Source organism: Dipodomys spectabilis, unplaced genomic scaffold (assembly GCF_019054845.1).
Source record: "Dipodomys spectabilis isolate Male_0828 unplaced genomic scaffold, ASM1905484v1 ptg000360l, whole genome shotgun sequence".
Taxonomy (NCBI): Eukaryota; Metazoa; Chordata; class Mammalia; order Rodentia; family Heteromyidae; genus Dipodomys; species Dipodomys spectabilis.
Window position 1 is genome coordinate 4,121,537 of NW_024871037.1, and position 268,464 is coordinate 4,390,000.

Here is a 268,464-nt window from a genome sequence, read left to right on the forward strand (position 1 = left end):
TTTTCTTGTTTTTCTAGCTGTTTTAGTTGCAACATGAGATTATTTACTTGGTCTGTCTCCATTCTCTTGATGTGGGCACTGAGGGCAATAAATTTGCCCCTCAGGACTGCTTTTGCTGTGTCCCACAAGTTTCTTTGTGAGGTGTTTTCATTTTCATTGAGTTGTAGGAAATGCTTTATTTCTTCTCTGATCTCTTCTGTTACCCAGGCCTTGTTAAGGAGTGTGCTGTTCAATTTCCATGTATTAGAGAAATTTCTGCGGTATGCTTTGTTATTGAGAGCTAGCTTGATTCCACTGTGGTCAGATAGGATACAGGGGATTATGTCGATCCCTTTGTATTTGCTTAAGTTCCTTGCATGAACTATGATATGGTCTATTTTGGAGAAAGTTCCATGAGCTGCTGAGAAGAATGTGTACTGTGTTGTTTTAGGGTGAAATACTCGGTAGATGTCAGTTAATTCCGCTTGAAGTATGGCCTCACTTAATTCGGTAGCTTCTTTGCCAATCCTCTGGTTGGTAGACCTGTCCTTTGGTGAGAGTGGCGTGTTAAAGTCTCCTAGTATTATCGTATTGAGATCTATTTTATTCTGTAAGTTTGAGAGCATTTGTTTAACATATCTGGGTGCACCGATATTTGGGGCATATAAGTTGATGATGGTTATATCCTCCTCTTGGATTGTTCCCTTTATTAATATGTAGTGTCCGTCCTTGTCTTTCTGTACTGATTTTAATGAAAAGTTTATTTTGTCAGATATCAGGATAGCTACACCTGCTTTCTTATTGGGGGCATTTGATTGGTAGATCCTTTTCCACCCCTTCACTCTGAGTTTGTATGTTTGGCTGAGAGGTGGGTCTCCTGAAGGCAACAGATGGATGGGTCTTGTTTTCTGATCCAGTCCTCAGTTCGTTTTCTTTTAATTGGCGAATTCAACCCATTTATATTAAGAGAAAGTATAGAGAGATGCATTGTTGTCCCTGCCATTCCGTTTTCCTAAGTTTTTCTTCTTTCCTTTCCTCCTGTGCTTGCTCAGTTAGACTTTGAGTAATGCCTGTTTGGGGCAGGTCCCAGTTCCTGGTTGCTTTCTTCAGGTTGTGTCCCCCCTCTTAGAATTCTTTGTAATGCTGGCTTAATGTTTATGTATTCATTTAGTTTTTCTTTGCTATTAAAAGTTTTCAGTTCTCCATCGAATGTGAATGCTAGCTTTGCCGGGTATATCAGTCTGGGTTGGCAGTTATTGGCTCTCAGGGCTCGTATGGTGCTTTCCCAGGCTTTTCTTGCATTCATTGTTTGTGTGGAGAGATCTGCAGTGATTCTAATTTTTTTCCCGTTGTAGTATAGCTCCTTCTTCATTTTTGCTGCATGCAGGATTGTTTCCTTATTATTCAGATCCATCATTTTTACTATAATGTGTCTAGAAGTGTTTCTCCTGGGATCTTGCTTGTTGGGTGTTCGATAAGCTTTTGTGATGTAGTTAAGATGGTCGTTTTTGAGGTGGGGAAAATTTTCATTGACTATCTTGTTAAATAGGTGTTGCATTCCCTTGCTCTGGAATTCCTCGCCTTCGTCCACTCCGATTATGCGAAGGTTAAATTTTTTAGCATTATCTGCTTGCTCTTGAATTTCCCTTTGGTTTAATTTGAGTGATTTTTCCATATCTGTCACTTTTTGGTCCAGTTGGTGTATTCTGTCTTCTGTATCTGACACTCTACCTTCCATTTCATTCACTCTGTTGACCGTGGCTTCTATTGTGGTTTGCATGGTGGAAATGGATCCCTTTATGGATTCAATGTTGGTTCTCAGAGTACTGATCTCACCTCTCAATGAGGTGAGATCAGTATGCATTACCTCTAATTTGGCGTTTATCTCATTTCTTACTGAGGTTTGTGCAGCTTCTATTTTTGCATCCAACTTTTGTTTGATATCCTGTATATCTTTTGATAGTTCATCCTTGTGCTCTTTCAATTTCTGATCCATTTCTCGCTTTATTTCTTGAGTCATTGCCTCCAGCAACCCTTGGATGTAGCTTTTGTCTTCCATTCCTGCTTTGCTCCCACTGGGGCTCTCCCCTGCGTGGCTGCTGGCTTTTGAGGTGAGCTTGCTGTCCTGGGTAGTGGTAAACCTTGTGATTTTTCTCTGTGATTTTCGCATGGAGGTTCAGGAGACTGCTCTTCAATCTTGTTTTGGTGTGTCTGTCTTTGCTTGGTTGCTGATTCTGTATTGGTAGAGAGAGTCTGTGCCTGATCTGGATTCTGTTGGGAGCCTATTTCCAGCTGCTATTCTGACTTACTTAGGATTCTCAGCTCTCTGCTGTAGATTGCTGGCACCTGCCTTTGGAAGGGTTGAGCAGCCTAGACTGCTTGTGTTTGCTCCTGCGGGTGCTCTTGGGAAGATCAGATGCTCTGGATGCACTCTCCCAAATACTGGAGTCTGCTATGGGCTCCTGATGTGTTTTTGTTTGTTTGTTTTGGGCTGGTTGTGGGCTTGAACTCTAGGTTTGGGTGCTGTCCCTCAGCTCTTCAGCTCAAGGCTGGCACCCTACCATTTGAGCCACAGCCCCACTTCTGACCCTTTTTGCTTTGTTCAGGCGCCGGTCCACGGGCCTGGTTCCGGCCCCAGCCTGGAACGCGCTCGTTAGGCCTGTGCTAATGTGTATACCACCTAGGTTATGCAGCCTGGAGGACACAGTTCAAATTTCTTCTACTGTTGGTAGTCTTGACCCAGGGGCGCTGTTCCTGGCTTGGGCATTTAAGCTCCCTTCCAGGGGCGCTCTTGCTCTGGCCTGGCCAGCAGAGTGTGCTCCACCGGCTGGTGGAGCTCTCGAACAGTTCCCAGTTTTAGTGGGTCCTGTGGTCCGGGTGTTGGGGTAGGGAGTCTAGGTCAGGGTCTGGGGATTCCCTCCAGCTCTGGTCTCCCTTGAGGGATTCACTGTCCCCTGTGGGGTACTCACCCTGTAGGTCGTCAGTTGTTGCAATCCGAGTTCAGTTGGGGTGGTTGCGGGCTGGGTTGGACGGCCCCCGCCGGGTCGTTGCGATCGCGATTGGGCGGGTGGTCTGCCGACAGGTCCCTTTGTCGCGCTGCTGGTGCCGGGCGGCTTTGGCGGGATGGAGCCTCTCCGCTCCCGTGGTGAGTGAGGGGTGGGGGTGGGATCCTCGTGGAGACTCCCGGCTGGTAGGTTTCTCTGTTCCTGGCGATCCGCTGTTCTGCAATCTGGTACCTGGTGATCTGCAAGCAGCCCCCTGTGTCTCTGTGGCTCCGGCAGCCCCCGCCGGGCCGGCTGGCCGGCGGCTTGGCGCACTGCCGCGCGGCCAGGAAAGGTTGGGGGAGGGGTCTTCGCTCGTCTCTGTTCTGAGTTTCTTCTTTTCCTCTCTTTCTTTTTTTGTTATTTTCCACCTCTGGTTTTTCTCTGAGTGTTCGTCTTTTTGTTGTTGTCAGTCTCTTGGGGAGATTAAACATTGGAACTCGAACTCTCTTTTTGGTTGGAGAGAGCTGTGGCGTTTCCCTACTGCCCCGTCGTCATCTTGGTCCGGAAGTCCCATAATTCTTTTTTTTTAAATTTTATTGTAAAGATGATGTACAAAGGGGTTACAGTTACATAAGTAAGGAAATGAAGTTCGACATTTCTTGCCAAACATTATTACTCCCTCCATATACATTAATTCTTTTTTTTTTTGTTAATTGTGGGGCTTGAACTCTGGGCCTAGACACTGTCCTTCAACTCTTCAGCTCTACCACTTACTTGAGCCACAGTGCCACTTCCGGTTTTCTAATGGTTCCTTAGAGATAAGAGTCTCACGGACTGTCCTGCCACGCTGGTTTTGAACCGTGATCCTCAGCTCTCAGCCTCCTGACTAGCTGGGATGACAGGCATGAGCCACTGGCACCCAGCTTACCTTCATTCTTATGTGGATTCTTTGGCTGGCTCTTGAAACCCAGTCAATATAATTCATAAGAGAAAAGCATTAAGTTGTATTAATTTCACACATCCCTGGTGATTTTCACAAGAGAATAAAATCCAAAGAGATGCCTACCACACAATGCATTTGTACTCTTTAGATAAGGAATGACGAGCTAAACGGACTAGGATAGTCAGTTGTAGGGATGTTAGTAAGAGATGTGTGGGGTGAGGACTACCAAAGAAGTTGGTGTAAGACGAGGTTACTTCAAAGAATGTGCTTCTTCAGGTCCATTGTAGTCTCCATACTGACTTCCAGTGACCAAGGCTATTTAACAACTTCTGTTGTTAAATAACGGCTGTGGGAAGCATGCGCCTTCTTGAAAGCGCCTGGGTAGCTGGTTGTGCATGGGGAAGACAGGTCAGCTGACTTCCCTGCAGTTACAGTCAGTTCTCCACGTGATGTCTGCTGGAAACAATGAGCAGACCAATAAATCCGTGCATATTTTGAGATGCCATATGTTTAACTCCTCCATGGGCTACTCTGTGCCTTACGACATCACCTCTTCCTTTAAAACGTCCAAGTATGGGGCTGAGAAGGTGGCCAAGTGGTAGAGTACTTGCCTAGCCTGCATGAAGCCCTCGATTTTTCCAGTACCACATATACAGAAAAAGCCAGAAGTTGTACTGTGCCTCACGTGGTAGAGCTCTAGCCTTGAGCTAGAGTGCCCAGGTCCTGAGTTCAAGCCCCTGGACTGGCAAAAATAAATGTCCAAGTAGAAATACGGTGATTTGAAGGCACGTGAGCGTGATCATATTTTTACCTGTCTTCATTTAAAACAGACACAAACTCAGTAGCCCCACTTCTAACTACCTGGGAGAAAAATGCAATCCTGTCTTCAAGAGGATTGGCATACAAAAATTCTGAGTAGGTTTGTTTATTCGTAAGTACTAAAAATACAAAACAAATCAAGTGTCCATCAACAGGTGAGTGCATCAGCAAACCTGTAGATTATCAGTGCGATGGATACTTGGCAGTGACAAATAACAGCTACCCCTATCCACCCCCGTACAACTAGCAGGGGAGTCTTGGAGCAATTGCTTCTAATCACAGCTCCTTCTCCCCATGATCTCTCAGCTGTATTTTAAATAGGTATGACAAGAATATTTTCACGTGTATGTTCAGTTTCTTTACGAAGATCTCAAGTCAGCACATGTATGTCTACAGGGCTAGAAGTGAGGCCTCTGGATTTCTAAGGTGATGGTAGTGGCGGGGAATTGACTCCAAAGGGACACCGGGGTGACAGGGACACTTGTCATCTGGCTTGTGCTGGTGGTTTGCTGGATTTAATTGTTATTTGTTTTCCCAAACTCACTGAACTCTGCACTTTAAGTGAGTGCATTTGATCTCCCATGAAATCGATCTCGATCACATTAATTAATGGAAAATGATTGCTGAGGTGTCCAGATTGTAAAAAAAAAAAAAAAAAAGAAGAAAGAAAGATCACCTGTCTTTATTCGACTACCGAGTGGCTGGGCGTGAGGTAGATAAAGCATGCCGACAGAAAACACCTGGACGGTCTATAGACATCACTTGGTAAAACAATGACCTTAGGTCAAAACTGGTCACAGGAAGTGTAGTTGTGGGGGGGACCCAAAAATCTAAGTGACGGACCATCCTACCAATAAAGGGCCCCATACCCACTCAAGTGGCCCAGGCCCAGGAGAACAAAAGCGATAGCTCGACTCCAAACACATCCATGGCAGAGAAGCCAGTGGGACGGCCTGGCTCTTTTCATTGTCAGAAAAGAAGAGCAGTTGCTGGGTGGGGCCTCTTCCATATTCCTAGTGCCCCCACCATTTCCAGAGCTTGGTATTTATTTATTTATTTTTGGTGGGTACTAGAATTTGAACACCGGGTCTCACATTCGCGCCGCTTACTTGCAGGGCTGGACTGCTACACTTGAGCCATGCCTCCAGCCTGGATTATTGTTAGCTCTTCTGGAGACAGAGGGTCTTTCAGATTTTTCTGCCTCAGGTTGACCTCCCGCCACAATCCAGATCGCAACCTCCCCAGTAGCTAAGGTAACAGGCGTGTGAGTCACCCGTACCTGGCATATCCAGAGCCTTCCCTGTCCTCAAGCCTCGGTTTATGAACACAAAACTGATGGCGGCTTTATTTCATATCTGTCGCACATTCCGCTGGGTGACATCTGTTTTATGATGGTGTTTCCACCCAGCTGTAATATTCATTTCCAGGAATAAAGGCTCCTTCAGTCACTCGCTAATTTTCAGCGTTCTAGAGAATAATTACCCTGAATCTAATATTGAGTGAAAATGTGCTGATTCTCTACTCAGAGGCGTATTTAATAATTTAGAGTATTCCTTCTGCACGACAAGTCCCTAAATGAAATTTAGAAGATAATATCCAATTGGAAATATTAAACTGAATGCAAATTAACTCCTGCCCACCAGCCACTTCCTCCTGGTATCTTAAGCAAGCATAATAGGAACAGGATGACAGTCAGTTCCCAGGGTAACAGGTATTCATCGGAAAAACTAGAACCCATGCATCACACAAAGCAAATTTCTTTTTTGTGTGAGGTGATACTGGAGTTTTGAACTCAGGACCCGGCCCCTACTAGCCAGGCACTCTACCACTTGAACTATCCTCCCAGCCCTTTCGTGCTATAGTTATTTTTCAGATAGGGTCTTGTGCCTTTTTGCCCAGCACCAGCCACAGACAGTGATTCTGCGGCTCCTTGCTGTCATGAAGCTGGGGTTACAAGCACATAGCACTATACCTGACCCTCAAAAGAAGTTTTGGGGCCGGGCATTGGTGGCTCACGCCTGTCATCCTAGCTACTCAGGAAGCTGAGATCTGAGGATTGCCATTCAAAGCCAGCCCAGGCAGGAAAGTCTGTGAGACTCTTGTCTCCAGTAAACCACCTGAAAACCAGAAGTGACACTGTGATTCAAGTGGTAGAGCGCTTGCCTTGAGCTGAAGAACTGAGGGACAGCGCCCAGGCCCAGAGTTCAAGCCCCACGACCAACAAAAAAAAAAGTATAGCCAGTTTCAGTTCTTCAACTTGCTTCTGCAGTTGTACATGGAACCCCGGAAATGGTGATGAATAATTCCAGTCACCCAGGACCCCCTGGTCACGAGGTCATAACCATCATCACTAGATGAATTAAGTAGAGTATGGAATGCAATATCTTACTTTCATTTTTGCATTTATGAAAAAAATATAAAAATCACTCTGGCTGATTAGTTCCACTTGTCAATTTATAGTCTTAATGATGTCCAGCTGGGCTAATTAGCACCTAGCAAAATTATCTTCCTTCTCAGGACTGTGGACAGCTAGCTCCCCGGGACTTCAGCCAAGTCTCCACATACATATGCTAGAGGTAGAACTCAAGCCAGGAGACACCAGTGTCATGTTGGGGAAGCTCAGAGAGGCCACCATCATAGCCAGGGGCAGAACCTGGAACAGAGTCCTTTAAAGGATGCTACTCTGCCAGCCGCTCAGCCCATAAACCAGCAGCCAGGATCTCCAGCTAACTAAATACATGGTCCATGTAAATATATTTAGCGCTAAGGAGTATAATAAAAGGCATGAATATGCATTAGTTTTCCACTACAGTTTTGTTTGGGATTTAGGCCAAACTTGCTAGATTAAAATACAAAAACCTGGTAGATGTAACTGGGGCATTTGCAATGGAAATAACGTGCGTAGTGACTTCAGCTGATTTAATGGAACCCTCTGTTTTGGGTTTATGGTGAAATCAGTGATTTCCCCCATAAAACGGGGATCCATTATCCACTCTGCCTCAGAGGCTCTGAAGTACTAGTTCTGTCACTTTCCCCTTCAGTTAGATGTAAAGAAATTCCAGCAGGCCACTTTTCTGTGGTATAGATTTTTTTTTTTACACAGGGAAAAGTCTGCGCAGAATTTAAATGGGTATATAATTTTTGCCTCCCATAGGGTTGCATCTGGTATTAGAATATCCCAGGTATGATTAACTCTGCAGAGTTCAGCATTTGACTCATAAATCTTTTGCAATAAGCAGAACATATTATATTAAAGAAGGGCATGCTGGGCGCCGGTGGCTCACGCCTATAATCCTAGCTACTCGGGAGGCTGAGATCTAAAGATCGAGGTTCAAAGCCAGCCCCAGAAGGAAAGGCCATGAAACTCTTTATCTCCAATAAACCACCAGAAAACCAGAAGTGGTGGTATGGCTCAAGTGGTAGAGCACTTGCTTTGAGCTGAAGAGCTCAGGGACAGCGCCCAGGCCCAGAGTTCAAGCTCCAGGACCGCAAAAAAAAAAATGGGCAGGCCCTAGAAGTGATTGTGGGCGTGCATCTTTAACTTATATTGTAGACAGCTATGAAGTGTTCTCCGAAATTTTCTTGTCTACAAGAGATTTTTCTTAAAATCACACTCAGTTGTAGCAGATTCTAGATTATCGTAACAATACTATGATTCTCGCTGGTAAATGGGAGCGAAAAGGGTGGAGCTATGGCTAGGATGCTGGTGTTGCTTATTATATCCTGGGAGTGACCGATTTCAAATGAAGATCTTTGCAGATGTAACTAAAGTAGGAACCTGCAGATGAGCTCGTGATGGGTTACCGTGGGCCTTGAACATAACGGCTAGTCCATCCTAGAGAACGCAGTTCCATCTGAAGAGCTTGTACAATAGCCTCTGCAAGTGTTGCACCCAGGATGGCCAGCAAGATCTTGGAAGGAGGCATGGGCACTCAGGAACTTTGTCTGATGGGGCTTTGTCTTTGTCTGATGGGGCTGCTCTAACGAAATACCTGAGAACATTATGATTTTGTAATCTGACAAGTATGGCCTCAAGCTTCAGTCCCCCCAAGGATCTAGGGTTGTAGGCATGAGCCGCCAGGCTCCCCTTCTTTAAAATGACCGGCCTGCTAGAAGGAAGCTGCTTTGCACTTTGACTAGCATGATGTTCGTTGCATTCTAACCTCATCTCTGGAAAATTCCATCGTATACTCATGGGGCGGGGAGGGGGGGATTGGGGGGGGCTTGGGAAACGAGTAAAAAGCAACATCTTCGTATGGTTATGAAATATTGAGAGCTTGCCCTCCTCCCTGACAGCATCTCAGGGCCTCGCTGGGGCACCTGAACTTCGCTAGGAACTGCCACTCTTGGCACAAAGTAAAGCAACTGAAAGAGTAAGCATTAAGTATTCTGGGACATCATGAATAATTTCTCCAATTTGTACTTGCTCTGCTAAAGCATTCTTAATAAAAATGGAACGGGGATAATGAAGCAGTGGGAGCTGGTTGCACAAATAGGACACTTTAAGGTTTTTATTTAAAAAAAAGCTCTACTGTATTTGAATTTCATGGGTACGCAATCATTAACAAGCAGAATGAATCTTGTGAGTGTTATTGTGATGCTCTTTTAAAAAAAATCTGCAGTCTTACTGAGATAGCGTACTTTGATACTTGAACCAACATCATTTTATGTGCTAAGTAGGTAAGTTTGCCATATCCTGAAACTGTCTGAAGGAGCCTCCTCGGGGGATAATTACCTGGCGAAAATACATTCATTTACTTCTCTGTGTCTCCCAGAGAGCTCGGGACTTTCTAAATCAATCACCCCAGGGCCTGGCTTCCACATGGGCTAGTAGGCACAGCCGTTTGTTCATCATTGAGGAATCCCAAATAAGATGCAAATGAGCTAATAAATTATTTGGCGTTACTCCTCAGTCTCTCAGGAAAATTCGTCCTTTGAGAGCTGTTCGTCTCAGCAAACGCAATCAACACATGATAGCAGGTTTATATTTAGCTTTTATCGTGATAAAGGGGAAGCTTTGCGATGCTCTACCCCTTGTGCCCAGAGAGCTCAGCACGTATCCTCGGATGGGTCACTCGACGACAGTGTCGATGAATTACGCATCTACAGCACTCTTTATTTTCGTTTATCCAGTTACATTCCTGAGCGAAGGCCCGGCTGTCTTTTGTTTCATTTTTCTCCTGTGAAGATACGAAACTATTTTTAGTCGAGTGAAAAATGAGGCGTTCTTGACAAAGGCACCATACTGATGGAAGAAACACATTTTTGGAGGGGCCCAGGGAACTGGGGTCAGAATCTTGTTTTTCTCCTCCATTGCACTTCTGACAGCCGTGCGCTCACAGATAGTATCTACATACATAGAACTAGAAGTGAGCCGGGCGCCGGTGGCTCACGCCTGTAATCCTAGCTACTCAGGAGGCTGAGATCTGAGGATCCCAGCTCGGGCAGAAATGTTCCCATGACTGTCTCCAGTAAACCAGCAAAAGAGCTGGAAGTGGAGCTATGGCTTAAGTGGTAGAGTGCCAGCCTGAGCAAACAAGGCAAGTTTGAACATGAGGCCCTGAATTCGAATCCCAGTACTGGCACACATGCATATACACAAACACATTCAGACAGAAAGGGAGAGGAGAAGGAGAAGGAGACAGGAGAGAGAGGTTTATATATACTGTATGTATATATTTGAGAATGTGTATGAGAAATTTTTACCCGCTCCATTGATCATAAGCTCTGCTAATTTTGATCATTTTCATACCTACAAATCAGTATAATTAGTGACTTGTAAGATATACCAAATACATATTTGCTTAATGAACTTGGTGAAGATTATATATGGTAAAATATTGCAAGCCCTGGGTGAGTTGAAAGCATCATAATAATTATTTCTTTATAATAGTGGATAGACTATTGAAAATGGTGATCAGTAAAAAAATAATCTAGGTTCTACTGTGATATGAAACTCCTATTTTTTTGCAAATGCCTATCAGTAATCCATAAGACTTAGGCAACAATAGGGATCAATAGATCAAAATAAAGGATCCAGAAACTTGCCCAGGTATGTGTATAAATTTCTTTTATGAAAAATGCTTTATTTAATGAAAAAGAAGATTCATATTAAGTAAATGATCTTGTTGAAAAAATAATAGATTCCTGCTGTATACTGCCCATATAAATTCTAGTAAACTAAAACCTTAAATTCATAAGGCATTAAACAAATAATAAATATAAAATTTGGAGAATAATTTACAATCCTGAAATAAATCCAAGAAGCACAAAGTCTTAAAAGTATTGCTTATATAAGAATACAGCTGGGAAGGTGGCTCAGTGGTAGAGTGCTTGCCTTGCATGTATGAGGCCCTGGGTTCGATTCCTCAGCACCACATAAGCAGAAAAACTGGAAGCGGCACAGTGGCTCAATGGTAGAGCGCTAGCCTTGAGCTGAAGAGCTGAGGGACAGCGCCCAGGCCCAGGGTTCAAGCCCCATGACCGACAAAAAAAAAAAAAAAAACTTCGGTCTAGCCCAAAATGTAATAAAAATCAAGAGATAAATAAGGAGCAACAGGTTAAGAAAATATAACTTTTACAAAGCATGCATTTTGTAATATTTAAACTATCGTGATTATCTATTCTCTTCAATAAGACAAACTGCCCAAACGAAAAATCAACAAAGAAAATGGGTGATTTCATGAAGAACTGCCACAAACGGCTCATAATAATTCAACCTTATTAATTATTCAGTAAATAAAAATTTTAAACTGTAGTATGTCCATTTTAGTGAAAAGTGGCGGAAAGGGAGATTTTTTTGGCCTGTCCTGGGGCTTGAACTCAGGGCCTGGGGGCTGGCTGTTCCTAAGCCTCTTTGAGTTCAAGGTGGCACTCTACCACTTCAGCCACAGCGCCACTTCCGGCTTTTTCTGAGTAGTTTATTGGAGATAAGAATCTCATGTATTTTTCGTCCTGAGTAGCTAGGATGACAGGTGTGAGCCACTGGTGCCTGGCTTTTGAACTTGGGTTTACTTTGATCTGTAGGACCAAGTCAGCATTTCAGCAGGAAGTACCCAATTCAACCATGGGCAGATTACCCAGGGTATTACCCAGCTTATAGAAGCTTCTAGTAAGTACAGCCAGAAAACTTGGCCTGAATTGATGTGTATAATCAGTACTTTCTTGAATGAATTTTTTTTTTTGCCTGTCCTGGAGTTTGAACTCAGGGCCTGGGCACTGTCTCTGAGCTGCTTTTGCTCAAAGCTAGCACTCTACCACTTGAGCCTCAGCATCACATCTGGCTTTTTCTGTGTATGTGGTACTGAGGACTCGAACCCAGAGCTTCATGTATGCTGGGCAAGCACTCTACCACTGAGCCACCTTCCCAGCCCTGAAATGGAAATTTTTAATGAAAACCATGCCCCATAATATCTGGGCAGACTACCCTTGTGGTTCTGTGATCATGGCCTATCTTGTTCTATTAACATTTCTTCTTCCTATCAGTGAGCAAGGAATGCCATATACCAAGCAAGCATCCTCTGGCAGTTTCCTGTCTGTCTCCAGCTGGCTAGTTAGCAGTGGGACTGCCAATGGGAGACACATGTTTTCCAGGAGGTGGAAAAAAAAAAAACAACTTTTTTTTTTTCCCCTGGAGGTAGAAAAACAAAATTATGGCTCTAGGATTTCATCAAGGAGGAAATCCTATTTGGATTACAAGATGCTTTCTCTGCCAGTGAACAAGTTGCCAAATGTACTCCAGCCTGAAAGAAACCGTAGTGAGTTCAGTTTGGGACAGAGGCCTTCGGTAGCAATTTAAATCGTCTAAGGGGGGGGGACAGGGGGGACAGGACAGAGGGTGGGGGCTGAGGATGTGGCTTAGTGGTAGAGTGCTCGCCTAGCATACATGAAGCCCTGGGTTCAATTCCTCAGTACCACATACACAGGAAAAGCCAGAAGTGGCACTGTGGCTCAAGTGGTAGAGCACTAGCCTTGAGCCAAAGAAGCTCAGAGACAGTGCCCAGGCCCTGAGTTCAAGCCCCACGACTAGCAAGCAAACAAATAAGTCAATTAATCAATCAATCATCTACCTTTGAGAACATTTTGACAAGTACTTGGCCAGGAACAGAACATGATGGTCTATTTTTTTTTTTATGATGATCTATTTTTGTTTTTGTTTTTGCCAATCCCCCTGAGCTTCATTTGCTCAAGGCTAGCACTCGACCACTTGAACCACAGGGCCACTTCTGTCTTTTTCTGTATATCCGGTACTGAGGAATCGAACCCGGGGCTTCATGCATGTTAGGCAAGCACTCTACCACTAAGCCACCTTCCCAGCCGCCTGATGATCTATTCTTTCACGACCCAAAGTAGGGCTACTTAGGCTTTTGTAGCCTGACCATCATCACGAATTCCATCAAGTCCCTTCAGGGTGATGTAAGCACACTGACTGGACTGGACTGTGTTTTTTGTTTTTGTTTTTTTGGGTCCAGTCATGAGCCTGAACTCTGGGTCTGGGCGCTGTCCCTCAGCTCTTCAGCTCAACGCCAGCACTCTACCACTTGAGCCACAGTGCCACTTCCGGCTTTTATTTTCTGCTTATGGAGTGCTGAGGAATTGAACCCAGGGCCCCATGCATGCAAGGCAAGCACTCTACCACTGAGCCACCTTCCCCATCCCTGGATTGTGTTTTTGTGTACCCTTATATTCACCCGCAGAGTCCCTGAATCCCCACTTAGGAGATGCCGAGCATCCTAGAATGGCTAAGACCCTAGCCTAGCCAATGCCACCAATTATTAAACCTTGGAGCAGCAGAGCAACCTGAAATCATGTAGTTCAGACCGTACCTTGGAGGCAACAGAGCTGTTACTATCCCTAATGTGTAGCTAAGTCATCTGAGGCCCAGGGAAACTAAACCGATTGCCGAAAGCCACAGACCTAGGTGCATTCTGCCACCAACCCCAGTACCCAGCTACAGAGTACCAGCTCCTTCAGGCTCTCTGGGCAAATAACCTCACTCCACTGGACAGAATGGATTTTCTGGCCTGGAATCATTCATCTAGTTGAGAAACGACAGTTTCTTTCTTTTCTTTTTTTTTTTTTAACCTAGCCACTTTGGCTTCTGTTCTCCAAAGCAGAAAAGAAAATTGTTCAGAGAACTCTTACAATTTTTGCCTAAGGGAAATCATCTTGACAGGATAACATCCCAGATGCTAGAGCTCAAGGGAGACATTTCCCAAAGGGGTGTGTGTGTGTGTGTGTGTGTGTGTGTGTGTGTGTGTGTGTGTGTGTGTGTGTGTGTGTGTGTGTGTGTGTGTGTGTGTGTGTGTGTGTGTGTGTGTGTGTGTGTGTGTGTGTGTGTGTGTGTGTGTGAAAGAGAGAGAGAGAGAAGATTGTCACTCAGGAACGCGGCAGAACCTACTGTCCTATATATAAAACAGGTACTGTACTTAAATTTAGCCTTCCTTACAGAAAAGGTCATGAATATGCATTCTGGCTAAGAACATCATTTCTTTTCGCAGCCTCATGTGCGATGCCGTGGGCTAAGCAAATCAACATAGTTAATTTTAGCCTGGAGTTTTCAGGGTTTATTTTAGAAAAGGTCAGGGTACTAACCTATAGCTTGTCATGTGGAAGAAGAAAGCACAGAAAGGGGTAGAATGCCAAGTCATCACAACCCCTTCCCAGGACTGAAAGGTGGTACGGCTGGCGGTGGAGGTTCGGTTCCATTTGCGATGAATGATATTATAGCCACCGTGGATTTGATCAGCATGGTGCCGTGAAAGTTACCTGTCCCCCTCTGGGATTGTGGGGGAGCTGCCTTCCTCTGAACTAGACGGTGGAGTGGGTATCTATGCACCCTACACGTGCAGATTCTGTGCCAAAGGAGATAGAGTAAAAGCTTCACGCAGACTAGGAGATGAGGCCTGGGGAGCTGGTGGGAGGGTGTGGCTTCCTCCTTCCCCCCAGTAAGGCCAGGACTGGGGAAACCGGAGCCCTTCCAAGGGCCTGAGGCTGCATCTTCTCTCTGTGGGGCCTGGGGTCTAGGGGTGGTGGACAGGGTGCCGGCTGGGGTGGCAGAAAGGGACCCCCATCTCAGGGCCACTTAGAAACCCAACCCAGGGGAAACAGGCCCTTGGACTCATCCAGAGTGGACACATTCTGTGTTAGAAATGCTCGGTGATCTCATCACAGAGTAACTGAGCACTTGCAGGAGAGTGGTTGTGGCTGAATTTGTCTTTTTGTTGTTAATGTTGGTCGTGGGGCTTGAACTCTGGGCCTGGACGCTGTCCCTCAGCTCTTCAGCTCAGGGCAAGCACTCTACTACTTGAGCCACAACGCCACATCTGGTTTTCTGTAGTTTATTGGAGGTAAGAGTCTCACGGACTTTCCTTGCCCAGGCTGGCTTTGAACCGTGATCCTCAGATCTCAGCCTCCTGAGTCGCTAGGATGACAGGCGTGAGCCACCAGCACTTGGCTGTAAGTTATATTTCTTCCAGTGAAATACTCAAAATACCCCAGAAGTTTGAAAGCAAAGGAGGAGGAGAGAGGCATAAAGAAAAAATAAAAAAGGAAAAGGACAGCGAAAATAAAGGAATGAAGTAAGTGTATGAGAAACAGACGACTCAGAGCAAGTAGGAGAGAGAGAAAATGGGCAACTGTGAAATTAGAAGTCAGGGAGGGGGAGACAAGGAAGGGGAGAAAGAGGATGTCAAATAGAAGCCCCAGAATTCTCCCGTTCCATCCTGAGGATGCTCCTACCGGATGGAGAAACTCGAAATCTCTTGGTGGATTTTTAGCTTTAATGGACTTCTCCTGCTGTGATTATCTTGTCATCTGAATGTGAAGTGAAGGAAGACTTTGGTAAAACACGACTCCTCCATGCTCAGCTGGTACTTGAGAATCAGCGAGCCGAAGAGAAACAGGCTGTGTTAAAATGACTAAATACACCAGAGCCCTCCATATGCCTCCTCCGAAGACTGCCACCGTCGCTTTGAATATATGTAATTTTGTCATTTTGGCTGACTAATTTTGATTCTGTGTAATCTCTCATATTGTTGTAGGAAAACATAGATTTAAGAAACAACAGATTTTTAAAGTCTTGTCAGAGAATTCTACATCTGTGAAGTATTCTACGTTCAAAGGATTCTGGAATTGATTAAAACACTTTTTTTTTTCCTCCTAAAAATCCCTCCCCCATCCCCCATTGGAGAGGGCAGGGATAAGAGTCTCACAGACTTTCCTGCCCAGGCAGGCTTTGAACCACAATCCTCAGATCTCAGCATTCTGAGTGGCTAGCATTATAGCCACTAGAATCTGGTTAAAAAGACTATTTTCATAAATTGATTATTCAGAAGCTTTCAGAGGTACCTTATTTATTTGTTAATTTATTTGTTTGTTTGCTTATTTATGCCAGTACCGGGGTTTGAACTCTGGGCCTGGGCATTGTCCCTCAGCTCTTCAGCTCAAGGTGAGTGCTCTACCACTTGAGCCACAGCACCACTTCTGGTTTTCTGGTGGTTCTCTGGAGATAAGAGTCTCACATACTTTCCTGCCCTGGGTTGGCTTTGAACCGTGATCCTCAGATCTCAGCCTTCTAGCTAGGATGACAGGTGTGAACCACCAGCACCCTATTACTGAATCTTCACAGCTAGAGTATTCTTATCTAGAAATCTGGAGGTCCCGAGGTTTAAATATCTTGCCCAGATATATTTTTTGGGGGGGGAGTCAGTCATGGGGCTTGAACTCTGGGGCTGGGCGCTGTCCCTCATCTCTTCAGCTCAAGGCTAGGGCTCTACCACTTGAGCCACAGTGCCGCTTCCGGTTTTGTGAGTGGTTTATTGGAGATGAGTCTCACAGACTTTCCAGCCCAAGCTGGCTTTGAACCATGATCCTCAGATCTCAGCCTCCTGAGTAGCTAGGATGACAGGCGTGAGCCTTTGCCCAGATTTTTATATACAAGGTAATAAAGGTACTCAACTCCTAATCCTCAGACCCCAGATTCCAGGCTTTTCCTCGCTAGATGGAAATCAGCATCTACAATAAATTGAAAACTAGTGCTTTGTATTATAGTTCAGAATAACTTTATGAGCAAAGTCTAAAATGCCTGCTGTTTTACTGTAGCATAAGATCATTATGTAATTTCCTCCCCTCCCCATCCAAAGGTTTTCTCTATTTCTGGCCCCTATTAGCAAATTACAGTTTATATTGCTATGCTTCATGGTGATCCATTCTTGGGCTCGCTTTTGGAAGAGTGCTGTAAGCACACTGAGTCTATTTTAGTTACTAATAACCTTGCATCAAGTAGCTTGAGTTATTGACATCCGTTTAAGTGGGTATTCTTTAAAACAAAACAAAACAGAAACAACAAAGATGTGTGTGTAGGTGTAAATAGGACCCAGAGAAAATGAACTCATTTTCAGAAGCCTTCTTAGCCTGTGAGAAGAGAACTGTGATGTTTTCCCAAGCTTGTCAAAATGTCAGGATGACATAATGTCGTATCTTTTAGATCTTTGGTCTCACTACTCACATTTTCTTTTATTAACAAAGAACAACAAACTTGTAGAAGAATATTCCTGTAATCTTCTTACTGCCTCTGCTAACACCTTTGTGTTTTTGTGTTATCTGGCCCTTCTACCGTGCATCTTGTCGGATTCTGTTCCTGTTTCAGATGAAGAGAGTTTACATTAAAAGTAGATGATCTGGAAGTGGTGCTGTGGCTCAAGTGGTAGAGCGCTCGCCTTGAGCTGAAGAGCTGAGGGACAGCGCCCAGGCCCAGAGTTCAAGCCCCATGACCAACAACAACAAAAAAGTAGATGATGATTTCTTCTTGTTTCATGGTTTTGGTGGCCTGCCTTCCAGAGATAGTCACGCACCCAAGCGTCCTTTTCCCTCACTAGTTTTGCTGAGTGTTTATATCTGGCGGCAAGCTGAGGTCCAGCTGTGTCGTGTGGAAACTTTGTCGGTATGATCAGAATGGAACACACATCTGTGGGCGAAGCACGGGGGGAGTAATGACTATGGCTCCTCATTCCTCATTCCAGAGATACCCGAAGACACGCTGACAGCTGAGGAGTATTATGCCGATGGGTTTGATTCCTGTTCTGAAGAGAGTGAAGAGCAGGAAGAAGAAATCGTGTTCCCAGGACCAGAGCTGGAGATCAACGATGAGAGCCCCTCGTCTGGTTATAGAACCAATCACCAGGTATCTCCCTCTCGGGCACCCCTGACCCCAAGCGGTGGAGCTGTCCAACGTTCTGACTGTACTCTCCACTAGAAAGCCCTATAGACACCTTACAGTTAAGTGGAGGGTGAGCGTTCCAGAGGTTTTGTAATGGGTTCCATGTGATAAGTCTCGATTTCCAAGGGGACAGGGGCAGGGGCAGGTAGGGCCTCAAGAAATTCTGAGAGGGCTGGGAAGGTGGCTTAGTGGTAGAGTGCCTGCCTAAGCGCGCATGAAGCCCTGGGTTCGATTCCTCAGTACCACATACACGGGGGGGGGGGGGGGGGGGAGCCAGAAGTGGCGCTCTGGTCCAAGTGGTAGAGACCTAGCCTTGAGCAAAAAGAAGCTCAGGTACAGTGCTCAGGACCTGAGTTCAAGCCCCAGGACTGATTAAAAAAAGAAAGAAAGTAAAAGAAATTCTAAGAATCTGATCTAGACTCCGTTGATGAAGGAAGAGCTAATATCCACAGTATTAACTGGGGGACAGAGGATGCTTTACGTTGCATCTCTGCTCACGGAAGACCCGTACGACCATTGGTTTAAGCAGTCTTTAGCGGGGAGACTGCTAAGTGGATCTCAGAGCCTTACCAATTGAATGCCAATATCACTGTATAAAGACTCACTCCGTTCTGGAGACGAGACCCCGAGAGCTTGGGCTGAGAGGATGTTTCCTCTATACATGCCTTTGTGATGGATCTCTTGACTTAGCCAGGCCAGGCCTGAGGTGGGTGAGAGGGAAGGAGAGCCCTGACCTGCGCTTGCTCTGCTGGAGACGCCAGCAAGAGGTTGGTAAGGGTGAAGACGACTTGGAAATGTCCATGCATGTACCCCGCTTTCTTTGGAGGCGATAAACCTGGTAACTCTCGTCATCCTGGACTTCCATGAGGTACAAAAGCTTTTTATTAACTGGGAACCATTCAGCTACTGAGCAGCATCTCTGGCCCTCACCCATCCCTCCCAAGCATTTGTTTTTTGGTAGTACTAGTTTTTATTTTTGGTCGGTCGTGGGGCTTGAACTCTGGGCCTGGGTGCTGTCCCTCGGCTCTTCAGCTCAAAGAGAGCGCTCTACCCCTTGAGCCACAGCGCCACTTCCAGCTTTTTTTCCACTTATGTGGTGCTGAGGAATTGAACCCAGGACCTCATGCATGCAAGGCAAGCGCTCTGTCACTGAGCCACCTTCCCAGCCCCAGTACTATGGTTTGAATCCAAGATCTCTTGCTTACTACACACGTGCTTTACCATGGAGCCATGCCTCTAGCCCTTTTTTGCACTGGTTATTTTTTCATGTAGAATCTCACTTCCTACCCAGGCATGAGTTCTACCTGGTGATAGCCTGGAACCATGATCCTCTTATTCTCAACCTCCCAAGACATGAGCCACCAATGCTTAATTTCAAGCAACCTTGTGTCGGGGGAGTGTGTGGGGGGGGGGGTGGGGGGGAATCATGGGGCTTGAACTCTGGGCCTGGGCGCTGTCCCTTAACTCTTCAGCTCAAGGTGAGCACTCTACCACTTGAGCCACAACACCACTTCCAGTTTGCTAGTGGGTTATTGGAGATAAGAGTCTCACAGACTTTCCTGCCCGGGCTGTCTTTGAACCACGATCCTCAGATCTCAGCCTCCTGAGTAGCTAGGATGACAGGCATGAACGAGCCCCCGGCACCTGGCTTTAACCAACCATTTTTAATAGACTAAGCAACCCAACATAATATTTAAATAAAACCAAGGAGAAATGTTTCCTAAGTACTACGTAAGAGGAGGAAGAGACAGGAAGAAGAGAACCAGTAAGGTTATAGGTATAGGGCAAAGCAAAGAAAGAGAGAATGAGAAAAGGAAAGAGAGAAAGAATGCAAGAATTTAAAAGCCATGAGGATAGCAATAATTAAATTATTGGCAAAAATACAAGATGAATGAGAGCTAAGGCTCAGAATACCAATATAAAAACTTTCCTTATACCATTTTCCCATTTCCCCTCAGGGGACTCAGGGAGAAAAACAACACCTCTTTCCACAAATTAAAAATGTAATTTCCATTTGGTTCTGAGCCACCGATAGAAACAATGGAACAAAATATTATTATAAGATTACAGAAACTGCATTCTGTACGTATGGTTGCAAAAACATATGGTATACAAAAGGCAAACTCAATTTCTGCTCAGAACGTCAAGGGGTAAAACCTTATTTACTACCATTATACTTTAAAATGTTTCTAAATAGAAGAAGGCCAACTTAGCCTTAGGAGTAGCATACCTTACATACTCCACCCAGGGGGGTGGCTTTGGCATACGTGCTAGAATACAGTAATGGAAATCAGATTACCTGTATACGAGTCACCTTTGTCATTTCCAGATTGTGTGACCTGGTATAAATGCCTCTGTTTTCTAATCTCTTAAACAGGAGGATATGGGCACAGAGAGGTTTTAAGATTAAATGAAGTGACCGATATGAAGCATTTAGGATAATTTCTAGCACCTAAAATTTCTTATGTATTTCATTTATTTATTGTCTGTCAGTTGTTGGGGCTTGAACTCTGGGCCTGGGCTCTGTCCCTCAGCTCTTCAGCTCATGGCGAGCGCTCTACCACTTGAGCCACAGCACCATTTCTGGTTTTCTGGTGGTTCATTGGAGATCAGAGTCCCACAGACTTTGCTGCCCATAATCCTCAGATCTCAGCCTCCTGAGTAGCTGGGACGACAGGCGTGAGCCACCAAAACCCGGCTTCCTTATTTCTTATTTTTTTTTTAAAAGCCACTTACTAATAACTTTGCTGTCATTATGAAATTATTCAGCTGTCTTGGAGCTTTTTTATGAGACTGCCAAAAACTCTTTTCATGTCAATGTGAGATTTTTTTTTTCTTTATAATTGCAGACCTGAGGTCTGATGACAGATGTAAAGATTGGGATGTTGCTGTCTGTGCTGTGTATGTCAGCTGATGAATGGCCAGAGGTGATTGGTTATCAATGATGCTTAGGGGCAAGAAGCTTGGGCCTCTCGCATCCACCGTGGCATTTTTCTCTCACACAATCCTGTCGAGCAGCCCTTGTTATTCCTGTTTCCCAGACCGATAGGTGTCAATTCGTTCTCAGTGCTGAGATCCCAGTTACTGTTCAGCTAGCCGGTTGGGTGAAACCTGCCCTCTTAACTGCTTCTTCCCTCTCCCTGGTCTTGCCCTTGAATCCCAACAAGCATGCCAGGGTCTGCTCAGGTGGCCACCCCAACCCATAGCTCGTGTATGAGTGTGAATGCTCCAGATGTGCCTGTCCACGTGGGGCAGAGCTGGTTAAGCTCAGGTGAGGCCTACGGTTCTCCCAAAGGCCCCACCACCACCATCACCAGGTTCTACGGGCTACCACCAGGGTTCTATGTTACTGCAATCACCGGGTGTCATCGGGTCCTGATCATGGGTACAAGTAGCAGCTCACGTTCCAGAACCTTCCTTTGATGCTCAGGGCTTTCTGTTCCGGGGTCAGCTCAGCTCTCTGGGGAACAGACGACAAGGCAGAATTAGACATGATAGGCAGTGCCTGTGAGTGGGGAGAGCTCCAGCCATGCTGACACCTTTGAGGGGAAGGAGGGAGGGAGAGACAGACAGGGGAGGGGAGGAAGGGGGGGGGGGAAAGGGAAGGGGAAGGGAGTGTTCTTTCCCTGGGGGGTATCCAATCGATCAGAACTGGACTTCAGTCCAGGCTCTCACCCAGTGTCTGAATCCCAAATATCCCTTCGCAAACCAAAACAAGCAAACACACAAGAAAATACATCCCCCTATTTTGTTTCTCGATGACAGAGAGATGTTCAGTTGTTTTTGTGTGTTTTGTTTTGTTTTGTTTTGTCAGTCATGGGGCCTGAACTCTGGGCCTGGGCACTGTCCCTCAGCTCTTCAGCTCAAGGCAAAGCGCTCTACCACTTGAACCACAGCACTACTTCTGGTTTTCTTCGTGGTTTATTGGAGATAAGAGTCTCACAGACTTTTCCTGCCTGGGCTGGCTTTGAACCGCTGATCCTCAGATCTCAGCCTCCTGAGTTGCTAGGAAAATAGGCATTAGCCACCAGCGCCCGGCTGATTCTGGATCTTTACTTAGGAAGTTTTGTCCCATACCAAGTTTTGCCCCCATCCCTTTCTATAATATTTTCAAAGTATCTGGTCTTATATTAAGGTCTTTGATCCATTCACTGGTGCAGGGTGATAGAAGGATCTAGCTTCAGTTTTCTACACTTGTATAGCCAATTCTGCCAAGATTTTTTTTAATGAGCCCTTATTAAAAAATAATTCTGCTTGTTAGGTACCAATGGCTCACGACTGTCATCCTAGCTACTCAGGAGGCTGAGATCTGAGGATCTTGGTTTGAAGCCAGCCTGGGCTTCTCAGTCCCTGAGAGACTCTTCTCTCCAATGAACCAGTAGTGGCGCTGTGGCTCAAGTGGTAGAGGGCTAGCCTTGTGCAAAAAAGCTCAAGGACAGCACCCAGGCCCTGAGTTCAAGCCCCAGGACCAGCACAAGAGAATAGTAGTAGTAGTAGTAGTAGTAGTAGTAATTTTGCAACCAGAATTCCATATTGGCTGCATGTAGCACAAAGAAGTTTCCATGTCTTTAAAAACTCCCCTACCAAATAGAACAAATGTCACTCTGCTGTTTTGACAGGACAGTGACGTCGAAGCTCTGGTCAGGTGTTTGGAAAAAGCCTTGGATTGCACCTCGCTAGGTGAGTACATTTTGGTCAGATTCCAAATTGCCACGATGACTTCCTTCGTCCCGGTTGGAACGCTCAAGAAGCGGGAAGCTGGGAAGAGACCTCAGAGACATTGTACTCTGCTCTCTCCAACACCCCAGTTTTACAGATGACGAAACGGAAGCCCTAAAGGTCCAGTTTCTGGCTCAAGGAATAATGGCATTATTATTATTGATGATGATGTTGTTGTTACAAGTGGCTTTCACTTATAAAGATGACGTAATTGAAGTGCAGCGGTCCCTGGTGCTTCTGCATAAGAAGGGACTTGTCTCTCTTGTGGACGAGGAATCTCCCACCCACCTTGTCCTGAGGCAGCCGATGATACTCAGCCATGCTGAACGGACCATCACTCTGACGGTCAGGCAGGTATTGAAGGAGATTTGCCCTGAAGAACAAAGCCCAGTTTCTCCTAACATTGTCAGTCTCGATAAATGGGATTGGCGTGCATCAAGGGTCAAGGATAAAACCCTGTTACTCAGCTGCCGCCGCCACTGCCACCACCTCCTCCTCCTCCTCTTCCTCCTCCTCCTCCTCTTCCTCCTCCTCCTCCTCCTCCTCCTCCTCCTCTTCCTCCTCCTCCTCCTCCTCCTCCTCCTCCTCTTCCTCCTCCTCCTCCTCCTCCTCCTCCTCCTCTTCCTCCTCCTCCTCCTCTTCTTCCCCCTCCTCCTCCCCTCCTCCTCCTCCTCCTCCTCCTCCTCCTCCTCCTCCTCTTCTTCCTCCCCCTCCTTCTCCTCCTCCTCCTCCTCTTCCTCCTCCTCTTCCTCCCCCTCCTCCTCTTCCCCTCCTCCTCTTCCTCCTCTTCCTCTTCCTCCTCTTCCTCCTTCTCCTCCTCCTCCTCCCCCTCCTCCTCCCCTCCTCCTCCTCCTCCTCCTCCTCCTCCCCTCCTCCTCCTCCTCCTCCTCCTCCTCCTCCTCTTCCTCCTCCTCCTCCTCCTCCTCCTCCTCCTCCTCCTCTTCCTCGTCCTCCTCCTCCTCCTCCTCTTCCTCCTCCTCCTCCTCCTCCTCCTCCTCCTCCTCCTCCTCCTCCCCTCCTCCTCCCCTCCTCCTCCTACTCCTCCTCCTCCTCCTTCTCCTCCCCTCCTCCTCCTCCTCCTCTTCCTCCTCCTCCTTTTCCTCCTCTTCCTCCTCCTCCTCCTCCTCTTCCTCCTCCTCCTCTTCCTCCTCCTCCTCCTCCTCCTCCTCCTCCTTCTCCTCCCCTCCTCCTCCTCCTCCTCTTCCTCCTCCTCCTCCTCCTCCTCTTCCTCCTCCTCCTCTTCCTCCTCCTCCTCCTCCTCCTCCTCCTCCTTCTCCTCCCCTCCTCCTCCTCCTCCTCTTCCTCCTCCTCCTTTTCCTCCTCTTCCTCCTCCTCCTCTTCCTCCTCCTCCTCCTCCTCTTCCTCCTCCTCCTCTTCCTCCTCCTCCTCCTCCTCCTCCTCTTCCTCCTCCTCCTCCTTCTCTTCCTCCTCCTCCTCCTCCTCTTCCTCCTCCTCCTCCTCCTCCTCCTCCTCCTCCTCCTCCTCCTCTTCCTCCTAATAGCCTAACTGTGATAACTTCTCTTGCTAGAGTATACAGTTGCACACAGAATTCTTAAAGTTCCTAAGATGGATGGAAAAGGCTGAGATTTTCCCTTTTTCTTCCCCATTTGATCATGAGTTTTTATTTCAGGAATTTAAGTCCTGTGAACAAAATCTGTCTGTTCAAAGGAATTTGGAGTTTTTGTGTCAGAAAACACGTACCATGTACACCATTTTATCTGGAGCTCTGCACCCTTTATAGTCCCTTCCTTCCTTCCTTCCTTCCTTCCTTCCTTCCTTCCTTCCTTCCTTCCTTCCTTCCTTCCTTCTTTCCCTTCTTTCTCTCTCTTCCCTTCTTTCTCTTTCTTCCTTCCCTTCATCCCTTCTTTCTTTCTCTCTTTCTCTCTTTCTTTTCTTTCTTTCTTTCTCTCTTTCCTTTCTTTCTTTCTTTTTTTTTTTTGGGGTCCGGTCGTGGGGCCTGAACTCTGGGCCTGGGCGCTGTCCCTCAGCTCTTCAGCTCAAGGCCAGCGCTCTACCACTTGAACCACAGCTTTTTTCTTTTTGCTTATGTGGTACTGAGGAATCGAACCCAGGGCCTCATGCATGCAAGGCCAGCGCTCTACCACTGAGCCATCTTCCCAGCTTTTCCTTCCTTCCTTCCTTCCTTCCTTCCTTCCTTCCTTCCTTCCTTCCTTCCTTCCTTTCTTTCTTTCTTTCTTTCTTTCTTTCTTTGTTGGTCATTCATGGGGCCTGAACTCTGGGTCTGGGCGCTGTCCCTCAGCTCTTCAACTCAAGGCTAGTGCTCTACCACTTGAGCCACAGTGCCACTTCTGGCTTTTTCTACTTATGTGGTGCTGAGGAATGAAACCCAAGGCCTCATGCATGCAAGGCAAGCACTCTACCACGGAGCCACCTTCCCAGCCCCTGCTGGGATTATAGGCGTATACTACCACACCTGGCTCCTTGTTTGTTTCTTAGGTACAAGAAGCAAGACTAAGCCAATGGCCCACACTTGTAATCCTAGCTACTCAAGAGGCTCAGATCTGAGGATCGCAGTTCAAAGCCAGCCCGGGCAGGAAAGACCTTGAGAGACTCCTATCTCCAATAAACCACCAGAAACCCAGAAGTGGTGCTGTAGTTCAAGCACTCGCCTTGAGCTTAAGAGCTGATAGCGCCCAGGCCCAGAGTTCAAGTCCCACGACCAACAAAAAAAAAAAAAAAAAAAGGTGGGAGGGAAGGGACAGAATTAGGTGGGCAAGAAAGAGGGCCCCCCAAAAGCCTTGTGGCTCCCTGCTCCCATCCCCCAGCTACAAAATAAGGCTAAGGGGAGCCTTTATCCAAAAAGAAATGTACTTTTTACTCGACTTACATAACTGAAAGCCCTCTGTACATCACCTTTATAATAACAATACTTTAAAAAAAAAAAAAAAACTTGGGATCACACACATTCTCTCTCTCTCTCTCTCACACACACACACACAGATGCAAACATACTTACAGACAACTTGTGAATACCAAAGTGTTAATGAATGGTTTTCTCTGAGTGGCTAACCCTTGTCTTAGATAACTTAGAATGACTTACGTAGCCGGGCATTGGTGGCTCACACCTGTCATCTTAGCTACACAGGAGGCTGAGATCTGAAGATCGCGGTTCAAAGCCATCCCGGGCAGGAAAGTCCATGAGACTCTTATCTCTAATAAACCACCAGAAAACCAGAAGTGGCGCTGTGGCTCAAGTGGTAGAGCACTCGCCTTGAGCTGAAGAGCTGAGGGACAGAGCCCAGGCCCTGAGTTCAATCCCAATGACCAACAATAAAAGAAAAGAAAAGAATAACTTACGTGATTCTTTTCCACTACAACAGAGGGAAGAATAGATCTACTTAAGTATTTTAGTCTAGAAACCAGCCCAACCTAACGGTGCAGATCAGCGGATTTTGTTTTTAAAGCTCAGATTCGGCACCTTGACAGACCAGAAACGACTGAGATTCCCCAGGCGCGGAGACCTCCGTCTCCACAGGGGAAAAGACGGAATGGCAGAACATCTGTCTGCCTAACCTGCACCCACCCTTCATCGCCATCTGTCGGTTCAAAGCCAGACACTTCCTCTTTTCTTCGTCTTGACAAATGCTATTCTTAGAGGCCTCTTCTGGCCTAATCAAAAGGAAATGAAGAAAAAAAAAAAGCTCCAATCCTCCAATCCCCCCCCATCCCCCCAACGATTTTTTGGTTATAATCTTTTAGACAAGTCAGTTGACTCTGTGTAGTGGGAAATAGTCACGTAGGGAAAACAGACCGCTTATCATTTCCTGATCTTCCACTGTTTACTCTGATGATAGAGGAGTTGGCTCTTCTGATAGCCCAGGCCCTTGGTGCTTCTTGCGGCTGAGGGGGTGCTCACCCTAGAGGTGATGGAGGTGGGTATGAGCTTGGGCCTTCGCCCACAAGGGGTCACGTTGGTAACAGCCACAGCTACCTTCCTCACTGAGGCATTAGGACGGCAGATGGCTCGGTTGGGGGTCACTCACCCACAATTCTAGTCCTAGCCCAGCTCCCTTTCCCTTCTAGCTTGGTGATCTTAAGGCAAGTCACACAGCCTCTCTGGGCCTCCGTTTCCCCATCTGTCAAAGGGAGGCATTCTCTGGTGACCTCCAGCTCCCAAATCACATTGTCCAGCCTCGAGGCTAGGGTCAGTAAACCAAGGCCTGCTTTGGAAAGGAAGTGCTCCTGGCACCTGGCCACTTGCCCTTACCTGGCGCCTGGGACTGTTTTCAGGCTGTCATTTTGGAGCTGAGCAATTTCCCCCAGAGCCTGAATGGCGAGCATAGTCTGAAATATTGACTCTCCTTCAATCCTTGATGATTCGGAGTGAATCTTCCATCATGACCTATTCCAAGGAGTAGGAGGAGAAACATGGCCACTGGGACTCGTTGTTTTGTTTTTTAGTTAGTTAGTTTGTTTGGTGATCATTTTGTGCCTGTCTTCCCAGCACCTGCTGCTTCTGGAAGGCCTTGAGAAAATGAGAGGCTTGAACTCTGGGCCTGGGCGCTGTCCCTCAGCTCTTCAGCTCAAGCCTAGTGCTCTACCACTTGAGCCACAGCACCTCTTCCAGTTTTCTGGTGGTTCATGGGAGATGAGAGTCTCACAGACTTTCCTGCCTGGACTGGTTTTGAGCCGTGATCCTCAGATCTCAGCCTCCTGAGTAGCTAGGATGACAGCCACCGGTGCCGGGCTATAATGTCGAGCAGCTAGCAGCTTTAAAGGGTAATTTCAGAAGGCACTTTTGGAAGAAATAAGAGAAGACGCTTTTCCCTACCCCACCCCCTCTCTCCTGCTGCTGCTGCTGCTAAAATGTCAGAATCATCAAGCTGTCACTCCTAGGGGAAGAACAGCTCTGCTGGTGAAAGATCACAGAAGTGACAATATTATCATTACAAGCTGAGCTTCGCCTTCTTGAGAAGCACAACTTGGAGTTGCTTAATGCCTGTCTACTCCAGGCTGCCTTCCTCTCATTGTCAACACATCTCCATGGGGCACCGTCAAGTGTTAGCCTTCAGTATTTCACAGGCGGGAAAGAGACTGCCGTTATGTCATAATGCTTGTGACGTGTGTCCTTGCACCCCGCTATTTGCTGCTGAGTATTTGCTTATTTCGATTGCTCGTTGCTTTGATGGGTAGGCATGCTATCTTGCCCGCACCAGTGGCTCACGCCTGTCATTCTAGCTCCTCAGGAAGCTGAGATCTGAGGATCGCAGTTCAAAGCCAACCCAGGCAGAAAAGTCTCCCTAAGACTCTTCTTATCTCCAGTGAACTACTCAAAAAGTGGCGCTGTGGCTCAAGTGGGAGAGTGCTAGCCTTGAGCTGAAGAGCTGAGGGGCAGCGCCCAGGCCCAGAGTTCAAGAACACGACCTATCAAGGGAAAAAAAAGACTTCTCTTATTCCAGACCGGGTTGTCTTGTCGTAATTGCTGTCTTTTCTTTGACACAAAACACCCACTGTTCACGTTAGAAGGTGGGAAAGAAGGGCCAGTGGGAAATACTGAAAATGGATTTATTTATTTATTTACTCTTGAGCACCAAAGCTTCGCCAACCATGTTGCTTGAAGTGACATTTTCCCTGAGCTCTGCCCTTGGGCTCCAGGCTTAGCCTCTTCCCTCACCATGCTGAGAGCCCTAGGACTGGGTGATCAGCTTAAAATAACTTGCAGCTCGCCCAGAAATTGCTTTGACCTTTATTTGCATAAACCTCTAGGATTTGTCGCTTCCCCGGGGAAGAGTTGGAAAGCAGCACTTCCCTTCTGCTCTTGTCACAAGTGGGTTTCGAGCTCCACGTGGATTGCTTGGCAAGGCGAGATGGTGTCTTCAGGAACCTCTCAGCTTCTAGGCAAGATGATTGAAGAAAAGCTACTGACCCGCCCGGCATCGGTAGTGGCTCACACCTGTCATGCTAGCTACTCAGGAGGCTGAGATCCGAGGATGGCAGTTCAAAGCCAGCCCAGGCAGGAAAGTCTGTGAGCCTCTGATCTCCAGTGAACCACCAGAAAACAGGAAGTGTCTCAAAGAATAGCAGGAGTGCTACATCTACAAAAGCTCAGGCACCTAGGAGGCTGAGATCTGAGGATCGAGGTACAAAGCCAGCCCAGGCAGGAACGTCTGTGAGCCGCTGATCTCCAGTGAACCACCAGAAAACCGGAAGTGTCTCAAAGAATAGTAGGAGTGCTACACCTACAAAAGCTCAGGGATTGCTGGGTCATAGAGGAGCTCTATGTGAAGTCTTTTGAGGAACCTCCATACTGCTTTCCAAAGTGGTTGAACAAGTTTACACTCCCACCAACAAGGCAGTAAGGTTCCCTTCTGTCCACATCCCCTCCAGCATCTGTTGTTATTAGAGTTCTTGATTTTTGCCATTCTAACTGGGGTGAGGTGGTATCTCAATGTTGTTTTGATTTGCATTTCTTTTATGGCTAGAGAGGTTGAGCATTTCTTCATGTGTCTATTGGCCATCCTTCTTTCTTCTTCAGAGAAGTTTCAGTTGTCATGTCGAAAATGAACTTTACAACGTTGGGGCGGGGGGAGAGGATTGGGTGGGGGGCGGGGGGAGGCTGGGAAGGGATGGGAAGGGTAAACAAAGGAGGAGGCTGCAATGCTTGATAAGAAATGTACTCATTAGCTTGCCCATGTCATTGTAACCCCTCTGTACAGTATATTCACAATAAAAAATAAAAATTAAAAAAAAAGAATGAAATAATAAAAAAAAAAGCTCAGGGATAGCACCTAGGCTTTTGAGTTTAAACCCCAGGATCAGCACCAAGAAAAAGAGAGAGACAGAGGGCATGTTCCAAGAGACAGACATGTTCCAAGGAGAAATGAGCAAGGATTCCACTGCACTGATCTCTTCTCTGGCGGCTACAATTCGCAGTTTTGCAGATAGGGCGACAGGCACTTGCTGGCCGTTTGTGGAAATGCACACTTAGGATGTGTGCAACAGGAATGGCCCCAGCTCCTAATGAAATAAGAGTTTTTCCATTTCCAAAAGGAAATGTACTCATTACCCAACTCACAAAGCAATAATAACCTCTCTGCACATCACCCTGACAGAAACAATTTTTGTTGTTGTTGTCGGTCATGGGGCTTGAACTCTGGGCCTGGGCGCTGTCCCTCAGCTCTTCAGCTCAAGGCGAGTACTTCACTGCTTGAGCCACTGCGCCACTTCTGGCTTTTTCTGCTTATGTGGTGCTGAGGAATCAAACCCAGGGCATCATGCATGCAAGCCAAGCACTCTACCACTGAGCCACCTTCCCAGCCCTCACAGAAACAATTTTATAAAGTTAGAATAAAGGAGAGGGCGGGGAGCTGGGAATGCGGCTTAGTGGTAGAGTGCTTGCCTAGCATGCATGAAGCCCTGGGTTCGATTCCTTAGTACCACATAAGCAGAAAAAGGCAGAAGTGGCGCTGTGGCTCAAGTGGTAGAGCGCTAACTTTGAGCCAAAGAAACAGTTCAAGGAAGGAAGGAAAGAAGGCCATCTTTCACTTGAAGGGCTATCTCTTTCCCTTCAGATCCAGCGAGTTTGTATAATGGCCTCCAGGGTCTCCCAGGAGAAAATGTTACTCTCAACAGATTTCCCAAGACCTCAACTTGTAGGAATAACTCTTACCCTTCTGAGTACCCCTTTTTGGCTTTCTACTTCATTCTGCTGGAAGTCAGGGCTCCTGTCACCTCTTTTTTGGCGGGGGGAGGGTCCGGTCATGGGGACTGAACTCTGGGCCTGGGCGCTGTCCCTCAGCTCTTCAGCTCAAGGCTAGCGCTCTACCACTAGAGCCACAGCGCCACTTCCAGCTTTTTTCTTTTTGCTTATGTGGTGCTGAGGAATCAAACCCAGGGCCTCAGGCATGCCAGACAAGCGTTCTACCACTGAGCCACCTTCCCAGCCCTCCTGTCACCTCTTGATCAGCATTACAAAACGAGCAAAGAGTCAGATATGAAATTAAGACACAGGGGAAGCTAAGCTTATGAGCAGAGATTCTCAGCCATGGAAACAAGTATCCACAGCTGCGGAAGTCTTCCCCAAGAACGCTTGCTAAAGGCAGAGATATTTCAGAGTTTCCTAACAAGCTAAGCTCATCTTTTCAGTGGGACCAGCTTGGTCTCGACGTGAACCGAACTGTACATAATCTAATCTTATCAGGCGGAGTCAGTATCCTTAATGTGTGAGTTCTAAATTGAATTTATCTCTAAGGGCGGATGAGCGTCTGTTCTGTGGTTGTCCTTGAAAGTCACCCTAAGCTGCGTCACTCAAGGCTGTGCCTTGCTTTTCAGACACAAGGACCACCACCAGTACGGAGGCAGAAGACTGGTCCCCGGGACCCAGAGAACTCAACAGAGCAATGGCCAGAGCCAGGATGCAGCACATAAGGGAGTGAGTAGCCCTGGATTGACTGTCCCAGCATGGTGTAGCGAGCAAGCCACTCACCCCACGCTGCCTTACAACATACCCCAGGCTGCCAGGCGCCGGTGGCTCACGCCTGTCAATCCTAGCTACTCAGGAAGCTGAGAGCTGAGGATCACAGTTCAATGCCAGGCCGGGCAAGAAAAGTCCCTGAGACCCTTATCTCCCAATGAAACCATCAGAAAACCAGGAAGTGGCGCTGTGGCTCAAGTGGTAGAGCGGTCGCCTTGAGCTGAAGAGCTCAGGGACAGCGCCCAGGCCCAGAGTTCAAGCCCCATGGTCGACAAAAATAAATAGATAAATAAAAGGCTAGCTGACCCAACAAAATGCCCACCGTTGCTCAAAACTGCACTCGTAACCCAACAGCCACCGTCATTCTATAAACATATGAAACATTCATTTCATATTCCTTCCATGTATCACAAAAATTACTTTTTTCTTCTTGTTTTCTTTTCTTTCCTTTTTTATTTATTTGATATTTTTTGGTCAGTGCTGGGGCTTGAACTCTGGGCCTGGGCGCTGTCCCTGAGCTCTTCAGATCAAAGCAAGCACTCTCCCACTTGAGCCACAGCGCCACTCCCAGTTTTCTGAGTGGTTCATTAGAGATAAGAGTCTCACGGACTTACCTGCCTGGGCTGGCTTTGAACTGTGATCCTCAGATCTCAGCCTCCTGAGTAGCTAGGATGAAAGGCGTAAGCCACGGGCGCCTGGCTCTTAACCCAGTTTTAACCAGACTTCTCTCTAAAATGGAGCCTTGACATTTTCTACAGCACGGGGGTGTGTGTTACACAAAGCATCAGGCTTTGCACACTGGCCAGCACAGTGGGAGGGGGTGGGGAATATACCAGGAAAGCAAGCCTCCCACCCCAGAACCCGAGCTGACACCAGTCCAGACCTCCTGCCTCTCCCGCGTGCCATACTTTTGTACGGTGAGCTCAGGGAATCACTGCTGAGCCATCCACTGTTGGGAGCTTAATAAGAAGGACCAATAAAGGGCATGGGCTTCTGGGTCTCAGGTTAGCCCTCCTGGGTCAAGGTCTTCGCATGATTGAAAGAGAAAGGAGGCCTTAGAGAGCAGGGGAAGGCAGCTCTCCCAAGCTGAGCCAATTACCGGGTTTGACCTCTGTGTGGCTTTATGGAACTGGCTGGTGACTTCTGCAGTTCTGATATTGTTGACTACAGCCGTCACCACCGCACTCTGCCCAGCTGTTGTGTGTGACCTTGGAAAGACCTTGCAAACAGTCTGCATGACAGCTCGGACACACACACACACACACGCGCCCGCACGCAAGCACCTGTAGCGACAAGAAAGCAATAGAACTTCCAGTCGCTTTTGCAAACAGCACCATCGGGCTTCCAATAAAGAAGATGAAAACCTCAGCTGAAACCGGATCCCTGAAATGGACCCTTCCACTCCACCCCGAGATTTGGGGACACGAAAATAACAGCTTCTGAAGTTCCAAAATAGTAATAAACCACAGGCAAGTGAAACAGACCTCACAGTGAAAGACTACAAGGGAAGAGGGGGAAAAAATGTGTGTGTGAGAGAGAGACTATAAAACCAAATCCAGAAGTTTGATTACAGTGTGAAGAAACAGTACCACCATACGCTGCTGAGGGGAATGCAGAATGGAACTTGGAAAAGCTCGGCCAAAATGATTATGTTCCTCCCTCCTCAGGCCAGGCCATCTTCCTTCTAGAGATCTGTATCTCAAAAGGAACGGGGCTATGAAACAAGCCAACAAAACAAGGCAGGGTGTACAAGGTTGCTCATCTTAGCTAAGGATTGCAAGTCCTCATACGTCCATCCCCTGGGGACAGGAGAAGGTAGAGGCTGTAGAAACGTAAGAAGCACATTGCCACACTTGCAGGAGAGAAGGGGTGTGTACTACGTTGCCAGATTCTTTTCTTTTCTTCTTTGTTGGTGGTGGGGCCTTGAACTCTGGGCCTGGGCGCTGTCCCTCAGCTCTTCAGCTCAAGACAAGCGCTCCACCACTTGAGCCACAGCGCCACTTCTGGTTTTCTGGTGGTTCACTGGAGATGAGAGTCTCCTGGACTTTGCTGCTCCAGCTGGCTTTGAACCACGATCCTCAGATCTCAGCCTCCTGAGAAGCTAGGTGACAAGGCGTGACCCACCAGCACCTGGCTCTTATAGAACATCTTTTCATAGGTTCAACCTATGACAAAATATTGTAAGAAAACTAGCTTCTATCCTTGATCCCTTGCTTTCATCTCTTGCTTTTATTATTTAAAACTTCATTGCCCAGGCTGGGAAGGTGGCTCATTGGTAGAGTACTTGCCTCGCGTGCTTGAGGCCCTGGGTTCCATCCCTCAGCACCACATAAGCAGAAAAAGCCAGAAGTGGCGCTGTAGCTCAAGTGGTAGAGCACTCGCCTTGAGCTGAAGAGCTGAGGGACAGCGCCCAGGCCCAGAGTTCAAGCCCTATGACCAACAACAACAAAAAATCTCAGTGAGCGGCCTGTTTTCTTTCCTCACATCAGGTAAAGAGGCCATTCTGTGGTTGTTCTAAACCATGGCCAAATTTCCTGGAAGAGTGAAGAACCATCATGCCTCTCTGATTTTTTCAATCAAAGTAGAACTTTGAAATGAAAATGAAAGCATGAATCAAGCAGGAAAACAACCTAATTGCTAATTACCATATTTGAAATGATCCCTAACTAAGAGCGAAATACAAAGCCAGTACAAAGCCCATCGGAACTTTCTGGCACGTGCCATTTATTTGTATCTATCTGCCGCCCCTAAAAGCGTTGTGCTGTGTCCACGTGGGCCCATTCTCAAATGAACACCTCCCTCCCCCATAAAAATGGGGCGAGCTGTGGTTTGTGGGCACCCTTGGGACCAAAGTGAATGCAAGCAATTTCCATGAGGCTAAGGACATGGTCAGTAACAGCATCAAGTATTAGATGGACCAAGGACATTTGAAAGGACTCTGATGGGCAGAACTCATCGCCAGATTCCTCAAAGTGAAGCACAGTAAATATGACCCAATTCCACGGTGAGTTGGTCCCCCTGGAAGTAGCCGTGGTCTAAACAGTGATACTCTCAGCCTTCTCCACCCATCAGCCACGTTGGATGGCTTCTGCGCATGCACATCCTGCTGTCTTCTAAACTGGCATCATCTTCAAGCTAGCTCTGTCCCTCACGGTCTTCTCCCATTGGATAAAATAAGGTAGAAAGGAAGGAAGGAAGGAAGGAGGGAGGAAAGACAGGATGGAGAGAAAGCACAGAACAGGAGGAAGGAAGGAAAAGAAAAAGAAGAGGTCCACGTGTCGATGGCTCACGCCTGTCATCCTAGCTATTCAGGAGGCTGAGATCTGAGGATCAAGGTTCAAAGCCAGCCCGGGCAGGAAAGTCCATGAAACTCTTATCTCCAATGAACCACTCAGAAAACCAGAAGTGGTGCTGTGGTTCAAGTGGTAGAGTACTCGCCTTGAGCTGAAGAGCTGAGGGACAGCGCCCAGGCCCAGAGTTCAAGTCCCGTGACCCACAAAAAAAATAAAAGTAGAGAAGACGTGCATGTGTTCATGTAGTGAGATCTCTGGATTATACTGTCAACTAAGAAAAAAAAAGATGCAGAGCAGTAAGCCTGCTGTGACCCTATCTTTAATGTTGTTTACAGTGTGTACATATGTATTTATATGTACATAAGGATACAGTCAACTATAGTTAATAGTTGACGATATTTACATCCACTAACATATTTTACAGCCCTTGAGAACACTGTTTTCATGGAATGACTTGGGATAGTCTTGTGATATAATATTAACTTTAAAATAGGCTATTAATGTCACAGCCTTTTTCAACCCACCTTTCTCGAACATTCTCCAGTGTTATTCAGTGCCCCCCAAACTCATTAATTTCTCTATAATGGAATATCCTTCTAGATTGTTTTCAGCTTTTCTAACCCATATATAATGTTGACATAAGCATTACTTTTTTTAACCTAATGCTACTTCCAATTTCCAGGTTCTTTCCTAAGATAAATGTCTTGTAATTACGAGGTCACAGGATGTGACCTTTATTATAATTACTGACTCACAGGACGGACCCTTGGTACTTAGGGTCACAAAGATGGACAATCCATAAAGATTGGTAATGTAATGCTGCAAGTTTTGCTGATGCTGTTGGCTTTTAAAATCACCATGGAGTCAGCCAACTGACTTTTAAAATAGGAAATGAAGCAATCGCGAACGCCTCCTGTTGGTAACTTACGCCAAGTAATGAAGAACATTATAGCCGGGCACTGGTGGCTCACGCCTGTCATCCTAGGAGCATGAGATCTGAGGATCGTGTTTCAAAGCCATCCCAGGCAGGAAAGTCCATGAAACTCTTCTCTCCAATGAACCACTCAGAAAACCGGAAGTGGCGCTGTGGCTCAAGTGGTAGAGTGCTTGCCTTGAGTTGAAGAGCTGAGGGACAGAGGCCAGGCCCAGAGTTCAAGCCCCACGACCGACACACACACACACACACAGAACATTACAGCTTTATTACTCAGCCTTGTGACCCAGGGCTGGTCCTTGCAATGTCGTGTAATGCGAAGACGTGGCCAAAGTCTTCCTGGAACAAAACTCTGGTCTGACTGAACACAGGAAGCTCCCATTCCCTTTCCTGGCCTTGTTTCCCCCTTTCTTCTCTTTCCATCTGTAAACGAGCTCTCCACAGACCCACGCAAGGTCACAGACTTCGCTTTCCCAGGGGAAAGATGATATCATCCACTCTGTTCCCCCCTTTTGCGACCCACCACATTCTGTACCCCCCCCAAAAGCCCACACCTCAGAGGAGACCCAAGGCCCTCAAACCCAGCAGCTTCACCACCCCCTCCATCCCCGGCACCCCCACCCAGCAGATGCCAAGCCCGGCTCCGGCTCCACCTGTCCTCTTCCGTCCAGAACAGGTGTCAGCTTCCACGATCGCTCTACAAATTCATTTCCGTCCTTTACCGCCTTTCATCCGAGGATGCTGGTTCTCCCTCTCCCAACCCTCCTCTCTCTGGAATGCCTGTCCAGTTCCTGGAAAGCATCTGTCCTGAGCAGAGAAAGAGGTCCAATCAAGGCTTTCCTGTGAAAGTGGCTGAGGAAAATGATGGAAATTGGATATATATAATTTTAAATTTCCAGTGAAATGCGAGGAATCTGCTTTTCCAGTAGATGTCCCTCTTCTTAATGAGAGCCCAGTATGTGTCGGGGGGTGGGGGTGTCGATGGGTGGAATTGACTGTACTCCCCAAAAGTGGGAAGGGCCGCCTCTGGCGTGGGTGGTCTAGTGAGACCTGTGGCCTTCCTCATGGACAGGCAGGTGGCGACGTGTGGAACTCAGCGACAGCTTGCCAGCCAGAAGAGAATCAGTCACAGGACAATAATAATACGCACACCAACCAAGATGATAACAGACGAGGAAGGTAGAACCCAGGAATTAACATGCAGCAAGTGCAGTGGATGAGGCAGGGAGACGCAGGCCGAGAGGTCCAGGGGATGGACGTTACTCAGTGGAGCCGGCTGAAGTGTAACAGTCACGGCTTGCTTATCATTCTCGTCATTGGCACAGCCACCGTGGAGGGGGTAACACAGAAGAAGCAACGGCAGAGGTGGCAGCAGTAGTAGCGGGGCCTCGGGACCCAGGAAAGCCAGCAAGCTGTTTGTACAAAAGCAGTTTGGGGGGGGTGATTGGAGGCCATGAGACCTGAGGCCCAGAAAGCAACAGCCAGAACAAGCCAGAGCCCCCAAATCATCCCCACACTCCGTTAATTGAAACAGCGTAGAGGAGAAACGGCCCTCCCTCCCTTCCTCCCCTTCCCCATCACAATACAACAGCCAGGTTCCCCCCTAAATAGAATTTTCTATTTTGTGAATTTCCCTCCCCCCAAATATTCAAATGTGTATCCTTGCATAAATATGACAGCCTTTCCCAAGTCCTAAGAATACATTTACACCACAGTTTTGCGACTACAGACCACCTGTCACTTTCCTGCTGCCCCCCAAAGGATTGTGTTTATGATGTCTTCCCCCCCCCCCCCCTCGCCCCGACCCATCGTTTATTTTAGAAAGTGATTCCAGATGTGCTCACGTGTGAAAATGTTTGTCTATATCTGATTACGGATTTATAACAGTTTCGGGGTAGGGATTGAGGCTTGCATCTCACAATGTGGTGTTTGCTGCTGTTCTATTCTTATTTCATTTATTTATTCATTTTTGTCGTTTGTGGGGCTTGAACTCTGGGCCTGGGTGCTGTCCCTCAGCTCTTCAGCTCAAGGCTAGCACTCTACTACTTGAGCCACAGCGCCACTTCCGGCTTTTTCTGCTTATGTGGTGCTAAGGAATCGAACCCAGGACCTCATGCATACAAGGCAAGCACTCTACCACTGAGCACCTTCCCAGCCCTTCCTTTTTTTTTTTTTTTAAAAGTTAGCGTGTCCCCTCGTTGAGAGGATTGGACTCTTCCGTGCTTAGTAAGTACAACTGAATACATTCTGCGGTTCTCCCTAGGATCCTATTTTTTATTTATTTATTTTTGTCCTAAATCCTAGTGCAGCAGTTTTATTTGTAGCACCAATGGTTTAGACACAACTCCTCTTGCCGTTTCTTGCCACACGTAACGCGTCCTAAGCTTTCCTACCTTTCCTGACAGCTCAGCCACCCAGAAGCTGGGAGCGGAAGTGTTTGAAGAGGTCTACAGTTACCTGAAGACAGCAAGGCATCTAAATGCCAATGACACCGAGGTCCAGGAGCGTCTGGAAAGCTGGGTGTCCCGCGCCAGTGACTGTTTTGAAGTGGATCAGCTCCTCTACTTGGAGGAGCAGTTACGGACTATGGTGACCAGAGAACCATCTCGAAGAGACGGTCAGGACTCGAAGGCCATCAAGGAGACAAGTCTTCTCTGTGAAAAACCGTGACACACCAACTGGCGTTGTGACCGGAAATGGAGGCATTCCTGGAGCTACCATCTTGGTGCTCGCCAGAAGTGGACGTCTTGGGCTTGGAGGCCTGGTACAGGTGGTAGAGCACCAGCCAATGAGCAAAAGTGTCAGATACCAAGTTCAAGCCCCAGTCTCAGACAAAAAAACAAACAAAAAAGAAAGAAGTGATTTTTTTGTTGTTGGTCGTGGTGGTCGTGGGGGCTGAACTCTGGGCCTGGGCACTGTCCCTCAGCTCTTCAGCTCCAGGCGAGCGCTCTACCACCTGAGCCACAGCGCCACTTCCCAATCATGGGACAGGCTTAGCCTGTCAGTCTGCTTTTATTCCTTTCCACAACTGACAAGCAGGATGTACGTAAACATCAAGACCTGGATTGTCCATCCCAAAAGCGATTCTTTTCTGTGATTTATTCCCTAAACTCATCCATGGACCTTTTTTTTGGCCAATTGTGGGGCTTGAACTCACAGACTAGGCGCTGTCCCTGTGTATTTGTGCCCAAGGCTAGTACTTTACCACTTGGAACCACAGCTCCACTTCCAGTTTGCTAGTAGTTAATTGGGTAAGAGTCTCACAGACTTTTCTACCTGGGCTGGATTTGAACTGTGAACTTCAGTTCTCAGCCTCCTGAGTAGCTAGGATGACAGGCGTGAGCTAGCAGTGCATGGCTTGAAGACTTGTATTTATGATAAATAGATGCATCGTGATACACGTTGGGACACAATAAATCACCTATTTTTCTCCTGTACAGAAGTATTTTATTAAATGTAACGCTGCTTTTTTTTTTGGGGGGGGGGTCCCGGTCGTGGGGCCTGAACTCTGGGCCTGGGCGCTGTCCCTCAGATCTTCAGCCCAAGGCTAGCGCTCTACCACTTGAACCACAGTGCCACTTCCAGCTTTTTTTTTTTTGCTTATGTGGTGCTGAGGAATCGAACCCAGGGCCTCAGGCATGCAAGACAAGTGCTCTACCACTGAGCTACCTTCCCAGCCCCTGTAACGCTGCTTCTAATGAGAATTTGTGCTTAGAGGAAAAGGCTGCATGCCTGAACAAGGAAGCGATCTCAGCCCAGGAAGAGTCCCCTAGAGGAGCCCCCTAAACAGATTAGATAAAGGGGGGACTAGAATAGGACCCAAGGTAACCCGGTGCTGGTGGCTCACGCCTGTCATCCTAGCTACTCAGGAGGCTGAGATCTGAGGATCTCGGTTCAAAGCCAGCCCAAGCAGGAAAGTCCACGAGACTCTTTATCTCCAATGAACCACCAGAAAACCGGAAGTGGCGCTGTGGCTCAAGTAGTAGAGTGCTCACCTTGAGCTGAAGAGCTCAGGCTCAGAGTTCAAGCCCCATGACCGACCAAAAAGAATAGGACCCAAGTTAGCAAGTGTCTAAATCTCACTGATGGATTTTCACACCATTAGCAAAAACAAGCCTGGTGTGCACTGCTGGGTCTAAAGAGAAAAATTTTTTCTTTCCTCTTTTCACCCACTGACCGGCATGCCTAGAGCACAATGCCTTTCATTTTAGAGGTATTCCTAAAACAAATACAAGCTGAAAAATCTCTCCATCCAGGGACAAGAAGAAAGCTGAGGAGATGGCATGCTAGGCTTATCTGTCCCGTGGTTCATTGGGGGAGGGAGTAGAAAGCAAAATCTAACAGGACTTGAAGAAGAAAAAACATCATTACAATTGGGAAAATTCTTCCTCCTTCAGCCAGGAGAGTCCCCATTTTGGGATACTTCAGAGTTGGAATTGGTCATTCATCCGATTGCAAGGCGACAGAGAAAGCCAGCAGCGGAGTTAGGGGGAGTAGGAAGTTGGTAAGGAGCCATCACTGATGGAATCAAGAGCTCTTACTCTCCCCCTTGCTACTTTGGAAACATACACATCTATATTTCACAAATGCCAGTGGCTCTCTCTGCTTTCTGTGTGTGCAAAGGAAATGCCACCAGCTATTTTGGGTGATGCTGAGATCAAGCACACAAAAGGAGAGTGATGGAGGTTAATTATTTAGTGTCCGCCGGGCTGAGGCAGGAGCAAAAAGAAAGCCCTAGGTCTGCTCGGAAGGAGTCCGGCTTTCACAGTGCGCTCAGGAGAAAGGAGTCTGAAAAATTAAGCTGTCAATCAAGGAGGGAAACACGCAGATTCTTTTAAGATGGTAAGATCCCACCGAGTGTGTCAGAAGGGAACGGGCCAGGCCAGCAAGTTAATGAAGGAACAGAAAAGAGGCAAAGGGGCCGGTGTGGTGTGTGTGTGTGTGTGTGTGTGTGTGTGTGTGTGTGTGTGTGTGTGTGAAAGAGAGTGTAGAATAACAGGTGTGAGCCACCAGCACCTGTTTCCCTGTTGTTGTTTTTGTTGGTGGTGGTGGTGGGGCTTGAACTCTGGGTCCGGGCGCTGTCCCTCAGCTCTTCAGCTCAAAGCGAGCGCTCTACCCCTTGAGCCACAGCGCCACTTCTGGTTCTCTGGTGGTTCACTGGAGATAAGAGTCTCACGGACTTTCCCGCCTTGGCTGGCTTTGATCTACCATCCTCAGATCTCAGTGTCCTGAGTAGCTAGGATGACACGTGTGAGCCACCAGCACCTGGCTTCCCTGTTGTTGTTTTATATATGTTTGTATTTCTTAATCTGTCCAGTGAATGAAGCAGACTACGGTCTGGCCCCTGAGAGAAAACGTCTGGCTTTTAAGGGGAGTGGTCAGGATCTTTGATCTGGGGTACATGTTCCAAGACAGATGCCAGCCTTGGTTCTTATCACCCAGTGTACTGGTACTACATCTGAGTCACAAATCTCTTGTGTGACAGAGATTTGATTCCTTGCTGTGGTCAGAGAGAGAGAAAAGTTAGGGAGGAGATTGCTGGCTTGGTTGAGAGTTTTTGTTTTTGTTTTCGTCAGTCGTGGGGCTTGAACTCTGGGCCTGGGCGCTGTCCCTCAGCTCTTCAGCTAAGGCTAATGCTCTACCACTTGGGCCACGGTGCCACTTCCGGTTTTCTGAGTGATTCATGGGAGATAAGAGTCTCATGGACTTTCCTGCTTAGCCTGGCTTTGAACCACGATCCTCAGATCTGAGCCTCCTCAGTAGCTAGGAAGACAGGCGTGAGCCACCAGTGCCCGGCTCAAGAGATTTTTTTTCATCTTGAGTTTCCCAATATAGGAGAAAGAGGGAAAGGAAATAATGTCACTTTGAGTCCTTGTATAAAGGACAACCAAAAAGTTACACTACTGCCAACACAAATGTACCCAAAGAGATAAAAACACTTCTAGACACTGGACTAGAAATCCACTACCAAAAAATGGCTTTGAAAAGACAAATTAGTGGCTTTCCAGGCCTGATTTGCCTTCTGCCCCAGTGTGGCAGCCATTTTACATCTTGTTAACCTGCCTCAAGAACCTCAAAGTCCTTAGCACCGACTTGAGGATTCTCAGCTCTTCCCTGGGCTCTTAATGGAGGGTCAAAGTTGGTGCATGTATGGCCATGCCACAATAAAAATCCTCCTGTAAGCCAGGCGCCAGTGGCTCCTGCCTGTCATCCTAGCTACTCAGGAGGCTGAGATCTGAGGATCACGGTTCAAAGCCAGCCTGGGCAAGGAAAGTCCATGAGACTCTCCTCTCCCATGAACCACCAGAAAACAAAATTAAAAAAAAAACTCAGGTTGCAACCTAGTCCCCATTTTGTGGTAAACAAAAGGAGATTCGATCTGAAGACTTTGGCCAAATGAATCACCCGTTGATGAATGAATAGAAGGTGTTAGAAGACTCCCATAGAGACCCCGCCGGATTACACCATACTTTGGGACCAACCATACAGGAAAGTTCTCGCCAGTAAGGTGGCCTTCCAAGCCTCCAGGACCGTGATCAGAACAAGTCCTTGTTCTTTGTAAATGACCTAGTTTGTAGTGAGTTAGGCCTTCTCAGCTAGGTAGAATATGGCAGCCGGGATGGGCTCCAACAGAGGGAGAGGAAGGGTGGGTGAGGGAGGAGGATGACTCATGAGTAACCAATCAAGAGACTCCTCGAAGAGCAAATCCACTTCTCTACCAATCTAATCAGGAGCATTGCCCTGAGAGGGCGGGGCAAGGGACCATATATATACATACATACATATACATATATATACACACATACACATATATATATGTATATATATGGGGAACCAGGATGGTTATATATTAAGGGGTCTAGATGCCTAAACAGTAGGAGTAGGCCCTGAATGTCCTCTTCTACCAAGAGGGAATCCGGTTGTGAAAAGGGTATTGTAAAATGCAAAGCTGTATTCAAATGTAAATCGTAACCTTTACTTTTAACTTCAAGGGGAGACAGAGTGCTATTTTTAATGGTTTACAATGGAAAACAGCAAACTATATAAAAGAATATCATCATAAGTCCTATTGAGGACCCCACACCTAGCCACCTTCAAAAATCTTATTTTATTTATGGCCCATCTTATTTTATTTATACTCCCCCCCAGTCTCGACTCCTTCGTTGGATTATTTTTAATGACGTTATCAATATTTCAGGATACATCTCTGAATCATAAAGAACCTTTTAAATAGCCAGTATTCCCAGTATTGTGCGAAGTACTTAAAATTGCTTTTGCCGGAAAGCACTGAACTCCTCACATGGTGCCCAGGAATGAACTCAAAGAAGAAACAAGCTCAGCACCTCAGCTACCATATTGTATCTGGGGAATGGGGTAGGGAGGGGACACAAAACTAAACCTCAAGGAACAAAAGACCTTCCTAGGGACAGACCACCCATCAGACAATAATGAGTAATTAACACCTTCCCGTATCTCTCCACAATCGAGGACCAACCAAAGCATCCTTTGCCCAGGACGGTTAAATTATACAAACCTTTCACCCCTGTCCTGATTCTGTCTGTTTAAATCCGAAGCTTTATGTCAGAATGCTGCAGATGACTGAAGATGGGCCCAAGTTCTTACCTGGCCTTTTCCTGTGTCTTCCTGCACCATCTAAGATGTCTCCTTCACCATTACACACATTTTTATTTGATGTTTAGAGGTGACCAGGTGACCAGACCTCCTGAGTATGGAACCCTGGAACTGGGGGTGGGGAGTGTCCCTAAAATTCAGGTTTCATGATCACACCTAAAACAATTACCAATCATTCCTATCCATCAGATTTTAAATTGTTCCCACCATGTGTCTTTTTCTACATTTGTCTGGCACGTTAAGACCAATGACCCAACGGCTGCAGTTGATACATCTACCGAATCTATTTGAAGAGATAGATCCCACATTGGAGGCTGTCTTTTCCACTTATTGGAGTTCACTTATTGGAGCACCAGATTTCCTGTCAACTTCCCTTCGGGCTAGTTCTTTATGATCAGACCTTCCTGATTTAAAAAAAAAAAAATGCTTTTAGTTTTACAGTTTACAGAAGAATTGTGAAGACAGAAATCCCACACATGCCTGTGTTTCCCCAGCTAACAGGTTGCATTGGCATGGTACGTGTACAACAAGGAAGTGCATTTCTCATTATTAACCAAATCCATGCTTTTCTCAGTTTCCCTCCATGATTATCCAAGGTCCCTTTTCTCTTCCAGGGTATCGCATACCATTGAGGCTTGGCTTGCTCTCTTGGTCGACTCAGTGTGCCAATTTGAGCACAATGCACCTTGAACAATGTCGCCCCTTCCACCATGTCTTTGGTCTTTATTCTGTTAGATACTGGGGCTACATTCTTGCTCCACCAGCCTCTCGGAGATATCAGCAGCCAGGCTCTCCTTGCTCAGGTGAGTTTCTTTCTCCCCTGTTCATGTATTCGGACTCATCCTGCTTTCTGAGCTGGTGCGGGGCAGGGAGGCATCACATCCAGAACATTCCCAGTCAGAGCATTCCTTCTCTACCAGCTGCATCGCCTTGTACTGCTCACGGCTTCCTATCCCGCTGAGGGTCACGTTAGCTGGGGTGGGCTCCACTCAGGCCTTCCCTCGCCCCTTAAATCCAGTCCTCTGGAGGCAAGGATAAGAGGGAGGGGGCTCCTTTTAGCCGCTGACCCCTGCTGCCCGCAGTGAGGACATTAAGATAAACCCTCTCCTTATCTGGACAGTGGGGCTGTGCTTCCTGGGGAGAGGGTTAATGGAAAGAGCTTCTTGGCATCAGCGTTGGAGAGATGGCCCGCGACACATCAGCAGTTCATTCCTGCTCCTTAGCACACATGGTTCTTCGGAGGTAAGAGGCCTTACCACCTCTTCCCCGGAGACACATTTCTGCCATTCTCAGCAAAATCTGCAAGCTAGTTTTTTTTTTTTTTTCTTTTTTTCCACTTTTTTCACAGAGTATGCCAGTCACGGGAGTGGAGTCAACACTGTTCGACATCCTGTCGTCCTGGGCCTTTTACTGCTGGGGGAAGCCGGGCGGAACACAGCCCAGGGGCAGAGAGATAGGAAGGGAGGTTTGCTAGGAATTTCAATTTATTGTAAGAAAATAGTCAAATCCTATATTCCAGACATATAGATGAACCGGAGGGGAGGCTCGGAAAGGTAAAAATGGCTGGAAAAAAAATTAATCAACATTTCCTGGGTGATGAACGTGTTCAGTTGGTATGGGAATCTACCGTGGCTACATGTGAAGGATGGTGTAAAGCCAGGGGAGCTCATCCATTGGTTGGGATTGCAAGCTGACCAAGATGGCACCTCTGTGGTCATCCTCTTGGGACTTAAGCGTTTAACCTAAGTTTAGGAAAGTGGAACAGAGTTTTCATTTGGCACGAAGTGGACCGTTTTTCTTAACCTGTCTCTTCTTCCATCCTCAGGCCTTTTAACTAAAAATAGGACCTGTCAGAAATTGTCTCTCAGCAGTTCGAGCCATGTCTCCTGAATCTCTCTGAAGGTAAGATCCACTTCCATGCCTCTTTTCCATCTGCCAGTTCCCTGAGTCGCTAGGATCACAGGGTGAGCTACCCGTTCCGGGCTTCTAAGAACTTTTGGCAGTTTGGCGCTGCTCCTGCTTGAAGAGAGACCAGTGGAGTGGCTGAGTGGTTTGACAATGATGTGTACACAGTAGAATAAGACACACAATGGTGCTGCTGTCCAGTTAACCAGTTTATGTTCTCTTGATCAGTGTGTGTGTGTGTGTGGATTTCTCAAAACTACCCGGAAGCATGGTACAGAAGATGAGACAATGTAATAGGAAATGATTGTGTCGGTGTATATCAAATCATAAGGAATGTCAAAAAGAACAGTGCCATAAGGAAAATGAATGAGAACATATTGCCCATGACCTAAAAGCCTGCTGGGAGGTACCCATCCTGACACACAACCTCCAAATACAGTGACCCTGGACATCAGGCATTTCTTACGGACCACAGAATTGGTCCATAATTATGTGTTCGTCATTGATTCTTGTAATATACTTTGTCATCTGTCAAATTTGGTCATTTTCTCTTTTCTTCTTATAGTTTTTTCCCTCTGCCAGTACTTGAAATTGTCCACATTATTTTTAAATTGCTAGGCTATGAATTTCATCTTTACATCTATTTTTTTTTTTTTTTTGGTTCATCATGGGGCTTGAACTCGGGGCCTGGGAGCTGTCCCTGAGTTTTCTGCTCAAGGCGAGTACTCTACCACTTTGAGCCACATTGCCACAGCGCCATTTCTTATTTTATGGTGGTTCATTGGAGATAAGAGTCTTACAGGAACTTTCCTGCCTGGGCTGGCTTCAAACTGCAGTCCTTAGATCTCAGCCTCCTGAGTGGCTAGGGTAAGAGGTGCAAGCCACCCGTGCCTGGCTTTTGCATAATTTTAAACTGGAGCTCTAAAGTGTGTAAAGACTTAGAACATTCTGGTTCTTTGGATGCCTTCTTCATGGAAATTTGATTCCACCAAAGTGTATGATCATAATGTTGACTTTGGATCTAAGTGTGTATGTAGAAATACTGAAACTTCCCCAGTAGAGGAAAAGATGTCCTTTGTATACATTTGCATTTGTGAAAACTTTTTAATTTGAGCTTTTAAGAAAACTGTGTGTCGGTGCCACTTGCTCACACCTATCATCCTAGCTACTCAGGAGGCTAAGATCTGAGATGTTGGTTCAAAGCCAGCCGGGCAAGAAAGTCCATGAGACTCTTATCTCCAATGAACCCATCAGAAAACTGGAAGTGGTGCTGTGGCTCAAGGGGTAGAGTGCTCGCCTTGAGCTGAAGAGCTGAGGGACAGCACCCAGGCCCAGAGCTCAATTCCCATGACCAACACATACACACACACACACACACACACAAAAGGGGGGTAGTGTAGTTGTAGAAGTGGGAGGGAAGGGATGGTAGGGGAAAAACAAAGGAGGCAACAATGCTTGATAAGAAATGTACTCATTACCTTGTTCATGTAATTGTAACCCCTCTGTACAGTATTTTCACAATAAAAAATGTATTACAAAAACAGGAGGTTCTGATACTGATACTGTGGGAAATCAGCCTTGCCTTGTATAGATGGTCAGCTCTGAATTTTACTATACGAATAAAAGAACTATGAAGATACTAAAGCCAAGTAATAAGGGAAAAAAAGAAAGAAAAGGAAAACTGCGTGACCCGTATGACCCATGATGGTTTCTGATTGACCTTAACAATATCAACACAGTGCCTCAGATAACCATAATCAGAAAACTGGTTACATGCATTTACCAACCAGCCACAGTGATATGTATTTATACCCTTTCACCTGTTTCTGAGTCAAAGCAGGCCATCTGTTCATAAATGTTATAGCCTGTGTGACTGTGGGTAGTATACAGAGTGCTTATGCTACAAGTTAACATGCTTAAAAAAGTGTTACTATTGCCTATGAACTATTCTGTTGTTTTTGTTTTTGTTTTGGCTTTGTTGGTCCTGGGGCTTGAACTCTGAGCCTGGGTGTTGTCCTTCAGCTCTTCAGCTCAAGGCAAGTGCTCTACCACTTGAGCCACAGCACCACTTCTGGTTTTCTGGTGGTTTATTGGAGATAAGAATCTCATGGACTTTCCTGCCCGAACTGGCTTTGAATGGCGATCTTTAGAGCTCAGCCTCCTGAGTAGGTAGGATTATAGGAGTGAGCCACCAGCGCCTGGCTATCCTGTTGTATTTGTGCATGCGTGCATGTATGCCAGTACTGAAGCTTGCACTCGAGTTGTTGGGCGCTTGCTTGGCTTTTTTCACTGCAGGCTGGCCTTCTACCACCTGAGCCACACCGCTACTCCTGATGTTTTGCCAGTGAGCTGAAGTTTACAGTCTCACAGATTTGTCTACGTGGGCTGCTCTCAGATGGCTAATTGGAGATGGAGTCCTGGGGGCTTTTCTACCAGCCCTGGCCTCGAATGGAGATCCTCTAGTTCACAGCCTCCCGAGTAACTGGATTAAAGATGTGAATCACCCAGCCTCCCACTAACAGAGAAACTTCTTCCACTGCACTATGTGGTAGATCTGAAGTAGGGGAGGGTGGGGGGAAAGTGTATGGAGGAGGGTAAGAAAATGCTTCCTTTTCTCAAGATTTTAAAAACAAATGATTGGGTTCCCCAGGACAATCGCTTTGAATTCTTCCTGTCTTCGCAGATCACCATGAAATGGGAGCAGCTTTCTAGGCAGGCGGCCCCAGTCTCCAGCCTTGACTCCTTGGGTGCTTGGCCTCCAGGTAAGGGCCTGCGGGTGAGAAGCTGGATAACTTCCTCCCAGGGATGCTGAGACCTGACGTGTGTGTGTGTGTGAGTTCCAACCCCACCCCCCCACCCCCCCCCCCGCCTTCTGACACAAGCACTGTGACCCACACTCACCCCTAAGCATGGCTGTATTCACTGAGGGCTGCGTCCTGATGGGTGTCACCTCCACAGGACAGGTGCGTGCTAGCCACTGAATGACTGAGGGGTTTCTAGGGACCCGAGGTTATGTCTGGGCGAGTTCCGGGCTGCGTCACAGGCTGAGGCTTTATGTGCAGGGCTTGGAGGGGGGCAGCACAGTTGACAGGGCCATTCAGGGTGGAGTGGGGGGGTCCTGAGACCCTCCCCTGTGTCTCAACCCCGGGCATTCAGATCTTACAGGTGTGCGCACACTGGAGTGGACCCCCAAACATCCTAGCACAGAGAAGTGGGGTGGGGGGGCGTCTCTTGACTCCCATTCCCCCCCCCCTTGCTCTCTACATCAGCTACTGCACGTTCCCACCCAGTCCTTCCTGGGGCCTGACCCTTGACCCCTGACCCCTGCCCACCCCAGCCACTCACCCACACCACAGCCCCCCCTCAGGGAAGGGTCAGCTTTCCTGGACTCAGGTCAGCCTCCCCTCTGTCCCGCTCTGGAACTCCCGAGGCTGTTACGCCGTGACGTCACGCGGTGACATCAGCACCTGTGTACACGCCAAGCCTCACCTTTAACCGTCCCGGCGTGAGGGCCAATCCTGAGGGAGCTTTCAGTTTCAACTTCCCTTCACCCCCACGCAGGAAACCTCCACTCTGATTGGCTGGCATTCGGCTTGCCCGCCCCCATTAGTGGAGAAGCCCCGCCCTAGCGCCCTTCCGGGATTGGCTCTGGCTCCCGGGCCCGGCCTCCCATTGGTGCGAAGTGAGTCCTGCGGCGCCGCCCGCCGCGGACTCGGCGCCCGGACCGGGGCCTGCGCGGGCTGGGACCGGCGCGGCCGCGGCCATGGCGGGGGGCCGCAAGGTGGAGCTGGCCGAGGCGCTGGCCATGGGGCCGGGCTGGCGGCACGCCTGCCACGCGCTGCTCTACGCGCCCGACCCGAGGCTGCTGTTCGGCCGCTTCCCGCTGCGCTACGCCGTGCTGGTGAGGGAGGGGGCCCCGACCCCGACCCCTGACCCCTGACCCGGGCCTGCGCCCGGCCCAGACCTGAACCCGGCCCACGCCCGACCCTCGACCCCTGACCCCGGCCCTGGCCCATTCCCTGGCCTCGACTTCCGACCCCGACCCTTGACCTCCGCCCGCGGACACCCCGGCCCTTGACCCTGACCTCAACCTCAGACCCCTGACCCCGGCCCGCGCCTCCCGCCCTCGACCCCTGACCCGGCCCACTCCCGCCCTCGACCCCTGACCCGGCCCACTCCCGCCCTCGACCCCTGACCCGGCCAGCGCCTCCCGCCCCTGACCCCCGACCCGGCCCTCTCCCGCCCCTGACCCCCGACCCGGCCCGCGCCTCCCGCCCCTGACCCCCGACCCGGCCCGCTCCCGCCCCTGACCCCCGACCCGGCCCGCTCCCGCCCCCGACCCCCGACCCGCTCCCGCCCCTGACCCCCGACCCGGCCCGCTCCCGCCCTCGACCCCTGACCCGGCCCGCTCCCGCCCTCGACCCCTGACCCGGCCCGCTCCCGCCCTCGACCCCTGACCCGGCAGCGCCTCCCGCCCCTCGACCCCTGAACCCGGCCCGCTCCCGCCCCTGACCCCCGACCCGGCCCACTCCCGCCCTCGACCCCCGACCCGGCCGCGCCTCCCGCCCCTCGACCCCTGAACCCGGCCAGCACCTCCCGCCCCTGACCCCCGACCCGGCCGCGCCTCCCGCCCCTGACCCCCGACCCGGCCCTCTCCCGCCCCTGACCCCCGACCCGGCCCTCTCCCGCCCCTGACCCCCGACCCGGCCCTCTCCCGCCCCTGACCCCCGACCCGGCCCGCTCCCGCCCCTGACCCCCGACCCGGCCCGCTCCCGCCCCGCAGATGCAGATGCGCTTCGACGGGCGGCTGGGCTTCCCGGGCGGCTTCGTGGAGGCGCGGGACGGCAGCCTGGAGGACGGGCTGAACCGCGAGCTGCGCGAGGAGCTGGGCGAGGCGGCCGCCGCCTTCCGCGTGGAGCGCGCCGACCACCGCGGGGCGCGGCTGGGGCCCCGGCCGGGGCTGCTCGCGCACTTCTACGCCAAGCGCCTGACGCCCGAGCAGCTGCGCGCCGTGGAGGCGGGCGCCGCGCGGGCGCGCGACCACGGGCTGGAGGTCAGACCCGGGGGGGCGGGGGGGGGCGACCACGGGCTGGAGGTCAGACCCGGGGGGGCGGGCGCGCGACCACGGGCCGGAGGTCAGACCCGGGGGGGCGGGCGCGCGACCACGGGCCGGAGGTCAGACCCGGGGGGGCGGGGCGCGACCACGGGCCGGAGGTCAGACCCGGGGGGGCGGGCGCGCGACCACGGGCCGGAGGTCAGACCCGGGGGGGCGGGCGCGCGACCACGGGCTGGAGGTCAGACCCGGGGGGGGGGGGGGGGACGGGCGCGCGACCACGGGCCGGAGGTCAGACCCGGGGACGGGCGCGCGACCACGGGCCGGAGGTCAGAGGGGGGGCGGGGGCTCGACCACGGGCTGGAGGTCAGACCCGGGGGGGCGGGGGCGCGACCACGGGCCGGAGGTCAGACCCGGGGGGGGGGGGGCGACCACGGGCTGGAGGTCAGACCCGGGGGGGCGGGCGCGCGACCACGGGCCGGAGGTCAGAGGGGGGGGGGCACGGGCTGGAGGTCAGAGGGGGGGGGGCACGGGCTGGAGGTCAGACCCGGGGGGGCGGGGGCGCGACCACGGGCCGGAGGTCAGAGGGGGGGCGGGGGAGGCGACCACGGGCCGGAGGTCAGAGGGGGGGCGGGGGCACGGGCTGGAGGTCAGACCCGGGGGGGGGGGGGGGGGGGCACGGGCCGGAGGTCAGGCGGGGGGGGCGGGGCCGCGGGCTGGAATTCTGGAGGGGGCGGGGCTGCGGGCTGGAGGCCTGGAGGGGGGCGGGGCCGCGGGCTGGAGGGGCGGGGCCGCGGGCTGGAAGTCTGGAGGGGGCGGGGCCGCGGGCTGGAGGTCTGACCCGCCCCCCTCCCCAGGGAGCCTCGCCCACAGCTGCCCCACACCCGAGCTGACACCCAGATGTCCAGGAGGAGTCGATGACCGCCAGTGCGGGTGACTCTTTCCATCTAGGTCCCCTGACAACTCCTCCTCGCTCTCCACCTTACCTGTCCTCCACAGAGAACCTTCCAGAACCCACCCATCCACTTGGCATGTGGTCGGGTGGGACATCTAAGGCCCTCCCGGCTTTGCGCCGCCATTAACCTTAAAAGAGCCCCGGGTACTTGAGTTAGAGAGGAGACATGTCTGGATGGTCCTCAAACTCTAGAAAGTATGAGGAGATGGGAAAGTGTGTGTGTAACTGTCTACCATAGCCGCCTGTGGTGGTAGATGGCACTAACGCAGTCATGAGTGGAAGGGGAGGAAGATAGGTGTCAAGTGATGTCCTGGAGTAGCTGGTGCCAAGTTCCTGGCTGCTCAGGCAGGTAGGACCCCCCTTTCCCCCATCCCCGGAAGAGGTGGGTTGCGCTCTAGCTGAGATTGGAGTGGATAATAAGCTTCAGATCCCCCACACACACCCCAACGCCTTGTCTCCCCTCTCCCCCAGGTGCTGGGCCTTGTGCGTGTACCCCTGTATACGCTGCAGGACGGCGTGGGCGGCCTGCCTGCCTTCCTGGAGAATTCTTTTATCGGCGCAGCGCGGGAGCAGCTACTAGAAGCCCTGGAAGACCTGGAACTCTTGGAACCTGACGCCATCTCATACCTCAAGACCCGAACTCCTCCTCAGTAGAAGAAATCTTCCGCAGACAAGGAACCTGAGATCAGGACTTTGGTACTTTGGAGGGAGGGAGGGAGAGAAAAAGGGAAAGGGGGAAGATTTTTCTCTTGGGGGCCTGTGGGATGATGGATCATCACTTTTTGAGGGAAGGGGGAATAGGTTTTGAGTTGAGGTCCAACCAGAACATGGGCTCCGTGACGTCGGGACAAAAATCTACAGCTCATCCCAGGCCTCGGAAGTTTTCTGAGTCAGCCTCGTGTACACACTACCTGGCAGCCTCAGGCATGCGCAATACAACCACACACGCACACAGCCTGACACTTCCCCTCACTGTGTCCAAAGTAACCAGGATGTGGGATTGTGATGATCCTGGTTTTCTGGAGCAATGGGAGTCTCCCCCCACCCCCCCACCAGCCCCAAGCTTGTTCGGATTGAGCCCAGGAACAGGCTCCCCCACGTGGGAGGCCCCAGTCATTTTCTTCCTCTGCAGTTAAGCTTACAGGGACCAGAGGTGGCTGCGTTCCTACCTGGAAGCCTCTTGAGTCCTAGTGCCTCTGCCCCAGGGCTTCATCTCTGAGCTGCCCTGGTTGCTGGGGAAGCAGCCCTACCGGCTCTGCCTGGCCGCCCACCCACAAGGGCCTCCCAATGTAGAAGCTTCCGAAGCTGGGCTTCCGCCCCTCCCCTTCTCTCAACTGATACGCCTTATACATCTCCTAATGCTCCCTGGCCAGAGCTTAGCCAGGCCCCTTGCTTTCCATAGGCTTCGGAGCAGGTGGTGGGCACATCGCTTCTTAAAGATCTGGACAAGAAATATTTCAGACTGTGGAGGCCACATAGCTTCGGTGCAAACCCTTAACTCTGACATGTCAAAATTTACCCGCACAATACATAAGTCTGTGCCTTGTGTCCAACAAAACAGGAATACGGCCTTTGGGCCATAGTTTACTAAACGCTACTCTTGAGAGGAAGAGGGTAATAATATTGGTGATGCCACCTTACTTGAACGTGTTCCCAGGAAATAAACGAGGAGCTGATACAGTCCCGCGTGGATATTTTGAGTGGGGTTGTATGGCAGGCCATCCTTGGGCAACGTGTTAAGCTGAAAGATGAGAAAGAAGGAAGCTTCAGGTGCAAGCCCTACTGTGGGAAGAATCCTGGAAAACACCCCAAAGTGCATGGCCTAACCCAAGAACCCTACTGGGTCTCAAGAGTTGCATTTAGAGGGTTTAAACATCCTTGCTCTAGTCCTTGACAGGTGAAATGCCAGCCTACCAGCCTGGATATCTAGGACCTGAAAATACTATCAGTGATGATAATAGTCAACATCTTGCAGGTGCTCAGTATGCTGGCACTGTCTAAGATGCTACACACACACACACACACAAAACCCTCAGAATGGCTTTATGAAGTAGAGCTAGTCTCTCCATTGTCCAAATTAAAAAAAAAAAAAAAGACCCAAGATCAGCAATATAATTAATATGTTTTGCCAGAAAGACAGCTATCTGTAAATTCAAGGAACCATACCTTTAGCTGACCCTGGAAATCTGTCCTGGGCCTTCCCTCTTCAGTAAGGCAGCACATGGTAATGCATGCCTATAATCCCAGCATTTGGGAGACTAAGCTAGAAAGACATATACTAGAGTTCAAGGTCGACAAGAGCTACATAGTAAGACCCTAATAACAGCCAAAGCAACAACAACAACAACAAAAATCAAAGACCATATCAGGGGATGTAGTTTAATAATATTGCCTAGCATGAAGAGGACTCTGAAAAAAATAAACGACCTCAGTGAGTCCTCTTTAATCTTTTATTGTCTTCTTGGAATGACAGGCTGCACATGCAGTACTGTCTGGCTAGGCGATAAAAGTTCAAACCCTCGTAATGCCAATAAATAAAACTACTGAGATTTCTTTGTCAGTCTTGGGCTTGCACTCAAGGCCTGGGCACTGTCCCCGAGCTCTATTTGCTCAAGGCTAGCGTTCTACACTTTGAGCCACATTGCCACTTCTAGTTTTCCCGGTGGTACATTGGAGACAAGAGTCTCTTGGACTTTCCTGCCAGGACTGGCCTTGAACTGCGATCCTCTAAGCTCAGCCTCCTGAGTAGCTAGGATGCCAGGTGGGAGCCACCAACACCCAGTTAATTTTCTTTTTTTCTCTTTCATACGAAGTCTTTTAGCCAATACATGTATTCTTTGGTTTAAAAAGAGACTAGTTAAAAATGCAAAAGGAATTACTTTTTCCTTCCTGAGTTTTACAGAAATAAGCATAAAAAGTAAACATAACAAAAAGGAGAGGGTTCAGGGAGCAGACTTAGATCTCATCCTAGCAAGAACACAGAGCGTCTCTGGTGCGGATAGAAGATCTGCTATCCAAACGAGTCTTCCTTAGTGGCCCATAAAATACTAATGCAGGGCTGGGAAGGTGGCTCAGTGGTAGAGTGCTTGCCTAGCATGCATGAAAGCCCTGGGTTCCATTCCTCAGTACCACATACACAGAAAAAGCCAGAAGTGGTGATGTGGCTGAGGTGGTAGAGCGCTAGCCTTGAGCCAAAGAAGCCAAAGGGACAGTGCTCAGGGCCCCGAGTTCAAGCCCCAGGACTGGCAAAAAAAATAATAACAATGCATGTTACCATCAGTGATGTGGTAGCGTGGGGGAGGGGGAGGGGAAGCCTCGTCCTTTACCTCAAAGGCTCCCACATTGACTTCTAAGAAATAGCGCCTGGGTGCCAGCAACGCCCTACTGACGCAACCCCGAGAAGCAAATGACGCCGTGGCCTGCAGCGGAATGTGGGGCGTGCTGGGTGGAGGCCTCAAGCTGGTAAGTATATGCCCCTCCCACCATCCATTTGAACTACCTTTTGGAAGGACTCCAAAGCTATGGCTGAATGAGGGAGGAAACCCCAGAGAAGCTGAGCGTCGGCGGCTCCCGCCGTCATGCCAGCTACTCAGGAGGCTCAGAGCTCAAAGCCAGCCCAGGCAGGAAACTCTGAGAGACTCTTACCTCCAATGAACCACCAGAAAACCAGAAGTGGCGCTGTGGCTCAAGTGGTAGAGCACCAGCCTTGAGCTGAAGAGCTGAGGGACAGCGCCCAGGCCCAGAGATCAAATCCCACAACTGACCAAAAAAAACAAAAGATCCATTTCAGACACTAAGTTCATTTGCTCATTTCCCAAACTAGGCTCTGTCGAGGTGCTTCTAAGTGGTGTGTGTGTGGGGGTGGAGGGGAGAGGGACGACAAAATGACACACTAAAAAAGACTGGACAGAAGGCCTCCAAGGACTTTTGTTCCCAGACTGCCGGAGGAAAAAACAAGTCTTCGTTAGTGACATATTGATGATTCTTGGTTTTTTTGGTCGGTCGTGGGGCTTGAACTCTGGACCTGGGCACTGTCCCTCAGCTCTTCAGCTCAAGGCGAGCGCTCTACCACTTGAACCACCTTCCCAACCCTATACATTTTAAATGACAGTATTTGAACTAACTACTTGGGTATATCTCAAAAATCAGAATTTGTGGAAATAAAGTGTTAGATGAAAAAAACTCCATAACTCTGAAATGCTTTAGTTTGATACCAAAACCTTTCTTTGTGTGTGTTGGGGGGGGGGGGGGGGGCTTGAACTCAGGGCCCAGGAACTGTCCCCTAGCTTTTTTTGCTCAAGGCTGGCACTTTGCCACTTGAGTCATAGCTCCAGATCTGGTTTTCAGTTAATTGGAAATAAGAGTCTCACGGACTTCCCTGCCCAGGCTGCCTCCAAACCTCAATCCTCAGGTCTCAGCTAGGATTACAGGTGTGAGTCACTGGCACCTGGCTGGCTTGATGGCTGTTACTCATGCATCCTTGTGGCTTGTTTGGCCGAGACCGAATACACTCAACTCAGTGTGTGTATAGACGGTTGGATGGATGGTATCTCGATTACACATATGTATATGGATGGTATATATGTATATTATATATGTGCTTATAGAATAATGCATGGTATCGATTATATACATGGATGATACATATGTATATTATATATCCTTATATATATGAATGGGTATCTCAGTTATATATGGATGCTATATATATTATATGTACTTATATATTTTATATATAAATTATATAATATATATTCCACCATGTATTTATATATTTATATTATTTGATATATATCACGTTATATATATATAAATATATTGCAGACATAACTTTCTTTTATGGCAAAACATGAATAAGTCCAGACTCCTGAGAACCATAGTGCTCAATCTAGGACTGTAATGCAACTATGTGGCACTAAAAGGCGATGAGGAGTGGGGGAGGGCTGGGAAGGTGGCTCAGTGGTAGAGTGCTTGCCTGACATGCATGAAGCCCTGGGATCGTTTCCTAAGTACCACATACACAGAAAAGGCTGGAGGTGGCGCTGTGGCTCAAGTGGTAGTGCTAGTCTTGAGCCAAAGAAGCTCAGGGACAGCGCCCAGGCCCTGAGTTCAAGCCCAGGCCTGGCCAAAAAAAAAAAATTATAATTAACATTTGTTGGGGGGAAAAAAAGAGCTTAAAACCAAACAAAAAGCATAAGCAAAACAAAACAAGCAGCACTAAGGGGTGTGGTGGCAGCTGGTGGAGATGGCCTTTGTGCCGTGTCTCTGGCTTTTCATTGGGCAAAGCACCGGTCTCCGCGTGCACTGATGAGGCGTTGCCTTTGCTTCCTGTGACAGAAACGGGGCAGCTGTGTGTTGTTTGGCACCAGGTTCTTGCAGGAGAAGCCGCGCAGGCCGGGCGTGGGTGGGCGGAGCGTGGGCTCCTGGCACACACAGGTCAGGAGTGTGACCAGACAGGATGCCCGCGAGAGACGGCGCCCACGCGGGAGGCAGCCAAGGTCATGCACAGAGCCAGGCCAAGAGACGGCGCCCACGAGGGAGGCAGCCAAGGTCATGCACAGAGCCGGGCCATGAGAGACAGTGCCCACGCGGGAGGCAGCCAAGGTCATGCACAGAGCCGGGCCGAGAGATGGCGCCCACGCGGGAGGCAGCCAAGGTCACGCACAGAGCCGGGCTGTGGGTCTGCAGGCCGCAGGAGACGTCTCTCCTCCAGCCCTCTCGCTCTGCTCTGTCCTCCTCCACCCCTTCTCAGCCTGGGCACACGGCAAGTTCAAGGACAGGAAGGGGGGCTGTGTGGCTCCCGGACCCCAGGTTCCAGCTGTTAGAGCAAGACGGACTTTTCTGGCATTTTCTGGCATGTTCACACCACTCAGAGGTGAGTGATAGTCAGGCGCCGGTGGCTCACTTGGGTCATCCTAGCTACTCAGGAGGCTGAGATCTGAGGATCGCGGTTCAGCGTCAGCTTGGACAGGAAGTCTGTGAGACTCTGATCTCCAATGAACCATCAGAGAACCAGAAGTGGTGCTGTGGCTCAAGGGGTAGAGTGCCAGCCTTGAGCTGAAGAGCTGAGGGACAGCGCCTGGGCCCAGAGTTCAAGCCCCACGACCGGCCAAAATAAAGAAGTGAGCAGTAGATAGCCTGGCCACTGCAGTGTAGGGAATGAAGGCTTTGATCTCCACCACGTGTGTGTGCCTTCATTTCCCTTCCCCAGACTTGTACCTTGGGTTTCAGAGAGGCGAGAATTTCCAGCTCATTTGCAGCTCGCTTGCAAAGCAGAGCTTTAGTGTGAAAATACCTCCCCCACCCGTACCTCCCCCCCTTCCCCGGCAGTAACTCTTGGCACAGAGTTTTGTTGGACAGGATCTTGTGTCACCATCCACCATAACGTGGCATTGTCCACGTTGCAAATCGCTGAGTTCCTGTGTGGGGAATCGCCTTGTCTGGGCGTGGCAAAGTGAGTAGACTTGACTTTTAAACTATTCTTTTTTGTAAAATATATTTAAAAAATGAAAAACAAAAACATGACCCTTTAAAGTTGGAACACATTGGGCTGGGCAGGTGGCTCAGTGGTAGAGTGCTTGCCTAAGCATGCATGAAGCCCTGGATTGCATTCTTCAGTAGCACATATACAGAAAAAGCCAGGAGTGGCGCTGTGGCTCAAGTGGTAGAGTGCTCACCTTGTGCAAAAAGAAGCTCAGAGACAGCGCCCAGGCCCTGAGTTCAAGCCTCAGGACCGGTAAAAAAGAAAAAAAGCAGCTGGAACATATTTGTGATGTTCGTGGTGGTCCTCTACATTTATTTCAGTGATTGCTTGGAAAGAAATCACTTATTTGAAGTGTGAATTTTTGGCCCCCACTGGAGACCATGTTTATCTAATCTTCACGTGAGTGTCTGGTGCCTTGAGTCTTTAGAAAGCAGGTTGAGCCAATCAGGCCTGTTATTGTTGGTTTTGGTCAGTCGTGGGGCTTGAGCTCTGGGCCTGGGCGCTGTCCCTCAGCTCTGCAGCTCAAGGCGCGCGCTCTACCACTCGAACTACAGCGCCACTTCTGGTTTTCTGGTGGTTTATTGGATATGTGAGTCTCACGGACTTTCCTGCCTGGGCTGGCTTTGAACCTCAGTCCTCAGATTTCAGCCTCCTGAGTGGCTGGGCTGACAGGTGTGAGCCACAGGTGCTGGCTGGTTGGAGTCTTTTTAATTTGTTGTTGCTCCGAGAAAGGGAGAGAAGAGAGAGCAGAGAGGTGAGATCTGAACTCAGGGCTCAGGCTCCTTCTCTGTGCCTGGCTGGCTCACCTGCCATCTTCTCCCTGGTGAGTCTTCTGCCCAGCCCAAGACAGGAAGGAAAGTGGGGTGTGGGTCCCTCATACTGAGAGACCTGGGGGCTGGTTTTGCAGCCATTTGCGCTGCCCCCTTGTTACAGGCTGCAGGTGGCTTAGCTGCTTTCACTGTGGGAAGTGGGGGTGGAGATCGGGGGTTGGGGGGTCTCGTCCCCACATCCCTCTTCTTGTCCCTGCTGGGGGGGGGGGTGCTTTGTGAGCTGTCCCCAACTGGCTGACAGGTGATGGTTCCCCTGACCCTGCCCGCTCCGAGCACAAGCCTGGCCCCGCCGTCCCTGGGCCCAGCTCCCCAGGGCCCCCGGGGATCTTCTAGGCCAGGAGGAGCCAGCGCAAAGCAGGGACCAGCCAAGGTCCAGAGCTGGTCACTCCCTGCGCGTCCTTAGACAAACACACATGCGCACATGCGCACCTGTGCAGCCCACACACCACACCTGCTCTAGGGAAGGTCCCTCCCCTCCCTTCCCCTCTCCATCTCCTTCCTCTTATCTCCCCTCCCCTCCCCTCCCCTTCCCTCCCCTCCTCTCCCCTCCCCTCCCCTCCTTCTCCTTCTCCTTCCTACTCAGTGTTCAAACCTCTCCACTCTGATGTTGATTGAGGAGACCCTCCCACAGGAGCAGCTAGTGTGCTCACATCCTTCAGCCCTGGTAGGGTGTGTGCGTGCGTGCGTGTGTGTGTGTGTGTGTGTGTCTATGTGTCTATGTCTATGTGTCTATTTCTACGTGTCTATGTCTATCCTGGGGCTTGACATAAACTTAACATTTTTGGGGGGGAGCACGGGGGAAAGTCAGTCGTGGGGCTTGAACTCTGGGCCTGGGCGCTGCCCCTCAGCTCTTCAGCTCAAGGCAAGTGGTGTAGCACTTGAGCCAGAGCACCACTTCGGGTTTTCTGGTGGTTAACTGGAGATGAGTCTCTCAGACTTTCCTGCCTAGGTTGGCTTTGAACTGTGATTTTCTCAGATCTCAACTTCCTAAGCAGCTAGGATGACAGGTGTGAGCCACAAGTGCCTGACAATATAAAGGCTTTTTCTTGTCAGTGGTGGGGCTTGAACTCTGGGTGTGGGTTCTTTTGCTAGCTCTCTACCGTCGATCCACAGCTACACGTCTGGTTTTCTGGTGGTTCATTGGAAAGAAGTGTCTCAGACTTTTCCTGCTTAGCCTGGCTTTGAACCGTGATCCTCAGATCTCAGCCTCCTGAGCAGCCAGGATGACAGGTGTGAGCCCCTGGCACCCGCTGTAGAATAGATTTTACACAAGAGAGCTTTTCTTTATTATTGTTTTACAGAACTTTTTTCTTCCTAGGCTGATTCATGGCTGTTTTTGGGAATAGGCCTCCCCCGTGGGGCTGGTGGCCTTGGCTGTGCTCGAGCTCTTTTTGGCAGGAGTCTGGTTGCTGTTCGTAACTTTTCAGGGCGGAGGAGGCTAGCAGATCTTCAAGGTAGGGCATCGGGCGGGGGCTTCATGGCGGGCAGGAGAAAATGGGCCAGCCAGCCACGCTGCTGGCTGCCACGTTTGCTTCCTCACAGAAACACAAACCCTATTTTAGATAGGGAAAGCTATGTCAGGAAGCCATTTATTGTTCCTTTTTGACCCATTAGTACAAGTCATCAATGAAATCTGTCCGGGTCTTGGGTCATGGAGTGTTTAATCAGTTCCTGCCCCAAGAAAACACATCCCCTGAGACCATGTCTTACCCCTTCAAAACCACACACTTCTTGTTGGGCAGCGGTGGCTCACGCCTGTAATCCTAGCTACTCAGGAGGCTGAGGTATGGAGGATTGTGGTTGGAGGCCAGCCCAGGAAGGAAAGTTGATGAGCCTGTTGTTGTTTTTTTGGAGACTGCGTCTTGCTGGGGATCCACGGCTGGGCTTGAATGTGGTCATGTGTCCCAGCCTGGCCTCAAGCTGGAGATCCTCCTGCTTTGGCCTCCAGAGGTCTTGGATTATGGATTACAGGCATGCGCCATCACGAGCAGCTACAGATGGACGGAGGCCCCTGTGATGATGTAAGGTTCAGTATCTCCCTCCCGCCCCCCACCTCTGCTGTCCCCCTATTTTCTCATCTACAGCTGGTACCAAGGATGCTGGAACCGTGTGGTTTGGGCGAGTGTGTGCTTCCACACCACGTGAATGAGCTGGGTCACGCACTATTGTAACTCACACACACAGCGTGCATTTTTTCCACACATGTGGACCATGATTTTATTTCACCCACACCTGGCTTTCTCCCAAGACACCGACACACAGACACAGGCAGTAGGAACTAAACATGGCAAGACTTAGGGATTGCAGAGTGTAAAAAATAATAACGAAGGCCACCGATGAGTTTGCTCGTCGCCAAGCCGTCCACGTTGGGGTGTGGCTGCGGTGGAGGCCCTGGGGCAGCAGAGGTGCAGGGCGGGCTCCCAGAGGCTCCCGGCAGTCACGTTCTGCTGCGTGGGGGGCGCTAGGCAAAGCTGACCGACGGGGCTCCGGGCTGCCACACGCTGTCGTCATACAAGTCTTCGGGCAGCTCCTCACCATCGGCGTCGGGGAAGTACGTGGGGAAGGGGAGATGCTTGCCCAGGTCTCTGTACGCAGGCAGATTGGAGTCCCTCACCTGGGGAGACAAAAGCCCAAGTGAGCACGCGCGAGCTGCGAGCTGCATCTCTACCGGGGATCAAAGGACAAGAGCCGTGGAGCTCAGCCCGCGCCTCCCGTGAGACGCCAATGAACGTGACTAATCCAGGGAGAAAACAACGAAAACCTCCATGTCCCACACGTACGTTAACTGAGAGGTACTTGTAACCGCACTGTTAAGATTCCGTCTTCAGCTTCCAGCTCTGTCTGGGCGTGCTTTTCAAATAAAAAGGTTGAACAACTACTACCCACCTAGCCATCATCTATCATAATGTTTGTTTTTGTTTTAGTTTATTTTCTCTTTTTTCCCCCCCCCTTCATGCTGGGGTTTGGACTCAGGGTCTAGTGATTGCTAGGCAAGACCCCAAACATTTGAGCTGTACCTCCAACCCAATTTCCTACTTTAATGAAAGTTAAAATTTTTTTGTGGGTCGTGGGGCTTGAACTCTGGGCCTGGGCGCTGTCCCTCAGCTCTTCAGCTCAAGGCGAGCGCTCTACCACTTGAGCCACAACATCACTTCTGCTTTTCTGGAGATCAGAGTCTCTCAGACTTTCCAGCCTGGGCTGGCTTTGAACTGCGATCCTCAGATCTCAGCCTCCTGAGTAGCTAGGATGACAGGCGTGAGCCACTGGCGCCTGGCTTTCGCATGGAAAAATTTTGAGCCGAGGTTTAAGAAGTGTAAAGTTTACCAGCATTTTTGTTAATCATAACTCTTCAGAGCACACAACCACAAATATCACCTTGCTGTTAAGGAAATTAGCTTATATTTAGTAAACAGCATTTTCATTAAAAACAGAATCTTGAGCAAAAACAGTAAGCCTACGAGTATTTATAGTAGCTCTGTGCCCTGAGAAAATTCAGCTTGAGTTCAGAGCCAAGGGAATTTTGGTACTGATATTGATATGATCTAAAATGTTTGAGCTTTACTTTCAGACAACATTATTGGGTTCCTCAAAGCTCGTGACTCATCCTCTAGCCTTTATTCAGAGAGCAATTAAAAAACAGCCGTGTAATTATATACACAGAGTAAAACGGGTATATTCACTTTGGCAGCGAGAAATGAATAATTTAGTTGGAATCACTCCACAGCTGTGAGGAACAGCTACACAGGGAAAAAAATCATCCATTTCAATGTCTCTCATGAAAACAGTTTGAAGAAATTACAAGTCATTTGCCCAGAACATTAAAAAAAAAAAAAAGGATGCCGAGTTTATTATTATTTTTAATCTTGGGTTGAATCTAGGAACGAAAAGATTAAATACCAGTCCTTGTTCTAATTCGATAAAAATGGTCACATTTTGATCCAAACAGGGAGTTCTCAGTTACTCTCTCATAGATCTGTCGCTCCCAAAGTCTGTTTCTGACAGTAAAAGCACTTATAGTAAATGGAGGTGTAGCGTGGTGATCTGAACGTAAATGATGATTAACCTAGCTGTGTTTGTGTTTGTCCTGGTAACAGCCCGTCTGCAATAAACTCTGGAAGACTGCACGGTGGACACTGTGTACTTGCATGGAAGCAGTCAAGTCAGGGCGGACATACCTTTACTAAGCCGTTCTTATGTCCAGGCACTGAGCCGTTGACGTAGATTATATTGTGCTTCGTGTTGACCCTCCACACCTAGAACATCAAAGGAAGGTGGCTTTTAACAGTTAACACTGGGAGCAATTAGTATCGCTCAGACTAAGCATGGCCCGTCAGTAATCCTGCCAGCTGCACAACACCGCATCTCCAGAGCTTGCGTGCTCACCACCACAGGCAAGACTTCGCAAAGCTCACTGTGGGCAGCCAGGAGAGCCAATGGGCCGAGACCATTTGTGTTGTCCTTTGAAAAAATGTAATTTTAGCCAGCCACTGGTGACTCACACCTGTCATCCTAGCTACTCAGGAGGCTGAGATCTGAGGATCGTGGTTCAAAGCCAGCCCGGGGCAGGAAAGTCTGTGAGACTCTGATCTGCAATGAACCACCAGAAAACAGGAACAACAAACATGTAATTTTATTTTTTTGCTGCAGCTAGAAGCGGGGGACTGCAGTGGGCGGGATCTGATTTCTAACGTAAGTGCGCTGAGTGGACGGCCTTCAGAAGGAGGGACAAACACTGCACATGGGAGAAGACAGTCGAGAGATGACTGAGGAGAGGGGTGAGGGGGGGGGAAAGCAGGCTTCCGCTGCAGCTAATCCTGAAGGATGCCGCGGAGAGCTGCGACGCACAGCTGGCCTCCGCCATGTCTACAGACCAGGGAGAGAAACGAGATTTACGAGGGCTGACGGAGGTGGAAAGGGCACCCTTAGGCTGCCTGAGAGGGGCTTTTCAGAACTCAGAGTGTGTGTGTGTTTAAGAGGTGGGGGGGGGGGGGGGGAGAGAGAGAGAGACAGAGAGAGACAGAGAGAGACAGAGAGAGAGAGAGAGAGAGAGAGAGAGAGAGAGAGAGAGAGAGAGAGAGAGAGTGTTTAGGGTTCGATTCCTCAGCACCACGTAAGCAGAAGGGACGAGAGCGCTCACCTTGAGCTGAAGAGCTGAGGGACAGCGCCCTCAGAGTTCAAGCCTCACAACCGGCCAAAAAAAAAAAGAAGCGTGTGTAGACTTGCCACCCGTGTGTGAGCGCCACCCAGTGGCTGGGCCTAACACATCCTGTCCCCACTGTCTCTTGGCCTTCTGCCTCACACCGAGGCTTTCCACGTTGCTTTCCCCGTCTCTTCAGCATCCTGTCTCACCTGTCCATTCTGGGACCCATGATGTAAAATGTGTACACTTCTGCGGATAAAAACGTACAAAAAAGCTGATCCTGAGGCTAAAACTCAGGGCCTAGCCATTGCTCTTGTGCTCAAGCCTCGTGCTCTACCACTTGAGCCACAGGTCCACTTCCAGCTTTTTGGTAGCTATTTGGAGAAGTTTCAGACTTCCCTGCCCAGGATGGCTTCAACCTGTGATCCTCAGATCTCAGTCTGAGTAGCTAGGATGACAGGTGTGAGCCACCGGTGCCTGGCTTCTATATAAACACACACACACACACACACAAGTATATTTATTTTTTAAAAGAGAATGGAAAGACGTGCCTGAAACCTGAGCAGCGTCTACCCCTGGTCTCTGGGTTATTTTCTTGTACCTCTGCCTTGAAACACAGATGCAAACATATGTAGGTATAGGGCTGGGAAGGTGGCCCAGTGGCAGAGCGCTTGCCTAGCATAAATGAAGCCCTGGATTTGAGTCCTCAGTACCACATACACAGAAACAGCCCCAAGTAGCGCTGTGGCTCAAGTGGTAAAACGCTTGCCTTGAATAGTGCCTAAGCCCTGAGTTCAAGCCCAAGGACAGGCAACAAACAAACATATAATAGGTATGAAGTTATTTTCAATAATTTAACATAGCACCTATGATAATACAATGCAACTGACATTTCTCAGGTTCATAGAGATCAAAAGTCAGCCTCTTTCTTTTAAATACACCGGTATCTGTAATAAACACCCTCTACCAGGCCCACGCTAGGCAGGTGCTCTGCTACTTGGCCACGCCCTCCCCCCTCTTGCTTCTCTGAAGCTAACCTTCACAGCATGGCCTCAGCCTTTGACCTGAGGCTCCCATCTCCACCTGCAGAGAGGCTGACGTCACAGTTGTGACCCCGGGATCCTTCAGGAGGAATGTTCTCCCCTCCTCTCCTGCGTCCGTGTATCTGACCGACAAGGAAACGCAGAGGGACATGTACTGTAGGGCTCTCTGGCATCCTTCTTCACAGAAGGAGAATATGCTACCTACTGGCCCTGTCGTTTGGTCACAGGCGTCTGAGAACATCCTTCCAGAACTGCTAGATTCGGAACTAGGCTACTGGGTGTGTGTGTGTGGGGGGGGGGGGGGGGGCCCAGGAGCATGTGCACACGGAATGGCGGCGGTCACCGACAGGGGGATGCCCAGACTTACTCTGAGTCCAAATGACGTCCGGTCCACGTTCCCCATTCTCCCGGGCAGTTTGGTTCCGGGCCACACTCTAGCGACATCCTGACAAGAAAACCAAAGTGAACACTACGCACACCCCCCAAGAGCCCCAGCACACCCACAACGCAGAGCGCCGCCGGCCTTCCGCCCGCAGTCGGCAGGAACGCCTTTCGGAGCTGGTGACAGACAACACTGAAGGAGCCAGCCCAACTACACCACATGGGGGGGGGGACCCAGAAAAGGGGTCAGGGGTGGGAAGTGAAACTGGCACTTAAATGACATCATGACTTTCTCATTAACCACAACCTTATTATATTTTTGTCTGTTGTGGGGCTTGAACTCTGGGCCTGGGCGCTGTCCCTCAGCTCAAGGCGAGCACTCTACCACTTGAGCCACAGCGCCACTTCCGGTTTTCTGATGTTATTGGAGGTGGTAGTCTCACAGACTTTCCTGGCTTTGAAGGGTCATCCTCAGATCTCAGCCTCCTGAGTAGCTAGGATGACAGGCGTGAGCCACTGGTGCCCAGCCACCATTTTATTTTTCACATGGAAAAGGTAAATGAGGTTTGACCAAAGAGAAGAAAAACATCAAGACACAGAATCGGGACGTCCACGGTGAAGGAAGCCTTGTGGCCACGCTCCCTGTGTCCTCTGTCCCTCGGCCCTGCCTGCCTGTGTCCCCTCCCCTCCCCTCGGCCCTGCTGAAGAGCTGGAGGATGAGGAGGGGAGGGGGCGGGGGGGCAGGATCCCCCTTCTCCCTCATACTTACCCCAGTTGAGATGGCTCCTGGTCTCCTGTGGGTTTTCGTTTGGCCGTGAGTAGCAGGTTGCCCTTTAAATCCCCATCTTTTCATAACGCCCTGAAATCCTTTTCCGATACTGAAAAACATAACCCACAAAATGGGCATAGAGACTGGTGTGGAACTGGGCGCCGGTGGCTCACGCCTGTCATCCTAGCTCCTCAGGAGGCTGAGATCTGAGGATCGTAGTTCAAAGCCAGCCAGGGCAGGAAAGTCCGTGAGACTCCTATCTCCAATGAACCACCAGAAAACCGGAAGTGGCGCTGTAGCTCAAGTGGTAGTGTTCACCTCGAGCTGAAGAGCTGAGAGACAGCGCCCGGGCCCAGAGTTCAAGCCCCATGACTGATTAAAAAAATAAAAATAAAAAACTGGGGTACAAGCACCAATAAAAGTGCGTGCCAGGTAAATTACAGCTGCTAATTGAGCTCATTTTAAGCATAAATGATTGTAAGATGAAAGCGTTAATTATCTGCCAGCTAATTACACAGCGCGTCTCGATCTTGCAGGAGAACACATCACGCGGCTGGCCCACGTGCCATGGGAACCGCTTTGGTAAATAGGCTTTTACACCAAAGATCGAGGCGGGAATGGCCCGGCAGGGACTGGCTTCGTACGGCCCGGGGGTGCCCGGTGGTGGTTGGTGGCACAGGTGGCCCGCCCACTCGTAGGTGACTTTGTGAACAGAAACACAAGGCAAACAAGGACACGAACTCCTCGGCTTCCGGAGTGCCCGGGCCATGACAGAAAAAGCCTGCTTTATAAAACCATGCACATCAGCAACACACACAGCCCCGTCTTCTTCCCTGTGCTCATGCTAGTTTTTAATTGCTGCCCACGGAGACCAATCTAATAGATGGAAACTCAAATCAGAATAGAAAACAAAACAAAAACAAAGCCGGCCACCCATGGCTCACGCCTGGCATCCTAGCTACTCAGGAGGCTGAGATCTGAGGATCGTGGTTCAAAGCCAGCCCGGGCAGAGAAGTCTGGGAGACTCTCATCTCCAACGAACTACTCAGAAAACCAGACTGATTAAAAAACAAATAAAAAAAAACTCCACCACGTGAGATATCATGGCCTTACTCAGATTTATCTGGAAATAAGGCAAGTGTTTTCTTTTTTCTTTTTGTTTGCCAGTCCTTGGGCTTGAACGCAGGGCCTGGGCGCTGTCCCTCAGCTCTTCAGCTCAAGGCGAGCGCTCTACCACTTGAGCCACAGCACCACTTTGTTTTCTGATGGTTTATTAGAGATCAGAGTCTCACGGACTTTTCTTGCCCAGGCTGGCTGTGAACCATGATCCTCAGATCTCAGCCTCCTGAGTAGCTAGGATGACAGGTGTGAGCCACCAGCACCAGCTATTTTTTTTTTTAACTTCACAAGGAAAGAGCGAGAATACAAGCACTCACGTTTTGCCGGTGACGTCCACGTACTGCCCTGGGCGGAAGTGTGCAGCGTACAGGGGCGTGCCTTTGTGGGAGAACATGGAAACAGTGGGTAAGAAGCTCGTCAGCGCACAACAGCTCTGTTAGACCAAACCTGTGGCCGGGAGGGAGGCCTACCGACACCCCACAGCCAGCGCCAGGGTGCGCTCCCGCTTCCGCAAGCGCAGACACGAGGCATGCCCGGACACAGCCAAGACCGGGACACTCTTCTCCAAGGAACCGCCAGAAAAAGCCAGAAGTCCACCAGACTCATGTCCAGTGAACCACCAGAAAACCAGAAGTGGCGCTGTGGCTCAAGTGGTAGAGCGCTAGCCTTGAGCTGAAGAGCGGAGGGACAGCACCCAGGCCCAGAGTTCAAGCCCCACAACCGACGACAACAACAACAAAAAAATCAAGATGTGTTAGTACCAAAAAGAAGGAACTGTCTACACTGCAGTGCTCACAAGCAACGCCACCAGCCTCTAGTAACTGCTACGCCTGCTGCCTGAATTCCATTCACTGCGCCCGGGGGTCATTTTGCTTTCACGTTTACAACTCAAGTTCAAAAGATCAGGGAGCATGTTTTTTTGTTTTTTGTTTTGGTCAGTCGTGGAGCTTGAACTCTGGGCCTGGGCGCTGTCCCTCAGCTCTTCAGCTCAAGGCCAGCGCTCTACCACTTGAGCCACAGCGCCACTCCCGGTTTTCTGGTGGTTCATTGGAGAGAAGATCTCACAGACTTTTCCTGCCCAGGCTGGCTTTGAACTGTGATCCTCAGATCTCAGCCTCTTGAGTAGCGAGGATGGCAGGCGTGAGCCCCGCTTGGGGAGCATTTCTGAAGCGCAAACACACAAATGTTGCCTTTTCTTTTTTTTTTCCAACTACACGGTCAAAGGTAATCATAAGCCCAGTTGCCCTTTTTGGAACTCCAGGGGCAGGCAAGAGAGTCTGGAATGTTTCCTTGGAATCTGAGCCCCCGCCTGTAACCTCTTCTGACTCACCAAGAAGAGTCTAGAAGATGAGATGAAAATGCCAACCTCCCAACAGCGAGCCCCCATCTGAGAGGTGCAAGCGTTTTCCTTTGGAGCAGCTTATTAACGTGTGAGACTGTCTCACAGCACAAACAAAAGCGCTCCTCCCTCTCCCGTGAAACACAAAGAAGCCGCCAGCCCTTCTCCCTCGGGAGAGGGAGACTTGTTGGTTCCTGGTGATTAAATTAGATGCGGGGTTGATATGTGGAAAATAAGTGTTTGGGACTTGGTGTTTTGGATTTCGCTTTTATCAGAAGGGCTGACATTAAACAAATAACAGACCTGGGTATTTCTGCCTCTCTCTGCTCTCCAACCGCAGATTACCTGGCTTAATTACAGCGTTGTCCGTGACGTGGAAGATCTTGACTTTCTCTTTGGGTGGTAATCCAAGTTGCTGGTAAAATTTCAAGACAGATGCAGGTTTCTAGAAGAAAAGGACCAAAGGTGAGGCTTTAAAATAATAAAGGTGGTGGGAGCCAGGTGCAGCCTGTCATCCTAGCTACCAGGGAGGCTGAGATCTGAGGATCGTGGTTCAAAGCCAACCCGGGCAGGAAAAGTCCATGAGACTCTTATCTCCAATAAACCACCAGTAAACTGGAAGTGACGCTGTGGCTCAAGTGGTAGAGCGCTCGCCTTGAGCTGAAGAGCTGAGGGACAGTGCCCAGGCCCAGAGTTCAAGCCCCATGACCGATGGGAAAAAATTAATAATAGTAATAAAGGTGGAGAGTTGAAACCAAGTTATTCAGAGCAGGGGAAAACACAAAAGTAAGGCATGCGTTCTTTCCTGACAGAACAAAGAGGTGAGGTTTATGCCCATCAGGAGACGTAGGGCCCAACACAGCACTTCAGCAGGAGAGCCGGGCGCCCGGGGCTCCCGCCTGTCATCCTAGCTGCTCAGGAGCCTGAGATCTGAGGACCAGGGTTCAAAGCCAGCCTGGGGCAGGGAAAAAAAAAAATCAGTGAGATGCTTCTCTCCTATGAATCACCAAAATAAACCAGAAGAGGCACTGTGACTAGCCTTGAGCAAAAAGCGGCTCAGGGACAGCGCTCAGGCCCTGAGTTTAAGGCCCAGGACCGGCACAAACTAGCACACAAAAACCAAGAAACAACAACAAACCAACCCCAGAGCACTGGTGAAGAGCTTAGTTTTCTGGGGAAGGAGAGAGCTGTGCCCGCGCCCCAGTGCCCGTTATCAACCATTCCCACCCCACCGCACCCCCTGCAGGCCTCTGCGCATGCCCCAGACACGGCACAGCCCGCCCTGCTCCCAGCTGTCCCTCTGCCCCCTTGTGTCCACAGACGCCCAGCCCTCTCTCCTCTGGAGATGTGTGCCTCCCAGGGTCTAGTTGGGATCTAGGCATCAGGGTTTTTTTCTGAAATCATCCAACAGAGGCTGGGCATTATGGTGGCGGGGGTAGGCTGCCCACGCTCCTTCTGAAAGCACCCTCGCCCTCTTGCTTACATAATGTGCCAAGCCCTCTGGGGTGTGACCCCAGGTCCTTTGCACAGGCTGCTGCCACTGTGCTCTTCCGGCCAGGGCTTGCTTCCTGACCTAGTGAGGTCCAGTCTAATGATCAACTTGGCGGTTTCCAGTTACTCTAAAAGAAGAGGACCGCTTTTGCTGTCCTCCTCCCTAGGGCTTTCTGAAGCCCCGGACTACTTTTCTTTTTGTCAGTCATGGGGCTTGAACTCTGGGTCTGGGCACTGTCCCTCAGCTCTATAACTTGAGCCACAGCGCCACTTCCGGTTTCCTAGTGGTTTTATTGAAGACTCTCACAGACGGGGCTGGGAAGGTGGCTCAGTGGTAGAGTGCTTGCCTTGCATGCATGAGGCCCTGGGTTCAATTCCTCAGCACCACATAAGCAAAAAGAAAAAAAGCCGGAAGTGGCACTGTGGCTCAAGTGGCAGAGCGCTCGCCTTGAGCTGAAGAGCTAAGGGACAGCGCCCAGGCCCAGAGTTCAGGTTCCACGACCGGACCAAAAAAAAAAAAAGACTCTCACAGACTTTCCTGCCCAGGCTGGCTTTGAACCGTGATCCTCAGATCTCAGCCTCCCGAGTAGCTAGGCTGACAGGCGTGAGCTACGGATGCCCGGCTCCCAGTCTACTTTTCTTGCCACTGCAAACATCACCACAACTGTGTCCTGGAAGCAAAACTTCAGACAAGCCTCCCGTCTGCTCCAAACTTCCACCACACACAGAAACACAACCTGCCCAAAGAGATAGGCGCTGTTCTCCATTTCCCAACATGAGGAGGCCCACCCAACCCCCACGGGAACACTCCTCACCCCACCCCCCAACGCGGGGCCTGAGCCGGGAGAAAAACCCACACGTGCCAGACAGAAGCCAGCCGACTTTAATGAAGAACTCTCTACCATCAATCTGTTCAGTGTTTTCCTGAAAGTTAAAATACACAAAGGGAGGGCCTGGGAAGGTGGCTCAGTGGTAGAGTGCTTGCCTCAAGTGCATGAGGCCCTGCGTTCGATTCCTCAGCACCACATAAGCAGAAAAGGCTGGAAGTGGTGCTGTGGCTCAAGTGGTAGAGCACTAGCCTTGAGCTGAAGAGCTGAGGGACAGCGCCCAGGCCCAGAGTTCAAGACCCATGACCCACAAAAAAAAAAAAAAAAAAAATACACAAGGGGAAGTTGGGAGACTTGTGGCTCAGGGATGGAGCATCGGGTCTCATGTTGGCAAGTTCCTGTATGTCTGCACTTCCCTCTTGTCTCTAATAGTCTGCTCACCAAGGAAGAGTTCATGACTCACACAAGACCCGGGGTCCAGATTCACAGCATAACAACATAGCACCCAAACAGCCATACTCAAGGTGGATGAACCACCAACAAGCCCCAAGTGCATGCAGCCTGTGGCTCAAGTAGTTAGCCTTGAGAGGAAAGCTTAGTGAGCGCACCTAGGCCCTAGTTCAAGTCCCAGTACTGGCACCAAAACCAATGAAACAAAACTGCTGGGCAGCAGTAGCTCACACCTGTCATCCGAGCTACGCAGGAGAACAAGATCTGAGGACTGAGGTTCAAAGCCAGCCTGGGCAGGAAAGCCCGTGAAGAGTCTTCTCTCCAACTTCCAAAAGGGCAGGAAGTGGCACTGTGGCTCCAGTAGTAGAGTGCTAGCTTTGAACAAAAGCAGCTCAGGGACAGCGCAGGCCCTGAATCCAAGCCCCAGGACTGGTACCAAAAAACATACAAACAAAAAACCCCGCAATGACAGAAAACCATCTATGGAGCCCCATAACAAAGAAAACCATCCATGGAGTCCTGTGACAAAGAAAACCATCCATGGAGTCCTGTGACAAAGAAAACCATCCATGGAGCCCTGTGACAAACTGAGTAAATGCCACCCTCACCGCCTCACAGGCGGACTAGTGCTAGAGCTTTGGCAGGTGCTGTGGCTTGCTCCAGACAGAGAAGCCGGTGCTGGAACAATCCAAGCGTCACAGACCCCTGGGCAGAACGGCTCTCTGCACGGCCTCCCCCCACTGACGGCGACAGAACCGTCTCAGAGCCACAAACCGCGCAGATCTCCAACCTACGGCTGGAGGGACAGAAGCGCGTCCTTACACGGAAGCGGGACACAGTCTTCCCTCCGACGGTCAGGGCCGCCATCTTGCCATTGTGATCTTCCTTCGAAATATATTTTAGGACATGACAGTCTTGAACCTGAAACAAACAAACCAAAAAATCCCACTGAGCCTGGGCCCAGACGCGCAGAGCTGGGCCCCCACTCAGACCCCCCGCTGCGTACCTGCAGCAACGTGACCACATGCTTCCGCCCGTCTTTGGTCCACAGGGGCATCATGCCCAGCTTCAGGGCGATCACACCGACTCGCGAAGAACCTGGGGATTCAAGCCGACGCTCCTTGAACGTGTGCCAACCCCAGGCAAGGCTTTCCTACATTAGTGTTTCCGATCTGAGTGAGAGTAGGCCTAGAAGAAGTTGCAGCTAGCCGGGCGCTGGTGGCTCACGCCTGTCATCCTAACTACTAGGAAGGCTGAGAGCTGAGGATCGCGGTTCAAAGCCAGCCCGGGCAGAAAATCCATGAGACTCTTTTTTTTTTGTTTTTGTTTTTTGGGTCCGGTCGTGGGTCTTGAACTCTGGGCCTGGGCGCTATCCCTCAGCTCTTTAGCTCAAGGCTAGCGCTCTACCACCTGAGTCACAGTGCCGGCTTTTTTCTTTTGGCTTATGTGGTGCTGAGGAATCGAACCCAGGGCCTCAGGCATGCAAGGCAAGCGCTCTACCACTGAGCCACCTTCCCAGCCCATCCATGAGACTCTTATCTCCAGCTAGCCACCAGAAAACCAGAAGTGCTGGGGCTCAAGTGGTAGAGCACTTTGCCTTGAGCTGAAGAGTGCAGGGACAGTGCCTAGGCCCAGAGTTCAAGCCCCACAACCACCACCAACGACAACAAAAAAAAGAAGTTGCAGCTCAAGTGGTGGAATGCTAGACTTGGGGATAGTGCCTAGGCCCTAAGTACCAGCCCTAAGGCTGACTCTCTCTCTCTCTCTCTCTTACACACACACACACACACACACACACACACACACACACACACACACACACACACTAAAGCAAAACCAACTGTCTTCAACCATGCCTAGTGTAATACACTGACGGCTCAATAAACACCAAATCATCAAATCAAACAAGTGGAAAAGAACTATACAACATTTTAAAAAAGTGGATAAATTAATTCATGCCAGCTTTAGCAGTTTCTGAGTGTCGGCGGCTCACACCTATAATCCTAGCTACTCAGGAGGCTGAGACTTGAGAATCTAGAATCAAAACTGGCTAGAGCACGTAACCTCTGTGAAGACTATCTTCAACCAGCAAAAAGCTGGATGGAGAGCTGTGGCTCAGGCGGTAAGACTGCCGCCCTTGAGTGAAAAAGCTCAGGGTCACAGCATCTAGGCCCTGGGTTCAAGCCCTAGTACTGACATAAAATAAATGCAACAGATAAATCAATACATATCAGTTTTAAGATAATAGTGCAATCTAGGGCCCAGACACCCATCATTATGCTTTTCCCAGATCAAGTTAGGTCCAACAATATCAGAAAACACCATCTGCTCCAATTCCAAGCCGGGACTACAGAGATGCTATGGAGGAGAAAGCTAAAATGCCGGCGACCATGGTGACGTTCAGACTTGTTGGCTAAACTGACAACATCTACCTAGCCGAGATCCCAATTTAGCCTCTCCTTTCCCGTCTCATTTTACATTGTTTTAATGTCACACGAGAAAATGTACCCAGATCAATTCTTCTCTCATCTACAAAACGTTTTCTCAAGGTGTTTTATCTTTAGTTAAACAGTGGAGGGAGGAAAAAAAAATCTTGCGGCCAGCTGGCTGACAGTGGCTTGTTCACGGTTTGAAATCTGCCCGGAGAGGAATAGTCTGTGAGAGTCTATCTTCAATTAACCGGCAATAAACAGACTGGAGAAATGGCGCAAGCGGTAAGAGTGCCAACCAAGCAAAAAAAAAGCCAAGCTAAGCCGGGGGTCAGTGGCTCACGCCTGTCATCCTAGCTACTCAGGAAGCTGAGATCAAGGTTCAAAGCCAGCCCAGGCAGGAAAGTCCGTGAGACTCTCATCTCTAATAAACCACCAGAAAACCAAAAGTGGTGCTGTGGCTCAAGTGGTAGAGCGCTCGCCTTGAGCTGAAGAGCTGAGGGACAGTGCCCAGGCCCAGAGTTCAAGACCCAGGACTGACATACACTTCAGGATACAAAAATTCACAAAGTGAATGTTTTATCTGTCACTATGCTTTTCAATGTGTCCAGCCACGCAGAAACTGGGTGAAGATAACGAATTAAACACAGAACCCCTTACCTGGCTCCCAAGGATGTATAGGCCAGGGTTCATCTTTCAGAGGGCTCAGTTTACTTGCTAACTGAGCTTCATTTTCTTCCGAGACCAACTGCTTGACGAAGGAGGCATTTTCTTCCGAAAGATGCTCGTCCCACCAAGTTGGACTCCGGCTGTGGAGAGTTCGAACCCCAAGCCAGGCGTCGGATCTGAAAAGAAAATCAAGCCAGTCATCATTCCTGCATAGGGCCCCGCGCTTGGCGTTTGTGTCCTGAAGGCCTCAGGAAGAGGTCTGGGTTGCGTATAAGCTTTTCTTCCCAGCTAACATTTCAACGACAGAGGAAAAGTGTCATCTCCTCCTCTGGGATAAACGGATTTCTCCGTCATCTTGCCTGAATGCAGGGGAGGCCACTAACGTCCTGACACACACAGAACCTCTGTAGGGCCGGGCGCCGGTGGCTCACGCCCCTCATCCTAGCTACTCAGGAAGCTGAGGCCTAAGGATCGTGTTCAAAGCCAGCCCTGGGCAGGAGCGTCCGTGAGACTCTCATCTCTCATGAACCACCAGAAACACCGCAAGTGGTGCTGTGGCTCAAGGGGTAGAGCGCCATCCTCGGGGTTCCTAGATGTGGCAAGAACGGCAGCCCCCGGGCCCTGAGTTCGAATCCGAGGGCTGGCACAGAGTAAAAGGAAATAGAAAATCAAACAACAACAACAACAAGACCCCAAACCTCCCGCAGCTCCTCGGCGGGTGATTCCTTCACTTCTGTTTCCGGGTCCCCTCGTCTTGTCAAAACTCCCTTTCCTTCCCCTGGCGGGGCCTTGTTTCCCGCGCGGCCTGCCGCGGCGCCGGCCGCGCACCCCCGCACCCCGGCCCGGCCCGGGTCCCCACCTGCTGCGGCTCGGGCCCGGGCCGCCGCGCAGGCCGCGCGGGCGCCGCCGCCGAGCGCCTGGGCCCCCGGCCCGCGCCAGCAGCCGCCAGGCCGGCATGGCGCGTGCGCGGAGGCCGCGGCGCGCGTGCGCGCGCCACACACGCCACACACACACACACACACACACACACACGCGGGGCGCGGACGCGGCCCCTCCGCGCCTCCCACGGACGGCCCCCGCGCGCCGGCCGCCTGCCCGCCGAGCGCCTCCGCGGCGGAAGTACAGCCGCCGAGCCACTTCCGGTACGCCCCTCAAAACGGGTCCGTGGCGCCTGCCGTCGACCCCCCCCCCAAGAACTAGGGTTCCGCTTCCGAAAGGGTCCTGCTGTGTGTTCGGGACCTCCACCATCTCCTTCCTTCCCTCCTTCCTTCCCTCCTTCCTTCCTTCCTTCCTTCCCTCCTTCCTTCCTTCCTTCCCTCCTTCCCTCCCTCCTTCCTTCCTTCCCTCCTCCTTCCTTCCTTCCTTCCTTCCTTCCTTCTCCCTCCCTCCCTCCCTCCTTCCCTCCTTCCTTCCTTCCTTCCTTCCTTCCTCCCTCCCTCTCCCCCTCCCTCCCTCCCTCCTTCCTTCCTTCCTCCCTCCCTCCTTCCTTCCCTCCCTCTTTCCTTCCTTCCCTCCTTCCTTCCTTCCTTCTTCCTTCCTTCCTCCACCTCTCCTTCCTCCCTCCCTTTCCTCCCCTCCCTCCTCCTCCTTCCTTCCTTCCTTCCTTCTTCCTCCCTCTCCCCTCTCCCTCCCTCCCTCCCTCCTTCCTTCCTTCCCCTCCTTCCTTCCTTCCATCCTTCCTTCTCCCTCCCCCTCCCTCCTTCCCTCCTTCCTTCCTTCCTTCCTTCCTTCCTTCCTTCCTCCCTCCCTCCCTCTCCTCCCTCCCTCACGTCCTTCCTTCCTTTCCTCCTTCCTTCCTTCCTTCCTTCCTTCCTCCCTCCCTCTCCCCCTCCCTCCTCCCCTCCTTCCTTCCTTCCTCCCTCCCTCCTTCCTTCCCTCCCTCTTTCCTTCCTTCCCTCCTTCCTTCCTTCCTTCTTCCTTCCTTCCTCCCTCTCCTTCCTCCCTCCCTTTCCTCCCTCCCTCCCTTCTCCTTCCTTCCTTCCTTCTTCCCTCCCTCTCCCCTCTCCCTCCCTCCCTCCCCTCCTTCCTTCCTTCCTTCCTTCCTTCCTTCCTTCCTTCCTTCCTTCCCTCCTTCCTTCCTTCCCTCCTTCCTTCCTTCCTTCCCTCCTTCCTTCCTCCCTCCTTCCTTCTTCCTTCCTTCCCTCCTTCCTTCCTTCCTTCCTTCCTTCTCCCTCCCTCCCTCCCTCCTTCCCATCCTTCCTTCCTTCCTTCCTTCCTTCCTTCCTTCCTCCCTCCCCCTCTCCTCCCTCCCTCACTCCTTCCTTCCTTTCCTCCTTCCTTCCTTCTTCCTTCCTTCCTCCCTCCCTCTCCCCCTCCCTCCCTCCCTCCTTCCTTCCTTCCTCCCCCTCCTTCCTTCCCTCCCTCTTTCCTTCCTTCCCTCCTTTCCTTCCTTCCTCCTTCCTTCCTCCCTCCCTCCCTCCTCCCTCTCCTTCCTTCCTTCTTCCTTCCCTCCCTCCCTCCCTCCTTCCTTCCTTCCTTCCTTCCTTCCTTCCTTCCTTCCTCCCTCCCTCCCTCCTCCCTCCTTCCCTCCCTCCCTCCTTCCTTCCTTCCTTCCCTCCCTCTCTCCCCCTCCCTCCTCCCTCCCTCCCTCCTTCCTCCCTCCCTCCCTCCCTCTCCTCCCTCCCTCACTCCTTCCTTCCTTCCCTCCTTCCTTCCTTCCTCCCTCCCTCTCCCCCTCCCTCCCTCCCTCCCTCCCTCCCTCCTTCCTTCCTTCCTTCCTCCTTCCTTCCTCCCCTCCCTCCCTCTCCCCCTCCCTCCCTCCCTCCCTCCCTCACTCCTTCCTTCCTTCCCTCCTTCCTTCCTTCCTTCCTTCCTTCCTCCCTCCCTCTCCCCCTCCCTCCCTCCCTCCTTCCTTCCTTCCTCCCTCCCTCCTTCCTTCCCTCCCTCTTTCCTTCCCTCCCTCCTTCCTTCCTTCCCTCCTTCCTTCCTTCTTTTTTCCTTCCTCCCTCTCCTTCCTCCCTCCCTCTCATTCCTCCCCTCCCTCCCTCCTTCCTTCCCTCCCTCCTTCCTTCCTTCCCTCCTTCCTTCCTTCCTTCTTCCTTCCTTCCTCCCTCTCCTTCCTCCCTCCCTTTCCTCCCTCCCTCCCTCCTTCCTTCCTTTCCTTCCTTCTTCCCTCCCTCTCCCCTCTCCCTCCCTCCCTCCCTCCTTCCTTCCTTCCTTCCTTCCTTCCTTCCTTCCTCCCTCCCTCTCATTCCTCCCTCCCTCCCTCCCTCCTTCCTTCCCTCCCTCCCTCCTTCCTTCCTTCCCTCCTTCCTTCCTTCTTCCTTCCTTCCTCCCTCTCCTTCCTCCCTCCCTCCCTCCCTCCTTCCTTCCTTCCTCCCTCCCTCTCATTCCTCCCTCCCTCCCTCCCTCCTTCCTTCCCTCCCTCCCTCCTTCCTTCCTTCCCTCCTTCCTTCCTTCTTCCTTCCTTCCTCCCTCTCCTTCCTCCCTCCCTCCCTCCCTCCTTCCTTCCTTCCTCCCTCCCTCCCTCTCCTTCCTCCCTCCCTCCTTCCTTCCCTCCCTCCCTCCCTCCCTCCTTCCCTCCTTCCCTCCTTCCTTCCTCCTTCCCTCTCCTTCCTTCCCTCCCTCCCTCCCTCTCTCCTTCCCTCCTTCCCTCCTTCCTTCCTTCCCTCCCTCCTTCCTTCCTTCCTTTCCCCTGTAGATATTTGTATTTCATCTTGCTTTTCCTAAATGTTTGGAGTTTAAACTTTAGAAGAATGAGGTAAACAAGGCAGGAGGGGACAGGATTCCTAAAGAAGTTAAAGATCATTAACCCACCCTAGGGAAACCTGTGCTACGCAGGCTTTCCTATTTTTATATTGATGAATCAATCCTCACAGCCAATGAAAGCAGGTTGTTTGATTTATACCATAAACAAGGGAACACATACTTAGAATCTAGGTGCAACATATGTGTAACTGATGGACAGTTTTGGCACCAAAACAGGTGGCATGTGTTGATATATATATATATATATAAAACATACATGTATATAATATATATTATATATGATGGGGTTCCTCGTGTTGAGTCCCAATTTATTACAACCAAAAAGACTAAGGTCTTCTACTTATTCAGGAGGCTGAGACCTGAAGGATCTCGTTCAAAGCCAGCCCATGCAGGGGGGAAGAAAAACAATAACAATAACATGAGAAACCAGCAAAGCGTGGAATCGTGGCTCAAGTGCAGAACACCAGCCTAAAGAAAGCCCAGAAGAGCTTGAGGGTTTGGAGTTCAAACCCTGGGACTGCAGAAGAAGAGAAGAGAAAAGAGTGTGCTTTTCCTAATGAACATTCCCTGTCACTTTCCCCGTCTTCCTATCTTACCTGAGATTTTTTTTTTCTTTTTCCATTGCAAGATGGTTAGGACCAAGGTTGATCATTGAGTTGACTTTTCAATTAGCCAGCCAGGCAGAGCTCAGGTATTCCTTAAGCCCTGGGTTCAAATTCCTCAGTGCCACATAAGCAGAAAAAGCCAAAAGTGGCTCTGTGGCTCAAGTGGTAGAGGGCTCGCCTTGAGCTGAAGAGCTGAGGGACAGCGCCCAGGCCCAGAGTTCAGGCCCCACGACTCACCTCCGCCACCCCCCAAAAAAGTATTGGAGTTTAAATTCAGGGCTTTGAACCTGTTAGGTAAGAAATCTACCACTGGAGTTATGCCCGTAGCCCTTTATTTCATTGGTTATCTCCAGACAAGGTCTTGTAATTATGTACGAGTAGGTCTGATCAGTGATCCTCCCTCCTACTTACGCGTCCTGCATAGACAGGGTGACAGGTGTGTGCTAACACACCCAGCTTTATTGGTTGAGATGGAATTTCATGATGGTTGTCCTCTGTCAGGCCTGAACTGTAATCTTCCAGACCCCATATCCTGAATAGGTAGGATGATAGGTTTTAGTGACTATATCCAGCTCAGCCTCTGTTTCCCTCCTCCTCATCTCCCGCCCCCCTCCCCAAACTGCACCAGTCCTGGGGTTTGAACTTAGGGCAGTACACTTGACTTGGCTTGCTCACACATGACAGATCCTCTATCATTTGAACCACATTTCCAGCCAGGTTTTTTTTTTTGGGGGGGGGGGGAAGTGGTCAATCAGGGGGCTTGAACTCTGGACCTGGGCGCTGTCCCTGAGCTTTTCAGCTCAAGGTGAGCACTCTACCACTTGAGCCACAGTGCCACTTCCAGTTTTCTGGTGGTTTATTGGAGATAAGAGTCTCATGGACTTTCCTGTCCGGGCTGGCTTTGAACTGTGATCCTCAGATCTCAGCCTCCTGAGTAGCTGGGATGACAGGTGTGAGCCACCAGTGCCCGGCTTCCAGCCAGGTTGTTGTATGAGTTTTTTTCTTTGATGGTTGGTTCTGAGATGGAGTCCTGCAGAGATCTTTCACATTGCTCAGTCTCCTGAGCAGCTAGTATTATAGATGTGAGCCCCAGTGCCTGGCTCCAGTCCCCTCTCTATTATTAGAGATCTCGATGTGTTGGCCCACGAGGTCTGAGTAAGGGCCCATTTCTGGCTACGGTGTCTACTTCAGTCTACTTTAGTCTTTCATTGGTGGCACTGGGGTTTGGGTAGAAGACCTGAGGCTTATAAAGCAAGCATTTTACCATTTGAACCATGCTACTCGTCCTTTCTTTTTTTTGCCATAGTTCATTTCTTGGATAGAGTCTGACTTTTTTTTTTTTTTTTTTGTCCATTGTGGGTCTTTGGGCGCTGCTTCTCAGCTCTTCAGCTCAAGGCAAGCGCTCTACCACTTGAGCCACAGCACCACTTCCGGCTTTTTTCTGCTTATGTGGTGCTGAGGAATCGAACCCAGGGCCTCATGCATGCAAGGCAAGCGCTCTACCACTGAGCCACCTTCCCAGCTCCAGTCATTTATTTCATTGACTTAATTCTGACCAGGGCCAGCCTCTAACTGCAATCCTCTTTTCTCTACCTCTCAGATGCATAGCTTGGGTGACAGGTACCCCTCCCTCCTCGCCATTCCTGACTTGTTCTTTGAGAAAGGGTCTTGCCAAATTCCCTTCCACAGGAGGAGGATGGGGCCGGGGGGGGGGGGGGGGTTGTGTATGGGGAGAAACTGGTGGTCTCCGAATGTGGTTCTCCTAAGCTTGACTTCCCAAGTGCCTGGGATTACAGGCGTGAGGCGCGGCATCGTGTCTGGCTTTTTCTGTAGCAGGGCAGACACGTACTTAGAAGAGGAAACTTACCTTGAAATGTACTGAGCAACTGACCTCAATCTCCCTTTCCAGCTGGGCAGGGGGTCACGCAGTGACCGAATTTTCCTCCAGCTGTGCTCTTTAGCATCACCATGGCAACTCGCCCAGCTATCCCGCTGAGCGGAGACAGGATTCCCTTAGTAACTGCAGAGCCTGGGAGATGTTGCTTAAAATAATCATATATATATATATATATATTTTTTTTTTTTCTGCCAAGGCAGAAATGCCTTTACAGCTTTATTAAGCATGAAACATCCTGGGGGGAACACAGATTTCTCTTTCATTTTCTTTCCAAAGAAATAAGGCTTGAATATCCAACCAAGGCTTAAATGTTGTCTTCACCCTAGAAAGCACACTCAAGATAGAGTAGGAGACTCCTGAGACTCCCACCCCGGTCTGGGAATGCCGCCGCTGGTCAGTATTATATAAATTACCTTCAAATAGAACAAGCGATCACTTGGTTGAAACCACTTCGTCTAAATCGCTTTTTCTCTTCCCTATAGAAGTCTCAGCAGTCTCTCTGTCGGGAAGAGAGTTCTGCCTCTCAAGAGTTCAAACCCATGGCCAGGCACCAGTGGCTCATGCCTGTCATCCTAGCTACTCAGGAGGCCAAGGTCTAAGGATCAGGGTTCGAAGCTGGCCCGGGCAAGGAAAGTCTGTGAGACGCTGTATCTCCAGTAAACCACTCAGAAAAAGCCAGAAGTGGCTCTGTGGCTCAAGTGGTAGAGCGCTAGCCTTGAACACAAAGAGGTTCAGGGACAGCCCAGGCCCTGAGTTCAAGCTCCAGGACTGGCAAAAAAAAAAAAAAAAAAAAAGTCAAACACATGAACTGTTGAACCTGACAGTTTTTTCTTACATGCCTCTCTTCCCCCACCCTCATATTTGTAAGAAAAACCCAGCATTCCTAACTTCCTGAAATCTTCGAAGTGAAGGTTGCACAACTCTGAAAATCTGCTAAAAACGATTCAACTGCATATGCTAGAAGAATGGTTTTTCTTTTCTATTTTGGTACCTGTCCTGGGGCTTGAACTCAGGGCCTGGGCACTGCCCCTGAGCCTTTGTGCTCAAGACTAGCACTCGATCACTTGAGCCACAGCTCTACTACCGGCTTTTTGTTGGTTTCTTTCCTGCCCAGGCTGGCTTTGAACCGCAATCCTCAGATCTCAGCCTCCTGAGTAGCTAGGATGACAGGCGAGAGCCACCAATGAATGCCTGGCCATTATCATGTTTTATATGACATGCTACCATGTACAATAGGCTGTGGATTGACCTAAATACTGTAAAGATGTTATCCCCTGACATCTTCATAAGTGTTCTAAGAAGCAGACGCCACTACCTCCATTATACAGATAAGGAAACCGAGGCTCAGGAAAGACAATGAAATCTCCGCTCACTAGGGACCATTATCTCTGCCTGACACAGAAGCTGGTTGTACTCACAGTCAGTCTGCTCTGTTTTGAGGAATCAAACCAGTCCCTTCTCAGGGTCAGGGTTAGATGCACTTCTGAGTGGGAGCCAGTTGGGCAGGCAGAATGGCCTCTCTGTGATGATCAGTTGGATCTGAAGATATGAACAGCCAAAAGCAGACAGAATGTGCTGGGAGTTTCTCTGCCCTGACTCTCTTGAATTAGAGAAATATAAATATATAGATAAAGTCACTTCCATTTTCACTTGCTTCCTATTAATCTCTAAGCGAACGAGTTGAGATTATGAAGTGATTTCCCCACCCCAACCCTGCCTCCTCCCCCCGGCCTAACCTGATCGCTGTGGAGAGGCTTGTACTATTCCACACTGCAGTCCACTTGGGGGTTGACATTTGGGGTTCTGATTGCTTTTCATGGGGGTCCTGTGAGTCTTAATATTGCCAAGGATTTACCTCGGTGCTCATGAATGCAGGATGTGCTTTTTATTTTTATTTATTTTTTTTACTTTTTAAAAATCCTTTTTATGGGATGGAGGCAAAAAATAAAAGGTCAGTATGCATAACGGAACCAATGATCTTCCTTTCTTTTGTGTTTTGTTTTGGAATACACCAAACCTTCTAACCACCAGAAGAAAAGACAACTGTTTCTTAGAAATGTTACCCCATTGTGTAGACAAAACGATAAATATAATACTACGTATATATAGGTCCAAGCTGGCTTTGAATTATGATCCTCAGATCTCCATCTCCTGAGTAGCTAGAACTACAGACGTGAGCCACCAGCACCCAGTGAGAACCTAAATATATATATATATATATATTATTAAATATATATATATTTAATAATATATATATTAAACAGTGATGGGGCTTGAACTCTGGGCCTGGGCACTGTCCCTGAGCTTCTTTGTCTCAAGGTGAATGCTCTACCACTTGAACCACAGCGCCACTTTCGGTTTTCTAGTAGTTTATTGCAGATGAGAGTCTCACGGACTTTCCTGCTTGGGCTGGCTTTGAACTACGATCCTCAGATCTCAGCCTCCAGAGTATCTAGGGTGACAGGTGTGAGCCACCAGCGAGAACCTAAATATTTTAACTCCTTGTTTGTTGGAAGCAATGATGACGATGTGTTCCCTCAGCACGGAGAAAGAACTATTCCTAATCTGAAACAAGTCTCCCCCACGCCACACATAGCCCTGTCAGGAAAGAGGAACAAGGTCAGGACGCTTAGGAAATAATTCTGTAAGTACCCAATTTATTCATAAAACAATACATGTGAAATAGTTACGATTTATTTTCCCCAATCATACACTTCTTTAAAAAAAAAAACAACAACAAACCATCATTCCCCAAATGTTGTCCATTTGGTTGACATGTATTTGCAAGATTAAGATCTGTAATTATAACTCTGGAGATTACACAAGGTCTTTGATTGGATGACGAAAACTGTTCCCACCCACACCAGCAAACGAACGAACAGATTTATTTTGCCTAGTGATTTATTCTACCATCTCTCTAACCAAAAAAAAAAAAATTAAATAAATAAAAGGTTTCCAGTGTGCGCCTTTTATGCTGGCAAAGCAATTGTGAATTTCTCTGAAAGAAGAATTTTCGGTGTTTTATTTTTTAAACAAATAAAACGCTTAGGTAATTTGCGTGCGTGATTAAGTGGTAGGGCCGAATCGCTAGGTGGATAGACTTTTAGAGCAGAGAAACCTTCCTTCACAGGGAGGATCGAGAAATTAAAAACTGCTGGAACAGTGTAAGGATTTTATTATTATTATTATATTATTGTTCTTATTGAATATTATTATCATGATTATTTTAAACATGCAAAATACAGTCCATGCAGCTGCCTTGTGTTTTTGAAGTGTCTTGTCCCCTAGCAGATAAAACCAAGTATGTTTGTTATTATTAATATTATTAATTATTGGCTGTCAACATTCGGTAAATGTTTCAAAATGCTTTACAGTGTAAAGGTAATAAGAAATTTAGCAAAATTTCAACAAACCTGTATAAAAAAACGGATACATGGTACCATTTTTTTTTTTTTTTTGGTTGGTCGTGGGGCCTGAACTCTGGGCCTGGGCGCTGTCCCTCAGCTCTTCAGCTCAAGGCTAGCGCTCTACCACTTGAGCCACAGCGCCACTTCCAGCTTATGTGGTGCTGAGGAATCGAACCCAGGGCCTCATGCATGCAAGGCAAGCACTCTACCACTGAGCTACCTTCCCAGCCCCCATGGTACCTATTTTTTAAATCTCAAGGCGACATGCTGAAAAGACTTATGTGGTATTTCTTTGTAAAAAGGTCTTAGATAATCCAAGAGTGGAGCCGATCTAGGCCTTTGGACTACACATGCAAAAGGAAAAGGAAAACAAACAAAAAAACATTAAGTTAGTTAAAAATCGCCAAAACGTGCTATTTTTTAAATGTGTATTATTGTTGTCATTATAATTATAATAATAATAATTATTATTAACGATTATTTTAAGTAGAGGAGAAGTATTGAATCTTAGCCGGGAGCCGGATTCCAGAACTCTGGGAAGGTGGGTGGGGTTCACGGGGCTAGCGTCCTGGAGGATTCGTAGACTTCCGACGAGCATTTTGGTTTGATGCCTTTGCCATTATAATAGTCCACGACTTGGTTTGGAACTTCAGCCAATACGCTTTTAGCCAGGGCAGCCGGAGATGCCTGGTGGGAGTGCGAGAAGAAAAAACGCAGCTCTGATCCTTCCTTCCTTCCCTCTCTTCCTTCTCTTCCCTCCCTCTCTCCCTCTCTCCCTCCCTCCCTCCCTCCTTCCTTCCTTCCTTCCTCCCTCCCTCCCTCTTTCTTTGCCAGTCCTGGAGCTTGAACTCAGGGCCTGGGTACTATCCCCGAGCTTCTTTTGCTCAAGGCTAGCACTCTACCACTTGAGCCACAGCACCACTTCGGGCTTTTTCTGTTTCTGTGGTACTGAGGAATGGAACCCAGGGCTTCATGCATGCTAGGCAAGCACTCTACCACTAAGCTGCACTCTTGGGCCTCTGATTCTTGGTTAAAGGAACCTGTGAAGAACCTACTCAGAACCTGTTCTGAGTAGCTGGTCCCACGCAGAAATGCGTTCATCTATTCATTCTCTACCCAGTTGAGCCAGGTGCTGGTGGCTCACGCCTATAATCCAAGCTACTGCTGTTTTTCATTAAATCAGTCTAATTTATTCCTGCTTTTTTTCCATCACTGATCATATAAAAATACTTAATATATACATATACAGATATATATATATATATTTCTTTAAACCAGCTTTCTTCATCTTGCTTATGAGAGTTAAACAAATCTTTTTTGTTGTTGCTGTCGGTCCTGAGGCTTGAACTCTGGGCCTGGGCGCTGTCCCTCAGCTCTTCAGCTCAAGGCGAGCACTCTACTGCTTAAGCCACAGCGCCACTTTCAGTTTTCTGAGTGGTTTACTGGAGATAAGAGTCTCATGGACTTTCCTGCCCAGGCTGGCTTTGAACCGTGATCCTCAGATCTCAGCCTCCTGAATAGCTAGGATGACAGGCGGGAGCCACCAGTGCCCGGCCAAATCTTTGATTTTTGTTTACTATATACTTATGGAGCATTTCGGTTTTACCGTTTTTGTTTTTTGTTTTTCAGTACTGGGATTTGAACTCATGTACCTGCTAGGTGGGTACTTTACCCTAAGCCTTTAGCTCTTTTGACATTGGTTAATTTTGGGAAGATAGGGTCCCTTTTCCTGCCATATTGTGTTTTGATCTGCCTATTTTTTTGGTTTCCCATCGTTGCTGTGATAAATGACAGGCACTAGCACACCCAGCCTCTTTCTGTTGAGATGAAGTCTTGTGGATTTTCCTGTCTAGGCTGGCTTTGAAATCGTGATCCTACCATTCTGAGACTCTCAAGGAACAAGGGATTTATAGACATGAAGACTAATCCCAGGCTGATGTTTTATCATCTCAAAAACATACTGTGTCACCAGGCACCAGTGGCTCATGCCTGTCACCCTAGCTCCTCAGGAGGCTGAGATCTGAGGATCACGGTTCAAAGCCAGCCCGGGCAAGAAAGACTGTGAGACTCTTATCTCCAATAAACCACCAGAAAATTGGAAGTGCGCTGTGGCTCAAGTGGCAGAGAGCCCGCCTTGAGCTGAAGAGCTGAGGGACAGTGCCCAGGCCCTGAGTTCCAGCCTCAGCTCACAAGCCAGGCGCTAGTGGCTCACGCCTGTCATCCTAGAGACTCAGGAGGCTGAGATCTGAGGACTGAGGTTCAAAGCCAGCCCAGGAAGGGAAAATCTATGAGATTACCTATTCCCTCCCCCTCCCCCGTCCCCTCCCCCCCAAAAAGCTGGGCGTGCTGCTGTGGCTCAAGTGGTAGAGTGCTCGCCTTGAACACAAAAGTTCAGGGACAGCGCCCAGGCCCTGAGTTTAAGCCTCAGGACCGATACAAACCAACCAACAAACAAACCCCAAACAGAAGGCAGGGCACGACACACACTGGAGAGCCTGGGCTCTCCTCCCTGAGGGGCACCTCGCGCACACGTACGTGTTTGAAGTTCCTGAAGGGCACAAACTGCACGATGTCCCGCAGCACGGGCTCCCCTTTGGGCGACCTGAGGATGCCATCGTCGCCGTCCAACATCTGCATGTCACTGAAGTCGGCGTTGCCCACGCCCACGATGATGACCGACATGGGCAGGTGGGAGGCGTGGACGATGGCCTCCCGCGTGTCGGCCATGTCTGTGATCACGCCGTCCGTCAGGATCAGCAGGATGAAGTATTGCTGCAGGCCGGGAGTCGGTGTGTGTTGGGGGGGGAGACAAGGACGAGGTGATGGCAGTTAGGGTGGTAGGCTCCATGGGTGTGCTGGGATCCCCGGAAGGCTCGAGGAAGGGAGGAAAGGGGGTGGGGGTGGGGGCTGGGTGGGCACAGCTTCCTCCTGTGCTGTCGCCAAAGCACAGGGAGAAATGGCAAGACTCAGGGTGGACTCAGGGCCTTGTGCTTGCTGGGCAGGGGCTCTTACCACTCGAGTCATGGCCTCCTGGTCTTTTCCTTTTTCTTTGTGGTCAGTCCTGAGGCTTGAACTCAGGCCCCGGGCGCTGTCCCTGAGCCTCTTTGTGCTCAAGGAGAGCGCTCTACCACTTGAGCCACGGTGTCACTTCCGGTTTTTGAGTGGTTGCATTGGAGGAAAGTCTCATGGGAACTTTCCTGCCTGGGCTGGCTTTGAACCCAGATCCTCAGATCTCAGCCTCCTGAGTAGCTAGGATGACAGGTGTCAGCCACTGACGCTCCTTCCTTCCTTCCTTCCTTCCTTCCTTCCTTCCTTCCTTGTATTTTGGATAGGGTCTGGCATTTTTGCCTGAGGATGGCCTTGAACTCCATTTCTCCCAACTATCTGGGGTTGTTATTGTTGATTCTAATGAATTTCAATGAATTTTATTTAAAAAAAATAAACACAGATAGGGGCTGGGAAGCTTAGTGGTAGAGTGCTTGCCTAGCATGCATGAAGCCCTGGGTTCAATTTCTCAGTACCACATACACAGAAAAATCTAGAAGTAGAGCTGTGGCTCAAGTGGTAGAATGATAGCCTTGAGCAAAAGAAGCTCAGGGACAGGGTCCAGGCCCTGAGTTCAAGCCCCAGGACTGGCAAAAAAAACAAAAAACAAAAAACAACAAAAAAAAACCCACCTCCCACGCCCCCCCAAAAGCAAACCCAGATATTCAGTCTACTTATGGTACATCTCTTAAGTATACTTAGAGCTAACCAAATACAGTTTCAACAATCAAACTTATAATGCTTGAACTGAAATCAGGTACTTATAATAACGCATCACCCAAATTGAAGTGCTTTTAATATACAACACAAGCAGATTTTAAAGTTTCGATTAAAAAAAAAGGACATAAAATATCTCCTGAATACATTTCATGTGGAGTAGATGCTAAACTGAAAATAGGCTGGCTATAAGTAGGCTGGGTTTTAAGTAGAGCATATTATTAACACGGACTTCCTGGTCCTTTTAACTTAAAAAACATTGCAGCTACTACTGAAATTAAAGTATTATCTAGGCACAGCACATTATATCTGTGTGCGGGAAAAAAAGCATAATGAAACCCATTAAAACCTGTTAAAAAATTCAGTAAGGGATAAAGAGCGATTAATAAAGATGGAATGAATTTGATCAAATGACTTTATATATGTGTGTGTGTGTGTGTGTGTGTGTGTGTGTGTGTGTGTGTGTGTGTGTGTGTGTGTGTGTGTGTGTGTATACACTTCCTGGGGCTTGAACTTAGCGTTGTCCCTGAGCTAGCTTTGCTCAAGGCTAGCACTCTATCACTTGAGCCACAGTGCCACTTCTGGCTTTTCTGTGTAGGTGGTGCTAAGGAATCCAACCCAGGGCTTCATGCATGCTAGGCAAGCACTCTACCACTGAGCCACCTTCCCAGCCCTCAAATGATTTTATATGCATGTATGAACAGCATGAGAAGATGAGGGACTCGAGTATTATTTTGTGAGTGTAAATGTAGCATCTTGGCACTCAGGATCAAATGATATAGACAATTTCAGGCATCGGTGACATTCTGTCCAATATGAAAAAGAAAGCTATAACACTAAAAAAAAATAAGATCCTAGCAATGTCACTGCAAATAATACATAGAAAAGTTATAGTAATGTAGGTGTGTGTGTGCATGTGCGTGCATACATGTGCTAGTACTGGAGTTTGAACTCAGAACCTTGTACTTGCTTAGTTTTTTGACTCAAGCCTGGTGCTCTACCACTTGAGCCACACCTTCACTTCTAGCTGGTTTGCTGGTTTATCAGAGATAAGAGTCTCACAGATGTATCTATCTGGGCTGACTGTAAAATAGAATCCTCCTGTCTCAGTCTCCTGAGTAGCTAGGATTATCTATGTGAGCCAAAAGCGCCTGACTGGTTGCATTGAAAATATTAGGGCAAGATTCCTGTTCTTCTCTGTCTTGTAGTCTTAGTTTTTTTTTTTTCTTCATACAAATAAAGCATGAAGCCAGGCACCCAGGGCTCATACCTGTCATCCTAGCTACTCAGGAGACTGAGATCTGGGATTCATGGTTCAAAGCCAGCCTGGGCAGGAAAGTCCCTGAGACACTTATCTCCAGTGAGCCACCAGAAAACCAGATGTGGTGCTGTGGCTCAAGTGGTAGAGTGCTCGCCTTGAGCTGAAGAGCTGAGGGACAGCCCAGGCCCAGAGTTCAAGTCCCAGGAGAAAGAAAGGAAGGAAGGAAGGAAGGAAGGAAGGAAGGAAGAGATATTTTGTGTGATGTTTTTGTATTGCTGTATTTTATTGCCAGGAAGTAGTTCTATTTCTGTGGTATGTTACTTCCATGTGAACTTTGGGGTGCATTGGAATGCAGGCTAACTTTTGAATTTTGTTTTTTGTCCCTGGGGTGTGACGTACTTCCCTGAATAGGGTAGCTTTCACTATCTGGTGTTTCCTGTAATAAAGCAATGTGGCCACCATTTGCTATGTGGAATCTTTTTTTTTCTTCTTCTGTTGGTTGGGGGGCTTGAACTCTGGGCCTGAGCGCTGTCCCTCAACTCTTCAACTCAAGGTGAGTGCTCTACCACTGGAGCCACAGCGCCACTTCTGGCTTTCTGGTGGTTTTATTGGAGATGAGAGTCTCATGGACTTTCCTGCCTAGGCTGGCTTTGAACTGCGATCCTCAGATCTCAGCCTCCTGAGTAGCTAGGATGACAGATGTCAACTACGGGTGCCCGGCTCACATCCCAGCAGAAGTGGATCTGACCATCCTCATTTTTTTTTGGTGGGGGCGGCGGGGAAGAATATGAGAAAACTGAAGATAGAGTTGGGTGAAACCACTTGTCCAAATGCATGTGGGTAGCAACACTGGCATGCATTTGTCATGGGACTGGGGTGGGTGGATTGGGCTGAGATCCAGGTGAGGGAAAGGGAAACGCCCACCTGCCGGGTGGCCCGCCCCCTCCAGTCAATCCTGTACTTACCGAGGCCTCTTTGGTGTTGGTCTCCTCCGAGGCTGACTTGGCCACCTTCTGAATGATGGGGGCGATGTTGGTGGGGCCGTATAGCTGAAGCTTCGGCAGGCAGCTCTGATAAGCTTCCACAACACCCTGAATCCCTGAGGCGGAAATGACAGAGACTGACTAGTCCCACGGTCCCTTAAATACCTTTATGATCCAACACGCACAAACAGAAACCATTTGTTTTCTCTAAAGAGTTCTCAACAACGTCCTGGTAATATGCTCTGGTTTTTGTTTGTCTGTTTTTGAGACTTAGGGCTGGTCTTTGTATGTATATATGTGTATTTTTTTTTCTCTTTCTTTGTATTATTTTATTTTATTTTTTGTTGCCGGTCGTGGGTCCTGAACTCTGGGCCTGGGCGCTGTCAGCTCTTTAGCTCAAGGCGAGTGCTCTACCACTTGAGCCACAGCACCACTTCTGGTTTTCTGGTGGTTCATAGGAGATCAGAGTCTCACGGACTTTCCTGCCTGGCCTGGCTTTGAACTGGGATCCTTAGATCTCAGCCTCCTGAGTAGCTAGGATGACAGATGTGAGCCACCGGCGCCTGGCTGATGTGCTCAATTTTACATTCCCCCGAGAGAGCTTGGAGCAAGGTTGAGCGCTCGGTCAACGCCAGTTCAGGCAGACCCTGCCTGCAACAGCTTCTCCGGATGTGATGCGCATTGAGCGGCGCCCATCCTGCTGACACCCTCTTCCCACGGGAAGGGTACTGTACAGGATGACTTTTTATGCAAATTGCTCCAGTGATATTCAAATGTATGCAAATCACACCTGTACTTGCCTCACCCCCCACCTCCAACAGCAGCTCCTCCCATTCTATCCTGTAACTGCATCCTTGCTCCTGATCTGGCCATGGAGATTCACAGGAGACACCCTGGAAAATTCATCTCCAGGGCTACCATGCATCACTAGAAGACCCTTATCTGTTTTTTTTGGGGGGGGGTGTGTGGCAGGTAGAGGGGTTTCTCAAGTTTTTGCTGAAGACAATCAAGTTTGGTAATCTTTTTCCAGAAAAAAAAAAAAAAGAGCCAGATGGCCAGCTTCTACAAGTGTGTAAATGATAAGCTCTGGGAGGAGTGTTACATTCTGTGTGGGGGCCAATCCCTTCTGTGGGGGGGGGGGGGAAGAGGGGGAGGGGGACTGGCTTCAAACAATCATCCCCAGATCTCAGCTTCCCGAGTAGCTAGGATGACAGGTGTTCATCACCAGTGCCTGGTTTAACCACTCTTTTAAGAATTGAGTGGGCTGGGGAGGAAGGAGGGGCTTTGGAGCCATAATAAACCAGGGGAAGCTGGGTGTTATTGGTTCACGCCTGTCATCCTAGCTACTCACGAGGCTGAGATCTGAGGATCATGGTTCAAAGCCAGCCTGGGCAGGAATGACTGTGAGACTCTTATCTTCAATGAACCACCAGAAAACCAGATCAGGAAGAAAGAGAGAAATATGGACAGGTCCACTCTAAAAATGTCTTATGATTTTCTTTCTTTTTTTTTGGGGGGGGGGCCAGTCATGGGGCCTGAACTCTGGGTCTGGGTGCTGTCCCTCAGCTCTTCAGCTCACAGCTAGTGCTCTACCACTTGAGCCACAGCACCACTTCCGGCTTTTTGCTTATGTGGTGCTGAGGAATCGAACCCAGGGCCTCATGCATGGAAGGCAAGCACTCTACCACTGAGCCACCTTCCCAGCCCCAAATGTCTTATGATTTTCATAGCCACAAGGACACTTGACTCTCTGTTCCATTTAGAAGACATTCTAGCATGAAATGGTTTGGCCATCGTGATCTGCACGACTTCGGCATCGTTATTTTGTGGCATCGTCTTGGGGAATTTCAAGGCTAGAAGGAAGAAAGAGTGTTTATGTAGACTCTTCCTTGCACAACGCCTTGACAGCACTGGTGTAAAATCTTTGTTCTCAGGCAGACACCGGTGGCTCTCACCTGTCATCCTAGCCACTCAGGAGGCTGAGATCTGAGGATCCCAGTTTGAAGCCAGCCTGGAAAGTCTGTGAGACTTTTTGTTGTTGTTGTTGTTGTCAGTTGTGGGGCTTGAACTCTGGGCCTGGGCACTGTCCCTCAGCCTCTTTGTGCTTAAGGCTAGCAGCTCTACCACTTGAACTATATAGCACCACCTCTGGTTTTATGGTGGTTCATTGGAGATGAGAGTCTCATGGACTTTCTCGTCCAGGCGGGCTTTGAACGGAGATCCTCAGATCTGTTTCCTGAGTAGCTAGGCTGACAGGTGGCTAACTCTTTTGTCTTTTCCCTGCTCTCGTCTTTTAACTCTGTTATTGGGGGGCGGTCTCCGCTGCCCTTTGGGGGGTAGTAGCAGAAAACCTGCAGCGCTGCTATGAATGGATTGTGACAGGCCACAGGGGGGCAGAGAAATGGAGATGGGCCGAGAAGAAATGGGGAAAGTTTGGGGATGCCCAGGGCTTAGGCTTGGCTTTACCTGCACATTCGGGGTTATCTTCATTAAAGTTGATTGCAAAGTCATGAGAGACCTAGAAACCAATTCACATTAAAAATAAATAAATAAATAAAAGGAAGAAAGGAGGATTACAACTTGAATCCCATAAGGAGACGGGGGGGGGGGGGGGGGGGGGCAGGGGAGGGGGGAGGGAGGGTAATTAGGGTTTGCAAACAGATGCTGTTCCGTCCGTTCAGTTGTTAAGCAGCAGGACCTATTTTTTTTTTAAGTCCTTACACAATATCCATCTGTGATAAGAGGGTGAATTCTAAGCTTCCTGGGTAGTTGAAGTGACAGAAATCATTTTTTTTTTTAAATTCCCCCTTGAATCAGATAAATGCTTGCAGAAGGGGGAAATAAGAAAAAAAAATGTTCAGAAAAAAAATGTATGTATATAACTACAGAATAACTTCTAGTTAGAACTGGCCACTGGCTGGGGGTTAGATCAGAATGAGCTCCTACTGGGTCCAATGATTGAAACAAAATGACATTCAAGCCAGGCGCCGGTGGCTCATGCCTGTCATCCTAGCTACTCAGCAAACTGAGATCTGAGGATGGCGGTTTGAAGCCAGCCCAGGGAGGAAAGTCTGTGAGACTCTTACCTCTATTTAACTACTCAGAAAACAAAACAAAACAAAACTGGAAGTGGTGCTGTGGCTCAGGTGGTAGAGAGCTATCTTTGAGGCTCAGGGATGGTGCTCAGGCCCTGAGTTCAAGCCCCAGGACCAGCAAAAAATAAGTAACTCAATCATCCAAGTAGCTTGTTTCATTCATATGATGATCCTTACCAAAACTCCAGCTAAGCTGTTGACATTTAAGGATTATTCTGATGCGATAAACAGAACTCTAGGCCAGGAAGATTTTGACATATATCCAGGTAAAATTGACCCCATTCTACTTTTTTTTCCAGTCAGTCATGGGGCTTGAACTCAGGACCTGGACACTCTCCCTGAACTTTCTTCACTCAAGGTTAGTGCTCTATCCCTTCGAGCCACAGCTCTACTTCCTAGTTTCATGGTGGTTCATTGGAGATAAAGAGACTCACAGACTTCCTTGCCCAGGCTGGCTTTGAAACTGGATCCTCAGATCTCAGCCTCTTGAGTAGCTAGGATGACAGGCGTGAGTCACTGGCACCCGGCCCAGGTTACATTTTATGCCTAGTGGGTTGCCTGACTTTTCAGTGCTTAGTAGATCAGTCAGAAATAGGACATTTTACAAACTATCCCCAACTTCTCTATTAAACAAGCACGTCATGTATACTCTATGGCCTGGATATAGCTGACTGGGCACCATTTCTATACTCTTGTGGTGCTTTACCTCTAATGAAGGCTTCTAGACCTCTGTAGCTACACTGAACATGGAATATAAAGCTAATGAGAAGGAGGACAGGCCACAGAGAGATATGTTTCCACCCACGGCTTACCCAGTGGCCACCCAGGGAGGGATTGGTTCTTTAAGAAGTGACACCAGGGCTGGGAAGGTGGCTCAGTGGTAGAGTGCTTGCCTAGCATGCATGAAGCCCTGGGTTCGATTCCTCAGTCCCACATACACAGAAAAAGCCAGAAGTGGGGCTGTGACTCAAGTGGTAGAGCACTAGCCTTGAGCACCGAGAGGCTCAGGGACAGAGCTCAGGCGCTGAGTTCAAACCCCAGGACTGGCAAAAAAAAGAAAAGAAAAAGGACACCAAAGGAATAGCAGGTCTTTGATTTGACAGCAAAGATTGGCCTCTCCTCTTGACTTGTGATTCAGACACAGCCAGTAATAAAGATATTGATGAGCGGATATTGGAGGTGAGAGGTATTGGTGAGGCCCTGTCTGTCTAAAGGAGATGAATTCTCCAGTTTTTTGGTAGGCTTGGTTTTTGTTTCCTGTTTGTTTGTTTTTTTTTGCCAGTCATGGTACCTGAACTCTGGGCCTGGGCGCTGTCCCTCAGCTCTTCAGCTCAAGGCTAGCGCTCTACAACTTGAGCCACAGCACCACTTCCAGCTTTTTCTGCTTATGTGGTGCTGAGGAATCAAACCCAGGGCCTCATGTATGCAAGGCAAGTGCTCTACCACTGAGCCACCTTCCCAGCCCCTGGTAGGCTTGGTTTTTTGGGGGGAATGGGACAGGGGTTGGTCATGGGGCTTGAACTTGGGGCCTCGGTGCTGTCCCTGAGCTTTTTCATTCAAGTCCATGAGACTCTTATGCATTATTAACCACGTATACACACACAAAGCCAAAAGTGGCGCTGTGTGTCTAGTGGTAGAATGGGAGCCTTGAGGGAAAAAAAAAGCTTAGGGACAGTGCTCAGGCTCTGAGTTCAAGTCCCAGGACTGGCATAAAAAAAAAAAAGAACCCTTCCACTGAACCTTTAGATAATAACCCTCATAAAACAACAGGAAACTGGGTCTCTTCAAATGTAGGCTGCATGGAGCCAATCTCACTAGTGGTGAAGGTCGTTTCTGATTCTCTCTGCATCCTGTGGACCCATTGGGAAGGAGCTTCCAGTTCTCAGCCCTCCCCACACCAGCAGTCAACCAGGCCACCTCTACCCACTTACCGTGTACTCTGGGGGTATCCTGGCACCAAAGCCGAAGGCCGGGAACATTTTGTCACTGAAATTAAACATTAGGAAAAAAAAATGTGTTTCATTTTTTTTTTTCATCTAAAGAGGAAGAAGATCATCAAGCGGCATCACCTGGTTAGCACAGGTGACAAATGCCAACTGCTGAGGGGTGCCTCTTAAGGGTGTGAAAATGGGGCGCGGATCAAGAACACCAGTGTTCATCTTCTGAGTTCAGAGTTCAGTATAGTCACATGAGCACATCATTTCTTCCTTGAACTGTACACGCAAGTGTGGATCCCGGACCCTGGACCGGCCTTGAAATTTTCCTTCATCCTTATCTTATCCTTTCCCTACCTTTCTGTTTCCTTTGAAAGAAGATCATGTTTATATAGGGTATTAAACGTTATTTCCTACTAGCAATTCCAGTAAGCAGACTCCCCCCCCCCCCGCCCCCCCGACCCCATGCCTCCCACTACCTTAACCAGCAACAAAGAAGACTCTTTTTAAGCAAACTTTGTGCTCGCAGGGAGGTATGCAGCCCTCGAATATCGATCCTGGAGAAAGGCATACCTTTCTTACCCAACTGGCTTTTATCTCTGAGTAATAACACAACTGTGATTCGGTCCCGGAAGAATTCTTTATATTTCTCCCATCTTTGGGTTGGTCAAGGAGGAAAATCAATTCAGATTTAGGGCTCCTTTTTTTTTTCTTTTTTTTTTGCTGGTCATGGGGCTTGAACTCTGGGCCTGGGCGCTGTCCCTCAGCTCTTCAGCTCAAGGCGAGTGCTCTACCACTTGAGCCACAGCACCACTTCTGGTTTTCTGGTGGTTTATTGGAGATAAGAGTCTCATGGCTTTTCCTGTCCGGGCTGGCTTTAAACCACGATTCTCAGATCTCAGCCTCCTGAGTAGCTAGGATGACAGGCATGAGCCACCAGCACCTGGCCTAGGGCTTATTTCTGAATGGAGACTTTTATCCCGGGGAAGAAAATTGCCCTGGTCTGATTAACTTTGACAAAAATCAAAACAGCAAAGACAGATTCTCACCCATCATCTCCTCACCGACTAACAAACAAGTCATCAGCCACCAACGCTGGCGTTGACAAACTCTTACCAAAACACGGCCAACTTGATAAATATGGGCTTAGAGATACAGAAAAGCTAGGTTTCTTTAAAACCCAAGTCTATAGTTACTCACAAGACTGAGATCTGAGGATCACAGTTTGAAGCCTGCGGGAGGGGAGGGGGGAGAATTTCCCATTAATCAACAAAAAGCTGGAAGTAGAGCTATGGCTCGAGTGGTAGAGTATAAGCTTTGAGCACAAAAGCTAAAGGACAGAGCCTAGGCCCTGAGGTCCAAGACCTAGAGGACACACACACACACACACACACACACACACACACACAAATCCGAGTCTAAATTTTCTAGAACATCACCAGCAACTCTTTCTCTCTGCTGTGTCATTCTAGGCTCGGTGGCACATTACATCTAGCTTGTATCGGAGGAAATATTACTGCTGATAAATAAGAGACTCACAACAGCTTATAGAGGATTATCCAAAGCTCTGAGAAAAAAATATATAAGGCTTCTGGGTCTTGGGAAATGGTAAAATACTCTGCTTCAGTAATTCCTGCCTTACCCAAACCAGGATGGTGAGACCTGGGAGGTAAATTTCCACCATATCGGCAAGCCTTCCCCTAGGTAGAGGAGGGTCTTGGGTCTTCAAACTCCACTTAGAAGTCAGAACCAAGGAATTTGGGAGGCTTCCCACCATGTAGATTTCTTTTTCTTCTTCTTCGGTGAGTTCAGGAGGGGGTGGATGTGAAATTCTATGCATTTCCAATCACTCAGCCAGTGTCTCAGTCTTAATGATATTCCTTTCATACATCTTATGTCACCTTTGGGGGTGTGAAGTTTGTTGAGCAAGTGCCTTGCACTGTTATGTAACCGAGTTTTAAGAGTAGCAAGGTAAGAGAATATGCTTTACCTACATCGGGAATAATTAATGAGTCAGGAAGGATAAATTCTCTGAAGTTTGCCACCACAAAGCTTGTCGCTAAAAAAAATCACGCTGGAAAAAAAAAATCCAAACCTAAGCACAATAAGACTTTAACCTCTGTTCTCCCCGACAAAAATAAAACCTGGCAGACAGATTTTATGCAGGAAGTAAGAGAAAGTAAGTTAAGCACACAGAGAAAACATATAGGTGTCAATAGTCTTAAAAACTCAGGACTGAGTTGTGTGCTGGTAGCTCAGCTATGCAGGAGGCTGAGATCATGGTTCAAAACCAGCCCGGGCAGAAAAGTCCATGAGATTCTTATCTCCAATTAACCACCAGAAAACTGGAAGTGGTGCTGTGGCTCAAAATGGTAGAGCACTTGCCTTGAGCCCAGGCCCAGAGTTCAAGCCTGACAACTGCCAACAAAACAAAACAAAAAACGAAACATAGAGCTACCCTATGACCCAGAAATTCTACTTCTGGGCATTTATCCAATAGAATACAAACAAGGTTACACTAAAGCTGCCCATACAACCATGTTCATCACAGCATTATTTACCATTGCCAAGTATGCAATCAGCCCTGATGTCCCGCAATGGATGAATGGATCAAGAAAATGTGATTTTATATGTATATAAATATGTATACACATATATATATATACATATATACAAATATAATGGAATTCTAATCATCCATCAGAAAGAATGATGCTGTATGACTCATAAGGAAATGGAAAGACAAATATTTTTTAAACAAAGTAAGCCAAACCCAGAGAAACATAGAGAATGTACCTATAAATCCACCAGGGCAATGATTTTTTACTATCAGAATAAAATAGTTTACCTGAAGTAGTTGTACAATGGGGTAATAATTCTATACGTCAGATTATTATTATAATGCTTCTTTTTTTTTGAGGGGGGGTCCGGTTGTGGGGCCTGAACTCTGGGCCTGGGCGCTGTCCCTCAGCTCTTCAGCTCAAGGCTAGCGCTCTACCACTTGAGCCACAGCGCCACTTCCGGCTTTTTTCTTTTTTCTTCTTGGTGCTGAGGAATCGAACCCAGGGCCTCAGGCATGCAAGGCAAGCGCTCTACCACTAAGCCACCTTCCCAGCCCGATTATAATGCTTCTTGATCAGTGTCACCCTTTTCTTTGTTCTCCCTCATTTCCCCTCTCCTATTCTCAAAAATTCCTTTTTAATCACCTCACTATTCAGATAGTGTCATCCTAACTACTTAGGAGGCTGAGATCTGAGGATCCTGGTTCAAAGCCAGCCTGGGCAGAAAAGTCTATGAGACTCTTCTTTCCAATTAACCAGGAAAATTCTGCAAATGGTGGTTTCACTCAAGCCTTGAGTGGAAAGGCCAAGGGACATCTCCAGTCCCTGAGTTGAAGCTACACACTCCCCATTACTACCTAGCTTTATACCATGGAGTCAACAGAGACTTATAGATGTTTGTGTTTACATTGGTTCTTGCTTAAAATAAAAAAGACAAAAAAGAAGAAAAAAATCCTCTTAAACAAACACCAGAGCATTTTCACTTCTATCTAGCAATAATGGAATGGCAGAATAAATGTGATTCCATGTAACTTATGTAAATCACTCCCCACAGCAAATTCCCTAGGTGGAAATGGTCAATATTTATTATCAAGAAGAAATAAATACCTAGGCACTGGTGGCTCAGGCCTGTAATTCTAGCTCCTCAGGAGGCTAAGGTCTGAGGATTGTAGTTCAAAGCCAACCCAGGCAAGAAAGTCCTTGAATCTCTTATTTCCAATTAATTACCAATAAAAGCCAGAAGAGCTATGAATATGGCTCAAGTGGCAGAGCACAAATCTTGAGCAAAAAAAAGCTCAGGGGCAGCCTCCAGATTTTGAGTCCAAGCTTCAGAACTGGCACCAAAAAAAAAGAAAAAAAGAAAAAAAAAAAGAAAGTCAGGTATTGGTGGCTCACACCTGTCATCCTAGCTACTCAAGAGGCTGAGATCTGAGGATTGCAGTTCAAAAAGCCAGCCTGGGCAGGAAAGGCTGTGAGACTCTTATCTCCAATGAACCACCAGAAAATCAGAAGTGGAGCCATGGCTCCAAGTGGTAAAGCACTAGCCTTGATTTGAAACAGTTAAGGGACAGTACCTAAGCCCTGAGTTCAAGCCCCACCACTGACAAAAAAAGGAAAATAAAATAAAATATAAAAGAAGAACTAAATAATATCGATCTAATCTTTTTTTTTTTTTTTTTTTGCCAGTCCTGGGGCTTGAACTCAGGGCCTGGGCACTGTCCCTGAGCTTCTTTTGCTCAAGGCTAGCACTCTACCACTTGAGCCACAGCGCTACTTCTGGCTTTTTCTGTGTATGTGGTGCTGAGGAATCGAACCCAGGGCTTCATGCATGCTAGGCAAGCACTCTACCACTAAGCTACCTTCCCAGCCCCTATACTGATCTAATCTTGAAGTCACCTCTGTGCAAACACACATACCCACATGGCCATCTAAATGTATACTGGGCTGACACACATTCCTGCTAAACTTAGTGGTAACTTTTTAACTTAATTTACAGGATTAGCTAGATCTGGGTTCAAATTCTGGCTTTGGCTATGTGTAGCCAAAGAAATGACTTAACTTTGTAATATTCTGCCATTTAAAAATAAGCTTGGTGCCAGTCACCCACATCTGTAAGTTCTAGCTAGTCAGGAGGCTGAGGTCTGAGAAACACAGTTCGAAGCCAGCCTGAGTAGAAAAGTCCATGAGATTATTTGTGTCAGTTAACTTTTCAATAGCCAGAAAGTAGAGCTGTGGCTCGAATGGTAGAGCCTCATCAGCCTTCAGTGAGAAACCTAAAAGACAGCACCCAGGTCCTGACTTCAAGCCCCAGTATATAAAAAAAAATGACTCCAAGTTCATTTCAGATTAGATAAAAACCCATGCTTCTAGATCTCCAAAGTACAAAAGATTTAACTACGAGTTAAATTTGGTACCTCTGGAATGATGGTATTTCAGGAACAATCCCTGAGTAAATTGCAAAGGGTAACGTGTGAAGACTTCTTAAAATGGAAACAAATTGCTAGCCAATGGTCTCACAAACTAATAGGGAGAAGAAAAGAACAGAGCCAAGATTGTGTGGTGACGGAAGTGTGCGTGGTGCAAATGCCGATCCTCTAGGTTTGGAGACGGTGAAAGATGTATTTCTGTTATTCATTGAGCCTCTACATAAGGACTTGATTCCTACGCTTCTCACACACACACACACACACACACATACACACACCTTACTCTTTTCGCAAGGATTAAGCTATGATCTCTTTGGAGAGACAAGAAGGCTCTGGCCAGCATGAAGTCTCTTACCTGTCATAGTCTTGACAAATCTCTCCTACAGCTACCAAAGCCTTCAGGTACTCGTTGGGTTGGTAAGGGTGGATGTAATGTAGGGAGCAGCTGTTCCTGGGGTCCCCATTTGAGGCAGTGAAATCTATAGCTACCTGGAAGAGGAAAAAGAGGAGAATGAGTAGACTGGAAACGAACGCAATCACCGAAGGATTACAATTGGCCAGGAGAGACACAAGGCTTCAGATTACAGGGGAGGGGCGGGCGGGGAAGAAAGGGAGGAGAAACACCTACTTATTAGTATGCGAAGAAATTAGTGATCATCTTGGCAAATTGGTTATTGATTTGGTTGTGGAGATTTCTACAGCTCTCCAATGCCCTCCTCCCTTCTCCTTGTCTAAACAGAACTTGTGGCTGAGGTTAGAAAATCCAACCACTGTTCAACGGTGTCACTAGGTAGTAAGAGTAAAGGATATAGGCTGGGAAGGTGGCTCAGTGGTAGAATGCTCACTTAGCATGCATGAAGCCCTGGGTTCAATTCCTTAGTACCACATATACAGAAAAGCCAGAAGTGGTGCTGTGGCTCAAGTGGTAGAGTGCTAGTCTTGAGCCAAAGAAGCTCAGGGACAGTGCCCAGGCCCTGAGTTCAAGCCCCAGGACTGGAAAAAAAAAAGAGTAAAGGATAAACTATCTGTCTTCCAATTTCACAACTCACTAAAGAAGAAAGTCCTGTGCTCCCTGGACAGAAAAATTCATTTACGAGGGCACAGGTTAAAAAAAAAAGCCTGAAACCCAAATTCTGTGTTGATGATATTGTTTTTACAACAAAGCTATCTTCTTCGTTTCATGAGTGGCCAGTTGCAGAGCAACTCAGTGAAGCAGTTATAACAACTTTTCTGCAAGGACCAACTCTACAGAAGGCATTCTGCTTTTTGGTTCTTGAGTTTTCTGTTTTCTGTTGTTTTTTTTTTCCCCTACCAGTCCTGGAGCTTGAACTCAGTGTCTGGCACCATCCCTGAGCTTCTTTTTGCTCAAGGCTAGCGATCTACCACCTGAGCCACAGCCCCACTTCTAGCCCTTTCTGTGTATGTGGTACTGAGGAATCAACCCAGAGCTTCAGGCATGCTAGGGAGCACTCTACAACTAAGCCACCTTCCCATTTCTGGTTCTTTTACTCAAGAACTTCTGCCTACCACAAAGAAGTACCCGAATGTTTGGCATACGGATGGAGGAGTGCATAATCCTCCAAATAAAAGTTGACTTATCTAGCCAGGCGCCGGTAGCTCACGCCTATCATCCTAGCTACTGGGGAGGCTGAGATCTGAGGATCGTGGTTCAAAGCCAGCCTGGGTAGGAAAAGCTGTGAGACTCTTATCTCTAATAAACCATCAGAAAACCGAAAGTGGCGCTGTGGCTCAAGTGGTAGAGTGCTCTCCTTGAGCTGAAGAGCTCAGGGACAGTACCTAGGCCCTGAGTTCAAGCCCCATGACTGAAAAACAAACAAAACAACTTAGATAAGGAAGTAAACTAGTGGTCTTTACTTCCTAGCCCTTTCTCTAAGTCCAATGACTTTAAAAAAAAAATATTAAACTTCTATTTTCTCATGTGACTAGATCGCAAGCAAGAGTCTGAAGTACAAGGTAGTCTGAAGATTTTATTTTATTTTTTTGGCCAAGTGGCAGATCCTAAAATCTCCCTCATGAAGCTGGAGATAAAATGTCCCTCTTCAGGAGGTGGCCTTCTACTGGGGTGGTAGAGGGGGAGGAGAAGGGTTCTCTGTGCTTTTTATTGTTAGCATGCGTGGAAAGAGAACAGCGTGTGAAAGGTTAGATTTATTTTAGGGAGCGACGGGGAGGCAAAGCGAAAGACGGGATTAAGTCGAGAAATAAAGGCAACCAAGTCACAGGGGAAAATGCCAGGCCGGATTCCCGAAAGCCAGCAGGTTCAGCAGAGCCTCTGCGTTCCCATTTATCTGCTCCGAAGCATTTTAGGAGAACCCGTGGTTTGGGTACAGGCTCCAATCTTCTCGGTGGGCCAGAGGACAGGGGCCCATTTCTTTTTCCTTCTGCCTAGGAGGCCACTGTTCATTTTTGAGGCAGCACTTTGCCAAAAAAGAATCTCACAGAGCAAGAATGAAAAAAAAAAAAATCTCAACACTCCCTGGATGTCACCGAGTCCCCAATCTCCTGGAGCTGGATTCTCAGCACAGGCTGGAAGTGAAGGATGGGGCCTCAACTTCTTAGGCCTAATTGGATCATCTTTACCGATCTCTCTTATTACCCACAATCCACCTTTCCCATACCACATCCCAAGAAAGCTCTAAAATAGGTTAGTATACAATGGGTCTTGGCTAGAAGGAGGGATGGTTTGCTCTAAGGTCATTTCTTGAATGAGAGGCTAAATTCTTAAGTCTTCTGTTTCCACAAGATTCCACGGTGGAAGCTGGAAGTGGGGAGGCATTTGTTCCCCCAACCCGTTGCTTCTTGTTTTTTGTTTGTTTGTTTTAACCACAGGTTCAGCAGACATGACTTACATGCTCATTTCTGAATCTATTCCTAGTTTAACCCAGGATAGAAAATAAAGATTGAAGCCAGGCACCCGTGGCTCATATCTGCAATCCTAGCTGAGATAGGAGGATCAGCATTCAAAAACCAGCCCAGGCAGAAAAGTTGATGAGACTCTGAGGTCCGAATAACCAACAAAAAGCCAGAAGTAGAGTGGCTCAAAGTGGTAGAGCACCAAGCTCAGGGACAGGGCTGGAAAGGTGGCTCAGTGGTAGAGTGCTCACCTACATGCATGAAGCCCTGGGTTTGATACCTCAGTACCACATAAACAGAAAAAGCAGGATGTGACGCTGTGGCTCAAGTGGTAGAGCGCTAGCCTTGAGCAAAAGAAACTCAGGGACAGTGCCCACGCCCTGAGCTCAAGCCTCAGTGCCAGCAAGTGCGTGCATACACGTGCACACACACACACACATACAAATAATAAAATGGCTTTATCATAGTCCACTTAACAGGCAGTTTTGTAATTTGCATCGCCATTATTTTATTGTTAGACATTAGTGTGGCTTGTGGCTTATCTCTGAAAAAAAAAAATCTGTTACCCTGAAGAATTTGTTCAGGGGTTAGGGTAGCAGGGAGGACAGCTGTAAAATAATAATAATAATAATGATAATGATGATGATGGTGATGATGATGATGATGATGACGATAACTTTCAAAGGAAAAGCCTTTCATTCTTCCACCGTCTTCTTCCCAAAGACCTTATGGAGTCTGTCTCTCTGGTGCTGTCTGTGGTTCTGTCATTGGGTGTGTGAAATTCTAGTCGCTGGTTTTATTTTCAGCTGTGGTGCCAGGTGTCAAACCCGGGCTCCTGTTCCCCTCCTCTCACCTCTTCCAAGATTGTCTGCAGTTCTTGTGACTCCAGGACTTGCCAGACGTACAAAGCGTGTCCTCTGGGGGTGCCCTTGACTTCCACCCCCCCTTCCCCACCCCCCCCACCAAATCTGCCTGTGAGTGCATTTTCTAGGATGTAGAAGAGGCAGACTGAGGATCAGGTTCTCAAGTTCTCCAGGTGACCAAAAAAAGAATGAGCCTCATTGACCTAGAGCTTCCTTCATCACTCCCTGAATCTCTTTCCCTTGCGGATGGCTAGATTCTAGCCTAAACCCTCTGCCCAATCCTCAGATGGCTATCCTCCTTTGCCCCTCTTGCCTCCCCTTGGCTTGCTTTTTCCCCCCAACCCTCTCTCTCTCTTTTTTTCCTTTTCTCTCCTTTCTTTTCCTTTCTTTCTATCAATACTTGGGCGTGAACTCAGGCTCTCCTCTTCTCCCTTGTCTCTTTTTGCTCAAAGGCTGGCACTCTACCACTGGAGCCACAGCCCCACTTTTGGGCTTTCTCTCTCTTGCTTTTGGTCAGTTGTAGTCTGGGCCTGGGCGCTGTCCCTCAGCTCTGCAGCTCAAGGTGAGCGCTCTACCACCTGAGCCACAGCGCCACTCCTGGTTTTCTAGTGGTTCTTTGGAGATCAGGGCCTCACGGCCTTTCCTGCCCGGGCTGGCTTTGAACCCTGATCCTCAGGCCTCAGCCTCCTGAGTAGCCAGGATGACAGGCCTGAGCCACGGGCGCCCGGCTGTCATTTAATTAATGAACCCTTTGCATGTTTAAGAAAGGATTAGCTGGTGATGCTGCAGCAAGAAGAGACGGGAGCCTTACCTCCATCACCTGCCTGTCAATCACCTGCCTGTCAATCACCGGGCCGGGGCCTCAGCAAAGGATCCCAGCCTCTGAGGTCACTTCCCGAACCGCCCCTCGGTCCCGCCCCCTTCAGACAATGATAGGTTTCCCCGGGCTCTGAGGTCACTTCCTGAAACGCCCCCCTCCACCCCCGCCACGCCTCCTTTGGACAGCAACAGGCTCCCCAGGCTCTGAGATCACTTCCTCCCCCGCTGAGCCAACCCCCTCCCTGGCCACGCCTCCTTCAGACAGCGATAGGTTTCCCCGGGCTCTGAGGTCACTTCCTGAACCAACTCCCTCCTCCCTCCCCCTGGCCACGCCTCCTTCAGACAGCGATAGGTTCCCCAGGCTCTGAGGTCACTTCCGCATCTGCTGTGGTCCCGCCTCCCACCTCTCCCTATATAAAGCCTCTCACCCAGCGCCCCCGCCCTCTCTTCTCTGCTCTCTCCGCCGGTCTCTGTCTTGGGTGGGAGGTGGGAGGTGGGAGGTGGGAGGTGGGAGGTGGGGGGGTGGGGGGTGGGGGGGGTGGGAGGTGGGAGGTGGGGGGGGAGGCCTGGCAGTTTGCTCTGCCTTCTGTCCCCTCTCCCCGTCCACTCCTCTCTGCCTGACCCTCCTGGCGGGTCTCCTTTCAGTGACTCTCATGGCTACTAGTGGCCATCGTCTGAAACCTAGATCCACACGGGAGCTGGTGACGCCTTAACCACCTGGAGTCGGTCAGGGGATCGAGAAAGGAGGACGAGGCAGGGAGCAGGGTCTTCAGGCAGGCCGTGGGCCGAGGGGGGCGAGGGCTCGCGGGTTGAGAACCCTTGGGGGGGGGTCCACCTCTGTTTTTGGAGGTGTGGGGGAGATGGGGAGCCTATTCTTGGCAGCTTTAACTCCCCAAGGGCAAAGCAAGGCCTTGGAGGTCGAATTTAAGGAGTCGTTCTAGAGCAGGAGGAGAAGGAATCTACAGGATCTAAAACAAACGGAAATCGATCAGAGCTTTCCCTTGGTGTTGGAGGCAGGGGTGTGGGGGGGGGGAGGGGAGGGGAGGGACCTATAAATAGTTTCCTGAGATCATTCCTCTGCCTTATATCTTGGGAAGCGCTTTCCAGTCGTTCTCCTTTATGACATTTGCTTGCTTGCTTCGCTTCCAGGAGACTTGGATCCAGAAGAATCAACCCTGAGGACAGCTGGAATATGTGTGTGTGTTGGGGGGCAGGGGAGAACATGCCTGCTCCCTTCTGTATGAAACCAGGGTGTATCATTAGAGAAAATGAAGCTTTAAAGAAGCGACTAAATATCCAGGTGCGGCTGTCTCACGCCTGTCATCCTAGCTACTCAGGAGGCTGAGATCTGAGGATCGCAGTTCCAAGCCAGCCCAGGCAAGGAATCCCTGTAAGACTCTTCTACCTCCAATGCACCACCAGAAAAAGCCAGAAGTGGGAAGCTGTGGCTCAAGTGGTAGAGCGCTCGCCTTGAGTACAAAAGTTGTTCAGGGACAATGCCCAGGCCCTGAGTTCAAACCCTAGGAAGGATTAAAAAAAAAAAAAAGATGACTAACTTCTGAAAGCATTCAAGGGTAAATGGGCATTGCTCTTGACTTTAGGCAGGACATAGTAGCCTGTCCTGAGATGAGAGCAGGGAGAAGCTGACTATTCAATCTCACTTTCTCATTCCCCTGTGGGGCTGCCAATTTTATTTATCTTTGGAGACAATCTCCTACCTCTGGTCCCAGGTATACACTGATTGTGTCAGTTCTCTTGGATCCCAATCTGAACAATAACAACAACAATGCAACCGATTTGCTATGCTTTCCTCCTGTGACAAAGCACTGCAGAGAATGAACAAGGGCTTAGCTTTGTGATTATACTTCTCTACGACAAGAAACAAGTAAACATTGTACTTCTTGGTTTATACCCATGTTGTTTTCCCATGGGTTTTAGCACATCCTCCCCACTCCCCTTCCCCGACTCTGGGTTTTCTTTCTGAAGGTTACAATTAGCCCTAAACCTAGGAAGATTCTGAGTATTAAATGGGTGAAAACCAATGGTTCCAAGGCTGAGAACCTTAGAAAGACCCAGCTGGACTGAGACTAGATGCCTAGTCTTACGTCTCAACCTGATTTCAGTCTGATTTCCCCATCTTTGGGATTCAATGTTTGATAAATGAACTGGATGGTTGAACTCTTGGAAATGAGTATTGAGGCATGACACAGGTGCACCATACTTGGTTCTTGGGTACACAACCAGGACATGGAACCTACGTTCAGCATCATCTACCAGTGTGGCTCCCTTACTACTCATCCTTCTTATGGAATGATGGGAAGTGTCAATGCATACATGCCACCCTGTATACATGGTAGCTGTGCAACAGTGTATACAGTCACTGTTACTGAAGGCAGAGGAAGCCGCAGGGAGGGCCAGCTGTGGTTGAAGCATGAATTTCCTCAAATGATGCTGAGAATTAGACTTTTTTTTGGGTCGGTTGTGGGGCTTGAACCCTGAGCCTGGGCGCTGTCCCTCAGCTCTTCAGCTCAAGGCGAGCGCTCTACCACTTGAGCCACAGCGCCGAGCCACTAAGTGGTTTATTGGAGAGAAGAGTCTCACGGACTTTTCCTGCCCGGGCTGGCTTTGAACTTTGATTCTCAGATCTCAGCCTCCCGAGTAGCTAGGATGACAGGCGTGAGTTACCGGCACCTGGCTTTCAACTCATTTTCACACAAGATTCTAGACAATATTTCAGCGATGGGTCTTTTGAACAGAGCTGATGCAGGGTTGGAGTAGCATTTTGAATCTCCGATGTCATGCCTGCCCTCCCCTGTCCCCCAACCCAACCATCCACTCTGCTCCATTAGCACAAACAGACATGGGAAGGACTTACTGTAAACTGGATCTGACAGCCACCCATGATGTAATCCAGGAAGGAATGCATCTTGTGAATCTGTGCAGAAGAGGAAAGTGGGTTAAGAACACTCAGATGTTTCCGTACAGACTGGAGGCTTGACTTTGGAGATAGGCAGGAGAAAGGAGGAAATATCAGGAAGAGAGAAGAAGGGAGAGAGCGAGAGAGCTTGCTGGGGGAAATTGGGTCAGCTGATTCTGTTCCATTAAAAGAGAGAAATAAAGCAGTGTCAACACAGATGGGCCCGTGAGGGCTGCCAATCTCCACCCCCATAGTCCCTTTTCTTTTGGTTTAGACATCGTTGTAATTAACTTCTGCCTCCGGGGTGAGACCAAAACCATATTTTTGAGGGTCACTGTTGTTTTGAAATCAATAGTGTCTCATACTTGGCTTCAGTATTCTTCCCTGGGTCTAAATCAGAGGTCTGGAAATGTTCTTAATAAGCAAGTAATCTAGATTAGTGTCTTGAAGATATCAGACACTTGAGAAATCTTTTATTGATAATTTCTAGCTAAAATCTTGCCATAAACTCGGCAGTTACTGAGCACTTACTGTATGCCAGCCGCCATCCTGTATCCCATTCAATGTTTAGAACAACCCCATGGGATAGTATTAGTATTTATTGTAGGTCATGGGGCTTGAACTTGGCCTGGGCACTGTCACCGAGCTTTTCTGCTCAAGGCTAGGACTCTACCACTTGAGCCACAGCATCACTTCTGGTTTTCTGGTGGCTCATTGGAGATTAGAGTCCCACGGACTTTCCTGCCAGGGCTGGCTTTGAACGGCGACCCTCAGATCTCAGCCTCCTGAGGAGCTAGGATGACTGGCATGTAAGAAACCATCAGAGCCCATCTGATTCCATTCAGGGAAGCTTCTCAGAGATAAAACTCACAGAATCCCATGCTGGTCTCTGTCGGTGCGACATCATCAGTTGCTAGGTACACACATCTAGTGACAGACTTTCCTGAGGGTCCGTGTTCGCTTGGCCCTATGAAGAGTGTCTGCTCTTACTCCCTAGTGACATGTTTCCATTAACACTTCCTGAAATCAGCAAGGAAGTAAGAGCTTGAGTGACAAGCAGTGGCTACGGGTGCACTGGTATGAGATGCCTTCCTGATATAAGATCAACTTGTGGGACATCAGGGCAGCTGGATGCACAGTCACCTTTGAGGCAGATAACTACCGAATCATCTAGGTCATTTCTCCCGCTCCTTGGCTCAGCAAAAGCTCACACGAATGTTTTGGATAGACCCAGGATTTTATTTCTGTAGCCAATGTGTACTGTCCCCTAGGATTAAAATTAAATCAGAGAGAGGAAGAAACCTGCAGACATGGATGGGCGACTCTTTTAAGTGCTAATTGCCTGTGTAAAGATCACTTTGCTATTGAGGGTTTGACGGAGGCTGGATGGCATGGCGTACCACATGGCAGGGTCGCACGGGAAATAATCTAGGTCAGCCAGGTGAGGAGAAGAAGGAGTGAAGACTTCTAGAAAAAAACCTCTTATTGGACTGTGATTTTTTTCCCCCTCCACAGGAAGGAGGAAAACTATCCAATACATGTTTTAGCAGGCCTTCTCTAGGGGTAGATTCTTAATTACCTGATAGGGTGATCGAATACATGGGAAATGTTTGGTTTCACCAGCAAGCATCCCTAGTAGGGAGATGCTTGAAGATAAGGACTCACAATGGGGGTGTTTGTACACTGCCTGGCAGGCAAGTTGTCTTTGCTTGTCTCTGGGAATTCAGCTGACCCTGAGAGTCAGCAGTCCCTCCCTGGTCCCACAAGGCATCAGAAATACAGAAAATTAAAAACAAGCCTGAGTAATAACAATGATCTCCACCAGCCCATCATCACGCAGGGCTGTCTAGTCTCCGTTGATTGGTCCAGAGGGTAGGCATGTGACCCAAGCCAGACCAATCAACTTTTCCCTTTTACTCTCCTTGTTCCATGGGAATTGTAATCCTGCTGGCTGCCAGGGAGACACGAGTCTGGGGGAAAGATATTTCCCCCAGTTTCCAGGCCAGAGCTATGGAGTATGATTTGCTCTCAATACTAGACAGCCTTAGACAGCTGAGCCTTCCAACGAAACTACACAATGAGGGGGTCAGGCTAACAATACCCCACAGTGTATGCTGGGCTATGTCTGGGAGCATGCCTGTATTCAGTGCATTTTCAGTTTACAAGACCTGCAAATTACCACAAAAAACACGTTAAAAAAAAAAAGAGATGTGCAGACAGGCACCAGTGGCTCATACTTGTTATTCTAGTGACTCAGGAGTTCTGAGATCTGGGAATCATGGTTTAAAGCCAGCCCTGGGCAGGGAAATCCGTGAGACTCTTATCTCCAAAATAACCACCAGAAAACCAGAAATGAAGCTGTGGCTCAGAGTGGTAGAGCCTTGAGGGGAAAAGAAAAACAACAACAACAACAAAAAAGAGCTCAGGGACAGTACCCAGACTCTTGAGTTCAAGCCCCATAACCAACAAAATAAAGCATTTGAGGACTGAGGGATTGGAGACATGGCTCAGGTGGTAGAACGCCAGCCGTGAGCAAAAGCATCAGATACCGAGTTTGAGTCCCGGTCTCAGACAAACAACAAAAACTGAGGACTGCCAGTGTGTGTAACATTTAGATGGCAGGTTAGTTCTGTATGGTGGCATCAGACAAATATGGGTTAATAATACCCCCATTCCCCTTACCACTCCTGGCTGAGGGATTCCACCTTGCGTATGATTTCAAGGGGTTTTAATTATCACAGGGGATTCTCGGTGAAGCCAGGAGGAAGCTCTTTGGGAGAAAACTCTAGCCCTTCTCATCTTCTCCCATGCCCGATTTCCATGTGATCCTTGAAGCACTGAGAAAGTGTCACGGGGGCTGGGAAGGTGGCTTAGTGGTAGCGTGCTCACCTAGCATGCAGGAAGCCCTGGGTTCGATTCCTCAGTACCACATACACAGAAAAAGCCGGAAGTGGCGCTGTAGCTCAGGTGGTAGAGTGCTAGCCTTGAGCAAAAGCTCAGTGCCCAGGCCTTGAGTTCAAGCCCCAGGATGGCCAAAAGCAAAAACAAGCACTGAACATTGTCACAGGCATCTTGTAGAGGGTCTAGAAAATGTAGGCTGCCCTTTGGGGTTCTTTGTTCAGATCTGTCCTGACTTTGGGGGATGGAGAAAGGATGGTGACATTGGGTTATCAGAGATCCAAGGCCACTCCTGGAGACCATATATATATATATATATGTACATATATATTATACATTATGTACAGATTATATATATATATTTCCTCTTTGTATGTCCATGAATACATTGATTTTTTTCTGGTGGCTCACACCTGTCATCCTCGCTACTCAGGAACCTGAGATCTGAGGATCGCAGTTCAAAGCCAGCCCAGGCAGGAAGAGTCCATGAGACTCTTATCTCCAATGAACCACCAGAAAACCAGAAGTGGCGCTGTGGCTCAAGCGGTAGAGCGCTCGCCTTGAGCTGAAGAGCTGAGGGACAGCACCCAGGCCCAGAGTTCAAGCCCCACGACTACCAAAAAAAGGGGGGGGGGGGACATTTCCTCATCAGAGTCTCTCCCTCTGACCATCTCATTGGAACGCTGGCTTCCAGAACTCCCTACCTTCACACTCACATTCCTGGAGGAGCGCGTACGTACCTTACACTGATTCAGGATCACCATGCCTGAGTTTTTGTAATTCTTCTTCTTGGCTTTGTACTTGGGGTTGATGCATTCCCACTGTACCTGCGGTGAGAAGATTTGTAGCCATGAGAACCTACTCTGCTCAGGGGGAAACCAAGTCACTCAGAAGATGAGGAGCTCAAGCTTCTGACTGCTACTCTTGAGTCCAGTGTCCTACACTCTCCTGTACTAGAAGGCTGAGAGAGGTCTCAGGATGGTAGCCATTGAATGGAAGGGAGCCACGTAGGGGAACTCTGACGTCAGAATGTCTGGGGCTTGAACTCAGGGCCTGAGTGTTGTCCTTTAGCTTTTTTTCCACTCAAGGCTGGTGTGCTACCCCTTGAGCCACAGCTCTACTTCTGGCTTGTTTTTTTTTTTGCTGGTTCATTGGAGAGAAGAGTCTCATGGACTTTCCTGCCCCAGCTGGCTTTGAACCATGATCCTCAGATCTCAGCCTCCTGAGTAGCTAGGATGACAGGCGTGAGCCACCACATCCAGATTCAGCGTTTTCATTTAATTGTTATTGTAAGGGTGGTATACAGAAGGGTTACATACACCGGGTAATGAGTACATTTCTTTGTGAGCCGTGCCAACCACTCCCTCCTTTTTCTCCCGGTTTGGTTGTATGAACGGGTTTCGATTCAACACAGCAGCTCATCCACACAGCACATCTTGGATCTTTCCATCATTGGATCCTTCCATCATTCTCCTCCCCATCTCTCCCATCCCCACCCATTCTTAATTATTAAGTTGAATAAAATGAAGTACAGAGAAAGTCACTTTTTCCAGGACAATATAGGTAGAAGAACTTAGAAGGCTGGGAATGTGGCCTTAGTGGTAGTGTGCTCACCTAGCGTGCATGAAGCCCTGGGTTCCATTCCTCTGTACCACATACACAGAAAAAGCCAGAAGTGGCGCTGTGGTTCAAGTGGTAGATCACTAGCCTTGAGCAAAAAGAAGCTCAGGGACAGTGCCCAGGCCCTGAGTTCAAGCCCCAGGACTGGCCAAGAAATAAAAGAAAGAACTTAGAAACGTCCTCATTTACTCCCTGTATATTACTGATGGAGGAAAAGAAACAAGTCCCCGTTAGAGACAGGTCTCACAACTGCTGTGGGTTGGGCTAGATCAAGGGTCAAATCCCTTTTCCTGGTCCTACATGGGTGTCTTGGCTCTGATGTTTCCTAGTGGCTGGGGCTATGCCCCAGGGAAGACCTGGAAGAAAGAAGGGCGGAAACTCCATAAGGTTGTTCTCACTCACCTGCTTCCCTTCTATGGCGCCTCTCATCTCCTTGAATGTGGAGGTGAATTCGCCGATGAAGTCATGCTTGCCACTGGAGTCCCAGTCCCACACGATGCACTGTGGGAGAAGACAATCATCCTTTTCCTCTAAATGAAGAATGTTGGAGCCAGGTGGCTCACGCCTGTCATCCTAGTTACTCAGGAGGCTGAGATCTGAGGACTGTGGTTCAAAGCCAGCCCCGGGAAGAAAATCTGTGAAACTCTTTATCTCCAATGAACCAGCAGAAAACTGGAAGTGGCGCTGTGGCTCACGTGGTAGAGCACTCAGCCTTGAGCTGAAGAGCTGAGGGACAGCACCCAGGCCCAGAGTTCAAGTCCCACAAGAAGTGGAACTGTGGTCCAAGTGTAGAGAGTCAGCCTTGAATGAAAATGCTCAGGGATAGCACCATGCCCAAGTTCAAATCCTACCAGCATGTGTGTGTGCGCGCACACACATACACACACACACACACACACACACACACACACACACTGGTTCTTAACATTAAGGCTTAAAGCGAGGAAAAAAGACAGAAGAGAAAGAAGGAAAGGAAGGAAGAGAGAGAAAAGAGTCAGATGCAAAGAAGAGAAGCAGGAGTAGCCATTCCCCAACCCCTTTGTCATTGTCAATAGAAGGCCCCTTGGTGTCAAAAGTCAAAGTAAAGCAATTGCTGAAGTGTTTGTGTCAAGGGTCCTTCAAATGGCCACCTTTTAAAACAAGTGTGTAAAACTAAAAATGCTGTCCAAGACGCCTTATTTCCAAGTGTGTAAGCCACCATGGCTACCGAGCTAATGGCTGGCCTGCGTTTCCTGCCTTCTTTGCGGTAATCAAAAAGGCTCAGTGACGTCGACAACAGTTTCCATCTGAATTAGTACCTTGATGTGCTATGCAAAGAGCTAGGTTGTTTAACCAGCTGCGGGTTCAAAACTCTCAGCTCCCCGAACTACACCCAGGATGCCTCACATCTCCTGACTTCTTCCAGGTCACCATGGCGACCCTGATCAGCTTTCCATCCAAGTTGATCCGGTCTGTCCAACTCATTCTCTGTGCTTTCCTTATTCTAACACCTTCATGGGCCAGTTTCCTAACACCAGGAAAGAGAGAGAAACAGAGAGAGAGAGAGAGCGAGAGAGAGAAACCACTAGGCTCTGTGATGGGTCTAGCTGGGGTGAAAGGTTGGGGGGGGGAGGACGCGGGGATGACCACCAGGCCTCTCTGAGCTGGAGGATGAACTGGGGTTTTCTTTCTGCAACACCATTCCCTCCCGGTCTCTGGGAGCAGGTGCGATCATCTGCAGAAGCTCTGCCTCTTCGCTCAGCTGGCATTTCACATCAGGCCAGTCGTAGAATTTCATTTTGATCTTTCTCAGAAAGCCGGGGAGGGGAGGAACAGGGTGGTCCCTGGGGAAGGTGAAGCAGACAAATAAACCCGTCTTCTTCTCTTTCTGTGACAGCTCTGCCTGACAGGGAAGCTCATCTTGGGAGGGAAGAGTAAACAAATCAGCTGCCCGAGAGGCCGAGGTCTTCGCATGAATCCACGAGGATATCTTGGCATCTCTGCCATCTGGAAAGTTCCTCCAGCTCACTCAGGAGTTTGGGTAAATAATCTTAAACTGTGTTAAGTTCAACAGGATTGTTCAGTTGACGCTCCTATTTTACAAGGAAGGAAATTAATGATATAGGTCACCCCGTTGCATGGGGACCTGAATCTCCATCTCCTGCCTGCCTGATTTTATTAATACTGCACAAATAGTCAGATAGAATAGCTAAATAGAGAAAGAATCAAATTGCATACATTATATATACGTATATATGAGTGAAAGAGCTCAGGGACAGCGCCCAGGCCCTGAGTTCAAGCCCCATGACTTAGACATATAGATAGATAGATAGATAGATAGATAGAGATATAGTGAGTCATGGGGCTTGAACTCAGGGCCTGGGCACTGTCCCTGAGCTCTTCAGATCAAAGCAAGCACTCTACCACTTGAGCCACAGCACCACTTCTGGTTTTCTGATGATTAATTGGAGATAAGAGTCTCAGGGACTTTCCTGCCCGGGCTGGCTTTGAACTATGATCCTCAGATCTCAGCCTCCTGAGCAGCTAGGATGACAGGCATGAGTCACCAGTGCCTGGCCTTTATTATTATACAGTTCTTTATGAATTATATCTCCATCAAGCTGCTAAAAAAAAATACCTTCTAGCTAGGTGCCAGTGGCTCATGCTGATAGTCCTAGCTGCTCAGGAAGCTGAGATGTGAGGATCGCAGTTCCAAGCCAGCCTAGGCAGGTAAGTCCGTGGGACTCTTACCTTCAATGAACCAGCAAAAAGCTGAATAGTAGGTGTGGCTCAGGCAGTGGCGTGCTAGCTCATGAGTAAGCCATCAGAACAAGCGCAGAATGAAGACGCATGCAGGGTGGAAATGGCCGAAATGGAAGATAGCACCTGAAGGCTGGCGGTGAGTGTTCCCTGCAGTCAGGGAAGGGCTTTCCAAGAGCAAATAAGCAAACAGCAGCACCTGGTAAATGTCATTTGCAAGTACAACGTTCTTCTTATTGACACAGAGGAACAAAGGCCTCCTATCAGGGCCTTGCCTGAGCACACAGCAAAGGCAGCCAGAGACATAGAAGGGACGAGAGGACCATGCAGAGAGCCTTTACCCTTTTCTCTCATTTACATGGCTGCCTGGCTTTAGTTACTTATTGTTTGTATTTTTATTTTTTCCAGTCCTGGCGCTTGAACTCTGGGCCTGGGCGCTGTCCCTCAGCTCTTCAGCTCAAGGCGAGCGCTCTACCACTCGAGCCACAGCGCTACTCCCGGTTTTCTGTGATTCATGGGAGATCAGCGACCCCCTGGACTTTCCTACCCGGGGCTGGCTTTGAACCACGATCCTCAGCTCTCAGCTTCCTGAGTAGCGAGGATGACAGGCGTGAGCCATTGGTGGCCTGGTTTTTAGTTCTTTTTTTGAATAGAGACCTGTGTTCTTGTCTCTGGTCAACCTGGATCATAATCTTCCTGCCTATCCTTCCCTTCTAGCTGGAATGACAGGTTGAGATGGGGTGTTTCATAACTTTACCCAGGCTGGCCTCAAATTGCTATCCTCCTGATCTATCTACCTGTCTACGTGAGTGTATGTACATATCTATCTATCTATCTATCTATCTATCTATCTATCTATCCACTATCTATCGATGTATGTATCTATCCATTTATCTATCTACCTATCTATATATCTACCTACTTATCTATGTTTGTATCTGTCTGTCTGTCTGTCTACCTATCTCCCCACCATTTGAGCCACAGCTCCATTTCTGGCTTTTGGGCAGCATATTGGGGATAAGAGTCTTGTGGATGTTCCTTCCCAGGTTAGCTTCAGACCTTGAATTTCAGATCTCAGTCTCCCAAGTAGCTAAGATGACAGGCATGAGTCACCCGTGCTGGGTGACTGTGGTATTTCTTAGGGAGTCAACTGCCCTGATACTTATTACCAATCCCCAGAACAGTCTCGTGCTCGGATTGGCTCTCTGACAGCCATGGAGAGACGCAGGACTCCTCTCACATAGAGGAATGGCGCAATCTGACAGCAATTTAGGAAGTGGAAAAACCTCGGGTCTCGATCTCTTAAGTAAACAAGTGAAGGAGGGAGAAATTGAGAATCGCCCTCAGATCACCAGCTCGGCTAACGGAACTGGGTACCGCTGTTCATTGAAGACAGGGATCAGAGGCCAAACGGATTTGAGGGCCAGGGGATGGGTTAGCATTTGTCCACAGAGAAATCCCCCCTCACTCCTGACCTCTAATAAACACCATGATTCTCTGAACTCATGACAGGTAATCATTGCTTCTCCTTACCCAGATGCCTACGTCTCTGTCTCTAAACCAGCCGGGCTGCTTGTCATTTATTGATTGCTGCAATTTGACACTCTAAGACAGCCTCCCATTCCGTTCCCCCCGCCGCCCCCTGCCCCAGGAAGAAAAGGCTCATGGAATGACCAGAAAAGAACAGATGACTCCATTTGTATGGCTTAATCGGTTTGGAAACCACAAGCTGCCTTGAGAGACTGGCTGACGGGCCAACTAGATTACTGTGTATTTCTAACATAAGCCCATTTGCTTGCTTCTCTTGTCTAATTATTGACATAGGTGTTCAGGACTGGGGTGTGTCAGAAAAGGGAACAGATTTCCAGCCTCCCCCCCCCCCCAATCATGGGGGAATGAACCGTTCCTGACCATTCACCGGAAATGAGCCAAATGGTGGGGGGTGAACTGATGAGCCCAAGCAAGAGTAGATCTTGAAGTTGAACTGGCCATCTATGGGACAGTAGAAAAGAAACTCCAGCAGGGCACCAGTGGCTCACGCCTGTCATCCTAGCTACTCAGGAGGCTGAGATCTGAGAGGATCGCGGTTCAAAGCCAGCCTGGGGCAGGAAAAGTCTATGAGACTCTTATCTCCAGTGAACCACCAGAAGTGGTGCTGTGGCTCTAAGTGGTAGAGTGCTCGCCTTGAACAAAAGAGCTCAGGGACAGCACCCAAGTCCTGAGTTCAAGCCCCACAACTGAAAATGAATGAATGAATGGATAAGTAAATACATAAATAAATAGAAACTCAAACATTCTAGCCAGACCAGAAATCAATTTCTTTCCTGTCCTGTCCTGTTCTGTCCTATGGTACTAGAGTTTGAACTGAGGACCTCACACTTGCTAGGCAGGTGCTATACCACTTGAGCCATGCCCCAATTTGATAGAAACTGGCATGCGGCTGAGGCTTCATGCCAACTTAACCTCCGATATTTAAATTGTTCATTGAGGTGTGTGTGTGAAAGGGAGAGAAAGAGAAAGGGAGAGAGAGAGAGAGAGGAGGGGGGGGGAAGCCATATGAGGTCAGACAATCTAAGAGGCAGAGAGAATCTTCCTGCGCCTCTTAACCTATCTTCATTGGCCTAGCCATTTGTAGCCAGTCTTACTGAGTCACGAAGCTTGCTGACTGTCAGTAAGACAGTTTAGAAGTTCCTTGATGAAATGAGAAAACAACAACAACAACAAAAAATGTATACAAAGATGTGAGCTGAAAATTGCTACCAGTGACCTCAGTTATCAAAAAGAAGCGTCTCTTCCCCGTCTACATCATAATTATTCTGTGCAGAACACGTTCCCCAGAAGATGTCAGGATCTAATGCGACAACTCAGCTGGGAAGAAATCCTCTGCTCTTACCCAGATGGAATTGGACACAGATTTCTTTGCAAGATGGGCGAGCAGAGAGCTGAATTGCAGGGGTGTCAAACTGATCAGCCCTTCTGGCCCTGGTAATTGAACTTTTCTGCTCATTGGGCTTTCCTTTCCCATAGCTTTATTTGTTCTTTGAGAAGAGGAAACCGATCCCTACCTGAAACTGTATGCCCATTTAATTCACCGGTGGTGTCACAACCTCATCAATTGGATAGGAAAACAACAATAACAACCCAGCAAACCAAGCTTGCTGCCAGTGGCTCACGCCTGTCATCCTAGCTACCTCAGGAGGCTGAGATCCAAGAATCCCAGTTCCAAGTCAGCCTGGGCAGACAACTCTCAGCGACTCTTACCTTTCCTTTCACTAGAAAAAAAAAAAAGCCAGAAGGGGAGCCATGCATGACCTCAAGTGGTAGAGCGTTAGGCTTGAGGGAAAAACAAAAAGTTCAGGGGCCGCACCCAGGCCCTGAGTTCAAGCCCCATGACCAGCATCTCAATCAGTCTAGAAGCTAGGGAAGACTTCTTAGAACTAGACAGGCTGTCTAGAATGAGAGCCGATGGACGAGTGGAGTTCAAGGTACAGAGGAACAAGGGATGGTTGATTCAACGTCTTCAGAAGAGGCCTTCTATAGTTGGGTCAACTAAATCCATCTTAGTTTCCATTTTTTCCTAATAGCATTTCCTCTAACCTTTATGTCCGTGATACTAAAAAAATCTCTATTTTCTCAAGACCAACATCCATGAAGGGCTTTACTTTTTTCACTTCCCTCATTGTTTATATTTATGCCAGGACTACCATCTCCCTACTGAAGTTTTCCAAGTAGCTTAAATGAGAGGTCTGCACCACCATATTCATCGATATATTAGTTGATAGATTATTGATATATTGATTGATTTTTTTTTTGTTTTGGGATTGGAGCTGGTCTTGAACTCTTTAAGCTTCCCGATTTCCGTTTCCTGAATAAACTAGGATTACAGTTGTGAGCCACCACACCCAACTTCGTAGAAGATTAAACAAAATAAAAAGGAAAACCAAGACATCTATTCCTCCTATATGGACAGGTTCACTGTGTCTTGTCTATCGGTGTGAATCAATGCGTTGGGGAAAGGTGGGGGATGGGCTAGCCCATTCTGCTTGATGATAGAAATTGCCTTTGATGGGGGAAAACCCAGGCTCATCAATTCTGAGGTGGCTTTGTCACCCATTTCATAGCTGAAAGCTAAGGTTCGTTACATTTAGCCCTGTGGGCCAGGCCGTCATGCATAATAATGCTCAAGAGTAACATGCAATTAGCACCGCGATTGATGGACAAAGAAGATGGCAGGACAATCAATCATACTGTATGAACACTTGCTCGGGTGAATTCTTGGTGGTTCCAGCACTTTCCTGCCTAGGGTGGTGGTTGTGGATTTCTAGGAGACTTGATTTTCAGATCTACATGCAAGGTAGTCACTTGATATTCAAGTCCAGTCTGGCTGTCTAGCTTGATTATTTATTGGGGGCGGGGGGATGGGGCTTGAACTCTGGGCCTGGGCGTTGTCCCTCAGCTCCTCAGCTCAAGGAGAGCGCTCTACCACTTGGGCCATAGTGCCACTTGGTTCATTGGAGATAAGAGTGTCATGGACTTTTCCTGCCCAGGCTGGCTTTGAACCGTGATTCTCAGATTTCAGCCTCCTGAGTAGCTAGGATGACAGGCGTGAGCCACCGGCTCCTGGTTCTAGCTTGATTCTTTTACTCCTTTGGTGGAGTTGAACTCAAGGAGAGAACCTCAGAATTCCATTTTGTCTGGACTAATTTTCTCATTTTGGCTCTTCACTGTTCATGATATTATTTCCTTTGGCCACTAGTCTAGTTCTCCTTTTTTTTTTTTTCTTTTCTTTCTTCTATCCTTTACCTGTGAAGGGAGCAGCTTCTACTTTTCCACCACACTTTCCTCCCACTAAAGGCTGTGGTAGATAACTCCTTTTTGAGCCATTCTAGTAGGATGGCTACTAGAAGAAAAGAAGTTATCAGAAGCTGGGTGCTGGTGGCTCACGCCTGTCATCCTAGCTACTCAGGAGGCTGAGATCTGCAGATTGTGGTTTGAAGACAGCCCAGGTAGAAAAGTCTGTGAGACTCTTATCTCCAACAAACCACTTAGAAAAAGCCAGAAGAGGCATTGTGGCTCGAGTACTAGAGCACTAGCCTTGAGCGAAAAGAGCTCAGGGACAATGCCCAGGTCCTGAGTTCAAACCCATGACCACCACCAACACAATAACAAAAAAAAGAGGGCTGGGAATGTGGCTTAGTAGAGTGCCTGCCTAGCATGCATGAAGACCTGGGTTCAATTCCTCAGCACCACAGAAACAGAAAAAGCCAGCAATGGCACTGTGGCTCTAGTGGTAGAGTGTTAGCCTTGAGCAGAAGCTCAGGGACAGCACCCAGGCCCTGAGTTCAATCCCCAGGACTGGCAAATAAATAAATAAAAAGTTACCAGGGATAACTTCTGTACCTGTGTGAATACTGAGGCCACTGAGCAAAGTACAGAGTCTTGCTGGAAGCAAGAGGTATCTTTCATGGGAAAGTAATAAAGTCCTTAGGGTTATAAAAGAGGGTCTTGCACCTTACTCTTGGCTTCTGTATTCAACTTAGTCTAGGATTGCAAATGCCCGGTACAGGCATTGCCAGTCAGTCAATTGGCCATTCACATATACTAGTCCCTTCCTCCTCCTTCTCCTCCCCCCCCCCCCCCCCCCCGCCCATACCCTTTGGTCAGTTATTGAACTCTGGGCCTGGGCACTGTCCCTCAGCTCTTCAGCTCAAGGCTGGTGCTCTACCACTTTGAGCCACAGCAACATTTCTGATTTTCTGAGTGGTTTATTGGAGATGAGAGTCTCACAGCTTTTCCTGTCCAGGCTGGCTTTGAACCACGACCCTCAGATCTCAGCCTCCTAAGTAGCTAAGATGACAGGCGTGAGCCACCAGTACACAGCTTTCCCCCATGCGTCAGCTGGTGGCTCACACCTGTCATCCTAATGATTCAGGAGGCTGAGATCTAAGAGATCCTGGTTTGAAGCCAGCCCAGGTAGGAAAGTCCACGAGACTCCTATCTCCAATAAACCACCAAAAAATCAGAAGTAGAACTGTAGTTCAAAGTGGTGGAGTGTTAGCCTTGAGGAAAAAAAAAATAGCTCAGGGACAGTAGCTCAGGCCCTTAGTTCAAGCCCCAAGACCACCTCTCCCCTTTATAAACATTTTTTAAAAAAGCACTTGTCTAGGTCTGATGGTTAAAGACCCCAAAATCCCAGGCACAAAATGACCACAAGTTCTTCCACATTCATTTCTTAAAAAAAAAAAAGCCACAGGAATCTTGCTGTCTTCATCTAGAAGCTTAGCTTTGTAGGATGCTCTCTGGAGCTTTGATCTATGAAAAGGAGCAAATTGGAAAACGGGAGCCCTAAGAAAATGCCGTTCCTGTGTTCATTCTGTCAAGGTGGGTTGTATGCTCTGGTAACTAGGGTGTTGCTTTGACGTGTGACTCGAAAAGGGATTTGTAAGCGGTGTGTGTGTGTGTGTGTGTGTGTGTGTGTGTGTGTGTGTGTGTGTGTAGCAGCGACTGGGAGAATTTTCATTTGGCGTGTCATCTAGGTCAGCCAAAAGATCTGGAAACAGAGCTGCCAGTAGATGGACCGTGGCTGACCCTTGGGTCTCTCTCTCTCTCTCTCTCTCTCTCTCTGCCCTGCACAAATCATTTATTTGGCAGGTTCTTTGCAATTCCATTTTACCCAGGGCATTCAATTGTGATCCTTTGACCTTAAGTCAGGCTTTCCCAAAAGTTATTTTGTTCTGTTTTTTTTTTTTTTGTTTTGCTTGCTTTTGGCAGTACTTCAAGGGAGAGGGAGAGAGAGAGAGAGAGAGAGAAAGAGAGAGAGAGAGGGGGAGAGAGAGAGAGAGTGAGAGAGAGAATGAAAAAAGAGAAGGAGAATCTGGACACCAGTGGCTCCCACCTGTCATCCTAGCTACTCAGGAGGCTGAGATCTGAGGATCACAGTTCAAAGCCAGCCTGAGCAGGAAAGTCCATGAGACTCTTATCTTCAATAAAACCACCAGAAAACCAGAAGTGGTGCCATGGCTCAAGTGGTAGAGCGCTCGCCTTGAGCTGAAGAGCTGAGGGACAGCGCCCAGGCCCAGAGTTCAAGCCCCACGACTTACAAGAGAGGGGGGGGGAGGGAGAGGGAGAGGGGGAGGGAGAGATGTTTATTATCTATGTAAGTACTAAGGTCCCAGCGAAGACATAGAAAAAAATCAGAATTTCCAAGAGAGGAGTGGGAGAATCTGCTGGTTAAATGGATACCCTTGGCAGTTCTTATAATTAAATCACTGTGTTTTTTGGGGGTGGGGAGAGAAGGGTAGGCATGGGGAAACTGAAATGCATCTTTTCTTTTTTTCTTTTTCTTTTTGCCAGTCCTGGGGCTTGAACTCAGGGCCTGGGCGCTGTCCCTGAGCTTCTTATTTTTTTGCTCAAGGCTAGCGCTCTACCCCTTGAGCCACAGCGCCACTTCCAGGTCTTTTCTGTGTATGTGGTATACCAAGGAATGAAGCATGCGAGGTGAGCACTCTACCACTGAGCCACTTTCCCAGCCTCTCTGGGAATGCAGTCTACGACCTTGACAAGTGGTGCTGAGGTTGAAGAGGCCGACGGGAGGGAGGAAGGGAAGGAGGGGCTGACAGCATTTGGCTGGGATATTGCAAGAGAAGCAATGTCTTCAACCCTGGAGGCACAGTTTCCCTCCAGAGGTCTGTAGGAGGTAAATCTGAGCCTCACAACCAAATCTTGTCCTTGGACAGAAGCCGTGAATGGCCATTTTACCATGTTCTCTTGGGGGCGGAAGGGGGTGAGCACCCAGCAGAGCTCCCACCACGACCCCCATCAGCTGTTCTGGTTCAATCATGGGTGGGAGATGATTTCCCTAAGACAAAGAGGTAAAACACACGGAAAAGAGGATTTCTGGGAGATGGGCCAGCTATCAGATCCCTGTTTTCAGAACACCCAAAATGACTGTAATTGTTTGGCTGAGTCAACAAGAAAAAAAAAATCAACATAATGATGATGTACAGCAAGGATGTCATTGAAAGAGAGAGGGGTTTCTGGGAATGAGAAGTGATGTGTCAGCTTTTTAAATGGATGAAAATTCTAATGGGAGAAGTGTTTTCATTTGGCACAGCGGGTTAGAAGTAGGGTCACCAGCATGAGCCGGTGGTTCACGCCTGTCATCCTAACTACTCAGGAGGCTGATATCTGAGGATCCAGGTTCAAAGCCAGCCTGAGCAGGAAAGTCTGTGAGACTCTTATCTCCAATGAACCACCAGAAAACCGGAAGTGGTGCTGTGGTTCAAGGGGTAGAATGCTAGCCTTGAGCTGAAGAGCTGAGGGACAGCGCCCAGGCCCAGAGTTCAAGCCCTACGACTGACCAAAAAAAAAAAAAACCTGAACTGTAATCCCATCTATCCTTTATGTCCTTCTCTTTCTTGCAAATAAATGTGTATTAAACCTAGTTGGTATTGATCAGAAATCATGTAACAACACTTCACCGGCTCTTAGTTGTGACTGATGGAAGGCGTTTAATGAGTTAAGTGAGCAATCAAGAGACTTGTGTATCAAGGGGCTGGGAAGGTGGCTCAGTGGTAGAGCACTTGCCTTGCATGCTTAAGGCCCTGGGTTTGATTCCCCAGCACCACATAAGAAAAAAGCCGGAAGTGGCGCTGTGGCTCAAGTGGTAGAGCACTAGCCTTGAGCTGAAGAGCTGAGGGACAGCGCCCAGTCCCAGAGTTCAGGCCCCACGACCAGACCCCCCCCCCAAAAAAAAAAGAGACTTGTGTATCAATTGGAGTCTCCACCGAGCTACTCTCTGATGATATGAATAAATAAGACACAGGCTTCCTTTTTTCCTTCCTTCCTTCCTGTCCTTGGGCTTGAACTCAGGGCCTGGGCACTGTCTCTGAGCTTCTTTTTGGTCAAGGTGAGTACTCTACCACTTTGAGCCACAGCATCACTCCTGGCCTTTTCTGTGTGTGTGGTGCTGAGGAATCGAACCCAAGGCTTCATGCATGCGAGGCAAGCACTCTACCACTGAGCCACCTTCCCAGCCCAGGAAAGCCCCTGCTAAAGACTCATTCAGGCTGAGGACCCTTTGCACTTAAGTCAGGTCATCTGGAAGTTAAATCTTGAATTCCTCTCCAGCCTTCCTAGCTTCTAATGATGTGGATTGAGGGTTTACTCTGTGTGTGTGTGTCTGACAATTAGCACATAAATCTCATTACTTAGATGACCTCCGAAGACCCTTGTTCTGTGGAAATTAGAACTGAACGCAGAATGACACATTTTTTTGGGGAGGGGGGGAACGTCTTTTTTTCTACTCTCCTCCCCCAAACAATATAGCTACCTTTAACCTTTAGAAATTAAATTCATTTTTTTTGGTAAAGCTACTGTGTAATTGTTATATGTAATATGCTCATTTAATGACTCCCAAGAAAAGATAGAATCAGTGGAGAAACTTCTGAGCAAAAGGTTTTTAAGGAGCGATTTTATGTTTTCCTAGCTTCCCTCTAACCAACCCCCTGCCTTTATCCTCTGGGAATATTCGGTTTGACTGAGAAGTTTGTGCAATAATGGTAGTTTTGTGTGTGTGTTGGTGGTGGGGGGGGGGGAATGTGGAACTCCAATTGACTTAGTCGCTACTGTTTTTAGTTTACAAAAGTGCGTATGTGAGTGTGCATGCATACACCCTGTGTGTGTGCAAGTGTGTGACTACATGCACGCACAAATACTGGAGCTTGAACTCTGTGCCTGGGCGCTGTCCCTCAGCTCTTCAGCTCAAGGCAAGCGCTCTACCACTTGAGCCACAGCACCACTTCTGTTTTCTGATGGTTCATTGGCAATAAGAGTCTCATGGCCTTTCCTGCACGGGCTGGCTTTGAACTGTGGTCCTCAGATCTCAGCCTTCTGAGTAGCTAGGATGACAGGCATGAGCCACCGGTGCTCGGCCCCGTTGGAATGGTTTTAAAACTTAGAGAGATCGAATCCATAACTCCGTTTAACTATGGAACCTTTGACTTCATGAGAAATTACTTTGGGACCCTAGATATTTTCTTTTTAATTTGGGACTCGCCTAGCTCTCAGTCCAGTGAGTGAGTCAGCTTATATATTTAAAACAAAATGAATCTTCTTATTCAGTTCCTGATAAGGGATAACAAGAATGACCTTCATCTTAAAGGATGTTTTAATGAAAGAATAACCTCATAGAATAGATGATGATCCTGAAACCATGATTCAGCAGTGGTGTGTGTGTGTGTGTGTGTGTGTGTGTGTGTGAGAGAGAGAGAGAGAGAGAGAGAGAGAGAGAGTATGTGGTAAGGGTGGTCAGGAAGCAAGAAGTTGGGAATGAATGGAAGGGTTATGGAAGACATCCTTCAATTTATTGAGGGCCTACTACATGCTAGCTCTGTGCTAGGTGCTTTACATACATTGTTGACATTTTCACATGGACTTCTCTGTACCACAGATTCTCAAAGTTCAGCCCAATCAGAATCGCAAAGCCTGGGCTCGAATCTTGACCTTGATCTTCTACTGCCGTAGGACCATGGGTGTTGCTTGAGATATTACATGGTTTTGGTTTCTTTTAAAACAGGTTTCCCAGGGCTGGGAAGGTGGCTCAGTGGTAGAGCGCTTGCCTTGCATGCATGAGGCCCTGGATTTGATTCCTCAGCACCACATAAGCAGAAAAAGCTGGAAGTGACGCTGTGGCTCAAGTGGTAGAGCGCTCGCCTTGAGCTGAAGAGCTGAGGGACAGCGCCCAGGCCCAGAGTTCAGGCCTCAGGACTGGACCAAACAAAAAAACAGGTTCCCAGGTAGATGGTGCTGATACTGCTAACAGGAGAGTCACACCTAGGAAGAGACTAGTTTGTGCTCCTGTCCTTGTGCTTGAGCTCTTTCCCGTGTCCAGTGTTTTGATGTGAATATCATTTTATGCTCCTAGGACAAGAGACCCTCCACACACAGGAAGAGAAAAGGTCTAAAGGTGATGCTGGCTCTGAATAAAATTAACTGGAATCGAAAAGGGCTCATCAGCAAGAAGGATGAAGGAAGAGTTAGACACAACCTGAAGTCTTGGTGGCTTTCCAATAATGAGTTCGAAGCCAAAGACGCAGCAAGCAGTGATTCCAACCATACAAGTACAGCTCAGTGGAAAGGTACTCTGATAATGAAGAAGAGAACAAAAGCAATGTCACACTGACCCCCCCTCCGTCCCCCTAAAAGCCTCTGATGAACTGGAATTGAAATTTATTGCCACAAGAATTATTGTAGGCCCCAAACCTTGAGGAGAAAATGGTGGAACCCTGGAAGATTAAAACTGCCTGGGGTTTCCATTGGAATTCGCCACATGGAAAGGACAGAAGATGTATTGAAATTAGATGTCTCCTAGCTGGGCACCAGTGGCTCACGCCTGTCATCCTAGCTACTCGGGAGGCTGAGATCTGAGGATCGTGGTTCAAAGCCAGCCTGGGCAGGAAAGTCTATGAGACTCTGATCTCTAATAAACCACCAGAAAACCAGAAGTGGCGCTGTGGCTCAAGCAGTAGAGCGCTCGCCTTGAGCTGAAGAGCTGAGGGACAGAGCCCAGGCCCGGAGTTCAAGCCCCACGACCACCAAGAAAAACAACAACAATAAAACAAGTCATACAGAGGCGTGTGGCCTTGCTGTGTTTGTTTTCTAGATTCAGCAGCTGCAGCTCGGGAAGGTCATTTCTCTTAACGTCACAGAGGAGAGTTTTGGGAATGGGGAACACAGCTCACATCCTGACCTTGGAGAGAGAGAGTCTCTGGACGTTCTAGAACCTGCCGGCAGCCAGGCTTTTCTTTTCGGCAGCCGCAGAGGAACCCCGTTTCTGATGCGGGGTTGACTGCAGAAATGGAACGAGGATCTCACTGTTTGTGATTCACTCCGGGGCACAAACTCCGCAGGGAAAAGGTAACAAGCCATAAACAAACAGAAGGGAGGAAATAGAAAAAGAAGAAGAAAAAAAGGAAATCTCTCATACTGTGTACTGCTTACACTTCTCTTAAAACATATAATTCCTGGGCTGGGAAGGTGGCTCAGTGGTAGAGCGCTTGCCTTGCATGCATGAGGCCCTGGGTTCGATTCCTCAGCACCACATAAGCAAAAAGAAAAAAGCCGGAAGTGGCGCTGTGGCTCAAGTGGTAGAGCGCTAGCCTTGAGCTGAAGAGCTGAGGGACAGCGCCCAGGCCCAGAGTTCAATCCCATGACCGGACCCCAAAAAAAAACAAAAACAAAAACATATAATTCCTTAAACCTAAAGGATAAGTCAGTCCAAAGGGGCTTTTGTTGTTGTGGATTGTTTTGAATTCTTTTGCATCAACCTATTTTGATGGTAAAGTGAATCAATAGGAAAAGAGAAATCACAGATAAACCTCCTCCAAACCTCCTTCTCCTTTTCCTCCTCCTCCTTTACTTTTCTTGTTGATAGTGGGGTTTGAACTCAGGGCCTTGGTGCTTCCCAGACAAGGGCTCTACCCTTTAAGTTATAGCCCTAACCCTACCAGGTCCTTAGGAAAGCTGGTCATAAAAACTTTCCCGTGAGCCGGGTGCTAGCGGTTCACACCTATCATCCTAGCTACTCAGGAGGCTGAGATCTGAGGATCGCGGTTCAAAGCCAGCCTGGGCAGGAAAGTCTGTGAGACTCTCATCTCCAGTTAACCTCTTAGAAAATCAGAAGTGGTGCTGTGGCTCAAGTGGTAGAGCTCTCGCCTTGAGCTGAAGAGCTGAGGGACAGCGCCCAGGCCCCACAACCGACACAAACAAAACAACAACTTTGCCATGACTCAAGTCCTAACAGATGTTGTGGCTGAGTTTAGAAAGAGATCCTGTTGAAGATGCCACAGTGGATACAGAACTATGAACCCACTGGGACTCTGGGATATATACTTCAGTAACTTGAAGCAGAAATGAACTGAGCAAATAGAAGAAAAAAAGATGTACACAGTATGTGAGGTTGAAGAAAGATCTAGAAAGCCGGTGTCGGGTTCCATCGCCAGCTTCATGGTTGCTCTGAAAAACACTGGGTGCCTTGGAAATTGCTTAAATAGGGATCTAAATTATTGTGGGTTTTTTTTTCTTGTTTTTAATTCTCAATATGTCCTGTCTGCCACTCTGGTTCACAAAAGTCCCTGTGAGGGGCTGGGAAAGTGGCTGGGTGGTAGAGTGCTTGCCTAGCATGTATGAAGCCCCGGGTTCAAGTCCTCAGTTCCACCTACACAGAAAAAGCCAGAAGTGGTACTGTGGCTCCAGTGGTAGAGCGTTAGCCTTGAGCCAAAGGAGCTCAGGGACAGAGCCCAGGCCCTGAGTTCAAGTCCCAGGACTGGCAAACAAACAAACAAACAAAAAAGAGTCCCTATCATTCTAGTTACACAGCACTAGGTTTGACAAGCATGGACAGGAAGCATTTTTCTCTCCTTTACTCTCTGCTCCTGGGTTTGGTTACTGATGCGTTTGCAAGTCCTGGAATCGGGTAGCATATGGGCAACAGCTGCTGGGGTATCAGCATCCCAGGGGGAAAAATGGTAGGCAAAAAATAAACAAATAAATAAAGGCCGGCAGATGTGGACACATGGTCCAGCGGTAGAACGGAGGGAAGGTCATCTCAGAGCTCTCTAGCCTGGGAGCCTGGCGCTGGGGTGGGACACCTCTGAGCATGCCGAGACCACGCGCTCACCTGCTGTCCCTGCTGAAGAGGTGCAGGCCCTCCCCTGTGACCGGACGAAAGCAGAAGCACCCACACAGAGAGAGAGAGACAGAGACAGAGAGAGAGAGAGAGACAGAGAGACAGAGACAGAGACAGAGAGACAGAGAGAGACAGAGACAGAGAGAGACAGAGACAGAGACAGAGACAGAGACAGAGAGACAGAGAGACAGAGACAGAGACAGAGACAGACAGAGACAGAGAGACAGAGACAGAGAGACAGACAGACAGAGAGACAGAGAGACAGACAGAGACAGAGACAGAGAGAGTGACAGAGAGAGACAGAGACAGAGAGAGAGAGAGACAGAGACAGAGACAGAGACAGAGAGACAGAGAGACAGAGAGACAGAGAGACAGAGACAGAGACAGAGAGAGTGACAGAGAGAGACAGAGACAGAGAGAGACAGACAGAGAGACAGAGAGACAGAGACAGAGACAGAGAGACAGAGAGACAGAGACAGAGACAGAGACAGAGAGACAGACAGAGACAGAGACAGAGAGACAGAGAGACAGAGAGACAGAGAGACAGAGAGACAGACAGAGACAGAGACAGAGAGAGACAGAGACAGAGACAGAGACAGACAGAGAGACAGATAGAGAGAGTGAGAGCGAGAGAGACAGAGAGACAGAGAGAGACAGAGAGAGCGAGAGAGAGAGACAGACAGAGAGACAGAGAGAGACAGACAGAGAGAGACAGAGAGAGACAGAGAGAGAGAGAGGATGGAAGGAATGGAAATCTCGTGGGAGAGTTTTTTCTCATCATGAGTGTAGAATATATTAGCTCTGTCTGTCTGTCTATTATCTATCTATCCCTCCATCCCTGTATCTTTCTGTCTATCTATCTATCCATCCTTCCAGGTATCTATCTATCTATCTATCTATCTATCTGTCTGTCTGTCTGTCTGTCTGTCTGTCTGTCTGTCTGTCTATCCATCCTCCATCCATCTATATATGTGCGTATGTATGTATATATGTATGCATGCATGCATGCATGTATGTATCTATCTATCCATCTATCTATCCATCTGAGAATCTTTCTATCTATCTGTCTATCCATCCATGCATCCATCTATGTATGTATGTATGCATGCACGCATGCATGTATGTATGTATCTATGTATCTATCTATCTATCTGTCTGTCTATCTATCCATCCATCCATCCATGTATGTATGTATGTATCCATGTATGTGTCTGTCTGTCTGTCTGTCTCTCTGTCTGTCTATCTGTCTCTGGACCTGGGTGAGCGCTCTACCACTTGAGCCACAGCACCACTTCTGGTTTTCTGGTGGTTGATTGAAGATAAGTCTCACAGGCTTTCCTTACCCAGGCTGGCTTTGAACTGCGATCCTCAGATCTCAGCCTCCTGAGTAGCTAGGATGATAGGCGTGAGCCACCAGCACCCGGCTTCTTGCCTGGCTTTTAATCAGTTTTGTGGCCCAGGGCTAATCATTTGGTGGTCAGAGCTTTGGGGATGGGAAAAGGTAAGTGTCTGGAATACTTTAAAGTTTTCTGTGTTACGATTCTAAGGGATCTGAGGCTCTTTCAGATCTCAGCTCCCTAGATCTCAGCTCTACAAGATCGAGGGGGGTACCCTTGCGGGTTCCCCGTATGTTCTCTTCCTCATTTCAGAGTGGAGCCATCATTTCTAGCCTTCTTGTGGTCAAGAAGAGCGGATGCGATCACTGGCCGTGTGTCTTGCCAAGAAGTGAGATGTTATAGTCACAATCTTTAATACGTACTTAATGACTGCGTAGCATGGGTTCTTACTGAAGAATGAACAGCGCTGAACTACAGTATAGAAGATGCTCGCTTTAGAACACTTAAAAATTGACAAGAAAAATTTAAAAAAAAGGACGGCGACCCTCCATCATTCAGCGATCTCTGTACTGCCAGGTTCATTTAAAGCCTACAGAGACACTGGAAGGAGACAGGAAAATAAGCCAAAGGGGTCCACAGTCAATTTCCTAACTTTGTATAATGTCACCTTACGAAAATAGAATATGCGTGCCCAAACCCTGCTGGGTCTTTTAAAAATAGTCTTTTCAATTTGGAATTTTCAGATAGGAACTCAAAAGGTCAAAGCAAATACAACAAATTGGCATGTATATTAAAGATGTATGTGTGAATTTTAAATAACTGTTTTTTTCTTTTCTTTTCTTTTCTTTTGCCTTGTTGCAAGGGGTAACACGTTATGAAGGTTGAAAGGTTTAAAAAAAAACTCTAAAAATAAATAGCTTGATGATTTAATCACAGAGACACATGGACTCGTTTATTTGGCCGGCGCTGGGGCTTGAACTCTGGGCCTGGGTGCTGTTCCTGAGCTGCTTTTGCTCAAGGTAAGAAAGAGATCTACCACTTGAGCCACAGCACCACTTCAGGCTTTAAAAATTGCTTTTTATTCTGAGTAGTTTATTGAAGATAAAGAGTCTCACGGACTTTCCTGCCTGGGCTGGCTTTGAACCACGATCCTCAGATCTCAGCCTCCTGAGTAGCTAGGATGACAGGCGTGAGCCACGGGCGCCCGGCTTACATCTTCAGTTTTTGTCTTAAGGTTATAATGTCATTTTCTATCCATGTGATCAAGCCGGCAATCAGGGATCAATTCTCTTTCCCCTCATCTATGTTCTATATGCAATAGGCAAATCTGACAGAGAGTTCTGGTTATTCCTGTCTGGTGATTAGCTCTTATTGCTAGGATTTCTAATGAGATTCCCTACACCCAGCCAAACCCTCATTCAATCCGAATTTCATAAGAATATGGATCCCAAGAACTCAAACTCAAACTCTTCTACACCGAAGCCTTTCAGAGTCTATGTTGTTCTGGAGATAAAACACCTAAACTCAGCCTGTGATCCTAGCTACTCAAGAGGCTGAGCTTTAAGGATCAGAGTTGGAGGCTAGTCCAGGGCAGAAAAGTCTGTGAGACTTACCTCTACATCATCACCAAAAAGCTGGAAATTGTGCTGGTGGTTTAAGTGGTAGAGTGCCAGCCTTGAGCAAAAGAAGTCAAGGGTCAAGGCACAGGCCCTGAGTTCAAGCCCCAATCCTAGTGTGCAGCTGTGTGTGTGTGTGTGCGTGCATGTGCATGTGCACATGCATACACATAATTGGCTAGTATAGTGATCTTAAGAGGGACAGTTTCACCACCTTTGGGACATTAGACCAGCATCTGGAAACATTTTAGTTTGTACTGACTGGGCAATGCTATGTCTAGGAAGTAGGCAGAGGTTCACTAAATGTTCTTCCATGCACAGAGAGGCTTGCTAAATGTCCTTGAGTGCCAAGAATTACCCAGCTCAGCTAAGGCAAGAATGTTGAAAGGGGTGACATTTGACCAAGATGCATTGCATTTGTAAACTGCTACATTAAGTAGCAACTCCTCTGTACAACTACTTAAATATAATAATAATACTGATGATGATGATAATAATGATTTTTTTTTGGTCACTCGTGGGACCTGAACTCTGGGCCTGGGCGCTGTCCCTCAGCTCTTCAGCTCAAGGTGAGTGCTCTACCACTTGAACCACAGTGCCACTTCTGGCTTTTTCTGCTTATGGGGTGCTGAGGAATGGAACCCAGGGCCTCATGCATGCGAGGCAAGCACTCTACCACTGAGCCACCTTCCCAGACCAGTAATAATGATGTTTACATGATTTATATTTTAAAAAAAAAACAGAATCAAATAAGCTCACAATGTGAGCAGTACTGAAGTTGCAAATCCCTGATCGAGCGTTGACTCCAAACCATCCTTGTAGCTTTGAAATACTTTCAATGGAGGAAGAATCGTTAAGCAAGAAGACCCAAAGTGAAATGAGCAGAAGAGTGTTGGTTTCAGAAAGAAATGAGCAGGTGGCAGGTATAAAGACACAGAGAAACTGCAGGAGAGTCATTGGGAATTAGTCAGATGTTGCTAAAGTTTGACAACATTGTTCTGATGATGATGATGATGATGATGATTAATTTGCCAGTCCCAGGGCTTGAACTCAGGGCACTGTCCCTGAGCTTCTTTTGCTCAAGCTAGCACTCCACCACTTGGGCCATAACGCCACTTCAGGCTTTTTTCTGTGTATGTGGTACTGGGGAATCGAACCTAGGGCCTCGTGCATGCTAGGCCAGCACTCTACCACTAGGCCACCTTCCCAGCCCCTCTGCTCATGTATTTTTGCCTGAAGGTCTATTGTGGTGTGGTGCATTTTCTGCCTGGAAGGGTCTGTGTAGCGGGGTGGAGGGACTGTGAGAGAGTTAATGAGGAGGGCTGGCTTTGGGTGGATTAGCGAGCAGGAGGTAATTCTTTCTGACAAGTTCCATTTAGTGATTTTTATTCTTCCATCAGACGAGCTGTCACAAAGTGTTTTGAATGCCAGTGTAATCAGGCACACGGGCTGGTGTGCAGCAATAATCACTGCTCAGGCAAAGGAAAGCGAAGCGTGGGGAGATACTTAGTGGAGAAAGTTCTGAGGATCAGAATCTGCAGGATGGACCCTTCTTCCTTCCTCCACTTAAAGGCTTTCATTAGACCCTCTTTGTCTCCCCCTGTCTCCCCCTTCTCCTGATTGATTCCATCATTGGAGGGGGGAAAAAAATCTCATGGCTTAAAAGTAAGCCGGGATTTATGATTCTTCACCCTAGACTTGGTCCTTGCTATTTCAAAGACTGTTCAAAGGCAGTTAAGTAGAAATCCAGGAAGTGATGCCAGGGAAAACAAAAGGGACCTGACATTTGGAAAATCCCACAGAGCTGTTTTTCTTTTTCCTCTTCTTTTCTGAGAAGAATTTAGGACCCTTTGCTATCCGGAAGCTATGTTGTCAGCGTCGGCTTTGGCCAAGATGAAAGCAAGGAAGGGAGGGAGAAAGTGAAGGAAGGAAGGAAGGAAGGAAGGAAGGGAGGGAGGGAGGGAGGGAGGGAGGGAGGGACGGAGGAAGAAAGGTAAGCTTCCACAGGTGAATTTAAACTTGCCTTAACTGAAAAGAAGCGTCCTAGATCAAAATTTCTGATGGAATTATTGAGCAGATTGTATGCAAGGGTAAAAAAAAAAAAGACTAGAAGGAGGGAATCTCCCCCCCCCACACAGGAATACAAAAGAACACATGTACTATCAAAATATGGATGGGTATGTCTCCTAAAGAACTTAACTAATGAAACTAAGAATCTTCACATATATCCAGTAATTCACCCACCCACCCCTCACCCATCCACAAAACTTTCTGTTCACCTATCCATCCATCCACAAACCCACCTGCCTACCTATCCATCCATCCACAAACCTACCTGTCCACCTATCCATCCATCCACAAACCTACCTGTCCACCTACCCACCCACACCCACATACACCTACCCACCCACCCATCCATCCATTCACCCACTCACCCACCCAACCATCCATCTATCTACCCAACCATCCACCCATCCATCCACCTACCCATGCACCCACTCATCCATCCATCCATTCATCTATCCAGCCATCCACCTACCCACCTACCTACCCACTAAGCAGATACTTTTCTAAAAATTGCTTTCTTTCTTTCTTTCTTTTTTGCTGGTATCACAGTTTGAATTTAGAGCCTTATGTTTGCCGGGCTTGCGTTCTCAGCAGGCATTTATACTGTTCGAGCCATGCCTCCAGCCTAAGCAGATACTTATTAAGAATATAGTGAGTGCTGGAGGCTCAGGTCCACAATCCTAGCTCCTTGGGAAGCCGGGAGCGGAAGAATCTTGGCTTGAGGCCAATAGGAGCAGAAAGGTTTGCAAGACTCTAGCTCAAAAATAGGAAAACAACAACAACAACAAAAATCAGGGCCGGAGGTATGGCTAAAGTTAGAGAAAACCAACCTGGTGAAACACAAGTCAAACTCCCAATACCAGCCTCCAAAATACAATGACCAAAGTCTAATGGATGTATATATTCAGATAGCATACTAAAAACCTTTTTAAAAATGTGGAGGGAGATAGAGAATAGTAATAGGGATGATGGGTTTGATCGATGTACATTATGCATATATAAGGGTGGTATAATAAAACACCTTTGCATAAATAATATACACTAATAGTAATAAATAGAAATATATATATATATGTATATATATGCGCAGCACTGAAAAGGTAGCAGTTAATCTGATCTTGGTACTCAGATTTCAGTCAAGGAGACAAACCACAAATACATGGCTAAGTAAAAAAAGGTGATTATAGAGGTCAGGGAGTTCACCACGAGGGAGATACATGGAGAGATAGAATGGAGAATTACTGGAGAATGAAGAACACCAAGGGGTATTTCTCTGACAGGCTGCATTTCGGGGCTGATGTATAAAGGTCAATAAGGTACCAGTTATGCAGAGATAGGGAGGAGGTGTGCAGGGGTTGTTGAATGACTTTGTGAGGGACAGGCTGACACTGAAGCCTTACCCTCAATTGCTAGATTAGCAAGCTTTTAGAAGTGTCCTATGCAGGGAGCTCTCTGATTCCCGTGTTGTTTATTTATTTGTCCGTCGTGGGGCTTGAACTCAGGGCCTGAACACTGTCCCTTGGCTCTTCAGCTCAAGGCAAACACTCTACCACTTGAGCTACAGCACCACTTCTGCTTTTCTGAGTGGTTTATTGGAGATCAGAGTCTCACGAACTTTCCTGCTTGAGCTGGCTTTGAACCGTGATCTTCAGATCTCAGCCTCCTGAGTGGCTAGAATGACAGGCGTGAGCCACCGGCGCCTGGCTTCATATTTCGCATCTCATAGTGCACAGAAGTGATTCCCTATCTCATAATAAGGTAGTGAAACTCTGTACTTCCAATATTCTATAATCTCTGTGCTCTACCACTTGAGCCACAGCACCACTTCCAGCTTTTTCTGCTTATGGGGTGCTGAGGAATCGAACCTAGGGCTTCATGCATGCAAGGTAAGCACTCTACCACTGAGCCACCTTCCCAGTCCAATTTTTTTTTCTTAATGACAGATCAAATTATTGATAGTGTCTCTGACTTTATGAAATATATTAGGTAAATACATTTTTGTCCCCCAGTTAAATGTTAGAATGATATTAAATAAAACATTTTGGTTCAAAAACTCAAGGGGTATTCTTATCCAGATAATTGATTTTTTCCCCCTAATAAACGTGATGTAACAAAATTGTGACACCGCAGCCCAATAAAGGGGGTGTTCAGATAGCACTTGACAATATTGATTTTTAAACCTCAGCTCCCTCCTTGATAAAACGAAGGCAGCGGAATTTACCTCGCGGCGTTTTAGAAGTGAAGTCATGATTTTTTGATCGGGGCTTTTTATTCCACCCAAATATGCCGTAAAATCGTAAGTAAGTTCATTCAGTCGCTAATAGCAAATAGATCCCTGAGATCTACTGGAGAAGTGTGTTTTTCTTCTCGTGTTATTCAGAAGACCTTTGTAGTATACTGTTATTTCTAGGGTTGCCGTAGCAGACTGGAATCCTCTATTAATATCTAAGGTATTTAGCTGTGTTCCCTATCACAGGAATGTAAGGCTCAGCATATATAGGTGATTGAAAAAAGAAAGAGTCAAGCTTCTGACCTTTAGTTATGTTTAAAAACTACCCAGGCATGGTGATGCATGCCTGTAGTACAAACTCTAGGGAGGCGGAGGTAGGATTCTGAGTTCCAGGGTTGAAGCCTTTATCTCAAAATAAAATACAATAAAATAAAATCCAAACTAAACAAACATCTCTCTCGCTACAGAATTTTCCACCCCACTGATAACCAAAGACGAGAGAGTGAGAAACGCTGCTGGAAAACCAGTCTGGTTTCTTTCACTTCAAGAAAACTTCAAGGAAAAAAAATAAATAGAAAGAGGGAGATGGAGAGGGGAGGGAGAGAGAGAGACAGACAGACAGACAGGCAGACCAACCAATGAAAAGCAATGAAAAGACATCTCACTCACTCAAATACAATGTTTGGCCTTCATTCAAATTCCAATGTAAAAATACACGGCAAACCAAAATCAGCTGCTCTATAAATGAGCGCATGGAGCAGATCTGAACGAATGGCAGAATTGGCCAGCATTAATATTCTTGGGTGCGAGTGTCCTTTGGTACACGTGTATTGGAAGGGAGGTTAGCTAGACTTATTGACGTCTTTTCAGAGGAGACGAGATGAGAGCTGTATGATCCTATCACCTGATGATTCCAGATGTCAGTCAACCAACCCAAAGTAGATCCACCCGGCTTACATCAACTGGACCACAAACGCTGGAGGAAGTCAAAGCAAAGCCAGCCTGATCAGCTCCACCCCACTTGCCAAGATATAGAACGATCGGCTACACAAATGTCACATTCAACCATTAGATCTCTGTTCTGCCACAAAATACTGTCTTCAACTATGAAATCTGGACCTAGTGTGTCATGCAACAATCGATGATTGATCAAGAGATATTTCACATTTTTACAGCTTCCAGTTATACCAGGAAGTTATGACCGTAGTATTGATCAGAAGCTAGGGCACTTGTTGATAGAGCACAGCTATTGCCTAATTATCACTTTCCCTAGCAGAAGAAAACTCTACGTATGTATGTATGTATGTATGTATGTATGTATGTATGTATGTATGTATCTATCTATCTATCTATACTGTCTGTCTGTCTATTTCCAGTTGTGGGGCTTGGACTCAGGGCCTGGGCGCTGTCTCTGAGCTCTTCAGCTCAGAGCAAGTGCTCTCCCGCTTGAGCCACAGCAGCACTTCTGGTTTTCTGGTGGTGGTTCATTGGAATTAAGAATCTCACAGACTTTCTTGCCCAGGCTGGCTTTGAACCTCGATCTTCCAATCTCAGCTTCCAAAGTAGCTATATATATATATATATATATATATATATATATATATATATATATATATATATATATATATATATATATATGCGCGCGCACACACACACACACACACACACACACACACACACAAAAAATCCGATTTCTTAAATAGGCATCTGACCTTCAGTCGGCGGTCTGGATCTCCACTGCAGAGAGAATTTACAGAGACTTTGAAGGACTTCCAGGCTGGGCTTAAGTTATTCATCACAACCTGGGAAGAGGAAGAGGAAGATGTGTGAGTGGAGGAGTGGATTCTGGACATTTTCACATCTCCACATAAGAACAGGCTGGCGAAGCCATGGTGGTGGCCTGTGAATAGAACCGTGGTCTAGAATACGTGGCTTAACCAGGACCTGGAGGAGAAAATCTGGTCCCTGGCTGGGTCAGGGGGCTGTTTCATGAATAATGGGTGGTAATGTTTTCCACCGTGGATACTGACGATAAGTCTGGAAACAACTGTTCTGGAAACAGGGTAGCTAGCAGCCGTTAGGTGATGAATTTAGGGAGACAATGCTGGTGGCTCTGGTGGCTCACCCCTGTCATCTTAGCTACTCAGGAAGCTGAGATCTGAGGATCTTGGATCAAAGCTAGGGTAGATAAGAAAGGCCGTGAGACTCTTATCTCCAAGGAACCACTCAGAAAACCAGAAGTGGTGCTGTGGCTCAAGTGGTAGAGCGCTCTCCTTGAGCTGAAGAGCTGAGGGACAGCGCCCAGGCCCTGAGTTCAAGCCCCACGACCGACAAAACAAAAACAAAAATAAAAATAACCCCCCAAAAACCCTATAAATTCTTAGGTTCCACCCACTCCTACTTTCAGACTCTGCTCTGAGGGATGTTCACATGAGAGCTAAATGAAATTCTTTCCTATTGATTTCTTTTTTTCTTATGACTCCATTTAGGTAATATTCCTCTTAGAAAAACCTCAGCGTTTCTAAAAGAAATATTACTTCTCTACCCAACCCAATTACTTCCTGAGAGTCGTGTGCTGGATTCGGGGGGGTCATGAATGACATGGCAGACTCGTTATTCAACGTATTTGGGGTGGTTTAAAGCATAGGAATCCTGTCCCCTGGCACGTGGGTCTTGATTCCTGCTACCCTGAGGATGATGGAGTTACAGTGGGACGGAAAATTAGATCTCCTGGATGGAGTTGGGTTTATTTTAATTCCCTGTCTATACGCTAAGACGTGAAGAGGCTTCCATGCCATCGTTTTGGGAAACCGAAGAAAAAAGTAAGTCAGAATTCCAACTTGAAATTCCTTATGGATTTTCAAATATGTGTTTAGCTCTGTGTGTGTGTGTGTGTGTGTGGTGTGGAAGCGTATGTGCACACGTGCTGGTGTCACGGCTTAAACTCTTGGAACTTCGTGCTCTTGGTTGACTTTCTTGGGAATTCTAGCAGACGTTCCTGTCCAGGCTGGCTTTGAATCTCAAATCTCTAATCTCAGCCTCCTGAGTAGAGAAGATGACAAGAGTATCCCACCCCCTCTTCCCCTTCCACCCTACCCAGAGTCTGGTATGGAAGACAACCTTTACAAGCCATTTCATAGGCCAAACATTAATATCCATAATCTACAAAGAGCTCAGAACAACGCAACAGCAAAAGATGAAATGGTCCAGTTGCTATATAGGCAAACAGATCCAATAAACGTGCAGCAAGAGAAGCACAAATGGCTAATAAATGCATGGCACATGGTTCAACATCTTTAGCCATAAGAGGAAATGCGAATCAAAATTACATTAAGATTCCATCTCAGCCCATCATGATGGAAATCATTCAGAAAACAAACAACAAACACGTATCAGGATATAGGAGGAAAATCAACAGGGGCAGGGGGTGGGGGTGGAGGTGTGTGATCAACACTCCTACACTGACACCGTTGGTGAGAATGTAGACTAGTGCAAACACTCGCCACATTAAATGGCTCACGCCTGTAAATCCTAGAGACTCAGGAGGCTGAGATCTGAGGATCACGGTTCAAAGCCAGCCCGGCAAGGAAAGTCCGTGAGACTTTTATCTCCAATGAACCACTCAGAAAACTGGAAGTGGTGCTGTGGCTCAAGTGGTAGAGTGCTCGCCTTGAGCTGAAGAGCTGAGGGACAGCGCCCAGGCCCAGCGTTCAAGCCCCATGACTGACTAAAACAAAACAACAACAGCAAAACCTACCTTATGGCCTGACTATACCCTTCTTGGCATATATATATATATATATATATATACATATATATATATATATATATACACACATATATAGGCATATATACCAAGAAGGGTATAAATATATATACGCACGCACATATATGTATGTATATATGTATATATATGCGCATATGTGTGTATATATGTGTGTGTATATATATGTGCATATATACACATATATACATATATATATAAGAATTATGTATATATATATATATACATATACACACTGTAGTATTACTAATATGTGATAGTTCAATGAGGTCAATCATCACCTTAGCAGGCAAGCTGGAAGGCCAAAGAAGACTCTTCTTACCTCAGTTCGGTGTACGAGCTGCTGAGTGGCATCATCATTCATCCGAAAAATTTCCAGGAAGGGGTCAGATTTACTGAAGAAATCCTAAAACAGACAGATGGCAACAACTTGGGTTGCATCCCGCCAGAAACTGCGTACAAAAGATATCCTAGGCTGGGAAGGTGGCTCAGTGGCCTAGCAGGCCTGAAGCCCTGGGTTTGATTCCCTCAGTATACCACAAACATAAAAAAAGCCAGAAGTGGCACTGTGGCTCGGGTGGTAGAGTGCTAGCTGTAAGCAAAAAGAAGCTCAGGGATAGCGCCCAGGCCCTGAGTTCAAGCCCCAGGACTGGCAAGAGAAAAAAAGATATCATAAGCTAACACCTTTCTCTCAAGCCATGACTAGTATTCTCCAAAGGACATCCTAATGGCCCTGGTAACTTGACCTTAGTCAGGGTGGCTTTCTAGAAGATTTCCAACCACTCGGCCCCCATTCTTCATTTCAGGGTCAGTTTTTTATGACGGTCTGTTGGCTTTCTCTGTCTGTTTCTCCTAGGGGCATCTTTGTGTTGTTCAAAAGATCCCTGAATATTTAATCCTGTCTGGGTTCTCAATTTCTCAGGGGCTGCAGACTAGCAAACATGGAGTGACCCTTGCAATATTTCACCTTGGAATCTCTCTCTCCTCCTCTGTGAGTGGAGTGGGGTATGCGAGTCACACCTATCAAATGTTATCAAATGGGGCGTGCACAATGCACAAGGGAAGGGGCGTGATCATGTGTGAGATAAGATCTGGCCAAGCACCAGTGCTTAAATAAGTATCACTTTTCTTCTCTTTTTACATTTTCCTGTTTTCCTCCTAACAATGTTCCTATGCCAGGGGTTCATATTCCTATTTTTTCCGAGGACACAGCTGACCGATGGCATCCTGGGAGCTAAGGAAGTTGTGGTGTCATCATCATCATCATCATCATCATCATCATCATCATCAGTTGTCCTGTTTTAAAGCCAGGCACCGGTGGCTCCCGCCTCTCAACGCAGCTACTCAGGAGGCTGAGATCTGAGGATCGCAGTTCAAAGCCAGCCCGGGCAGGAAAGTCCGTGAGACTCTTATTTCCAATGAACCACCAGAAAACTAGAAGTGGTGCTGTGACTCAAGTGGTAGAGCGCTAGCCTTGAGCTGAAGAGCAGAGGGACAGCGCCCAGGCCCTGAGCCCAAGCCTCTACATGTCCTATTTTAAAGTCACCTCCCCTGCTCCCCACTCCCATATCATCAGCTGCTCCTGGCTTCCGGGGGAGGTGGGGGGAAGGTCTCATTTAATTCAGCACATCCCTCTGGAACTGTGATGGGCTTCATAACCACAAGGCTTGGAAGAGATGCAGAACATCTGCAGGAACATCTGGTGCTGTGTTTACACTTCCATAGGTGTAATGGCGAAGCTCCTACCTTATCATCCAACTTCCGAGCGTTGAACGCAAGCTCCACGTAGTCGTCATTGCCGGATAATTCTTCAGCAATCACCTGAGGAGGGAGAAGCACCCATCAACCACAGAGCCAAGGGGAACGCTCTACCGCTTGAGCCACAGCGCCACTTCCGGTTTCTTGGTGGTTCATTGGAAATAAGAGTCTCAGGGACTTTCCTGCCTGGGCTGGCTTTGAATCGTGATCCTCAGATCTCAGCTTCCTGAGTAGCTAGGATGACAGGTGTGAGCCACTGACACCTGGCTAAGAGTTTCTTTACAGGTCACCAGGCATTGGGTGAGACTTGCATACATAATTATGTATGTATGTATGCATGTATGTATGTATGTATGCATGTATGTATGTATGTATGTATTTTCCCTCATCGGGAAATTACAAAACAGTTCCTACTTCTCAAAGACTGTTGTGGGATTCAAGAGAAAAGGAGATGAAGGAGAAGAGGGAGAGAGGGAAGGAGGGAGAAGGAAAGAGAGAGGAAGAGAAGGAGAGACAGAAGGAAGAGAAAGCAGAGAAGGAGGAGGAGAAGGAGGCGGAGGAGGAGGAGGCGGAGGTGGAAGCGGAGGAGGAGGAGGAGGAGGAGGAGGAGGAGGAGGAGGAAAAGTGGTTAAAAAAAAAAAGCCCCAGTTCTGCTGGCTCATTCTAGCTATTCAGGAGTCAAAGATCTGAGGATCGTGGTTCAAAGCCAGCCCAGGCAGGAAAGTCCATGAGACTCTTATCTCCAATGAACCACCAGAAAACCAGAAGTAGAGCTGTGAGTCAAGTGGTAGAGCACTTGCCTTGAGTAGAAAAGCTTAGGGACTGTGCCTAGGCCCTGAGTTCAAGCTCCAGGACTGACAAAACAAACAAACAAACAAACAAAACAACACTGGTACAGGCGGAGAAATGAAATTCTCTAAGAAGCTCTTTTATGAGAAATTACTCCCTGTCCTTTCTCAACCTTTTGACTAACATCAAATGTCACAAGAAATCCCCCTTCCAATATTTAATAACCCATGACTCTTAAGGCCTTGGAACAGAAGTCAGTGAGAAAAGTCGGTAGGAAAACAGTAACAATAAAAGCCTGCCAAACCCAGAGTCTAGGGTGGCTGCATGTAGGTTAGATCATTTATAAATAACATTAGGATTTTTAATCAAGTGCTCGGGGACCATGATACACAAAAACCCTTATCAAATGGGATATTTTGAGACCCTGGTATTTAATTCAATGTTATCTCTATTCTCTCAGGGCTCAACTTTCCCATGATTCACGGCTCTGAATACCCAATGGTAGCTTTTGCAAACGTATTTGTCCCTAATGTTAAAGAGACATTCACCTCACACAGGAGAAGCTTCCGGCAATTGCAAATCTTAAGTCTAGGGTTAATAGGAGACATGTAGGAACTGCTTTGTAACCCAGGAATCATAGTTATACTTTTTATTTGATTTTTTTTTTTTTTTTGGTCCGTCATGGGTCTTGAACTCTGGGCCTGGGCGCTGTCCCTCAGCTCTTCAGCTCAAGGCGAGCGCTCTACCACTTGAGCCACAGTGCCACTTCTGGTTTTCTGGTGGTTCATTGGAGATAAGAGTCTCACAGACTTTACCTGCCAGGGCTGGCTGTGAACCATGATCCTCAGATCTCAGCCTCCTGAGTAGCTAGGATGACAGGTGTGAGCCACCAGCACCCAGTTTTTCTGATTCCCTTTTGTCTTTCCTGTTATAGGGCTTTCTCTCAGACTCTAATATTCTTACACCATTATATGCTTTGAGAAAGCTTAGGAAAGTTACCCTATTTTCTACCTGTAGAGGTCATGAATTTCTAACATTTTCCAGAAGCTGTTGAAGTCATTGTTTTATTTGATCCAAGGACCCAAGATTAAGAGGAATATGTAAATATCTAAAATTAAGAAGACTTTATGTGGCGCTGTGGCTCAAGTGGTAGAGCGCTTGCCTTGAGCTGAAGAGCTGAGGAACAGCGCCCAGGCCCAGAGTTCAAGCCCCATGACCAACAACAATAACAAAAAAGTAAATACTTGACTAAAACTGAGTAAAAACAAAGTCAGGAGTTTGGTTTTTTTTTTTTTTTTTCCTCTTGACAATTTGCCTTTCTTGCCACTTTGCTTTTCTGTGTCTCTGTCTCTGTCTGTCTGTTTCTCTCACACACACACATATACCATCTTTCTCTCTGTCTCTGTCTCTCTCTCTGTGAGAATTAAGACTTTAACAGTATTTACCCCAGGGTCTGGTTTATTGCTTAAGAAGCAGAGAAAACAGCATTGAACATTTCCTCTTCTGTATGATAGTTGGGAGTTATGGTACCTAATTCTGTACCTACTAAACACAGGATTACTTAGATCTATACATACATTGATTGATTGATTGATTGTTGGTGGTGGTGGGGTTTGAACTCTGGGCCTGAGCGCTGTCCCTCAGCTCTCCAGCTCAAGGCGAGCACTCTACCATTTGAGCCACAGCACCACTTCCAGGTTTTTTTCTGCTTCTGTGGTGCTGAGGAATCGAAGCCAGGGCCTCATGCATGCAAGGCAAGTGCTCTACCACAGAGCCACCTTCCCAGCCCTATATATTTATTTTAAATTAAACTAAAAGCAGATATTGTTTTCGACCCATCAAGAGTGGAGCTCGCGCGATCAAGAGTTACTTTCGGCTAACAGCCACGATGACTAGACAGGGGAGCAGTGTGTATTGTGGGGAACCGTCGGAGGCGGAGGGCCGACAGGAGAGGCTCACCGTGATGGAAGACTTGCCGGCCGTGTTCCCGTGCTTCAGCAAGGACTTGGACAGCTTCCTCTGGGAAACAATCTGTCCAAGAGGAAACAGAAAGGAAGAGGTCCTCGTCATGTACCTGTGTGTCTATTTTAAGTTATTTTTCCCCACAGGATCCTGCATCCATAGCGCCGCTCGAAATGGTGGTATCTTTGTCGATTTGTATTCCCAGGTTCAACCTTATGCCTCTCATAAATCAGGTTTTCCCTCCTTCCCTCCCTGCCTCCCTGCCTCCCTCCCTCCCTTCCTCCCTCCCTTCCTTGCTCCCTTCCTTCCTTCCTCCCTCCCTCCCTCCCTCCCTCCTCCCTCCCTTCCTTCCTTCCTTCTTCCTTCCTTCCTTCCTTTCTCTCTCCCTTCCCCTCCCTCTTTTTCCTCTTTTCCTCCCTCCCTTCCTCCCTCCCTTCTTCCTTTCCTTTCTTCCTTCCTTCCTTTCCCTTCCCCTCCCTCCCTCCCTCTCTTCCTCTCCCTCCCTCCCTTCCTTCCTCTCTTTCTTCCTTCCCTTCTTTCCTTCTTTCTGCTTTCCCTTCCTCCCTCTCTCCCTCTCTCCCTTATTTCCATCCCTTCCTCCCTTCTTCCTTCCTTCCTTCCTCCCTTCCTTCCTTCCTCCCTCCCTCCCTCCCTCCCTTCCTCCCTCCCTCCCTTCCTTCCTTCCTCCCTCCCTCCCTCCCTCCCTCCCTTCCTTCCTTCCTTCCTTCCTTCCCTTCCTCTCTCCCCTTCCCGCCCTCCTTCTGTCCCCCCTAGCCAGGACTGGGGCTTGAACTCAAGGCCTGGGCCCTGTTCTTTATCTCTTTTTCCGGTTTTTAATTTTTTGCTCCAGGCTGGATTCTATTGGATCCACACTTCACTGCCCAGACACCGTTCCTTCCCTTGTCTTCCTGTCTCATCCACGTCACTCATCCAACCCCATGGTTCTTCACGTGGCCTCAGCATTCCCGCCTCCAGCCTGCTGTGTTCCCAGGGGTGGGGAGAGCCTGCCCTCTCTGTTCATCTAGACGAAACAGCATTACCACATATGGGATGCCAAGAACTTGCCTCTTACCAGGTAAGTTCTTGGGAGACCTGACTTCCTAGGCAAAGGGTGTTTGGCCATACAACTGGCTATCCCAAAGAGTCGACAAAACAGACTTGTTTCCTATCTCCCGGGGCCTCTGATCTCAGCTCCCACGAAATGAGCCATCATGTGTTTTTTTTTTTTCTCACAATCATCATGATGAATAAGGAAGACAGTGTCATTCATGTTGTCCTTCTTGGGACTACCGGGCAAAAAACAGCAGGGATACCAGGCCGGCATGAAGTCCACCTGTTGCCAGGCGCAGGCTTTGCTGCTTTGGAAGCAACTGAACCAGGCTGACCACAGAGACCTTAGGCCTTGTCAGAGAATGAGGAAGTAGGAGATCAATGAGTAGTTTGTTCTGGCTGCCACTGACATTGGAGGCCCAGAAAGAATAAGGTTTGTCTGGCCCCAAGGCCAGAGGAGAGCTGGCGCTGGTCCGAAGTCCTCTGACTTAATCCTTTGTACCGCATCATGGGGTCACAGCTGCCCACCCCAGCATTTAACCCAAGGGTGAACCCCACAGGGTCCAGGCACAGAATTGCAGAGACACAGATCTAAGCTCAGACGCCTGGGTTGAAGTCCTCACCTCCCTGTTTGAAAACGGCATGGGCAGAAGCAGATGACGTCAACGTGTAGGTGCTTAGCAGGTGAACGAGTGAAGGGATTGGCACAATTACCCCCAAACTCCCCTTTCCAGGGACTTTTCTGAGGGTTAAATAAGATCATTGGGACAAAAAGATTTCCGTACAGACTTGGTCAGCCTCGAGCACCGTTTCATCCTGATGGCTAACGCATGCAGTAAGCGTGGGGTTCATGGAAGAGAGGGAGAGCTGTGTAGAGCGCTTGGCTTTCAGATGACTGTTATCCTTCATAGCTCTGAGACACAACATAGATCCAAAAGAACAGGGCCTCAAGGCTCCACGTGGCTTAGGTGCTTGGGATCTTTTCCGCCAAGCTTCCACCAATGGGGTGTTCCTTGGCAAACAGGAGCCCGCCCGCTCTCTTCCCTGAGCAGGGACAAGGAGGCTTTGCGGATGTAAGATACCCCTGATAGAAGGCGTCCAGAAAAAAACAGTCTTTTCTATGGACCACCTAGGAGGAAGTCAGTGGAAAAACTTGGGGGCGGATTTGTTTTTTGCAAGGTGTCTTTTTCTTTTATGTGGGTGATAGGGCTCACTGGGGGCCTGGATGCTGTCCCTGAACTCTTTTGCTCAAAGGCTAGTAACTCTACCACTATGAGCCACGGGGGGGGGGGGGGGGGGGGTACTTCCGGTTTTCTGAGTGATTTATTGGAGGTAAAGAGTCTCATGGATGTTCCTGCCCCGGGCTGGTTTTGAACTGTGATCCTCAGATCTCAGCCTCCTGAGTAGCTAGGATGAGAGGTGCCTGCCTTGTATAATTTTTTTTGGGGGGGAGGGAGGGAGAAATTGTTCTGAAGATGCTTTAGATCAAGTCCCTGGGGAAGAGAGAGGGGGCCCGGCCAATGTGTCTTTGATCTCTTGCATTATGATTTTTGATTACCAAAGATACCCCAAAGGGTCCCTCATCACTAAAAAGTTAAGAAAGAAGCATTGGCCAGGCACCGGTAGCTCACACCTGTTATCCTAACTACTCAGGAGGCTGAGATCTGAGGATTGCCATTAGAAGCCATTCCAGGGCAGGAAAATCCGTGGGACTCTTATCTCCAATAAACCACTCAGAAAACCTGAAGTGGCACTGTGGCTCAAATGGTAGAGGGCTCACCTTGAGCTGAAGCGCTGAGGGACAGCGCCCAGGCCCAGAGTTCAAGCCCCATGACCGATTTAAAATAATAATAATAATAATAACAACCATTAACTAAGCCAAAGATGTTCTGCGCTTCCCCCAAAGCTTAGCATCTCCAGTTCTAGCCTAACATGGAGAAAAGAGAACACTTGTATTTTGAATTAACCTAGCATAGAATTTCAAAGGAGAAAGAAAGGGGGGGAGAGGAAAAAAGCAAAAAGAAAACATACACAATACCTGCTTGGTTTACAAAAATCGTTCCCGAGAGGCATAGATTTCCAAATCAAGGACACAAGGAAGCCAGGGATGAATTAATTAACTTGGTGTGAGGTAGAATGTGAGTCTCTAGGGCTTCTCTATACCAGCACAGGTCAGCAAAGGCCCGGCCTCGCTGGCTGGCTTAGGAGCTCTGGCGGGGAGGTGAGCTGATTTACAAATGCCTTTCTTCTGCATCTGTAGCATCTGCTCACCAGGATGCTCAGGTCCCTGCATTGACCCTGAGCCCATCATCAGAAACCAGGGAGCTAGGATCCTGCCCCGCAAACTCTTTTCTCCCCACCGAGATCCAAAGAAAGAGGAAACTGGCATGAGGGAAAACTGTTTGGCTTAGGAGGCAGAAGGCTAACTAACATCGAAGCTCACCCTATCCTGATAACTCCCAGCATCCTGGGGTCCTGGTCCTCTACCCAATACTCCTGCTGGAAGCCATGTCACCACTTCCTCTCATACTTGCTTAGAAGAGTAGATCGGCCTATGGTTCAGTATGGCCGGGGCTTGACTACTTTAAGAGATCGATACCCCGGGTTTCCACTTTCCAATGCACCCCAATCTGAGTGCATTTGTGATCAGAGAGCATTTTTAAGGCTTCACACTGACCACAGGGTTGATGATCATAGGTCAGGCATTCACTCGCGAGCTTGGTGGTGCCAACAATATTGTCGTCGTCATCATCATCATCATCATCATCATCATCGTCATCATCATCATCATCATCACCACCAGGCCATGGTGACAAGCTTCTCATGTGGACCAAAAGAATAACAATCCAACACCAGTCAGGCATCAGTGGCTCATCCCAGTTCATCCTAGCTGAGATCTTAAGTCTCCGGTCATCAGGAGGCTGAGATCTGAGGATCGAGCTTTAAAGCCAAACCCTGGGCAGAGGAGTCTACAAGAACTGGAGGGGGGCTGGGAAGGTGGCTCAGTGGTAGAGCGCTTGCCTTGCATGCCTGAGGCCCCGGGTTCGATTCCTCAGCACCACATAAGCAAAAAGAAAAAAGGCGGAAGTGGCGCTGTGGCTCAAGTGGCAGAGCGCTAGCCTTGAGCTGAAGAGCTGAGGGACAGCGCCCAGGCCCAGAGTTCAGGCCCCACGACCGGACCAAAAAAAAAAAAAAAAAAAGAACTGGAGGCATGGTAGAGTGCTGAACTTGAGCAAATAAATAAATTTTTAAAAAGCCAAGTGAAAGTAGGAGGAAGCTTTGACTTCAAGTCCCAGTACTGGCATGCACGCGTGCACACATACACACACACACACACACACATGCACACACACGCGCAAACACACACGCACACACACGCATACACACATGCGCGCACACACGCACACACTCACACACACGCACACATGCACACGCACGCACACACGCACACCTACACGCACACACGCACACACACACATGCACACGCACACACACGCACGCACACGCACGCACACACGCACGCACACGCATGCACACACGCACGCACATGCATGCACACACGCGCACACACACACACACATGCACACACACGCACGCACACACACGCACACACATTCAACACCAGGCATTTGGATTTAACAACCCAAAGCACTAAACAATTTCTGTTCCCTAAGCTATACTACCTCTGGGCTTCTGTTTCATCTGAATCATAAGAAAAAGATACCTTGCAGGGGGCCAGTGGCTCACACCTGTCATCATAGCTACTCAGGAGGCTGAGATCTGAGGATTGCAGTTCAAAGCCAGCCTGGGCAGGAAGGTCCGTGAGACTCTTATCTTCAATGAGCCACCAGAAAACTGGAAGTGGCGCTGTGGCTCAAGTGGTAGAGCACTAGCCTGGAGCTGAAGAGTTGAGGGACAGCGCCCAGGCCCAGAGTTCAAACCCCATGACTGACAAAAAAAATCTATATAATGTCAGGAGGGAGAAGGAAGAATGTAGTCAAAAAATTCAGTTCAATGCATAGTGTACAAAATTAAGAAAAGTGACGGAGGGAGAATGATCAAAGAGGTGATGTTGATCAAGACGCATGGTATTACTAAGTTGCTTTGTTGAATGGCAACTCCTTTGTACAACTACTTAAAGATTATATGAATATGTATATAATATATATGCTAATGAGGATGCAAACAGACCAAGTGACTTCCCATTGAGCAGAGAGAATTTTTTTATAATGCCCAAGGAAGTAAATAAAAGGCTATGACTTGGGACTCCAGGAGGAATATAATATATTATATTATAAATTATATATTGTATTATAATATAATATATAATATTATTATATACTTTGTATATTATATTATATATAATTTATATTATATTATAAATACTATATGTTCATATATTATATAATACTGTATATAACATGTAAAATATATAATAACATGTTATATTATAAATAAAGTATATTACATTTATTATAAATACAATATATTATATAATATATGAATATATCTCTAGCTATCATCTATCTATCTATCTATCTATCTATCTATCTATCTATCTATCTATCATCTATCTATCTGAATCTACATAGTGTTTTCCAATTGGGCATGAGTTCTTTGAAGAAGAACTTGGAACAAAACAGATTTAAGTCCCGGGTCCTGTACTTCGTAGCTGTCTGATGTTGCTTCTGTAACTTTTTCCCCAGGTTAGTCTAAAATTTCTTTGCCTGTAAGAGGACCACCATGGTAGTGTCTCCCTCGCTAACACACCGCATTGATTAAAAAGAAATAAGAAGTAACAGACAGAGTTGCCCTAGCCCACTACCTGGTGAACAAAATAGTCTCTGAGATGTCAATAAATATGGGTATGGTTTATGACTTGGGGGCGGGGGGAGATGTCCCCTGGTGGCTGAACTATAGGTATACGGACAAAATAATAAAAGAATAGGAAATGTAACGAACAATAAAACAGGATACGAATGTGATGCTAGCTGGCCCTTCTGGAGAGACACCCAAGGATCAGACAGCACATAACCATGTCCCGATGATTCATTCCCCTCAGCCATCTGCCAAGAACATACAGTTCCTCCTGGAGTCCCGGGACATGGCCTTTCTATTTGCTTCCTTGGCCTTTTTTTTTTTCCCTTTTTAAAAAATGCTTCCTGCTCAGTGGGACATCACTGGCTGTGTGTGTACCCCCGTTAGCATGTGGAGGGGTGCTGTTTTCTTTTCCTAAGCCAAGAGTCTGTTGCTCCTTCCGCAAGACAGAAGGGAGAGCATGGTATAGCAGATGGTCCTGGGAAACTTTGGGAGGAGACGGGAGGAGACGGCTCTGGCTCTGTGACTTCCTGTATGGTTTTTTTGGAGTGTGTGTGTGTGTGAGGGGGGACGTGTTCTCTCTCTCCTTGGGCCCTCCATTGTGGTAAGATGGGAGAAAGAAGGAGGGAACAAGCCGGGCGCTGGTGGCTCACGCCTGTAATCCTAGCTACTCAGGAGGCTGAGATCTGAGGATCACGGTTCAAAGCCAGCCCGGGCAGGAAAGACCGTGAGACTCCTATCTCCAATAAACCACCAGAAACCTGAAAGTGGCGCTGTAGCTCAAGTGGTAGAGCGCTCGCCTTGCGCTGAAGAGCTGAGGGACAGCGCCCAGGCCCAGAGTTCAAGCCCCACGACTGACAAAAAAAAAAAAAAAAGAAGGAGGGAACAGATGACACTGTATGAAAGGAAATGTACTCATCCCCTGAGCTGTGTAACTGTAACCCCTTTGTATATCATCTCTATAAAACAATAAAGTAAATTTTATATATACACACATATATGTGTGTATATATATGATATATATATCATATATATATATATATGAGCCAGTGGCTCATGCCTGTCATCCTAGCTCCTCAGGAGGCTGAGATCTTAGGATTGCGGTTCAAAGCCAGCCTGGGCAAGAAAGGCCATGCGACTCTTATCTCCAATAAACCACTAGAAAAAACAGAAATGGTGCTGTGGCTCAAGTGGTAGAGCGCTTGCCTTGAGCTGAAGAGCTGAGAGACAGCACCCAGGCCCAGAGTTCAAGCCCCATGACCAAACAACAACAACAACAACAAAAAAAAACAACTATTAAAATACTTGCCCAAATTACCTCCCCGAATGATTTCAGAGATCTGGCTTTAAACCCCTGTTTTAGCTGGGCCCCAGTGGTTCATGCCTAAAACCCTTAACTACTCAGGAGGCTGAGATCTGAGGATCACAGGTGGAAGCCAGGCCGTGCAGGAAAGTCTGTGAGAAGCTTTTCTCCAAATAACCACCCCTCAAAAAATCTGAAAATGAAGCTGTGTGGCTCAAGTGGTAGAGCACTAACCCAGAGGAGAAAAAGCTCAGGGACAGCGCCAGGGACCTGAGCTCAAACCCCAGGACCAGCACAAGAAAGAAAGAAAGAAACCAAAGTATTCCAGCATAATTAGAAAGGCCTATTTTTAATCTCTTTTTTGGGGGGGGGTAGGGGTGAGGGTGGGGTTCACTCCTACATACTCCTTACTTCGACAGATTAAGAACATTAACTTGGTTTGCCCTATTTCAGCCAGCCCGGTTCTTGTTTGATAAACACTGCCGATTTGAGATGTCAATCACGATGTCTTTAGCTCCAGGAATGGAAAATCACATCTGAAATAGTTTTCACAGCAGGACATTCATTTTCTCATAATACAGAGTCCACAGATAGAGCAGCTCCGACTCACATCATTGGGCTCTCATCTTTGCCGGACGGTTACAGTGGTCCTAGGATCATAGGCTGAGAGTAACCGTGTCTTCATAATCTTTACATTTCCCAGTTAGAACTGGCCATAGGCACATCCCTGAACCCCTAAATCAATCTTGGATAAGAGGTTTAGGGATGGCTGAGGGTATTCAGGTCTACTTGTGAGCTAGGGAGAAGATCGTTTTCCTTTCTTCCTTTCTTCCTTCCTGCCTCTCTGCCTTTGTTTTGTCTAGGTATCTATGTATCTATCTATTGCTTTTCTGGAGGGGAATTGGTCATAAGGCTTGAACTCTGGGCCTGGGCGCTGTCCTCAGCTCAAGGCGAGAGCTCTACCTCTTGAGTCACAGCGCCACTTCTGGTTTTCTGGTGGTGCACTGGACTTAAGAGTCTCAGGGACTTTCCTGCCTGGGCTGGCTTTGAACCGTGATCCTCAGATCTCAGCCTCCTGAGTGGCTAGGATGACAGGCGTGAGCCACCAGTGCCCAGCATGTCCATTGAATTTGAATGACCCTTTCTCTCTCCATCACCTGCCCACCATCCTTTCCTTCCCCCAACACCCACTGCTATTAAACTAGAAGTTGGTTGTTCAAAGGAATTCCACCCTCGGAATCCTTGTACCATATTTGAGTCAATATGTTTGTGTGTCTGTGTCTCTCCCTGTGTGTGTATGTATGTATATGGCCCTGTATATGTTTTCATCTATGTTTATAGTTTACCTCTAACCCCTACACATGAAAGAAAACAAGCAGAGCGGGATGTTTTCAACATGGCCCTAGGATAGAAAATGATGACCATTGTCAGAGTCTGACTGCTAAGACAGTTTGAGTGGGATATAAGTTAGGCCACAGATAAGTGCTGCTCCAAGCCACCCCCATTTCTGTTCCCCACAACCTGAGCTGTACACCACTGTCTTCTACCCTCCACTACTTGTATTTCTTTTCTGGTCAGTGTTTGCTGATCGTTAGAGCAACTTTGCTCTTATCTTCATCAAGAAGGGGTGGGACTTTGGAAGGCAGTATGGAGGGTCCTCAAAAGACTACACACCAAGCTGCCCTATGGCCCAGGAATCCCACTTTTGGGCATTTATCCAAACGATCACAAACAAGGTTATACCAAAGCTACCAGCACAACCATGTTCATCGCCGCATTATTCACCATAGTTAAGCTATGGAACCAACCCAGATGCCCCTCAGTAGATGAATGGATCAAGAAAATGTGACACACACACACACACACACACACACACAACACAATGGAATTCTATGCCTCCATCAGAAAGAATGACTTTGCCCCATTTGTTAGGAAATGGAAAGACTTGGAAAAAATTATAAGTGAAGTAAGCCAGGCCCAAAGAAACATAGGTCCCATGGTTTCCCTTATTTGCAATAACTAGTATAAGTTTAGTACAAGCAGAAAAGGCCAAAAGCTATGTACATAGGACTATATAAGAGTTTTTATCTTTCTTGCTGTTGTTTTTATAATGTACTTATAGTGTACTATGCCATTTTTTGGGGGGGGGGGTCCAGTTGTGGGGCCTGAACTCTGGGCCTGGGTGCTGTCCCTCAGCTCTTCAGCTCAAGGCTAGCGCTCTACCACTTGAACCACAGTGCCACTTCCAGCTTTTTTCTTTTTGCTTATGTGGTGCTGAGGAATTGAACCCAGGGCCTCAGGCATGCAAGGCAAGCGCTCTACCACTGAGCCACCTTCCCAGCCCACTATGCCATTTTTTTTGTTTCTTTTGTATGTTCTTCCCCCATGGTATAACCCCTGTTGTCACTATATTTGATTCTGGTGCCCTGCATCTTGTATATACATTTTTCTAATTTGGGGAGGGGAAGGGATATAACAAAATGCTTAAATAAGGATACAGGTTGACCCATTGTAACGATGAGATGTACAAGACACTATGTTGAAAATGAACTTTACATCTTGGCGGGGGAAGGAAGGAGTTGGGGAGGTGGGAAGGGAAGGGATGGTAGGGGAAAACAAAAGAAGGGGTAACAATATTCAAGAGGAAATGGACTCATCTTGCTCATGTAACTGTCACCCCTCTGTACAGTATCTTTACAATAAAAATAATAATAAAAAGAAGCGGTGGGAACATTTCTAGCCCCTAGTTATCTAGATGCTCCAATGTCTCCATCCCTAGATAAGGTTAACTGATGTCTCCTCTACCCAGAATCTTCCAGAATCCTACTGTCCCCTCACCATAGAATTAAGCTCCCCCCCCCCACACATGGGTAGCCAACTTCACCGTTCATCTGTCACATCCTGCCTTCCTTGTCTTGTGATCCCTTTTTCCAGCTCATGCTGGTGTTTCTTTCCCCAACATCTCCCTTCCTGTCTGAGAGTTGGCTTGGGGGGGGGGGGGGGAGACGGGGAATCAAACAAAGATGCTGGGCTGCACCATATGTCAGATCTCTTCCTGAACCCGATGAACGCTCTATGTACAATGTTCCCATCTGCTCGGAACCTGTGCTTCCTCCTTTTTTCTTCTCTATTTGGCAGACATACCGCTTTCCTCGGGAAGACCTTCATTGATCCTCCCCTACCCCCCACCCCATTGCTCCCCAACCCAACCCCCATGCCAGTCTCCCGTGCTTCTTCTCTTCTTTTGTACCCTGGCTTCACCAGGCTTAAAAATCATTGTTATTCATGAACTGCAGAACCACCTGCCTTCCATCTTTAATTCAACTAGGCCTTGAGGTACTCTAGGCCAGGGAAAAATAATGTTTTACTCACCACTCCCTCTGTGACAGCTACCTTTTAAGGCTGGCACAAAATAGTCCATTGGGTTTGGGAGAGGTGAGGCTTGAGAAGGACTAAACTTGTACGTTTGGGAATCATTTCTTTTTTCTTTCTTTCTTTCTTTTTTTTTTTTTGTCAGTTGTGGGGCTTGAACTCAGGACCTAGGTACTGTCCCTGAGCCGCTCTTTACTCAAGGTAAGCGCTCTACTGCTTGAGCCACAGCACCACTTCCAGTTTTCTGGTGATTTATTGGAGATAAGAGTCTCATGGGGACTTTCCTGCCAGGGCTGGCTTTGAACTGTGATCCTCAGATCTCAGCCTCCTGAGTAGCTAAGATGACAGATGTGAGCCACCAACGCCTAGCATTTAACTACCTTTGTAGTTTTTTTTTTTTTTTTTTCTTAAATAGCAACAGTATTCTCTGGTTCGGCTTGCTCCCTGAGTCAAAAAATATTTTACATTAGTATGAAGATTATTTGCTCATCAAGTATTTGTCCCTTCCTTGGGTTATTTTTTTTCATACCTCAGAGACTTGGAATAACTCAGAGAAATGCTCTCTGTATCTTCCCTGTCAAGTTCGGGGATGGAACTTTAATAACCACTCAGGACAAGGTTGCAGCTGACACAAGTGCAGAACCCAGAGCCAGAAACACAGTCCACGGGCCAATTAATGGCTATTGACCAATCACTCGAGGGCACTCAGAAGAGAAGATGATTAATCGGGAACAAGAAGTCACATCACAAGCTGGGCGCTGGTGGCTCATGCCTGTAATCCTAGCTACTCAGGAGGCTGAGATCTGAGGATCGCGGTTCAAAGCCAGCCCGGGCAGGAGAGACCGTGAGACTCCTATCTCCAATAAACCACCAGAAAACCGGAAGTGGTACTGTAGCTCAAGTGGTAGAGCACTCGCCTTGAGCTGAAGAGCTGAGGGACAGCGCCCAGGCCCAGAGTTCAAGTCCCACGACCGACAAAAAAAAAAAAAGATGTCACATCACAGATTGATATAATAGATGTGATAGTGTCCAGGGAGTAGTAACATATTACATGCAAAAGAAAATAAAATCGGGGTGGGGAAGGTGGCTCAGTGGTAGAGCGCTTGCCTCGCATACATGAGGTCCTGGGTTCGATTCCTCAGCACCACAAAGGTAGAAAAAAGCCGGAAGTGGCATCGTGGCTCAAGTGGTAGGGCGCTCACCTTGAGCTGAAGAGCTAAGGGACAGAGCCCAGGCCCAGAGTTCAGGGCCCATGACCGACAATAATAATAATAATAATAATAGTAATAATAAAATCAATAGGAAGAAGAAAGCAAAGATGAGGCGAGATGGGGAAAGGAAGCAAAAGGGAGGAGGAGGAGGAGGAGGAGGAGGAGGAGGAGGAGGAGGAGGAGGAGGAGGAGGAAGGGAATGTGTGTTGGCTCACCTGGCCAAGTGTACATTCCATGCCACCTAAGAAATCAGCTTCCTTCAGCCCATTGTGATTGCTGCTGATGTCATGGACTTCAAACCGCAGGCGCTGAACCTCTTCAAAGTAGAAATCCACAGTAAACAGTTTGGAGTACACGGGGTTGATGCAGGTCCGAATCACCTCTGTCCTATCCACCTGCAACAGAAAAAGAAACCCCACTGGGGATTAGGATTTTGGTAAGTATTATTATTATTGACACAACAAAGAATCTGGCCAGGTGGGCCAGTCAAGAGTAGCTGCCTGGAGCGTCTGAGCAGGAAGGTCTAAGGGCACATCTGGTCCCTGAAGGAACACAATCTGTCATAGATTAGTGATGTCTGACCGGTACGGGTACATGGTAGAATCTCCTTACCACTGGATGCTCAGCACAATGGAGGAGGACAGCCAGGAAAAGGGGGGAATCGAATTACAGATGCCTTTGGTTTCCAGTATCTTCGTGACCAGGTGTGTGATGCCTACCCACTCCTTGTACCCCTTCTGCCACAGTCTGCTCATTCAGGGAAACCAGCACCAGAAGGTTTCAGATTGCAAGGTCACTTCCAGCTCTCCACATTCTTCTGTCTCCTGTGATAATTATTTTTCCTTTTTTTTTTTTTTTGTCCCCTTCTCTCAGATCTATGTCTGACACTTCCGGGCACCGCTCAGTGACCCAGGCCTCTAGGAATTGAATTTCCTGGGATCTCCTGACCTCTAAATGTTGAGGATGTCAGACAGAAAGATTTGTGTTTTCTACTGGACTTCCTTGCTGCTAAGATTCTTTTTTACTTTGTAGTCAGTTGTGGGGCTTGAACACTGGGCCTGGACCCTGTCCCTGAGCTCTTCACTCAAGGCGAGCGCTCTACCACTTGAACCACAGCACCACTTCCAGTTTTCTGTGGTTTGTTGGAGATCAAAATCTCATGGACTTTCCTGCCCAGGCTGGCTTTGAACCCTGATCCTCAGATCTCAGCCTCCTGAGTATCTAGGATTACAGACATGAGCCACTGGTGTCCAGCTCTGCTGAGGTTCTTTTCCTCCATATTTATCACAAGTTTTTTTTTTTTTTAATGCACAGAGCCATTTATAGTCTGAAAAGTTTTAAAGGACCAAGTGAGAGCTCATCTCAGATCCTAGAGCATCTTCCCAGCCCCTAGAATGAGAATCTTGATCCATGGTACAACATTTATCTGAATCCATAAAACCATGACATCATACAGTAAGGTCTAATTCTACTCACGAGATGTTTTGTGAGAGATTTTGAAATAATCCCCAAGCATCGACTTAGAAGTGGATTGGACATCCTCAAGACACAGATTAAAAAAAACAACAATAAGCTTCGAGTGAGATAAATGAAATGTCGCCACATTTCCCCTTACACATGGAGAGTTGGTGAATTCTGCTGGCTATCATTATACGTAACCGTGATCTCCGAATAACTTTTTATATTGATATTGCAGAGGTGATACACAGCGAGGTGACAGTTACGTAAGTCAAGTAATGAGTGTACATCTGTTTTTGCACCATGTCCTCCTTCCCTTGTGCTTATCTCCCAATTTTTCCCCTCTGGTCCCCACCCACAAGTTATAGAGCTCTTTTTCCCCACTGAGGACCACGGCTGCATTTGTTCACCCTTGGTCCCTCAATTTCTGTGCCAGATGCTTAATAATTTAGATTTAGCTTCCACGTAGGAGAGAAAACGTGCACCATTTGTCTCTCTGTGCCTGACTTACATTCTTTTTTTTTCTTTCCAGGTCCCTATCAATGACGTAACATCATTCTCTTAACAGATACGTTAAATTCCATTATATATGTCCATATATACATGTAGATAGATAGGTAGATAGATATAGATATATATCTATATCACATATTCTTGGTCCCTTCAACCATTGTAGGTCATCTGGGTTGTTGGCAATGGAAATAGCGTAGCAGTGAACATGGACATGACTTTGTTGAGTGTGCTGTATCAGCTTTCCCTGTCTTCAGACTTTCTCTTCCTCCCCTTGTTATGCAACTTTGTTTATGCAACTTCTTTCCATTGAACTGGAGAACCAGAGCCCCGTGCAGAATAGCTCAGGAGGAAGAAACCCGGATGTTGGATTGAGGTCACGTTGAGGCCTGACCACCATGATGGAATCCTCTCAGCGGATGGGAGCGGGGAGGCTCACCCCACACCAGTGTAAAGCAATTCACCCTTCACTCCGACGCTGATGATTCATAGGGGGCTTCCAGCATTTCTTTGCTGTCTTAGCTGCAGAATGCTTTGTCCAAATACCGCAGGCAAGGGAAGGGCATACAGGCCTAGCTCCACTGTGCTTTGCTACACTGTATAGATAGCTAGATCTATGTATAGATCTGTATATAGATCTATATATGTGTCTAACTATATATGGATCTATATATTGGTAGATCTAGATCTATATATGTGTCTACAGATCTAGATCTTCCTAGATCTAGATCTATAGACATGCCTATCTATATAGAGATCTAGATATAGACCTATATGTAGATCTAGCAATCTATATAGTGTAGGACCTATCTATATTTTATATAGATAGATATCTAGATCTATCTACAGATAGATAGATAGATAGATAGACCTATATCTTTAGATATATCTATATAGACAATCTATATAATAGTATACAACATATACAATACAAACAATATATACAACATACAATATACAAATATATACTGTATCTATATATCTCTATATAAGAAAGCTATACAGGACTGGGAAGGTGGCTCAGTGGTAGAGTGCTTGCCTCGTATGCATGAGGCCCTGGGTTCGATTCCTTAGCACCACATCAGCAGAAAAAGCCAGAAGTGGCACCGTGGCTCAAGTGATAGAGCACTCATCTTGAGCTGAAGAGCTGAGGGACAGTGCCCAGGCCCAGAATTCAAGCCCCATGACCAACAAAAACAAAAACAAAAAAACAAAACAAAAAAATCAGAAAGGCTCGTACCTCAGTATTTTCAAGACATACAAGTAAACAACAGGCTCAAAGGGCTCTTCAATGTGTCCATGACCAGACTATGATATCTGAATCCTGTACAGAACAGGTTGTTGTGGTGTTACCTCAACACCATGTAACTAACTCACCAATTAATGCCATGGTTGAAACCTAAACTTATCAGTAAAGCTGGAGGAAGAAGAACAGACAAAACAGCAAAGCAGACACCAGTCTCATCTAAGAACACAGATGCACAGGACGCCAAATAGAATGTTGGCAGAAGAGTCTGGAAAGGCATACAGAAGTATACTCAGTATAAACGATCAGGGAATTTCCACTCAATCGTCGTATCTATTAGATGCTAGAGACGATTATATCAAACCAGGGAAGTCTGGAAACCACTTAAAAATAACCAGGTGCAAGTCAAATGTAAATAGAATATGTAACAACTATTAAATAAAATGGAACTGTAAAATCATTATGAACAAGAAGTCTAGAATGATCATTTCATAGTGTTTACAATATTGTTTGAAAGCAATATAGCATACAGAATTTACAACACAGAATTTACAAATCTGAAGATAGTAATAGCATAGCTATGTTATGGTATGTATTAAGTATGTTAAATAACCTACTTATATATAACATAAGTATATGTTATAACATATTTAACATATAAGTATGTGTTATATATAACATTTAAGTATATGTAACATATGCATATATAACACATACTTATATGTTATAGCATATATAACATATATCTGTTATAACATATATAACATATATCTGTTATAACATATATCTGTATATATTATAGCATATCTATAACATTTATAACATATGTAACATATACTTATTTTATTAATACATATATACTTATATGTTTTATATCTATGTTTTATATATATACTTACGCTTTATATAAGTAGGTTATTTAACATACTTAGTAACATTAAAAATAACATAACATAGTACCCTATTAATACCCAGCATCGAGCACGGGTAGCTCACTCCTGTCATCCTAGTTACGCAGGAGGCTGAGATCAGAACATCACAGTTCAAAGCCAGCCAGGGCAGGAAAAAAATCTGTGAGGTTGTTTTTAAATCTTCAATTAACTACCAAAAAAAGCCAGATGTTAAGGTGTGGTTCAAGTGGTACAGCACCTACCTGGAGCAAAAAAAAAAGCTAAGGGATAGTGCTCAGGTCCTGAGTTCAAGACCCAGTACTGGTGTTTTGAGAGAAATGGTGTCAAACCTGGTCTCTCAGTATGGAGAGAGCGGACATCTTCGTTAGGCTGACACTTGTCCTCCGTGAACAAAATCTGTGTCTTTTTTTCAGTCTTCAATTTCTTTCATTCACTTTGTTGTAGTTTTCATCATATAAATCTGGTTCATGTTTTGTTAGGTTTTTTTTTTTTAACCTCTGAGCCTGCCCAGTGCTATTTTTTTCTGGAACAATTCTCATTAATATCAGATTTTAAAATTTGACGTTTACACAGTCTTGGTTAGTATGCAGTCTTTTACAATTAAGCATATCAGCCTGCTGATTAAGTTCAGAAATTTCCCTTGGTCTCGGTTTTCTGGAGAGTTTTTGTTATGGATGAGTGTAACATTTTGTCAATTTTTAAAAATTACTATCAAGTGATGTGATCATGCTAATTTTCTTCTTTAGCACCTAACAAATTATATTAGTATGAATTATATATTAAAACGCATTAGCTTATAATGTAATATAATGCCATGTTTTGGTAAGATTACGGCTTGATTGAGTTTTGAATTTTAAACCATCTTTTATCCCTAGAATAAATCTCATTTGCTCATGGTGCCTAATTCCTTTTACATAATGAATTCTATTTGCTAATTACTGAAGACCATGAGAAATTCTGGTTTGCTTTTCTTATTTTGTTTTGTTTTCCAGTCCTGGAGCATGAGCTCTGGGTCTAGGCACTGTCCCTGGGCTTCTTTTGCTCAAGGCTAGAACTCTACCACTTGAGCCACAGGGTTACTTCCAGCTTTTTCTGTGATTAATTGGCGATACGAGTCTCAGGGTAACCCCTCTGTACCTCACCTTTACAATAAACTTTTAAAAAAATGAGACTCACAGACTTTCCTGCCCTGGCTGGCTTTGAACTGTGATCCTCAGATCTCAGCCTCCTGAGTAGCTAGGATGACAGGCGTGAGCTAACTGGCTTATGTTCTTTTCTTTTTAGTCTTGTTTATCTGTCTTTGTGAGGTGCACAGCAGTGGAAGGACAGAGGGTGAACAAATGCAGCCCTCGTCCTCACGAGACGCTGTGTTGAAAGTGAACGACACCACTTATGGGTGGAGGTGGGAAGGAAAAAACTGGGATAGAGGGAGGAAAGGGATGACACTGTTCAAAAAGAAACGTAGTTTTTAAAAATCTGACTTATGTAACTCTAGCACCTCTGTACCTCATCTTTATAATAACAATGAACTTTTAAAAAATGGGAGGAGCGGTGATAACTCTTGCTTCTTTTCTAATATTCGTAATGTGCATCTTTGCTACTTTGTTTGGCTTGTCAGTCTTCCTCTGATTCTTGGATGTACTGATCTGTGAATCGAAGAATCAAAACTCTGCCTTACTGGTATGCTCTCTCTCTCTCTCTCTCTCTTTCTCTTTCTCTGTCTTGTTTTTCTCTATTTAATTTATTTCAGCTCTTATCTTTGCTATTTCCTTCCTTCTTGCTTTGGATTTATTTTTGCTATTCTTCTTCTAGGTTCTTAAGACCAAGAACTCTTTCCTAAAGTATGCTTTACTGCTATAAATGCCATTCCCGCTGTCCCTCCCTCCCCGCCCCCCAGCATTTCCTTAACTGAGTGCTGTATGTGGCGATGTTATATTTTCATTTTCTTTTTATCACGTTCAAGGTAAATTTTTTTCTCTTTCCTTGCAGTCTGCTTTTTGTGTCAGGATAATACAATATTCAGGTCATGGATTATTTATGAGTGTGTTTTCAACTTTTCTAGTGATTATTCCCCCTCCCTCTGCTTTTCCGGTAGCTTATTGCTTTCTAGTTTGATTCTATTGTAGCCAGAGGATATGGTATGATTGCAATTCTTTCACAATTCTTTTTTTTTTTCTTCCTTTTTTGGTGACCCAGAATATGATCTATCACTGCGGACACTTGTCAAGAATGTTTGGGTTTGGTTTGGATTTTTTTTTTTTTTTGCCAGAATCGGGATTTGAACTCAAAGCCTTAGACTTGCTCAACTGATAACTTTGCAGATTGGAGCCCTGCCTCCACCCTGGCTTTTTATTTTTCTGAATATTTTTGGAAATGGTGTGTCTTCTAGCTTTTTCTTCCTGGTCTGGCCTTGAACCTCTCTCCTTCAAATCTCAGTTTCCTGAATAGCTAAGATTGTAGGTATGAGACACTGGCGCCCAGCTTAAAAGAATTCCTGTTATTATGTTTTTGTAAATATTTCTTATTGTTATTAGAAAGGGGAGGTATGGAGGGGTTACAGTTACGTAAGCCAGGTAATAAGTACATTTCTTTTTGGGGTGGTCTCACCCTTACCCTCTCTCTCTCTCTCTCTCTCTCTCTCTCTCTCTCTCTCTCTCACTTTTTCCCCTTCTGTCTCTATCCTCAAGTTGTATAGTTCATTTTCCATATAATGTCTAGTAAGTACCACTGCATTTGCACACCCTTGGTTATTTATTATTATTATTATTATTTAAATTGTGTGGATAACTTTTTCAAATGGCTTAGTCGGTTGTTAAGACTTAAGCACTTAACGCATGGAATGGTTTAGGCTAGTTTCCTTTAGCTTTTGATGCATGTAAGAAAATTACCAAGCAACCAATTGAGCCCAGGGTACCCTCTACCATAACATGGTACCCACTAAGCCACAGCTTAAGGAAAAAGCGGCAGCCAAAGGTCCATGGAGAAGAAGTAATAACCAAAGTGACTATGAAAAACAGTTACATGAGCCTGTAACACTCAACCTCTGCTTACGCCAAAATAAACCCTTTCTGGGCTGGGAAGGTGGCTCCGTGGTAGAGTGCTTGCCTCGCATGCATGAAGCCCTGAGTTCGATTCCTCAGTAACACATACACAGAAAAAGCCGGAAGTGGTGCTGTGGCTCAAGTGGTAGAGTGCTCGCCTTGAGCTGAAGAGCTCAGGGACAGTGCCCAGGCCCAGAGTTCAGGCCCTACGACCGACAACAAATAAAATAAAATAAACCCTTTCTGCTTCATATATAAAGAAAGACAGGGACTTAGCTCTTACCTTAAGGAGTTAATGGACATTCCACCCACGGTCTCCGTTATAACATGGAGGGATAAAAGAATTTCTGCCAGGTGCTGGTGGCTCACGCCTGTCATCCCAGCTACTCAGGAGCCTGAGATCTGAGGATCACAGTTCAAAGCCAGCCTGGGCAAGGAAAGTCCGTGAGACTTTATTTTCAATGAACCACCAAAAAAACAAAAACAAAAAAAGCCAGAAGTGGAGCATTGGCTCAAGTGGTAGAGCGCTAGCCTTGAGCAAAAAAAGCTTAGGGACAGTGCCCAGGCCCTGAGTTCAAGCCCCAGGACTCAGACACCAAAGTTATCGCAAAAATAAAAAAAAAGGAAGCTTTGGCATTTATTTATTTAATTTTTTTTGGGGGGGTCCGGTCGTGGGGCCTGAACTCTGGGCCTGGGTGCTGTCCCTCAGCTCTTCAGCTCAAGGCTAGCGCTCTACCACTTGAGCCACAGCGCCACTTCCGGCTTTTTTCTTTTTGCTTATGTGGTGCTGAGGAATCGAACCCAGGGCCTCAGGCATGCAAGGCAAGCGCTCTACCACTGAGCCATCTTCCCAGCCCGGAAGCTTTGGCATTTAAAACAAGTGACATCTCACCTGCCAAAATATATAAGAAGTGATAACTTTGGTTAATTTGGCCCTCAAGTCTTATTAATGCCAGGTGATAACGAACTCATGAAAACAAATAGCCCTGCACTTCACCTGGTCCATAGATCCTGTTGATCAGATGTTGAAGGGGAAATAAAAATAAAAAGGCATTTGCTCTTCTTCTCTAGGTTCCCATTTTATTTATCTACTTTTTACTTTATGACTTCTAACACGTCTGTATCCCACCGGCCCCTTGCAAGAGCCCTCCTGGACAAAGATCATACTATTCAGAGCGTTAGGATGGAAGAAGGAAGGAGGGAGAGATTGACTGGTGGGGACAAGACAGCTGGTCTACCTTGGCAGCCAGGCAAGGCCCAAGACCGTGGTGACAACTCAATAACAAATAATAGCTCACAGTGGAGGCCCAGGCTGAGAGGCTGACACATAATCAATACAAAGACCAGTGGGATCAATAGGCAGTAAAAACAGCCCCAGCCTTAGGGCCCATTGGGCAGGAAGGAATGGGTCCTATGGAACCATAACAGCCCCTGCACTGGGCAGGGTGTAGCTTTGAAGGCATAACTGGAAGCCATCATTTAGGGTCTCGGGGGAGGCGGGGTTTGATACCTCACACCTCTGCCGATGAGGCCCTCATCAGAATCCCCACGCCAACAGCTGCCCCCACCCCTCTCCTGTTTGATGAAACCTGTTACGGAAAGCCAAGAAATCAGAGTCTTTGAAATTGCCTTCTCTTCTCTTATTCAGTACGGCCCAAACCGAAGTTACCCATTCCTTTTCTCAGCTTCCAATTAATAATTAATTAACTGATTGATTAGTTATTGGGATTATGAAGGTGATGTACAGAGGTGTTACAGTGACGTGTCGGATAAACAGCACATTTTTTTTGGGGGGACAATGTGACCCCTTTCCCTTGCTCACTCCCAGTTGTTCCCTCCAGCTTCCAGTTTATTAGGAAAGAAAGACAGAAAGACAGGAAGGAAGGAAGGAAGGAAGGAAGGAAGGAAGGAAGGAAGGAAGGAAGGAAGGAAGGAAGGAAGGAAGGAAGGGAGGGAGGGAGGGAGGGAGAGAAGGAAGGAAAGAAGGAAGGAAGAAAGAAAGAAAGAAGGAATTAAGGAAGGAAGAAGGAAGGAAAAGGAAAGAAAGAAGGAAGGAGGGAAGGAATAAAGAAGGAAAGGAAGGAAGGAAGAAAGAGAAAGAAGGAAAGAAAGAAAGAAGAAAGGAAGGAAGAAAAAGAAAGGAAGGAAGAAAGGAAAGGAAAGGAAGAAAGAAAAGAAATGAGGATTTAACACACAATGATAAGGCCAACTGTCTTTCCCCTGCTATTCAGGCATGCAAAGATGGATTGGATGCTAAAGAAGTTATTTCATAAGAAAAAAAGAGAAGAGGAGAAGAAAAAAATGCGAAGCCGCAGACAAGTATTGATATTGCTCGATACGAGTCTATGATGGATAGGGTAATGGCCAGAAGATCGCAGAAGCAACTTCCTAAGTTCTTGAAAATGTTCCTCTGCCAGATGTCATTAGCATGAATGAAGGAATGAAAGAAAACGGGAATGTGGCCACAGCTATCTCTCCTGAACACATGAAGCCATCTAATTGGGCTGCTTTCTGAGATGACCTTGATGGGTGGCAGAGGACAGGAAGTTGTCAGCATTCTGACATTTCGCAGGACCAACCCTTGATAGCTTTGTCCAGTGGTACTTATCTCATCCCAGAGAAAATGCCCGCATCTGCCCTGATTCCTACTTATCAAGGCCTGAGCGCTGTTTTTTTTAATGCTCAAGGCTGGCACTTTACCACTTGAGCCACAGCTCCACTTCTGGCGTTTTGGTAGTGAATTGGAGAGAAGAGTCTCAGGGACTTTCTTACCTAGGCTGTTTTTTTGTTTTAATTTTATTGTCAAGGTGGCGTATAGAGGGGTTATGTTTATATAAGTAAGGTAGTGAGTACATTTCTTGTCCAACTTGTTACCTTCTCCCTCATTGTTCTCCCTCTTTCTGTCCCCTGCTCCTCCCCTTCTATACCAAGTTGCACAGATCATTTCCAACATATTTTCTGTCTCATTGGTTCCCCCTTGTCCTTTGTCTGACCATTCTGTGGTTCCCTCCCCTATTCAGATAAACGTATCTACAATACCCAGGGTACCAAAATCAAATACAGTGACAACAGAGGATGCACCATAGGGAGAAGGACATATAAAAGAAACAAAAAAAAAATCACATAGTACATTAAAAACAACAACAACAAAGGAAAACCTCTTGTGTCCGTGCCTTGGGGTTCATTTTGCTTAGCATCATCTTATATGGTCATATGTTCATAGCTTTTGAGCTGTTCTGCTCATCTGCTAAGATTATCCTAGACATATACTAATGATTACAAATAAGGGAAACCATGGGACCTATGTTTCCTTGGGCCTGGCTTACTTCACTTAATACAATTTTTTCCATTTCCTTACAAATGGGCAAAGTCATTCTTTCTGATGGAGGCATAGAATTCATATATATATATATATATATATATATATATATATATATTTCACATTCTTGATCCATTCACCTACTGAGGGGCATCTGGGTTGGTTCCATATCTTAGCTATGGTGAACAATGCGGCGATAAACATGGTTGTGCTGGTAGCTTTAGTGTGGCCTTGTTTGTGGTTATTTGGGTAAATGCCCGGGCTAGTTTTGAACCGCAATGCTCAGCTCTCAGCCTCCTGAGTAGCTAGGATGGCAGGCATGAGCCACTGGGGCCCAACTCACACATGTTACTCAGCTTTCTTACTCTGTTACAGTATTCTTCATTGCTAATACTACTACCTTATAACAGTAGAGTAATATCGAGCAGGTATTACTGAAGTTAGGTATCCATACTATGATCCCATAGAAACAAATGTTCAAAATAGCAGCATGAGACAGAAAAGTAGGCCATAAAAAATTTGGGGGCAGTGTGACTCCATTTTTATAGAGAAAGTAGCTGTATTTATTAAAAAAAAAAAAAAGAAACCCCAAAGATCTATAAGCTGTATGCCGTGCCATAGATATATATCTAAGATTACTAAGAGTAGATTGGGGGGTAGGTAGATCTCTGTTTGGATGCTTTTTGAATTTGTTTTTTGCTAGTCTTAGTGCTTCACCATTGTTACAGAGGTCATATGTTCACATTTTAAACCTCCTTCGAAATGGAAAAGTGGAGTACTATCATAATCAAGCTATACATGTATATACACAGCCCTGCATAGCTTTATACACATACACTTGGTATACGTTTGGAAATCCAATGCCAGCCAGATGGTGGAGGAAGTGGTAGGTTCCCACACTGCTGCTGGCAGAACTTTTTATAGCGCTCTTTAGAAATTAATCTGGCGGTATAAAATCAAAAGCCAGGAAAATGTTCATTTCTGGTTACCCTGTGGCCCCACTTCTGGAAATGATCCTAGGAACAAAATTCTGAAGAAAGGAGGGGCAGGAGGACGAAGAAGAAGAGGAAGAGGAGGAAGAGGAGGAAGAAGAGGAAGAAGAGGAAGAAGAAGAAGAAGAAGAAGAAGAAGAAGAAGAAGAAGAAGAAGAAGAAGAAGAAGAAGAAGAAGAAGAAGAAGAAGAAGAAGAAGAAGAAGAAGAAGAAGAAGAGGAAGAAGAAGAAGAGGAGGAGGAAGAAGAAGAAGAGGAGGAGGAGGAGGAGGAGGCAGCAGAAGAAAAGCAGGTGGAGGGGAAGGAGGAAGAGGAAGAAAAAGAAGCAGAAGAAGAAGAGGAGGAGGAGGAGGAAGGGGAGGGGGGAGGGTGGCAGAGGAGAAGGAAGAAGAGGAAGAGGAAGGAGAGAAAGGAGAAGGAGGAGGAAGAAGAAACAGAAGGAAGAAGAGAAGGAGCAGGAGGAGGAGGAGCAGGAGGAGGAGGAGGAAGAAGAAAGAAGAAGAAGAAGAAGAAGAAGAAGAAGAAGAAGAAGAAGAAGAAGAAGAAGAAGAAGAAGAAGAAGAAGAAGAGGAGGAGGAGGAGGAGGAGGAGGAGGAGGAGGAGGAGGAGGAGGAGGAGGAGAAGGAGGAGGACTCTCTCCCTGTCAGAATATCCTCCTCTCCTCCCTCCAGGCACTGGTGGCTCATGCCTGTAATCCTAGTTACTCAGGAGGCTGAGATCTGAGGATTGCAGTTCAAAGCCAGCCTAGGGCAGGAAAGTCCATGAGACTCTTATCTCCAATGAACCATCAGAAAACCAAAAGTGGTGCTGTGGCTCAAGTGGTAGAGCGTTCCCCTTGAGCTGAAGAGCTGAGGGACAGCGCCCAGGCCCTGAGTTTCAAGTCCCAGTACCCCCCCACACACACAACTAGAATTATAATGACTTAGATGCACCAGTAGCCTTACAAAGCTCATCATAATAGAAAACAAAATCATATCAATGATCAAACTGCTCCCCCTCATTGTCCCTCTTAAGTACACGATACAGTCACAGCTCCTTCTAAATACACATTACAAAACAGTTCATTCCTCTTGCAGAGAGTAAGCCAGATAACGGAGGATCTTTTTTTTTTTTTTTGTAAATCTCCAGAGTACTGCATTTAATGAAAAAGAAATCTATTAATCAATCAATCACCCCACTGCCCCGGCTCCTCAAGGATGAATCAAGCCATGACGATGTTGGCATGAAACAAAAGGAAAAATGGTTTGATTTCGGGTCGAAGTGGGGGCTGCCAGTAGAATTTTCCTCTCATCTGGGCGTCATTAATGTTGCCTGCACAATAAATCAACACTGAAACACTGAATTAGAACCTAAACCTGGGTATTAATGCCTGTGTAGAGGGAGGGGAAAAAGTCCCTCCCTCTCTCCCTCCCTCCCTCCCTCCCTCCCTCTCTCTCTCTCTCTCTCTCCCTTTCTCACATACACACACAGTTCAAGAGAAAGTCTACCTCTATCCCTCTCCCTTATGGCTGAAAGGGAAAATGCTAATGTCCTAGAATTTCACATTATTTCATAGCCCAAGGGCCAGGAAGAGTAAGTAGTACATTGTTCTTGCAAGTATCATTTTTAAAAATTTGTTCATGGGGGCCTGAACTCTGGGTCTGGGCACTGTCCCTCAGCTCTTCAGTCCAAGGCAAGTGCTTTACCACTTGAGCCACAGCACCGCTTCTGGCTTTTTTCTGCTTATGTGGTGCTGAGGAATCAAACCCAGGGTCTCATGCATGCAAGGCAAGCGCTCTACCACTGAGCCACCTTCCCAGCCCCGCAAGTACCATTGAATACAGAGTTTAAGATGGGCTTGAGGATGTGTATTTTCTTTGGGGAGCCTACAACGCCTTGATTGAATCCAAATCTGGGCTCTTCCATTGATTCTCTGGGAAGGAAGCCCGTGGCCTGGAGAATTTTCCCCGCGTGACAGATTCCTCTCCAAGCCATGGGTAAGGTCTAACTTACGTACTTCAGTGGCTCTCTATCTGTGCAGAATCGGATCAGAATGGAGTTTGAGGAGCCCTGATCTCCATCTGCTACAAAAGTGGAGATAGAGAAATACCACTGGTTGTGGAAAGATGTGAAGAAAAAAAAAATCCAATTACCGGGTTCCCTTTCTCTAACCAGCTATAAGGCAAGGCCCTCTATAAAGTGAGCCTATTATGCATGTGTGAAGAATCCATCTATAGGTAATTAAATTCAACAGTACAGTTTTTATTTCTATTGGTCGTGGGGGCTTGAGCTCTGGGCCTGGGCGCTGTCCCTGAGCTCTTCAAGCGCAAGCTGAGTGCTCTACCACTTGAGCCACAGTGCCACATCTGGTTTTCTGGCGGTTCATTGGAGATAAGAGTCTCAGGGACTTTGCTGCCTCGGGGCTGTCTTTGAACCATCATCCTCAGATGTCAGACTCCTGAGTAGCTAGGATTCTAGGCTTGAGCCACTGGCCATCAACCCAACAGTTAATTTATTAATGTATTGTTTTGCAGACAAGATGGCTAGCAGTGGAGAGCTCCTAACAGAAAGGGAGAGACCTGAGCTTTCTCTCTGGAGTGTCTAGGGAGCTTAGACCTGAGTTACATCCCGAGAGAGCAGAAGTCTTATGCCTTGAAGCCACCAGGATGACAAGGAGAAATGACATGTGTCTACATCCATGCTCACGACCAGCTAAAGGGACACCGGGCTCGTAAAATTGAATGTTCCTTCGTTCCTTCGTTCCTTCCTTCGTTCATTCGTTCCTTCTTCCTTCCTTCCTTCCTTCCTTCTTGCCTTCCCTCCCTCCTTTCTCTCTTTCCTTTCCTTTTCTTCTTTCTTTCCTTCCTTCCCTCCCTTCTTTCTTCCTCCCTCCTTTCTCTTTTCTTTCCTTTCCTTTTCTCCCTTCCTTCCCTTCCTTCCTTCTCTCATTCCTTTCTTCCCTCCTTTCTTTTTCCCTCTTTTCTCTTTTCTTTCCTTTCATTTTCTCCTTCCTTTCATTCTCTCCTTCCTTCCTTCCCTCCCTCCTTTCTTCCTCTCTCCTTTCTCTTCTTTCTTTCCCTTTCTTCCTTTCTTTCTTCCTTCCCATCCTTTCTTCCCTTCCTTCCCTTCTTCCTTCTTTCCTTCCTTCCTTCCTTCCTTCTTTCCTTCCTTCCCTCCTTCCTTCCATTCCTTCCCTCCCTCCCCTCCTTCCATTCCTTCCCTCCCTCCCTCCTTCCATTCCTTCCCTCCCTCCCTTCCTCCTTTTTTCTATTTTCTTTACTTTTATTTTTTTTCTTTGCTTTGCGTTCTCTCCTCCTCCCTCCCTCCTTTCCTCCCTCCCTTCCTCCCCCCACTCCCCAACCTCACCCAGTCTTGCTGATTCTAGAATATGCCAGAGGAAAGGAGTTCCCTCTCCCTTTATATCACACTGAGTAGTGACCAGGTGGTGGAGTCCAGTTCCTTCTGCTCTTGTCCTGAGCCAAGGACCTTTCAGAAACCCAGCCCCAGAACCCGAGAAGCAGACAGCAGAGGAAGACAGCACCTTTACCGGACACGGACTCGGGCCTGTCACCACCCGCCAAGAATGGGCGGAGGATGAGCGTGTGATGACAGGAACTTCATTTCAGACAGAACCATCCCAGCCAGCTTCAAATGGAGAAACCACCCCCCAGAGAGCAAAGCAGATGCCAATATGGGACCCTCCCCCGTCCCCCCAGCGCCCCCCCCCCCCCCCCCCCGTCCCTCACAAAAGCACTTCAGTTTGGAAGCCATCAGTTTGGAAGCCATCAACATCTTTCAGACACACCACTGAAAATGGAACCGCCTCTCACAATGCACCCTATCTGCCATATCTCCTGGGACAATGGTGTTTGTTGGCTGGGAGCTGACACTTGAATAGAGGCCTTCCTTCAGGGAGATAAGAGCTCCCAGCTCACCCACTGTCTGCCACTCAGATATTTAAGGAGACCTGGTAAACACACTGGGGCAAACGTAGAGCCTGAATCTAGGAGGGACAGGGCAATTTGTTGAGCTTTCTATCTGTTCCTGTTGCTGTCACTTAGAGCTCAGGGAGGCTGGCTAGAAGCTTCCGTTCTCACATTTTCTGGCCAGGAAGGTGAGCTCTCATACACACACACACACACACACACACACACACACACACACACACACACACACGATCATTAAAGGAGACCCATGTGGCAGCCTTCCATGTCTCAAGGGCGCATTCTGACACAGACTTAGTCATGTTCAGAGCATGGAGTTCCTCTCCTGGGTAGTCATCAAGCAGGAAGGGCTTCCAACGGGTGCGGTGAGGGCTGAAACTTACAACTGCAGCAATGAGATCAAGAGTGAGAGGGTAAGCGAAAGAGAAAGGAGAAGGAGGAGGAGGATGAGAGGGAGGAAGAAAAGAGAGAAAGAAAGAGTGAAGGAGGGAAGGAGGGAAGGAGGAAGAGAGGGAGGGAAGGAGGAAAGAAAAGAAGGAAGGAAGTCAAGGAAGGAAGGAAGGAAGGAAGTCAAGGAAGGGAGAAAGAAAGGAAGGGAGGAAGTCAAGGAAGGGAGGAAGTCAAGGAAGGAAATGTCAAGGAAGGAAGGAAGTCAGGAAGTCAAGGAAGAAAGGGAGGAAGACTCATAGGTCTCACTAACCAGCAAAACGCCCAGAAGTAGACAGGTGGCTCAAGTGGTAGAGTGCCAGGCTTGAGCAAGAAAGCTAAAGCAAGAGCATAAGGCCCAATGGGTGACATTGATCAAGACAGACTGTTCTCATAACTGACATGTTGAACTGAAACCCCTCTGTATAACTACTTAGAGATAATAAAAAATATAAAAAGATGCGCTGTAGAGAGGACACAAAAGTAGAGAGCATAGATAGACAGACAGATAAACAGACAAACATATAGACAGATAGATAGACAAATAGGTAAACAGATGGACAGATAGACAAATAGAGACAAAGACAGACAGATACAGATAGCTAGACAAATAGACAGACAGACAGATAGACAAATAGATAAACAGACAAAGAGACAGATAGTCAGAGACAGACAGATAGATAGCTAGACAAATAGACACAGACAGACAGATAGATAAACAGATAGACAAGTAGATAGAAACAGATAGAGACAGAGACAGACAGACAGACAGATACATATCGATAAGCAAGCAAGCCCTTAGGGCGATGTTAATGCTAACTCTAGGTTTGCAGTAATAGTCACACGGCCAACACCCAACTCCACGGAAGAGAGGAAGTTTGTAAGTCATTTGAGTGTCTGTACGGGTCTGGGGTCCAGACTAAGAGAAAGCTTTGCCTTCTAGAAAGCTGTGTTCATAAAGAGATCCCGCTAGGAGAGGGAGCACGTGAAGCCGGGGCTCCACACAGCACACCCGAAGGTCACACAGCACACAACTTCCCTCTCACGCCCAGGGAGAACCAGGGAAGTGCAGACCAGACCCCCACGCAGGGCTGTGTTCCGGCTCTATTCCTGTCTTCTCCCTCCCCTGCCTCCCCACCCCCACTTTTGTCTAATCCTTAGGTGAAAAACAGGCGATCTTGATGCATGGCGGAAATGGTGAGGGACCCCCAAGCCCTCCACACATTCCCACTGTAGTGGGTTCAATGCCGACTTGCCCTCCTACATGCGCATTTTTGACAGTTCCAGCTCTTTTCTCTATTCCTTCCAGTCAGGGAGAGATGGTTTTACCTTGAGTGGATTATTCTAGATCTTGCTATCAAGTTTTGACCAGATAAATAAAAACATTTTTTAAAAAATCACCGTGCGTCCATGACTCACACCTGTCATCTTATCTACCTAAGGAGGCTGAGATCTGAGGATCGAGGTTCAAAGCCAGCCGGGGCAGGAAAGGCTCTGGGACTCTTATCTCCAATAAACCACCAGAAAACCAGAAGTGGTGCTGTGGCTCAAGTGGTAGAGTGCTCGCCTTGAGCTGAAAAGCTGAGGGACAGCACCCAGGCCCAGAGTTCAAGCCCCAGGACGGACACAAAAAAAAAAAGGAGTCTCTCAATTGCTCAACTTGCTCAGCTGGTGCTATCCCACTTGAACAACACCACCATTCCTGCCTTTTTAGATTCATTCATTGATTGATTTTTGTCAGTGGTGGAGCTTGAACTATCTCTGAGCTCTGTGTCCCTGCTCTACCACTTGAGCCTTGGCCCCACTTCTGGTTTTCTGGTATGTTCATTGGAGATCAGAGTCTCACAGATTTTCCCGCTCCGGCTGGCTTTGAACTGTGATCCTCAGATCTCAGCCACCCTGAGTAGCTAGGATGACAGGCGTGAGCCACCAGTGCCCAGCCCAACCCTGACTTTTGCTGGTTAGTTTAGGGATGGAATCTCGCATGAGCTACCAGTACACCCCGGTGAAATAGTGTGTTTTCTTCCATCTCTCCCACTTCCAAATAATAACCAGCTTAGAAGAATACTACCAAGAGCCACAGGTCCTCAACATTGCATCTCGATTGTCTACCTACCTCCCTCCCTTCCTCTCTCTCTCCCACCTTCCCTCCCTCTCTCCCTCCCTCCCTCCCTCTCTCCCTCCCTCCCTCCCTCTCTCCCTCCCTCTCTCCTTCCCTCCCTCTCTCCCTCCCTCTCTCTCTCTCTCTCTCTCTCTGCTATTCTGAGACACCATCGCTCAAACAATACCTCCTTGGTTCCCTCCCCCTTTCAGTCCATACTTTCTTCAAAACCTCAGAAGGACATTTTAACCATAACAACTATCCTATGTTCCCTGCCCACCCTTCCCAAGCTCTCCGTGGCTTTCTGTTGTTCCTTAAAATAAAAGCTCAACTCCTTAGACTAGTCCGACAAGACTCTGTAATTAAAATCACCTGGGGGACTTAAAAATAACAGCCCAAAGCAAACGCAGAAACAAGAACAAACAATGAAAACATCACTGCCTGGGCCCTGCCTGGGACTGTGCACCGGTAGAATGGCCGCCTCTCTGGTATCTAAGGAAAAGTGAGGCCTGGGCAGGTGGCTTAGTGGTAGCGTGCTCGGCTAGTATGCATGAAGTCCTGGGTTCAATTCCCCAGTACCATATACACACGCACAAAGCCAGAAGTGGTGCTGTGGCTCAAGCGGTAGAGCACCAGCCTTGAGCCAAAGATGCCTAGGTCCTGAGTTCAAGCCCCAGGACTGGCCTAAATAAACAAATAAATAAATGGGGAGAAGTGGCATGATGTGACCCCCTGTGTATTTGCTCCCTCACTAAAATCCAAACCTACTGGTCTATTTCTTTTGTTGGTTAATTAGTTAGCTGGTTAATTGGTTGGGATTTTTCTTTCTTTCTTTCTGATTGCAGGCCTTGAACTCAGGGCCTGGGCGCTGTCCCTCAGCTCAAGGCCAGCGCTCTACCACTTGAGCCACAGCGCCACTTCTGGTTTTCCGAGGGGTTTATTGGAGATCAGAGTCTCATGGCCTTTCCTGCCCTAGGCTGGCTTTGAACTGGGATCCTCAGATCTCAGCCTCCTGAGTGGCTAGGATGACAGCTTACCTGGCAGCACCCTCTCCCCACCCCCCCCCCCCCAGCAGGCTGGTTAGTCTTTTTTTTTTGAGTGTCTTAAATTCATATTTGCCTCAGGACCTTTGCACTAGCTGCTTCTCTTCCTGGGAATCCTTAATACCCCCGAGGGCCACAATGGGCTGTCCATTTCTGCCACCTAAGTCCAGGCTCCCATATCTTTACCTTCAGAGAGGAGAGGGTGGCCAGGGAAGAAGACAGCAAACCCATCAATGTAGACAATCAGATTCCCGCATTCCCTCAACCACTTATTTAAATATCATCACAGTGCCCGGTTTCCCTGAGCTGGTTGCCAGGGGCAACCGGCCCCGCTGGGCTGGCTTTCTGGTGCAGGCATCCTGACAGCACCTGGAGTCCCATTTCATGGCTGCAGGCCTTTTGCACCGTCTTTCAAGAACATAGCTGCTGCCGGAAAGCCCCACCTTGAGGCTGGGAAGGTGGCTCAGTGGTAGAGTGCTCGCTTTGCATACACGAGGCCCCGGGTTCTATTCCTCAGTACCATATACACAGAGGAAAAAGCCAGCAGAAGTGGTGCCTTGGCTCAAGGGGTAAGAGCACTTGCCTTGAGCAAAAAATAAAAGAAGCTCAGGGACAGTGCCCAGGCCCTGAGGTCAAGCCCCAGGACTGGCTAAAACTGCACAAGACAAAAATCACATTTGGAACCAGGTTATTTGGCCAGTGTGATTCCCCCTGCCCGCCTTTTTGTCTCAAACTTCCTATTGAGTTGCAGGTCTAACTCTGGATGGGGCTTACAGAGACCACAGGCACTGATCTACCACTGGAACCTTCCAAGGCCAAGAGCACATGTAACCCTCCCTCCCTTCCCTCCCTTCTCCCCCCCCATCTCTCTCTACAGAGAAGAAATATCTTCCAAGATCTTAGCTCTGTTCACTCTAGAGGAAATCACCAAAACCACACTGGAGGAGGGATGGCGGTGAAATCGTGGTGTTGTTGTTTTTCCCCTCCAAGTCAGGTCAGACTAGAATAAATCCCGGCCATAGGATATATATGATTTCCTCCCCCTCCCCCTTTCTTTCCCCTCCACCCCTTCTTCTCCCCTCAGACCCTTTCAGCCATTTGCTGCTCTCTGGGGAGAAGGTATTCAACCCCCAGCTTCTCCCCCTCCCTCGTCCCCCCCCCCCCCCATGCTTCCTGTAGCAGGTATAAAAAGCTCCCAAATGTCATCACATTTGCAAATGAACAAAACCCTCCCAACGCTCAAAGAGCATCCCCGGGAGATCCTCCTCCAGCGGAGTCCATGGCTTTGTTGTTCGAATAATACACACATGCACAAGCATTCTTCCCAATAGCTAATAATGACGTTGGGGTGGGAGGGTTGTAGGGGGGGAATTGAGCTGGTTTGGGGGAAGGTAATCACGTTTGGCCTGTGGACTGGAAGACTTGTTTCTATTCACCACGTCCTTGTGTCAGGGTCGGTCAGCCTGCCACGTGGCTTCACTTTTCTATTTTTCAATTTATTTTTGGTTGGCCGTGGGGCCTGAACTCTGGGCCTGGGTGCTGTCCCTCAGCTCTTCAGCTCAAGGCTAGCGCTCTACCACTTGAGCCACAGCGCCACTTCCAGCTTTTTTCTGCTTCTGTGGTGCTGAGGAATCAAACCCAGGGCCTCATGCCTGCCAGGCAAGCACTCTACCACTGAGCCACCTTCCCAGGCCTGATGGGATTCTTTTGAGACTGTCTTGTTATTTCAAGGTTGCACACTCTACCACTCGAGCCACGCCTCTCCACTGCTGAGAGAATGAGGATGGACTTCTCTGTCCTGGTTGGCTTCAAACCAGGATCCTCAAATCTCAGCCTCCTGAGTCGCTAGGATCACAGGTGTGAGGCGCCCAGTTTCTCTTCCTTTTTTTTTTAACCAAAATAAATCCCGAAGGAGAAAAAAAATAACAAGTGAAGAGCTGTTGTTGGTTAACTGGATTCTGCTTTGGAATTTAACGTGAACTCCTCGTGTGCCTTTGGTCTATGAAGAGACATTTTTGCTCCAAACTCTCCCAAAGATCTTCAGATGTATTTATTCACTTTGTGAAGTTTTGAAAAAAACAAACGAATGCACAAACAAAACTAGTTCTGAGAAGAAGAAAAATGTCATGAGCGTTACCGTAGGTATGTCTTCAGCTTTTCAAGTTCTCTCTCGAGAGACTGGATAGCATTGAGTTAGGGAAAAGAAACTGCGCGCTAGAACAAGACCTCTTCCCAAAGTAAAAATAAACTCATTAAAGGTTAAACGCTGCGTCTTTAAGGCTAAGGAATGGAGCAATAATACCAAATGTCACTGTCAAAATAAACCCACTCAGGGGGGGCTGGGAAGGTGGCTCAGTGGCAGAGCGCTTGCCTTGCATGCATGAGACCCTGGGTTCGATTCTTCAGCACCACAGAAGCAGAAAAAGCCTGAAGTGGTGCTGTGGCTCAAGTGGTAGAGCACTTGCTTGAGCTGAAGAGCTGAGGGACAGCGTCCAGGCCCTGAGATCAAGTCCCACAACTGAACAACAAAAAAAAATGGTCTCCTTAGTTCTAGGCACGTGCCAAAGCAAACAGTGATGCTCGATATTTAGCAATGATTAGATGCAGGAGGGGATGGATAGCTAGGAGAATGGGTGTTGTTTGGGGGTTGTGTAGCCTAACAATGAAAACGACAGGATAAAATAAATACATAAATAAATATGGTTTCATATAAATAAATCTGCCCACTCTGCTAATTCTGTCGCATGCTATTAATACACCATGGGCGAAAACCAAAAACAAGATTCCTCCAGTTCCCATCTTCAATGAATCGAGATGTCAATTTCACAGATGCATTGAAGATCAGAGTCTCACAGCCTTTCCTGGCCCCGGGGGGGCTGGCTTTGAACTGAGATCCTCAGATCTCAGCCTCCTGAGAAGCTAGGATGACAGGCATGAGCCACTAGCGCTTGGCAGGAATACTGGCTGCAGGTGGTCAGAACAGACAAAAAAGTGGGGGGTCTGTGACATCGTGGGGCACATGAACGTATATGTCCACATTTGGGCCCCTGGCTGGCAAATCTCCATTGTTTGTGCCAAGGTCCTGTAAGAAACAAAGCTATTTCTATGAGCAAATGTTCACCCCGCAGGCCAATCAATCCGTGCTCAGGTAGCGCCCGGAATTCTGTACAGAGCTCCTGCGGTCTCCTGATTGAAATGGGGTCAGGGTTATTTATTTCTTTCACGTGTTTGCACTTTACTACCTTTTCCCAATGAATCCACGTCCAATCACTGCACACCTTCATCTACCGCTAGAGAATTGAATTGACAAAAAAATCAAGGCGAAGAAAAAAAAAAATAAAAAGGTGACTTGTGACCTTAACCAGAAATGTAAGTGGAATCCAACATAGATGTCTCTGAAAAATAAAAATTATTAAAAAATAAAAAGGGAGGGGGCATAAATAATAAATAAACAAACTGGAAAAGCTGTCATCCTAGCGACTCAGGAGGCTGAGATCTGAGGGTCAGGGTTCAAAGCCAGGCCTGGGCCAGGAAAGTCTGTGAGACTCTTGACTCCAATAAACCACCAGAAACCAGAAGGGGTGCTGTGGCTCAAGTGGTAGAGCGCTCGCCTTGAGCACAGAGAGGCTCAGGGACAGCACCCAGGGCCCTGAGTTCAAAGCCCAGGCCTGGCAAAACAGAACAAAACAAAGCAAACCACAGTCTATATACTGTAGTTAGAACTTTCTCAGGCTTCTGTGGGCTGATCATATTCAGTAATGCTCTGCCTTGGAGTGTTTAAGTCTCAAGTATCTTTAGCTGAACTATATTCATGCTAAGATTCAACATGAACTAAACTGAGAGAGAGAGAGGGAACCATGGCTAGGATTCCCAGATGAGATGGTAATAATAATCTATCTTCTTCAAATAAATAACATAGGGAAGTGGGAAGGAGGAGGGAAGGGAAAAATGGGGGGAGAGGGTAACACTGTTTAAAAAGAAATGTACTAGCCAGGTGCTGGTGGCTCACGCCTGTAATACCAGCTACTCAGGAGGCTGATATCTGAGGATCGAGGTTCAAAGCCAGCCAGGGCAGGAAAGTCCATGAGACTCTTATCTCCAATAAACCATCAGAAAACCAGAAGTGGTGCTGTGGCTCAAGTGGTAGAGCACTTGCTTTGAGCTGAAGAGCTGAAGGACAGCGCCCAGGCCCAGAGTTCAAGCCACATGACTGACTCATTACCTGACTTACGTAACTGTAACCTCTCTGTACATCATCTTTACAATAAAATGTAAACACACACACACACACACACACAACGTAAGGAAAAAAAGAACAGAGGGCCAGTTTCACACCAAATCAGGACGTGAATGCAAAGGGAGAAGGAAAAAAAGAGATGGAAGGAGGCGTGGCTTAAATGATAGAGCACAAAATCCAAACAAGAGCATGAGGCCCTTAGTTCAAGTGCCAGTAGCAGCACACTCACCAAAAAAATGAAAATAAATACAAATATCCAGTATATTCCTTAGGGCTGGAGGTGTGGATCAGTCGGTAGCTTAGCATCGCAGGTGTTTAGAAAGTTACCCATTTTCTGGATTTTCTGTTTGGTTGGAAGATACATTTCAAAATACCACCCAGCCATCCTCTGAATTTCACTGGTTTCTAATGTAGTCTGTTCATTTCCCATCTTTTTTTTTTTTTTTTTTTGTATTAATTTTGGTCCTGTCCCTTATTTTTTGGTTAGTTTAGCTAAGGGTTTGTCAATCTTGTTTATCTTTTTTTTTTTTCTTTCTTTTTTGCCAGTCCTGGGGCTTGAACTCAGGGCCTGAGCTGCTTTGGCTCAAGGCGAGTGCTCTACCACTTGAGCCACAGCGCCACTTGGGGCTTTTTCTGCTTATGTGGTGCTGAGCAATCGAACCCGGGGCTTCATGCAGCCCTCGTTTACCTTTTCAGAGAACCAACTCCTCATTTCAACGATTCCCTACATTTTAGTCTCCATTCGTTTCCGTTCTAATGTTCAGTTATTTTCTTCCCGGCCTACTGATTTGGGGCTTGGCTGGTCCTTGTATTCCTATGAGCTCCAGGTCACTCCCTGGCTATTTGTATGAGATCTCTCTGATTACCTAACATATACTGTTGGATGCACTGGATTTTTTTTTTTTTACTGTTACCCTCATTTATATTCTGTAGAGCGCCATGGTCTGCTATAAACAGAACTCAAATGAAATGGGGACACAGGAGGAGAAATGTCAAGAAACAAGCAAGGATTTTATATATATATATATTATATATATGTATAATATATATATATTATATATATGAACAAATTGTAGAAATCTGTGATTTAAAATACGTATATATATACATATTTAAAATATATATGTATGTATATGTATATTTAAAATATGTATATGTGTGTATACATATATATAAGAATATATATACAAGCCAGGCGCTGGTGGCTCACACCTGTGATCCTCACTATTCAGGAGGCTGTGATCTGAGGATGGCGGTTTGAGGCCAGCCTCAGTGTGAGACTCTTATCTCCAATGAACCACCAGAAGACCGGAAGTGGCACTGTGGCTCAAGTGGTAGAGCACTCGCCTTGAGCTGAAGAGCTCAGGGACAGCGCCCAGGCACTGAGTTCAAGCCCCATGACCACCACCACCAACAACAACAAAGTAGAGTGTAATCCTCTATGCCTTGTACCTGGGGTTGACCTTTACCTTGCTTCAGCTGAAGAATGAAGTAGAAGTAGCAATATGGCGGCTCTACCCCTATGCCACGAGAGGGCTAAATGCTTCTCTTTCTTTTGAAACTCTGTCTTTGGTATGTTCTTTGAAGGCTACTGTGGGGGGGAGGGTGGCGTGGGGGTTTGGATGGTTTCCCATTTAAGGAGAAGATCTAGAAGTTGACCAAGATTCCCCAGGTGAGTAGAATTCTGGGTCCTTCTTACACATTCATGGGGCCTTTATTCCAACCTGGAGAATTCCCATCCATTCTGGAATTTCTATCTTCCTTTCTTATCTAATCAAGTCATGGACAAATCACACACTGTCTGATACAAAAAAAAAAAAAAACTGGAGCTGGGTGCTGGTGGCTCACGCCTGTCATCCTAGCTACTCTGGAGGTTGAGATCTGAGGATCGCAGTTCAAAGCCAGCCCAGGCAGGAAAATCTAGGAGACTCTTATCTCCAATGAACCACCAGAAGACTGGAAGTGGTGCTGTGGCTCACGCGGTAGAGCGCTTGCCTTGAGCTGAAGAGCTCAGGGACAGCGCCCAGGCCCAGAGTTCAAGCCCCTATGAATGACAAAACAAAACAAAATCATCATTCTGAATTCAAATGGCATTTAAAAAAAAAAGTGACTTGTTATGATCATCTTTCACAGTTGTGGGCATGGGATGGCTTGGGGAAATGGTTTCTCACTCCGTGTGTCTCCTGATGTTGATGGTGTCAGGAGCTAGAGTCGCCATGAAGACTCCGCCACTCACGTGACCCCTGGCTGGGCAACCAGAACACCCACACGGGGTCTCTTCACATGGTCCAGGATTCCACCAGGAACAAATGTGCTAAGTGCTTCCTACATTGCTTCCGGGGTCACAGGTAGAATGCCAGACGTTAGTGGAAAAAGAAAAAAAAGACAGTTGGAGGCCCTGACTTCAAGCCCCAGTACTGGCACAAAGGAAGAAAATAAGAGATTCTTAACAGAACTGCCATGACTAGTCAGTCTCTAGGGATGTCAACAGGTATTTCTTCTTTTTTCTTTTTCTTTTTGGCAATCCTAGCATTAGAACTCTGGACCTAGGCGCTGTCCCTGAGCTTCTTTTTGCTCAAGGTGAGCGTTCTACCACTTGAGCAATGGCACGACTTCTGGCCTTTTGGTAGAGATAAGAGTCTCATGGACTTTCCTTCCCGGGGCTGACTTTGAACTGGGATCCTCAGATCTCAGCCTCCTGAGTAGCTTCAATTATGGGTGTGAGCCCTGGGGGCAGGGTATAATAAGTATTTCTTAAAGACTGGATGATGAGTAAAAGGAAGAAAGGGGAAAAGGAGAAGGAGAGGGAGAGGAAGAGAAGAGGAGGAGGAGAGGGAGAAGGAGGAGGAGGAGGAAGCAGAGGAAAGAAAGAAAGAGGAAGGAAGAGGAAGAAGAAGGAAGGAAGAGGAAGAGGAGAAGTGGAAGAGGTTGAAGAGAAGCATGTGGAGTAGAGCAAAGCAAGCCTAACACAGAAACCATATATATATACATATATATATATATATATATATATAGAGAGAGAGAGAGAGAGAGAGAGAGAGAGAGAGAGAGGGAGAGTCCTATCGTTTAAAGCAAAGGAATACTTGGTGCTGATACAAACCATCAAATTCGTAGTGATTTGTCACAACAGCAAGGGACACAAACATGTCCCCTGTCCTCATGCACAAAGTGTTAAAAAAAAAATACCTTGAGAAAGTTGGACCCATACGATCTCCACTGGAAAATGAGATCTGAAAGATTTTACATCTCGAGAGCTCATAAAAGTCTAGAGCCACTCTCCTTTTATGAACCTGCATCCCGAATTACAGCAGCTATGACTTAGGTATTCAGACCGGGGCGGCTGTACCTAAGCAGGCCTTCGAGATAATTAGATACTCAAAATCTTCATCCGAGTCTACGTAGGAGCATCTCAGGAAGCTAATGAGAACCTTTCCGTTGGCTGGGTGCCATCTTTCCACACACCACTAAGTGACATTTAATTTAAGGTACCAACTTCACCTTAACATATTCATCAGGGCACAATCATTTTTGCAGTTGTCAGACGAGAGCCAGGAAAAACATAGCCAACTTGGTTAACAGATGCGGAGACCCAGGAATAGGAATAAAGGGGAGAAAAAAAAAAACTAGAACAAAGAGCACATGACTAAATCTGGTGCTGGTGGCTCATGCCTGTCATCCTAGCTACTCGGGAGGCTGAGATCTGAGGATCGTGGTTCAAAGCCAGCCCGGGCAGGAAAGTCCGTGAGACTCTGATCTCCAAATAACCACTCAGAAAACCAGAAGTGGCACTATGGCTCAAGTGGTAGAGTGCTCACCTTGAACTGAACGGCTGAGAGACAGCACCTAGGCCCAGAGTTCAAGCCCCAGTACTGGGGTGTGTTTGTGTGTGTGTGTGTGTGTGTGTGTGTGTGTGTGTGTGTGTGTGTGTGTGTGTGTACAATATTATTTAGACATTTTTGGAAGCTCACAAATTACAATAAGGCCATCCCCTCATTCTCTTAGATTCTAAGTAGGTTATCTGTCTCTGGCTTCTGAGGAAGGATCTGGTGGAAGAGAAGGGAGAAAGAATGGTCATTCGAGTCTTCCTGGGTTTGTTTCTCCAGTCATAGCATGTATTTGAGGAAACAGGTCGGGAAGGAGGAAGCCTATGGCTCCCCAAATTTGCTACCCAGACACAAAAAATGGTAAAGCGAGGGCTCTGCTTCCTTCCACCAGAGGTTTACCCCAAGAGCAAGGTTGGTCGTGGGGCTTGAACTCAGGGCCTGGGCGCAGTCCCTCAGCTCTTCAGTTCAAGGTGAGCACTCTACCACTTGAGCCACGGCACCACTTCTGGTTTTCTGAGTGGTTTATTGGAGATAAGAGTCTCACAGACTTTCCTGCCCGGGGCTGGCTTTGAACCGTAAGCCTCAGATCTCAGCCTCCCGAGTAGCTAGGATGACAGGCATGAGCCACGGGCGCCCGGCCAAGATAAGGGATATTTTTGCATGGTTGTAAGTCGCCTCATTTGTGGTCATTTGTTATCATTGTAAAAAGAAAACAGACATGGCTTCTCTCCTCATCTGCAGAGTTTCCAATAAATACTTCGAGAAAAGTTCAGAGACTGTTTCACACAGAGGTCACACCATGATAATAAACCCATTAAAATTGAGTTTCATTCCCCATTCATCCGACACCACGAGAGCCGCAATAGTTACCAAGACAAGTTAGAACTACCCAGTATATATAATGGGGATTTGTCAGCCTTCATAATAATATCTGTTTAAAAAAGGCAATAAACAACTTCAAATAGACTAACACTAAAAGAGCGAACAGGGATCAAGTAATCATCTTAGCACGGTCTAGGTAATTAGGATATCAGATTTCAGAAATTAGGTCTCATTTCCGTATTGAGCCCAAATCTCTCTCTCATACACACTCACACACACACAGGTGAACAAAAGTCACCGTAGGAAGAAGTAGAGGAGAAGGTAAAAGACAGGAAACAGAAGCAGAAAGAAGAGGAAGGGCAGATGAATGTAGAGAGGAAGGGTGAGCAAATACAATTTAATATCCCATATATATATACATATATGAAAATATAAACGGGTAACTTGGGGGTGGGGATGGAAATGGGATAGGGGAGAAAGAAAGAAAGGAGACAAGGATCAAGATGTATATGGCTGATAGGTTGGGTTAACTGCTATGTTGAATCAACATATGTTAATTCATATATAAATATATATATATACACACTGATATGTTGAATTAACACCCCTTTTGCACCTCCTTAAGATAATAAAAATTATATTAAAGAAAAAGAAATGGCCAAGTCGTAAGTGTATAAAGTCGTTCATGTGTTATAAGTAAAACCTGAAAGCACACAACTCCTAGAAGAAAATGCACTCAGGAAAAGCTTCTTGGAACTGGTGTGTGTCTGTGTCTGTGTGCGGTACTGGGGCTTGACCTCGGGGACTAATGGCTCTCACTTGCTTTTTTTCTGTTCAGAACTGGCACTCTACTGCTTGAGCCACAGCTCCACTTCCAATCATTTTTTTTGCGCTTATGTCTTTTGTTCAAGGATGGTGCTCTCCTACTTGAGCCACGGCTCCATTTCTTGCTTTTTTGGAGTACTTTATTAAAAACAAGAGGCTCCTGGACTTTCCTGCTCAGGCTGGCTTTGAACCTTGATCTGCAGATCTCAGCCTCCTGAGTAGCTAGGATGACAGGGGTGGGCCACCATTAACTGGCTAGTCCAATAATTATTTTTTAGAGATGACTATAAAAAAAGAATAGAATAAAATAAAATTAAACATGTTTGTCTTTATATATATATATATATATATGTATATATATAGCTCATACCTCAATAAAGTATGTTAAGTCCACATAATACATTTTAATACTTGGAGATAACCCCACTGGAACATTGGAACAAGGGAAGACAAATGACAGAAAGGTAACTCAGAGGAGCTGGAGGCGTGGTTCAGGTGGTAGAGTACCAGCCCCTGAATGAAAGCATCAGACACTGAATTTGAGTCCCAGTGTCAGACAAAAAAAAAAAAAAATAATAATAATAAAATAAAATAGCTAGGCACAGGTGGCTCATGCCTGTAATCCTAGTTACTCAGGAGGCTGAGATCTGAGGATCATGATTCAAAGCCAGCCTGGGCAGGAAACTCCGTGAGACTCTTCACTCCGATAAACCATTCAGAAAACCAGAAGTGGCGCTGTGGCTCAAGTGGTAAAGTGCTGGCCTTGAGCTGAAGAGCTGAGGGACAGCGCCCAGGCCCAGAGTTCAAGCCCCACAACTGACCCCCAAAAATAAATAAAAAATAAATAAAACAAAAAACAGAAAGAGAGAAAGGAGAAAGACTTCCCACCCAGCAGGAACAAGTCTTGGCACACACTGAGATTTCTACTCTATCTTCAAAGCTGGCTTTCACAGGAGTCCACCTGTCCATGTTTTCATTCCAACCCAACCCTGCCTCTTGTTCTTCCTCTGATAATGGTATTCAAATTAGCCCTTACATAAAAGTTCTTGGTCCTCCAAGTATCCCAGAGGGAGGTTATTATGTAGATTTTTTTTTTCCTCAAGCCAACAATTAGTATAGCAAATCAAGGGGAAAACAATCCAAAATAAAGAGGATGCCAGCAACTTTAATGAAGGGCTGGTGTCATGTCAGGTTCTATGCTAGAGAGTTTAAAATATTAAATGCATCATCTCTATTAACCCCTTCATTTCTGCATGGTTGGTAGCTGAGGATATCCTGATCTGAAAACTGAATCCTGAAGCGGGTAAGCCTATTTGCCCAAGGTTGTCATCAATTGCAAAAGTGAGATCATTATTATTATTTTTTTCTTCCAGAAAGACACTGGTGGATTTGTGTCAGGAGAGAGGGCTGGCTGTCCCTGAAGGAGCATTGGGAAGTCAATAGTGATTACTCAGGAGGCTGAGATCTGAGGATTGTGGTTCAAAGCCAGCCAGGGCAGGAAACTCCGTGACACTCTTATCTCCAATAAACTACTCAGAAAAATGGAAGTGGTGCTGTGGCTCAAGTGGTAGAGTGCTTGCCTTGAGCTGAAGAGCTGAGGTCAGTTCTCAGGCCTAGAGTTTGGGCCTCACAAGAGAAAGAAAGAAAGAAAGAAAGAAAGAAAGAAAGAAAGAAAGAAAGGAAAGAAAGAAAGAAAGAAAGAAGAAGAAGGAAGGAAGGAAGGAAGGAAGGAAGGAAGGAAGGAAGGAAGGAAGGAAGGAAGGAAGGAAGGAAGGAAGGAAGGAAAGGAAGGAGGGAGGGAGGGAAGGAAGGAAGGAAGGAAGGGAAGGAAGGAAGGAAGGAAGGGAAGTAAGGAAGGAAGGAAAGAAGGAAGGAAGAACACAATAATCATTTAGCACATATTTTCCTGATATAAAGCAAGATGGATAGCCAAAGTAGAGACGGATTCTCAGGGCCAAAAAATAAAAATGAAAACATCAAAGGCACAAGTCGTCGAACAGATTAGCTAAGAAGTCTGAAAGAAACACGCTCACCATTTCTCCAGAGGAAAATAAGATTGCTAATTGTACCCTTAAATAGAAATATCAACTAGCAGCCAAGGGAACAGGGCTACTGGTACACATGAATGAAACACGAAGTTCTGGGAAAAACTGTCTCAGAACATGCATATATCCGCCATGCTATCAGTTTTCCTAAGCCAAGATGCAAAGCACTTAATTATCCTCAGTGCATGATGTTGGAAAAGGAATTAAAAATCTCATTCTTTCATCTCTTTGGAATATGGACTGTTTGAGTTCATGATTGTACAACGCGATTGGTTTTTCTGCAACTTGGGTCTCAAAAAAACAAAAACAAAAAAAAAGCTTCTAATATTATGTTTCCTGAGCTGATTTCTGTCTGGTTGATAAATGGCCAGGCCTATCAACGTGCTATGTTCTTGGGTTTGGTAGGTGTGGCTGTGTTCCTATGCCTAAAACTCCACTGCAACCGCTTCTAGGTCATAACTTAGACATCTCTATAAACAAAGGCGTCTAAGAATATCTGACAGAAGGTTGCGATGAAGTTCGGTTGCAAAGCGCTTGCCCAGCAAGTGCCATGTCCTGGGTTGGATGCCTACTACCTAAAAAAAAAAGGCTAGACAAAAAGTATACCTTATGCCAGGCACCGGTGGCTCACACCTGTCATCCTACCTACTCAGGAGGCTGAGAACTGAGGATCACGGTTCAAAGCCAGCCCGGGGAAGAAAACTTCCAAGAGACTCTTATCTCCAATGAATTACTCAGGGAAAAAAAAAAGCCAGAAGTGGCACTGTGGCTCAAGTTGGTAGACTGCTTGCCTTGAGCACCAAGAGGCTCAGGGACAGCGCCCAGGCCCTGAGTTCCAGTCCCAGGTCTTGCAAAAACAAAAACAAAAACCACTGGCAGCCACCGTTCTAGAGAAAAACAGCAGTGACCAGGGAATGAATCATCCATCATCATCGTGCTGGCTAGTCACAAATGAAGCCGTAGCCAATCCAAAAGGGTCCAGTCATGCAGTCCTACTGATAATCCCAGAGGACAGCAACCCTGGAAAAATAATCAACAGGCATAATTCATAATGACCTGCAAGAGCTCTTCTTTCTGCATTGTTTGCTTTTGAAACATGAACTTAGTGAGATGTGATTTTATTTATTTATTTTCACTTTTTAGCTCTGCCCTCCAGTGCCCTCTCTGAGAGAGAACTGTCATTGCACTGGGCACCAGCAATTCAGAGGAAGGAAGAAGAGGAAGGAGGTGGACGAGGAGGGGGGAAGGAAGGAAGAGGAAAAGGAGGAGGAAGAAGAAAGAAGGAAAAAGAAGAAGAAGAAGAAGAGGAGGAGGAGGAGGAGGAGGAAGAGGGAAGGAAGGAAGAGGCAGAGGAGGAGGAAGAAAAAGAAAGAAAGAAAAAGGAGGAGGAGGAGGAGGAGGAGAAGGAGGAGAAGGTGAAGGAGAAGAAGAGAAGAAGAAGAAGAAGAAGAAGAAGAAGAAGAAGAAGAAGAAGAAGAAGAGGAAGAGGAAGAGGAAGAGGAAGAGGAAGAGGAAGAGGAAGAGGAAGAGGAAGAGGAAGAGGAAGAAGAAGAGAAGAAGAGGAGGAGGAGGGAAGGAAGGAAGGAAGAGGAGGAAGAGGAGGAGGAGGAGGGAAGGAAGGAAGGAAGAGGAGGAAGAGGAGGAAGGGGAGGAGGAAGAAGAAGAAGAAGGAGAAGAAGGAGAAGGAGAAGAAGAAGAAGAAGAAGAGAAGAAGAAGAAGAAGAGAGAGGAGGAGGAGGAGGAGGAGGAGGAGGAGGAGGAGGAGGAGGAGGAGGAGGAGGAGGAGGAGGAGGAGGAGGAGGAGGAGGAGGAGGAGGAGGAGGAGGAGGAGGAGGAGGAGATCATTTTTAAAAGAGGCTGGTGGGTCTGTGCATACAGGAAGATTAGAGAATTAAACATGTATAGTTTGGCCGAGCAGACTCAGGAGGGAGTCGCGACTGGATATGCAAGTGGAACCCCCCCAGCCCCCGGGCTTGGCGGTCTAAAAATATCCGGGAGATAGAAAGATCAGAAGGGAGAAATATTTAGCATGAAAAAAAAATCAGAAAGTTATCACTGGATCTCGTAGAAAAAGAGAGGAGGCATTCAAGCTCTGGGAGCATGATGACATGAGACATTATACGAAGATGCACTCTTGAACACTTTTTAATTGAGAAGGTGGTGTGTGTGTGTGTGTGTGTGTGTGTGTGTGTGTGTGTGTGTGTGTGTGTGTGTGTGTGTGTGTGTGCGGGAGGGGGGCAGAGAGAATCTAACAGATGAGATTTACAAAAAAACAAACGAACAGAAAAAAGGAGGCAGACTTCAGACAGACATTCAGGGACAACATCATTAGAACAGAGAATTTTCTGGAAAAGAAGACAAGGAATCAGGGAAATGGTGCGTGTGGCTGGTGATTTCATAGCAAAAGTCTTTTGTTGTTTTTTTGTTGGTTGTGGGTCCTGAACTCAGGGCCTGGAGGCTGTCCCTCAGCTCTTCAGCTCCAGGAGAGCGCTCTACCACTTGAGCCACACTTCTGGCTTTTTCTGCTTATGGGGTGCATGAGGAATCGAACCCAGGGCCTCATGCATGCAAGGCAAGCGCTCTACCACTGAGCCACCTTCCCAGCCCTTTTTTCACAATTCTATACAGTAAATAATACACATCTTCTTTACAGTAAATAATACACATCTTCTCCATTTTCCTCCCCCTGGAGGAAGTTACTGAATCTGAGAGCCCAGACTTCACAACTTCCTGATGTCAGGTGACAAAGACCACAGGGATGATACATGGTGGAGAGGTGTGTGTGTGTGGTGGTGAATCTTCATACACCCCCCCCCCCTGCATTATTCTAAATAAAAGAAACACACCATTAACCTGGAGGAAAATCTATTTGCATGTATAAGACGGTAAGGCCTCAACACGCGAATTAATACGAGGAAAAGTAAGTATTCTGAAGACACCCTCAACCAAGATCAACATGTTTTTGAACAGCAAAAGGATTCTCTCTCTCGCTCCCTCTCTCTCTCTTTCTCTTCCTCTCCCTCTCTTCCCCTCCCTCTCTCTTTCCTTAAAACCAAATCCTGCTTGGTGTGAACATGTATAATTAGATGTTCCCTAGGAGTGAGAAGTAGTAATTAATTCAGTGTTAAACATCACAATCTATTACTTGAACTCCATAGCAACCAACCTCCGGTTGCCAATAGAGAGAAAACAAAAATTTCGGAGCCTATTTTTAAATAATTACATTGAAAAAATTTTTTTGAAAAATGTGTAAAAGCTGACACTTGCTTTTTTTTTTTTTTAGGGTCAAATAATAGGTACCAGCTCAGGGGTTAAAGGAGAATGACATGAAGGATGAGGCAAAAACAAAAACAAACAGAAAAAGGAAATCTCATCAGAATCAACCTAGTCCATTAGGCTGGCCCATCTGATTCTGACCCCATGTAAAACTCAAGAGCCCAGCTGCTCACTGGGGATAACATATTTTTCTTTTAGCCTAAGATGAGATAAGTTAACCATTTCTCAAGAGACTCTGTAAACCATGGCTCTACCACTTGGAGCCACAGCGTCACTTCCGGTTTTCTGAGTGGTTCATTGGAGATAAGAGTCTCACAGACTTTCTTGCCTGGGCTGGCTTTGAACCGTGATCCTCAGATCTCAGCCTCCTGAGTAGCTAGGGTGACAGGCCTGAGCCACCAGCTGCAACCAGCATTCTTAGCAGCCATGACTGAGTTCTTTGCAAAGGGAATTCCCTACCCATTGCATATCATGCAATTCATGTTTAGAGATTCTGGTGTCCAGGAAAAAAAAAAGTTATACAATGTTTTGTTCTTAAAAATAGCTTTCAGACCTGGGAAGGTGGCTCAGTGGTAGAGTGCTCGCCTAGCATGCATGAAGCCCTGGGTTCGATTCCTCAGCACCACATAAACAGAAAAAGCTGGAAGTGGTGCTGTGGCTCAAGTGGTAGAGCACTCGCCTTGAGCTGAAGAGCTGAGGGACAGCGCCCAGGCCCAGAGTTCAGGCCCCATGACTGGAGGGAAAAATAACTTTCAGCCGGGTATTGGTGGCTCACGCCTGTCATTCTAGCTACTCAGGAACCTGTGATCTGAGGATCTTGGTTTGAAGCCAGCCTAAGCAGTTAAATTTATGAGACTCTTACCTCCAATAAACTACTCAGAAAAGCTGGAAGTGGTGCTGTGTCTCAAAGTGGTAGAGTGCTTGCTTTAAGAAAAAAAAGCCTAAGGACAGCATAGAGTTCCAGCCCCAGAACTTGCAGATAAATAACTAAAACTTTCAGGGGCTGGGGGAACATGGTTCAGGGGGAACATACCTGCCTGACAAGTTCAAGACCCTGAGTTCAAACCCCAGTACTGACAATAAATGAGTAACTATATGAATGAATGAATGCATGAATGAATGACAACACCCTCAGTATTTTGTTACTCGATTCCGAGCTCTGAAATCCACAGTTGCCTAAACCTTTTGCTAATTCTACCGAAGTAATGTTCAATCGCCCTTTCCGACCGAGGAAATGAACGGAAGGTAGAGGGTTAAGAAGAGATAGCCAGTCCTAGAGAGCCGGGAGAGCCGGAGTGGTTATGTCAGACAGGTGCGTAATGGTATTTCTTCTCCCGTTGCTCTGACATCTGTACAACATCCATCAGCCGTCCAGCAACAGAGATCTCAGGGGAGCTGTGTTTGTTCTTTTCCTCTCCATTTGCTGGGATAGGTGAGTGGTGGATCTGGCCAGCTCACTTAACCTTTATGCCACCATGTTCTCACACTTCACGGTATCATCAACCCCGTGTCCTGTTCTACCCGCCACAACTGCAGGAGGAGGAGGGAAAGGCTGGATTATAGGATCTCCAGGATGGATCCCTTTCTCCTTAATTCTCCCCCCCCCCCCTTTTATGATTATCTTTAAGTTGTACAAAGGGGTTGCCATTTAACGAAAGCAGTTTATGCATACAATCTACCTTTTTATTTTTTGGTCCGGTCGTGGGGCTTGAACTCAGGGCCTGGGTGCCGTCCCTCAGCTCTTCAGCTGGAGGTGAGCGCTCTACCACTTGAGCCCACACATTACCTCAAGACATCGGGGCCTCCTATCTCTCTTCCCCAGCCACACGTTGCAATATTCAGTCTCCTTTCCAAGAAAGTAGGAAGGATTTGGCAGCTTCTCCGGTGTTACACATAAATCCATGTTTTACGCAGGCTCCTAGTCACCCAGTTTGATAGGATGGGGAGCGGGGAGGGGAAATAAATTCCCAATGGAGTAAAATCTGTCAAATTAGATTTATAACCTAGAGGTCAATGGTGCTCATTCAGGAATCGTGTGAAATAAAACCTTTTTTATTTTTTGTCAGTCGTGGGGTTTGAACTATAGGCCTGGGCGCTGTCCCTCAGCTCTTCAGCTCAAGGCAAGCCTCTACCACTTGAGCCACAGCGCTACTTCCAGTTTTCTGAGTGGTTTATAGGAGATAAGAGTTTCATGGACTTTTGTGCTCAGGTCTGGCTTTGAACCATGATCCTCAGATCTCAGCCTCCTAAGTAGCTAGGATGACAGGTGTGAGCCACTGGCGCCTGGCTAAAACTTTTTCCTTTTTAAAATCAAGTTATAAAGTAAGTTGCCTACAATTTGAATCTCTCCTCGGGCTACCACAGAAAGAAGTATTCGGTGACATTTTGCTATAAAGTGCTCTATCTATTTGACCTGGGAAAAAGTAGGCCTGGGGGTGTGGTTCACACAATACGGCTGCAAGTCTAACACAGTGTGAGTTCAAACTCCAGTACCACTTAAAGAAAAAAAAAGCGTTCTGTCACATCACGTAGGAGTGACCCAAGTCCCCCCCCCCTTTTTTATTTTTTGCCAGTCGTGGGGCCTGAACTCTGGGCCTGGGCGCTGTCCCTCAGCTCTTCAGCTCAAGGCAAGGGCTCTACCACTTGAACCACAGCACCACTTTTGGCTTTTTTTCTGCTTATGTGGTGCTGAGGAATCGAACCACCACAGCCACCTTCCCAGCCCATCCTTTTATTTTTTTTAGCTAGGACTTGGTTTCTTTGCCAAACACCAGCAAAGAGGGACTTTGATGGATTCCTTAAGCTGGGCATAGACGTTCCTTGAAATAGAATCGGGGCAGTGATGAACTCAACTGGCTCATCTTCCAAAGTCAGGTACAGGTGAGGGTGAGAAAAGAATCATGTCTTCCCATCCTCCTCAGGTACTCCCCTGCCCCCGTCCCCCACCATTCCAAATGCCCACAAATCCAGAATTCATTAGTTTCACCAGGAGGAGAGATGATAAGCATCTGCTTGCTGTTAAGTGATTTAAAAACAAAAAACAAAAATTGATGCCCTGGGGCTGGGAAGGTGGCTCAGTGGTAGAGCGCTTGCCTTGCATGCATGAGGCCCTGGGTTCGATTCCTCAGTAGAAAAAAGCCAGAAGTGGCACTGTGGCTCAAGTGGTAGTATACTCGCCTTGAGCTGAAGAGCTGAGGGACAGCACCCAGGCCCAGAGTTCAAGCCCCAGGACTTACAAAAATAAATTAATTAATTAATTTTAAAAAATCGATGCCTTTATCTGCTCTGGGAAGTTAACCGGCTCTGGGGCCTAGCTCAGGGAATGGGATGTTTGTCTCAGCATAATTCCACCGACGCAGCACGTATTTAGGTTACAGAGCTTGTAACTTAAATCCAGGTCATCACCTCCATCCTGTCATCTCAGAAAGGGAGGGGAAAAAAATAAAAGCATCTACTTGAGATCATTTGGAAAGGAACTCTGTTTCATAGACTTGAATTCGTTATTTTTTATCCAGTACTAGATTTCCAAAATAAAAACCCTCTCCTCCTACTTCTATGCATCCCAAGGGTTTTTTGTTTCTTTCTCTTTTTTTTTTCTTCTACAGGCAAAGAGGAAAGGATGACTCATTTGATGGAGAACCTGCTATTATTTGCCCAGGTAGCTTTGTCTTAACGCTAGATGCTTTATCACATGTCACTTAGTTCCTGATTTTCCACCCTGTAGGAGGCTGGGCCCAATGTCTGCGGGTCATTTTCATTGAAGGAATGTTAAGGGGAAATCAGTAGTTTGTCTGAGGTCCCCTTTAGTGGCACCGCTGAATTGGACACTGGCTCCAAGGCCACCAGCCTTCTGTTAGGGTACTCCTGGGTCAGGCCACAGGCTTGGCCAAGAGGAGAAGAGTGAAGAGGAAGGAGAAAGGAAGGAAGAGGAGGAGAGAGAAGAAGAGGAGGAGAAACAGAAAGAAGAGGGGGAGGAAGAAGAAAAGGGGAAGAAAAAAGGAGGAAGAGAAAGAAGAGGAGGAAGATAAACAGAAGGAAGAGGAGGAGGAGGAAAAGGAAAATGGAGGGTAGGAAGATGAAAAAAGAGAAAGAGAAGCAAGAGGAGAAGAGAAGGAAGCTTGGGAGGAAGAAGAAGAGGAGGAACAAGGGAAAGAGGAAAAGGAGAAGGAAGAGGAAAAAGAGAAAGAGAAACAAGAGAAGAGAAGGAAGAGTAGAGGAAGAAGAAGAGGAGGAGAAACAGAAGAAGGAGGGGGGAAGAGAAAGAAGGGAAGGAAAAAGGAAAGTAGGAAGAGGAGAGAAGCAAAATGAGAAGAGAAGGAAGAGGAGGAAGAAGAAGAGGAGGAAAAGGGGGAAGAGGACGAGGAGAAGGAAAAGGAGAAAGAAAAGGTGAATAGGAAGAGGAAAGAGAAGCAAGAGGAGAAGAGAAGGAAGAAGAGGAAGAAGAGAAGGAGAGAAAGGAAAAGAAAGAAAACGGCTTAGGGAGGAAAATACAGAACTGGGAGTGAAAAAACAAACCACTATCTCAGGAAAATTCCAAGGAGCATTTTTAGATTTCATATGTCCTGGGGTCTCATCCTGCAGTCCCAGAAGTGAGGAAGATAGGGGCTGGGAAGGTGGCTCAGTGGTAGAGTGCTTGCCTTGCATGCATGAGGCCCTGGGTTCGATTCCTCAGCACCACATAAGCAGGAAAAGCCGGAAGTGGCGCTATAGCTCAAGTGGTAGGGCGCTTGCCTTGAGCTGAAGAGCTGAGGGACAGAGCCCAGGCCCAGAGTTCAGGTCCCACAACTGACCAAAGGAAAAAAAAGAAGAAGAAGAAGTGCGGAAGATGAAATGAATGGAAAAATTCCTATCACCTAGCATTCTTCCCCGGCCTGTCATGAATGCACCCATTCAAGGACCAGTCCCTCCACTATTCTAGTATCACTGCTACATATCATTGATAAGTATCTTCAAGTTGTACGAAGGCTTCCAATTCAACACGTCCGTTCGTGAGCACAATGCATCTTGACCAGCGCCACGCCTCCCGACATTTTCCCCTTCTCCCATCAATTTCAACTCCACCCATCCTCACAAATTACTCCATTCTGTGTGCCCCCGTGTACATTAAATATGACTGTATTCATTCACCTTCTCTCCATTTCCCTCAGCTTTTTTTTTTTTTTTTTTGCCGGTCTTAGGGCTTGAACTCAGGACCTGGGCGCTGTCCCTGAGCTTCTTTATTTTGCTCAAAGCGAGCACTCTACCCCTTGAGCCACAGCACCTCTTCTGGCTTTTTCTGTGTATGTGGTACTGAGGAATTGAACCCAGGGCCTCATGCATGCTAGGCGAGCGCTCTACCACTGAGCCATTTTCCCAGCCCATAAAGAACTGAAGAGGTGTGTTTTTTTTTTTCTTTTGCCAGTCCTGGGACTTGAACTCAGGGCCTGGGCACTGTCCTTGCTTCCTCTGCACAAGACTAGAACTCTACCACTTGAGCCACTGCACCACTTTTCCCCTCAGCTCTTAACCGCTACCCCCACCCCATACATGGACACACACACACACACACACACACACACACACACACACACACACACACACACACACGATCACAGGACCTTTGAATGTCGTTTTCTTCATCACCAGAGTTAAGTCCCTACAGCTAATCCTAAGTTTTTCTTCTCTTCCTGCTAATTCCTGTTTGTCACTACGCTTTGAAGATTACTGTACGTAATCCAAAGTTTAACAGGTCTAATATCATGCCTTAAAGGGGAAATTTTTGACTTATCTTGGGAAATCCTCTTATTAGATTAGAAAAAAAAATGTGCCTACAACTCCAGTCTCAGAGACTTGCATTCAAAAGAAGAAATAGAGGGGCTGGGAAGGTGGCTCAGTGGTAGAGTGCTTGCTTCGCAGGCATGAGGCCCTGGGTTCGATTCCTCAGCACCATAGAAGCAGAAAAAGCAGGAAGTGGCGCTGTGGCTCAAGTGGTAGAGGGCTCGCCTTGAGCTGAAGAGCTGAGGGACAGTGGCCAGGCCCAGAGTTCAAGCCCCATGACTGACCAAAAAATAAATAAATAAAAGGAAGAAATATATATTATATATAATATATATGTGTATATATGTGTGTGTATGTATGTCTATCACTCAATCACTCACAGGATGACCACTTTAAAGAAAACAATACCATGCCTTCCAGCTCAGTCCCTAATTACTTTTTCTAGCCCAACCTAAGATAGTGGATTACCTCACCTGGGCTCCAGGATGATCAGCCTCGACTGTACAAAAAACGATCCATTTATTCCAGAGTCTCATCGCCTTCTTCAGGAGGAGAACCTACTTTACTGTGCACAGTAAAGTAGGTTACTGATCACAGACACCCCAAGAATGGTAATGGAATGGTAATGATAATGGAATACAACCCCAAGTACCAGCAGAAAGGTCTTATCCAGTCACCATTGTAACCCCACCCCCTATGTCCTATGCACTTGTACCAAAAAATTAAAAAAGGAAAAGAAAAAACTGCAATGATAGGCAAGCAAGATACAGCATGGGGTGAAGTTAGAAACATCGAATGCGTTCAACACCATCAGTGCAATTGCAATACAAGATCCACGTGAAAGAGAAAACAGTCAATCATATCCACCAGAGATTATCTGTACTATTTTTTTTTTTTTTTTTTGTCTATCACAGGGCTTGAACTCTGGGCCTGGGCGCTGTCCCTCAGCTCTCCAGCTCAGCTCAAGGCGAGCGCTCTACCACTTGAGCCACGGCACCACTTCCAGCTTTTTCTGCTTATGTGGCGCTGAGGAATCGAACCCAGGGCTTCATACATGCAAGGCAAGTGCTCTACCACCGAGCCACCTTCCCAGCCCTGTCTGTACTTTTTTTTTTTTAAGGACATTGACTATATGTTAGAATAATTCATTGCAAGCTTAAGCCTTATTTAATTACATCAAAAGAAAAGGTGTTGAGACAGGAAGTGAGGAAAGTGTGATTTTTTTTTTAAAGTTAGATTTGCAAAAGAAACAAATGAGGTAAGGAGAATAGGAAGAGAGAGACAGAGAGAGACAGAGACATAGACAGAGACACAGAGAGACAGAGAGAAGCGGGGAGAGAGAGAGAGAGCTAAAGATGGATAGACCCAGATGAAGAAAAACGGAAGTTCAGACTAATTCTACAACAGGATAGGAACTGAACAGTCACTGTTGATCTCTGACTTGATGGTTTTCCCAGATTGATAACAGGCAAGGTGCAAAGACAATTTCTTTGCTCTTCAGAGATTAGTGATTCCTTCCTCCGATGAGCTCAGACCTCAAAGAGGAAGCAAGACAGAGACTCAACAGTGGAAACTGGTTAAACAGGATATCTCTAGACAGCCCCAAAGAAGCCAATATAAACTCAGCACCAGTGGCTCACATCTGTCATCCTAGCTACTCAGGAGGCTGAGAGCTGAGGATTGTGGTTCAAAGCCAGCCTGGGCAGGAAAGTCTGTGAGACTCTCATGTCCAATGAACCACCAGAAAACCAGAAGTGGCACTGTGGCTCAAGCGGTAAAGTGCTCCCCTTGAGCTGAAGAGCTGAGGGACAGCGCCCAGGCCTAGAGTTCAAGCCCCACGACCGACAAAATTTTTTTTTAAAAAAGGAAGAACATGTAATATTTCTATCTCCTGTACCCTGAAGTTGACACTGGAGTTCCCCGTCCTTCCCAAACACAAGCAAGGACAAAACGGAGGCTAATGTATGTTTTTATATCCCGATTAGTTATTAAAGCAGCCAATTGTTCCCATTTGAATAATTCAACACATTCTGCAAGAAACGGAGAAATAGGTGCAAACTGAGAAACACACAATTACTTCTTTGCGAACACTATTCCTAATTCCTATTCTTGAGAAGATGACAATTAATATTCATAGGTTGTGCTTTAACCAATACATAAATAAATAAATAAAAAGACAAAAGCTTAGGAAGGGGGGGAAATGTAGTCTAAAATCCCTTTTGAGATTTTATAGTAACTCTGTCTCCCTGCATTTTCTCCTGTTATTGGCACCGTGAAACGAGCCAGATTTATCTCCTTTCAGATTACAATTTTTTAAAAAATTTCTTGTGTTGGTTCATTGACTTGTTTATTTCTTCAGCTGTGGGTTGATGGGGGATGGGTAGAAGAGTGAGCGGCTCTGTCACATGGGAGGAGAGAAGTTACATGTTATTTTATTTTTATTTTTTTTTTATTTAGATGCTGAGAAGAGAAGATGTGTCAGGCTTGATGTGTGGGTGGAAAAGAGATTTCTCCTTTGGAGAGGACAAGTTTATTCATTCAGCAATGATATCTGTTAGTAGAGAAAGGAATATCAGTCCATAAACAAGGATGCTCAGACTATTAAGTAATTATTTGGAGGGGGGAAAAATATTCAGGTTACATCATGCCTCACTAATAGGATGAAAATTAATTCCAAATGGATCAAGAGTTAAATTGTGAAATACATAAAATAAGATAAAACTATTTATCTCATCTTAGGTCATATAAAGAAGAAATTACAGTGAGGGGATTTTTTTTTTATATTAAAAAAAATAACCTGATACCGGGTGCCGGTGGCTCACGCCCATCATCCTAGTTACTCAGGGTGGCTGAGACCTGAGGATCTCGGTTCAAAGCCAGCCTGGGCCAGGAAAGTCTGTGAGACTCTTATCTCCAATAGACCGCTCAAAAACCAGAAATGGTGCTGTGGCTCAAGTGGTAGAGCACCAGCCTTAAGCACAAAGAACCTCCGGGACAGCACTCAGGTCCCTGAGTTCAAGCCCCACAATCAACCACAACAGAAAAGAAAAATAAAAGAAATGCACACAAGAGGGGTTTTTTGTTGTTGTTATTTTTGGTTTTGGTGGGTTTTTTTTCTCTTTTGTCACACTATTGTTGTTCTCTGTACCTTTTGTCTTGTAGGTATAAAGTCGGTACTGTGGCTTTGTATGGCACCACATTAAAATGATATTGAATTCAGCCTCACGAGCTCTATCAAGGTTAATATGATCTAGTTTTACATCCACATTTATTTGATCATGGAGATATCTCGACAGGATTCATCTAGATGGCGGTCGCAGGTTCTAGATTTGTGTCCCTTCCAGAAAGCTCACCCAAATTTAAAAAAAGCACAACAAGGGAAAATAAATGCTGGAGAAATTACTCAACAAATAAAGATAGAATCAACAAGTCGGAGATGCCTATAGAGAAAGCAGACCCAGCTCATTTGAAATGAGAACTCATTTGAAACTCGACCAAGAGGACGAGCAAGTAATGAAATGAAAATTAATAACGAACGTCATAAACCAATTCTCTCTGACGAGTCCTAAAAATAGTATCACAAATAGCTTCAGATCTTGGTGAAGCGGATGGCAGAAGCACAGTTTATTCTGTGTCTGTGAACGTCATTTAAAACCAATGTTTCAAAAGGGATGAAAAGATGGAAGTCTGTCCAGCCGGCTGGGCCCAAGGAAGATGTTAGTTATGAGTTCTCTTCATGTTTGGCTCTCACACATCTTGATCTGGGGTCTTAGAGGAGACTCAAACTTACAGCGACTGAGCTCTTAGTAAAAGCCTATTATCAAGAAAAGTCTATATATGATATATGTTATATATCATATATTATATATCATAATAATGATATAATATTTATATCATTAAATATATTAGATACATATCATATATAGATTATAATATATATTATATATCTGTATATAATATATATCATATATTGTATACTATGTATGATATATAATATATGATGTATATTAAATATATTATATACATATATAATATATACATAAATATATATATTAAATATATCATATATATTATATATCACAAGTGATATATATGATATATAATGAATAATATATATATAATGAATTCTATGCTTCCATCAGAAAGAATGGAAGGACTTGGAAAAAAAAAAATCACATTATGTGAAGTAAGCCAGGCCCAAAGAAACATAGGTCCCATGGTTTCCCTTATTTGTCATCATTAGTATACGTCTAGGAAAATCTTAGCAGATGAGCAGAACAGCTCAATAGCAACATGCATATGATCATATAAGATGATGCTAAGCAAAATGAACCGCAGGACACAGACACAAGAGGTTTTCCTTTGTTGTTGCTGTTTTTAATGTACTATGTGATTTTTTTTGTTTCTTTTATATGTTCTTCTCCCTATGGTGCATCCTCTAGTTGTCACTGTGTTTGATTTTGGTACTCTGAGTATTGTAGATATGTTTATCTGAATAGGGGAGGGAACCACAGAATGGTCAGACAAAGGACAAGGGGGAACCAATGGGACAGACAATAGGTTGGAAATGATCTGTGCAAATTGGAGTGTGGGGGGGAGGGAGAACAATGAGGGAGGGGGTAAGAAATTGGACAGAACATGTACTCACTACCTTACTTATGTAACTGTAAGCCCCCCCTCCCCCGACAATGGAATGAAAAGAAAAGGCCTGTTATCTAGAGGTCTGAGTGAGGGAGCATCTTCCTTTAGCCCTTCCTGCTCTCTTCACAGCCAGGTACCCCTGTAATCCTGGCTCCTCAGGAGGCTGAGATCTGAGGACCGAGAAGGGGGTTTAAAGCTAGCCTGGACAGAATACTCCTTGAGACTCCAGTCCCCAACTGAAGCAGCCAAAAGCTGCACATAGAGCTGTGGCTCAAGTGGTAAAGTGCTGGTCTTGAATGGGGGTTGGGGGGGGGACAAAACTCAGGCGAGAGGGCGCTGGTGGGGAATAAATCTCCTTTCTCTAATCTTTTATCCACAGCCCATCTCTTCCCGTGACATCTTGGGACCCCCAAAGTCGGGCTTCTGGCCTAGAGTGCCGGTTGTGAAATTGGGTACCTGTTGAAAGCCACAGGGCACATGGGAGGACTTTCTCCAACCTTGGGGTTAGGCAAGAGAGGAGTCACATCTACCAGGGTGAGACGGGACGTTTTCATGAGACAGTGGTCCCAACCAGCCTGTTCTCCTCCATTCTGTCGATTTTCCTCTCTCTCTCTCTCTCTCTCTCTCTCTCTGTCTCTCTCTCTGTGTGTGTATTTTTTCTCTCTTTCACTTTGGTTTCCCGTTTCCTTCCACTTGTCGTCTGGTATCATTATTAATTCTTTTTAAATTTCAATCTGTTCTATACAGTGAGGCCCCCTCGGCAGCCAAAGGATGACACAGAAGCAGAGGACAGAAATGGAAAAAAAGAACAAATCCTAGCTCAGTTAACCAAAACAAAAAGAAAAAAAAATTAAAAAAAAATTAAAATGATGTTGGCTCAAAGCCAGGCTCGAGGAGGAAAGCATCAGCCAAAATATTTATCAACAGGATTTGAATTCTACAGCGTGATTTAGATGTGTATTTTTTTTTTTTCCTTCTGCTGACTGTGTGTGTGTATGGTTACCGCTAGCTGGTGAACTCTAGATTTCTAATCAAAAGACTGTCAAAGCAGCCAGGCAAATGGGTGTGTTGGTACAGCACTTGCTAATGTGAGATGCTATGGCAGGTCCTTGGTGGCCCCTCCCCCCCAAAAGAAATGCTTTGGTGTGTTCATGAGCTAGAATATTGAACAGAGTAAGGATGATTAAAAAATAAAATGATTACCACTCTGGCCTCCTTGCAGCCCAGTGGGAGTTCCAGAACTGAAAATACAATAAAATAAAATCTGGATTGCTAACAATCCAACTGTGTAAGAAATGTACTTGGGCGTTTTCTGTGGTGGTGGCGGCTGTTTGTTTGTTTGTTTGAATGACCCAAACAAACAACCGTACCATCTCAGGGAGACTTTAGATGGGCCATTTATTTAGATATGTCATCCTTTTTTTGGAGAAAACGTTCCCAGGTGTGGGATAGCCCACATTTCACATTTAATGCTGTCTCCTTGCTCTAGGCACGTTTCTCCTGAGCCCAACCACACCTTCCTTCCCCAAAGGAGGCAAAATGCTCTTAGTTCCCAAAACCCACCCAGTTGGCTGTAACCAAGGCTGGGCCTAGAAGGGTTAGACAGGGACCATTCTGCTAGTGCATTGAAAAAAGACAGCTGTACCATTCAGTCTCGGGCTTTTGTGTATCAATTCATGGTTGAGGAGGGTAGGGTATATCTGATTTAAATCTATTGATCCATGAGGGACTGGTCCATTCCCAGGGAATTGCATCAACTGCTACTTACTCTCCAGGAGGCCCAGGAAGTCCCGCAGAAGTGAAGGATGTATGGAGGATGTGTGTATTCGGGCAGAAGGGAGAGGGAGGTGGACATGGACGCCCATCAACCCCAGCAGATACAGTGGAAAGGGGCTGAGATACAGTGGAAAGGGGCTTGCCCTGGAATCCTAAGTCAGAGGAGCCGGGATGGAGCACAGGTGCTCAGGATACAGGCCCAAGCCTGGTGTACACCTTCATCTTGAGGAATAGGTGGAATCTAAGCCGTGCTTAGGCTGAGAAGTTGGAGTGGCTGTGTACCTTTCTCTACCACCATGGTGATAAATATTGCTCTCCAAGAACCACAGGAGTCACAGGGGATAGAGGACAAAAATAAAGCATTGCCTCAGTATGGCAAAGTTTGCTTCTGTAAGAAGGCGAGGGCTCATCAGCCAAAACTCAGGCAAGCAAGCACAAGGGAGCAGGCCTATTTATATGCCTGAGGGGCAGCAGGCCCCGCCTCTCTGCTCTGATTGGTTGAGCTCAGGTTCACAGTCTGCTCCTGACTGGCTAGTTCGAACAGGGTAAAATGTATTGACCTGAGGTGCTTTTGAAATAAGATTAATAGTCTATGAGTAATCTTAAAGTACACCCAGAGTAGTTATTCTTTTATATAGTCTATTATAGATATTCTATTCTATTATATATAGTATATATAGTATATGTGTTCTGTTATAGATTATATATATTCTATTATATATATATAAGTAGAAGAGTTATTGTATTATATATTCTATTCTATTATAAATAGCATATGTTGTATATATATTCTATTATATGTTATATATATTCTATTATATATAAGTAGATGAGTTATTCTATTATAGATATTCTAGTATAGATATTCTATCCTATTATATATAGCATATATCATATATATACTGTTATACATTCTATTATTGATATTCTATTCTATTATATATAGCATATATCATTATATATTCTGTTATACATATTCTATTATATATAAGTCTATTATATATAGTCTATTATATATCATATATATTCTGTTATACTTATTCTAGTATATAACTGCTATTTCCTGAACAGTCTGGGGCCTGTTGTAATTCCATCTAGTAAAGGAAAACCAGTTTAAGACCAAAAAACATTACATTTAAAAAAAAAAAGCCTTTCTTCTCCCAAGGTTGTCCCTCTTTTCCCTTCACAGAGCCAAGCCACCAGGCCAAAGCAGGAACTTGTAAGCAATACCTTTGGTTAGAAAAGACCGTTTTTCTCACACCCAATGACAACCAAGATGGTAGAATGACAGCTCCTTGTGGGGGGTAAGAAGGATAGAAAAGCACAAGTCGGTTTTGAAGCAGGTGACTACAGCTTGCAGGATAGAAGTGGGTGAAACTTGTACTTGGAATGGAGAGAGAGAGAGGCAGAGACAGAGACAGAGACAGAGAGCGGAAGCTGGCAGGAGATCTTGCAGTTCCACCAGGGTCCAGCAGGGTGCCTGTCCAGTGCTGTTAGGTCCACCCCAGAGGTGGTCAGCCACATCCCACATGTGCGTGAGAACTGCGAACAGTTTGATCAAGCATCTTCCCCTCAGGAAGATGCTTTGCTTAAGAAGTTGGAAATGGCCGGGGGCCCATGGCTCACACCTGTCTTCCTAGCTACTCAGGAGGCTGAGATCTGAGGATCATGGTTCATAGCCAGCTCCCCTCCCCGGAGGGGTGGGGCAGGAAGAAACGTTCCCATGAGACTCTTGTCTCCAATGAACCACTCAGAAACCAGAAGTGGCGCTGTGGCTCAAAGTGGTAGAGTGCTTGTCTTGAGCAAAAGAGCCCAAGCCCTCAGTTCACACCGACAGTAACAACAAAAGTAAAGGAAGGAAGGAAGGAAGGGAGGGAGGGAGGGAGGGAGGAAGGGAGGAGGGAGGGAAAGGAAAGATAGAGAGAAAGAAAAAAGAAAGAAAGAGGGCTGGGAAGATGGCTCAGTGGTAGAGCGCTTGCCTTGCATGCCTGAGGCCCTGGGTTCGATTCCTCAGAACCACATAAGCAAAAAGAAAAAAGCCGGAAGTGGTGCTGTGGCTCAAGTGGTAGAGTGCTAGCCTTGAGCTAAAAAGGTGAGGGACAGCACCCAGGCCCAGAGTTCAGGCCCCATGACTGGACCACCCCCCAAAAAAAAAAGAAAGAAAGAAAGAGAGAGGGAGGGAGGGAGGGAGAGAAAGAAAGAGAGAGGGAGAGAGGAAGGGAAAAAGGGAGGGAGAGGGGAAGGGAGAGAGGGAGGGAGGGAGGGATGGAAGGAAGGAGGGAGAGAGGGAGTGGAGGAAGGAGGAAAGGAAAGAAAGAAACAAAGAAGGAAGTAAATAGAAAAACAGAAAGAAGTACAGAAGGAAATAAAGAAGAAAAGAAAGAAGGAAAGAAAGAAAGAAAGAAACAAATGAAAAAAGGAAGGAAATGAAACAAAGAAAGAAGGAAATAAACAAAGAAAGAGAAAGAAACAAAGGAAGAAAGGAGAAAAGGAAGAAAAGAAAGAAGAAGAGAGAAAAAGAGAAAGAGAAAGGAAGGAAGGAGGGAGAGAAGAAAGAAAGAAGGGAAGGGAGGAAGAGAGGAAAGGAAGAAAGGAGGGAGGGAGGGAGGGAGGGAAAGAAAATGCTAAATAACCATAAGTAAGATTCAGAGAAAACACACGTTATCCACATCACCTCCTCTCCCTAGCCCTGTGCCTGATTATTGCTCCACGAGTTTTCTGGAAGTCAGTGGTAAGAGAGGAAATAGGGCTGGTAGAAACCCAGAAGACACTGCAAATTATTTACGCAAAAGAAAGAAAAACTCAAAAACAACGGAGTGAGGCAGGGCTTGCTCTGTGAAGTATGCATATTTCTGTTTGTTTGTTTCTGAGTCAAATCCATTGCACTCCCCCATCAATTCCGGGAGTTCACATCTCTTATTCACACACTGCAGGGAGACACTGGTCCCATACAGAAGGGCAAAGCCCTGGGGAGCAGACGGGAAGACACTGATTGAGTGAGTATTTATTAACCAATTCGGCACTCTTTTGGGGGTACATTTTTGAAAAAGATGAAGTCGCCTCCAGGCATCGGTGGCTCACGCCTGTCATCCTAGCTGAGATCTGAGGATCATGGTTCAAAGCCAGCCGGGGGCAGGAAAGTCCATGACACTCTGATCTCCAATAAACCACTCAGAAAACTGGAAGTGACGCTGTGGCTCAAGTGGTAGAGCACTCGCCTTGAGCTGAAGAGCTGAGGGACGGCGTCCAGGCCCAGAGTTCAAGCCCCACAACTGACCAAAAAAAAAAAAAGATGAAGTCATGGATGTTGACAATGGCCCTGACTTTTTTGCTACTCAACAGGTTGTTTGGGACAGGAAACTCATCATTTCTACATAGTTCCACCATAGTGTGTGTTACTGTGTGTGTGTTTTACTCTGTGTGTGTGTGTGCAGGTGTGTTCTTTGTTTTCCTTTTTGTTGGTTGTGTTCCCTCCCATTCCCTCCCGTTCTCCCCCCGCCCTCCCCAAGTAGGTAGAGTCCATTTTCCACATGGTATCCAGTGAGGCCACAGCTGCCTTTGTTTACCCTTGGTGCCTCCATTTCTGGACCTCCTCTGACCACCAAACAAGACAAAAGGAAAGGACCAAGAAACTTCCACACGATGTCACTTTGAGCTGCTCGTCCCCACCTCCCTGTCTCCCCTCCAGCAAAGAAGCCAACTCCCTTTCTTTTCAATACATTCAAGTCCTAACGGCTATCACCAGGTTAGGTACTACCAAGCCATGTTTTCAATAATTCATCGTGCTGCAATTCCGGGCATCTATGATTAAACCTAACTGAATGCACTGTTGCAAATCTGATTATTTTCTGACTTGAGGCAGAGCTAGGGAACGCATGGGGAGGGAGTTGGGGGTGGGGGGAGGGAATCAGCCGTTAATTTCAGGACTGCCCTGGAACTGGGAATGACGGTGTGGAAACAGCACAGGGTTCTGTCTGGCCTACATAGTGTGTGCTTGTCCAAAAATGGGTAAAATGGACATCCAGACCTGGGACCGGGACCTAGACATTTCGCGTCCACTTTAGAGAATCCGTTCTTCAACAAATCAAATAAACTGCCATTATTTCAAGAGAACACACACACACACACACACACACTCAAAGACTCAAATGGTGGAGGTAAACAAATGCTAATTGCTGCAGGGAAGCTATTGGACAGATTGAGAGAAAGAAATATGATGATCAGGGCCTTAAAAATATGATTTTCGGGCTGGGAAGGTGGCTCAATGGTAGAGTGCTTACCTCACATGCATGAGGCCCTAGGTTCGATTCCTCAGCACCACATAAGCAGAAAAAGCCGGAAGTGGCGCTGTGGCTCAAGGGGTAGAGCACTAGCCTTGAGCTGAAGAGCTGAGGGACAGTGCCCAGGCCCAGAGTTCAGGCCCCACGCGCCCCCCCCCACCCCCCGCCCCTGCAATATATGATTTTCCTTCATCATTGAAGACCTTTTGGAATAAAGGAGAAAATTAAAACCTCCTGTTTGAGCATAATCCAGATAGATACAGACATCAACATATATATCTGTGTGTGTGTGATTTTTTGGAGTAAGTTTGTACATCATATAACATATTTTTTAAAAAATAATTTTAACAGAGCCAGGTGCCGGTGGCTCACGCCTGTCATCCTAGCTACTCAGGAGGCTGAGATCTGAGGATTGAGGTTCAAAGCCAACCCCAGGCAGGAAAGTCCGTGAGACTCTTATCTCCAATGAAAAACCAAAAAACTAGAAGTGGTGCTGTGGCTCAAGTGGCAGAGTGCTCGCCTTGAGCTGAAGAGCTGAGGGACAGCGCTCAAGCCCAGAGTTCAAGACCCATGACCAACAAAAAATAATATTTTTAAGAGAAAAGGATCTTACCTCCTGAAGTTAAGTATCTCTTGAAACAGTATCATTTCATGATCTGTCATGGAAAATTGTTTGCAGGTCACACTGTTACTGGCTGAACACTATGGAACTGAATGAGCATAATTTATATAATCACTTCGTTATTGTCATACACTTAGATTGTTTTCATATTTTTGCTATTATAAATAAATGGTGGGGGGCAGCTATCTCCCCTAAATACAAGGTTTGCATATTCATTAGCTCCTGTTGAGAATATCTCCCTCCTCTCTCACTTTCAACAAGACTGGATATTACGATCTATAAAAGCCTAAGCAATTATGATCATTGAAAATTTGTGTCTTTTAAAAAAATCCACCCTCATTTGATTATTAATAAGTAGAACGCTTCTATGTAATTATTAGTCATTTGAGACTCTGCTTTAGGAATTAGCTGTGTAATTATTCATAGCGTGTACCCATGTATCTATTGGGGTACCATCCTATTTGAAGCAATCTTGGTTTATCAGCCAGGCAGCAGGATTATAAGAGAAAGAAGGAGGAGGAGAAGGAAGAAGGAAGAAAGGAGGGAAGAAGGGAAAGAGAAAGAAAGGAATGAGAGGATGAAGGAAAGAAAGGAGGGAAGGAAGGGAGGAAAGGAAGGGAGGAAGGAAGGAAGGGAGGGAGGGAGGGAGGGAGTAAGGAAGGGAGGGAGGGAGGAAGGAAGGAAGGGAGGGAGGGAGGGAGGAAGGAAGGGAGGGAGGGAGGAAGGAAGGGAGGGAGAGAGGAAGGAAGGGAGGGAGGGAGGGAGGAAGGAAAAGACTATGTTAAAAGAATGTAGTTCACAGAATCTTTAAGAAAGCTAGGAAATCAATCTTGGGGTTGAAGGTCTCCTTCAACCCAGATCACCTCAGCCTCCAATCACCTCTTCCTTCTGAGGAAGACTGAGGTGTGTCACCGTACCCCCTACCCTTTCTATCTTTTCCTAAGCTGTCTTCCCACCGCTCCTACTTTTCTCTAAGCGGATCTGGGAGCGGTGGACGTTCACAGGGAAGGGGTGTCCTGTGCTCTTTCTTCGTGGATCTTGTATGACTCAAGGCTGAGGAGAGGCAGAAAGGGGTGGGGGTGGGGGAGTGTCTGGTCTCAGTGTATCCAGGATCACTGGCGGGACCCTCGGTCCCCAGCTCCTCACCTTGCAAACCACTTCCAACTCTACATTTTTGTCAGAAAGCATGTCTCTCTGAGCACACTCAGGGTCGCCTCTAAACTAAGGGATAGCCGGGCGCCGATGGCTCACGCCTGTCATCCTAGCTACTCCTGAGGCTGAGCTATGAGGATCTCGGTTCAAAGCCAGCCTGGGCAGGAAACTCCGTGAGATTCTGATCTCCAACCAACCACCAGAAAACCTGAAGTGGCGTGTGGCTCAAGGGGTAGAGAGCCCCGCCTTGAGCCGAAGAGCTGAGGGACAGCGCCCAGGCCCTGAATTCAAGCCCCACAACCGACCAAACCAAACCAAACAAACAAGGTATAGAGGGTAGGATTCTGATCATGGCTAAAGAGGGTTCAGTCCTCACCAATCAAGCTTTTACTATTTCAGAAAGCCTTTGAGCATCTGGTACATCCAGAGCTGCTCCTTACCTCTCTGCTGTTTGCTTTGTGGCTTTCATAATCCCAAGTTTTCCTGAAGGCAAAAGGTTTCTTTTGGTTGACTACTGAGGTCACAAGCAAATGAAAAGATGGGGAGGAAGGGAGGGAAAGGAAATATATTCATATATATTCCAAACTATCCTCCTCTTTAGCTGTCTTCTCTTCTTGATTCCGCCCCTATTCTCCCTCCCCTCCCACTTACTTGGCATTTAAGAGAACGTTTTTGTTTGTTTTGTGTTGTGTCTGAGTCCTGGGGCTTGAACTCAGGATCCGGATGCTGTCTGCCTTTTTCACACAAGGCTGGTGCTCTACCACCACTTGTGGCTTTTTTGCCCATTAACTGGAGATTCAGAGCCTCATGGAGCTTCCTGCCCAGGCTAGATGTGAAGTGTGACCCTCAAATCTCAGCTTTCTGAGTAGCTAGGATGATAGGCGTGAGCCACCGGTGCCCGGCTTGTGAGCATGAGTTTTGAAGCTGGGTTCCTTCAAGCCCACATCCTCTGAACAAAAATGACAAACACAAAGGCAAGAGCTTATAGTTAAATTGTTTTAAAAAAAAAAAATAAAGGGAAAAAAAATCATCAAGACAATGAATTGGAGCTTGCCAAGAATGCTTCTAAATTTGTGTCGCTATGAAGTTAAATGCAGACACTGGAAATGTTGCTTCTTGGCTATACTTTTTTTTTTAAGGCAATTAGTAATTAAAAGTACATAAATTCTTTTTTTTTTAAAAGCTCTAAAGATCTGTGCCAAACTCCTTCTTGGCTTTCTGAACGCAGTAGGACTTGTGAAATGTAAGACTTTTTTATTTTTCTCAACATTCTAAATTGCCCGAACGCAAACCGGGCCAAGAGCATCAATTACTTCTAAAATAAGATGCAGGTGTTGGGCAGAGGGTACACGCAGTCTGTTGCTCGTTTTAAATTATTCTCTACTTCATGCACTTGTAGGGGAAGTGGGGGGGGAGGGACCGACGGGGGGGGTGGGGGTGGGGGGGGAGGAACCTCTTCCCCCACCTCAGCCTTGTGGGTAGCACGAAAAGCAGTTAATTCCGCAAAGAAAGGAAGAGCCAGGCACTCTAGCTCACACCTGTAATCCTGGCTCCTCAGCAGGCTGAAGCCTAGAGGGTAGAAGAAGCTCAAAGCCAGCCTGGGCAGGAAAGCCCATGAGACTCTTATCTCCAATAAACCACTCGGAAAACCGGAAGTGATGCTGTGGCTCAAGTGGTAGAGCGCTCACCTTCAGCTGAGGAGCTGAGGGACAGGCCCCAGGCCCTGAGTTCAAGCCCCACAACTGACCAAAAGAACAAAAAGAATGATATTCTCCTCTAATTGGTAGATAAATGGCACCTTATATAACGCTCGAAATAGCCAGGGGCTCTTGAGTGAAGTCGGCCTAGGACCTTCCTCCAATTCTACATATTTTATAGTAAGGGAGTATTTTTAGACCGAGGGTATCAATGAAAGATGCTGCGGGGGTGTGAACAATGCGTTGAAGGTGTCCTATGTATTGTGGCCTTTCTCTTCACCCAGCAAGAGTCGTAAGGACAGGGGTGATTATGGCTGTGTCTTGGGAGAAGAACACAAAAGGGAAGAAGGTGATTCCAACATCCGCAGGCCAGGGGCCTGCTCCCAGGAAACCATCCCGTGTGCTTTTTACTCGTGTTCAAGGAGAGACCAGTGGCAGATGGAGAGGCCAGTTTGACTGCAGGGAACAGAATGAGACAGGATATGTATGGAATTTCTCTCCGGGAGCCAGTAGTGTGAAGGTAATTGAAGATCACTAGTAAACAACTAATCAGATACAACCCTTTCTGTACCACGAGGGGCCTAAGGGAGTCCTTAACTGGAAGGAAGGAAGGAAAGAAGGAAGGAAGGAAGGAAGGAAGGAAGAGGGAGGGAGAGAGGGAGGAAAGGAAGGAAGGAAGGAGGAAAGGAGGGAAGGAAGGAAGGAAAGGAAAAGAAAGGAAAGGAGGGAGGGAGGAGAGGAAGGAGGAAGGAAGGAGGGAGGGAAGGAAGGAAGGAAAGAAAAAAGGAAAGGGAAAGAGGAAGGGAGTAGAGAAGGAAGGAGAGAAGGAAGGAGAGGAGGGAGGGAGAAAGGAAGGAAGGAAGGAATGAGGGAGGGGAGGGAGGGAAGAAAGGAGGGAGAGAGGGAGGGAGGAAAGGAAGGAAGGAGGGAGGGAGGGAAGGAAGGAAGGAAGGAAAGGAAGGGAGGGAGGGAAGGGAGAAGGAAGGAGGGAAAAGGAGGAAGGAAGGAGGGAGGGAGGAAAGGTAGGAAGGAAGAAAGGAAAGAAGGGAAGGAAGGAAAGAAAGAAGGAAGGAAGGGAGGGAAGGGAAGGAGGAAGGAAGGAAGGAAGAAGGGAAGGAAGGAAGGAGAGAGGGGAGGAGGACAAAGTTTGTTCGGAGAGCCCTGTTACACGACAACCCACCCACAATGAAGAGAACATGGTTCCCCAGAAGAAAAAAACCACATGTGTAACTTAGCAAGGTCCTCTCTGAGCACCATCTTTGGTCCCACAGGAACCTCCTGCCCTCGCCCCCCATGGGCAAAATACCACCACCTGCTAATTACCTGTTAACACATCCAATCACCATCAAATATTCACCAAGCATCTGCCACAACATGCCACGCATTTCCTTATGATGGTGGAGCTAAGACCCAACCAACAAGGAGGAGCTGGAGAGAGGGCCAGGGGCAGGAGAAGACAGAAGTCAAGGAGAAGAGAGTGGGAAAAAGGCCAAGGGAATGCATGGTCTCCTCCTCCTCCTCCTCCTCCTCCTCCTCCTCTCATCATCATCAACAATTCCACTAAAGGTTGATCTGTGCAGGTAGCTGGCAGAAGATGGCGGAGTCTAATGAAGCATGGGTACCACACCACCCATCAGAAGGATACAGCGAGGGCCACGTCACATTCTTCTGGGGGTGGTGTCACCCCAGGCTAAAATAAGAAGTTGACTGAGCCATGCTCTTTTCCTTCCTTCCTTCCTTCCTTCCTTCCTTCCTTCCTTCCTTCCTTCCTTCCTTCCTTCCTTCCTTCCTCCCTTCCTCCCTCTCTTCCTTCCTTCCTTCCTTCCTTTCTTTCCTTCCCTCCCTCCCTTCTTCCTTCCTTCCTTGCTTTCTTCCTTCTTCCTTCTTCCTTCCTTCCTTCTTCCTTCCTTCCTTCCTTCTTTCCTCCCTTTCTCTCTCTCTCTCTCTCTCTCTCTTTTTGCCAGTCCTGGGGGCTTGAACTCAGGGCCTGGGCGCTGTCCCTGAGCTTCTTTTGCTCAAGGCTAGTGCTCTACCCCTCGAGCCACAGCACCACTTCCGGTTTACTGGAGATAAGAGTCTCATGGGTAATTTTCTGCCCAGGTTGGCTTTCAAACCCTGATCCTCAGATCTCAGCCTCCTGAGTAGCTAGGATGACAGGCGTGAACCACCAGCACCCGGCTTATCCACACTTTTTTTTTTTTTTTTTTGGGTCCAGTCACGGGGCCTGAATTCTGGGCCTGGGCGCTGTCCCTCAGCTCTTTAGCTCAAGGCTAGTGCTCTACCACTTGAGCCACAGTGCCACTTCCGGCTTTTTCTGCTTATGTGGTGCTGAGGAATTGAACTCAGGGCCTCAGGCATGCAAGGCAAGCGCTCTACCACTGAGCCACCTTCCCAGCCCTATCCACACTTTTAAAGAAGGTCTGGGTTCATGTGTATCTCTCTCTTGGTCCCTTGAGGACCATAGCTGGTTGTCCCCACACAGAATGGTAAGGGGTGTGCAGGGTATGAGGTTGGTATTAAATCACTGCTTGCTGAAGGTCATTGGCCAGCAAATGTGTTGGAAGTGAGATCTTTGAAAACGATGACTTCCTCTGAGATGCCACTCATTGGAACCTTGCTTAAGAAATGAGATGTGAAGCCGGGCACCGCCTGTCATCCTAGCTACTCAGGAGGATGAGATCTGAGGATTGTGGCTCGAAGCCAGCCCAGGCAGGAAAATCCATGAGACTCTTATCTCCAAAAACATCAGAAAACCGGAAGTGGCGCTGTGGCTCAAGTGGTAGAGCGCTCGCCTTGAGCTGAAGAGCTGAGGGACAGCGCCCAGGCCCAGAGTTCAAGCCCCAGGACCAACAGAAAAAAGAAAAGAGTTAGCAATCACTATCTTCTGTGGCAGGAAGTCTGTGGTGTCACGGCCAAATCTATCCCACAGGGAGCAAAATGGTGTTTTCAAGCATCCTTGAGTCATTGCCATCACTTCTACCAGTTCCTTTCTCCAACCACACACACACACACACACACACACACACACACACACACACACACACACACACACACACACACACACACACACACACACACACACACACACACACACACCACACTGGTCCATGCAGCTATCACAATATTTCCCTCCCCACCCAGCATACACAAGAGTACTTTTTTGGTTTTTCCCCCAGTCTCGAGTTCTTCTAGTGTTGCATAATGTGACAGGGTTATTAAATCCATTTCTCTTCCTCTCTTTATAAATAACCCACAGCATCAAAGCCTAGAAAGCCTTCAGATTGAAAGAGATGACAGTCTAGAAGGCGTTTTGGATTCATTTACACACACACACACACACCAACTCTCACATAAACTCACACACTTGTTTATTAGAGTATGTGTGGGCTGGGTTGTGTACATGAGAGTGTTATTATGATGCCAGTGGTGTTATATGGCTCTATTCATGGATACAGTGCTGGTTGGGGGGGGGGCTAAAACGTGATGAGCATGTTGGAGTATGTTTCAGTCCTTCCCTCCGTGAGGAAGAAATGCGTTCCACAGCCAGGGGTGGCAAAAGAATTGGGGTGTCTGTGTGTTACTGCTCAAAATCTTATAAATACTCATCAGAGCATTGCCTCTCTGGCCCCTTAGGTAGGAATACATGGGTATGATCATCTCAGAGAAGCACCTGGGCTTTGGGACTACATATTCATTTGGTTTTCTTGCTCACAGTTGGGTGCTCGACCATTTGAGCCATGCCTGGATTTTTGCTGGTTGGAGATGGGAGTCTCTATAGCCTTTTCTGCCCAGGCTAACTTTGAACTGTGGTCCTTTGGGTCTCTATGCTGAGTTGCTAGGATTACAGATGTGATTCACCAGCACCTAGCTCAAACAACTTCTTCTTAAACAACTTCTTCCTCTTCCTCCTCCTCCTCCTCCTCCTCCTCCTCTTCTCCTTCTTCTCCTTCTCCTTCTCCTTCTCATCAATTATTTTGTGGTACTGGAGTTTGGACTCAGGGCTTTGTTAAGCTGGTGCTCTACTACTTGAACTATGATTCCAGTCCTCACTTAAGTCATTTTTAAAATTAAAAAAAAAAAATAAAAGTAAGCCAGGTGCCAGTGGCTCACGCCTGTCATCCTAGCTACTCAGGAGGCTGAGATCTGAGGATCGAGGTTCAAAGCCAGCCTAGACAGGAAAGTCCATGAGACTCTTATCTCCAATAAACCACCAGAAAACCAGAAGTGGCGCTGTGGCTCAAGTGGTAGGGAGCTCGCCTTGGGCTGAAGAGCTGAGGGACAGCGCCTAGGCCATGAGTTCAAGTCCCAGGACCGACACCTCTCTCTCTCTCTCTCTCTCTCTCTCTCTCTCTCTCACACACACACACACACACACAGGCTGACACCAATCCAAGGAGGAGGGGTAGTGAGGAGACATCCAATCTTCTTCCTCCTTCAATACACAATCATAAACTGTAATCTTCCTGCTAGCACTCAACCTGCATGCTCAAGAAGAAAACACCAAGGATTAAGATGTTCAGGCATGAGAGGAAAAGTCTCAAAATGTGGAAAACAGCTACCCAGGATGGGGAACCTGAATCAAGATAAAGTATTTCATTAGCCTATACCTTGACCCCAAGAAAGCCTAGGACTTCCAGAAGGGAAGAATGTTCTTGTCATTTTTGTCAGCTGAATGAGTGAAAACTGATGTGAACACCAAAGCAATAAAATAAAATAAAATGGGAAGGGAGTTTATCAGCATGGTCTCTCTCTCTCTCTCTCTAATGCTGAATTGAGAGATTAGAACTTGATAGAGATTCCCCAGGTTGATGCCAGTGGTCAGTCAGAGATTTGGTAGGAACAGAAGAGCAGATCAAGACTCACTTGGGTTGGAGGCCTGGAGCCAGTGGCTCACGCCTGTCATCCTAGATACTCAGGAGGCTGAGATCTGAGGATCATGGTTCAAAGCCAGCCAAGGCCAGGAAAATCCATGAGACTCTGATCTCCAATGAACCACCAGAAAACCAGAAGTGGCACCGTGGCTCAAGGAGTAGAGCACTCGCCTTGAGCTGAAGAGCTGAGGGACAGCGCCCAGGCCCAGAGTTCAGACCCTATGACCGGCAAAAAATTTTATAAAAAGTGTTTGGGAGAATACCTGATACTGTATTAATACTTGATATGTTTAACTAGCAAATCACTGTTAATATTATTAGCAAATGGTATTAATATTAGTAAAGTAGAACCTGATATTACATAAATACTCTCCACATATTTAATTAATAAATCACTATCAATATTACTGGCAAATAATGATATGCATAGAATTGTACTTGGTACTGTAGAAATACTCTCGACATATTTAATTGATAAATCACTACTAATGTCCTCAGCAAATAATCAGTGATATTATTTGGACTATATAATTATTAATAGATCGACATTCTCATTATTTTCAAAAGATACAACAGATTAACTGGGACAAAGGAAAGATGGTTAAGGAGCCAGTAACCAATTATGTTATGAGTTACACAGAAAAGACTTAAAAAAAAAATCTCAGCCAGGCGCCAGTGGTGCATGTCTATAATCCTAGCTACTCAGGAGGCTGAGATCTGAGGATCACAGTTCTTAGCCAGCCCAGGCAAGAAAGGCCGGGGTGGGGTGGAAGGGGGAAAGGCCAGAAAGGCCAAGAAAAAGCCAGAAGTAGTGCTGTGGCTCAAGTGGCAAAGCACTAGCCTTGAGTCAAAAGAAGCTCAGGAACTCAGGGACAGCGCCCAGGCCCCAAGTTCAAGCCCCAGGACCAGCCAAAAATTTGAAGGTGATTACATCTATTCAGAGGCAGAGTGGTAGATGCTCTGATAGTTCTTTTTGCCTGGTCCTGAGGCTTGAACTCAGGGTCTGGGTACTGTCCCTGCATGTCTTTGTGCTCAAGGCTCCACAGCACCACTTCCAGCTTTTCCTGAGTAGTTTATTGGAGATAAGAGTCTCCTGGATTTTCCCGCCCTGGCTGGCTTTGAACCACAATCCTCAGTTCTCAGCCTCCTGAGTAGCTGGGATGACAGGCCTGAGCCACCAGTGTGCCTAGATTTGATTGGTTCCATCTTTTTCATAACCATCTTGGGGTCCGGTCAGGCCCCACAACCAACTAAAACAAACAAACAAACAAACAAAAGATGAAGTGAGCAGTTTCACATGAAGCACTCAAAATAAACCTCCTCCAGTACCCTCCAGCCAATATTGTTTTCAACGGAAATTCTATGAATCCTTAATGGAAGCCGAGCTGGAATCCAGTCTTTTCTATGAGACTGGATGTTTTTATTTTTACCATATTTATTTTTTATTTATTTTATATCATCCTTGGGACATCATCTTTCTTAACCCCCAGTCAGCCTGCTGTTCTCATTGACATAATAACTCTTGCCCAGTCTGCACAGAGAGTAGTACATGATGAGAAATGTCTTGGTCACTAGGCGAAAACGCTCTGTGAGTTTTTAAGCTGGTGAACGAAACGGGGCAGGGTGAAAAATATCCACAGTATCCCAAAGTCATGACAGAAAGAGACATCACCCATGGTTGGTCAATTGCATTGGTTTCTGGAATGCCCGATCTTACCCCAAGAAACCACCTCAAGGTAGAAAATAACACACACACACACACACACACACAATGTTGGGACAATCACCCAACCATGTGCATGCCTTCGTCTGTCTCTTTGGACTTGCTTACCTACCTCAAACCACTGTCCGTGGGACTGCATCTTGAGGATCACGCAGGGGTCCGGTTTGGAAAGAGCATCCCTGTCGGAAATGCCTTTGCACGCCACACGCAGCTCAACTTTGGTCAGGCAGGGACTGTTAAATATTCCCAGTGTGTTGGCAGCTGACTCATAGATGTTGCTCATCTTCTTCATTCTGTTTTAGGCCAGGAAGAAAGGAAGGAAGGAAGGAAGGAAGGAAGAAGAAGAAGAAGAAGAAGAAGAAGAAGAAGAAGAAGAAGAAGAAGAAGAAGAAGAAGAAGAAGAAGAAGAAGAAGAAGAAGAAGAAGAAGAAGAAGAAGAAGAAGAAGAAGAAGAAAGGAGGAGGAGGAGGAGGAGGAGGAGGAGGAGGAGAGAGAGAGAGAGAGAGAGAGAGAGAGAGAGGGATGCCAATCACTGCCATATTTAATCAAAGAAGAAAGCTGCTCAATTGCCATTTAGGAAAATGGCTTCACACCCAGTTTCAAATATTGAAGTTATTTATTATCTGAGTGAAATAGTTCCAGCGAAAGACACACACACACACAAGACATAAACAAATCAAACAAAAAAAAAAAAGAGGAGGAAAAAAAAGATAGCGGGTACATTTAGCTAAGAACACTATTTTCCTGTGTGAGCTGCATACTAAAAACATTTTTTTGTCTGTGATCTAAAATTAATGAGTGCCATAGACAGCAACTGTCATCAGTGCTATGGTGAGTACGGGGTTGCTGAGAATTTTTACCCATTTGTTGGCTAATCAACTTAATTGGATCTCTGAAAATACGCTGAAAAATCCAATTCTCCTCCTAAGTGATGGAACATGATGATGAACCATCAGGTAGGATCGTGTGTGTGTGTGTGTGTGTGTGTGTGTGTGTGTGTGTGATCCTACCTGAAAAAAAAAAAGTCCAATTTCTCACCCTTAAACCCTGGTCTATCTTCCCATGATGCTTTCAGCCAAGCCAGTTCCAAGCATCTGATTTTCTGCCCCACATTATCAAGAAAACAAACTGTAACACATGCTAGAGAGGATGCAGCCAAAAGGAAACCCCAATACACTGTTGGTGGAAATGTAAATTTGTTCAACCACTCTGGAAAGCCGTGTGGAGGTTCCTCAAAAAAAAAAAAAATTAAACATAGAATTCTGCAATTCTGTTCCTGGGAATTTACCTAAAAGATTAGAAACCAGGATACAGTAAAGCCACCAGCACAACCATGTTTCTTGCAGCACTATTCACCATAGCCAAGGTGTGGGAGCAGCTCAGATGCCCCTCAGTGGGTGAATGGATCAAGAAAATGTGGTGTTCTATACACAGTGAAATTTTACTCACTTGTTAGAAAGAATGATCTTGCACTATTTGTAAAAATAAAATAAAATAAATGGAAAGACCTGGAGAAAAATCATGTGAAGTGAAGTAATTCAGGCCCAGAGTGACAAAGTATTTGTGTTCTTTTTTTAAATGTGGAGACTAGCTTTAGCTTATAAACATATAAGAAGTAAACACATTGGTTGGTTGGTAGGCAAGGGTAGACAAAATATCTTAATTGAAAGAGAACTCAAATAGTTTCATTCCTTAGAAAGTACAAGTCCAACAAAATAAAACACCAGGAAGTGGGTGTCAGAAAGGGGTGTGGCAGGGTTAAGGGGAAAGAGGTAGATGGAAGAGGAGGAGGAGGAGGAGGAGGAGGAGGAGGATACAGACAATGTACATCCTGCAAAATTAGGAAGAGTGAGGGGAGAGGGAGGGGCTGAGAATGCTGAAAAGGATGACACCGATCAAGAGATAATTGGGTTTGTAAACCACTTTGTTAAACAGCAACCCCTTTGGACAACTACTTAAAGATAATTTAGCAAGTGAAAATTTAAAAAGAGCCCAAGTCTATTCGTACCTCTCTTCCCCCTCCTCTTTTCTCTTTCCCAGACTTCTGTTTTCCCTTCCCCCTTCCTCTCTCCTTTCTCTACCCTCCTCTCTCTTGCTCCCTCTTTTCTTCCCCCTTTCCCTCTCTCCCCCCCTGCCCCCGCTTCTGTCTCTGTGTCTCACACACACACACACACACACACACACACACACACACTCATCGGTAATGTGTTCCTAGGACAGTCATGCTCATTCTTTAATATCACCTGAGTTGCTATATTACTGCAATGGCTGAACTTCAGGAGTTGAAACAGAGGTGACAGAAATCACAGGACCCCCAAACCCTAACATCTTTTCCATGTAAGCCAGAAAAAAAATATATTTGACACCCTTCACTCTCTAAAATTTGTGGTGAGCCAGGGGCCGGTGGCTCCCGCCTGTCATCCTAACTACTCAGGAAGCTGAGATCTGAGCATGGCACTTCAAAGCCAGCCCAGGCAGGAAAATCCGTGAGACTCTGATCTCCAATAAACCACTCGAAAACCAGAAGTGGTGCTGTGGCTCAAGGGGTAGAGCACTCGCCTTGAGCTGAAGAGCTGAGGAACAGTGCTCAGGCCCAGAGTTCAAACCCCATGACTGACAAAATAAAATAAAATTTGTGATGGAAGATGAGCTCTCCATCTTCTACCAGACTGCACGTGAACAGGGGCTCTGGGATATTTGTGGTGGTGGTGGTGGTTTTCACATATTAGAAAACTGAAGTCAGAGAGGAATTGGCAGGATGCCCACGTCACCTAACTATTCTATTGACAGAACAGGGCACGGAATTCCGGCTTTCTACTTCCCAGTGCCAGGCTATTTTTATGACCTCCCGCTGGAGAACAGGAACAAACCCACTGCGAAGCCACGGCTACAACACATATCCTTCAATTATTTCAACCTCCACACCGAGTGCAAGACTTCCCCTCTTTTTTTTTTTTTTTTGCCAGACCTGGGGCTTGAACTCAGGGCCTGGACACATTGTCCCTGAGCTTTTTTCACTCCAGGCTAGTGCTCTACCACTTGAGCCACAGCGCCACTTCTGGCTTTTTCTATGTCTGTGGTGCTGAGGAATTGAACCCAGGACCTCATGCATGCAAGGCAAGCACTCTACCACTGAGCCACCTTCCCGGCCCGAATTTTATTCATCTCAACAGAGACAATTCTATTTCCCTCCACCCTCACCCTTGGAAGGGAAACTATACTAGAGCACTTTAGCTGGAGAAAAGATCAGGAATGAATCACCGTTGACTATAAGATGACTACCTGCTGGTATTCAGATCCTGCATACCCCCCTCTCCCTGAGTACAGGTGGGCTCTGTGAATTGCTTTACACACACACACAATTTTAACCAAAATATGGCTTGAGTAATGGAACAGCTATCTGGCATGAAGGATTCCATGAAGTACTCTAAGAAATGTGTATGTGGGGTGTGTGTGTGTGCGCGCACGTGCATGTGTGCACATATATTCCTTTGGGTTAGGGACAATTATGTACACACTATTGCGTCCTGAGTAGTGATTATCTCGATAATATTTATGGGCCAGTGACAAAAAAAAAAAAAAATCATCCTAAATCTAGCCGGGTGCCGGTGGCTCACGCCTGTCATCCTAGCTACTCAGGAGGCTGAGATCTGAGGACTGCCATTCAAAGCCAGCCCAGGGCAGGAAATTCCAATAAACCACTCAGAAAACTAGAAGTGACGCTGTGCTCAAGTGGTAGAGCGCTTGCTTTGAGCTGAAGAGCTGAGGGACAGCGCCCAGGTCCAGAGTTCAAGCCCCGCAACCGACCAAAAAAAAAAAAAAAATCATCCTAAATCCTTCTGTGGGAAGATTGAGTACAAGAAAGAAATGGAGGATACTTAAGATAAGATCCCCAACATCTCACTTATATACGTGGTCTTTGGCTCAGTTTCTCTGTCCACACACAGGAATGAAAGCTCCGGACACACACACACTGGAGTTTATGAGTCCCTCAGCTTGCCCAAAGAGACAACCTTGACCCTGGCTTAAGAAGTGTTACTAGACCAGGGAAGTTCAATGGTTTGAACTTAACTCATTGCCAACAAGGTGATCACAAAATATGGCTCTGTGAATGAATGAATGAATGAATGAGTGATCAGCTGCCACCACAGTCCCAGATAAATGGAGTAAACAATTCATTTCACACTCGGTTAGAGCACAGGATTAATATAGCCAGATTATCAATACTTTCCCCCCCCCAATGGCCTATTTAAATCCTCTTTGTTGCTTTTTCTTTTCTTTTTTCTTTTTTGGTACAATACCCTTCTTTTTACTGAGACTAGCGTCTGCTGAGAAATAATTATTTTTTATGGAAGCTGGCTTTAGGCCAATTTTGGAAGCAAATTATAATTGTCCTTTCAAACTCAGATAATTTAGGTTATTTCTTAAAAAAAAAAATCAAATCACCACTTCAGCAAATCCACATTCTCTTACAGGACAAACTGATCCTGAAACTTAATTAGTTTTTGAATGAGTTGCAAACAACACCAGGACAATAGGGGGAAAGGCAATCAGCTAGAGTTCACGGGGCGGGGCGCCCACTGAGCAGAGCCTGTCTCGGAGACTGTTGAAAATAAGTGTGTGATCACCATTCTGCTTGCCTTGGTATGATTCAACCCTTTTAAGTTATTATTATTGTTGTTGTTGTTGTTATTATCATAAGGAGCCTTGATTCAGCATGCCACTTTATAAATGCACCTTGACCCCATTCTTCCTCCAATTTCCCCCATCTCACCCCACCACACTCACCCCCTCACTGAACTATTTCCATCTTCACAAATATACACTATGACTTCATTCACCTCCCCTTTAAAAAAAAAAATTCAGCTGGGCGCCAGTGGCTCACGCCTGTCATCCTAGCTTCTCAGGAGGCTGAGATCTGAGGATCGTGGTTCAAAGCCAGCCTGGGCAAGGAAAGTCCATGAGACTCTGATCTCCAATAAACTACTCAGAAAACCAGAAGTGGCGCTGTGGCTCAAGTGGTAGAGTGCTCACCTTGAGCTGAAGAGCTGAGGGACAGCGCCCAGGCCCAGAGTTCAAGCCCTAGGACCGACCAAAAAACAAAAAAGATCAGGGACAGCACCCAGGCCCTCAGTTCAAAACCCAGTACTGGTACCAAAAAAAAAAAAAAAAATGCATTGTACTCATAAACTGACATGTTGAACTGAAACCCCTTTGTACAACCACTTAAAGATAATAATAAAAACATCAACTCATTATTTTAAAAAATTAATAATAAATCCATGTAGAGTTCTTGGCAGCATGCCCAGACCACTCATAGCATGCAATATATTTAAACAATTACTTCTCTTGCTTTTTTTTTTTTTTAATTAAACCACTGACTTCACCTAACACTTGCCAGGCCTTTACATATCTGACAGGCATTGGACATCATCATCGGATTCTCAATGATCTCGGTTCTGTGAAGATGTTCATTTCCCACGCAAGGAACTGCAGCTTAAGAACAGTACAACTGTGCACACGTATTCAGCCGCAAAGTGATAAAACACAGCAGAAACCTGCACACGGCAACTTTAGGGCCTGAATTTAGGTCAGAGGGGGAAGAGGAGGAGGAGAAGAAGGAGGAGGAGAAGAAGACAAAACAAAGAAGAAGAAGATGAAGACAAAGAAGGACGAGGAGGGGGAAGAGGAGGAGGAGGGGAAGGGGAAGGAGGAGGAGGAGGAGAAGAGGGGAAGGGGAAGAAGACTAAGGAGAAGGAGGAGGAGAAGGAAGAGGAGGAGGAGAAGGAGGAGGAGGAGAAGGAGGAGGAGAGGAAGAAAAAGGAGAAGGGGAGAAGGAGGAGGAGGAGGGGAAGAAGGAGGAGGAGAAGGAAGAGGAAGAAGAGGAGGAAGAGAAGGAGGAGAAGGAGGAGGAAGAAGAGAGGGAGAAGGAGAAGGAGAAGGAGGAAGAAGAGGAGAACGAGGTGGAGGAGGAGAAGGAGGAGGAAGAGAAGGAGGAGGAGGTGGAAAAGAAAAAGGGAAAGGGGGAGGGAGGAAGGAAAGGGAAAAGGGTAAGAGAGGAGGGGAAAGGAGGATGAGGAGGAAGGAGGGAGGAGGAGGAGGGGAGGAGGAGGAGGAGGCGGAGAGGTGATGATAAGCCAAGCACCTCCCCAAATTCTCTCGATTCATCTGGCCCCCTGAATGATACATCAGTAATCCCTCCTCTCCTTGTCTTATCCCCCCAACTTCTAGAATCATTCTCTCTCAGTCCTCAGGACTTTCCACTTCTCACCCTTCTCATACAGAACCTCTTTTTTTCTTTTGGGTGTGGGTCCTGGGGCTTGAACTCAGGGCCTGGGCGCTGTCCCTGAGCTGCTTTTTTTTTTTTAATTTTATTTTATTTTATTTGAGAACATACTGTACAGAGGGGTTACAATTACATGGGCAGGATAATGCATACATTTCTTACCAAGCATTGCAACCTCCTCCTTTGTTTACCCTTCACCTCCCTTCCCAGCCTCCCCCCTCCCCCCCACCCAATCCCTGAGCTGCTTTTGTCCAAGGCTAGGGCTCTAGCACTTGAACCACAGCGCCACTTCAAGATTTTTATTTCTTGATAGTTTCATGGAGATCAGAGTCTCACAGACTTTCCTTGCCCAGGCTGGCTCTGAACTGCGATCCTCAGATCTCAGCCTCCTGAGTAGCTAGGATGACAGGTGTGAGACACCGGTGCCCAGTAGGAAACCTTTTAAATGAAATAATAGCAGAAAAAGTCTCAAACCTTGAGAAAGAGATACCACTCCAGGTGTCGGAAATCTTTTAAGACCCCCAAAGAGACAAAGCCAAAATAGAAGCTTTCCGGTGTATAATATAATATTTTAAAATATATATATTAGGAACAAGGAGAGAACATTGAAAGCTGTGAGGCAGAAGCACCAAGTTATCTAAAAGATGAGTTTTCCGAATAAGAGGAGATTTCTCAAGGGAAACCACAAGAACAAGGAAGACACAAAATGATATATTTCAAGTGTCGGAAGAAAACAGCTGCCAACTTAGATTCCTCAGCTCGGCCAAACGCTCATTCACAAGTGGAGAAGAAATAAAAACCTTTCATGATAAACAAAACCTAAAATAAAGCCAGGCCCCGATGGCTCACGCCTGTCATCCTAGCTACTCAGGAGGCTGAGATCTGAGGATCGGAGGTTCAAAGCCAGCCCAGGCAGGAAAGTCTGTGAGACTCTCATCTCCAATGAACCACCAGAAAACCGGAAGTGGTACAGAAGTAGAGTGCTAGTCTTGAGCCAGAAGAGCTCAGTCACGGTGCCTAGGCCCCAAGTTCAAACCCCATGAGCGACAAAAACAAAAGCACAAAACATTGTAGGTGTATGTATATGAGTGTGTGTGTGTATGCACAGAGTGTGTGTGTGAAGAAAAGCATAATTAAACTCACCAAGCACTGTTTGAAAAGAGGAGAGGAGAGGAGAGGAATGAGAAAAACAGAGGGGATGAAGTTGTTCAAAGTACACTCTGTGTATGTGTGTAATTACTGCAGTGAAATCTCCTTGTATGACTAATGTGCGCTAATTAAAATCATGTTTAAATCATGTTCCTTCTGTCTGTTATTCTGAAGGAAGTCTAGTCACTTTTTTTTCTTTTTGTCGGTCATGGGGCTTGAACTCTGGGCCTGGACACTCTCCCTCAGCTCTTCAGCTCAAGGCGAGAGCTCTTCCACTTGAGCCACAGCACCACTTCTGGTTTTCTGAGTGGTTTATTGGAGATGAGAGTCTCAAGGACTTTCTTGCCCGGGCTGGCTTTGAACCGCCATCCTCAGATCTCAGCCTCTTGAGTAGCTTGGATGACAGGTGTGAGCCACCGGCGCCCAGTTTTTTGTTTTTTTTTTCTTTTGCCAGTACTAGGACTTGAACTCAGGGCCTTGCATGTTCCTGGCTGACCCTCTACCATTTGGGCTGTACCTCCCACTCATCTTTTTGCTTGTTAATTAGAAATGGAGTCTTCTGTATTTTCTTGCCTGGCCTGGCTTCAAACCTTTTTGGGTCTCAGTTACCTGAAGGATTACAGGCAGGAGCCACTCCACCCAATTCAAGTCACTTTCTTTTGTTTTGCCAGTCCTGGGGCTTGAACTCAGGGCCTGGGTGCTGTCCCTGAGCTTCTTTGGGCTCAAGACTGGTGCTCTACCACTTGAGCCACACCACTACTTCCGGCTTTTTCTGTGTCTGTGGTGTTGAAGAATCGAACCCAGGGCCTCATGCATGCTAGGCAAGCGCTCTACCACTGAGCCACCTTCCCAGCCCATTCAAGTCAGTTTTTAATTCCATCTGCAAAAGCAGATTCGTCAATAAGTTGAGAAGTCTGAGGACTCTGATGATTTCTAACATGGAGTGCTCGATGAATCAGAGATGATGCAGATACAACACCCAGCTAATGGTGAGCTACAGCCACGTGCCTTAGAAGAGAGCAGTCTGGAAAACGAACATGGCAGTATAGAAACAGGACAGCATGAGAACTGTCGTCTGTGTGCGAGATTAACAATACGCAAGCACACTTTAATACCCATTTAAAACCACTCAGAGGGAACAAGTTATTCATTAGTTCAGGTTATTTCCCGAACTTTCTAATTTGAGATCATGTAGAGGGAGTGGAAGAGGAAGGAAGGAAGGAAGGGAGGGAGGGAGGGAGGGAGAGAAGGAGAGGGAGGGAGGGAGGGAGGGAGGGAGAGAAGGAGAGGGAGGGAGGGAGGGAGGGAGGGAGGGAGAGAAGGAGAGGGAGGGAGGGAGGGAGGGAAGGAGAGAGGAGGTAGAAAGGAAGGAAGAAAAGAAGGGAGGACAGAGGAGGAAGGAAGGAAGGAAAGAAGAAAGGAAGGTAGGAAGGAAAGAAGGGAGGGAGGGAAGAAGGAGGTAGAAAGGAAGGGAGGAAAGAAGGAGGAAGGAAGGGAAGGAAGGAGGGAGAAAGGAAAGAAGGAATGAAGGGAGGGAGGGAGGGAGAAGGGAAGAAGGAAGGAAGGGAGGGAGGGAAGGAGAGAGGGAAGAAGAAAGGAAGGAAGGGAAGGAGGGAGGAAGGGAGGCAGAAAGGAAGGAAGAAAGGGAGGAAGGAAGAAAGGGAGGGAGGAAGGAAGGGCGGCAGGGAGGAAGGGAAAGAGAAAGAGCAGAAGGGAGGGAGAGAGAAAGGAAGGAAGAGAGGAGGAGGAAGAAAGGAAGGGAGGAAAGCAGGAAGGGAGGGAGGGAGGAAGGAAGAAAAGGAGGGAGGAGGAGAGAGGGGAAGGGAGGAAGAAAGGAAGGGAGGAAAGGAGGAAGGAAGTGCAGACAGAAAAGGGAAGGAAGGAAGGAAGGGAGGGAGGAAGGGAGGGAGGAAGGAAGGAAGGAAGGAAGGAAGGAAGGAAGGAAGGAAGGAAGGAAGGAAGGAAGGAAAAGGAAAGGAAAAAAAGTTGGCTCAGCCGAGATCCCGTTTCCTGAAAGCTAGCGTTCCTGAGAACACGCACATAGCGAAGGAGAATATGTTGGTGTTCTTTGGAACTTCCAAGCTCATCATTTTGGCTCTAAGCGTGAGTCATGAGGAAGCAACTTTTCTAGAAAGCAAGTCTGTCCTTTACATCACATCCATATTAATTTTACACCACACAAATGTCACCCATTTTTAGGGAAAAAAAATGGTGCCACAAACACATCAGAAACTTTGTGCAAAGATGACTGAAACTTGGCCTATTCCTCCTTGGCCTATTAAACTATAGTTCCTGGATGGAAAAGGGGAAAAGAAAAAAAAAGAAGAAGCAAACATAGATCATTTTTATTATTATTATTTTGGCACTGCAGTAATTTCTTCCCGTTACTCAGGCAACTAAAGTTACCCACGAGAAAGATCAAATCCTAGCCTTTTTTTATTCTGTTATTTCCCCCCCCCCTTCTAAATAGAACTGTAGGTTGGGTTTTTCCACTCATGGTAACAGGAAGCTGGAGGTTAAAAAAAAAATAGATTTGGAGCTTTATGATCTCCTATGTGTGACTCCATTGAAAAGGGAGGGGGGGAAAGGAACAAGTTTTATTTTTGTATGTGACAAGACAGCATAGAATCCAGAGGCAATTTCCTTGAGAAATTACAATAACCGGTCTACTTATAAGTTCTCTTCTTCTCCTACACCTTCTGCGTGCTTTGTCTGCTTTTAATTATATCTCTTAATTATATCTCTTTAATTATATCGCCTGCTTTCTGTTTGGTTCCCAGAGGACAATGCATTAGGCTTTTAGGAAAGAAGGGTGGTTGGGTAGGCTGGAGACTCACAGGGAAAACAGAAATACCTTTGCAGAAGACAGAACAGTTGGGTATGGAGATCTCCAGCTCCCAATGTGTGTGTGTATGTGTGTGTGTGCGCAAAGGCATGCATGACCGTGCACGCACTAGTACTGGGGCAGAGCTATAGCTCATTCATTCGTTCATGAAGTAGTCATTGAACTCCTCCACTATAGGTTGGGAGTCGGGCTGACAGTAGACAGGGAAAAGTGGCAAGCAAACCGACATTGGTATGGATGAGGAAAAGTGATGCACATGGGATTTTTTTTACTCAGTTTCCCATTCTGCTGTGCGTGAGAGAATGACTTCCCGTGAAGTGGGAATGGAGTAACTCCTAAGAAGAAAAGAGTCGAATTCCCAAAACACCTAGGGTAGGCTTAAAGCAAGACAGCCAGAGTCATTAGTGTGCAAATCTCCAAAAAGGAGAACGCTGCATCATAAGAATTGAATAATATGATTAGTGATTCGCATCCAACCATCCCCGAATCCTTATCTGTAAGATGAAAAAAGATGGCTCTTAAGCTAAACCCAAAAGCCTGGCCTGAATTTAGAGAGGTAAAGAATTCTATAGGAACAATCTCAGAGGGGGAATAAAAAAGTAAAGAACAGACCGTAGACAGGGACTCATACCTGCAAATCCCAATATACATCATATAAGACATACTTCAGGGGCTGGGAAGGTGGCTCAGGGGTAGAGTGCTTGCCTTGCAGGCATGAGGCCCTGGGTTCGATTCCTCAGCACCACATACACAGAGAAAGCCAGAAGTGGTACTGTGTCTCAAGTGGTAGAGCACTCGCCTTGAGCTGAAGAGCTGAGGGACAGCGCCCAGGCCCAGAGTTCAAGCCCCATGACCGACAAAAGAAACAAACAACAACAAAAAGCTTGATATGACACCTGTCATACAAACTATGTGGGAGGTACCAACAGGAAGATCTCAGTCCAAGTCAGCATGAGGGAAGAGGGGAAGGAGAAAAGTGACCTTAATTCTTGATGCCATTGGCTTTATATAGGTAGAAGTTGTGTGGAAACAGATCTAAGTGAAGGACAAAAGCCCTGGAGAAAAACAAAATGCAGTACCACAAACTTCAGATTTACTGATTTCCGGGTCATGGGATAAAAGTGATCTGAAGTTTTAGCATTGTGTGTTTTGCTCCTTTTCTGAATCACAGGTAGTTGCACCTGGATAATACAGAACTTTTGTAACAAAAATCAGTAAAGACTATGGTCATTCCCATGCCCCTCCCACACACACCCTTCCTTTCCCCCCCACCCCCTTGGGCGGTCATGGGGTTTGAACTCAAGGCCTGGGCACTGTCCCTCAGCTCTTCAGCTCAGGGCAAGTGCTCTACCACTTGAGCCACAGAGCCACAGTTTTCTGGTGGTTCATTGGAGATCAGAGTCTCCCCAATTTTTCCTGCCCAGGCTGGCTTTGAACTGCGATCCTCAGATCTCAGCCTCCTGAGTAGCTAGGATGACAGGCACCCAGCTTGGCCACGAAATCTCAACTGTTTTTAATCATGAAAGAAGTCCAAAACCTATTCAAAAGCTTAAGCCTTTCAAACCAAGGCCTTTGCTGCTTTCCTTCTTTCTTTTTTTTTTTGGGGGGGGGTCCGGTCGTGGGGCCTGAACTCTGGGCCTGAGTGCTGTCCCTCAGCTCTTCAGCTCAAGGCGAGTGCTCTACCACTTGAGTCACAGCGCCACTTCCGGCTTTTTTTCTTTTTGCTTATGTGGTGCTGAGGAATTGAACCCAGGGCCTCAGGCATGCAAGGCAAGCACTCTACCACTGAGCCACCTTCCCAGCCCTATTTCTTTCTCTTTCTTTCTTTCTTTCTTTCTTTCTTTCTTTCTTTCTTTCTTTCTTTCTTTCTTTCTTTCTTTCTTTCTTTCTCTCTCTCTCTCTCTCTCTCTCTCTCTCTTCCTTCCTTCCTTTCTTCCTTTCTCTCTTTCCTTCCTTCTTTTTTTCTTTCTTGGCAATCAACAAGGCCAGCCCCTCATCTATGATATGGGACACGAGTCTCAATGGTCAACATCTTCCTGTCACTGGCTGGTCACGAAATCGATTAAGTCAACCTCAATCCCTGCAGGAGGCTGTGCCCAGTTGAGCAGGCTTCTAGCCCTACCCCCCCCCCCCATGTGTACTTGGCCACGTTTCACCAAGAGAGACATTCTGGAGAGATAGCTCTGCTTCTGGCTCTCAGGCCAGCCAGGCCAAAAAAAAAAAACTTGGAAGGGATGTCAGGACTCAGAGGTTCTTGTTTCCCTGACAACCCCCCCATCTGAATGTAGAAAGACAAAAAAAATGGCAGGGAACAGAGCCCCAGCTGATGCCCCAACGCCAAAGCAGGCTTTGGGTTCTGACAGTGAGTCACGAGGCTCTGGATGTGGTCCAGCAGAGAGTGGACAGCTCTAGGATTAGCGGGAGAAAGCAAAGCTGGGGAGAGACTTCTGCACAATGGCTGCCAAGAAATACCACCTCTGGTTGCTAGCTTGTCCATGAAGGAGGCCTCACCCATCCATCCAATACATTCACTTCATCCATCCATCCATCCATCCATCCATCATTCATTTATCCATCCATAGATCTATCAATTTATGCCTAGTAGGTCCATCCACTCATTTATCCATCCAACTATTCATTGATTCACCTATCCATCACAGGTCCATCCATCCATTCATCCATCCACCCATCCATTCATCCATCTATCCATAGATCCATCCATACATTCATAGTTTCATCCATCCATCCATTCACTCCTCCATCTCTCTATCCATTATTCATTTATGCCTAATAGGTCCATCTACTCATTCATCCATCCAACTACTCATTTATTCATCTATCCATCATAGATCCATTCATTCATTCATCCATCCACCCATCCATTCATGTCTTTCCATAGATCCATCTGTCTGTCCATCCACCCTTTTATCCATCCATCCATAGTTTCATCCATCCATCCATTCACCCCTCCATCTCTCTATCCATCATTCATTTATCCATCCATAGATCTATCAATTTATGTCTGATAGGTCCATCCACTCATTCATCCATCCAATTAATCATTTATTCATCTATCCATCCATCCATCAATCCATCCATCCATCCATTGGTAGATCCATCCACCCATAAGTCCATTCATTTATCCATCCACCTATCCACCCATTCATCCATTCGTTTACCAATTCATCTATCTGCCCATTCATTCACGCATGTCAGATAAGAAGCACATCATTAGAAACATTAAGCAGGCCATGGTCCTCAGGAGAAGACTAGGACTTAATCATCTTCAGTATCACCCTGGTGTCTATCCGCTTCACATTATCACACTCTATCAGTTCAGAGATGTTTGCTGAGGAATGAGAGGGGAAAAAAGATCATCTCTGCCCTCAAGGAGTATCTAGTCTGAAGAGTGTGCAGGAGTTTATCTCAACAGAACAAGTGAGCGTAGTAGTGTGTGCCTGACATCCCAGCCACCACCAAAAGTACAGAATAAGCAGACCACATTCCAGGAGCAATTCCTGGGAAGGAAGGAAGGTATGAAGGAAGGAAGGAAAGGAGAGAGGAAGGAAGGAAGGAAGGAAGGAAGGAAGGAAGGAAGGAAAGGAGAGAGGAAGGAAGGAAGGAAGGAAGGAAGGAAGGAAGGAAGGAAGGAAGGAAGGAAGGAAGGAAGGGGCTATCTTAAAATAATAATAATAATAATAATAATAGAACAAAAATAATGGGAGCTATGGCTCAGTGGTAAGAATGGCTTCTTCGGAAGCATGAGGCCTGGAGTTCAAACCTCAGTGTTAATGAGAGAAAACAACAACGATGATGATGACAAAAATAACAACCAAAGAAGAATACATCGTCACCTGCCACATCAGTGGTGTGGTCTTGTTAAAATACTGGCTCTTTTCAATGCTAGTGAGAAGTAAAGAATCTTCACGTTACTGAGGCAGAACAGATTTCAGCATGGCATCTACCAGATGAATGATGAATACAAGACAGAGAGGCTGGGAAGGTGGCTGAGTGGTAGAGTGCTTGGCTTGCATGCATGAGGCCCTGGGTTCGATTCCTCAGCACCACATAAGCAGAAAAAGCCAGAAGTGGTGCTGTGGCTCAAGTGGTAGAGCGCTCACCTTGAGCTGAAGAGCTGAGGGACAGCACCTAGGCCCTGAGTTCAAGTCCCACCACCAACAACAACAAAGTTAAGAGGCCAGGCACAGTAGCTCACATCTATAATCTCAGCTGCTTAGGAGGTGGAGATCGGGAAGATCTCCTTTTGAAGCTAGCCTAGAGAGAAACCACAGCTGGCCAGCATTCCATTCCATCTCAAGCCACAGTGCAAGGCTGTCATGGGTCTCACTCCTCTACATTAGCCAAGGACCCGCTGAGCCCCAAGGAATCCTCAAACTTGGCTCCTGTAGTCATCCAATATCCCGAAAGAGGCGCATTGAAAAAATCTCTTCTGCCTGTCTCAGGGTGAGAGGAGGAGGAGGAGTTGGGGGGGGGGAGGAGGGAGGAGGAGGAGGAGGAGAAAGAGAAGGAGGAGGAGGAGGAGGAGGAGGAGGAGGCGGCGGCTGTGGAGAGGTAAGAAGGCACCACATCACACAGGCTGAGGGTGTTGATTAGACAGGTCCAGAATCTGGTACAGGAAATACGACTCACTGCCTGATATTTTAGCCAAAAAGAAAGCAACTCTCACTTACTCATTTCCCATCCATTTGGGGGCAATTTCAGTCAAGGTGAAAAGCTGAATCAACGGAATTCTGCTGTATTCGATTAGGCTGGTAAGGTCTTTGGCAACAGGTGTCTGAAGCTAGATCCCAGTGAATAAAAATTCACCTTCAGAAGAAGAAGGATGTAGTGCATAGCTCTAGACAGGAAATATTCACCAGACACTGGTGGGACTCATACCTATAATCTTAACTAGCTATCTGGAAGGCTGAGTCCTGAGGATCGAGGTTCCAAGTCAGAACGGGCAGATAAGTCTTTGAGATTCTCTAATGAACCAGCGCAAAAAAGTCAGAAGTGGTGGCATGGTTCAAGTGTGCTATCCTTGAGTGAAAATGCCCTGTGATGCATGCATTAAACACACACACACACACACACACACACACACACACACACACACACACACACACACACACACACACCAATGAGCTGGGTGCCTGTGGCTCACACCTGTCATCCTAGCTGCTCTGGAGGCTGAGATCTGAGGATCACAGTTCAAAGCCAGCCCAGGAAGAAAAGTTTATAAATAAATCACTCAGAAAACCAGAAGTGATTCTGTGGCTCAAGTGGTAGAACATTAGCCACGAGTACAAAGAGGCTCAGGGATGGCACCCAGGCCCTGAGTTCAAGCCCCGGGACTGGCGAATAAATAGTCATTAGACATGTTGAAAAGAGAGAGAGAGAGAGAGGGAGGGAGAGAGACAGAGGGAGAGAGAGAGGAAAGAAAGAAAGAAAGAAAGAAAGAAAGAAAGAAAGAAAGAAAGAAAGAAAGAAAGAAAGAAAGAAAGAAAGAAAAGAAAAGAAAAGAAAGAAAGAATCTCACCCAAGAGCCAGTAGCACCTAATCCTAGCTACCCCAGTCTGTCATTCTAGCTATTCAGGAAGCTGAGAGCTGAGGATGGTTGTTCGGAGCCAGCCCAGGCAGCAAAGCCCATGACATTCTTATTTCTAATTAATTAGCCAGAAGTGAAGCTGTAGCTCACATAGTAGAGCACTACTAGTCTTTAGCACAAAAAGCTCAGGGACAGTGCCCAGGCCTTGAGTTCAAGAACCAGGACCAGCACAAAAGAAAGACAGACAGAGTCAGAGACACAGACAGAGACAGAGAGAGAAAGACAGAGTGAAAGAAATCTATGCATAATCAAGTCAGGGAAATCCAACTTGCTCAGGGAAAAACAATAAAAAATTGTAGACATAAGCCAGGTGCTGGTGGCTCACACCTGTCATCCTAGCTACGCAGGAGGCTAAGATCTGAGGGTCATAGTTCAAAGCCAGCCCAGGCAGGAGAGTCCCATGAGACTCTTATCTCCAATGAACCACCAGAAAACCGGAAGTGGCGCTGTGGCTCAAGTGGTAGAGTGCTCGCCTTGAGCTGAAGAGCTGAGGGACAGCGCCCAGGCCCAGAGTTCAAGCCCCACCACCGACAAAAACAAACAAACAAACCAAAATCATGGGTTTTGATCAGGAAGGTAGATGTGATACCATGGTAGAGAGCCTCTTCCAAGGACCATTATGAGAGTTTACCAATAGATTGCAAACTATGGAAAGTGGGAAAAGTGAAATTACTATTTTTAAAAATATATACCCATTACCCACCCAGCCATGGATACAATATCACAGTCTCCCCTCTCCTCCTCTCTTTCTTTCCTTGTCAGTTGTGGGGCTTGAAATCTGGGCCTGGGTGCTGTCCCTCAGCTCTTCAGCACAAGGCGAATGCTCTGCCACTTGAACCACAGCACCACTTCTAGTTTTCTGATGGTTCATTGGAGATAAGAGTCTCAAGGACTTTTCCTGCTCAGGCTGGCTTTGAACCTTGATCCTCAGATCTCAGCCTCTTGAGTAGCTAGGATGATAGGCATGAGCCACTGGTGCTTAGATGTGTGTGTGTGTGTGTGTGTGTGTGTGTGTGTGTGTGTGTGATGTACACTAAAGCACACCCCACCATATCTTGAGTTACAAGGACACTGAGCTGTGAATATCTAATGGAGCTTCCTTCTGAATGACAAACCCTATTACTGTGAGAAATAGATCACCCAAATATTAAAAAAAAAGAAAGAAAAAGAAAACCTATCACAAATTCAAGTACTAAGTCATAGTCCTGTGTCTAAAAAAAAAAAAAAAAAAAGATTTGGGTCATTAAAATGATCCAGAAATAGCCTTGAAAAGAATGATGAGCCCTCTAATACAGTGGGTTGGGCATAAAAGGAAAAAAGAGAGAGATACAGACAAGAGATAATATCCAGGCTAAATACTGCAAGATGGATATATCATCATTTTATTTCAGAAACCCTTGGCGCTTGGAAAGCACTGATAATATTTTCTGTCAGTGTTTATTTTTTGTGATATATTTGACTTACGGTGAATAGTTCGGCCTCATTACCATAATTGGTCAGAAGAGCAAGGAATTGACTTGTAGTAAGCAGAATGAGTCAAACAAAGACGTGGTGGAGAAATGAGACTCACTCAAGAGACAAGGCTGCACTCCAACCACAAAGCGATTAGGGGAAGAAACGAGGATGAAAATGGTATCACTGGGCCTTTTACCGGGAGAGAGAGAAAAAAAAGAAAAGAAGGAAGGGATAGAAGAGAAGAAAATGAAAGAAAAGGAAGGGGAAGGGGAGAGGAAGAGGAGAAAGGGAAGAACATGGGAAGGAAAGGAAGAGAGGGAGGGAGGAAATGAGGGCAGAAGGGAGGGAAGACCAGTGAAAAGGAAATCTCTTTTAGAACAACTCCCTCATAGAAGAACTTTGTTTGTTTGGCCAGTCCTGGGGCTTGAACTCAGGGCCTGAGCGCTGTCCCTCAGCTCTTCAGCTCAAGGTGAGCGCTCTACCACTTGAGCCACAGCGCCACTTCCGGTTTTCTGGTGGTTCCAAAAGCCTCCTTAGCATAATAGGGCAGAGGGACCGGAATACGTTCCAAGATTTTGTAACTCTCTGCATCAAGGGCATCCTTGTTTCTTATAAAACATTCTTGACATTCAAGCATCAAGAGATGTACCATGTGTTAATTTACAAGTACACTCCTCAAGTACATGTAAGCCTTTTCTTAAAGGAAGTCTGTGTCTCTTCTTTCATAGAGCATAATAAATGCCAAGGGCACCGGTGACTGTGTTCCTGCTCTTCTCTTTGTCCACTCAGACCAAGAGCAGTACTCAGCACACTAGGGTGATTTCTTTTCTTTTCTTTTTTTGTCAGTCATGGGGGCTTAAACTCTGGGCCTGGGCGCTGTCCTTCAGCTCTTCAGCTCAAGGCGAGCGTTCTACTGCTTGAGCCACAACACCACTGCCAGTTTTCTGAGTGGTTCCTTGGAGATCAGAGTCTCATGGACTTTCCTGCCCTGGGCTGGCTTTGAACCCTGATCCTCAGATCTCAGCCTCCTGAGTAGCTTAGGATGACAGGCGGGAGCCACTGGTGCCCAGCTCCTGGGGAGATTTCTAACTTACTCATCCACTTGATTAGCACAGTCTAAGCGGGGACTCCAAACTACAAATACAAGTTTTCTTTTAAATTTTTTAAATGCACAAGAACTCAGGGCCCGGGGGGAGGCTGGGAAGGGATGGGAAGGGGAAACAAAGGAGGAGGCTACAATGCTCGATAAGAAATGTACTCATTATCTTGCCCATGTAATTGTAACCCCTCTGTACAGCATTTTCACAATAAAAAATAAAAAAAAATTAAAAAAAGAAGTACAAGAATTAAAAAAAAAAAAAAAAAGAACTCAGGGCCTAGGTATTATCCCTGAGCTTTTTTTTTTTGCAATCAAGGCTGGAGCTTTCCCACGTGAACTACAGCTCCACTTCTGGCTTTTTTTTTTTTTTCTTTTTTTGGTGGCTGGTTGGAGATGAATCTCAGAGATACTTCAATGGGAGCTGGGTTGTGAACCAAAACACAGAGTTGTCTGTCTTTGCTCTGAATGAAGTTTGAAGAATCATACATGATGTGAAGATCTTGAAGAAGAAAAAAAGCGGGGGAGGAACTTTTGGGGTTTCAGATAGGGGAAAGGCAACAAGGGGAGGTTAACAAAAAAAAAAAAGATTGAATAAAATTGAAAAAGGACCCGGGTGCTGGTGGCTCACGCTTGTCATCCTAGCTACTCAGAAGGCTGAGGTCTGAGGATCGTGGTTCAAAGCCAGCCCAGGAAGGAAAGTCCGTGAGACTCTTATCTCCAATGAACCATCAAAAAACCAGAAGTAGCACTGTGACTCAACTGGTAGACCGCTCGCCTTGAACTGAAGAGCTGAGGGACAGCGCCTAGGCCCAGAGTTCAAGCCCCATGACCACCAACAACAACAACAAATCATTAAACATTAAAATATTAATAGGTAATGGGGGGAGCCACTAACCTTGATAAATCTACTGTAGGTGAAACTTATCTTCATTCTTTCCCCTAACAAACCCCTCCCACCAGATATTGAAATACCTGGAAATATTGAAATAACCGGGCACTGGTGACTCACGCCTATAAAATCTAGCTATGCACGATCTTGGCTGAGATCTGAGGATCAAGATTCAAAGCCAGGTTGGGTAGAAAAGCCAGAGAAACTCTTCCATGTCCAATTCACCAACAGAAAAACCAGAACTGGAGCTGTAGCTCAAATGGTAGGGTGCTAGCCTTGAGTGAAAAAGCCAAGAAAGACTGCAAGGCCCTTAAGTTCAAGCCCCAGTTAGTGGCACATGCACACAAAAAGATACTGAAATACCTTGGAATTAAAGGTTCACATATGGAAGTCAGAGAGAGAGAAAATCAGGACTGCCTGTTATATGGAAGAACCTGACAGCTAAAGTAAACAGATAAAAAGAACCAATTTCTCTGAAGTTGCCTTAAGTAGATCAAGTCGCTGGGAAGAAAAAAAAAAAAAGTTCTTCTCCTACAGGCTAGTAATTAGTCTAGGCAAGACACCATTTTATTGTTATAGTAATAAATGGCGTACACTAGCAATTAGCTCTCCACACTTTCTCGGCTGGGGACTATAAAAGCTGTCTTAGCACAAGGCGAAGAGAATCTCACACTTTATCGACTGCCAGCACCTGAGGTGCCAGCCCCCTGCCGAAATTCAAAAAGTTCATATTTGGCAATCTCCTAAAGAAGAACATGCCTACCTTTACCCCAAACTACAGCTGTGTGTGCACGCGCTCTCGCTCTCTCTCTCTCTCTCTCTCTCTCACACACACACACACACACACACACACACACGCGTGCACGCACACACACACACACACACACACACACACACACAGACTGACTGACACAAGCCACAATCTGCTATTTCCTCTCAGGTTTCTCCCTCTAGATAGTTCTTAAAAAGAGCAGGAGAAAGGGTTTTTGTTATGTTTTCACCATAAAGAAATTATTACAGCCGATACTGGTGGCTCATGCCTGTCACCCAAGCAACTCAAGAAGGCTAAGTTCGGTCTGAGAAGGTGGCTCAGTGGTAGAGCGCTTGCCTTGTATGCCTGAGGCCCTGGGTTCCATTCCTCAGCACCACATAAGCCGAAAAAGCCGGAAGTGGGACTGAGGCTCAAGTGGTAGAGCGCTAGCCTTGAGCTGAAGAGCTGAGGGACAGCGCCCAGACCCAGAGTTCAGGCCCCACGACCAGAAAAAAAAAAAAAAAGAAGGCTGAGTTCAAAGCTAGCCTGGGCAAGAAAGTCCGGGAGACTCCTAAGGAAACCAGAAGTGGCGCTGTGGCTCAGGTGGTAGAGCACTTACCTTGAGCTGAAGAGCTGAGGGACAGCGCCCAGATCCAGAGTTCAAGCCCCAAGACCAACCCTCCCCCCCAAAAAAAGGTTATGTGTGTGTGTGTGTGTGTGTGTACACATACACTATTTAGAAATATTCTGCCCACATGATCTTCATGAATGCTCTGACATTTATACCTCTGCTGAAGTGATTTAAGCAAACAACCCCTTCTGAAAAAAAAAAGAAAAAGGAAAAAAACCTATGAGCCAATTATTTCCTAGTGTGCTTAATTGCCTTAACGTATTTTTTCCAAACCATTTCATCAAATTTATTTTCTAAAAACTGAAACTAGAAAACACTAAAATCACCGCTAATGATTTAAAAAAAAAATTGGGGGTGGGGGGGGTGGGGGGTGAGGGTGAGCTTTAGATTTTCTGATTAATTACCGTTACCCTTACACACATCTAAATTCTCAGGTGCTTGAGTTTGGGGAATTAGCTTTGATTGACTCCAAATTTGTCTAAATGTTGTTTTTTCTTTTTAAATAAGAATCCAGTTTAGTTTTTCTTTTTTCTTTACCACTTGGGATAATTCTTAAAACATACAATTTTGCGTTGCAATTTTAGACACAAAACTTGGCAGGACTAATTTACATTTTCATTGTCCTGAAGGTGTTTAATTGCTAGAATGCCACGCTGCATCTTTAATGTGTGTGTGTGTGTGTATAAAATAAATTCCTTTCTCTTATGTGGAGCTATGAAAAAAAAGAGACTTGCATTAGATAGCCTGATTTATAGCAAAAGAGCTCTTTAAAGCTTACAAGATGCACTAAATTCGTGGAATTCCAATGTCTTCCACTTAAATATTTATTGAGTTATACTTAATTTAAATTTCAAAACCAATACTTTGTATATGAGTAGAACTTAGTAAGAGGACAGGTGCCAACAGGCTCACGCCTGTCATCTTAGCTACTCAGGAGGCTGAGATCTGAGGATCACGGTTCAAAGCTAGGCAGGGACAGGAAAATCTGTGAGACTCTTACCTCCAATGAACCATCAACCAAAGAAAGCAAGAAGTGGCTCAATTGGTAGAGTACTAGCTAGCTTTGAGCAAAAGAAGTTCAAGGTTAGCACACCAGGCTCTGAAATTCTGCTAGGACAACAAACCAATAAACAAATAAATAAAGGCTCTCCTAACCACCCACGCCCTATAGTCTCTTGAGGTAAATAATGAAGGAATGGCTCTCAACGATCCAACTCCCAAAACTAAGGATGCGACTACAGACAACTGGAAAGAGTTCTTAAGGGTTCCCAACTAGATTGGATGGAAGAAACATGTGTGTGTGTGTGTGTGTGTGTGTGTGTGTGTGTGTGTGTGTGTGTGTGTGTGGTCAGTCCTGGGTCTTGAACTCTGGGCTTGAGCGCTGTCCCTCAGCTCTTCAGCTCAAGGCTAGCATTCTAAAACTTGAGCCGCAGCGCCACTTCCAGTTTTCTGGTGGTTTATTGGAGATCAGAGTCTCCCGGACTTTCCTGCTGGGCTGCCTTTGAACCAGGATCCTCAGATCTCAGCCTCCGGAGTAGCTAGGATGACAGGCGTGAGCTACCAGCTCCCAGCGTGTGTGTGTGTGTGTGTGTGTGTGTGTGTGTGTGTGTGTGTGTGTTTTAAAAACCCACAAAGAACTGGAAACATTGCCAACATCATTTTAAAATCACCCACCATAAGCACAAGGGAAAGCTTAAGAAGACAAGCAGAAGATCCAAATACCCTAATACTTCCCCCCTGCCCTTGAGTGCTGGTTCTGGGGTTTGAATTCACCCCCACTTGGCTTTCACCTGCTTGAGGCTGGTTGGTGCTCTACCACTTCAGCTACACCGCCACATCCCCAAACATTTTTTCCCCCTGTAACATTATTTACTCTAAGGAATATGTCATAGCAAACCAGCTCCCAAGTAGGAGGAAGAGGAGGAAACAGACCCTGACTTGTAGCGTTTGCTGATTTCTGTGGTGTAAATACACCCACTACCAATATGATGCTATGAAACACACAGTATGTATATATATGTATATGAATATATATATATATATATGTATGATTTCTTTAAAAAAAGACAAACAGAATCTGCCCTCAGGAGCCCACTTGAGCCGTTGCTAGTACACCATGGCTCTTGTAGGACGATGGACATAGTTACCAAATGGTGGAAGATGAAAAAAGGAAGGAGGAGGAGGAGAGGAAGGAAAGAAGGAAGGGAGGAAGGGAAGACAGGGAAGGAGGGAAGGAAGGAAAGATGGAAAGAAAGAAGGAAAGAAAGAAAGAAAGAAGCAGCAGCAAAATTTGCTCTAGGCAAGATCTGCTTCATTCTGAAAGAAAATGAGGTCATACAATGATGAGTGACTGAGTTAAAACCATGCAAATGATCAAGGATTCTGGATTGCGGATGAAGGGAGGAAGGAAGGAAGGAAGGAAGGAAGGAAGGAAGGAAGGAAGGAAGGAAGGAAGGAAGGAAGGAAGGAAGGAAGGAGTAAAGAGAGGGAGGAAGCCAGGTGCTGTTGACTCACACCTGTCATCCTAGCTACTCAGGAGGCTGAGATCTGAGGATCACAGTTCAAAGCCAGCCTGGGCAGGAAAGTCCCTGAGACTCTTATCTCTAATTAACCAGCAAAAAAAACTGGAAATGGAGACATGGTTCAAGTAGTAGAGTAGTAGCCTTGAGCAAAAAAATATAAAAAATAAAAATTAAAAGCTCAAGTTTGGTGCCCAGGCCCTGCGTTCAAGCCCCAGGACTGGCACCAAAAAGAAAAACAGGAGAAAAGAAAGAAAAAGAACAAAGAAGTCTATTTGCTATAAACATTTACCCAGTGCCTAGAATGCACCAGACACTGGTTTGGCCCTGAAGTTGATTAGCATGAGCAGTGATTTGAATGTTAATGGCCCAGGAATAAGCATAGGGCATACTTGCTTTAATGAAGTCAAAGTATGGTCTGTGAAGGTGGCTCAGTGGTAGAGCGCTTGCCTTGCATGCATGAGGCCCTAGGTTTGATTCCTCAGCACCACATAAGCAGAAAAAGCCGGAAGTGGCGCTATGGCTCAAGTGGTAGAATGCTGCCCTTGAGCTGAAGAGCTGAGGGACAGCGCCCAGGCCCAGAGTTCAAGCCCCATGGCTGACAAAAAGAAAAAGAAAATGAGGAGTCTGATGGGTAACACAGAGGGCAGAGAGCCACTGCTGATTCAAGCCAGCCTGGTGAGCCTCAGGAAGGATTCTTGGTCTTATCTTAAAGAGCCCTGGGAAGCCTTTGAAAGGTTTTAAGCCAGGGAGGTGGCATAATCAGATTTACATTTTTAAAAAGATCACTGGAACCACTGTGTTGGGAATTTTTTGGAGGGGGGCCAAAAAATATTTAAAAAATAAAAAATAAGACCAAAAGAGAGAGAGATGACATCCATTTGGGACAAGATAGAGACAAAGATAGGGAGCTAGTTTATAGATGTAAACTATGGGGAGGGACAGAGACAGATCTTGAAATTGCCTCTTCCCAAACCTACTGACTTCTTTTTATTTTTGATAGGTTGTGGGGCTTGAACTCTGGGCCTGGGAGCTGTCCCTCAGCACTTCAGCTCAAGGTGAGCGCTCTACCACTTGAGCCACAGCGCCACTTCTGGTTTTCTGATGTTCATTGGAGATAAGAGTCTCATGGACTTTCCAGCCCTGGGCTGGCTTTGTTTGAACTGTGATCCTCAGATCTCAGCCTCCTGAGTAGCTAGGATGACAGGCGTGAACCACTGGGGCCTGGCTTACCTACTGACTTCTTACTTGGAACAACCGATACTAAACAAGGAACTAAAAGAGGAGATAGCTTGGCATGTCCGCCTTCATCGTGTGTGTGTGTGTGTGTGTGTGTGTGTGTGTGTGTGTGTGTGTGTGTGTGTGTGTCCGATTCCTGCTCCAGTCTACCACCTGTTCATTATAAGAAATGTTCATCTAAAACAGACAGGCGCTCAGTGGTAGACTACTTGCCTCGCATGCATGAGGCCCTGGGTTCGATTCCTTAGCACCACATAAGCAGAAAAAGCCAGAAGTGAAGCTATGGCTCCAGTGGTAGAACGCTTACCTTGAGCTGAAGAGCTGAGGGACAGTGCCCAGGCCCAGAGTTCAAGCCCCACAACCGACAAAGTATAAATAAATAAAAAATAAATAAAACGGTCAGGCCTCTCAAAGGCAGAGTAATAAGGCCTACTCAACAGATTACCTGTTTGCCCAGGCTGCCTGAATGGCACCTGAGAGTCTCCAGGCTTTGAAGGCACAGCACCCCAAGATAAGACAGTCCCTTTCCCTTAAAGAGCACAATGAGCTTGTACACAGGGCTGGTGCCCTAAGCACACACACCCGTTTCCCAGAGGGGATCGAAACCATCAACCTGTCTCCAAGTTCCTTACTCCTCTTTCCTGTGTAATCTTGGAGCCCCTATTGGTACTCCTCATCTCTCTCTCTATATATATACACACACCCTTCCCAACTTCCTGATACAGTTATAGTGAAGAAATTCCGATGGATGAATGGACAGATGATAGAGATAGATAGATAGACAGACTGATAGATTGATAGACAAATGGACAAGACACACAGACATGGACAGCCACAAAGACAGAGTCAGCAAGGCTCTGGTTCAACATGATACAAAGACAATATTTGTACAACTCCTTAGCTTTTCTACATGCCAACCATGGAATGAGAATTTAAACACACACACGCACACACACACACATTTGAAGTGTTACTAAAAATCTAAAGTCAATTCCAAGCGCCGGCAGCTCATGCCTGTCATCCTAGCTACTCAGGAGGCTGAGATCTGAGAATGGCTGTTCAAAGCCAGCCCGGGCAAGAAAGTCCATGAAACTCTTATCTCCAATAAACCACCAGAAAACTGGAAGTGGCGCTGTGGCTCAAGTGATAGAGCTCTAGCCTTGAGCTGAAGAGCTGAGGGACAGCGCCCCGGCCCAGAGTTCAAATCCCATGACCAACCAAAAAAAAAGATCTAAAGTCAAAACTCCATTAAAATGAAATCTAAATTTAGATGATGTTATAAAGCTGGCAAGATAGACCCGAGATCTGCATCCTCAAAACTGAAGATAATTAATGAGAGGAGGAAAATAAAATAAAATCAAAGATCTAAATGAATGGAATTATACCTCCATTTTTTTTTAAACTAGAAACAGTGTTGTATGGATTCAGTCATCTCAACCAAAACTAGTTTTATGGGTTGTAATTTTGTAAAGTATGTATCTATCTATCTATGGATCTATCTATATTTTCATATATATTTGGGTACATATTTATACATACACACGTGTGGTCACTTATTTATTTATGTATTTATTTTGGTGGGGCATGGCGTTTGAACTCTGGGCCTGGGCACGGTCCCTGAGCTTTTTCACTCCAGGCTAGTGCTCGGCCACTTTCAATTCACTATGGCCACTCCTTTCTCCTCTAGAAGAGAACCCAGCAGCTTGAGCCAACCTCCAAAGGGTAGAGAATCTGCATTTTAACCAGGTCCTCCGGCAGTTCATTCACTTTCAAGGTGGAAGTTAGCTCTTCCGGAGAACTACTGGCGAGTGCATTCTCCCTGCGGCAAAGTGCTGTCAAAAGCAAGTAATTAAATTCTTTGAAGGTTTTGTTTGTTTCGGAGCATGGAGGAGACTCTCCCGGAGCACTAAGGCCCTAGAGCCATCTCTAGGAACAAGTTAAAGCTGAGCAATTAGCTTCATTAGCACCTACCCCTCCCTAAGGAGGGTGAAACTTGTGTTCACCCAAAAGGGGGATGGAGGAGGTGGGGAGATGAAATAGATTTTTAAAAAAACAGTCTTTTCTGTAATGAAAATGTCTCTGGTAGATTATAGTCATTGGTCAAAGAAGAAAAGGAAGAAGGAGGAGAAGATGATAGGAGGAAGAGGAGGAGGAGGAAGAAGAGGAGAAAGAAGAGGAAGAGGAGTAGGAGGAGTGAGGGAGGGAGGACGGAGGAGGGAAGAGGAGGAGTTGAGTTCAAGAAAGCCTTAGCGCCCAAACACAGGCTGGTCACTTTTCCTTAACTCACCTCAAATAAATTTCTTCTAAATGAAATATATATATATATATATATATATATATATACGCTACATACATGCATATATATATATATATATATATTCGCTCACTTTGGGCAACACTTGAGAGTTGAATTCTGGGGCCTGGTGCTCCACCAGACATGCTTTACGACTTGAGCCAGGGTTCTTAGCCCTTTATTATTATTTTTTGCTTTAGTTATTTGTCTTGATTTTTGTCTGGGGGCCACACTCACACCTCCCTTCTCCTATCTATGCTACCTGCATAGCTAGGACAACAGGTATGAACCACTAAGATGGAAATCTCCTGACCTTTTTTTGTTTTTTTTTTTTGCCTCAGCTGGTCTTAAACTACAATCCTCTCCATCTCAGCCTAGCATAGGTTAGACTAACAGGAGTGAGCCACTATGCCTGGCTGGTATTTTTATTTTTTATTTATTATTATTATCTTTATCTATCTATTTATGTCAGTGGTGGGGCCTGAACTCTGGGCCTGGGCACTGTCCCTCAGCTCTTCAGCTCAAGGAGAGCGCTCTACCACTTGAGCCACAGCGCCATGTCCTGTTTTCTGGAGGTTCATTGGAGGTGAGAGTCTCATGGCCTTCCCTGCCCTAGGCTGGCTTTGAACTGCGATCCTCAGATCTCAGCCTCGTAAGTAGCTAGGATGACAGGCGTGAGCCACCGGCGCCTGGGCTGCTTTCTGAACCTTTTTAAATGCTCTCTCTCCCTTCTTGAAGTTGTTGCCTCTGACTCATCCATTTGCACTCAACACCGTAAAATGCTCTCAGTGTGTTGGAGAAATTAAGTGCCTGATTTCATCCACGTGTCTTCTTTTGGAGTTTTAATTATTCATTTCTCCATGAGAGCAAAAGGTTGGGTGCTTTGGGGGTTATTTATAGCTGGGAGATTGTAGAAGAACATAGGGATGGGGGGAGAGAGAGAGAGAGAGTAGGGAGGGGGAGGAGAAGAGAAAGAACCAGAGGAGAAATTCCATTAAAAATAAAGTGAACTCAGGCAGGAGAGCAGATAGGCTAGAGATGAAGAACTCAACCAGTAGGAGAGAAAATAAATCACTGTTTCTGGGTCCAGACAGCAAGAGACAGGGCTGATATGCAATAAAGTCAGAACCTATATGGATTTGTTTGAAAGGACCATTCTAAAAACTAAATCTATGTTGGAAAGGCTTTATTGTTGTTCTTTTCTTTTTTGGTCAGTCCTGGGGCTTGAACTCTGGGCCTGGGTGCTGTCCCTGAGCTCTTCAGCTCAAGGCAAGCACTCTTACCACTGAGCTACCTTTCCAGCTCTCTCTAATTAAAAAAAAAAGTTAAGACATAAAATTCTGATGCAGTGGGAGAGGGGGAACTTAATGTCAGTTTGATTATTTTTGTGCTTTGCCAGGGCCAGCGCCCAGGCCCAGAGTTCAAGCCCCGTGACCAACCAAAAAAAAAAAAAGCATACATACAAACATACATACATGCCTTTATCCCAGCTCAGCCCATTAATAATTAGATATTGAACATTTGAGGAAAGAGATCAACTGTCTTACTTCCTTTTTTTTCTTTTTCTTTTTTTTTGGGGGGGTCAGGTCGTGGGGCCTGAACTCTGGGCCTGGGCACTGTCCCTCAGCTCTTCAGCTCAAGGCGAGCGCTCTACCACTTGAGCCACAGCGCCACTTCCGGCTTTTTTCTTTTTGCTTATGTGGTGCTGAGGAATTGAACCCAGGGCTTCAGGCATGCAAGGCAAGCGCTCTGCCACTGAGCCACCTTCCCAGCCTCAACTGTCTTACTTCTAACTTCCCTCCTCCTTTCCTTTTTTCCTTCTTCTATCCTTTCTTTTGTCTTCCTTCCCTTCTTGTCTGCCTTCCTGTTTGCCTTTCTTCCTCCCTCCCTCTCTCCCTCCTTCCCTTCCTTGGCTCAGCTTCTTGAGTAGTTAACACAACAAACTTGAGCCACCTGAGCTGGGCTGGTAAAATTCTCTGGTCGTAGGTCTTGAACTCTGGGCCTGGGCGCTGTCCCTCAGCCCTTCAGCTCAAGGCAAGTGCTCTACCACTTGAACTACAGCGCCACTTCTGGTTCTCTGGTGGTTTACTGGAGATAAGAGTCTCATGGACTTTCCTGCCTGGGCTGGCTTTGAACTGCAATCCTCAGATCTCAGCCACCTGAGTAGCTAGGATGATGGGAGTGAGCCACCGGTGCCTGGCAGGACAGTGATATTCTTTGTTCTTCATTCAATTGGTCATAAGGTTTATAGTCAGTGAGTAAATGATAAACCCTCCAGTCACATAGCGTGCCCTTAAAGCGGATGGAAGCAACACAAGGGCATTCCAGCACTATCCTTCAGCACCTGTGCTGAAGGAATTGGGGAGGGGAGGAAAGTAGGAGTTATATATTCCTCTGCTAACAGAACACCCTTCCCACTCCCAGCCAAAAAAGAAAAGAAAAGAAAAGAAAATGGGATAATTCGATTCACTCATATGAAATAACCTAGGACAAGACAGAAGAGGGAAAAACTGATAAGGCTGTCCTAGAAATGGGATTGAAAGGAGGAAGAGCCTAGCAGAGGAGAATTTCTGAGGGGACACAGAGAGAGATACTTATCAATCGGATTCAGCCACAGAATTGAGGTAATCAATGGGAGAAGACAGAGAGAGAAAGGGAGGGAGGGAGGGAGGGAGGGAGAGAGAGAGAGTCCCTGCCACAGGCTGATGCTAATTAAGCACTAAGCTGTGCTGAGCACAGAACATGAATGAATATTTGTTTAATCTCCAGGTGCTAGGATAAAACCGGACACACAATTTGCCAGGCTGAGCCACCGATGCTGGGAGGAATGATAGTCAAGAATAAGCAAGATGAATAAATAAATAATAAAGAAATTAATATCTTTATAAAGTATATTTTAAAGCATAAAATATTTTATATATAATAAAATATATAATAAAAATAAATATCCCCTTTATTTGCCCTCGGCAAATACATATAACAGGAAAGAAGGACGGGTTGTGTTCAGAAAACAGGTTTTATATATATATATATATATATATATATATATATATATCCCTTCTAAAGAAAAAATATATGTATATATGGTTTTTTAGAAGGGAAATCCTCATGGAGAAAGAAATTCTGAAGAGCTTTGGTTACTGGAAAGATAAAACACCCCGAGCAGACAAAATTAACAAGTCGGTAGGCAAGAACATTTCAAATAGGTCAGGCAAACACGACAATTGGGTAGCATATTAATCCCCCACTGATATAGATCTGCTCAAAAACAAACCCCGGGGAGTTGGGGGTGGGGGAATCAGTTACCATCATCTCGAAAACAGTCATACTTGAACATTCAGTTTTCGTCTCTTCACACAGTAGGCAGGTACAGGCAGGCAAAGTGGGGGAACCCACCCCCCGTATCTATCACCCCCATCCTGTGAGCAAAGCAAATTCAATTCAATCATTCTGATTGCAGAATAATTTGGGCTGCTGGCTAAGAGAAGAAGGTCCACCAGGCTGACTGCAAGATGGCTTGATTTGAACAGATGAAGAATGAAGATGAATCTTAATTGGGACAAACCAAAATAAAACACCATCAACCAAAGGAGGGGGGCAGGGAGGGGGCAGAGGGGAAATTGTCTCCCAGCGTGATGAACAGATAAAATGTCAGCCGTGTGGTTATTTTAATCGATATACCACTGATGAAATGATCAAGGGAATCTGGCTACTAAATGGAAGCTAGAAATGCTTCGCTGGTAGGAATACCAACAGCTTCCACCTGAAGCTCAAAGCTGGCCTGGACTAGAAGAGATGCTCAAATCTTCAAGGTCCCAGCATTTGTGGGGGAGGAGGGAAAAGGGGAGAAAAAAATCACCAGGTGCTGGTGGCTCACGCCTGTCATCCTAGCTACTCAGGAAGCTGAGATCTGAGGATCACGGGTCAAAGCCAGCCCAGGCAAGGAAAGGTGTGAGACTCTTATCTCCAATGAACCAACAAAAAATCAGAAGTGAAGTTGTCACTCAAGTGGTAGAGCGCTAGCCTTGAACAGGGTAGAAGCCGGCCCTGAGTTCAAGCTCTGCAAGTATCACCCCTACACACACACACACACACACACACACACACACATCCATCCATACCAAATACCTGTTTCAAAACAATGATTTTCCCTCTCCTTTTTAAAATTACCATATATTAATTATGCAGTGAGGTTTCATTGTGACATTCCCATACATGCTTTAATGTACTTTGATCAAATCCACCCCTATCGAAGGACTTGATACCCATGGATGAAAAGAGAATTTCAGGAGACTGAGATCTAAGGATCACAGTTCAAAGCCAGCCCAGGCAAGGAAAATCCATGAGACTCTTATCTTCAATGAACCACCAGAAAGCCAGAAGTGGTGCTGTGGCTCAAGTGGTAGAGTGCTTGCCTTGAGCTGAAGAGCTGAGGGATGGTTCCCAGGCCCTGAGTTCAAGCCCACGACTGACAGAAAAAAAAAAAAAAATGTCTTCAGCCTACAGGTAATAGGTGGAAGATGAGTCTGAAGTCTTTCTTTAACTGTGCAACCCATAAATGAAGAGTCCCTCCCAAGATTTCATAGATGAAATGTGGCCTAAAAATGCATACATCCCGGTTGACAACCATCATGTCCATTCGAATCACGGGACAGGAGGTTATTTAAGGCTTTCTCAGTGCCATCATCATTTGCCCTTAACTCCAGCAACCAATACCAAGTGGATTTATTTTTCTATCTCCCTGTGAGCAACTGCTGACAAAGAGTTCTTGATCTCCTCTCCCACACGCTTTGCTTTCCCTTAACCAGGTTACGAGGTGGCATCCAGTGAGTTCATTCAATGAGACGCGTTCATCACACACAGCAGGCCCAGGTAATAAAAGTCTGTTAAGGCTGACAGTCTCGTTTCTGGCAGACTTACCACTATGATGGTGCTCCCCATCTGTTTCCATTATTATTATTATTACTATCATGATTATCATTAATCTTAGTTATACAAAGGAGTGCCATTTAACAAAGCAGTTCATGAACACAGTGCCATCTTGAGCAATGTCACTCCTTTCCACATTCTCTTCCTTCCCTCCTCTCCCCACCCCTTCCCTCACTCTCCGTCATTTTGTAGGAAATACATTGGATTCTTGGCTCCTCTTCTCCCCCTCTTCTCTTCTTCATTTGTTTACCCCCTTTCCCCTTGTCCGTACCCCACCCTTTTCCGGTATTCACTTCTGGTGTTTTCTTCTGTGGAACTTTGTCTTTCTAAGGAATTATGATGTTTGAGTTCTTTCTTGATTCATTCATATTTCAGTTAATATATCTGTATACATTTGCATACTGCCCCCCAAAAACTATTTACTTTAACTCTGGGCCTAGGCTCTGTCGCTGACCTCTTTTTAAGGCTAGGGCTCTACCACTTTGAGCCACAGCGCCACTTCCAGTTTTCTGGTGTTTCATTAGAGTCTTAATTAATCAGACTCTTGTGTACTTTCCTACCCCAGCTGGCTTTGAACCGTGATCCTCATTTCCCAGTCTCCTGAGTAGCTAGGATGACAGGTGTGAGCCACCAGTACCGGGCAATATATTTACTTTTAAGTTTGTAAGTTAAGTCTAGCTTCTGCATATAAAGGAAAACATGGATCCTTTGTCGCTCTGGGCCTGACTTATTTTCACTTAACATGATTTTTTCCCCCAGATCTTTCCATTTCTTTACAAATGGTACCATATCATTATATATATATATATACACACATACATAAATATGCATAGATATACATAGATATAATTTTCTTGATCCATTTATCCATTGAGGGGCAGCTGGGATGATTCCATATCTTGACTGTGATGAATAATGCCACAATGAACATGGTTGTGTTGGTGGCTTTAGCATACGTATCTGCTCTCTTGACATCTCCCCCCACCCTCAAATCCATCACCTCCACAGTACAACAGAGCACTTATGGGAGAGTCTGGACTGTCAAAGACCAATGGAGAGGTCATAAATTACAGCCATGCGTTGGGAGAAAAGTCTCAAGAGATGAAGTGTCAAGGGACAGGGACCAGGGCTTCCGTTCAGTTGTTGACAACAGGTGGTATTCTTGGACCTCTTGGAAGGAACTAAACTCTGATTTCAGCAGACATAGGGAGCAAGGAAGCTCCATAGGGGTGGCCTACAATTTTTTCTGCCACATCTGAACTCAAATGCATAATTCTTTCCCAAGTTGAACCTGTCATATCAGTCAGGGAAAAAAAACTGGTAGAAATGGCAGACAGGGCTACACACTTTCAAGAAGTGAATTTAACGTTACATGAACTTAACGTTCACGATGCATTCTGAATAAAACCCTTGTGCCTAGCCATCCCTGGCATTCATGTGTGCTAACATCTGGAAGCAACTGGGTCTGTTTTGCCAGGAGTGCTTTTGGGATGTTGCCTGAGGAGCTATGTGTGTGTGTGTGAGAGAGAGAGAGACAGAGACAGACAGACAGACAGACAGACAGACACAGACAGAGATAGAGACAGAGACAGATAAAGACAGAGAAACAGAGAGAGAGAGAGACAGAGCCCTTGAACTCAGAGCCTGGGTGCTATCCCTGAGTTCTGTTTGCTTGTTTGTTTATATTCAATAGGATGCTCTGCCACTTGAACCACCACACTTCCACATCAGGTTGTTTTTTTTGTTTTTGATTTTGTTTTTGTTTTTGCTGGTTCATGGAGATAAAACAGAGTCTCATGGACTTTCTTGTCTAGGGCTGGCTTCAAAAGTGTGGTCAAGCTCTGTGGTAGAGCGCTTGCCTCGCATGCATGAGGCCCTGGGTTCGATTCCTCAGCACCACAGAAGCAGAAAAAGCCGGAAGTGGCACTGTGGCTCAAATGGTAGAGCACTCACCCTGAGCTGAAGAGCTAAGGGACAGCGCCCAGGCTCTGAGTTCAAGCCCCATGACTGACCCCCCCCCCCAAGAAAGCAAGTGTGATCAATCCTCAGATCTCAGCCGCCTGAGTAGCTAGAACTTACAGGCATGAGCCACCAGCTGCAGCCTGATGGGCCTTTTTTTTTTTTACAAAGTCTCCCTCAACATCAGATAAACACCCTGGGCTGGTCCCAGGACTTGGCCTTGATCCTTCCTTTCTTTCTGAGAACCAGCAAGTGAGAGTGAGGCTTAGATCTGGTCCTTCTCATGATCCAGACAATAAGGGCTGCTAGTGATCTTCACGGTCAAGTCATTCACACCCCCATCCCCTCCTGTTTTGGGGGAGCAGAGGCCTTCTACTGACCCAGAACACCCTACCACCACCGTGGGGGTGGGGGGAGGAATGGGTGAGAAACCAGTCCCCCGGAAAGGTGTACCATCCCCGAACTATACAACCCACCCTCAAGCCCCCTCTTTTGCACGTTTCCTGAGCAGCAAAACGATTCGATTAAAATTCCACCACCGTCTCTCTCTTCTCCCTCCAAGTTTATTGGGATTGGGGGGGGGGGGGGGGAGGAGGAGGAGGGAGGAGAAGTTGTTTGATGGAAGGGAGTGATGCCAGTTCTGATTAAAAAAGAAAAAAGAAAAGACTTGGTGCTGACAGCCGGGAAACACCAAAGCAGAGATATCTAAACTTGCCGGCATCAGAATTATCATGGCGACGTGGGGTCCTCTAGAAGCTGCCCTGAAATTAACCAACCTGGAAGAGCAGGGAGGGCTGGGGGGGGGGGCGAGGAGTTGGGCCTGGCAGACCCCAATTAAATTGGACGTTTTGATGGGAAGGATGGTCTCATCTCCGGCTGAATGGCCTCTCTCTCTCTCTCTTCACTCTCTCTCTCTCCCTCCCTCCCTGCCTTGCCCAGCCTCCTTTCAACATTCTCCACAAGTTTTAAAAATGATTTCATAAAGGAAACGGAGCCAGCACCTCACCCATAATGAGCACCACTTAATTCTCCTCTGTGAGAAATTCACCCAACGGGCGCTCTTCTATAGCTGTGCCATAACTATATGAAATGTTCTCTTTTTTCCTGATCAGACCATATCTAAGCAAACAAAAAGGGAGTCACCTCTGGTATGCATACGTACGTACCATAGCTTTGGAATTCTTTTTTTTAGAAATTGGAAAAGTGGCCTGGGAAGGTGGCTCAGTGGTAGAGTGCTCGCCTAGCATGCGTGAAGCCCTGGGTTCCATTCCTCAGTACCACCTACACAGAAAAAGCCGGAAGTGGCGCTGTGGCTCAAGTGATAGAGTGCTAGCCTTGAGCAAAAGAAACTCACAGGCCCTGAGTTCAAGCCCCAGGACTTTGGCCCCCAAAATATAAAAATTAAAATATTTAGAAAAGTATGTAGAGAAGAAAATGGAACTAAACTATTAAGCTCTAGGATGATAGTTGGTATTTGGATGTATTCAGTGTCCCGTATGGGAAGAGTTGGGGGCGGCGGAGGGAGAAAGGGGGGGAAAGGAGAAACTGAGAAATTGGGAATCGTTATGTAAATAGTTTTACATTGCTTAAGGTTCATGTAGCATCGTACTGTGAAGGGTTTTAAGAGTCTAACGGGAAAAAAAGTCGTTTTACACTGACACTGAATATAACAACAACGAAAGAAAAAGAGGCCCAGTCATGTTGGCTCATGCCTGAAATCCCTACAGGAGGTAGAAATCAAGGAGATTGCAGTCTGAGGCTAGCCTCAGGGCAAATGCATATATACATATATGCATATATATACATACACACACACACACACACATATATACATGAGACCCTCTCAGAAAAAAATAACTGAAGCAAAAAAGGATTGGGAATATAGCTCAAGCCTGCCTAGTAAGTGTAATGTCCTGAATTCAAACCCCAATAACACAGAAAGAAAGAAAGAAAGAAAGAAAGAAAGAAAGAAAGAAAGAAAGAAAGAAAGAAAGAAAGAAAGAAAGAAAGAAAGAAAGAAAGAAAGAAAGAAAGAAAGAAAGAAAGAGAAAGAGAGAGAGAGAAAGAAAGAGAGAGAGAGAAAGAAAATTTAAGAATGAACCCAACACCTTTTGTAATAATACTAAGGAATGAGAAAAGCTTCCTCAGCTAATGGTTTAAAAGATACATTCACACACACAAAAAGAAATATTCACGAAAGAGAAGAAAGGAGGTAGGGAGGGAGGGAAAGAGGGAGAAAGGAGAAATAAAGGAAGGGAAGAAAGGGAGGGAGGAAGGAAGGAAAGAAAGGAGAAAGGAAGGAAGGGAGGGAGGGAGGGAGGGAGGAAGGGAGGGAAGGAGGGAGGGAGGGAAGGAGAAAGGAGGGAAGGAAGAAGGAAGGAAGAAAATAGGAGGGAGGAAAGAGAGGGAGGAAGCCAGGCGTCGGTGGCTCATGCCTGTCATCCTAGCTACTCAGGAGGCTGAGATCTTAGAGGACCGTGGTTCAAAGCCAGCCCGGACAAGGAAAGTTTATGAGACTCTTATCTCCAATGAACCACCAGAAAACCCGGAATTGGCACTGTGGCCCAAGTGGTAGAGCACTCGCCTTGAGCTGAAGAGCTGAGAGACAGCACCCAGGCCCAGTCCCCGCAACGGATGAGAGACAGAGACAGAGACAAAGAGACAGAGACAGAGAGAGACAGAGAGACAGAGAGAGAGAGAGGAGAAATATTCTTGCTATTAATACAGGGCTCGTTCCTCCTTCTGTTTAAGAACCATAAAGTCTGGTACTATTTTGCAAACATTATCATCTCTTACAGAGTTTGTCCTGAGATGGAAAACTTGGGTCAAACACCCTGGGACACAAAGCCTCTGAAGACATCAGCCTCCTGGTTAGGAAAGGAAGAGGCAAGGGAGTCAAACAATACAGCTTACACATGCAGTAGACCTCTGGAGTAGGTGGACATCTGGTGTTAAGGAAAACACGTCAACCAGATTCATTTTGTTTGTTTGTTTTGTTTTTTGCCAGTCCTGGGGCTTGAACTCAGGGTCTGGGCGCTGTCCCTCAGCTCTTCAGCTCAAGGCGAGCGCTCTACAACTTGAGCCACAGCGCCACTTGCAGCTTTTTCTGCTTATGTGGTGCTGAGGAATCGAACCCAGGGCCTCAAGCCCGCAAGGCAAGCACTCTACCACTGAGCCACCTTCCCAGCCCCTCCAAAAGAATTTTTACAGCCCAAGAAGCCAGCCGCATCCCCCCAAAAGTGGATATTTTAGATTCCCCTCTCTTGGAGGTCACAGAACTCCACAAACCTATTTCCTGCGACTTCAAAATTGCATTCATTCTCACTCATGTGCTTTTTTCCCCCTCTAACCCGGTGCAAACCTTCCTTCCTTTTTTTTTTCTTTTTCCTGTGTTTCTTTTCTTTTTTTGGTGGTGGTTGTTCTGAGGGCTGAGCTATTGTGTTCCAAACATTGATTGAGAAGTAAAAAGTCCTGGAGGAACAATACACAAGCAGACGCTATTGTGGCTTCCCACAGTTCCAACCAGGACATTATCACCTCCAGACCCACGAGAGAGATACCGTGTGGGGTAGAGGGCGTACATCATTTCAGTCCATCAACTAGACTTCAGCAACTCCAGTCAGATGTTAGAGCGTCCTTGTGCCCGCGTCTTACGCGGGTAGGGAGACCTAGTGCACGTGAGTTGTGAAAGACACAGAAAACACCCGAAGGTACAGTCCCTCCAGGGAAAAGCTAAAACCCTGGCCACCAAACCAGCTCCTCACCTCTTCTCCTGCTCTTTTTTATGCCTCTGCCCCCTAAAGATACTCTGTGAAGAAAATAATTCAGATTCCCGGAATTAACTAGTATGGTGTTCATCTACACCCAGTGCTGAGACATGAGGAGCTTAACCATTGAAAATCTGTTCTGTCTCCAATTTAGTGTCCACTGGTCTCAAAGTTTTCCTGAGCCCGGCGCTGGTGGCTCACGCCTGTCATCCTAGCTACTCGGGAGGCTGAGAGAGGATTGCGGTTTACAGCCAGCCTGGGCAGGAAAGTCCATGAGACTCTTACCTCCAAGGAACCACCAGAAAACTGGAAGTGGCGCTGTGGCTCAAGTGGTAGAGCGCTCACCTTGAGCTGAAGAGCTGAGGGACAGCGCCCAGGCCCAGAGGATACTTGGGTGATAATTCTACCCACCAAAAGGCATTCTGGGCTTTGTGACTAATAATACATGATCTCTAACTTTCACCACAGCAACCTATGTTGTTTTTCTTCTGTTATGTGATGTGTTGCCTGGCTTGAGGCTTGAACTCAGGGTGTGGGCCTGTCCCTCACAGTAGCTTTTTTTTGGGGGGGGGGGGAGGGAGGGAGTGCTGATCCTGGAGCTTGAATTCAGGGCCTGGGTGCTGTCCCTAAACATTTGTGCTCAAGCCTGGTGCTCTACCGCTTGAGCCACAGCTCCACTTCTGGCTTTTTGGAGGTTAATTTGAGAATAAGATGCTCATGGACTTTCCTGGCCCAGGCTGGCTTTGAACTGGGATTCCCATCTCTCAGCCTCCTTGAGTAGCTGGATTGACAGGTAGGACCTACCAGCCTCCTCGCCCCTATGTATGTATGTGTGTTTTTTTTATAGGTTATGGGGCTTGAACTCTGGGCCTGGGCACTGTCCCTCAGCTCTTCAGCTCAAGGCGAGCGCTCTACCACTTGAGCCACAGCACCACTTCCGTCTTTTTTTCTGCTTCTGTGCTGAGGAATCGAACCCAGGGCCTCATGAATGCAAGGCAAACACTCTACCACTGAGCCACCTTCCCAGCCCTGTATTTTTAAGATAAAGAAAACAAGTAATAACTCATCCGTATTTACGCACAGAAAGTAGCTCTGTGTGTGTATGTGTGTGTATGTGTGTATGTGTATGTGCGTATGTATGTGTGTGTATGTGTGAGTATGTGTGTATGTGTATGTATGTGTGTATGTGTGTATGTGTGTATGTGTATGTATGTGTCTGTGTGTATGTGTATGTGTGTATGTGTATGTGCATGTGTGTGCATGCGTGTGTATGTGTATTGTGTATGTGTATGTGTGTGTGTGTTTGTATGTGTGTGCACAGGCATATGTAAAACCAGAAGGCTCACATCTTTCTACGTGGAGAAAGGGGTATGTATGTGCATACCATGTCTGCTCCCTGCATGGCCTAGAACTCTCCTTGTCATCGTCAGGAAACTGGACGCAAAATAGAGCAGGTCATTCCTTGCTGAACTACCTTTTTCCTCTTGCCTAATAGGCCACAGCAGGGTGCCAGGTTCGGGGGGGGGGGGTCTCATCCCCAAAGTGCAAAGTGGGTTGACCTTAAGGCAACCAGCCTCATTCCGCACTAAGCATTAAACTCTCTGATTCCGAGGTTTCTGGAGGCTGCCGACTCAATCTCTCCTAGTGGGATGGGGAAAGGTCCTTCTTCTATAAGCTTTCCAGAGTAGAACTCCACACAGCCCCTCCTCTCCACATGGCATTCAGAGGCTAGATGGAGTCCAGATGTTCACGCCACTGAAGCATTTTACTGTTTGAGCCTGAGGTACTTCACTTGGGGGAAAGAGAAGAAAGAAAGAAAGAAAGAAAGAAAGAAAGAAAGAAAGAAAGAAAGAAAGAAAGAAAGAAAGAAAGAAAGAAAGAAAGAAAAAAAGGAAGGAAGGAAGCAAGCAAGCAAGCACACTGTTTTCATAGCTCTTAATACTTCCCTTAGGAGGCTCCAAGCTTTCCAGTGGGGGAGGGGGCCTGGAAAATTTGGGGGAGACTCCAGGATAGAGCAAAGGATGTCGCCAGGCAGGAAGAAGGGTCCAAGTCATAAAGCATGGATTGTTGGTTGAGAAGAGGAAGAAAATAGAAGAGAAGACTGTAAAGAAGTGACCAGGGCGGAGAGACACTTTCTTTTACGGACAAATTAACATTCAGGTTTCTGTCCATGATTTCAATTTAACCAAGGCTGATTTGGGGGCCCAACCTCTGGAGACATTTTTTTCGGGGGCGGGGAGGGTGTTGTGATGATGGTGGAGTGGTGGGGAGTTCTGCCACCAGACCTGAATGAGTCACAGGGACCAGAGATGCGATTCTCCATCCCCAAGATGCACAGGAAAAAAATCCCAGATCACCAACAGCTCTCTGTCCCCCACTCTGCCCCAAATGTCAATAATACTGGAGGTGAGTATTTTTGCTGTTGTTGTTCATGGTGGGGCTTGAACTCTGGGCCTGGGTGCTGTCCCTCAGCTCTTCAGCTCAAGGCGAGCGCTCTACCACTTGAGCCACAGCACCATTTCTGGTTTTCTGGTGGTTCATTAGAGATAAAAGTCTCAAAGAATTTCCTGCCGGGGCTGGCTTTGAATCGCTTTTCCTAGTTGGCTAAAATGCAGACCTAACCTAGGTGTGGAATTTAAATAACATGGGAAAAGTCATCCTTGAGCGATTCTCAGGCAAGGGTGGCTATGTATCCAGAATGCATGGAGCCAGGTTAAACCGGGGTCTCTCTCTCTCTCTTTCTCTCTCTCTCTCTCTCTCTCTCTCTCTCTCTCTCTCTCTCTCTCTCTCTCTCTCTCTCTCCTCTCTCTCCCCTCCCTCTCTTTCGTGGAGTGAAACCAGCCCAGCCTCAGCCTGATGTTTAGACAGGCTTAGCTTGATGCTGCTGCTGCTGTCCATCGCTTTTCTCCCCCTCCAGTTCTGTCCTTAGAGCAACCCCAAGAGTTCCATTCTCTGCTGGGGAAGGGGAGGGAGGGTGCCCCATTGGATTTCCTGGCTCCTGGCTTTCCCTGCTGATTTCAAAGGCACCCCTGGGGGGGCAGAGAGCTGCTTAGTCTGCCCCACACAGAGGGGACCTCAGAAAGCTTCCAAATCAAAGAGCTAGAAGAAGAGACCTTGGAAATCATCTCTAGCTTGATTTCTCCTGGCTGATAAAGCCAGGAAGTTCAGCGATCGAGTGGGGAGGGGCAGGAGGGCTGCTTCACACGCTTGTGCAAATTAGCAACGCCCCCCTGCCAGGATTGGGAGAATCTCGAGACAGAGGGATTGCCTGCTGGGTACTGGGAACTCGGTGGGCTTAGTGCTAAAGAGATGGGGTTTCGTTCCAGATCACCTCCTGGTGAACCTCTTTTAAGAGACAGCATTAGTCCTCACATGGAGAATAAGGGGTTACTGGAGTTGAAGCAAGAGTCCTTTGGTCAAAAGAGCCCAGATTTCACACTTGGTTGTTAATGATCATCCTATTTGTTCCTTAAATGATGGACAGGGGTGATGGGTGATTTCAACACACACACACACACACACACACACACTCCAAAGAAGTAAGGGATTTGGTAGCTGAGGAGGGAAGGAATCCAATCACCCAGTTCAGCATTAATGCTTAAAAAACATAAAGGTCAGGGGCTGGGAAGGTGGCTCAGTGGTAGAGTGCTTGCCTTGCATGCATGAGGCCCTGGGTTCGATTCCTCAGCACCACATAAGCAGAAAAAGCTGCAATTGGCGCTGTGGCTCAAGTGGTAGAGCGCTCACCTTGAGCTGAAGAGCTGAGGGACAACGCCCAGGCCCACAGTTCAAGCCCAACAATTGACCAAATAAAAAGAGGGAGAGGGGGACTGGGAAGATGGCTCAGTGGTAGAGCGCTTGCCTTGCATGCATGAGGCCCTGGGTTCGATTCCTCAGCACCACATAAGCAGAAAAAGCTGGAAGTGGCACTGTGGCTCAAGTGGTAGTGTGCTAGCCTTGAGCTGAAGAGCTGAGGGGCAGCGCCCAGACCCAGAGTTCAGGCTCCATGACTGGCAAAAAAAAAAAAGGGGGGGGTGAAGGGACAAGAGAAGAGGAAAGGAGAGAAAGCCCTTTCGTCTAATTGTCTCAGACTAGAAAACCTGGAGTAAGTGTTCCCAGGGGTCAGTCCCTTCCTTCCCAGCTCTCCAGCTCTCATCCCCCATTCTCTCTAAGATCCTGGATTCTTGGAAATGTAAGGATCAAGCATCCTAACCTGTTTACTGGCATGGAAACTAGCAGGTAGCTAGGCACAGGAAGACACATTCGAAAACTAGGCTGGAAACGGAGCCTGTATTCATGAGACCGCCGGCTTCTCCTGTGGCTCTGTTCTTTCTCCTAAAATGTTTTCCATTCAGAAAAGCCATTTTTAATCTCTTTCTCCTTTTCTAACATTGACATTTGGGAGTAGGAAATGGACCAATAATTACAGTTTTGATTGCATTCCATGGTAGACGGAAAGGATTATGTTTTGATTGTCTTAATATACATATATATATATATATATATTTATATAATGGTGCTCATGACTTTTGTCATTCCCAAAATAGTTATTTAATAGATTTCTTTTTTTGTTGGCTATGGGGCTTAAACTCTGGGCCTGGGCACTGTCCCTGAGCTCTTCAGCTCAAGGCGAGCGCTCTACCACTTGAGCCACAGCTGTACTTCCAGCTTTTTGATGGTTCATTGGAGATATGAGTCTCACTGACTTTCCTTGCCTGGGCTGGCTTTGAACCAAGATCCTCAGATTTCGGTCTCCTGAGTAGCCAGGATGATAGGCGTGAGCCCCCGGCGCCTGGAAACATTGCTTTTTCACAATACTAGCCCAGAATGGCTGGAGGTGAAGCTTACAGTTACTCCCGGGGACATCTTGCCCCTTCCTTGCTCTATGAAATCAGCCTTTCAACCAGGTTTCTCTCAATAAAGGAAGGGAAAGAATGTCTAAACGAACCCTAGCCATCAACAACTGTTCCCTTTACGGGGAAAAAACAAAAAAAAAAACAACCCTTTACCCTCCAACTCTCCATACACACTCACACCTACCCAGTGCACATACCAGGCATGATTTGACACTGGATTGTGAACTTTTCCATAACCAATTGCAACACACCAATGAGAACATTTATATTCTCAGAATCCAACAAATATTTGAGCAAGGGATTATTTCCTTTACTTAAGGGCAAAGGGGAAAAAAAATCAAAAGGCCATGAGCCGAGGGGGACCCCAGCTACTCCCCAGCTCTGAGCTAGGCTGCCGATAGAGCTAAGGATTGGATAGAACCATCACAGGGAGAGAAATGCCAGGCTCACAGGGAATAAACTCAGAAGCCTCCACCAGCGAGGTTCACGAGACAGTGAACGCCAATTCATGCAAATCGCTTCTACTAAATAAAATAAAATAAATTTAAAAATCCAGACATAGGGCCAGGACTGGAGCTCATCAGGTCCTGAGTATTATTAAATACTTCATGATCCGTCCTGTGTGAATTTCCATGATTATGTTTGATCTAGTAGAGGAGGTTTGACTCTGACCAGAAAGATTTGCACATTGATTTCTGCTATTTTCAGGGTAGACCCTTAGCTCAGACAGAGCAAAACATTAATTTGATCGTTCTATTTTTTTAGGGGTCAATTACCCCTTCTTCCTACAACGCTTCCCCCGGGGTTATCAGAGATACCTGTAACAAGCCTCCATCTGCCCCAGATATATGCACAATTACAAGCTACTCTCACCTATAACCTCCACCACGCTTCTCCCTGTTACAGAAATAACGAGATCTTTCTCCGTGGATTAAGGATGCTGAAATAATATAACTTGAAAACTTGTTTACATTTAGATGTCTACTACACACACACACACACACACACACACACACACACCCAGAACACAGGTTAAACGTGTATGTCAATGAACAAACATGGAATTTTCCTGACCTGTAGAGTCAGATACTATAAAAGTCAAGACAAACCCCTGAAGTAAAAAGACAACCACAAGGGACCAGAGGGTGAGACTCAATGACACAGCACTGGTCCAGCAAACCTGATGTCCCGGGTTCCATTCCCAGCATTGCAAATAAATAAATAAACAACCAAAAAATTGAGCTAACCATGGACCCAGGAAATGAGAGGTTCCCACATAAACCCTTGAGCTTTCCAGTTCTGAGAGTTCTAGTTTGGAGTGCTTTGGCTTACCCAAGCAAGGTCTAACAACAACAGCAACAACAAAAATGACGGCTAGGATTTCAACCACTGAGTTAAGAATTCTGCTCAACGGTCTCTCTCCAACTTAGGCTCCAAGATCCATTAGGTCTTGGATTTTAACACAAAGGGATTCATCTGATCAACCCAGACTCTTGGAAAACAGCCTTTTGGAGGTGTGTTGGGGGGGGAGTATGGAGAACTAGGGAAGAAATAGCAGTGCCCAGGAATAGAACAATCCATCCAAGAAACCTCAAGAGAGGAAAACACCTCCCCTTCTCTTCCCTGACCATTAACATCTTGTGTGGGAACACACACACACACACACACACACACACATTTCCATTCCTTCTCTATGAGACTTCTCTAAACTCATACACAGCCTCCGGAACTTTCTCCCATCTTGAAAGGTTCCTCGTTCCACTCGCCAGGCAAGAATCCTCGCTCTGTCTGGCACCCCCCCTCCCACACACCCCTTCCCTCCATCACCTTCTCTCGCTTTGAGACATCTTGTCACTGACTGTCACACTACAAGGTAGCTCTTCACATACGTGTGCCATGGTACCTCAAATCTCAGTCTGATCTGGCTGAGAGTGAAGTCCATCGTGAGCTTAACTTTCTCCTCTCAGGTAAGAAATAACACCTGGTAAGCCTCCTAGAGATGGTAGCTGAGAATGTGACCCAAGAAGAGAGACAAGGAGAAAAGGAGTTACAGGTGGAAGAGAATACAGAGGGAAAAAAAAAAGTCCCCCTGTCGCCACGAAGAAGGAGAAGGTATTACAATTCCACTCAAGCTAAGAGTCACCCATCCAGTAGACGGCTAAGAATTGCCTGTGAGCTACAGGAAGGGGGTGAAGGGTGGGAGAGAGTGGATGGAGGGAAAGGAAGAGAATTAAAGGACTCGACTCGTCGGAGAAAGGGAGTGAGCAAGGGCAGGAGGGAGGAAGAAGGGAAGAGTGGCAGAAAAGGAGAGGTAGAAGGAAAGACAGAAAGCCCGGTGGTAGAGGACAAACAGGAGAGAGAGGATGGAGGGAAGGAAAGGAAGGAATGGAGGACAAGTCTTACCCTGGGGCTTCTGGGTCTTCCATGTTTAAAGTTCTTGCTCCTTTTCTATTTCGAAAGAAGAAACAATCAAAGCTCTTGGTTTAGCTAATGAGGGACCCGGTCCCTTATTTCCAGGGTAACGTTGGTGCCCCTGCGTACACTTGTGGGTAAATCACTTCCAACACAAGGCTTGATGCTTTACTGGTCAATCACTCTCATCTTCTAGGAGTTAAAAAAAAAAAACAAAAGCCACAGATCCTCCTTAAGAAGTCAGTCCCCAAAAGAGCTGTTATCGCCCAGGATGTAGAGCACAAAAAGCGAGGTGCACACCACCCCCAAACACACACACCAGCTCCATCACCAGGAGAGGCTGTAGGAAGGTCCTCTCCTTTTATTAGGCCCAAGGTATCACGTGACCCATGCCCAGGGGGCCACCAGGGCTTCCTGGGCAGTCTATTGGACAATCTGGACCCAACTAGGGAGACAAGGAAGGAAGTCTTAGTGGCCAAAGCTAGAAGGTCTTCCTCTCATTTAGGGCCTCTGTGTGTGTGTGTGTGTGTGTGTGTGTGTGTGTGTGTGTGTGTGTGTGTGTGTGTGTGTGTGTGTGTGTGTGTGTGTGTCCTCGAAAAGGGACGCAATATCCATGTACATACGTGTTTGATTTTTTTTCTTTTCCAAATGGGAGAGATTTCTATCATTCTGAGCAGATTTCTCCACAGATGTTGTGACCCAACCAAGATTTAAAAACTAAACTAAACTAAACTCCCTCTCTCCTCTAAAGAAGCAAAGCTAATAATGGGTTGGGCTTCTTCAAGAAAGAAAGAAAGAAAGAAAGAAAGGAAGAAAGGAAGAAAGAAAGGAAGAAAGAAAGAAAGGAAGAAAGAAAGAAAGGAAGAAAGAAAGAAAGGAAGAAAGAAAGAAAGAAAGAAAGAAAGAAAGAAAGAAAGAAAGAAAGAAAGAAAGAAAGAAAGAAAGAAAGAAAGAAAGGAAAGAAAAGAAAAGAAGATTCACTTGGTGGTTTTGAATCTCGTCCAAGTTCATTCCCTAGAATTAAGCTCTTATAGGCTAGAAAGACCACTGAATTATAAAGTAGAAACTTTCTTCCCCCTTTACATCTATCTCTTCTTCCATCTATCTGTTGGGCCTGCCTGCCTGCCTGTCTGTCTGTCCATCCCATCTGTCTGTCTGTCTGTCCGTGCCAAGCAGACCCTGCAAGCTGTGTTTACAAGGAAAAGCCATTCCAACTTGTGACGGATGCTTCCTTAAACACATTCTCAGACCTTTTAAATTAAAGTAAGCTGTTGTAAAAAGGAGCCGAGGGGGTGGAGGGGTGGGGGGAAGAGGGAGAAGGTTCTGGAAACATTCTCATTTCCTAAATGTCCAAATTTGCTCCTCAAACAAACAAACAAACAAGCAGGTGTAGAGACTGCTAGGGTTTGCATCTCCCATCTCCTGGTCCTGGAATTTAATATATGCACATCTGGGACATGAAGAATAATTGGATTAAAACCGAACAAAATGAAGCTTAAAAAAATATCAAATCAAGAGCAATGTACTTGAGCGAAACACACACACAAAAAAAGGGAAAAATGTTGCTTTCTCATTTTTTGTTTTTTTTTTTTTTAAGTAGTTTGCAGACTCTGCAGCCGTTAATCGCCGTTCACCTACAGCGTGCCTGCCTCCTTAAGGATCATGTTTTATCTTGAAAAGATTTTTTTTTCTCTTTATTACCTTTTCTTTTGCACATTCTGAAGGAGCTGTGGAACAAGAAAATGGGAAAGACTCGGAGTTCCCAAGGAAAAAAAATCTGGCACACCAGAAAATGTGCTCAGCTTTTTGAATAACGTCCACTTTTGTGAGGCATAATAGGAAAATGGTTCTATCTCTTACAGAAAAAACAAGAAAAGGAACTTCTATGGGACTGTGATTAGATATCCAATTTTGTAAGCCAATCGGTGGGAAGTAATGTAAATAAATGTTCATATAACTGTGGTTTCATATAAATAATCTGCACAAATTAGATTCAATATTAGATTTGATTAAGAAATAGATTCAATATTAATACCTGTCTGGGATATAACGTGCCTAAAAAAAAATAATTGGGACAGAAACTATATATATCATTAGGATGTCTGTATGAATCAGGAAAGGTTTACAATCTTATAGTTAATATTTTTCCCATCCATATTTTAAGATCAGATAATAAAAGTAAGCAAGAGAAAATTCTGGGCTGTGAAAAACCCTGTCCTCATCTTCCTACTTCACACAATGATGTCACTTTACTATAACAACAGCTTAGGCATTTGATTAACTGAATAATAATGATTTTAAAAGAAAAAGAAAACCTCTGCTTTTAGCCTCATGACTCATGGTTTTCACAAGTTCTAGTTAGAATCTGAAACTCTCAGGGGGGAGGAGGAAATAAAATAAAAATTAAAATAACAGAAGATAAAGCGTGGAGAGAACAAATATTACCCCTTCGTGGTCATCTTATCTATCCATGCAACATTCTGTCTGTCTGTCTGTCTGCCATTTAAAGTTTTAACGCATCTGCAAACATACACCCTCCTCCCATCACCGCTCTCTGAAGGAGAAAACCCATGGGAATCCTTGCAGGCTTTCTTGCTTGCTTGCCTTCTTTCTCAGCCAGCCAGCCATCCTACCACGAGAACTGAATCACTTACCAAGAGAGGGGAGGTGGGTAAGCTCTGCTGTGTGTGAGAACCCCAGAGCTCTGGAGAACTGGAGTTGAGTGTCTAGCAGGAACACACACACACACACACACACACACACACACACAACTCTGCAGTCTGGAATTCCGACGCAGAAACTGAGTTTGTGCTGGTTTCTCCGGCAGAGAAGCCCAGAGGTTTATCTCCCTCTGGAATGTCTGAATTAATAAATGATAGCTCCCGTGGTCAAATCTATAGAACGGAACAGATGGACATCCTAGCTCCCTCCTGGGGGAGGGCTGGGGGGGGAGGAGGCAGGGAGGAGGGAGTTGGTGGAAGGAGGGAGGGACAGTAGAGGGGGACAGTTGGGACCCCACAGCCCATGCTTTTTGAGTCTGGAGTTTGCCACGGTAACATGTGCAAGCCTGTGGCACAACAAGTCTCAAGTAGACATGGTAACTGTTGAGTGAAGGGGCATCTTGGGGCGCTAGGGGTAGGTGATTACGGGGTACGCTCATCGGTCACTCAAGCTCTGGCGATCTGGAATGTGTCCCAAGATCAAACCTACACACTTGCAAGCAATCTCTACAGCCAGCTGAGCGCCCACCACAAACCCACTGAGAACCACCATGTCAGACATGCCTGCCTACACCTTCTTGTCTCTCTCTCTCTCTCTCTTCAGGTAAGACAGTTTCTTAACCCCGGGTGAACACAGACGGTCATGTCTCCCATGGCCACCCGACGCTCTTTCCACTTGCTGATCGATGGATTTGACTAATGGTGACAAGGAGATGGTGGCCTTCCATTTTGGCTGCACAAGTGCATCCTGCGTTTGGCCTCTTTACCTCACCAGCACAATTATGTTTGTCGCAGCATTATTCACCAGAGCTAAGGTATGGAACCAACCCAGATGCCCCTGAGTAGATGAATGGATCAAGAAAGTGTGTTTTACACACACACACACACACATACACACACACACACACAGGAACTCTATGCGTCCATCAGAAAGAATGACACCACCCCATTTGTCAGGAAATGGAAAGACTTGGGAAAAAATTATATTAAGTGAAGTAAGCCAGGCCCAAAAAAACATAGGTCCCATGGTTTCCCTTATCTTCAATAATTAGTATAAGTCTAGGACAACCAGAAGAGGTCAAAAGCTATGTACATAGGACCCTATAAGATGATGGTAAGCTAAATGAACCCCAAGATAGGGACACAAGAGGTTTTTCTTTCTTGCTATTGTGTTTAACGTATTAATAATGTACTATGTAATTTTTTTTGTTTCTTTGGTATGTTTTTTCCCCCATGGTATAACCTGTTATCACTGTATTTGATTCTGGTGCCCTGCATCTTTTATTTTTCTAATTTGGGGAGGGGAAGGGAAATAACAAAATGCTGAAAATAAGGATACAGGTTGATCCATTGTAAGAATGAGATGTGTAAGACACTATGTTGGAAACAAATTTTACAACTTGAGGAGGGGGTTGGGAGGAGTTGGGAAGGTGGGATGGGAAGGGATGGTAGGGAAAAAACAAAGGAGGGGTAACAATGCTCCATAGGAAATGGACTCATTACCTTACTCATGTAACTGTAACCGCTCTGTACAGTATGTTTACAATAAAAATTTTCTTTAAAAAGAAAAAAATAATAGTACACAAGATGGCCAGCAGAAAAGGCTGGTCTGGGAGCTTTAAATGCGTTTAAATGAGATGATCCTGATTTGCCTCAAATGGGAAAAACGGAACTGAAGTCACAAGTCATTCAGCTAGGAACACAACAACTGTTCACTTCACAGGCACTTCCTCCGGGCAAGATCTTCAAAATACATAGCCACAAATATCTATTGCTGAGCTATTTGACCCATAATCTGTATTTCAGATCACTATCATCCCCCTGGGATATTTTGAAGCCTGTGCATACATGTGTACGTGCTCAAATAGAAATATGCCTCAAATAGAAGATCTTTCTTGCCAGGAACTGGTGGCTCACACCTGTCATCCTAGCTACTCAGGAGTCTGAGATCTGAGGACCCTGGTTCAAAGCCAGCTCAGGCAGGAAAGTCTGAGAGAGTCTTATCTCCAATGAACCACTCAGAAAACTGGAAGTGGCACTGTGGCTCAAGTGGTAGAGCGCTCGCCTTGAGCTGAAGAGCTGAGGGACGGCGTCCAGGCCCAGAGTTCAAGTCCCACAACCAACAATTAATAAATTAATAAAAATAAAGACAGCAACAAACAACAACAAAATAACTGTATATGCTAAAATGGGCTTCCAGACTACCAGTTCAGTGAGCTTGTCCCATTGGACATCCCATTTGGGGCTACTGGTCTCCAATTTGCTTTAATTGAGTCTATTTCCCTTCAAAACAAAATAATATATGTACAAAGGGGAAGGGGGGGGTGAAAATCACAAAACAAGAAGCCTGGAGACTTCTTTACATGATCACTGGCTGTTGGAATTACACAGAAAACACCGAAAGGGAATAAGGGGAAATCATTAAGAAAAACAAACTATTTTTTTAAAACCTAGCTCACGGACTGTCTGAGCAAAGGGTATCGAAGTGTCCAACTAAACGATCAAAGACTGGCGAGGGTCATTGGATAGAACACCTGCCTAGCAAGCCTGAAGCCGGGAGCTTAAACTCTACTACTTCCAAAAGGGGAGGAGGAGGAGGAGGAGGAGGAGGAGGAGGAGGAAGGGAGGGGGGAGAAGACTAGAAGGGAAGGGAAGGGGAAAAGAGAAAGAAAAGGGCAGGAAGAACTGTCATGAAGATAAAGAGTAATTCAGTAGGGGCTGGGAAGGTGGCTTAATGATAGAGCACTTGCCTAGTAGGCATGCCTCAGCAGCACATACAGAGAAGAAGCCAGAAATGGCACTGTGGCTCAAGTGATAGAGCGCTAGCCTTGAGCAAAAGAAGCATGGGGACAGTGCCCAGGCCCTGAGTTCAAGACCCAGGACTGGCAAAGAAAGGAAAGAAAGAAAGAAAGAAAGAAAGAAAGAAAGAAAGAAAGAAAGAAAGAAAGAAAGAAAGAAAGAAAGAAAGAAAGAAAGAAAGAAAGAAAGAAAGAAAGAAAGAAAGAAAGAAGGAAGGAAGGAAAGAAGGAAAGAAAGAAAGAAGAAAGGAAGGGAGAGAGGGACAGAGGGAGGGAAGGAAGGAGGGAAGGAGAGGAAGGAAGGAAGGAAGGAAGAAAGGAAGGGAAGGAAGAGTGATGGAAAGGAAGGAAAGAAATAGGAAAAAAGAGAAAGAGAAAGAAAGAAGAAATGAAAGAGAAGGGAAGAGAAAGGAAGGAAAGGGAAAACCTGATTTATGAGAGGCACAGGATGACCCTGGGGATATAAATGGACAAAGATATCATCCCTGTCTGTGGGCAAACGCGGGAGGATCAGGAATAGAAGCAGCTTCACTCTTCATGCTGGTTGTGGAGAGAAAGGGTTTCTCAAAAGACTCTGCGGAGCTGACCTCCCCGATCTCTTGGAGTGAGGATATAATACGTATTGCTCGCTTGAGCCCATCCAGGCTGAATTTTCAGCCTTCTCGGCAGGAAGCTTCCCATACGGAAACAGCACACGCAAAACAGTTATTTCTTTGTAAAACAAGAGTTCGCAGAACGCAGCACCGATGGCTCACACCTGTAATCCTAGCTACTCAGGAGGCTGAGATCTGAGGATCGCAGTTCAAAACCAGCCCAGGACAGGAAACTCCGTGAGACTCTTATCTCCAATAAACTACCAGAAAACCAGAAGTGATGCTGTGGCTCAAGTGGTAGAGCGCTCACCTTGAGCTGAAGTGCTGAGGGACAGCGCTCAGGCCCAGAGTTCAAGTCCCACCACTGACGCACACACACACACAAATGTAGCCAGTGAGCCAGATGTTTGGGGTCAAAAGAGACCAAGGCCAGATCACTCATTTGTAATCTCTCTTTTCCTAACTTCTCATCCAAGGAGCTGTTACAATAAACACACTAATTTTGCCGCAGTATCTCCCCCCCCCCCCCCACACACAATCCCTTTGTCTGTTTCTTTTTTTATCATATATATATATATATTAATAATAATTTAAAAAGGAGATGTGAATTCATCCACCATCCACAGAGAACCACAGTAAACTATATCAGCCCCAACTCGGTTGATTTTACTCAGTAAAACTTAATGACACCATAAAACATTCAGAGGCAGGTAGAACCACCACGGATCATTACTCACTAACGGAAAATATCTAGGAGAATTCCTCCTTTTGCATTACATGATGAATTAAAAAAAAAAAAAGGTAAGGACAGCATTTCAGTCATTAAACACAGGGCACCTGCCAACGTTGACCCATAGGCCTCCAGCCATGGCTAGAGCACCATCTTTCACTGCTCTCTCTCTGGCTGAAAGGAGACGAGAGAGGAGATTTTTCCCCAGCCGGAAACTTTTTCTTGACAGTGAAATATTCCCCCCCCCCCCCCCGAGCGACCCGAAAAACATAACCATCTGAAGATGAGCTGCTGTCTCTCATAATGCCCTCAGCTAGGAAGTACTGAGATCCTTTCATGGCAAGCAAAGCCAACACAGGGTCTCACTTCAGTCCAGACTTGAACAGCTGCTTCTCCTTGAAGCAAGGTAATAAGATATTTAAATATTTCCCAAAGAGGAAGTTTTCAAAGCAGGGGGACCCTTTCCTTAGGAAGACGACATGATTAGAAAACGGCAGGCCGGGAACCGGTGACTTACATCTGTCATCCCAGCTACTCAGGAGGTAGAGATCTGTGGATAGTGGTTTGAAGCCAGGCCAGGTGGAAAAGTCTATATGACTTATATCTACAAGTAACCACCCAAAAGCTGAATGGAGCTGTGGTTCAAGTGGTAGAGCGCCAACACAGTGCGGGGTGGGGTGGGGGAGGGAGACAGAAAAAGAAAACAAGAGCTGGGCGCTGGTGGCTCACACCTGTCATCCTAGCTACTCAGGAGGCTGAGATCTGAGGATCAAGGTTCAAAACCAGCCCGGGAAGGAAAGTCCGGGAGACTCTGATCTCCAATGAACTAGCAGGAAATGGGAAGTGGTGCTGTGGCGCAAGTGGTAGAGCACTTGCCTTGAGCTGAAGAGCTGAGGGACAGCGCCCAGACCCAGAGTTCAGGCCCATGACTGACAAGAAAGGAAAGAGAAATGGGGGGGGGGGGGGGTTGAGGTTTAAGAGAAGATGGCATTATCTAGAGGGTGGCTTAATAGAAACGGCTCTCAAAATGCATAATTGTTTTATTTGTGACGCAGTAGTCATCAGTTACAACTGTACATTTGCTACCTATGAAAGGTTTTTGAGAGTCTAGAGTCATTTTTAAGAATTGGAGGGGGAAGCCGGGCGCTGGTGGCTCACACCTGTAATCCTAGCTACTCAGGAGGCTGAGATCTGAGGATCGCCAGCAGGGGCAGGAGAGACCATGAGAC

The 268,464-nt window shown here is 46.7% G+C and overlaps 4 protein-coding genes across 4 annotated transcripts; 2 read left to right on the forward strand and 2 right to left on the reverse strand.

Annotated features, from left to right (window-relative positions):
• Positions 1-14,330: 14,330 nt before the first annotated feature.
• On the forward strand, positions 14,331-38,056 carry LOC122095674 (serine/threonine-protein kinase Nek11-like). Its single transcript, XM_042666021.1, has 5 exons — positions 14,331-14,400; positions 17,748-17,908; positions 22,564-22,624; positions 30,956-31,055; positions 37,730-38,056. The coding sequence occupies exons 1-5, from the start codon at positions 14,364-14,366 to the stop codon at positions 37,992-37,994; spliced, it is 624 nt and encodes a 207-aa protein (XP_042521955.1). The 5' UTR covers positions 14,331-14,363; the 3' UTR covers positions 37,995-38,056.
• Positions 38,057-48,586: 10,530 nt separating this feature from the next.
• Nudt16 (nudix hydrolase 16) lies at positions 48,587-52,549 on the forward strand. The gene is made up of 3 exons (XM_042666105.1): positions 48,587-48,762; positions 49,645-49,914; positions 51,341-52,549. The coding sequence occupies exons 1-3, from the start codon at positions 48,625-48,627 to the stop codon at positions 51,521-51,523; spliced, it is 591 nt and encodes a 196-aa protein (XP_042522039.1). The 5' UTR covers positions 48,587-48,624; the 3' UTR covers positions 51,524-52,549.
• A 7,820-nt stretch (positions 52,550-60,369) lies between these two features.
• Mrpl3 (mitochondrial ribosomal protein L3) lies at positions 60,370-74,714 on the reverse strand. Its single transcript, XM_042666084.1, has 10 exons — positions 74,700-74,714; positions 73,830-74,016; positions 71,749-71,838; positions 71,565-71,663; positions 68,320-68,419; positions 66,953-67,013; positions 65,517-65,625; positions 64,734-64,811; positions 62,359-62,436; positions 60,370-60,797 (listed from the first exon to the last, which is right to left on the reverse strand). Exons 3-10 carry the CDS (start codon positions 71,800-71,802, stop codon positions 60,645-60,647), a joined length of 732 nt encoding a protein of 243 aa, XP_042522018.1. The 5' UTR covers positions 71,803-71,838; positions 73,830-74,016; positions 74,700-74,714; the 3' UTR covers positions 60,370-60,644.
• A 9,295-nt stretch (positions 74,715-84,009) lies between these two features.
• Cpne4 (copine 4) lies at positions 84,010-215,999 on the reverse strand. The gene is made up of 15 exons (XM_042666020.1): positions 215,820-215,999; positions 155,406-155,585; positions 143,434-143,505; positions 140,674-140,748; positions 139,250-139,333; positions 136,856-136,945; positions 111,870-111,968; positions 110,588-110,674; positions 106,908-106,967; positions 99,835-99,968; positions 94,490-94,544; positions 91,930-91,981; positions 89,446-89,579; positions 85,993-86,229; positions 84,010-84,144 (listed from the first exon to the last, which is right to left on the reverse strand). Exons 1-15 carry the CDS (start codon positions 215,997-215,999, stop codon positions 84,010-84,012), a joined length of 1,674 nt encoding a protein of 557 aa, XP_042521954.1.
• Between the last annotated feature and the right edge of the window lie 52,465 nt (positions 216,000-268,464).

Coding starts and splice junctions, on each gene's coding strand:
- LOC122095674 (XM_042666021.1), top strand. CDS start 14,364: ATGCCAAGTCATCACAACCCCTTCCCAGGACTGAAAG. Junction 22,625..30,955: donor CTTGGATTGCACCTCGCTAG/GTGAGTACATTT, acceptor CTTGCTTTTCAG/ACACAAGGACCACCACCAGT. Junction 31,056..37,729: donor AGGATGCAGCACATAAGGGA/GTGAGTAGCCCT, acceptor CTTTCCTGACAG/CTCAGCCACCCAGAAGCTGG.
- Nudt16 (XM_042666105.1), top strand. CDS start 48,625: ATGGCGGGGGGCCGCAAGGTGGAGCTGGCCGAGGCGCTGGCCATGGGG. Junction 48,763..49,644: donor CGCTGCGCTACGCCGTGCTG/GTGAGGGAGGGG, acceptor CCCGCCCCGCAG/ATGCAGATGCGCTTCGACGG. Junction 49,915..51,340: donor CGCGCGACCACGGGCTGGAG/GTCAGACCCGGG, acceptor CCTCTCCCCCAG/GTGCTGGGCCTTGTGCGTGT.
- Mrpl3 (XM_042666084.1), bottom strand. CDS start 71,802: ATGATGCCCCTGTGGACCAAAGACGGGCGGAAGCATGTGGTCACGTTG. Junction 68,420..71,564: donor AGACTGTGTCCCGCTTCCGT/GTAAGGACGCGC, acceptor CTTTTCTTCTAG/AAACCTGCATCTGTCTTGAA. Junction 65,626..66,952: donor GTGGACGTCACCGGCAAAAC/GTGAGTGCTTGT, acceptor TATGTTTTTCAG/TATCGGAAAAGGATTTCAGG.
- Cpne4 (XM_042666020.1), bottom strand. CDS start 215,999: ATGAAGAAGATGAGCAACATCTATGAGTCAGCTGCCAACACACTGGGA. Junction 110,675..111,869: donor GCGCCATAGAAGGGAAGCAG/GTGAGTGAGAAC, acceptor TTCTCACCGCAG/GTACAGTGGGAATGCATCAA. Junction 106,968..110,587: donor TGATCCTGAATCAGTGTAAG/GTACGTACGCGC, acceptor TCTTCTGCACAG/ATTCACAAGATGCATTCCTT.